The sequence below is a fragment of the Grus americana genome, chromosome 4 (genome assembly GCF_028858705.1).
Source record: "Grus americana isolate bGruAme1 chromosome 4, bGruAme1.mat, whole genome shotgun sequence".
NCBI classification, from domain to species: Eukaryota; Metazoa; Chordata; class Aves; order Gruiformes; family Gruidae; genus Grus; species Grus americana.
Genome location: NC_072855.1, coordinates 17,053,123 through 17,341,480, shown reverse-complemented (window position 1 = coordinate 17,341,480; position 288,358 = coordinate 17,053,123). Strand labels below are relative to the sequence as shown.

The 288,358-nt window shown below is 39.9% G+C and overlaps 1 protein-coding gene across 11 annotated transcripts; it reads left to right on the top strand.

Annotated features, from left to right (window-relative positions):
• Window positions 1-49,341: 49,341 nt before the first annotated feature.
• LDB2 (LIM domain binding 2) lies at window positions 49,342-275,498 on the top strand. Of its 11 annotated transcripts, none has more exons than XM_054824870.1 (9): window positions 49,382-49,692; window positions 132,144-132,246; window positions 220,445-220,617; window positions 225,801-225,923; window positions 227,560-227,643; window positions 263,756-263,879; window positions 265,026-265,174; window positions 271,361-271,503; window positions 274,217-274,350. In XM_054824870.1, exons 1-8 carry the CDS (start codon window positions 49,561-49,563, stop codon window positions 271,463-271,465), a joined length of 993 nt encoding a protein of 330 aa, XP_054680845.1. In that variant the 5' UTR covers window positions 49,382-49,560; the 3' UTR covers window positions 271,466-271,503; window positions 274,217-274,350. The 11 variants fall into 11 exon arrangements, with proteins under 11 accessions (XP_054680843.1, XP_054680841.1, XP_054680845.1 ...); XM_054824871.1 differs by having other exon boundaries at window positions 49,383-49,692; window positions 265,023-265,168; XM_054824869.1 differs by having other exon boundaries at window positions 49,384-49,692; window positions 265,023-265,174.
• Window positions 275,499-288,358: the final 12,860 nt, after the last annotated feature.

Here is a 288,358-nt window from a genome sequence, read left to right as displayed (position 1 = left end):
TTGGTTTGAATCAAGTAACCACTCCAAAAAATGAATATATCATGGCGGAAAAATACTTTTGAGTTTCATTATCACTATTTTTTTTAAATTTGATATTTATCTCTTTGAGATTGGGATGACTATTAGGAAAACAGAAAAATACAGAAGTAAGTATTTTGGAAATGGCTAAACTTAGAAGATGTAATTTATTACAGATATTTACTAAAAAAAAATTTCAATTTACAAAAAATAAGAAAGGCAAAGTAAAAATACTCTAAATTTTACATTTGTTTTAGTGGCTTCTTCCACAATCTGTCTTTCATTCAGGGTTATTGCGAAGAAGTGCCTCTGTAATTAACATGTTAGATTTTTAGTGACTTATTTTACTGTGTAGCATTTTATTGCTGATGTGTCAGTCAGCGTAATGTTCACAGTGCTGCAGGGAATAATCAGAGCATGCATTAGGCAATTCATATTGTATTTGGTATCCTGGTAAGACAAGATAAAATGTTTTGAAGATTAGTTTAGAATTTAAAAAAAACCAACAAAACCTATGCCCCCCCCCCCCCCAGACACACACACACTGGGAAGACATAACAATAATTAGTTAATCAATTTGAAAGGAATGTAGGTCCATTTTAAATTGGGCTCGACCTGATAAAGTTTGCCACAGGGTAACCCAAGAATAGGTGTCAGCAGTGTCAGAGCCCTGAGCGAGCAGTGCATTCATGGTTGCGGTGGCAGCAAAAAGAAAAACGCAGTACCTGCCTGTGAAATGCAGCGACACCGATGCTGGGGAGTTACACACCGCTACACCGCTCAGCACAAGTTCCTGGAAAAGCACTGGAACAAATAATAAAGGTTTGTTAACAACCATATAACAAGGAAAACAATAAGAGCTAACATGGATTTATAAACTAAATTTGTCAAACTAGTCTAATTTCTTTGCTTAATAAGGTAACAAACATCATAAATACGAAGCAAATAGATGTCATATGTCTTGACTGTAATTAGACTTTTGTCACTGTCTTAAGGCACAGGCTGGATGCAATCACTACAAACTGAATAACATACTGGTTGGAAAGCAGAATGGATAATAGTTACATGTTAAGCCAGGAGAAGATATTGAGTAGAGCTCTGCGAGAATCTCTCCTGGGTGTGGCTGAATTGCATATTTTCAGTAATTAAGTGGATGACAGAAGAAAGAGCATACTTAGTAAATTCACAGTGCCTAGCTGGAAGAAAACAAAAGGTTTTGGTAAGGAACAGATACAATTCAAACTGAGCTTGAGAAATAATATGAAAAAACCATGCAGTTCAAGGAACAGAAGTACAGGGTTAGATATGAACAATTGCACAAAGATAGGATAAGGAACAAGGGGCTTAGGTATGGTCTTGGAGGTCTGGGAGGCACGGTACCTCGCAAGCTGAACATTCACCAGCAGGTAGCACAAATCAGCAATGGCACACTGCTGGGGAAAGGTCAGCTGTTTTACTGGGATGGAGAGATGATTATTGTCTGGTCCATCTTTTTGATCTAGTCAGCACAGATGTTGCCTCAGCTGGAGAAATGTGCCCATTTACAAGCATAACACTTTGAGAAAGATGTGGATCAACTGGAGAAACTCTTCTCCTTGCTGTGGATAGAGAAAATATTGGTCATAAGCTGCAGAGAGAAAGATTCAGGTTAGATATTAGGGATTGTTTTCTTATAGGAATAATTTGGCTTGGGAAGAAATTGCCTAACACTATTGAGGAATTACTGTGACTGGGAGATTTCAAGAGCAGATTGGGTAAATATCTGTCAGGAATGTGGCAGTTGTTACATTTGATACTCTGCTGAAGCAGAGAATAGACTAGGTGACTTCTCACTTCTCCCACCCTGGTTTTTCATGATTTGTTGAAAGGATCTCAAGCTACCTAGTTTTGACTAAATGACCAACTGATCTTACGTTGAAGTCAAGTGATGTTGTTTTCTATTGATTTCACTAGGTTTGGATCAGGCACAGGGTGCAGAGAAAGCATGTAAATGTCAATTGCAGAATAAGTATAGGAAAGGCCTGATCCCGCTCTCATTAAATTCAAAAGAAGCTCTGTCTTCAATCTCTTTCAATGAAGGTTTAGTTGAATTCTATATGTAGGCCATGTATACATATGTATACATGTATATCCAAGTATATAATATTAATACAGTTCTGTCAGTTAAGCACATTATCACTGAACACTTGCTGTTTGAGCAAGTAACTAAAACTTGAGCAACAGCATGTCTTTTTCAGAGTTTAGCAACAGTAACTCCAAAGATAGTGTTCCCCAGTGACGCACATTCCAAGAAATTCTCATAGACTTGCTGATAGCACCTGGGTGGATGAGATACCAAAGCACAATGTATGGCTATAATGAGTGAATAAGATGCCAGGAAAAAAGGGATACTTGGGCTCCAGTCACAGTATCCTCCTGGTCACCTGCATTTTTCTTTTTCATTTTAGGGGCTTATACTGTATTCCAGGAGTGATAAAAGTGGGATTTTGTGATCTTGCTTTCTGGGAGCAGAAGAAAACTAGCAGTAGAAATAATCAAAATGTGCAAAAGACTCCTTTCAGCTTTTCGGGGACCTAGCCAAACTCATAGATGGCACCACACTAAGAAAATCCCCTTCCAGATTATTTCATTGTTAGACTGGTCCCAGGCTGGTAACTTGTTCCCGTCTTTCACACTAAGCAAAATTCCTTTGTATTGTCTGGAATTTTTGCTCATCCTCTTAGCACACGACTTTTTCATAAGCCCAGCCTTACGAGTTTTACAGCTTCCAGAACCAGAGAGGCTTGGCCAGGTTTAAATAAATATCTGTGCTAACCATTTACCACCGACCATTATGATGTTTGCCAGCCCCATGGAAAGCATGCTCTAAGCATCAGCTGATAAAATTTTTATGGAGGTTTCAACCAGAATTCTCTACCAGAACGAACAGAGAAACTCAGAAACCATCTGTGTGCTTTATATTACAGAGAGGCAGCAATACGAGTGGTATTCAGGAAAAGCAGATTCAACCATATAGGTAGAGAACATGAACAGCGCATTCACCCTGATGCACATGGTCAGTAATTAATATTCCAGTTCATGAAGGAAGCAACATGACTCAATGGGAAAAACAGCAGATAAGGACTTTCGCATCGTATTACTGCATGGGTCTGCAGTACCTCTCTAATTTTGGAAGTCACTTCATTTCCTTCACTTTGCCTCATTTCCCCTATCAGCAAACAGGATGAACATTCAAGTGAGATTCATTAGGCTGCAGAGATAAAAATGGTGTTAGAAAAGAATAGTTGTTATATAGTTACAGTTAACTAGAAATGATTCATAAGTGTCTTCATGTTATCTCTACTTGACCTTTACTGAGAACGTAAAATTGTTTGACTACTTCAGATTATGTTTTGTTCCTGCAAATTTTACCTAAGATGGGCATTAAAAATGAGATACTAGACTGCAGAATAGCCTTTTATTAAGGAAAGTAGACTTTCTTTTTTGGTACAGGGAATATTGGTTTATATGCGATCTTAAAGATTTTGCTTGAGGTTATCCAATGGAGGAATGCTTCACAAGAGATGGTTTCTAACTGTGCTTCCAGATTTTAGTATTAGTTTGTTAGCTAATGTGGCTTTTTGTACCATAAGGGTTACAAGTTCTCCACTCGCAGAAGCTCTTGTGAAGAAATAGTAAAGTGTTTAAAGGCCTCCCAGGTTGTTGCAGTCCACGCAAAGGTGGGCTTTTGCCTTGTTTGTAACACTCCTCTGAGGGCTCTAACAAGCTTTTAGAGCTGACGTTCTGTATGTCTGCACTGAGAGAACAATGTCATTCAGTAGACTTGCCATGAAATGCCTTGGAGGAATTCAAACAGCAATGTGTGTATGTGCATGATGCATTCTAGTCTACTGTCATCCAAATCCAGCAGAGGAAAGAGACTATAAGGGTTTCAGGAGCAAGATGAGAAAAATGTATAAAGGTTAAACTCAGTGTTAAAATCACTGACATTTGAACAACAAAGATGTAAAAGAAAAGTGAAAGCATCAGACATTAACTACAGTTATTGTACTGGAAACTATATCTTGGTAATGATTGCAAAGCCAAAAAAACCCACCAAACCCCCAAAAAACCCAACCAAAAAAACCCCCCAACAACCTACTAGGAAGGCTGTGTGTCCAACATAAATATTTTTCTTTAAGATGCTGCTAATTGAAAAACATGCCTTTATATAGATATGATCAATATTAAATTTTGTCTGTCATACATGTTTTTAAAACTAGAACTAATTTAGACCTTAATGCCATAAAAGCATAAATAGTGTAGAACAGAATTATAAATGTGATGCCATAACAGTATTTTTATCTTCTGAATTACGTGTTTCCTCAGCACCACTTAATATGTTTGACTCCATCTAAATAGCATGGATAGATTAACTGATTGTTAAACTACTATCTACTTTATGTACAGGCATGAACATTTCTCCTGTTTTATTTCTGAGTGAGAGGACATGAAAGCTTTTTTATAAAGAACAAATAAAAGATTCTTGCTAAGCATATTATCAGGAGTTTTATGTTTGATTTTTAAAGTAATATCTGAATATGTTTAGGAATAGAATGATTTCTAAAACAGGCTGGAAACACTGGAAGAGCAAGTGAGGCTGATGATAGTGCCGTGTGAGCTTTAGCTGATGTATTTTCAAATTTTGTAACAAGTGTTTGAATTCTTGTACATTTTAAAATGCCCATGATTATCAATCAAGAAGGATTTCTCAGCACTAGATAGAAATAAAATAAAATAAAATAAAATAAAATAAAATAAAATAAAATAAAATAAAATAAAATAAAATTAAAATAAAATGTGAAAAAAATATCAAATGCCATAATTTCAGTGAAGGACTAGTAAGATTTATACAGGTGTGTCTACTTGTTTGTTTGCCCAGTTCCCGAAGAAAGAACAGATATAGGTATATATTAGGTTCCTTTCATTTAATTTGAACCACCAATGAATATGTTGAAGATAATAGTTGTTCTTGAGCTAGCCTGCCCTTGCCAGTAGCATTATTAGCTCTTGGGATACTGGCTAACCACACAGATTCAAATCTCTCCTGAAATCTAGCTGCTTTTGAGAGACCCAAAGCAATAAACATCAATAAAAAGCCATCAGCATCCCTCTTATAAGCATATGTGCATATACTCACAAGTCTGGATCATTTTTTGGTAGGGGCATGAGCAAGCGGGGGCTTCCTGGATTCCATTTCATTGAGACCTTATTAACTTCAGTCTATTTGTGTCTTCTACTTAGCTGACCACACTGTCAATGCTTACCAAATAATAAATCCCAATTTTACTAAAATCAAGTTTGGAGCACACAGCTGCAAGTCCTCTGAATTTGTCTTTCATTCTGCCTCTAAAAATTCGTCCTTGCTGCGACTGCTGCCTTTCAAGCAGCAGTGTTCTTGGCCTGAAGACTGACTGATATTTGAAATGAACCAGCAGTACAGTAAATTTAATTTTCAAAACCAAACAGTTTTTCATAGTTAGAGCTTGGCCAGAAATTGTAAGTTGCATCCACTCAGTGTGCTTCGCTTTCCCCAGGACTGGTCAATGGTAAAATTGCACCAAGCTAGGGAAGCTCTAACTATAGTTATTGGTATGAGTGAAGTCAGGCTGAGAGAAGGCATCTCGAGGATCACAACAGAGGCTGACGCTTGAGGGTGTAGCCTGTACTCAATCAAGCTGTAATCACAGGAAGTTGGGACCAGAGTGTCTAGGTTCTGACTGCAGTTGGGTCAGTTCCTTGCACCGTTGCAAAATCAGCGCAGGTCTTCCAAAGTGGAAGTGCCCTTCTGAGCAGAGAGGAAGAAGAGATGCCAAGGGAAGGAGCTAACTGGTATACAGATAGTGAATAATAAATAGAGATAGCAGCACTGCTCAAAAGGGTCTGGAACAACATTTAGAGCCATGGCTTAAGATTCTCTTACACACAGAATAGTCACTTCTTTCCTTTTTATTTCCCTGGGAATGTATTTCTGTTGTTCAGCACGTTGGTTTTCTCTATCACTCCTATCAGGCAGAGCCGAACCTCGGTATGTTGGAGCTATGTAGTTGCATTTCGTGTTCCCTTAGCAACTGAGTAACTGACAGTTGAAGAGGAAGCAATAAAAAAGTGTGTTTTAATTCTTTTACAGTTTGATAAGGCTTGAGAGATGGAGAGCTATGCTGCAACTTCATGAGGAAGGAGAAAGTAAACTGTCTTTTGTTTGTATCTATTAACTGCTCTGAAAATACCTGCACTGTTGCTTTTACTCAAAAAGCACACTGTATATAGCTAATCTGAATTGATGCATTTATGTTATATGGAAACCTAGCTGTAGGTTATTTGCAATACAGATTCATATGTTCAGTAGAGTAGGATGAGAGTGGAGAGAAGAGAGAGGAATGAAAAAGCTAAGCTACATCTTAGCTACTTCCTGAACCATTTGCCTTCAGAGACAGTTCTGGTTATACAGGTTGGTCAATGTTAACTTTTTGGGATTTTTTTGGCAGGAAAATTCAAGAAGGCAGAATAATAAACTGGCAATTTGACTTTTTGAGGAGAGAGGTGGGATAGTTTTTGGAAGACCCATGAGGTGGCTGGATAAAATGGGCCTACCTGTTCTGTCAGGAAATGGTATGCCTTTAGATAAGGCACATAAATATATGTACAGATAGACTCATATTTTTAAAAACATTTTATTTAAGGGAATCATTCCCTCTGTTAAATGTAACTTTTTTCTAAGGAGACTGTTATTTATCCCACTTGGTGCAGGGTTGTGGGGGATGGAACAGAGGGAACTAGGCTGCATAGGAGATACTCAGAACATAGTCAAAGTACTGCGGTCTAGGGACTGCTCTGAGAACAGCAAATTTATTTGAAGCTTTTCCAGAAAAGGCAGATGTACAAGGCCTAGAATAACACTCATCAGAAAAGAGTAGAAAGGTGCAATATCCCTCTAACCATGACACACGTCCTGTAAGAAAAATGTTATATCTCTTTATTGCCTCTTTACTTTTCCTTTTTGTCAGCTGTTTTCTGTCTCACATTTTACCTTTCTCCTTGTATTGCCCCAACCGTTCATTTTAATCAGCTCTTCTTCCCTAACCTGCGGCTTTAGTATTCTGCATCTTTCTGCATGCTAAAATTGCTCTCCCGAGCATTGCTCCACCCACACTTTGATGGATTGCTGTTTATATGCTACCGCTCCCTGCTCTCTGAAGAGCGCTGCGTGCACACAGGCACACACTGCAGACACTTCCCCACTTTGGTACAACACTGAACATGGATCTGACTAGACCTACGGTGATGCTTCTGCATTTCTATGATTGTGCTTGAATACCTTTTGCTATCAAAACCACTTTTGGGGAGAGATGCTCCTTCCTCATGTGCTGTGTGACTCTCAGTGCTTTTTTTTTTTTTTTTTTTTGTAATTGCGTACCTCCAATCCTTCAGAAAAACACATCTTCCTCTATTAATGATGCTTGCCTAGGGCCAATGCCTGTCAAAGCAGACAGGTACTCTCAGTGTCCTATTAAATGAGGTAATTTGACTCAAATAACTGTAAGCATGTTCAAGATTTTGGCTACTTCTAATTTGCAAAGTTTTCTGATGCGTGGCAGTATCCCTTTCTTCCCCACAGACAGGCATGGCAGCAAATGCTCATTTCAAGCCATTGAAGTCTGTCTTAACTCGTTTACCAGGACATCTACCACAGGGGTTCCCTTCCACTAGTGGTGACTTGGTGATATTGCAAAGATGATTACTCTGAAAGTACTGTTCATAACCCTCCATTTCTGAATTTGTAAGATGACAAATAATTTCCACCTGAACATCTGTGACATTTGGGTTCTGAAACAGTCTCAAATACCATGCTGTTCATTAGTAGGGATTCAATTTCCTGTACCTCTCTGCTTCAGTTTTGCTTCAATGCATAGAGTGTGCATATTCATTAAAAATAACAATAATAAAGTTTTGCCGGAAAAGAGGGGTGTGTAAATAAAAGATGCCTGGGGCAAAGCTGTGTTTTGTGTTCTGGACATTTATATAGCTATTTACAGTGCTCTTCAGTTAAATAATAATAATAATAAAAAAACCCCCAGAATTACCATAGCAACTGAAGCAAGTATGTGTTACATTTTTAATCTCTGAGATACACAAACCCTTACTAAGAAAACACGCAGAAGAAAAAATGTGAACTTGCGTGCCTTCCCTATGTTTGAAGGGAATATTTTGTTTCTTATTTCCTTGCCAGTATTTAATGCTGCCTTTGTTAGGGGAGTAGCTTTGTTCTCTTTGCATTGTTACGCTTGCATCTCAAGCGGAGGATGAGTGCACGAGACAGCTGGAATGTGATCTCTTCCGAGACATTTTGGAAACTGCCAGGAGTGTGCAGCAAATGGTGGCTATGAGGCCACTATGATATTTTTTTCTGGTATGCTGGAATTAATTCCACAGGTGAACATGTGGGGAACACATCTATAAATAAAACATGCTTGTATTTCATATCTGCACAGAACTACTTGTGATGCTTTTCTGAATCTGATGTACAGGGAGGTACTTGTTCAAGTTTATTTCCCCTCCCTCTCCACCCCAGTTCCCCGGTTTTTCTTGGTTTCCTTAAATCCCATTTGAATTAGAGTACACAACATTTCCGCTACATAAAAGATCCATAACAGTTCTGTTTAAAAATATATAAACCCACATCAGCATGTGTTGTGTCTAAGAAGAGTGAGGGGAAGGAGGCATCGGTTAATCCAGCAGTAGTCTCTCCATTACTCACTCCCATGGTGGTAAATTGGGATTTATTTCTCTTGTTGACGGCAAACATTTTTTCCTCTATTCTATCCGCCCCTGTTATTGGCAGAATAATTACAATTCCTCTTATCAAGACAATCAAGGGACTAAACTAGCTGCTTTCCCCATATTACTGCAGTACTTTGTTTTGAATCTCTTGCGAAGAATGGGGCTTTTGCAGTAACATGCCTGGACACTTCACTGTTTCCAAGACAAACAGCTCTTGAGCCAAGATCGATTTGGACAGCATGCAATAGCTTGCATCTTTTTTCAGGAGATTCAGAGTCCTTTAGAAAAGCTAAATGAGCCTTCCAGCAGCCCTAGAAGGAACAGCTGTGGGTAGCTTGAGGTACAGAAAGATTGTGCCTGCCCAAAGCCATACAAGTTGACTGAACAGTGCAGAGGACCACGGTTCTCTGAACTATTAAACAATTTCAAGTCTGAACCTGCTGGTGCAGGCCCCTGACACACATTTTTACCAAGTATGTCTTCATGATCCTTAGGGGAAAATCTGTCCTTCTCATTTCCCTGCCAAATGTCTGCAACTTACTGTATTGCAAAACCAAGTGAGGCTCCAGATTTTGGAGTGAATCTTTAAGATGCTGATGTTGCATGCTCTTCATATTCTTTACAGATATAAAATTTTAGGTAGAACCTTATTGTGTTTTGTCAGAATGGCTGCATGGCATCCTTTATAGAGCTGGCCAAGAGTGTTTCTTTTGGAAACTAATGTTTTCTCAGAATGAAACTGCATGGAAAATCAGCTGTTTATGATTCATTTTCATTTTTAAAGTTTTTGATGGAATCATAGCAGAATGTTCATAATGTCTTGGGTTAGAACACTTTAATTTGCTTTGACACTATGCATCATGCACCAGTCAAACTGAATTAAATAGCTGGAGTTTATCAGTAAAGAGTATTTTTTCTAACTCCAAGCAGATGTAAAAAAAAAAATTATTGAAAATTTCTTAAAAATTGGAAATTCTCAGTTTCATTTAGCTCTAATTTTTACCTCAAAATAGTGAAATAATAGTGGCATAACTCAGAATTTTTTCTGGTTTATTTCTGCTAGCTAGCCTTGAAGTAGCACTTCCAGCTCCTGTGAATGTTGAGCAAAATCCACAAATGAAATATGAATTTTCAATAGCTTATGTTCAGCTTGAATTAAAAACAAGTAATTCTTTCCTTCCATTTTCATCTTGGAGTTCATCATGCAGTGACAATTTGAAATTTACAACCCAGACATTTAACATCCTTCGCAAGAACATATAATTTGAAAAACTTGTGAAGAGAAATGTCTCTGTGAAAAAATGGCACTATCTCTTTGTAAAAAGACCCCTGTCATTTAAATTTCTGTTCAGCTTCCCATCTTAAGCTAAATAACACTGACATTTTTTTCAGACGCTTTTTTTTGAAAGTTACCCAGATTAGATAATCGCTTAAAAGAGTTTTAGTGTGACATCGCTGGCTTTCTTCTATATCCCTTTGCGTAAATTTGCAGCTAATGCAGAATATAGATTTTATCAAATTCCATTGCTGAAAATAGAGACAATGCCATTTAGTAGGTGTTCACAAGCAACATTCACCCTGAATTTAGAAAATGACCCCCAAGAATTTTCTTTCAAAAAAATGTAGGGCGATGTATGTTTGATAAAACCTAGCAAAGGAGGGTTTAAGATGAGATTCTGTCTGTGGAAATAGATCTGCGATGAGATTAAGAAAACTAGGCTTGATATTTAACTCTCTTTGACTCCACTGGATATTGGACACAATCTCTTTTGGTAAATTCCACTAAATGTCTATATTTTCTGTTAATTACCCATCTTTGCAAATCTGTTCTTTACACACCAATAGGTATCTTTCAATTATGGTTGGCATACCTGATCCAAGTGAATACCTCCTTATGTTAAGAAAGACCCCAACAAGCAGGGTATTTGCCTCCTAAACTTTATGGAAAGATTAATTTCTCCACTAAGCTCTAAAAAATTCATCATTTAGAGCACAAGTCTTGTGGGAGATGGCTGCCTTGGAAAACTTTTAGTTCCTTCATATTTTAATTGGTATGAAAAAGTCTTTTAATTCTTCAGTATTTCTAATGTGTGTTAGACACACCCCCCCCCCATTCATATACAGATGGTAGAAAGAAGAGGGAGGGAGAAATTAAAAACTGAAAGTTTGCTCTTTGATGTGAAAGTCTCGTATGATAGCAAATTGGACAAGGGAGAAAATGCCAAGTAGAAGACACAAGAAACTGTATTTCTTTTGTGAAGCAGTAGAGCAGATTCCGTATTTTGATTAGACGAGATGCTTAGCTCCAAAAAGTTAACGAAGAGAATCCAAAGGAATCTCCATAATGGGTTGTCTTACATGGTAAGCTACATTTCCCCGCAATGTTTTGTTTTCTTTCCTCATCCTCAATAAACAGGCTTATGAATGTTGTGAGAATTGCAGAACACAAACCCAGTATGACAGCAAGCTAGATTTTATACTAGGAAATGCTAAACTTCCAAAGCATGCAACGTATTTAATTCCCATTTTCAAGAGTATCTTTGAAGCTGAGGAGTCCTTAATATGAAGCATGTTGCACGAGTTACTAGCAATCCTGCTATGCCAAGTGGTTATTCAGGGGTGGGGGTTGCTTAACATTTCCTACAGACAGGCAATGCTGAATGCTTGTCAGAAGTGAAAGACAATAACTGATGCATACATAAATGTATTTTAAAAATGCACATAGGAAGACAGGTACATAAAGCTTGTGTATTTTGAGTGTATTAGTGATCAACCTTGTTTTAGCTTAATCTTTCATTCACCTTGTATTGCTGTGATGAAAGTGATTCAAGTCTGCACTCTATGAGCTCAGAGCTGCATACAGTCCTAGGTTTACACATTTCTTCAATTAGTAAGTGTTTGTTAAAATTGTCTATGGTTGAGTTTACTTTGTGCTATATGTTATGAGCACAGTAAGAAATAGTACCTTTTCTATGTCTGACCTGCAGCTTGAGGCCTATCTGTGTATCTGGTAGCAGTCATTGAAACAAAGAGATAGAAAAATATTTTTTAGGGTGTTTTGGGTTTTTTTTTTAATGAGTGATTCAAACTACAATAAGGCTCAGAAATGGTTATGCTTTCAGACTAGGTTATCCTCTTTCCATCCAGGATTCACATTGGGAATAAAAGTATGAACAGGGACAGAATGGGATGAAAGAAGAAATCATTCTCTTGGCAGAGTCCTGTACTAGTGGTCAGTTTTATGAAATTAACTTTAACTTATGGGTTGGGAGCATGATTTTATTTCTAGAAAGAGAAGCAGTCTAAATTTCCTTATAAAGTCAGTTCTAAACCGAAAAGAAAGTCTCCTAAACTTTGGTAAGTTTTGAAATTGGGCGTGAACTTCTCAGTTCCCTTGGAGTTTTTCTAAACCCACTCACTTTATCTCTTGTCCTCATGCTGTGTTGCAGTTTCTTTAATCTCTGAACCAGTTGCAGAAGTTCACAGGCCTCTCTGTTTTGTAGTCTGGTAGATTTTCTGATACAACTAATTGGTTTTGACTCCCCTGGAATGGTCCATTGTGGTTTTACGTAGTTTGACATTGTAATGAGATACGTTTGTTCACAATGTTAATTTTGTTAGCACTGAGATTCTTTATTTCTATTAAATATTAAGAAACATAGAATGAATTCTTGATCTTCAGACGTGTGCCATGAGCAGCAACATAGATTACAGCAAAGTCACAATGTTTTAATTCATTCTGCTATGCTTTCATTTCTGGGTTGTAAGCCCAAATACATTTGCCTTTAAATGCTTTAGAGGTAGACAGGTTGGGTTTTCATTGCTTCTAAATATGTGGCTGCCTTGGGGCTTCTAATTTATTTATTTTTTTAATGGAGTGAGAGGCTATAAAACCTATGTGCTGTAAAGCAGGCAGACTTCTAAAAGTTTCCTACCAGCTCACCAGGCTCAGCTGAAAGAGCAGGTATCTTCAAGCTTATTTAATTCTTGTTCCTATGCTTCTAATTAAAACCACTGAAATGCTCCCCATTTTGAAAAGGTCACATCTGATTTCATCTGAGAAATTCCCTTTGTCTCATTTTAGCTGTCTCTGGTTTATACACTTATAAAAAAAATAAGCAATTATAGTCAACTGTCCATTACCAGCAGGAAGATTATCTGGTTGGTGGATGAGCTTTGGCAGAGGTGTGGACACAGTCTCCCTGTCTCTACACGTATCTTAGCAAAGTTTAACCCAGGAGTGCAGGCTAGAGGCTCCTGAAAGGCTCTGCACTAAACAAGGGAGCACCAGGGAATGGTGCAACTATGAATGGGTTTATTTGTTCAGCCCCCAATGCTTAGGAACAACAGAAATTTGATTCTTGTGATTGTTACTGCATTAATTAATTCAGTTCCAATCCAGAGTTCTCATCTCAATAACCTAAAATACCAGAATTTTTGGTGCTATCCTACAAGGTTAACTTTGCAATATTTTTTTAAAATATTGTAATAAGATAATTATGTTTAGGAGATTCACGGACTGCATTCTTAAAATATAGTTATTTATCTTTGTCTATTTTCATGGTTTCCATTACCATAATATACGAGTTTCATACCCTTTAATGTGTGAATCTGCCCCAGGCCTCTCTGAATAAGTGAGTATTAGCTACATTTTGAAAACTGAATGTAATTCATACCATCCAGCTTTAATTGTCTAAGTTAAGTCTCATTTTGTTGCCTTGGATCCCAGTACGGGCAATAAAAAAGGTTAGGCTTTAACTTAGCTATGCTGACGTGTACTCTACACTCTCTGAAATGACTGTTCAGGAGTCTCAGCACCTAAATAAAGTAGTATCACTATCCCTCCAGGAGACTAAGTAACAGGTTTTCAGAGATGTCTAGACACTTGAGAAAGCAGAGGAATATCAAATGGGATTTTTAAAAAAATAATGCTGAAATGCTTAGGCATGTTGAAGACTTACTGAAGACATTTATCTCCATCTGCTTGTCTTGCTAGAGCAGAGCAGGGTCTTGAGTTCAGGTCTGCTAAGTCCTGTACCTCTGCTTTGTCAGTGGTTCAGTCATCTTCTTCGCTGCTTTATTTTTTTGTAATTCATGTCTTAGGACAGAGAATAGACTTTCTGCCCAGTGACCTTTGAGAAGTCTTTTTAATCACATTTGTGCCTAGGGAATACCAGTAAGAAATAATACTAACAAGTACTGCACAATGACAGGGTCAGAAGCTGTCCCCTGTCGGGTGGGTAAGAGGAACTGTAAACTTTATCCTTCATAACTATTTCTTTTTAATATGTGACATAAGAAGAAAGATAAATATCACTTCCTTTATTTGTATAGTTTATGATATTATTCTTTCTGGAAATACTACTCTATAGGACTTTTTCATCAGAAAGCATTGAAGTCCTGGCTCAATTGATGGTATTTGCTTTAACTGGCTGTACCAAAAGATCCATGCTTCTATGTATGCTGGTGTTGCTGTATAGCTTTATTGTCTCCCCTCAACTTTTCTTCCCTTAATCTGAAACCTTAAAACAAAGTACCAGAATTTGCTGCAAGGAAAGTAATGATCCTCCAAAAGAAATTCAGTGCAACTGGAAAGAACCATTTTAATTAGCTGACAGAATTGCATTGTTTAGGTTTCTTTTAAAAATCAATGAAGTGGCTGCAAATGTTTCTAATGTCTTAATGTCTTTAAAACTCTCACTGGGGAGCCCTCATTCTTACCACAAAAGAAGTTTTTATGATTTTGAAATTATTATAAAGGCAACTGGTACTTGGAAGGGGCTAAAATGCACCTCTTCACGTCTACAGTATTTTTCTGAGTTTGCTTGGTGGTGAAAAATAGGTTTAAAAATCCTTGCTCTATTTCTGCTCTCTTATGGGTTTGGGGGTTGGGGTTTTTTTTCTGACTTTGTGTGGGTCAGACGTACATGCTATAGAATTTTATGCTATAGAATATCGTGCTATTGAAGCTGAAGTACACACTTCTTCCCCAGACCTCTCTATCCAATAAGGACACCACAGATTTCTCCTGTACCTAGGACTGTGCTCAGCTTAGACTAGCTGGAACTGCTTTTAACACCCAGGTCTGGATTAATCTTCTCTTCCACTCACATGCAGAATGCACATAATTATGCATATTGCTCTAGTAACATGTGACAAATGGCTACCACTGACTGAAATCTGTATAATCTGTGTAGCAAAATGGTTCTGAGAAAATAAAATGTAAAGTGGACAAAGAATAGAGCTACATCTTCATAAACCAAAGTGCACTGAACAGCACTGCTCGATGTGCAAAGTGGACATTCCCCTTCGAGGTCAGATTAACCAGAGACTCTCTGTTGGAGGTCTCACCACTGATACCTTTTCCTTCATCCATCTTCATCTTTGAAAGATTAGCATTGCTCTAAGATGAGTCTGAATGTAGGTTTTGAAATCATACAAGCACCCAATACAGTTATGTAAAAAACCCCACCTGTACGTATGCTTTTGTGCCTTGCAGTTGTATTCTCTGAACTCGAACAATAAAAGAGAAAAACATATCAATCATTCATGGGAAAGGCCTGGCTTTAGTTTGAGGAGGTGGAGAACAGAATGTATTGCTCCAGTTAGTGGCAGAAGGAGACCGTAGTATTCTGAATATTACTTCCACTTCTGTGAGCCCCCACTTGCTCTTATCCAGTCCAAGCTTAAAATAACAATAACATTAGCTTTGTCTCTGACTCTGAAAATAATTGAGTTCATTTAAGTTGCTATATAACTGACAAAGAAATGTTGCAAAAGTGTTGCTGTTCTTTCTTCACTTTTCCTTTGTCTTCTTAGAGAAGAGTTAATGATGGTATTAAGCCATGTTCTGTCGATATTTATGTATGTGCAACTCCCAAATAAGGTGTGCTCTGCTTGGCGTTATTACAGAAGATGCAAAGATCACAGCTGATCAATGTGAACTGCTTTTCTGTGGTAGGGTTTTTTCAAACAGATAGATCATGAGTCCAATCCTACATTCCTTATTGCTATTTGGATTTTCTTTAATGAATATCAGTACTGTTAATCTCTAGTGATTAGAATATCACAGGCAAGCATAAAATGGTTTTCCCTTTAATATGGGAAAAATTCTTCTTGAGACCTTTCCTAACTTCCTATCCAACATAAACAATACAGAAAAATATACTCAATATTTTATTTTCCAGTTCTCTCATTCCATCAGTATGTAACAGATAATATTGTTGGTGTTCCATTTCTATCACTTTTTTTTGCACTCTATTAGATAGTTATGGGTTCTTTCTCATGTACACTACACCACAACTGCAACAGCTAAATCACGGTTAGAAGTTATTATTATTCTTATACAGTGTCTCTCTTGAATTTATTTTTCTGATTCAGACTCCTCAATTACATTCCTCAGTTCATTCTGTCCGGACTTTTCCTAGCCGATCACTTGTGAACATGTTGATGATTGTGAAAAAGTAAATAGGATTTAACTTGGATTGTCAATTCTTCCTTAGCCTCCCTCTTGAAAAACAACATAATTGATTTGAAAATGCTTGCCTGTAAAGGTTAGGAGATCCTTAATATAGACATTAGTTGGAAGAAAAAATGAAATTGTGTTACTAGATTTCTACCTCTGAACTTACAAAGACAAAATGCAAACATTTCCGTTAATACAGAAAATATGTTTCACAGCCATAGAAGCAATCAATAAAAACATTCCTTTGGAGGAAAACTTAACAAACTCTTTCAGAGATCAAATGATAAAGAGTAAGAAATGTCCAATCTACTGTATCAAAAAAGGTGCCATGATGGTTCACTCTTAGGGATTTAGTGTGTATGTTCTCATGACAACAATACTGAGAGCATTAGCAAGGGGAGAGAAATCAAAGGACATGAAATTCAGACGTCATTTTCCAGCTTTGAAAGATTTTATTTTAGAGAGAACTACTTAAAAAAATTCAGACTGACAACTACAATCTATTGTTATTCCTGAGAAAAAATAGTGACATAGCCCTGATGTCAGGTTGTACCTGCATTTTAGGCATAGAAAGAGAATTTTGAAATTCATTAAGCATAAGCATATTTCTTTTTTCTTCCCAATATATGAATTACAAGCAAAGCTACAAAGAGCTTACATTTTATTTGTTGTACCAGTGTTTCTGGAGAAACATAGTCCTGATTTGAGAGAAAGCTGCTTTTCAGGCAAAAGCAACATCCAATGAGTTTACTCCTGAACTAGATTTGAATTCACTTCAGCAAAGAAGGAATTTCTCTTTATTCGGAAACCCTGTTCCCTAGCTATACCTCCACACTTGTCAGTAACATCTATGACTTAGATCAACCCCTCCATAGCTGATGATCGGTAATATAAATGTGGTGTTCAGGTTCACTCCATTTAGCCACATTCCAGCAAGAGGTAATATATTTTTCCGATTTTAATTCTTGTGTTCTTAACCAATAAATGAAACAGGAAAAGAAAAAAAAAGAGAGTTCAAGTGCAAAGTCAGAAGATCCTCTAAGATCCTCTATGAAGCTTTTTTTTCCCCTATTCATTTTACATGAACAATGCTGTTACGTGCTTGAACTGCCAGTATGACATACAGTCACGTACTGGCCTTGTTGAACTGTTGTTGTTAGCTGTATCACTTGCTGAACTTCTGTAATCATCAATGGAATCAAATGCTGGGTCATTTGATACAATTACTGTGATGTTCAGCAACGTTTATTCAAAAGCTGTGTGTGTGCGTGTGAGAACAGGAGGCTTGCTTTAGTAGCGGAGTTGCCTTGGTACATACCTCGCACTCTAGGATGTGGAGAGACATTTTCGTTTCTTTAGCAGGCTGGAGGTAAGTGGTCTAGGTGGTCGCCACAGGGACAGCACCACAGAATGTGGATGCTTTCAGCTTGGCCTTGCAGATCTCCTTATTGGCTTTTGTCTACTGAGCATTACTTTGCCGCACACTTTGCTTATGTCATATGGTAGCGGTAGGAATAAGTAAAAAAGGCCTCTTTTGCAGTCACACGTTATTTCCATTTTATGCCTTCCCAATCTGTAACTCCAACTTTTCTCAGGCTGTTAGTCATCTTCTAAAACTTTCACATTTCTGGTGTTTACAGAGTTTTAGGGCTCAGAGAGAGCTGTGAAAGTATGTAATTAGTGACGGGGATGAGAGATGGCAGAACCTTGTCATTTCATTATATCTGTATTATAGCACTCACAGAGCTTCCCAGTAGCCATCTGCCTCCTATGAGAGCTATAGCACACAACTAGCAGAAGACTGCTGTTGCCCTTATCATCTTGGACTTCCATTTTTCACTATCCTTTTTGTGGTCTGTTAGCGGGGAAACTGGAGTACTTAAATTTCAAAAGTGGTGGCATGATTTGAATGAGGTTGACAGGAGTTTACCCTAGAAAAGCAGAGGCGTAGCGTGCATCTGTGGCAGACTTGACTACAGTGTAAAGGTACTACATGGGTTTTAGGTGAGCTTGCTCAGACATGAGCTTGAGGACCCACGGCAGCACAGAATTCAGTGTGGGGTATCCATATGGATGAGAAGCTAAACTGTGTGCTGTTATAATTAAATAGTATGTGGTACCAGAGTGAGCTGTCTTTTTTTTTTTTTTTTTTTAACAGCTGCCTAGGGTATATCTACATTGCAGTGCCATTTGTGGTGTAGATACAAACTTCTTTGGTAGGAACCAGATTTCAGTTTCTCAGACACTTGCTTAAGCAGAAAGGAAGCTCAAATTCTCTTCTATTTCTATGTCTGGGGCTTTCCAGGATTTCTGTTTTGTTCCAGATTGCATCGCCATGTCACATGTAAAATTCCACGTCCAAGCAAGGGGTGGAGTGCTCTGCCTCTTCTGAGTTGAAGAAAAAAGTCTGAAATCATTTGTGCAGTAAATGAAATAGGCTCAAGCCTCCTCTATGGTTTGCAACTAATTAGCTGATGTTCATTTTCAAGTGCGTTGTTCACAGTCAAGCTGAGACAATGCGTAATATGCATTATAATGTCCCAGGAATGTGTCCTGATTCTAACTGCTTCCTTTTACTATTGCTGCTCCCAACCATGAATAAACCCTGCTTGAAATCTTGAAAGGTGATGGGTGTATTCTGGAGACAGACATTTTCAACACCTTCTGAATCTGAGCTCTCTGTGATGTAAAGCCTGTGAAAGAATGACTCTGGCGTTACAGCCTAGGAAAATGTCTTCCTTTTGGCTTTTTCTCTCTCTTTGTTTCTTCCTCTCTCTTCTTGATGATTATCAAAAATTTCAGTTCTTTCATTTCAAAAAAATTATTGCTCAGAGACGTTTGACTATTTGCATCCATTTAATTTTAATAATACATGCACTTGGATTTTAGTGCTAGCAATGAAACATGATTTATTTTCTATTATTTACTGCTATTTTTTTAGGATTTAGTTAACAGTCTCTGTAGTTACAAGCAGCTATAAGCCAGCCTAGTGAGTCATTTCCTTTACACTGACACCCATTGAAATGGCTCCCTTGCTGGAAATTCACTGATGTAACCAGACAAGCAGTATCGCGAGAGGTCATAGCTCATTATTTCCCATTTGCTCATGTATGTGAATGTTTCCTGGACAGAATAAAATCAAAAGAAATCTAGGCCTAGGGGGGGTCAAGGACACAAGGGAGAATGAGTTTTAGTCACATGAATTGATGCAAAATTTATTTGTAAACGTAGGTTTAGTTCCCATCGCAGACAGAAATGGGGTGATGAAAATATTCTTATTAATGCTCCCTATCTACACAAGCCCTGGTGTCAGGCTTACCTACGTGTTTGGAGAGAAAGTATTAAAATCGTGATAATGCACTGACTCTTGTAGAGAAAGCAGAACCGTAATTGATTTAATATTTAGAAGTAGCTAAACTAAATAGCCATTATTAGTACCTGGCATTTGTCTGATAACTTGTTCATTTACTCATCGTGGTCATCAGAGGCCTCAGTTTTCTCCCTCAGTACTTAGAAGGCTTATAACTGGATCAAGGAGAATTTTGTTTCTGGAACATTCAAGTGGAGGTTGTAGCTGTATTTTGTTGGTAAGAAATCAAATGCCTACAATGTACAAAGTGTAAAGGCATGCATGTAAATGCTGCAGATCAAAGAGTTAGTCTTCTATGGGGATTATCTAATGTTACTATTTTCTTCCTCACTTATTATTATGGCATCACTCAGAATATAGTGGGATTTCTTGTCATATTTGTTGATATACTGGAAAATACTTGAACTTCCTCCAAGTCTGCAGATCTGTCTGCCAGGATGGATTCCTGCAGAACCCAGAGGGGCAGCTTTGGGAACATCACTGTGTTTTTTCACTACACAAAGATACTTTCAATAAGTAAACAAGCAAACCAACCAACCAACCAACCAACCTTGGGATAAATAAGGTTCCAGACACCAACCTAAAAGAAGAAAATCCTTCCCTCGCACACTTCCTCTCCTAGATAGCATTGTGCCTCCATGTTCTGCCTGTCCCTGCAGACTGTGCCTCATCTTCCTTTGTCACGCACTGAGCTTTGTGACTTTTCAGGCCAACAAACAAGCCAGCATAATGAGAACAGAGGAAAGATTTACTTTAGACATTAAATAGTGTCTGTGGTAATCGATGATCTTTTTTATCTTTTTAAGAAACCCCACTGGTTTAAAAAAAAACCCAACAAACCAGGTAAAATTGCAATTTTAAAACAGATACTGCACATTCCTTACCAATACTAGGGGCAGGGGGAAAGCGAGATGATTTGGTTGCTTTAGTGTGTTTGCTGCTCCACATCCAGAGGGGAGGTCCATGGACACCTCGCTGCCTGCGGTGGCCAGGTGACCACAGGGCTGAGAGGCAGCTCCAGAATCAGCGGCAGGTAGCTTGGCGCGTCTTTAGCAATCACTTTGCCTGCACAACCTCCCATCACATGGCTCCCACACCCACTCCCTGTCACAGCTTCACTTCTCAAATAAAAAGAAACTGTCAGAAATAAGGAATTAAAAAGATCTCTGTTGGAAGAAGGAAATGCATGCAACTGTCCTGGAAGGAAACAAGTTTGAGTATAAGGAGTTTAGGAGAGAATTTAAACTTCTCTTGTCTTTTAAATACCTGAGTAAGTTAATTTGCTTCTCTGAAGCTGATTTTATGATTAAACAGGCGTTTGTCTCCCATTCACTTTCTGGGGAAAAGGCAGACAGAAACGAAGCCTTCTGGCTTTCAACCTGTTGAGTGGAGGCTTTCCATGCCTTGTTACGTTCTTCACATTGGGGTAAATAATCCCCAGTAAGAGACGGGGAACCTCACATGTATTTATGAGGTGAGCCTCACAAAGCTTGAATTTCTGATTCTTTTCCCATAAACACCGAACAGTATAGCTGCTTGGCTGAAAGTGGAGTTATTAACCTATTGTTAGGTACATTTCCTTTTGTCACCGATGCTACAGCATTTCTCATGCAACCTGGTCTGCTGATCTACAGAGCTCCTGAGCAGGGGCGCTCTGCATTCAGCTTCTTTTCAGGCATCTGTCTTCACATGGGAAGTCTGAAACTACTTGCTGCCAGAGAAACCATCACAGACTACTGCCATCCTTCTTTACAGGACTCTTTCTGGAAAAGTAGTTATGGGCTTCCTACCTCACTGACAGTTTTACTGGAGTATATGAAGTGTTCAGGTTTATGCCATGTTTTGCAGTATTTTGTGGAAGCTTGTTTAGAAATATTCTGGTCATGATCATTTTCTAGCATCATGCTATCTAGGGGAAGCAGAATAGACTATGCTTGACTAACTACAGTCTCATTCACTTTGGGGCAGAAGGGCAGGTTCTAGATCATTGTGCAGCCCCCTTTTTTTTTAATACTAATCTATTGGGGGAAAAAATGAAATAATTAATACTTAATTGCATCAAATGGGCCCAAAATTTGCTCTAAATTGCATGCACGTAACTCACTGGCAATTGTACTTGCAATACCTGAAGGCATTTAGATTGCTTCATGAGATTCCCTTTCCTTCAGCCAAATACATAATACTTCTCCTCTGAGATCTGAACTGTTTTATTTAGTAATTAAGGTAGTTTGTGCAACATCTTAAAAATGCAAAGGGCAGATACATCAATTCAAAATCCAAGGACTACTCAATGGCTCTTAAAGCTTTCCCGTTAGCAAATTCTCTGAAGACAGAGAATTCTCTTGAAGGCACATTTGGATTTGGCCCATTTTAAACCAGTATCAGAGACATAATGAAAATAAACACTCCTAAATCTAATGGACGTTTAATAACATCCTCTCGTTATGTAGTTTTACTACTTTCTTCTTCATTTCCTTCACATATTTTAAAGCTGACTTTCTCATGTTACTCACAGCCCTTTGGTCACTGCAGGTTTGATTTTGTCCTACAGAAGATGTGAGAATGTGTGTACAAATGTGAAATGAAGTTTACTTCGTGTCAATGCTTGCCAAAGAGAATCCTCAAAGATACACAGCAAAGCTTTTGACATATTCTAAGATTTTTGAAATCTTACAGCAATCCTGAGCTGTTACAGTTTGAAGATGATGATTTCATCAAAAAGTTACCCAAACACAACTGCACAGGTGAACTAGAGCGATAGAAATAGAAATTCAGGTTCACAAGTTTTGCATTTAATATTATTTTTGCCCTAGGTTCTACACATATCAGTGAAAGATGCCTGATCTGTCTGCACATATAGGATAAAACTAGATAGCGAATTAGGAATGACATGCTGGCAATTTGCTCGTGGATGAGTATCACTTGTTTTACAACACAATCTATTTTGCATTTTGCTCTCTTCCTTCAAATCTCTCCATTCATGTCTCTGAATATTCAGTTTTGGCTGGTCTTGTGTGCCAGAGATCAACGGGGAGCATCTTTCCTCTAGTAAGGTACTGTGACCCCACGCTCGTGGCTCTTTCTGCTCTTTGATCTATTGTGTTTGATACCACAGTCTAGTGGCAATACAGAGCGCTGGGAGACCATATAGTTATTTGTCCACATCCTCTTTTGGAAACTAGTTATAGATTTTTCCCTGCACTCTTAGTCAGGTTGCTGGATTTTTTCTCATTGGAAATGACTGTAAGATTTTAATGGAGCTAGGCAAATAATTGATTTTTGAGGTCTGTTCCAGACTTCAAACAAAAATTTGTCTGCTTTTGGGGAAACAAATAATTAAAACTGCTAGATGAGCCTGAGATAAAACATTTAATTTCATTTTGAATTGTTTAACTCTTTTAAAAAACACATGTCAAAGTAAAAATACTATTTTGAAAATGAATAATCAACAATTTTATCACAAAAATTTCTTTCTGATCTTTGTGAGCGAACCTGTTTGTTTCCCTACTAAAGTGCATTCTGCAGGAACTTTACAATTCACTGAGAACATCTTATTCCACTATTTTACCCAGCCAACAACAATCTTAGCAAAGGCAAGGGATAGCAAAGACATGGAGCTAAGAATAAAAATTTTGCTCTGCAATTAAATTTCTCGTGAGTTATATAAAATAAGTAAACTTTACCAGTTTGGGTACAGGAAGAAAAGTAAGCTGTTTCCATCTTGTAACAGAGTTCCCACTCTCTGGGCCTGTCAAAAGCAAACCAGGACCAACAGATTTGCTCTTGGGCCCAAGGGTAATTTATCAGTCTCTTCTGATATCCAGGCATCTTACTCTAGGCTTTCCAAAACAATTTTCACTGGCTATGTATGCACAGAGAAGGGTTTTGGTTTTACTGTTCTCTTTAGGAGACAGAACAGCAAGAATGGCAAAATCCTTTTGAGATGACCAAGATGGCTGTCTTTGAGGTTTAAACCTATTCTAATTCAGGTATTAACCCTCACATTGGCTGCTTTTCCCTAGTTGTGGAGCAAGATCTTGTTTAAAAAAACCCCTCCAATTACGGTTCTGATTAAAACATTGGCTGCAGATTGTGGAACATCTGTGTGCCCTTGCGCTGGAAACATCGACTTCTGAGAGAGGTGGGACAGAGTACAGAGCAAGAATTCCTCTAACCATTCCGGTTTAATCCACTTCCCCACATGAATTGGCACCCATCTTCTTTTCGTGTTTGTTCCAACAGTGGGCAGCTCAGTATGGGCTTTGAGATATACTTGTGGCACTAATGGTAATATATACATTGCTCAACAACTATAATTTGTAATAGTGTGTTCGTGGTTTGTGTATGCCTGCATGTAAGAGGCTATTTCCTGTCTTGCAGTCTCCATTCCATTTCCCACAGTCCCTGTACCTATGAAAAAGCGGATGTTTTGGATTGTTTTTAATTAGTCTAAACTTTCTTGCAACTTCTTCTTAAAAAATAACATTATTTTGGCTCTATTTTCTACCATAGAAGAATTTTATTATTTTTTATGAGAGTGCCTCAACTGCGAGTATTTAATTGAAGCTTGCAAAATAGTCAAATAAAAAAAATCTGCCTCTTTCCAGCTGTCACAGTTGTTTAAGCCTATTTGGTACTATATCAGGAGTATTTTAACTATACTGAACAGTAAATGGAACCATTTAGTAAACTATGTCTGCAAGATTGTAAGTAAATATCTCTTCCCTAATTAGCCAGTAATACATTATTTGGATCAACTAAAATAAATAGGCAGTTGCTGCTACTGCCATAAAATACAAGTCTAAAACTCACAGGAAAAGAGGACAAGTGCTTGAAGCTTGTTTGTCCAGGTTGTTCATGACTCTTCGTGCTGTAATGTCAAATTGTACCACGGCAAAGTACTTGCTGTGCACCAAGTAGGCATGAAACTATGTTTAATACCAATTATACTCTCTACTTGCTGAGTGAAATACAACTGATTTTATTTTGCCAAATAAAGGGATAAGTAATAAATAGGTCACATGTAACTGTTTTGTAGCACTGTTTTGTGTATTACAGATGAACTCTTTTCTGTGGGCTAGTTTCCAAGAACCTCTGTTTAATTGTCAGCTTCAACTCTTCAGAAGAAATGTTCTCTGAAAAATCTGAAAATATCAGGGGTTTTTTTGATAATACGAGATTTTTACTAGGATGCAACTACAGACAGCTCATAACCTGTTTATTCCCTCTGAAAATGAAAATTAAATATTTTATCTTTAAATTCTGAAATATAGGGATGTATAGTAAAATAAATTACTTTTAATTAAACTTTGTTAAAATTAGGTGTTTACACTTAAAACACTGGAAAAAGTGGCTTGCACTGTGTGGCATGAGTATGAAATAGGATGTATGATTTAAAATGGCTAAAGTTTAATATTTTAAAAGAAATAAACTTTGGTTCTTTTTCCTCAAGAAATAGCTATGGAATTTTTTTTACAACTTTTGAACAAATAACAAGACAGCTAGAGATAATAGTCTATTAAATATAAAGTCTTTGAGTTAAAATGCACCAGGCATGGAATGTGAATTTGAAGTAAAGCTGAAAATTGAAGCATGAAAAAATGAGGAAATAGTTAGTTGATTTCAGAAAATGCTATATTCATTTTCATGGAATTTGAGTGGCCCTGCCCAGGTTTTACTTACTTGATGAGAGATTATTTATATGGGGAAGAAGGACAAAAGCAGAATGTTGAAAGTGATTCATTTGTGGGAACAGTGCGGGCCTACTGGGTGAGTGATTATGGGAAGTTATCAGTAACTTTGGCCAAGGAATAATGGCATCCTGAAGGCACCTGTAATTTTGAAAGAAAATGTAATGCATGCATTTTTGAAAGAAATGTAAATGCAGGTTTGTTTTTGTGATGTGATATGGTCCCAAGGCGCTCTGCTGCACTTGCCTCCCAGAAGGGCAGAAAACAGGATGGTGCAGGTAGGGTGTTGTACTTCTGTAGTGCCCACTGGCCACTCATCCTCTACAGTGTCCCTTCTCTACCTTCTTGTGTACATCAACGCATACATCAAGGAACTGGTGAACTCGGGCTGCAGGTTGACATTGCTACTCAATCCCTTGCAGAAACTGAAACTCTGAGAACACAGCTTACGCATTGAATACTCGCTGTCAACTCCAGCTGAGGATCTACACTCAGATACTTGCACATTTGTTACTCTTGTATGAACTCTGAACATGTATGATACCCATTATGTTGTCTTCAGCATGTAAGAGCCTCCAAGAACAGAGACTTTTTAAAAAGTGTATTCTCCACAAGGCAACCTACTGTGAGCACATCAGATCTGTCCTCTGATGGCTTTCACTGGCTTCCCCTTAGATTTTAAATCAGATTCAGGAAGCTGTTGCTTATATTCAGCCTTACACTTCATTGCCTTGTATGCCAATGAAGGCGTACTTCATTGCCTTGTCCAGGATATGTAAAAGATGCAGAAGGCGTTTGTTGCTCACTACGCTTCTCTGAAAGATGAAGCACTCTATGTTAAGAGGAAATCTCATCCCTGTAGAGAGAGTAACTTTCTCCAGGGCTGATCTCACACTGGAATGAACTCTGGAAATTTAAAAAATCCCCACAGACCTCACTGCCTTCTGCTCCAGTTGCAAGGCACTGTTCTTTGACCCCATCCTCTCTAATGTAAATATTTAACAATATATGTATGTCAAAAGCAACAGCGACCACAACTTTGAAACTCTACCAAGCAAAGCACAAGCTTTCCCCGTGGGGAGCGGGTATTAGGGATGGCGCTTCCTGTATGACTCTAGGTGTTTCTCTGTACACAGCAAGACAGTACTGAGTGAGCCATAGGAGCCTCTGTAGAATAGTACAGCAGCTTTGGGCTGCCTTTGGGAGAAGGTCTAGCCCTGAAGTCAGCTGCCAGCTCAGACTCCTTTGCATTTGAATGAGCAGTGGAGCTGATACAGGGAGATCTGAGTTACAGGCAGCCTGTGTCAGTATTACCTTGGATCTCAAACAGTCTGACCATGTGGATATCACATATTTACTTCAGCTTTATACTTGAGGTTGTTAAGGTTTGTGTTTTAGCTAGTACGTCATACCACTCCATGCTAGTGGCAGAATTTCAGGTATCTGAGTGCAGTACTCAAGGGATGTGACATTTTTTTCTGTTGCTACCTCATTAAAGGCTGGTGGTCAAGTTGATAGCCTGACCCAGGCTTTTTCAAGCTGTATTTCAAGACTGAGATGAATAAGTTTAAGTATTTGCTCAAATAAATAAGCAAAAGTATTAAATCTTGGTAATAAGAATTTGACAACAAAAGCTTTTTATTTCTGCCTTGGAATACAACACCGTTACTTCTTTTTCTCCTTCCCACTCCTTCAATTTTCCAGGTACCACTCAAATTGCCCATAAATCTTGGACTCTTAATTTAGAAAACAATCTCTCAATCCCTACCACCTCCTAAAAAATGCTCCTGAAAAATGGTAACTATTTTAAACATCACATTATGGGTTTTGTTCAGCTTTCAGTGCTTGTGCTACTGAAAGAACATTGGAAAATAGGGAAAATGAAAGTTATAAAAATAAAAATCTTAACTGTGTTTAGATTTCTCACAACACATTAAATAGAAGACACGTATCATATTACCCCATTAGATTAGCTGCAATCTGCCAATTCCACTGAAGTGCTACCACCTACATACACACTTCTGTCCAGTGTTTGTGAAAGGTTATACCTGGCAATAAAACTCATGGTATTTTTGAAATAGCACATATGCACATGCAATACTTGAGATATATGCCATAACCCTGTGATCATGCTATTAATTGTATTTACAGGAACACAGAGGCCGTTAGTAGTGGTATGGCTTCTAATGGCCCCTGTTCTATTAAGTATATACACACATAATCAAGACAATCATATTACCTAAGAGTTTATCTAATTAATGTGTGGCTTGTGTCCCACATTTGTGATAGATATTTCAGGGGGAAAAAACCCCAAAACAAAACAACAGAAAACCCCCCTTGTCCCATCTCTTTTGTCCTCCAATTCCAAAATACCTCCCTGTCATTACAGGCAAGTTTTGGGGGCAAATAATAATCTCCTTCCACCCACGATTTGTGTCCCTACGTGAGAGGGAAAATGTACGTATCTAGGTCTCAGGCAGTTTGATGAAAAGCTAAATGGAGAAGCCTTAGCCTGTCTGAAGCTGGCTATTTGAAGCCACCCCAAAGCCCCAGCCCTCCCAGCTGCCGGGCAGAACACACGAGGGGTTGTGTAAATCCTCCTCTCGCCCCAACCGATTGTGCAGGGTGCAGAAGAACACTTCAATAGCACTACTACAGAAGCACAAAACTATGTTTTGCTTGTGCCAGTTAGATTCTTATCATGGTGCAATTCTTTTACGTGGCAATAGGTTATTTTAATGTTGGGTGGTTTTGTTCCTTTTGCAAGTGTTTGAGATAAAAATTGAGTTAAGTAAGCTATTCATGATTCAGTGGGCATATTTTTAGGAATGACCACTCTACCTGTGCTCAATATGGCTGAAGAGAATAGCTGGTGGTCTGGTTACATTATCGTGCTTTAAAAATTCAAAGGGAGACTGCATCAGAAACACTACTCCTTATTCACTTGTGCTCCCTAATGGCAACTTTAAATTCTGTGTTCTCTATTGTCTTTGCTAAAGACACATGACTTTGTGCCTTTGCTGACAGAGCGGCGTGTATTGTGCCAGTGAAATGCAGTCAGTGCCTAAAGTGCATTTACAGAACTTTCAAAGACTGTTATATATACATTTCTCTTCTCTTTTTTGTGGAGGATATGTGATTTTTTCTATCAGTGCAGCAGCTTGTGATGTGATAGTACAATGAAACATGAGGCCAGTGCAGCCAGATACCTTTTTTCTTCATATCGTGTTAAGGGTATGAGCCTTCTTTGATGTCGGTAAAGTTAATAACGTTTAGAGATATAAAAATCAAGTCAGTACTCACTGACTAAGAAAGTAGTACTAGACTCCCTTGCTAGCCTTGGTTTTAACCAACTTTTCTATTTCTATAAAAGAAAAAGCTTTTAGAAATCGAGACATACGTCCTTTGTTTGTACAAATTCTTAGACAATATGTGGAAAAGAAGACCATATGTTCACTCCAAACTTACACCATCTTTTGGTCATTTTATAGCACACAGAAAGGTGCCTTGCAGGGAAAATCACTACAGCTGAAATCCCTTTAATCTCTCCCACAGAACTCACAGCAAATCCAAAATAAAAATTAATTGAGATTGGGGAAGAAAAGCTAATGCTTTTCCCTTCTCAGTGGGCATTATTTTTACTTTGACATATATCTGCATTTTTTAGTCTGAAGAGCACAAGGAGAATTCTTAGGAAAAAAGGGTGCTCACTGAACATTGCCACAAAGTCCAGCTTATAGGCTAGAGAAGAAATAAGAGTGTAGTAATTTTGCCTTTTTTACACCTGTCCATTAATTTTTTCAAATATGCTTTTAGTTTCCCAAGCATATACATTGCTCAAAATCTAGTGACAAAATAGATCTTTGGCTGTCCAGTTTTAGCCATTGCATAACAGAAATGCTGTGGTTTCTTTTGATTATAGGTAGACTGCATGATATTTTTTTCTGTTCTTTTTTTTTTAGGACTAACTCCTGGAATAAACTGACACAACATTTCAAAGTTGGCTTTCACTTAATATTTTCTAGTATTTTCTTTATATGTTCTATATCAATTTGGGTAGTGATGATTACTATTAGGTATCATGTAATTGATAATGCATCATACAATATTTTGCTGCATTACTTGCAGAGATTGAAAACAGAGGGGCACAAAAATGCTTCACTGCTGCTGTAACGCATAGTCCTGAGTACATTCCCGTTGCATTCTCTTTATCGATTTCCCAAACACAACATGATTCTAAAGCGGCCAAATACGCAACAAACAGTACTTAAAAAAACCCTGGTCATAAATTGAAATGTGTCAAAATGTGTATTGAAGAGGTTCTTGATTAATTAAAGACTCCTCCTTATGTTCTGAGCGTAAGCCTGAGCCTTGAGACCCAGTTTGCTTCTTATCCGTACTTCGTAAATGAGGGCTTTTGCTTAGTTTCAGGTATAAGGTTTGAGCTTGAGCCAACTTCAGAGTAATGCCCATCCCTTAGGTCAGTCTACAGTATGCGAAGACAGCAGTGTGAATGCATAAAACTGGACAAGGGAACTTGCTGGGGTCTTTTGCTGGGCTTTTTTGCCTGGCACCTTAAATTCAACCCAGACCTAGCCTGAGGAAGTGTAAAAAAAGGTTGAGAAGAGACTTTTGACCTTATCTTGCCTTTTGCATTCATAGTTGCTTATGATTTTCAAGGATACTTGTAGCATGTGCCTTCACAGAATCTGCTGGCGCTTTTTAAAGTGGAGCCCTATCCAGAACAGGACCATACCTGCAGTATCACACCTTATTTCAAGTATAGTGTTTAATAAGGAGATAATAAAGGCAATGACTGAAATGTAACTGTGAGCGTACCAACATACCCTAACACCTTTCAGCTGACTGTCTCATGTTCATTTAAGTGGCTGAGGATTAAAATAATGGGAATAAGGTAAAACAGGCCTGTTCATAACATGTACTAGCACAGCTAAGCGGGGACTAGCATACCATGCATTTATTGTATTGTATAATAGTGCCCTTCGAAAGTCAACGTTGCCATGTATTTCTCCATCTTTTATCCAGAGGGCAACATAACTCTCTGTAACTGGGAAATGCTAAGCTTTTAAAACACCTAAGAATAAGGAGACATATTAGCATGATATCATATGATGAATGGAAGATGTGATGCATCCCTCTTGCTGCATCTTACTGGCAATATTATAGATTTACATATATTAGCAAATTAGACGATAGTCTTAAAGGATGGCATTCTGATGTTGCATTTGTACCCTGGACATTTATATGAACTATGTCTACTATATAAATACCAGTTTGACAAACACAAATGTAAAACTGCGAAAGAAACTGTAATTTACATGGTTATTTTGGCTAAGTATCTGAGAAATAGGCCAATTCAGATTAGTTTCCTTGCAACCTCTATTTTAATGTCTGTACCTCTTTTCTAAAGGCCAGCTCTACTCATGTAAATGTTCCATGATCTGAATTGCATGCAGTAATCTTGAGGGGAGAATATGTATTTGGCACCATTTTCAATGATCAAGACACTTTACATGACATTCTTGTTTAAATGGCATGAAAATCAGAGTTAAGTGCTGTGTAAATGAGGGCAGAATAGAGCCCTTTGTATCTCATTTTCCAACTGCCCTGGGATCATCTGGAGGTATAACCACACAAATCCCCTGAGGATATGTCTCCAACTCTCTCCCTCAACATGCTGTTCCCTGATCACACTGGAAATCCACTCAATTTAGATTTAATCTCAGCAAAATCTACGCAGGACTTTCTTTCTAAATTTGCAATACTATCTTTTTTAGCACTTTTTTGCTTGGCTATTATGTTTAGCTGCATTTTTGCTTAGACATTCTCAAACCTGCTTCTCTGTGGGGGCACCAGTGTGTGTCAGGAGGGCAGGGGTCTCTCAAAATTAGAGATGAAACTGTTGGCTCAGCCTCCAGTACGGGAGCATATTGCTTCCTCTGTCACTCACTGCTGCATGATGTTAGGATTGTACCTTCTCCCTGCCTTACTTTGCTTATCTAAAATCTGGCCATAACGTTTTCCAAACATTTTTTACTTTGTAATCTTTCCAAATTAAGGCTCTGCATTGCACAGAGCAAAAGTACAACCATTCTCCCCACCCAAAAAGGAAGCTCCGAGCTTGTAATGAATAAGTATAGCAAATTCACAAGTAAAAAAATAAATGGCAAGTTGCATGTGGAGAAAGAGACACAGAGACAGATGGATTTATATAAATTCAGCTTTTAAAGTGTTGGGTTTTTTAAAAAAATTAAATAATTGTAAGCAGTAACCAGCTGTAGTATTATTCTTCACTGTGTAATCTGCACAGTGAAATGTAAACAGGGGGTCAGGCTCTCCTGTGGCCATATGACCCTCTCAGCAGGAAAAGGGGGCACGGAGAGAGGCTGTGCACAGAGAAGCGTACGAGGATATTCATGAGCTGGGAACTTTTGCAGCAAAAAATAGCTTTCCTGCATAGTCAATGGTGCATAGCGTTCGGTTTAAAAACCCTTATTAAATTAAGAGGAGCTTTCTGCATCCACCAGCCTTTGCTGCTGCTGCTGCTGTGTGTACTTCCATAATGTTGTTGAGAATACTGGGGCTTAATATCAACTTGAAGGTTTAGAAAAATGCAATAACATTCAGATACAACTTGATTACTGACGGAACAGAGATACAAAACATGAAAACTGATATGTCTGGGGAATCTAGCTCTTCTGAATCTCTTTGTTCCTTAAAAAAATTCTTTCTTAAAAAATAAAACTCTATCTATATGTATATATGCATTCCTTTGTCAACACAGGAAGATGGAGGGATTGGCAGCCAGGCATTTTTTAGTATGTTAATTATCTAATGTTTTCTTTTTCTTTAAAATTCTCTTCTTTTTCTTTTTTTTTTTTTCAGATTAAAAAGCTGAGCCCATCTCTTGTACTCTGATCATAGTTCTCACGCTGCGTATTTAGTACAGCGTATTTTTTAATTCACAAGCATACTCTTGCTGTCATTGCCATGGTCACTATAGCTCTGACTACCTTTTTGTTGTGGTTCAAACATCTTTTCCCTGTGGTATTTTTATGACGTAACAAACCTTTATTTATTTCTTCATTTATTATTTTAAAAACCAATATAGTTTTCCACCCGAAATACCCGTTTTTACATAACCTTGAGATGCCTATTCGTTCTTTCTCAGGAGGAGTTCAGGGGAAAGGTGCAGCGCCCCTCTAAATCACAAATGAAATGAGTTTGTTGGCTTGAATAGTATTTCTCCTTTCAACCCTCCGCACATTTCAGTGCATTCCATTAGTCATTGTTCAAATGAGGCTGTTCTCCGACCCCAGAGGCAGGGGAGGAGGGAGTTTGGGGTTTAAATGAGTTTGCCGATCAGTACATAGAGGCACATTGTTTCTCATCTTATATTTTGCACGTTCTGTTTACAGACAATAACCCTGGTTCGCAGTACCAAAATGTTTCAGGTTTTGAGCATACTGTATATTTGATGCAGCTAATTTAAATAAATGACTTTCACATTTAAGCAATTAAACCTATAATTAGCACTGTTTGAATGAACTAATCAGCTAATACCCTATGACACACAGTTCTTTTTTTCCTCTAAATATTTTTAAAGGGAAAGGAGAGAGATTTATGAAAAATGATAGGTGATGCAGTAAAAAAATATGCTTTGATTCATGGAAATTACAAAACAACACCACAAACTATTTAGACCGATGGTCTCCTTTTGCCTTCCAGGGAACGTAGAATTATGCACACTCATTTCCTCTGAATTCAGGGGAAAAGACTGCAATAAACAAAGTAGCAATCTTTTTTAAAACGAGGCAAACTTCTGCTACTGTTGTGTGTTCTTAAAAACACCAAACACACTTTTAGAGGTGCTCTGTACTCACTGTATTTTAAGACGTGTGCATACATCTAATCCAGTGGTAGGAGAGCTGAGTAAGCCATGCCCTTGGGAGATTCCCTCTGACTGGCAGAACGTTAGCCGCTCTCAATAAGATGGAAATTTATTAGGAGGAAATTATCCTGGTGTCCTCTGAAAAACAGCATTTCTGATAAAAATCTTGTTCTCTGACAGCAGTCTAACAAGATACATTTGTTAGCTGGTTTCGTTCCTTGGACTCATCTGTTAATTTTAATTCTTCTGCTGCACTGCTGTGTATTTACGTTCTGAGGCAGACATGATCTATGTGTGCTCAGTGGAGACTGAGATGTTGGGGGTGAGAGGGCACAGAACTTTAGGAGACAGCTAGTAATTTTTTTTTTCTTTTCCTCTAATTAAAGTGGAAAAAATGCCTTTACACTTTTATAAAAGCTTGAATTTGTTAATAAATGTTGTGCCTCTTTGAATCTTCATTACTATAGATTACTATTATTACAGAAATATGTATAATTTATCATATAATTCTTTTCTTCAGCTCTGTTGTCCCTAAATCTCACACTGCACATAGGCTATACAAGTCACACCACATACTAGCATTTTAATTTTTTTTCCCCTAGAACACCATTAAATGTCTTAAAATACTAAAACCAGCTTGAACACCCTTGAGCTGTTCAACTCTGCCTATCCTCACTGCAGCTCCACCAAGGATGGGATTCAGGACCCTTCTCTCCAGCCTAATTTTTCCTTGAGTCTCTGCCTCATGTGGGGCTCAGACTGGGAGGCTTTCAAGGAAGGAATGTGGATTTATAATGAATAAAACTGGCACTGGAAACCCTCCCCCCAGCATTATGAGTTGCCAGAGTTAGTAGGTACCTACGTAGTGCTCTGCTCCTGCAGACCAGAAGGAACGCCAGGAAGGTGGCAGATGGTCTTTTGTGGTTATATGGCTCACCAAAACTTCAGTGAACTGGCTTCTATTCCTGCGTGATAACTAGCTTCTGAAAGTGCTTTTTCATCTGACAAGCTTAAGATAAGAGCTAGTTTAGATTTAGATTCTTTTTGTCAAACATTTTGGGGAGAGTAGGAAGGGGTCACAGGACAGTGCTGCCTTATCAAAACTTTTATTAATAGGATTGGATTCACCCTTGCTTTTGATAAAAAGTCTCAGTTCAATAGGGGATTTCTTTTTTAAGACAAAGAGATAGTGCCACCCTTTGCAGCTAATAGTGCGGTGTAGGGAACATTCAGAGAAGGTCCGGGTTTGAACCATCAGGTTCAGAGCAGAAACTTGCACCTCAGGCTTTTACACTCAGGCAAAGGATTTGTCTACCCAGTCATTTCCCATGGTGACAGCCTTTCTATCTAATGCTTCCAAATGTTTCCTCCAGCCTGGACTGGAGAAGAACATTATTTTTGTGAAGCTTTAATAGATAGAAAAATAATTTCTTCCTCAGCTCTACTTATGAAAATCAGGGTATAGGTCTTTGAAGCACTGATAGACCTCACTGTAGATGAAATCTGAAGGAGTGGCAGATGATCAGCAGCTCAGGGAAGTCAAACCCTAGGTATCTGAAGTTGGGCATCTAATCACTGAGGCACCCTAAACTTCAGGAATTCACAAATTTTAGCCTTAATCTTACTATGCTTCAGAGCCCATACACAAAACAGAAGCACTTGTGCCCTATTATCTAATAGGGGAGCTCATCAGTACTGCGAGAGGTGCCTCCACTTAAAAGACATACTATATCAATGAAATTCATGGAAGAGTCCATGAGAAAATAGGTAATTTCTTATTCAGTGCACCTTTTGGATAAAATGTAGTGAGTTTGTGTGATGGGGCTGGAAGGTTCACACATGGGCTGAGAGATACTCAGTTACGATTTTTTTCCCTTGAGAACTTTCCCCTACAGGAAGAAAATCCTGGGTACTGATATTCAGCAACAGTAGAGAGGAGGTGGTGCTGCAGGCCACCCCACAGGGATGTGGTCAGTCTTGCAGAGGTGCCCTGGAAATCTAAACTATAATCCCCCTGTGTTTCTCTCAGGAGGCAGATCAGCTGGACCTTTTCTTAGCACACATCTGCCACACCTTTCAAGGCCTGCTAGGGAAATTACTCTAGTCCTAATTTTACAGATTTGGTTTGGAACAAACAAAACATTATTTCTAGACCAGAATGAAAATGGAAAACTATTTTAATATATTTTTTCTATGTAATAATCTCTGTATGATATAAAATGATGGTTGTTCTGATTAAGTATTGGCACCCATTACCTCTGAATGCAATTCTTTAAATACCAGGAAATATGCAGTTAAAGCAGCTTCTGTAACATACCTAACTCCTACACAGCATGCTAACCTATCACTTTTTGTTAGGGTCTACACCTCTCCAGTGCTGTTAGCACAGCTGACCTCATGCAGTAAAAATTATATCTGCAAAAAAGTTTCTAAATACTATCCTGGTTGGTTCAAAGCTTAAAATTCTACTTTGAAAAGTAGAAATGCTATTTTCAAAACTATTCTGCTTGTTGTTTCTGTTCATTGTTTCCATGGCAGAGCTGAAAAACTCTTACAGCTGTGTTTTGGGTGGTCTATTGTATACCACTGTTGGTTTTGATTATTACGTTCAACACTCTTGGTATGTGTTTCACTGTCCCACTGTCTCCACACAAATAAGGAGTGGTGCTGCCTCCACCCGTTGTTTATACGATTGTTCTGTGGTTACAAAGTGGGAAACGTAACTTCTTTGCCCTCTTCTGCTTCAGGGGTTCACATGTCCATACACTAGTTCCTAGAAGCGTGCCCTAGACGCTAGGTTGTAGCTTAGTATTTAAGAGGGCATTGCTCTGCCCTTCCTTCAAGGCAGGAAAAGTCCTGGAACCAAATGCAGAACCAAATAGAGGAGGAACATGATTCAATATCCAAGTGATATGGACAGCTGACTGAGATGAGGACACCAGGTTTTTGCTGGCTGGACTCTCTGTTTTATGTTGGACCATCATCAGATAAAAAAATCCCCAAACCCAAGGAGTATAGAAAGATAGATGTAGGCTAAGCTATTGCTGACCTGATTTTTAAACATGCTCTTATAAAGACCTTCTGCTAAAGTCAATCAGGCAATACATAGTGCATTTGCCTGGAATATACTGCTCAGTGTAATGGAGACTAACTTTCAATAACATGTATTTAAATGTCTGCATTTGGACATTGCTCCAGAAGATGTGATTTATTAAATGTTCATAATCCTCAGAGCTGAATTATGAGTAGTTAAAATACAGACTGCTGTCTGTAAGATACACACACCAATTGCTGCAGAAGACCAGAAAATAAAAGTGCTTCCTTGGACTCAAAATTATGAAAATGAGTGATTGTGTGTGTAAAATTAGTGATTACCTGTAGAAAATGGCAGTTGTAAATACAGTGTGTCTGAGCTGACCAGCAGCACACATCCTATCCTGTACAGCAGGATCAGAGTAAACAAAAACTGCCTTGTGGCCTATCTTCTCCCGCTTTGCAGTTATACAGCATTTGACCTTCTGCAGCTGAAGCAGGACCTTGTAGCCCAGCCATAAAAAACATCCTTTAGAAACGTCCACCTTGAAGTGGGCTTAGGACAGCTGAGACACATGTACCTGGAATCAAAAGTAACCGATGCCTTACTACAGTCCACAGAAAACTTTCTTAGGCCACATATTTTTCTTAAACTATGCAGTCTCATGTGGTTTTAATTACTGGATGTAAGCGTTCCCATTTTATTTTGGTTTTCTTTGTCCAGTTTTCACCAAGAATAGGAAATCTGTAAAGGCAGGATTTTTAACTCAAATCATTATTCACAACTTCAGATGTTTATGGGAAACTCATCTGAGCTTTCTGCAGGTGTGTCTCTAGGTTAGTTCTGGCAATAGTGTTAAATGATCTTTTTTGTATGTAAGATCTTCAGTCCTTGATTTAAGATGGAGTCATGATAAATGTAAAACCGAAATAAAAATCCAGGACATTATATGACTAAAATGAAGATCAGTTCTCAAGTAGGAAAAACATACAAGATGGGGCACAACAGCCTTTTATATCCTGAAAAAAAAATCACTAAGTTTTTGTATTCATGAGAAGCAGAAGTCTGTAAGCTACTTGGCTTAACAGTAGAACAGGAGTTGGTTGAGCACCGAATGGACATAACTCCGGGTTGAATGGGGATGACTACACACCACACAGATCATGTTGTGAACACCATTGTCTCCTCTCTTTCCTCTGACTATAACCAAGTTTTGAATACATATTTCAAGGGACTGTGACCTGAATTCAGATGATTAATCACAGTAGCAGTAAACTTTCAGTATATATTCACATTGACAGTGAACCTGATATCAAACTTTAACCTGCAGCACTTTCCTTTCCTATAAAATAAAAATATTCTGTCCTAAATCACTGCTTTTTCAAAAAACATAACCAAAACCAAAAAAGCCAACTTTTTTGACTGGCTGCACTGATTTCCATATAATTCCAAGTTTCTTATCTCTCTGATTTCCCATGCACTCCCTCTTACCTTTCCTGATCTCCCATGAAACCCTGGCAGAATATCAGCAGATCTGATAGTTTCTTCTGGGCTGGCTGCCATTACCATATTTTATGTACTTCAGGGTTTCTGTGGGATTGATGACGCACAATACATCATTGGACTGCTGTGACCAAACAAGGTTTGTGTGCTGCAGCTTCCCCTAGCATTTTGCTAGAAGTGCTGAGACCCATCAAGGGGCTGAAGAAAGATGAGTAAATGTTGGTGAGGGATGAAGGAACAGTGTTGAAACAGAGTAGATGTTGGGTAGGAGGAGAGGTCTAAAAACAGTGGCAGGGGAAGAGTTAGTAAGTGTTTCAGAAATATCTGAAATTGAAGAGAAGATAGGAATATTCTGGTTCAGGCTAAGATGTAAGGAATGGGCTATTAGAGGGGAATTAAAACTGGGAATTGAATAGAATGGGAGGAAAAGAAAAAGATGAGTTTGGATTGTGAGAATGATGACTGCAGGGCAGGATGTTGGCAAAGAGGAAGCTTCATTAGGATTTAGTAAAATAAGCGTCTTTGTATCTATGTCTTTGGCCGAACTGAACTATACTTTGTGAAATACCCTGTCCCTAGCTGCGGTCCATCGCTGTACGAAGTTATTAGTGTTAACCAATGTATGACAAGGATTCTGTCTACACTGCAGGACAGGTGCATTTCAGGATCCCACTGCAAGGTGAGCCTTGCAGTGATTTGCTAACCCTGTGTTGGGAAGACAACAGGGGATGCTGTCTGCCCCTTGAACTCACTGCCAGCAGAAGACCTGGTTGCATGAACTGCCGTGTATGACTTTAGAGACATCAATTTGGACAGCTGGGCAATCAGTGCCACAAGACACACTGGAGAGTGTGTCTGCCTTGATATTCACTGCCAGATTCCACTGATCTGATGCTCTTATGATAAGTGTAGGAACGGCAGAATATAATTTGAGCACAATATGCCTATGGAAATGCCATTCTGAAATTAGCAATAAATGATGTCAAGTTGTATGCATGATATATGCTCCTGGTTTCTTACAGGAAACATCATTAACTTAAATTTTAGGTTGTTAAACTTCATTTAGCACCATCATATACTGTAAAAATCTAACAAATAGCTAGCACAGTCACTCAGCTCACTATCCCAGTCTCCCACGTCAGTCTCACCTCTTGCCTCTTCATCTCAATGAGCACTCTCTTTGAAGAATAGTTGTGGGAGATCCATGAAGAAACCAAATACATGCAAATAAAAAATTTGGAAGAGGAGCCAGAGGGGTCTCTCCTTTTTATATTATGGCCTCATTGCCACATTGAGACTGTAAGGACAAGTGTAATCTATGTCTTCGTAAAAGCTTGCATTTTCCCTAAAGTGGCAGGTGCCTGCTTTTGCTTTAAACAAGAAATGCTGTAAGATTTTCTCAGTGCGACTCAATTTGATTATTTTGAATCAAGAAAATTAATGTGAATTTTAATAGTAGAGTTTCTAAAGTGGCAAAGACTTAAAAGTGTTCCATAGCGAATATATTTACAATGAAGACCTTCTGGGAAGTATGAAACAGCAGTAAACATACAGAAATTAGTCTGGACAAGTTTTCAACAAGGGAACTTTATTTTAAAATGTTTCCTCTGTACCAGTTAATGAAAATGAAGCTTAAGAATGGAATACTTCAAAAAACTGTTATTGCCTTTGATTTATTTGCAATCAGATGTGCTCCCTGAAATGACTTGGAAAAGCCTGAGCTGCAAAATGGAAGTGTGACTGCAGATCACATACAAACTACCTGCCATCTACCTTGCAAAGGGAATGGTAGCAGCAAGGAGACAACCCGTGGACATGTCCCTCCATACACTTCACTACACATACCGATCACGTACGCATCCTGACACCCCCGTCCTATTGGGCTTTTTTATTACTCCACTAGAAAACTGTAAGCGAACCTAGAGATGGCTGGCAACACTTTGGTCTGTCCCATAATGCAAAGAAGTTCTGAAAATCTAAACTCAGTTCATCAAAATGTGAAATGATTTAATTTTTTAATGGCAAATTTCAGTGTAGACTTAACTGAAGGCATGTGAACACCTCCTTTGTTTCGATCGCTACGTAACATATTACTAACTAGGGTGTGATTATAATGTATGTATGTGTATGCATGAAATACAAAGGTGGTATGAAGACTTCAGAAAATTTTCAGTGCTCATGCTGTTAATGTAAAGCTGCCCTGTAATTGTCCTTATTATGTTCATAATTCTTTAGCTGACTAAATGTCCCTTCTCACACACTTTCATTTATCCTTCCCCCCAAATCTTAAGATTTTAAGTTTAAAAATGCAAAAACATAGAATGTTGTGAGTTAGAACTGTAATGCCTGAACTCAGTCCGAAATTTCATAGCATGTTAAAGATGAGGTGGTTTTAAAATAATCAGCATTGTTGTGCTACCCTTTCCAGCTGAGACACAGGAAGGTTTAACTGCAGGTCTTGCTTTTTTGCTTTTGCAAATTAACAAAAATGTCTTGCTGGTTAATTTAAAGCCTTTTATGTTCCCTCCAAAATTTCTATCTTTATTGGATTCACATCTGTAGTTTTATTTAATATGAACCAGATGTTGAAATCAAGGCAATGTTTATTGGGATGCTTGCACTGAAGAAGGCTTGCTACAGACAACGTGTTATGCCAGGTCTCTGGGTACAGTGTCAGGCAGAAATAAAGTATGCCGGAGGTTTTTTCTGTTTCTCTAATTAGAAACAAAGCTTTCTAATCAATAGCCTTCGAACTTCAAACTTCACAAGCAAAGAGATATGGGCAAATATACATAAAATTCCACAAGCTGTTGTACTTCATCCACAAAATGTAGTGCTGTTTTAAAAACTGCAGGTTGTTAATAGACCAGTATAAACGGGCATGCATGGCTGCAGAATTTGTGTGACAGGATGATGCTGCGAAGACAACAGACAGCAGAGAGCAGAATGCACTCTTAGAATCAAAAATCAAAGCTAGCGATGAGAGCAGAAGCTGGGAGATGCAGCTGCTGCTGTTGAGCAGCTGGTTGGTGGTGTCCTGTCTCCGTGAGAGGCAGCAGCTCCTGATGTGGGCTGAGTTACAAGTCAGAGGGAGCTCAGATCTGCTGCTTCTCCAGAGATGTCAGCATCTTTCCATGCTGTCTGCAATACGTGCATGTCGGACATGTTTAAGATGCATCCGGTGTGTTTTAAATACTGAATTAGATACATGGTCACTTTTTTGGTCTCTGTTTGGATATAGGTCACTGAGTATCATGCCTGGAAGGTATGAGATGTAGAAGGAACAGAATCTATGACATAGAAGAGATAAAGATTTATTCAGTATATATTCTGCTTAGACTCTATTTTTCTGTGCAAAATCATTATTCACTAAAAGGAGAGGCACAGCCAGTCTTTCGCCCTCATGAGCTGGAACATTTTGCTCTTGCAGCATAATCAGATTTTCCAAGCAAAACTCCTGGTTATTTCAGTCACATTTATGCAGCCGTACAAGGCCTTGGCAAAATTCAAGCACTGCAGAGCATGGTAACATTTCAAAGTATAAAATTTAAATCAATAACATATACTTAAATTTTAAAGGCCAAATTAAAAAAATACATTGTGTCCACAAAATATGCATACAGGTAACTGATTGCATTTTTCATATATTGAGTGTACAGTCTACAACAGTGTAGAGACTACCTGCACCAGTGATATCCAGAATCTCAATGGATCATATTCAGCGTGCTTTCATTTCCTGGCAAGTTTTGGCTTGTGTTTTGCAAGTGCAAAGGTTTAAGCTTAAGATCAAATCTTCATAAAGAATGGAGAATGAAACATGAAATAAAAGACTCTAGAAAAATCTGTGTAGGAAATAATGTTTTCCAACATACATTTCTTTCCGCTATTAGTTGGGACTTGGTGTTAAAATAATACATAAAACAGAGTAGTGCTGCATGTTTTGTAGTAAGGCATAACTGTTGGTTCAAAGCAACGAGGTGAATGCAGTACAGGCTTTGGTGGGAGTTTGGCTCAGTTATATGATAAATGCCTAATTACAAGATCTAAATCGCTGTCAGATTAATCCCACCTTGGTACCAGGCACAGAAATTCTCTGTGCATCATTCCCTTTCACACCAGTTCTCCTGTCTGCCCATCACTTGTGCTTAGTACATATATCTGTGCTGTGCAAGATCCAAATACAAATCCATAAGCCATACAAATCCTGAGGTAAAACTACATTTCTGCAACTGACTCCCTCGGTCATTCATCTCTCCCTTACCTTCCCCACCTGTAAAATGGGGAGAGAGACCCATATGCGGGAAGTTTCACAATTTTGTCAGAGTGCTAATCACCACAGTGTCTCTATGAATGTTTGTAAAGTGCTTTGAAGATGAAAATTGCCAAAGAAGTGCTAGGGATGATTATTATAAGTTAATGAATAAATTTCAACGTGTATTTGATTGCCAGGTAATTCAGAAGGGAATCACCAACCCTTCCCTCTCTTCGAAGAAGAAAAGTTGACAGTCAGCTAGTTGCTAATTAGCACTCAACTGAAATGCCTCCAAAGCCGAGTGCTCCCAGTTGAGTCCTTTAAAAAGTAAGCTTTCAACTAATTGAAATATGCCGAAAGTTGAGCAGTGGGTGAGGTGTGTAACAGGTAAATCAGTAGGGTGGAGTTGGGTATGTAGAAAGAATATTAAGTTTTTCCAGGTAGGCACTAGAACTTTTGGGGGAAACGCTAGCCAAAATGAGCATCTCCTTTTCATATCGACACATCTGTTCCCTTTTGCAGGCCCAGTTTGTAATCTGTCACAGGCAGGCTACACTCCCATATATTTGTGAGGGCAAGTTAGGGAGGAAGGGTTGCTTAAAGACTGTGTCAAAGTTTGGTGTTGCTTATTTCTTACTATAGTGAGGGCTGGTTATAATGATTCTTGCTTTGGGCTGAGGTAGTCTTCAGAAATTTTGAATAACACATTGCATAATACGTTAGAGCTGAGTGACTGTGCCACCTGCATTTAATTCATATTTAGCTTGTCTGTAAGGGAAACTAGTGTATCAGAAAGGGGCTCAGATTCTTCAGGTCCTTACCTCTCTGCTGGTCTGTCTGATTTTTCGCTGGAGGGTCAGTCTCCTAGACCACAGTCCGCTCCTGTAGCCTCCCCCACCACTTCTTTAGATTTTTTTTTTTTTTTCTGGCTGTCTGCCAATGCTATAAACCGCAGTACTGTCTACTCTGCTGCTGAAGGCTGTTTTCTTCCTCAGCTGCTGGGAGATGGCTGCAAGAGGCAAATGACAGGAATTTCATCCCTTTCTTTTCCCTGCTTGACTGCTCTGGATTCACCATCCTCTGCATCAGTTCTTCAAGCTTTCTTCAGGAAAAACACACTCAGCTAAACTTGTTGACCACTTTGGGTGAAGAATCTCAGTTGCTTTAAATAGCACTTACCAGCATCAGCCTCCAGTGACAATCCACCCCAAACTTCAGCAGCGTATATGGGGGCAGGGGGGCGAAAAAGAAAAACACATATAGGGTGAGAAACTACTAAGGCAGATATTTAGAAATGATTCATGGAAAAGGAACTCTGTACTCTGAAAGGGGCTATGGGTAGGTATGGATGATATGAAGGAAAATGGGAGAAACAGAGTGAACATGGAAACAAGGGGGAGATGGAACAAAACAAGAGAGAAGTGTTCTTGGAGCTGCTGGATACTGGAAAGCGGCTTTTGTCGTGTCCTCAGAGATGCAGCAAAAGCAAGGTATATAAAATCTCTTTGGCATTTTACTAGTCTGGAAGATGCTTTGATTCTGTGAATGGGCAGGTGTTCTTTGGTATCCTGAAGCTATTGCAGCCCAGGGAATCTCCCCTGGATGTTGAGGGCTGAATATTTCACACTTGGGACCTCATCCTCTCCTCCCAGCACCTCAAGGAGCCATTTCCCTTGACAAGAGTCCTCTCTGGCAGGGTCACGATGTACTTTGTGGTTACAGTGCCCGGGTGCGATGCAGGGTAGGTGGAGGCCTCCCAAGCATACTGTCCACTTGGGGTGCCACACTGACAGCACGGTGAGGAGCAAAATGAAACCTCTAGTGCTTAAAGCGTCAAGTCCCTGAGAGCTCCTACAGACCTGTATCCCCTCTGCATTAGACACAGAGGGAGGACACTTAAAACACACTGAACACTGGCTTACCATAGCTTAATCAGAGAGATGATAAATCAGTTTGTCTGCTATACCTTGGGATGTTTAGAGGGCCCATCTGTAATGCCAAGATACAATTTGCACTACTTGGAGTTTGCCTCATGTTTCCTTCCCCAGCTGTGTCTGCCGCAGGTGCTGTGCGTGCACTGTGTGGGTAAAGCAGACAGCCTGCTTGGTCAGAGATGGGCAGGCTCCTCAAAGGCTGCATTCAACTGAGCGTTCATGAAGTTCCAAGACAAAATTTAATATCCATTTTGATTGCCGACAAAAACATGTACACTGCAGTACTAAAAAATATTTAAAATCCCTTTTGTGTTATCATCTATTCAGAGGTACTTCTAGCATCATTGGTGAGTGCTGGAGCTGTAACTCTAATTTACTAGCATTAAATAGGTGAAGAGAATTCTTAGAATTGTCATATGTATCGAATTATCATTATATGTAATTTATGGAAGGTAGGTTTGAGTTTGCAAAAAGCCTGAAGCATTTAAAAGATGTGAACCCTTCTTGCTGCACTGTAAACTCTGAAACACAGCAGTTTTGGTGGACCCCACTTTCAGATTTTTAAAAAACCTTTCTGATAAAAATAATCATGTCATTTATTAATGATAGAAAAGGACAGTTATCACAACCAAAAAAAAAGTAGTCTACATGGAAAAAGCCTGGAAGTGTATACTGAGCCCAGCAAATATTTTTAACAATGGATTAACAGATTTACTTAGTTTCCTGTACAAAAATTGTGAAAGGACAGTGTTTTCTGGAAAATGGTCTTTATTTCAATATATTAATATTTAATACAAAAAAATTACAGGTTCTAGATTTCTTATAAATTGCAAGCATCTGGTATACTCTATGCTATAGCTGTAGAAATTAATGGCAGTATTCAGTTCTGAAACCTGTCAAAATCCTGTGTTTGAACTCAGCAATTGAACGTGTATTACAGATGATGGGGTACTGCTGGTGGTTCTTCATTGTGCATCCCAACTTTTGATAAGCAAATTTCATTTAGTCACTCATGAGCATCCATAGGAAAACAGTTTTGTTCTTTTACCTAAGGTCACTTGGTAAGTCTTCAGTGCTATCTGGCTTTTGTATAAATGAAGGACAGTTTGAAAAGGTAGTTTCGTTATTTTTCTCAAGAAATTCATGTTTACTTCAACATTCTCAAGAAATCTCATTTAAAGTACCTCTACTTTTTAGCTCTTCATTTGCTGTATATCTTTAACTAAGATCAGTCTCCTCTTTCCTGTCTTTTCAACAGCTACAAACCACCTTAAATGTATCCTTATAAACCTGATTACTGACAGAGACTGAACAGTCAACGCATACCAGGGATAAATACAGCAATTACACCTATTTACAGCTGTATCTCTTTTCTGCATTATTATTATTACTAAGTGGTTATTAAAAATAGTGCAACCTTCAGATCTGCTTCGATTGTCAGCTTGGCAAAGCGAGGATCGTGCCTCGGTTGCACATGGTGCTTTTGGCAGCGCTGTGTTACGGGGCTGTCGATGATGCTTGGTGGTGTGGAGTGGTGTGGAAGCGGGCAGTGTGGGTGCCCTCACGGTGCAGGCTGCGTGGGACCCCCCATACCAGGGGCTCCCGGGGGGCAGCTCCCCCGGGCTCTGGTCATAGTCCCAAGCAGAAGGCAGCACCCAACCATGTGTGAATGTATAAACAGTGGAGACAGATTAACAAACCACTCTGGTTCACCCCTTCTCGCTCCCTGCTTGTGTCCTAGAGGAAGTTTCTGCTGTTGGTTTTTGGTCCTTCTATTGTAGTGCATCTCAGCTACTTGTAGGCACTGTGGGTTTCACACTGGTGGATGCAGAGGAAGGGGACCTGCAACCCTTCTGCTCCACCAAATCCACACTTCCCCCTGAAATAAAGGGAAATTGTCCTCCAGAGCTGTCAGTCCTTGACTTACGTGAGTCCTTCTGTTTCTGCCCAGGAGAGGGCAATCTGGCACCCAGACATCAGCTAGCTCAGCGCACCATGTCTTGAGGCTCCTTGGGGTGTCTAGGGCCTATGTGGTTAGTTCCTGGCCAGATGGACACGAAATGTGGCTCTGTCTCTGCTGGTGGGGTCTGATAGCACCCTTCTCTTACCCCGCTCCCCTTCCCTGGTGGGGCTTGTGAGCCCGTGTCCTGGTCCCTCTCCGCTCCACCGTGCCACCTTCTTTCGCACGTGGGTGCAGCACCCACAGGGGGCCCGGCAAGGTTACGCTGTGCAGAGGTTCAAGAAGGAAACCCAGGTGGTGCCGCAGCTCTCCCTTTCTGGGCTCTGAGCAGTGGGGTAAGGAGCTCCGCTTTGAGATGCGGCGGGATTCACCTGTGTATACACCCATGTAAATGCAGCTCTGCACAGGCTTTTTTCTCCTCTATTTGTAGCAGGGTATACAGTCGCTGCTTCTTGTTTTCCTCCACCTCTTTTCCTCTGCTCACATTAAAGTCATTTTCCAGATTAAGGAATTTATTGATTGTCCTAAGTCTTGGCCCAGATGTTTGCCTTTGACCCCAGAGCCGCTTTGGGTAGCAGCTTGATGCCAGTGGTGTGGAGGTTTGGAGCAGCCCAGACAGTGCAGCTGGCTGCACACCCCCTAAACTCGCACTCCCGGAGAGCACCCGGAACTTTAAAGGCAGCAGATCCAAGTGGGAATCGAGATGACACTGTCAGGATCCCTGTAACTTTATTTTCCTTTGATTCTGCCTTCTGTTTTACTGTTCTGCACATCACGCTGGTCTAGATGATAACAGGCAACTGGAAGTGCTGCCGGAGCCTGTAATTAGCAGGTTCCTACCCTGGGACTCAGTTCTTGCTGGTGGGCTGTAGGTGTGCGATAATTTGCCAGTTAATCAATGGGAATTATTAAAATATCACTGCATATTTTTGCTTTGCGCTAGACCCATACACAGAAGCTCTTATATGGGGCATGGGGGAAGTATCTGGGGTTCCCAATGATGAAAGCAAGTCCTACCGCTCATTCATTTTCAGTACTCTGAGTTTGTCTTTTTTTAAAAAAAATGTTAAAGCAACCTCTTCCTTTCCCCCCACCCCAGCCAAAATTATAAATATTAATATTATTGCCATGTTTAACTTCCTGACACAGTGAATTTAACCTAGTCAAAAAGTCCTTAAAACAGATATTGTTTTCCAGCTATGCAAAATTCCACCATTTTAATTACAAAAGCAGTGTGTCCCTTCTTGGGCAAATATGTTTTACTTTGGATTTGCTTTGCAAACAAAGTAAAATCCACAGTTTGGTGGGTTGATTTTTTTTTTTTTGACATTTATTTAAGTAGGTGGTACTTCAGCCATAAAAAATTGTGTATATTAGTGCTGTAACTCTGTACTTTTTCTGGTCATTTTGGTTTTAGTCTTTAAGGTAGCCTTGCTGGGATCTGTTAAGTGTACCAGGTAGACGCGGGGAAGTTTTCTCCTAGGTACGCAGCCGTGTTAGAGGCTTCAGTGAACCCTGGCAGAGCACTGTCACCGTCCTTGCAGCACTATTGAGCCAAACATTGCATGTGCTATTTATTAAACTCAGCACCTCCTGTGATGGTACTGGAGCAATGGCGTAGCATTGCTGCATAGCTGGGGAGCATTTAAAGAGAGAAGTGAAATACCCCGTGTATTATCTTTTGGCTCTGTGTTTAGCAACAGAAGCTGTGGGAAGTCTATAAAACAGCTCAATACGTCACTTCTTATGGAAACTGTTATTCCACAAGAGCATACAGAAATAGTTTTGCTAAACAGCAACTGGTATGTCAGAGATAAATTGTGATCAAGATCAGTGGTCATTAGAATACAAAGATGAACTCTCATATCTTATCCTGAAAAGAGAGCTCAGATTTTCCAGATTTAGCCAAATCCCAGTGAACACTGTCTTCAAATATTCCTACATTCAGTCAGAGTCAACTTCATTCTTTGGCAGTGGGTGAAGCCATATCATGCCCAAATATTTTTGGGGATTATTACATAAATTTAGAAAATGTAGTAGTGCATGCCTTGATTTCCCCATCTGTGAAATGGGTGATTCCACAGCGTTCCTGCAAAGCACCCTGGCTGAGAACCGCTGTGAATGCAGCCGATTGTTATTCTCTTAATCATGTTAGTTAACTAAATCTGTTCCTAGAGTGGTTCCATTTGCTTGAATGAATTTACACGAGAGATTAATTCAGCGCCATTTATTGTTGTTTTTACATTTATTCGGTACTGTAAATAATGCCTGATACTTTACAGCTGCGTCTAAAGACACAGTCTGTGCTTCAAGGGCTTTTTTGTACAGGTAATTTGAAGGCACCCCTCTTAAAACTTGCACTTTCTCATGTAGTGGATGAGCCCATTTTGTTTCCTCTCTATTTTGAGGACTTTTTGTTCACGTGGTTATCCGCTCCCAGCACTTTCCTGCGAGTGGGATTCAACAGATAAAGTTCATCCTTCACCTCCGAAGGGTGATTACCTCCCCCCCCCCCCCCCCCCCCCAAATCTTGGAGACCTTTCATTTGCAAAGTCCTGTTGTACTCTAATTACTACTGGAATTGTGCACAGGAATGAGCCTGAAAATAGGGACCGGTCTCTTACCTAGCTGACGCCACCTTTAAGCCGGATAGCCGCTTTTAAGATGATCCATTTGTTTATTTGTAACCCCCGCGGAACGGGCTCGCCAGCAGTTATTCGGGGCTCTCCTCCCCCCCACCCCCCCCCGGCTCTTTGTGTTTTTACATTTTTCCGGGAGGTTTCTGTTATTAGCATTTGACTGCTCTCCATTGTGTGAAGTGTGGTGTATGGAGGTTATTTCTTTGTGCAGGCTCCCCGGCCATCCCGCCTCCGGTGCAGCAGCAAGGCCGCCCTCCCTCTCGTCCCCCCCGAACTGTTGATGTGAGGTACAAGCCGCCCCCCCCATCCCCCCCGCCCAAAAGGCACCGCCGGGGTGGCGAGTGCTGCCGAAGCCTCGGTAGCCCAGCACAAGCACTTTGAGCGGGCAGAGCTGCGCTGAAGGGAACCGTCTCGGAGCGGGTGAATCACCAGCTGCAAGCGGCGGGGATTGTCGTGGCCTGTGTTTATGTATTTTGTAGTAATCACATTTCTGACATTACCCAAGCGTGCTCCTCGCAGAGGGTGATTGGCTCAGGCAGCTTTTAAACCACCTATATGCTAACAAGCCTTGCTGCCAGGTTCCTGAGGGGTCCTGGCTGGGAAAAATTAAACCCAAACCTTAGACCTCTGTCAGGCGGAGAGGAAAATTATATTTTTGAACTAGTCTACAGCGTGGACAGGAAATGACCCCTCCAGAAACTGCTGCTTTAAAAACGAGCGGTGGTGCCTGAAGCTATCCAGTCTCTCTCTCTCTGGAGCCTGTGCGCTCCCGCTCCCCCCCCCCCCCCCCCCCCCGTCTCCTGCTATAGAGGGCTCCCACAGCAGTTCCCAGCCAGTGCGTGCAGCCTGGATGTGTGTGTGTGTGCGCGCTGCTACTTTGTACTGTGAAGAACACACAGCCCATGTGCTCTGTATGGATGTTGATGATACTCTGTGTAGCTTGAATCTCTGCAAGCAGGCAAGATGTCCAGCACACCACATGACCCTTTCTATTCTTCTCCTTTTGGCCCATTTTATAGGAGACACACACCATACATGGTGCAACCAGAGTACCGAATATATGAAATGAACAAGAGGCTGCAGTCGCGGACGGAGGTAAGTCCCTCAGCCTTGTTTTCCTGTGCATGGACCGTGGTAGGTTTCAGCCCGAATTCCAGCTGAAGCGTCCCACTAGACAGTACAGTATATGCAGGCACGAACCCTAATTAATTTAGTAGTTTAATTGGGTAATCCCTCATTATGTTTCCACGCAGAGCAACTCTTTGAGGAGATACCAGCTTAGGCTGAAATCTTGAAATTACAGTACAGCACTTCAGGATTGATTATAATGCTGGTCTCAGGAAATTTCTTAGCCTTAGTGTGTTGTTTGCTCAGGATCTGTCCTGCTGGCATTTGCAGCTAGAATATTGCAAGGTATCGCTCGAGCTTTTGCACAAAACTAATTCAGAAATGTTGCAGGTTTAGGGGGAGAGACAAACCTTTCTCTGGTTTTGTTTTGTAAACTCGTTAAAATGAAAAATGAATGATAACAGAAAACAGGAGCAGAGTTTTAAAAACTTATTCCTAGGCTGCACTTAAAAAACACATGTTCAGGACGAGCGACAAGAGAAATCCATGTTTACATTTAGAATGCAGTTGCTTTTAGCGAGAGAGATGATCGGTTCACGACTTTATCATATAGCTGTCAAAAGTACCCAATAATGTAAACTACATTCACTGTTGGTTATGCTTTGTATAATCTCTTGGTGGTTTATACGCCCTGGCTTCTACCCCCAGATCAGCCACCACAAAGAATATGCTGAATGGGAAGGGGAAATAGTTTTGTCACTTAAAGACAAAAAATAGTGGAGGCTGCCTCTTGTTATTTACGTGGTTAAATAAAGCACACTTTTTAGTCTGCTGAAGTGAAAAGTGTGAGGACTGAATCAGGCTGCATTTCTGCCCATGTGTCTGTGTGTGTGCAGCAAACATTCTTGGTGCTGCAATTTTCATAGTAGTTTACTAGTGGTGCCCTGAAAACACTTTTAAAAAGTATTAATCTTTTATAGCGAATGGCTTTATTTAGAGGCAAATATCTGCCACATTCGTGCCATGAAGCATGGTAAAGGATCTCAGGTTGATCTGTTTGTTGAATTGTGATTCTGTAAGAGAACATGAGGTTATCATAAAATAAAACACACATGCCTGAATTGTCAGCTAAGCCATGGAGAATCTGTGACGTTTAATGTATATGATACAGCTAACGAGATGTGACCTGCTTTCTGATTGGGTAACGGCTACGGGGTAACTGCTTTTCTAACACTGTTATCGCTGCTAGTCTTAAAACATCGCAGGGGAGTAATTGGTAAATACACTTTGTGCTGGCTAAAAACTCCAAGCGGTTCATTGCTCCCAAAATTGTGGCAACTGTTTGTCAGTTGTGCCCCAAGTTGTTGGTCCTGGAGGGTCGCTGCCATTTAGATAGAATGAGGGATTGGGGAGGGTTATTTGCTACTCTTTACTTGTCAGTGTCTTGCAACTCTGTTCCTTACATTCCTGTACATATCGCTGTCATAATTTCTAGACTTTTTCAAGTGAAAAAAAGAAATATGTATCATTAAGTGATTCCTGCAGGGTTTTATATACAAGCTGTTCTGAAAAGCTGTCAGTGCTATTTTAGCCTTTCTACATATTATTTTAGTGGTATTTTTAATAATTGACCAGTTTCTGATTCCAGCTCCTTTACAAATGTTACACTAGAAAAGTTTTTGAGGCACTAGTGAAACAACTTCCCCCTCCTGCATTGCTGAGGTGTGCTGGGTTAGACTTCAGCGCATGTAATTACAGTTTTTGCTGTGCACATTCACACGGATTGTTGTGGGCAAAAAGTGATAACCTACTCTCCCTTGCTAGGACTGCCATAGGTTTCAGCAGCATTTCACTTTGACAGACAGTGCTTAGTTACTGAAGGCCTTATGCTCCAGCATTTCTTTTATTTGCTCAGAGTAAAAATACTTTTGCCTTGTGATTGTTCAGTGTTTACATTCTGGTTCTCTGTTTTTTAATTTCTGAGCTCTGTGCTGTAAACGTTGTTTGTTGAAACGTATTTTCAAGCTAGCTTCAGCTCATCTCATTCATCCTCCAATTAAAACACCTTCCTTAATTAAAAAAAAAAATTAAATTAGTTTCCTGGGACATTTACAGTGACTAGGTGTTGGACAGCCTGTAAAAATCATGCTGGCTTCTGGGGCAGGTTGGGAGTGGAAGTTTCACATTAATTTTACGTGCTTCCAAGCATGTTTGGGATTGGTAGCCGAAGGCTTCTGAGCATCTATAACTAGCTCTGAATTTTTTGAATCCCAACCGATGGAGCCCTGTATGTCATGGAAGGAATGCGCTTGTGCTGTGGGTGATACAGGCTTACTGCATGAACATTTCTCTTCAGGCAGTCTTTGGAATAATGTAGGCACTGGTCTCTGAAGGAGGCTGCTTGTACTCTGTGAGCCCCAGGGGGTAGGTGAGCACAAGCAAAGCCGCTTAAGGGGAAAGGAATTACAAAGAAACTCTCCAAAAGACTGGGGGTAGCAAGCTGGCAGATTCCACTTGGACCCAACTTCTGGAGAGAGACGGTGGGAAGTGAGGATGCGTTTAAAAAAATGGGATCCTACAGCTTTTATGTCAAACGTATCCTTGGAAAGCCTTTGAGATTTTCCTACATAATAAAAGTGTTCTTAATAATCCTTTAGAGTCCGATTCTCTGCTGTCCCTTGCAGTGGTGGAAGTTGCAAGGCAGAGCAAAGTTTACATAATTTAATTAAGTTGTGGAGAGGATGAATGGAGAGCCTGTGAAAAGACTATCTCTATGTCATGTCTATCTGTTCTCTCCTCTCCAGCTGTAGAGCCCACCTTTGTAGTGAATTGCTGTAGCTGCTCTCCAGAGCTTGCAGGTAGGTGAGAAATGATTCAAAAAAAGGAATGGGCTGGTAGCGATACCATTACGGAATCCACCAGTAAATGCCATTTCTACTCCTGCTCTCCCAGCAGCAGGGTCTACTGCTGTATGTTGGGGAAGGTAGAAGTGTCCTCAAAGTGGCTCTGAGCTTGGGGACCCTTCCTGAGAAATCCACTGTTTCCACTCCGGTGTGTGTCAGCATTGGGTGGAAGGGAATAATAGTCGATGTGAAGGATGTGCTCAGTGTATTAAGCAGACAAAGTACAGAGTGATAAAGAAAGGTCATTTAGATGCAGCGTGGCTATCTTTGTTGTTCTTGTTTTCTTTAGGAAGAAATGGTAGTCATGAAAGTAAAGAATTAGCAGCTCTGGCCTGTGCTAGATGTGCAAACTTTTGCTCTCCAAACTTCTTACAACTTTATGGGCTCCTCAGGCAGAACCTACAAGTGCCTTTTTAAATTCAGGGTCAGTCTTAGGCGAAGAATTCCAATCACACCCAGGCAGGGGGTGGTTTTATGATGTAAGTACTGGCAAAAGTCCACCACCCAGCTAATTCTTATGTGATCTAAAGTAAATTAGGGAGTCTGAGTTACTAACTAGTGTACAGGAACACCTTACCTTCCTTAAAAGTTGTTCAAAGAAATCTAATCTGGTAATAGTTTTTTTCTAAATGGAAATTAATACGTGCTTTCTTAATAATACTTTGGGAGCGTCTAGTGCCATTTTGTAATGCATCAACAATCCTGATTTAAAGAGGTAAAATGAATATTTAAATGTTTAATAATCTCTGGCAGATATAAAGATAAATCTTATTTACTTCTATCATAGTTGATTAACTTTCTGGTTAACCAAAATGCAGCTGTTTCCTTGCTCTGTGTGTGGTTTTAAGGATTTCATTACCATTCATTCAAACTCAGTTTATCTTAATATTTTTATATCTGTGTTAGTTTAACATTTCAAGAAAGCAATCCTGTTGAGGCATAATCAGCAGTTTCTAAAGTTCTAGGTAGCAATACACAACATAGGTAAATTAGCTTAAATATTTTCTCTGGTTTTCGTAAAACGTGATGTTTTTAAAAAGCCTCTTTTCCTCTTTGATGTTGTAAATCCTTTTCTGTTCTAATTTTTAATCATTTGAAGTTGCTCACACTTAAAACAAAAGGTGATTATATCTGGTATATAATTATTTTTCAGTAACATTACAGTGTGCTGTGGATAGATCACTTAAAGTTGCTGACAGTTTAAAGTTTGAGGCGTTGCTTTATTGCCAATAATCAAAGAAATGTATCAAGTCTTTCACTGGTTTATTTAGTCCCCTATATTGTTAGAACTTTTGCATCTCATAATATATTAAATTCACCTGTATCTCTCTCTGACACTACAAGAGGTTGTGCTTTACATCACCATTATGTGCAAAACACAGCTTTCCTTCTGACTAAGAGAGCAGTGTTTTAAGGGGGACTAGAGAACTTGATTAGTAGCATATTTATTTTAAAGACAATCAGCTTATATCAAATCATATTAAGCTCCTATTAAACTATATAGTGAATTTAACAAAAGTAGAGATTTCATGATGGAAGAAAAAGTAAAGAAAATTAAAAGGAAAATAAGGGAGGATGTTACGATTATTTAAAAGCTACTAAATGAACTGGAAGCTTACACAGACATTCATATTCAACCAAATATTTAAAGCAAAGCAAATCAATGCGAAACAAAATTTCTGCAGTTTAATGGAAGTCTCTTATTTTACTTCCTCACATTGCTATCTGATGAAATAATCTTTTCTTCTTCTTCCTGATGCATTTTTAATAGATTAGTCATAAAAATCTATGTTGTGACATCATATTTGTTCACATAGCAACTTAGTATCGCAAACAGATCTCTCATATTGTGTATATATAAGTCTGAGTTTGTCCAATGAGTTTGTTTTGTTGAGGGGAAAACACATAAACTTCTGTCTCAAAGTATTTTTGAGGAAATACTCTTTCACCCGCAAATATACTAATACTTAGCAATTCTAGGAACATGAGTAAAGTATTTTAAAAGAGTAATTGTAAACCATGCTTTGCTGAAACTAAAAGGTCAGTTTTAAAAGAAACCCCTTGAACTCCTTTAGGCAGACACTGACTTCAGAATGGATTCAAGGCCTTTTTTTCCTGATTGTCTTTTATTTCATATAGTTTCTTCATCCCTTTTAAAAAATTCAGTTGCAGCTGTTTTCAATTAAAATTGTTACAAACTAACAATTCTTATGAGGCTGGGGGAGGAAAAAAAGACTCTACTTCCTTTCCATGCTGATCCTTAGCTTACAATCAGGGATGTCTTGCTGCTCCCCCCCCCCCCCCCAAGTTATAATATAGAATGTAAACTGCACACATAAGGAACAGGGAGCTTTTGGGGGCAGGGGCTGGTGAGCGGGGAGAGTCAGTGTGAAAGTGTAAAAATGGATCTCTGCAAATCACTCTGATGCTTACTAGATAATTTTCTATAAAGAAACCTTTTCAACCCTTCCTTTTCTCTTTTCATTCTTTACTCTTTAAAGCATAAATCCACTTAAAAAAACCTTAAACTCAGTCTTTCCCTGATGTAAACAAGATTTACTATGCAGATCCAGTCTCAAAAATAGAAGCCTCTGGATGGTGAGAAGGAACAAAATAGAGATCATAACAAGGGCCCGGTCCTGTGCTCTTACTTAAGCTGGAGTTTTGCCTGCAGTAGGATTGCAAGATCAGATTAAAAAAAAAATTGGTTTTGGTATATACACTTTCTTTGTTTACAGAAAAAGGGTATGGGTAGATTGCTAAACTCACTGCAATATTTTTAACTGGGCTCCTCACTTCAAATGGTATTTTTTTGTATCTTTTTGCCAAAAGTTGCATATCTGCTGTAAACAGGCATTCCAACTGTGCCGATACTTTGTTCGGTTGCTTCCTCCCTCAGAAGAGCTTTCTTTCCTGCGCTGTACTGTGTAAACAGGCCAGCATATATCCTCAGTTTTGCTGAGTGCCCTTTTCCAAAAGTTGTTTCAGGGCTACTTGAAGCCTCAGAAAGGTGGTCCTGGCAGGGACAAGGTTGCCCAAAGTGGCTGATGATTAGTCTCCAAAAGAGACTGTGGTAGGGCAGGGCCTGTTGGCCAGGTCTCAATGGTCTTATTTATTAGGCAAAAATAGCAGTGGAAGAAACCTCTCTGAACCCCTGGCTGAAATCTTCTCCTTAGGCTTGTGTCTTTCTTTTCCCCAGTACATTCTTTCGGTGTTCGGTTACTGTTAGAGATTCAGAGAGAAAGCACTTTATGATCAGAATACTGTTTCCGTTTCTCTTACATTGTGGTGGACAGCCGTGCCTTTCTAAGCTAAAACCTCTGAGTTCCTGATCTAAGCCGAATAGTACACTTGGTACTCCTGAGGTAACTGGGGATCAACTAGAACCGCCTGTGGACCATAAACCTCAGTACAGGAAGAGTTGATGCTTCTGGAGACAACTCTGGCACTTTCGTGCCTTATGGGGCTAGTGAAAAATCACTGACCTGGAAAAATAAGACCTTTGCAGAACTAAATGTGAACTAGGACTTGGTGGCTTTCTAAGCCTTTCGCATTTTCAGGACTCAAAAGTGTTGGTAGTGCAGAGTCTTTGCAAAAAGGCCATAAATTTTACAAGAGCAGGCTGTCCTTTCCATGAGACTTAGGTTGCCTTGACATCACCTTGCTGTTTATACACCATTGTCAGGAAGACATAATCATGATGAAGCTCTTGGCCAGGGTGGTGTTCCCATCTGCATCATACAGACTTGAAGCATGAGACTTGAGCGTAGCAGACCTCTTTATGAATCACTCTGATAACTACAGGCAAAATATAAGTATCAAATTAGAACTTCTCCTTAAGGTCTTTCAGTTGTCAATATTCACATCCAGGTACTTGTCCAGGGCAGAGTCACAAACCCACAACTGACACAGTAAAGCCGTAACTTTACATAGGTTTCTAAATGTACTTAAAATCTACTGCTTGGTTACCTGCAAACCAAATAATTAGGTCTTCGCATCCCTCCAAGCAACTAATACACTAGAACAGTGCTGTGATATCTATCACACATGGTCTGCGATACCTGCTGATAGCCATCGTTCCTGATTCTAAGCCACAGAGTCAGCTTGCCAAGCCTAGTTAGCTGAGCAGAAACATTCAAATCTGTCTGTACTGTTTGTGTGTGTGTTTAAAAAGGGAAGGAGGGAATCTAATCTCTGGGTGTATTTTTTTGCCGTCAGATTACTCGCATACAGCAGATTCAATATCTACCCAGATCCCATCCATTTTACACAACTGCCAGCTGCAGACTAGAGCATCCTTCATGATCCAGAAGAATTGCATGGGCTACTTGGATGACCTTATCTGTTGCATTCAGGCAGCAAATGAAATGTTATATGTTTATAAAAGTGATCATATTTGGAAACCTCTGATTAAGGCAGACCCAAGAACAGACCTAATCATAGATCCACTGTGTTCTTTCTGCAAAAATTGAATACCTGGAAAAAACCAACAGTGCCTGTTGAGCAGTATTATGTGGAGTCTTACATTGCCTGTGCAGTGGACTATTTTTACTTTTCTTTTGGATTTCCAAACATTTGTTTTCTCAAACTACATTTTTATTAGGTTATTTTCTAAAGTAGTAAATTGAGAAAATTATGACTTCCAGTAGTTTGCGTATTTAAAGTATTTCATGTACCTTATTTTGATTCTTGTTTCAGTTGTGTAGTTTTGCCTCAGCCATTAGGAAAAGATTGTGTCAGAGAAAGAGTTGCCATCTGTCCTAGAGCAGGTTACAAAGAGATTTCTGAAATATTAATGATGACATTATACAAAAAGAAATATTCTAAATCTTTAAATATAGTAGTCACATGGAGAGAGGAAAATGCTCAGAAAACAGGAAAGGAAACAGAGTGAAATTTTTTAGTTTTATTATTGTTTAAGCTGAAGCATCCTCACCATACTCCATCCCTCAGGAAGGCAGTCAGCAGCACCAGCATTCTTAACCATCTCCTCTTCTATGGGCTAGAGGTCCTCCAGGGTGCGATTGGCAAGGCAGGCCACTAGGTTTGCAACCAGGATAGTATTTTACAGCTGGAAAAAAGAAATATTAAATACCTCGCACCTAGAATGCTATGGGTTTTTTGTGCAGTTTACAAAAGTCTCACACGTGGGTTAGGTGGCAGTGGAGGAAGGCCTACAACTGTCTGTGTTACTCCGTCTCCCATATTCTTATAGTAACTTGCCTTTTCAGATCAGTGTCACCATCTTTGATAATTCTTGTATCCACCTGAAGTACCAAAAATGTTTCCATGTTACTCCATTTCTCATCACAGTAATGTTATTGCGACTAGAACGGAAAAGAATTGCTGTAAAATAGTTCCTTTAGAGCAGATGAAAATTCTTCTTGTTGAAGTTGTTAAGCATCTTGCAGGAGGGACCCTCCTTCCTTCCTTTTGGTATTCGGCCAGCATTTCTCCACCTTTCTTTTTCGCCATACCAAGATGTTAAACACATTGACAGGATATAGATTCTATATGTGCATTTGCAACCGTACTACTTGCTGTAGTGGATGAAGGCAGTACAATAGCTCTATCGCTTCTACCTCGACTTAATCATTGGAGTATCAGTTAACCCTTAGGGTAATTAGGTAATAATGTTGTTGATGTGATTTGAAGTATCATTTTAAGCAATTAGAAGTTCAGATATAATGTGCTGCAATTATGCATTATATAGCGCATCTATCCATTTTACAGAGCAAAAATTACCATATGTTTTGTGGGAAGCTTGGCATTTTACACTGACTGGAGTTCTGCTTGTATTTACGAACAGCATGCCTGTAAACTATGGTAATAACTCTTTGAAGGCCACACCTATGCACGTTGCTGATTATGTTAAAAAGCATAGGCCCGTTTTAATGAATGTGTTGGCATGAATAATGGGACATGAACAGCCAACACACTGGGTAAAAGTTCATTACCTGAGTGCAACAAATACTACACGCAAAATTTCCATGACTATTCACTTGAATTTAACAGTGAATTTACTTTGGCTGTGCCAGTGCTCTTTATGTGTTTCTGTGAATGTTTGATCAATGGAGTTTTATTCTTACAAATAATTGCGGAATGCAAATTTCAATTTGTTAAGCATTCTGCAAAGAAGTTGCTTATTTTACATGGGCTAAACTGAGAGGTGGTTCCTGTTTTGAGTTTCCAAAACCTCCCAGATAGAACCATGATACTTAGAAATTAAATACACTAGAGAAGAATCTCTGATTGCTTTGCAGTGAGGACTGACTGATGTATGAATGTAAAGCAAATTAATGGCAATGACTGGTGGCAATGGGAAAATTACAGGTCAGTAAATATGATGTACGTGCATAATTTTTTCATGGGACAGGGTGCTGCTTACTATGCAGCTACTTTAGAAGAATGTAATAAGAAAGAATTGGTGAAAAAATTCAAAGCTTCCTGGCATTTCAAGCTGTAGCTCCATCTGTGCTCATCCAGTCAAGGATGTGAAACATTAACACACAATATATGACCAATCACAGCATATAGTCTTAGCAGAATATTACATGCTTACAGCACACTGCTTCTTATGAAAGACGAGCAAAAATATGTCTTAAATTTGAATAATTAATGCATTCAAATAAATTGCTATTAATTCCTAGCAACTCTGGGTAGAACAAAGTGGAATTCATAAAATTTATTATTTGATGTGAATGATTAGCTCAGCTCCTTTCAGTACCTCTTAACACTCTGTCAGGGTTAACAATACAAAGTAAAAAGATCGGTCAAGATGCCAGCGCACCAAGTACATCTCTGACGGTGCCGTAAGATTATTTAACACCCACATCAAGAGCATCCTGAAGCAACTAAGTTACACCTTGACTGATTGTTTCATCTGAAGGGATGCACTTCTAAATACGCAGTGTAGCACAGACTTCCTTGTACAGCGCGGTGTTAGCACTGGTACATAACCTGAAGCCACAACCTGCGTGTCTGGACTGACAAGAATCCTACCAGTTGAGCCACTGTGACACCTTGTGGCTTATGAAGCAACACAAGCATCTTTTAGAAAACTAACAGGTAAAAGCCAGAGGTTAATGGGTATTGATAAATCCCCTCTCATACAACTGTCAACAGAAATCTCTTTCCTGGGTTACTTTACTATGTTTTCAAGATACAGTCAAATTAAGCAGTGGTGGGCTCACTTCTGTTCGGGGTCCTTATAGTATGTATTTTACTGTGACGTGTCATAAGATGGGGCATCATTTTGCTAAGTCTGACCTGCCACTATTATCTCCAGTGCTCTGGTGTTGCTCGTCATTTGGATTACATAAAGAAACACTGTTTTGGCTGCAGTACAGAGTAAATACTTTATTTGTTTGCAACCATTAATTTGGTTAACCAAAAGAACGCCTGAAGGGAGTAAAGTACTTTTTGGTGCTGAGTATGTTCAAACAGTAGCAGAGTTAAAAGTAACTAAGATATAGTAAGTATTTGGCAATGGGCACGCAACTCTGTAAAACACTGAATTTGGGGTTAAATAGATCAGTGTTTTCAGCTGTGGATAATTCATTAACTACAGTGAAACTGTATTTTGGTGAGAAATTCTCAATAAACCTAAAATTAGGCCAATAATGCATAGAGCTGAGAAGGAACTCTGCATCTGTAAAGGCTCAGAACCTCACAGTACCTGACACTAGTCTTTTCATTGTCACTTGTTATGTCTTCAAACAAGCGCATCCGTGTTTCTTTCCATGATGATCCTGAGCATTTGAGAGGAGTTTCCTGTAAACTCATGCATTATGTCCCGTAACACTTGTCTTGGCTCTGATGCTTTCAAAAACTTGGCAGCAACTGGGCTGAAATAGTTGCCTTCCATTATCAAATGCTGACTTATTGCTGAATACGCTCCCTTACGATGCGAGGGGTCTGCATCCTTCTATGGTCCCTTATCTTCAGGTACATCCACAGTGCTGTCACTTAAACACAGTACGTAGATGTACGTGCCCACACTTGTATTTAACTTGCTGCTGTGTGAAGCAGTAGCAGCACAGGGCTCAGGACGTGCAATCTGCCTTAATTCATGCATAGGGATTTGGATCCTTTGCTGAGCTTTATGCTCTTAAAGTTAAGTGGCTACTGATACTCATCCACAACCTTGTCTTCATGATGTGTACCATTATATTTTTTATAAGTTTCTGGGGGCTGGGACCACCTTTGCTGTTCTTGTACAGTGCTAGCATGGTGGAGTTCTGGTCTGTATCTGCAGCCCATTTTTAATACTGTGCTATGTATCGTAACTAACTAAAAGCTGAAAGTAGATAGTAGTATTTAAAATAATTTCAAACCCAAATCTAAATATACCACATTCATTTTGATTTCACAAATCAAAATGTTTTAATTGATATTACATGTATTTATGCACTATAAAGAATTCTCTGACTAGAAAATACCAATATATTCTAGGTTCTTGGAAGAGGACTGTTTAACGTTATTAACACATTTCGTTACTTCTCAAATAATTCAATAACCGTGCAAACCTCCTGGCTTTGCCAAGCAAGTACAAATATATTTTAGGGCAGCATTTTGCTGGTTGATTTGTACATCTGATATTGTTATTAAATCTATTACTTTTTTAGTGTGATTCTTCAGTAGTTTGATGTCAATCAAAGCATTCCAAGTCCTTTTTCACTTAACAATGGAAAGACTATCTTATCTTAAATTCCACAGGGAAAGCGTATTCTTCTGAATGGGAACTGGCGCTGTGGAATATTTCATGAGGATTTGGGGAGGGAATATTGTAAAGTCTTGTAATAAATAAGTTTTTGTAATAAATAAGTAGAGATGAACCAGAGAGGTTGTTCTAGGGAAGAAAGGCAACACTTATTTTTTCTTTTATTGTTTGCACTCTACTGATTTAATTAGCCAGTGAGAACAGACCCACTTTGAATATTAAAAAGACAAAATCAACTCCCCCTTCCCCCGTCCCCACATCTGTTGCCTTTTGGAGACTACTTACAGTACCAAAATTACCCAGAGTCTAACGGATTTTTCTTTTTAACAGACATTACCTGTATTTGCTTGCAAATAAATGAGGTAGTTATAAATATTTTATTTTGGTTCTGAGGGAAGGGTGTGGGTTAAATTGTCATTTTGAAAGAAACTGGGCTACCTTAAGCAAAACTAAAACATTTTTGGTGTTACACAAATGAAGGTAGTCACAGTCTTGATACATTTCTGAGTGGTGATCTAATAGCAATATCTTAATGATTGCCATATTATAGAAACTTAAATTGTTCCTGAGACTGCTTGAAGTTGGAAAGATTGGAGTCCTGTGTGGGGTTATACATTGATCAGGAGCAGGAGAGCACGGATGGGTAAAACTACTGAAATGATCTCTGCTCTATTTCATTATGCTACTGCAGTATCAATTAGATGGACTGAATTTCAATAAGGGAGCGAAGCAGTTTGCTGCACCTCTGCCAGGTTAGCCCACCCCTGCACAGGAGCTGGAGCCTTCTTTCTAATCGCAGTTGAGAATATGAATATTAATGCCTCATCCAGATCGCAGTATTGCAGGACCAAGACATCCTTCTCGTGCTTAGTGCCCGTCCGATTCTGGGACCTTTCATCATCTGTGGACCCCAGAATTCCCTTAGCTTTGTTTAATGCTGCATCTAAAGACAGCATCAAAAAGTGTGGATTTTTTCAATAGTTTTTTCTCACCATTTTTTACAGGTGTGTACTAGCTACTTTATTAAAATATTTTTCCTGTTGAAAGAACTCGCCTAATTTTGCTGAAGGTGGCTTTTTAGAAACACAATTACCTATGTAATTTTCATTATTATTAGGAAGTATATGAAACTATTAGGACCATGGGAACTTGGATAAACCCACCTGGTGTGCAAATTTTCTTACCAGAATAGCTGCCCTAAGCTTGAGAACACTGAGTGTGATTGTAAGAGTCAACTGAGAAACATAAATTGAGAGCTCAGCCCAGCAGTCTTTCCCTTCCTTAGAGATTGATGGCACACAGATGCACGATTGCAAATAACATAGTTTGTGGGCCAATGGTGCTGTTGTGATAAAAAAAAAAAAATCTTTTTCTCTATCACAAGCTTCCTAGGTTTGTTTCAGCCTGATCTTGTAACTGCAGCTCCTCATCCCATGCAAAGCTTTCCTGTTTTTGTCAATTAAATGAGCATTTGGCTCTGTATATGAAGGTGCTAGAAAAAGGTCCAGAAGATGCTTCGGCAAAAATTTGTTTTGTGGAATCTACCTATTCTAATGGGTTTAGCGATTTTAGGTGACTTAGTTCTTAGAGATGAATTTGAGGCACCTTAAAAGGACTAGAAGAGTGTATTCAGCTTTTAAGTGTTATCCATAGTTGGCTGTGCGATAAAACTGCACGTTCAGGGGCTTAGATTATGTTTGCACTTACCATTTTGCAAATGCCAAAGGTACACTAGAAAGCATGGCTAAAAACAAGCAGCACTTGCTATTAAGGAATATTGTGAAGCAAAACAAATAACAGAAAGGGGGGGAATTTTTTCTCAATCAGAAATTTAGCTGGGGAGAAATGTAGGGCGCGTATGTTAGCAGAATAGTAGGTAGATCTGGCAGGCTGCATGAAGCTGCATTTAGCTGAGCTTATCCACACACTCCTGGAAAGTAGACTCCGAAGCCTACTTTGTTAGCTGTATTAATAAATAACAATTTTTGCAAGATTTGTTATTAGGTTTATTCTTCATTTGATTGGTTTTGATTGGTATTAAAACCAAATCTTGGACATTGATAGTTAATATTTTTTAACATTTTTCTCCAGGAGTTGCTGGCCTCTACTGCTTTGCCAGGAAGGGGAAAGGAGATGATTCAATGAAATTCATAGCCTTTTAGTGTCTGCTCAGCCTGTGACTGGCAGTGTGTGGGGTTTGTGGCTGCTGACCTGGCAGACTTACAGCATTTTTATTACGTCAAGTGCACACATCATGGATCTGTGCAAGCTAAATATGGGCTTCAAACACCCTCTCCCTGGGTGCTTTCGTTTAGGGGACTAAGGACTTCTCCTGGTAAAAATCAGAGCAAAAGAATCGAGCCGCTCATTACAGTTGTGAACTTGTGTGCTTGGCAGCATGGCCTCAGTTACTGGGCCCAGCAGGTGTTTTTTTGTAGACACGCTTTCTGTATCGTGCTTTATTTGTTTGGTATAGTACATGATAATTTGCTGCTTTAATAAGTTAAAAATGGATGCAGCTAGCAAATCTGAGTTCTGCTGAAATAAATAGCAAATTCTTCATTAGCTTCAACAGCACCAGCACCGTATATCTACCTTAAAGTATGGATTCCTTCAGTTTGTTATTTGTATCAACCTTTGGAGTTCTTTTGCTAAGAAAATGAGATTGAAATAATTATGTCTACAAGGTTTTATATATGTTGACAAAATGTTGCTATCTGTTTCACGCTCAGTTGCATTTAAAACCTATGGGTGCATTTCACACCATAAAATAAGTTTACAAAAGTAACAGCCACTTGCATTCATAGCTGTCTCCCTTGCATCTACTTAATGATTTATTTATTTCTAGGAATTGCATTTGAAATTCCCAGACATCGAAACCTTTTTCAGCATCAAACTGACCACTGATCTTAAAAAATCATCTACATCAGCACCAGCTCAATCATTGACAAGGGCTGGAGGAAATGAAACATCTGGGATCTATTAAGATTTTTATTTATGCTTTTAAATATTGAAATGTGTATTGCTGCTTGCCTTTTATGCTTTGAGCATGAATCCATTAAAGAAAGCTCTTGCAACACGAATAGTTGCATGTTAAAGTGATTTGGGCTAGAAAGCTGGGACCCCACCACGTAATTGTAGAGGAATTGCAAGGAGGGTGGCGACTGTGGTGAACGTCAGTTTATTTATTTATTGCGGTGATAGAAAGACTTTACCAGGCTCTTCCCAAAGGTAACAGACTCTTCAATTCTCTTGTGGCTTCTCGCAGAAAATGCTTCACCGTTGCATTTATCTGCTTTCTCTACACTGTGCCTTTGAGGTGCAACCTTGTTGGACTCTTCAATGAAAGTGATGGCCTGCAATTTTCACACTAGCACACTTTCAAATAATCCCCTACTTGCACCCTCATCGAAGGACATGGTTTTTTATTATTAGCTTGCCCTTGTAATCATGTAATATTTTTGGAGGGGGAAGGAGGCTGGTGAAAAAGTCAGCTGAGTTTCTGCAAACTCTGCTAATTCTCTTCAGCTCCCCTGTGCTCCTCCGGAGCCTGTGGAGAGAGCAGGGCGCAGGATGAGGGGATGAAAGCCTCTGCAGTGCTCTGTCACCACAGTACCAGGCAGATTGTAAATATATTGTTACAGACAGACATTTGGGCAACAGGCAGTACTGCTACTGGGCTTTTTTGGGGGTCAGTTAAGGAAAGGTCTGAGCTGGAGTGCCGTCAGGTTTTCCACAAGGCAGCCCTGCACCTGGAAGGGAACGGCTGTGTCTGAACGAGGCAACTGTTGTGCTGGGGCCTAAATTTTCCAGGCTGCAGGCTCTTGTCACTTTGTAAATACACCTCTCTGCCTTGCTCCTCTTTCAGCCAATACATTTAATTTCTAAACTAAAGAGTCGTATAGGCTGGGCTCGTTAATCAAGTACTTGCAGACGGCCCTTAGGAAAGGAGAAGACCCCGGAGGGGTTCCTGGTGTAGAAGCCCCCAGCACAGCACATGCAGTATGGCGGTGCTGCCGGTGCGCAGGCACCTGGGTTGGCAGCATGCACGACACCTGGGGTTCTCGGCAGCAAAAGCTGAAGGAATGTCTCGTGTTAACTATCAGTAAGTAACTGTATCCTATTCTCACTGGGACCAGTCACTAGAGGGGGTGAGATCTCATATATTAACCTAGAGTATTACAGGCATTTTGGAGGAAGGTTGTAAATCCTGTTCGTAGTGGTTGGTGGAAAGAGGAGCTTGTTACCAGGTAGAGTCCTTCAGCTGAGGCAGAGTCCCTTCCATCCCACAGAAACCCTCTTGTAAAACGTATTCGGCATTTTGTCTGTGGCTTGTTGATTTTACAGACACTCCGAACACAATATCTGGAAAGAATTAATTGGAAACCATGTCATTGTGGGGGAAGTGGAAGGAAAAAAGATACATGGTGCATTCAATGTATGCTTCCCATAGTGCTTTTTACCAGAATTTTCCATTCTTTATTTTTGAATTCAGAGAAACAGGAGAATAATACAGTAAATGGTGAAAGCTTTAGGAAGGGAAAGTGGTTTTTTTCAGTAGTGACTTGCCAGCAAATACACCAGTCTGACTGACCATGAACAGAACAAATGTTTAAATACCATTTTTATAGACAATACTAACCCAAAGAGAACAGTAAAAGCAGAAGGGTTTGCTGATGCAGCATACAGTGTCTTTAAAAGGACTTTTTGAAATCTGTTGTGATCTAACATGAAAGTTCAAGATTAGATAATATCCTGTAGTGAAGATAGTTTACATAACTTCTATTACCTTGATGAGCTACATCTAAAACTTGCCTAGGATGTATCTAAAAACTTATACTGAAGTAACAACTCAGTGCAAAGCTAATATATTATTTATCAACAAATGTTCACTAGGTTACAAATATTTTAATATCTTTCAAGTTTTCCCTTTGGGTGTTGTCACAATGTACACATAAAAACTTTAAATAAAAGTGAAATTAGTTGAAGTTTCACCCAGAATCTCCATTGCTGATACAGGGAACTGCAATGAATATAGATGATTCCACCACTGAATATCATTCAGAACACCAGTGCTGTAGGTTTTTCAAGTAACATTGTAAGAAATTTTTTTCTTTTTTTTTTTTTTACAAGTTTAAATTGGCACTTCTCATGCATTTAGAGAGATGCACAATGTTGTAATAGCCGACAACCTAAACTTAGGCTATGAATGAAAAAGCACACTTAGAAAATCTTGGAGCTAGATCGTAGCGTGGCAATTCTGCAGAAGACTGCTTGCTCAATGGTTGGTTGCAGCACTCTTACTAAATGTGTTTCAATTCATTTTTTGTCACCGAGAAATCGAGAAATAGGTAGCTTATTAAAGGCGACCACATCCTTTTATGCAAATTTAATGCACTTGGCAGGTTTATCATGATAAATGGTCAGGATGAGATAGTTCACGATGTATCTCTAATCTCTTCTGTGAAGATGTTCATGTCTTGCAGGAAGTAGCCCCTAGAGAGCTCAAATCTTTAGAAGTATGTGGCAGATGGTGATGTCTGCAGAGTCTCATAGATTGCTTTGAAGTTCCTCCAAGCGATGCCTTCAGTTAGTGTGTCTGAGTTTTTGCAGATTCTCTTGCTTTGTCTCTCCTTTGGTGCCCTCTTCCCTCCTCATGTTGTGTCCCCAAGTTGTTTCTCATACTGGGAACACGCACCACATCCTTACAGAGTACATCTCAGCTTGCTCCCCAGTCCTGTCATATCTTTGCCTGTAAAGTTGTTCTTCCATTAGGCATCTTGCATATTTTAAATGCAGTGGTTTGCAACAGGAAAACAATGAAACAGAACAAATGTCTTAGAAAAGCCTATCTATCATTCATGCTTTGTGTTCAGTTTTTGCGTAATCTTTGGAGCCAATATCAGCACTAGTGTCGTGTTAACTAATCCATTATTTATAATCAATTGCCAATATTAATTAGGCCAACTTCTCTTTAGATTAATAACAAGAAATGGTTAAATTTTAATGCTACTGCATGGAGTCTGAAGGAACTCACAAAATCAAAAATCACTGCAAAGCTTTTGAAAAGCAAAACTTATTTTTTTCTGGAATGCAGCCAATGAAATAGATACAATATAAAAGCACAACATAATACAGGCTACAGATCTGAACAATTGTGTATTTTCAGAGCTGAATATTTTAACTTTACATTAGTTGGCCTTGGTTGATCTGAGTTTGGGCTTTTTTTCTGAAATCAAGTACCAAATTTCATGTACATTTTTATATCTGTCATATTCCCTTTGTGAATTCACATTTTAGAATCACTCTCCTTAAGTATTTCTGTTACCATCTTCACTATACATTACACACACATATCTTGTATGTAATAATTCATAATATTTAGTTAGGTATACATACATTTTTGGTGTCTAGGATTTTTTTGGCATTACTTCTCTCTCAAATGCAATTCCCACAACTTCATCCCTTTTAAATATCTGCATTTGTAATGTTTTTTCAATCATGGCCTACTGACTCCCACTAAACCCATAAAAAAATCATGTATTGATATTTCAAGTAATTGTTTCATAATTATTGTGCTGTTCCTCAGTCTACCATATGCTGTGTAACAAAACATAGCTTCTATTAACTCTAAGACCTGAAGATTTCTGTTTGCGTCACACTTCTTTTTACTGTTTAAATCATCCTCGAAGGCTTTTTTTTTCCTTATACATGTAGGAGCCACAGGTAACCAGGCTGTGATAACTCAGTTGTTTTTAAAAGGGAGAGAGCCAAGGAGCTGTGTATTCTTGAGATGGGATACAAAGAGAATTTGGGGAAATCATTAACTCCTGTGATTAGTTCAGTTTTAAAATTCTTGATTTTGGAGGTTGTACTTGCAACCCTCCATCTATGACATTAATTAACCTCTCCTTGGACTGTTGGCATTTTTTATGAGGTGTCAGGAATTAAGTGTTTAAGGCACATTAATTCATCTTCATCAAAATATGTTTTAGGTCCTTGTTATTACAATTTGCAAAACATAGTTTCATATCACAATGTAGTTGTAAAAAAAAAAAAAAAAAAAAGCCCTGAAAAACAGTACCACAGACCCGACTCAGCTGTCTGTGATCTAGAAAGGGGTACTAAAGACTTGTAAAATCTCCTTTTTAAAATTCTGTTCGTGAGTTAAGGAAAAGACTGTGGTGACTTTTCTGTCTCTGTGACATTCCCTTTGTTTCCGGTTATTGCTATAGCATGTCATCCCAAGGTGATTTATAGAATCCCTTGGAATGATTCTAGATTTGTAAGAATTCATTTGCAGGGCAAAGAGGAATTTTTTTTTTTTCTTTTGGAATGAAAAAGAAAGTCTGAAACGATAGTTATAATCTTTGATTTAAATATATAGATATATTCTCCTATCTAATTGGTACTTTACAGTCTAGATCGACAAGGCCTATCAAAAGACTACTTCTCCCTCCACAAATAATTCTTGCAGTTCTAATCCAGACCCAGCGAACACTTTAATAATGATGTATCTTGTGCTATATTTTAATAAATGGTGTGACTGAATGCAAAGTTAGAGTAACCCTTACTCAGAGTACCTGGCTGAAACATCACCTTTACATTTCTTCCCCTGCATTGAACTGGCAAACCATTTGTTTGTGCAAATGAAATAATAAATATTTACCTGCTTACTGCCCTTCCTGAGAGCACAGATTTTTCTGGAGGAATGTAGGACAGACCTGACAGTTGAGTCGGTCCATTCTTAAACCTTTGGCTCATGTGCCAGGGAGACTGAATCAGTACCTGTGGCTGTTCTCTACCGTGGATCATATTAGAGCTTAATGGACAAGACCATTGGAGGCAGTCTAGCCATGACCAGAAGTTTCATTTGTTCAAATCTCACCTGTTTTCTGAACCAGCTGTTAAAAATATCTCTGGGCCATCTATGTCCCTCTTGGTGGCTGTCCTTTCTGTAGGAGCTGTGCTGCTTGTCTTTTATTTGTTGAGCAGCATCCTTTGTTTCTCATCCTGCTTCTGGACCCAGATCTCCTCAATACCATGCTCTGGCCCTGGAAAGATTGTTAATAATATGGTGCTGTGTTTTTGCTAGTGAAGTTCAGTGATGAATATTGTACTTCTCTGGATCATTTCTTAGGCTTTCTGGAGCAGGACCTGGAAGACCAATATATTCACATTTCTGAATTTTCCACCTTTGATGTTAATTTTGTTGTAGAATTTTTTAATAATAGCAAAATCAGAAACTTCTTTCAGTTCTGAAAATGATCACAATCATCATATAATCATGTTGCAAATGAATATGCAGTACAGTGGTATCAGTGAAGATCCTTTGAATAGTACATCCATTGCACACATTGTGAATCATAACCCAAATCTTTTATCTAGGGCATCTTTTGACTTTGCTCACGAGTGGATTGCCATCTACTGATCTAGTGATCTTCAGAAGAGAAAAGCTGCTTAACTGGAGAGAAAAAAAATAGTAAAAAAGAAAAAATGATAACACTGTCAAGAGTAAATGCTTCACCAGTAGCTAATATCTGTGTCCACACAACTGATTCTACTTTTTAATCAGTAATATGCACTGATAAAAAGGAGGTTATTTATTCCGGTGTGGAAAACCCAAGATATTTACTCAACCGTCTGTTTGCTTTTATGGTAGCAACGAATCTAGACTTTTATTTGCAAACTGTGAACAAAGATGGAGCACTAAAATAGCTGTGAGGTTTTCTTTTTTTTCTTTTTCTTTTTTCTGTTTGGAAATCCTTTCCACAACTGTCGGTTTAGTAAATTAACACATTTTTAAACTTTAGGCATCACACATGATAGCGGTATAAACTAGCCAGAGTCATTTCACTTACAGGAATGCCAGCAAAGCTCCGAGAACTAAAGTAGACCCTAAAGCTAGCTTTAATTGTCCTGGCCATGTGGGCACAAACATGGAGATATGGTGCCACCTCTTCTGCATTGCTTGGCCAGCCTGCCTGGAAAGAGAGATCAGGAAAGGACAGACTGGCATAAAGCCTCCTGCTCAGTTCCTGGGAACACCATGATAAAACAGATTCAAACTCAATAATAGTGTGGGCCAGCTAGCCGAGTAAGGAAAATACTGGCAGAGTAACAGCTTTGGTTTTAGGACAGCCTGGAGGCTTTTATTTTTGTTAGGCAGTAAGAGTAAAGACAGTTGATAGATGCTATTTACATTAGTCAGCTTTGATGCTCTCTTTCTAATACTAAGGATTGTTTTAAGTAAGTATTTTTAATTTTTATTTTTCGATAGAGGGACCTTCCTCAGGACTTAACAGATGGGTTAAGAAGGGTCACCTGGTGATGATCAATAGAGTAACTCTTGTTTTTGCAGTAATTTAGTGATGAGTGTACAATTGGCCTGTGTGACCATCACGTTTATACAAAGGCCAAACTGATACATGGCTTGAAATATGTTATTTTCCATGAGCTCCAGTACAGACAGGAGAAGGTAAAGGACAGACTCAACAAACAGATCTGATATCTTATAGCTGTAAAAGCTCTGCCCCCCAGCATGTAAGAAAATAAAATATGTATGAAAGAAAGCAAAATACTGTGAACTTCTAGGATGGTCTGCGACCAAAAAGTGGCAATTCTACTTACTGAAATAGAATAGGCAGTGTGTTCTCAACAGGAGAATATTGCCAAAAGGAGGAACTGAATACATATTCTATAAAAAGTATGTGTTTAGGTCCTGTGAATTTCTTGTAGTTGAATCCAATATCACTTAGGAGAGTGCAGAACACTTGAAAATGCACAAAACCAAAACCCTAGAAAATTCTGTTGTCACTTTTCCATGCACACTCCCTATCTGATTTTGTCTAAGATTCATATTTGAAATTTTAGTTAAAAATAATACTGTCAGCTATATAAAAATAAAAAAGCAAGAAACCAGAATTCCTTGCCAGTAGCGCTCTAAATAGAAGAAACTTTTTTTTTTTTTTTAAAAAAAAAGGTCTGATATACCTAGCACAGTTTATTATGTTGTGTTCAAATTTGCATAGTGTTTTCTACCTGGTAGTGAAAATATATTAATCCTTTCTCTTTCTTTTTTTAATCTGTTTGTGGCGGACTTCTGGGAGGGATTTTCTGGGACTGGTTGAGCTGTGGGACTACTTCTAAGGGCTTCATAAAAGGTAACTAGGAAGAGCAAACTCCCTGTTGGCAGCCTTTTATTTGCCTTGTAGGGGTTGGCATGCCTTATGTTTAAAATTTGTGGGTGTCTGCGTATCAAAAAAATGAAAAATGGTGCATTGTTTGGTTTCATTGTCATATTTTAAACACTAACTCCACAGTGCAGTGTTTGGATTACAAATAAAATGATTCATTGTCCTCTACTTGTGTCCTAATGTGGAGGCTCAGAGAAGTCGACAGACGTGCATCAAAGTTCATTAGCTCTGACTGTAGCTTCCAAGTCTGTGTGCTAATTGATAAAAGTACTAAACAAACCCTTAAAAAGATCATTGTCACCCCCACCACAAAAAAAAAAAAAAAAAAAAAAAAAAAAGAAGAAAAGGCCTGGATGCCTGAGTTGAACTGCCAGACATTATCTGTTTAAATTCTCAAAGATAGTGAGTGAAATCTGCATAGGAACTCGGAAGGAGCATCTATAGACTGAACATTTTCTCACGTGTCAGTGTTCTCACAGGCTGGCATGTCAGAAGAGCCTTTGCAGTTTTGTTTCTTAGGGTGTCACAAGCTAGCACAAGTGTGCAAGCCTTCTACATTGAATGAAATTGTAAGAAAAACTGATCTCCTCAGAGAAGAGTATGAAGGAAGTGGGTAAATTCTGTTTTCCTTCCATGAATCCTCCATCTTGCTCCCATTCAGAAGGTTACATTTAGATGGAAAAATTAGACCTCAGACATTCTCTCCTGCATAATTATTTTTGAAAGATCAGTTTAGAATGTGTTACATTCTCATAGACCTTCACCTATGAAGTGGTCTATCATTGAGAAGCTCTGCACCCACACACTAGTCTCTTTTGGTGCCTGACTTCATTATAAATCCAAAGCTTAAATGGGTGTTTTCAGCGCAGATTGCTGCAGTGAAGAAAACTTTTGTTGTAGTTTTTATTGTACTTGCGCTTTTTAGAACCCTTTCCCCTTTCTGTGCCTCTACATTCACACAACAATTCAGTTTCAGCTGGAATCAGCAAAAATAAGCATTAAGTTGGATGACTGGATGATTGGAAGGAGTGAAGCTCTCAAAGCTAGCAGTGGATCTTTAACGTACAAAGTATATGTTTCTTCCTTCAGCCTGTCCAGCTGTTTTGGTGCCCCGACAAGAGTCCATTGATGGGCTGGCATATCTATTAGAGTGAAACAATTTTTGGAGAATGTCCTAATCTGCCTGTCTAGGATCTTGTATTAACACTCATTGCCATTGTATCTGAGCACTTCCCAAGTGTCAGAACAACAATGATATCTCTCCCTTCCTTCCCCACCAGGGATGGAAACAGTTAGTTTGTTCTTTCCTTGTAAGGGAACTTACACGGGGTCAGAGAGCCAGGATGGTTAACAATATGGTTTTGTAACTTAGCTGGATGGGTGGATTTCATACCCATTGTTGCTTTCTTCCTGCTTTGTGGTGGTTGCACGCTTGCTTGCCAGCTTCCCTTCCTGGTGTTTGGCACAACTCAAAAGAGGAAAGGAAGGCTTTAAGTGGCTGGCTGCAGAAGTGAGCCTGGGAAGAGGTGAGATGTTGCGTGAAGCAGACTGATAAGGAAGAGGCTTGATGACATGGTCAGATAGAGGCACTTTAAAAGGCTACAGTCAGATCTGCTGAGAAGGATTTATTGCAGCACCAAGAAGTCATGTATTTTTCTCTTATGAAGCCCCATAGGAATGGGCTATAGTGGAGAGAACTGTGTGAAAAGCCTAATAGCAAGGAAGGGGAGTTAGTTCTCTCCCTTAAACCAGTGTAGAGAGTCATACACTGAACTGTATGGGCAAATGTATATAGTGGAGGTCATATAGCTGGGAGCAGGCCTCAGCTTTTGCTGCATTTGAGTGCTATTTAGGAACTTCTTCCCAAAGGCAGTGACTTTAGCAGGGTCCTTCTAGTAGGCAGGTCGTGCAGGGACTCTGAAAGTGTTTGTGGAGAAAAAAATTTAAAAGATCCATTCCTGAGAATATGCTCCTGGCCAAAGGTTCTACTTATGTATTTATTTAGCTCAAAAACATTTTAGCAGTGACCATGTACCCTTTGCATGAGAGCTCTGACAGATTTCACCTTTTACTCCCCCAAGACGAGCTTGATGATAGAAGGGAAGTAGCAGAGGAAAGACAGGGTGGTGCTGAGGGACTCAGAGCTGGAGGACTGCAGGGTGCAGGATGGATTTGCCTCGTAAAGGCAGGATACAACATTGGCTCAAACATGTCAGATGTGCTGGTTGCATGGTCGGATCAGAGGAACGCCACATTCTCAGGCATTATGTTTTGTTAGGCTTTTCAGTGTGAAATGCAGGGGGTTTGCATTTCTTCTCTGAGAAGATAGTATTTCCATGCACTGTGTGTCCACCCCAACCCTTCATACAAACAGCGAGAGTGGCACAACTAAGCGTAACAATGCTGCATTAGACATGATGTTTCCAATATGGTCAGTAATTCAACAGGATTCTTAATGCAGTGAGTATTTACAGTATGAATTGCTGCCAGAGCTACAGGCGCATTGTTGCTAGAACAGCAAACAGCAGTGAGCTAAAAATACCAAGGGCTAAAATTTACTATTGGGTTAAATCTGAGGACTGTGTTATTTTTTGAAGGACTCCCTCATGCATAACCAGTTTACCAGCACATGCTGCTTGATGTGTGGCCGTACGAGCCCTTTGCTTTCTCAGTTTTTATAGTAAAGGACTCCTCCAGATCTACCTTATTTCTTTTTGGAAGGAAAGTGCCTGGCCTTTGCGAGCTCTTTCTTTCCCTCTTGTTTCTCCATTTATTTTTTAATCCTTCCTCGGTTTCTTTCACCTTTGGTTCACAAAAGCTGATGTCCTTAGTAGCTGTCAATGCACAGGATGCCCCAGTGCTAGCTGGTGATTGATAGGTCCTTTACTGAACCCATGTTGTCTTTCTACATCCCCTTCCCTTTCCGTGTTTCATTTCCCTTTCCCCTTGACTAGGCAGTGGTTTCCAAACTGGATGTCTTTGGCAGTGCTTTGGCTTTAAAAATACTTCAAATTTACATGGTTTGGGAATTCTGGAAAGGAAAAGAGGATGGTTGAGGGGTTTTGTGTTCCTCTTATATTCTGCTAGAGTTTGAATTTCTTTGAATTCCCATGAGAAAGAGAGCAGCTTTCACAAGGAACAGACTGACCAGGAGTTAGATCCTGGGAACTTGCACAACTATTCACCTGCACTATGAATGCAGCAGTCTGAATATCTCCTATAATCTCCTTTATCTTGCAATTCAGGGCTTTTGATTCAGACTGCAAAAAAATGTTTAGTTCCATATCAAAAGAGATGAGAAAATACAGGTATCCACCTCTTACTGGCCTTCTAAAGCTGCCAGAGAATGAAAGCCTTCCTTCTTGCAGCTGCCCATGCAGTGGTGTCATCTCTCGCCTTTGCTGAGATTTGTACTATTCTGGAGAGCTCTGCACAGCGTATGTTAGAGATATTTTAGTGTAGGTATTTTCTGTTTCAGTTTTGCTAGCTAGACTCAATTCCATTCTCCCATTTTCCTTTTGACTTTTGATTTGGTTCATATATTTGTTCTTCCATAAAGTGTAGCGAGAATATCAGAGGCAATTCTTTCCACGTCACCCCGTGATAGTCTTCCCTCAATGACCGTAACAGCCTGGTTGGCTGGCAAAGCCCCTCATCTGACAATCATTTGCAATTGTTTAATTAATGTTATTGCAACTCTAAACAGTTTCCACATACCCAAACTTTGGTTATATTTTCTACATTTTCTGTTGAACTCTGCACTGTTCAAACTTGAAACTCCCTGGTGCCGATGAGACACCCCTGGGAATAGAGAGTTTTTAAGCCAGCCCTTCTCTACCTCCATAACTCTAAGTGATAGCGTGAAAGAAATGGAAAGCTGATTTTTATAGCTTGAGAACGATTTATCTTTGTATAGAAATCTGTGTGCGGCTGTGATAGCAGAGAATTCTTACAGGAGCGTGAATTAACTTGTGCAGTATTTTGGGCAAAACTACTGATGGTAGAAAAAAGAGGTGCCTCCTGACCACTCTGTTTTCACGTGCTGGAAAACAATGATGGCCAGCACTTGTTGACTGAGGTGCCACATTGGTCCTTTCGGCCTTGGAGACTGTGAATAGAAGTACCAAGAACTTAACATGACTCAGTTACTGGCAGTTACTTGCTACACTGAATAACACAATCTAGACAGTTTTTACTTCCTATCTACATATTAGCTTTGGCTTCATACTTCAGGAGGATGATCAGAAAATAGCTCTCATGCTTTAGTAATTTCAGCAAACGTTTTATTTACGCTCACAGAATTGAGTGCAGACTGAAGCTCACTCAAATAATAAATATAATTCCTTCACACATGCACACATTTTCTACAGTCCATTGTATTTATTAACATGTTATTTAAAATAACACTACACAGAAATCTTAGTCCAAGCTTTTTTTTCTTCTTGGGCATGATCCAGCTTGTCCCTGTGATGGGCTGTTCTGACACTCCACTCCCACAGGACGTTCCTCTCGAGAGCTGCTGTAATCCCCATAAATATTAGGGTAAACCAGCCCAATCACTAATCGTCACTCAGTATTTTCCAGGTGGAACAACACCTGTTCATTTGGATGTGGGGAATATGTGGCAAAACCATTCCTGCTAGCCTGTGACAATAAATAATGTTTTGTTAGTTTTAAAATTAGTCTCCTAAAACGTTCAAAGAACTGAGGAAAATTCTGGGTGTATGGCTATTAAACACACTTGTCTTAGTCTGCATCAACAGAGTTGATAAATGCTGATGCTACGCTTGCGTGATTAAATAGGGAATACAGAGCTGACCGATTGAAACAAGAAAAGGACCTGCCACACAGGAGCATTTTGAATGCAGCTTCCTCCTTTAGGACTGAATGGCAATTTTAGCCGACAGAGAGCTTAGACAAGCTCATGATTGACCCTGCATACTCCTAACTCACTGAACATGGAATAAAATACATCAGCTTAAATGCTTTGCGTTAGCAGTTTCCATAATGTGCCTTACCTTGAATTTGTGGTAGGCTAACAGCACACACCCAGTCAGTTACTGTCTGACTGATGTACAGGCACACGCTAGATAGTGGTAACTCGTTGTCTAAGCCTGAACCCCAGGTAGTGTAGCACGATTGGCCTATGTTTAGAGGACTGGGTTTGAAAACAGAGTTCATTAAAGGTGTTTCTTACAGGCACTTCTGCTGTAAAAGCTAAGACGAAGGTTCCCTAGCACTGTGATGAACAGAGGTTAGTGACAAAAAATAAGGAAACATCTTTACGAAGAGGTAGCAATCCATTAGACAAAAACTGTTTTGGAACCTGGAAAAAGAATAAATATACCTGATAACTCTTGTTGTTCTCATGGCCCTGTTTTTCACTCTTAAGATTCAGTCTGAGATTTCCAGACCGTAACTGATTTTTCCAAGTCTAACTAGTATCTCCCCAAATACTTATGTTCTATATAAATACATATAGTAAGAGCATATTTTATTCTAACTTTGTCTGATTTTGTTATTACCCTCCCCTCAAATGAGAGAACATGGGGGAGATGACACAGCATCGCCCATGTATCCTGCCATGATCCTTCGTTAAGCAACCCAGAATGTCAAAAGAAAAAGCAGGAGGAAACTGTGTTTTATAGAAATTTTATCCCAGTGCTCTCACTCTCAGGCATCCCTGAGAGTGATGCCTCTACTTAAGTCTTCAGCTGTTGGTCAGGGTTGGAGATCTGTTGCTCTACAAGCCTCTTAGCTTTTACCCTCCTCCTCTAGGCCACCTCTGGAACATGTTAATTGGTTTTGTTAATGTTCTGTTGTGGTTTTTGGTGGGTTTTTTTTGTTGTTTGATGGTTTTTTTTTTTTTTTTTTTTTATCAGGCTACTTTAAATGAAAGTGTCTAATTCAGATTTAGTAATGTAAGTATAAGCAGTCAGATTTAAATATCTTGGCCATAATGTTCATGCTGCACTGAAATATTGAATCTGTTCTCACTAACAAGGCAGTTTTTCACACATTAAAGGAATATGTCGAATGTTGGATCTGTTATATTCTTGAAGTGTTGGATCTCTCCCCTACTCAGAGCAGCAGTCCTCGTCATATATTGCAATTCAACAGTAAAATATTGAAACACTACCGAATCACATGGATTCTTCCCATGCTTCAGTCCTGTAAAACAAGAACCAAAGCTCAATTGGCCCCTTGAGCCTGAGATAATAATTCATCAATGCTATTAAAAGAGAATGTGTCTTAAAATGCTAACGTAATTTTTTACCTTTGTATGTCCTCTACAAATAAGTGGGGGGAAAAACCCAGCACCACCCAAAATAGGTGCATATAACACGCGCTGCCTGTTCCTTCCCTAGATCTTTTCAGGTTTAGTGTATGGCACCGTCTATGTCTCTGCTCAGAGCTTCTTTAAAACGAGTATGCCTATTAGGTTTCCATAAACTGTTTATACAGGCTCCCAGGCCTCTCCAGGAGGCATTTAATTCACTGAAAAATACCTCGGCTCTCTTCTAGTTAAATGATAGAATTCTGTGCTTCAGTAAAACTGAGGTAATAACATACATCTTGACTAAAAAGTGGAATAGTTGGTACTTTAAGATACTATTTAGAAAAAATAAATCTATATAAAATAGCATTTCTAGTGAAATAGTAGACAATGCTGTACAAGAAGTATCTTTAAAAAGCAACATTACTAGGTAATTAGACTTTGTTTTTTAGACTTGATTACTGAGTTGCACGTGTCTATTGATGCAGTTTTCAAAGTCAATAAATAGTGCATCAGCTCCTGTATGGAAAGAGGATGTTGCAGAAATAATTATGACATGATGCGATAACCCCTTCTTAAAAAAAAATTACAAAAAGAAAGGAAAAAAGCAAAGCAAAACAATACTGTAGTGTTCTAGCCATCAGGAAACCACGACAATGCTCCCACCTTTTTCCTGTGACTTACCCAGAGTTCCTTCCAGGCGACATAGATAACTGATAATGCTGCGGACTGGATCCTGTGCCAAATGAAAATAGAGTAATTTTTTTGTTAAATTTATATCTGATTAAAAATGAATCTTAACAACACCCTTTCCACTCAGCTTTACAGCTCTTCTAGGTAAAACACTTCTTTGTAACTTTAAACACTGCATCATTTCCTAGTGGAAGTGCTACTTCAGCAGCACAAGCACAAAAAATTGCTTTACTTTGTAAATTTTTATCTCATAAGCTCATAAGTAAGAAAGGTGTTCATCTCTGTTTCTACAAAAATCTTTGGAGTTAGGTTTTATGATTCCGGACTTGAGTATTCCTGAAACAGGTGGATTTACCAATAATGCTTTTCAAAGTGCATGTGACTTAGGGAAAGCATCATCTCGAAGTGTTTGAAATGCGGATGTAAGTCCTCTACATGTGAACTTTTGGGGTTCCCCCTGTTCTCTGTGCACCCGTGGATATGTGTTTTGCTGTCTCCCACTGTGGCCTGGGCAGGGATGAACTGGGGCAGCTCTCCAGCCAAGGCTACAGCAGCACATGGGTTTTAGCCTTAGAGGTCCTTTGTGTCTCACCTAGAACAGGGCCACTGTTTTATCTGTTTAGGAATGGTGTTTACATTAAATCCCCCATCAGTGCAGGGCTCTGCAAGCACGTCTCTGGGGAGTGCAGCGTGGATTAGGAGTTGGCTGCGGCATCAAGGTGCAAAGGAACTCTTTGCCGCCTCATTGCTGGGCGAGAAGGGGCCTCTCTGGTGCAGGTGAGTGATGCTGGAGTCCCACTCGCTGTGGCTCCTATCAGCACACACTCACAGTTATCTCATGCTCTCCTTACAGGTAGGGATCTCTTTATAGCCCCTTGTTTTTAGCTCTGCTCACTCAGTTAATTTCTGCAGGCATTTTGCAGGGTTATTTATGCCTCAGCCTGTACTTAGCAGCCAAGTTATTTTTTTCTGACTGGCTACTAATGAAGAATAAGTCAATTTATCCTCATCAGTTAAATTATAAATACAGAGAAAACAGAGTAAAAATGTCACCACATGGAGATGGCTTTGCTTTTTTCCATTCCCTAAATCCTGGTTTATGTAAACTGAGATAAATATTTATAAAAAATGCTGGGCACAGTAACCCTCTTTTTTAAACTATTTGGATTAGCTTGTGAGATGTAACTATTGATAACACAGTTTGGTACCTTTGTAAATAGATTTACTCTGTACAGCTATGTCTTCCACTAGGTTTTAAAACAAATGTTGTATTCTATTTGAACTGTGTAAGAAAGGAACTTATGAACCACCAAAAAACAGAAGATGTCAGAAGGAGGTTAATTTTCATAGTATATATTGTGATTAAAAAAAAAAAGCAAATGCCTGCCTTACAGGTCAAAACTTGGCCCCAGACCAAATGGGATTAAAGAGGACAGACAGGGGGGATTTCCACAGACTGTGTGGAGGTCTTCTGTGCACCCAAAACACGTGCAGGATGCGAACGGGTGTCAACGCAGGTGTGCCAGTCTGCCCCCTCCTCAGCACATGGGGCTGTGGGGAATGAGGCAGCTCGTCGGCTCCATCAAAGCCTTTCTTGGAGCGGCTGGTCCTGCTCCCGCTGAAATCAATGCCAGGGCTTCCCTGTGTTTCAAAGGAACAGTGCCCTGGAGGTTGTCCTCTGGTGTGACCACCTTGTGCCATCCCAACCTCACAATTACTACTTCTGCTGTAATAATTGTGCAAGCAAGAGGAGTTTGCATATTTTTTTTCCTAAAAAATACAGTGACAGATTTCAGCATTTTATGATGTTTTTAATAATTAATTGTAAAAAAACACAACAAAAATAGATGGAGCATTAAAGCAAATTTGCAAGCCATTGAAGTAAAGAGCTGCAAATAAAAGCAGTGCCTGTATTTTCTACCTTCAGCTATCAGTATAAAACTCATCAAAGTAAACCAGTTTTATTTAGACATCTGGAAAATGTACTTTGACAAACATCCACTTGATGACTGTCAGTGTCTTATAAAGAGACTTTGATATCAAAGATCCTCAGAAACTGTCAGAATAAATTGTATTTTTTTTATGACAGAAGGATGTTTCCTAGCCATGATTTGTATTGTCTGGTTCATATGTTTTTACTATCTTAATACAAAGGATTATTTTTACAAATGTTTTTGTATCTACTTGTGCAAAATGACATGACATTAAGAAGATATTTTCAGAAGTTAAGCAAACTAGAAAAGCAGAAAGTGTATTCTTGCTCCTTTCAGCACTCTTAATTGTTCTGTCCCCGAGGTTAATGGATAACAACTTTAAGACTTTGTATTTTTGATAGACTCACAAGAGCTTAGGTAATCTATCAAAAACCCTTTTCAAGCAGATGAAGAGAATACGCTAATCATGTACTTTGAATGATATTGTTTCCTTGCATTTATGCTACTGAAATATACAGGAATAGGGCAAAATACAGTTGATTCTGTACGTATTTTAGCCTTTCTACAAATGGCTTTTCATCAGCCATATCCGGCATACCTCACCTTAGATACAAAGAAGATAATTAGTCCCTGAACTGTTCCAGGCTGTAGGTATGACTGCAGATGTCCAACACCGCTTTTTCCTCTTGGCTTTTTTTTTTTTTTTTAAATCCAGAAAGGCGGTGTTGCCTTGCAGTGTTACTGGAGATGCTGAATACATTAAAATAGGAAGATGAGAGGAATGCCTTGTGGGGACTTCTTGTAAACATGCAGCATGATTGCTTTTTATTGGAGAAGGCATTTCAGCGATGTTCTGTGCAGTGCTGTAGTGCCACAGATATGTTGAAAATGCTATGAAAGCCTTAACTATTTAATTCTCGTAATCCATCTGTGAGCACTAAGTGATTAGTTGCAGTTTATCCCAGTGTGGAAGCTGGTTTTGGTACTTGCATTAGCCTGGCCTGCAAGGCCCTGCCAGAGACAGCAATGCCCACGCTTGGTGTGGCTGGCAGAACTTCTCTGGGAGATTAGGAAGAGGGCTGGCAAGGTGGTCCTGGGTAAACAGAAAACTCTGCAAGAGATGAGCAGTTTAAACTGGTTGGAGAAGTAACAGTGTAGTGGCTCTGATGGCTACAAGGGTGCTCACACTGCTTAACCAAATTTAGGAGTATAGTTCCCTGTTTTGTCAATAGGGAATGGAGGCTTCTTGCGTAGGTGAATCAGAGCAAGAGACAAACTAAATTTTAGGTTTATGTATACATCTCTAGGGTCTCCTTTTCAGTCTCACTTGGATAGTCTGGTATTTGCTAAAATGTAGGTTTCTGCACATATCTTTTTCTGGGACCAAAGAGATGCCATGGTGTATCTCACTGTCTCTGCTTGGGAGAGTACATTGTTTGCAGAAAGGCATTTTATAGGCAGATAAAAGAAATCCAAGAATCTTGAAACAGTTTGTTTTAGGAAAGCAGGCTGCCTTGGGGTGGATATCCTGTATGGAGTCAGGAAGGTATAGGAGGGGACAGGAGATGCTGTGCTTGCAGTGGCTGTAGATCTAGAAATGGATAACAAAGGGGTGGGGGGGAAGCTGGTCACTCTCTTGCTCTTTCTTTCTCACACATAGGTTATTTTTGTCTAACAAATATCAATTCATCAGTATTATAAGGTGGTCTGGCTAAGGAAATAATACCCTATTTTCAAGTTTTTGTTTGCTGCAGAGTTTCAGAAAGTTCGGCCAATTTTGTCTCAAAATGAAGTGACTGAATTATTTTATTATTTACCTTCAGGATGGCTAAACAAGGATTCAGTTCACTTCTAAAACACTACACTATTTCAGAGCAATTGCTTGTGATACAGGTAATTACATGATACAATTCCCTCGTTTAAGGATGGCTGTTCGGGGAATCACAAGCATCAGCCTACTGGGACACAACTAGCATTGGCTGCAGCTGGAACTTTGGACTAAGTGAGTTAGGAGGCTATTTCTCCCTTTCAAAATCTTTTTGTCTTTGGTATTTTTTTGAGTATCCTTCCATGGTTTGGGCCAACCGCAGATGGTGCTCCAGAAGAACCAACTTCGACTCCCAGTATGAACCGAAGGCCAGCTGAAGTCTGCTTTTTCCTGGAGGCTAAAAGATCATATGCTCCATTTATTCTATTATTTAGTATATATGGATTTTTACAGGTGTGCACAATGCTTACTCTAGAATTGCTTGAAGAAATCAAAAGGAATCATCAGTAATTTAAATTTTAACTGGAATGAGGCAGAGCTCATTTAGGAAGGGGCTAGAGAATCACTGGAAATAAGTATATGCTGCTAAACTTTGTCCTGCAAGGCAAGAATATGAGCTATTTTGACTAGGTAGAAAAGTTTTTAAAGCTGTAGGTAAGGTTCAGCAAAAATAGCTTGTATCTTTGTGGTAGTTGTGTCCTGGATTTTATTCCCCAGTTTTTTTCCGTGACCGTAAATGTTTGAGCTCACCACCTTGTTTTTCTAGCAAGGAGCTCCTTTCAGATGATTTGGGTAGGTTACTTTCCTTGACCTGGGGATGGTGTTCTTCCTCCCTACCTGCACATGTCTTTCTTGAGGGAAGTGGCCTCCTCTGCTGGTCATTTTACTTTTTCTTCAACTGTGGGAGACGGAGACCTAGCATCCTCATTTCTTTTTTTTTTTTTTTTTTTTTCCCCCCCAGAAATTATCTTCAGTTGTTTGTTTTGGCAAATGATTTCTGAGAAAGGATCTGTGAGAGCAATTGCTACTATTATATTAGCTTCCTCTAACTCATTTCCAGCCCCACCTCCAAGTCACCTCCTCTCCCTGCTTTTCTTCTTCTTGACTATTCCCCTCTGGTTTCATTTGGGTTTTTTTGTTATTGCCTGTTTGTATCTTTTTGTCCTCCTTTCATTTATGATTTTTGATCCATCAACTCACTGCTTTTCTAAGCCAAGCCAAGAAACTGCAATAGTTTGCACCTACACTCATTTAGCCACACAGAGATTTAAATCTTCAAGTTTCCGACTGTAATTTGTCAGCTAGTTCTCACCTTCCTTTCCCTTGGTATGAACAGCCTGTATCTTTCAAAATTCCGATTTTGGGATATTCTTCCCCCCCCTCCTTATGTTTAAGGAAAGGAGGTAGGCTGAATTAGGCAGAATAAAAAGTTGGCTCCGCTGCGTGCTCTTTGCTATAGAGCAGTGCCCACACTTTTCATCTCTGTGACTCATAACGTACAAAATTAGTGCTTGCGAAGCTCGAAGAGCAGGGAGAAGCTGCAGTTCCCAAGAAACACTGTTAGCAGGCGTAAGCCACTGCTGTCACAGAAGATGGTGACTTTCTTCTTTGGGCTTATCCCTGTTGCCCACCCTGCCTTTCTTTCTTTATGCCAGATAAGCATTTGTGTAACTTTCCGGATCAGGGAAAGATCTCAGGTAAACCAACTGGGGAAAATAGAAGGTTAATTTGATTTTTTTGTGTGAAAAGATTTGTGTGCAGAGATTTTTTTTTTTAGTTTATTTGTTCCTTCTTTTTAAGCAATTTCCTTTTTTTTTTTTCCTTCCCGTTTTTCTTTTAATGGATTCTGTGATGATACAGAATGGTTAACTCCTGTGTTCACTGCCAGAGAAAATGTGCAAAATTTTGCATTATAAATCTGCCCAGGCTTTCCTGTGGTAGCCAGAGACCTGCCAAAACATATAGATTCCCTGGTTATTTCCCAGGCCTCCAATGAAATCTCATATCAGCTACAAATCTGTAAAAAAAGAAAAAAATTTTTTTTTTCTTTTACCACACCATTTGAGAAATAAAAGTTACTATCCCACAGAAGGATTCCCTGTTGGGAACTATGTCAGTCTTAAGTGGAAGATGAGAAACTTGACATACTCACAGCATTATATCAGCAACTGTAGCTAACAATGTAGTTTTAAAAATATTTTGAAACAGAGAGCAGAAGTTACCACGGTTGTTTACATCTAAATGCAAACTAGTCTCCTTATTTGAATAAACTTTAAAAACTGTTATGCTTTCTAATAATTGTGTATCTGATATGAGTTTGTGCATTACGTGTTTAATTGTAATCCAGAAAATTGAAGCTTTACAGTTGGTACAACTAAAAATATTTAGGAGTCCAAAGAGTTAAATTTTCAGGTTTTGATTGAGCAATATATATACATATGCATGTGTGTATATATATGCATATATATATATACACACACACACCCCCCATATCCTGATCTAGCGGAGGGTGTCCCTGCCCATGCAGGGGGGTTGGAACTAGATGATCTTTAAGGTTCCTTCCAACCTAAACTATTCTATGATTCTATGATGTATATGTATGTATATATGCATATGTACACACCCTTTCATAAATATAGCTAACTATGTTTTTCTGCTAGATAAAAAAATAACAGTAGAGCAGAATGTAAGTAGTCCTTAATAATCTAAAATAAATCATCCAAGAAAGCTGAGGTGACCATATTTCATTCAAAGCTGCATAATTCTGCCCATTTCAGAATTATGATGTAACAGAAATTTATATTTATCAGCACAGTTTTTTGAATTCAACCATATTTTTTAACATTTGAAACAGCACATAATATTCTCCTCTGTTTAGGGATGCGTTCTTGAAAATTTATGTCTGCTCCTAAATGCTAATGCAAGAGCTAGTTATAGTTCAGTTGAATTTTAACAAGTGTATGGATGGCATGTTCTGTGAAATAAAATTCAGTGTAACTTTCCAGGGTACTTGCTCTGCCAAGAAGTATGTAATTTCCTATGCTAACTGTATGTAATCATTGGAGGATATCTTGTGGTTTCTAGTGGCAGAGATGGAAAAATATGCCAAAATTGGTCAGACTAGGTAATGTTGTTTTGAGCTCAATCCTACGTAGCACTGAGCATCTCCATCACTCCTTCTTCCTTGCAGGAGACAGCCAGAAGGGAGGCACAGTGGTGCCCAGTTTTCTTCTGTCCCACTTGGGACTACAGCTGCAGATCCAGAGCAAATGGATCACTCTTTAACCCCAGCTGGAGGTTATGCCCATTTAAGTCTCTCTTCGTTCTCTAATCCTTCTCTGTGAAACCATTGCCTCTTACAAAAAGGGTGGCTTTTAGTTTTAACTGGAATCAGTTCACAGAACTGGGTTAGAAAGTGGCCAGGCAAACAGTTCAGCTGGCTGTAATAGTTGTTCAGTGTCTCTGTGGTGCTGAGTGGGGAGAGAGGGGACTGATGGCAGACTGGGGGGGATGTGAAGGAATGAGGGAGGGCTGAATGATGGTGCTAACTTGGATCTGCTGCTGGCTGGGTCGTTTGGTCAATGACCTCTTAAGCTGCTGGTTCTTGTCAAGGTGGTCTCCCTCCAGCTGTGCCTTCTCTTGTAGTTGCAATGGAATGTCTTGAACAAATTGATTCACCTTGCTAAAGAAACAGAAAGCTACCCCAGGGAAACCAACAGACAAATTCCCCCAGAGTTTTGCCAGGTGAATGACCTGACCTGGCCCACAGAGGAGTCAGACAAGCTCAGATGCAGGAGGTGGAAGGCCTGCAGAGCTGGGAGAGGATGAGGTAGGATGGGAAGGAGCCCGAGAGGCTGCTGATTTTGATATGTGGAGCTGTTGGACAGGATCAGCTGTGCTGCTTAACCACACTCTCAAAATGGGATTTGCAGCGGCCAGAATGCTGTGCGGGGAACCCACCAGCCTGGCCACCAGGTAACACAGGGGAAAAACCAGGAGCTGGAAATTCTGCCTTCACTTTGGTCTGCACGTAAAGACTCGCTTCAGTTTGGGACTGTCGGCTTGACTGCTTCTGGAGCAGCTACGTATCCCTTTTCAGCCCCAATTTACTTGCTCCTCTTTGCATAAGATGGTAGTGATGAAGAGGTTCCTCTGCTGTCTTGCTTATGGTGGGCAAATGGGCCCAGGGAGCCACATCCATGCTTACCAGGTAGGATGGGGTTGGAGAAGGGACTTGAGACCACAGGTTAGGGAATAGGGCACTCACCTGGAAGCAGCAAAATCTGGGATCTAGCCGTGCTCCCAGCACACTGGCCACAGTTCTGATTATGTGCAGAAGAGGAGACTTCCGCAAACATGAGGGATGGGATTCACCTGACCAAATGTGCATTGCTACCTCTGAGTCACATTTCTAGACTTCATTTATAATCATTGGAGAGAAACATGTTTGCATAGGAAACAATTTATCTCCTTGCAATGTGGACATTTAAAATAGATCAGATGAGTTGCAGCCTTAGAGCATCTCTTCTCTCCTCCGACTCTAGGGAATTTAGAGAAGCAGTTCATGTATAGATGGCTACACCGAAGGAGCCTGGTTGAGATAAATCTTACAAAAGGTAACTGAGGAATTCAGGGGCACTTTTAGAACACTTTACAATTCTATTGCCTGAATTTTCCTATCAGCATCTTAAGTCGTTCAGAGGATCTGGGTGATGTTACCTTACAGGATAGGACCTTTGTTTCGCAGAGTATAATGATTTTCATGTCCAAAAGTGCACTTAATGTTGCTCATTCTGATGGAATTTGTAGGAAAAAGCCTAGCATGGAGGAGACATAAAATGTCAGAGAATAATTGTCTACTAACTTAAACAGTGAGCAGAATTTGTTTTGTGCAACTCTTTGTCAACCTGAGCCTTTTTTATATCATTAAGGTGCATGCATTATTTAGATTGGAAAAAAACCCAACCCATATTGAACAATAGCCTGGTAGCCACAAAGCTGGGAAAATGGTTGCAACGTTTCTCAAGTAATTTCGTTTGAAATATTGTAGCCTGATCCTGCCAATTACAAAACCAATTTTGTTTCCAGACTGGGAAGATAACAGCTGACCACAGTACCCAAGCTTTTCCACCAACAGAAAGGTGGCCATAGCACACTGGGACCAAGTTCTTCCTCTCCAAGCTGGTGTGTTACTGCGTACTGGGTCATGTACGTGTGTGTGCAGAGCTAAAAAAACACCCAGGAGGAAAGAGAGGAAGAATAACTCCCTGCTATCCAAAGGGCTGGGCTGTATCTCTAAACGTAAAGGTAGTGAAGAGTCATTTCCTTAAACAGTATCTGAATTTACTTCTGGTTTTATTTGCTCAGTATAGACCTCTTATGGAAATGATGAGAGAATTAGAATATTGAAAAAGTGAGCTTGGGGGGAAAAAAAAAGTAACATTACTGATTGTAGCACAGCTGTGTTCCCCTTATCTGGCTGTGCTGCTGCTCCCTTCCTGTATTGGAAGCCACTGAATTTCAAACTGTAAAATAAGTGTCAGGATACTTATTTTTCTAAACTTTGCGAAGTGACATGACTCCTGAAAGTCTGTGAAGGTTTCTTTTCACTGAAACAGATCTAGTAAATGCTAATTTGTCTGCAGAAAGAAAGAAACATTTCACTGTGTTAAAAACACATCCATATCCATATAACAGGTGTGGTCATGAACCAAAAGGGTTGCTGTCAGGGATTGTGGCATATGAATAAGGTCTACCCAGGGCCAGATAGGACTGGCAAATAAAGACCCTTCTCTCTTCCCCAGGTTCGTAGAGTCATGGTTTGGGTTGGAAGGGACCTCAAAGATCATCTAGTTCCAACCCTCCTGCCATGAGCAGGGACACCCTCCGCTAGACCAGGTTGCTCAAAACCCCATCCAACCTGGCCTTGAACACTTCCAGGGAGGGGGCATCAACAACCTCTCTGGGCAACCTGTTCCAGTGTAATTCTTTACTTCCACAGTAAAGAATTTCTTCCTAATATCTCATGTAAATCGATCTTCCTTCAGCTTAAGACCATTACCCCTTGTCCTATCACTCCATGCCCTTGTAAACAGCCCCTCTCCAGCTTTCCTGTAGGCCCCCTTCAGGTACTGGAAGGCTGCTATGTGGTCTTCCCAGAGCCTTCTCTTCTCCAGTCTGAACAAGCCCAACTCTCTCAGCCTGTCTTCACAGGAGAGGTGCTCCAGCCCTCTGATCACCTTTGTGGCCCTCCTCTGGACTCTCTCCAACAGCTCCGTGTCTTTCTTGTTCTGGGGACCCCAGGGCTGGATGCAGTACTCCAGGTGGGGTCTCACGAGAGCAGAGTAGAGGGGCAGAATCCCCTCCCTTGACCTGCTGGCCACGCTTCCTTCGATGCAGCCCAGGACACAGTTGGCTTTCTGAGCTGCAGGCGCACACTGCCGGCTCATGTTGAGCTTCTCATCAATCAATACCCCCAAGTCCTTCTCCTCAGGGCTGCTTTCAATCCATTCCTCGCCCAGCCTGTATTTGATACCGGGGGTTTCCCTGACCCATGTGCAGGACCTTGCACTTGGCCTTGTTGAACTTCATGCAGTTCACACAGGCTCACCTCTCAAGCCTGTCAAGATCCCTCTAGATGGCATCCCTTGCCTCCAGCTTGTCTACCGCACCACACAGCTTGGTGTCATTGGCAAACTTGCTGAAGGTGCACTGGATTGCACTGTCCATGTCACCGACAAAGATGTTAAACAGCGCCAGTCCCAGTACCAACACCAGAGGAATGCTACTCGTCTCCACTTGGACATTGAGCCATTGACCACAACTCTTTGAGTGCGACGATCCAGCCAATTCCTTATCCACCAAGTGGTCCATCCATCAAATCCATGTCTCTCCAATTTAGAGACAAGGATGTCATGCAGGACAGTGTCAAATGCTTTGCACAAGTCCAGGTAAATTATATCAGTCACTCTTCCCTTATCCATGAATGCTGTAACCCCATCATAGAAGGCCACCAAATTTGTCAGGCACAGTTTGCCCTTAGTGAAGCCATGTTGGCTGTCACCAATCACTTCCTTGTCTTCCATGTGCCTTAGCATAGTTTCCATGAAGATCTGCTCCATTATCTTGCCAGGTAAAGAGGTGAGACTGACTGGTCTGTAGTTCCCCAGGTTTTCCTTTTTTCTGTTTTTACAAATGGGGGTTATGTTTCCCCTTTTCCAGTCAGTGGGAACTTCACTGGACTGCCACGACTTCTCAAATATGATGGATAGCGGCTTAGCAATTTCATTAGTTCATTAGATTATCCATAGACAATGACATCTGCTGTGATACGTGGTGGCATTGCTGTGATATATTCCCATCAATGTCATTCTCAAATTCAGAATTTAGATCTAAAATCAACATTTTTATTTTTCATTGAAACAGTAATAGCTCAGTAAAAATGGGCTGGGAGTTTTAAGAAAGACAGATATCTGTTATTACAGGCATCTGAATAAAATGAATTCATGAACAATTAATCAAATTTCAGTATTCTGTATTTATATATCACCGTGTCTTGGACTGCAGTGCCTTTCAATCAAATGATAGTTGCTTCATAGTGACTACAGTACTAATCACAATGAAGCAACAGGTGGAAGACACAGTAATTTAATTAATTAAACCTCAAGCATTAATTTTGCCTCTATTTGAGTCATAGTTTTGGGAAAGAATAACAGAAAAGTTATGTTTGTTATTGAAAGTTGCTCCTGCATAGCAGCTTTGTTTTATCTTTTTTTTTTAATTATTATTATTTTCTAAGCTTCACGCAGTGGTTTGATTCTGATTTAGTTAATGTTCAGCCTATTCAGTAGGGTAAAATTACTGGGGTGAGCTTTATTGCTGTAATGGAGGTCTTGAGAAATTTAAATTGAGAAGTATTCTAATGCATCTCTGTAGAATATTATTTGCCTCACTTCTGAATGCTTTGCTACTGTGTGCAGAACATGGCACATAAGTGGCTTTTGGGGCTCAATGCACTTATGCAAGTGTTTTTCCTTGCCATCACCTAACACAACAAAAAGACACTTGAAGCCTCTTCTTGGGGCTTATTTTTATTGCTAACTTAAATGTAAAGAGACTGAAGTCCACAATTCGCCTATAGGTTTTTATTTTCATATGTAGACATTGTAATGATTTTCAGTGAAAAATTCTGTTGCTGAGGAGTTCTTGAAGTGAAGGTTTGTAAAAATCTATTGTTGAAAATGGAGCCAAGATCAAATTAAACAAAATTATTTTTGCAACTTGTTGTAGATGGAAATGGTTTATAAGCTTATATTAGCCAGTCAGGGAACATAAACTTTATCCTGTGCTTTAGCCAGCTGGTTCTACAGTGCAAATGTTGAACTGCATCTAATGAATTATCTAAGGAATATGCTCTGTGAACAGTTGCAAACGTTATGTGCTGAGATGTGTTCAATGCACTGTTCATTGAACAACTCTGAAGAGTGATAGTAATAATAATAATAGGAGCCTATTTGCAGACAGTCACAAGCAGGAGAAATGGCTAAATGCTTCAGTTAAATTATTCCTTATTTGCCTTGTCATACTATGTGGTAACAGTTAATAATATAATGCATTTTAGTAATGGGTTGGGTTCGAGTTTTTTTCTGTATTACTTCCTCTGGCCAGATTATTCTCTTCCATTAGCCCATTCTCAGTGGTTTGTTTGTTTGTGAAGTCCATCTAATGATCATAGGCTGAATTCAAACTCAGCTTTCCTACTACGTCCAAGCAATGAAATAATGACTTTTTGTGGACACTTTTCCAGCAGATCTACTAGTGGAGGGTTTTGTTGCTATTTTATTGAAATTCTTCCCGGAGGCTTGGTAATAGCTGTGTTCAGTATCAAAGCTGGAGATGGATATGGATCTCCTTAAAACATTTTTCACAGAATTTCTAACCCCATTTTCTGACCTTTAATACTATAAGATACTTTAACAAATATTATGATTGAGACTTTCAAACAATCAGACTTAGGATAGTATTAAGTCAGTGTAAAATTACATCAGTTTTGTAGTTCAAATATGAGACTTTACACCTCACTAAGCTTTCCTATTTGTATTTAACTCATCTATTACTTTCTGCAGAGGAAAGTATTTAAGCTTGTAGAAAACTGTGTCTTCTCTTAGCTGTTTATAACAAGCTGATTAATGTAATATATTACAAATAATGTGGTGTTTGGGTTTTTCTTAAACTAAATCAGTTCATGTCATACTTTACAAAAATGCTAAAGACACAAAGTTTATTCAGATATATCCATCTAAAAGCAGAGGAACATTGTGCATTAGAGTGAAGCAAGAGGAATTTTAGTGTATGCAATGGATATTGCCACTTGCATAACAATTCACCTCCCTCCGCTGCTAGTGAATATTCATATTCCCGGAGTAGGGCTCTTTGTATTTACTGTTCTGCCGAAGTGCGAGATGGCATCCAAGCCCTCTAGCGTTTTATCGGAGTAGACATGTAATTTGCAATGTTATTCTAAGCCTTCCTAAATAGAACAAGCTGCGATGAACAATACTCTTGCATACCTCTCCTAACACTCCTTAAAATCTAAATGTAACATGATTTTGACTCCTAAATAACTTCTTCATTTTGTAAAATCACTTATACTGGCTTGACTTGGAATAGGAAGCAGAGGTGGGGAGAAGGGAGAGTGAGTGCTTCTCTGGACCCCGAGCAGAACGTATTTGTAGTCCAGAAAGCAAACTCCAAGAAACACCTGCATTAGAAGAAATAGTTTCTAGTATAATAGCATGCAGGAGAGAATTATGACACAGAAAACAAATTATATAAGCTAACGGTGATTCCATTGAAGGGTTCTATTTACTGCATAACTGGAGTACAAACTTCCAATAGCCGTCACTGCCTGCCTGTAGAAGCACGGCCTGTAGCTATGAACTATAGACTGCTTATCAAATAAGTAATCAGCATGATTCCTGGCAGACTTCCCTGCTCTGGGTACCCTTGCCTTCATGGCCCTTCCCTTGCTCCTTATACCATCCTTCCTGCCTGTGCTCCCCCTTAGGCCTTTTCTTCCTGCTCTCATCCCACTTTTTATGTGCTGCATTCTTCACTCTTCAGCGCTGGAGCTGCTCAAGCCATCAACTCTGGCAACTGCATCTTTTCCAGGAAGGCAGCTCTCACCCCCTGCTCCAACAGCCCCCTTTCCTCAGGAGGTATCGGTTGTTCTCCTCCTTTCCTTCCCTCCCCTCTGCTGCCTTCCCACTCCAGCGGCTCATTACCTCAGCAGGTTAAGTAACACCCAAGAGTTGCATGCAAATTTTAGCACACTTTATTTACAGCTGCATTAGCTGTATTTTCCTAAGGGAGTCTCACCAGAGCAATCTGGACCCAAATCGGGACGGCACTAGGTGCTCTCCCTGCCTTTGAGGGGGCCGTTCTCTCTCTGGGATAGAGGGGCTGTTCTCTGAGCAGTCTAGGGCACAGCCGAGTTTCATGCAAAGCCTGATATCTGGACTCTCCAGGTTAGACACGGATATGAGGCATGCCATGTTTCAAAACAGATGTAAATAACTTCTGTCTTGAAAGGGATTGAGACCCACCTGTGCGGCTGCCCTTATCAGGTAGCTTGTTCTCATACAGTTAGCTTCTACAGTGTTTGTGTGCAAACAGTGCTTTAAAGTGATCAGGCAGCATAATTAAGCAAAACTGTATTTTAGAAGCACAAAGTAAGTTTCCTTTTCATCTTGGTGGGAAAAGAGGAAACCGCCATCAGGCCTCAAACTTCAGCATGCCAGAGTCATACAACTCCTGTTGCTGCTCTTCAATGCCTCTCTAATCAAGGTGCTTCTTTCCAGATCACAGTTAATGTTTTGGCAAACCCTTATCAGCCTCCAGTGCACTGTAAGGACTGGGAATGCAAACATGGAAATAACAACCTGTTGTTCTGATGGGTTGTTGTGCGCTGTGCTGACAGTATACCTGCAGGAGCAGGGCTGGCGTGTGTATGAAATCAGAGACGGATGCAGGAAAGTTAGTTTTTAACAGTATTGGGAAGGGCTGAACTGTTGGTGTGTTTGAGCAGGAGATGCTCGATCCCTGGCAGCAGCTCCACGACTGAGGGGCTGCCAGCCCAGCCTCATGATGCAGCCCTGCAAACTGCTGAGGGCTTCTCTGGTTGCCTTGGGACTGGGATTCAAAGTCTGCAGACAGACCCCACTAGGCAGCATAAGGAAATCTTTTGGCTGCTTTTATCCGCTGTCCTTATTATATATGAATATTCCCAAATGCACAAAGGCAGAGGTTTTGTTCTCAGATTATAAGGTGAGTTTTGTGCACTGTCTGTATTCTCTAGAAACACGCTGTCAGCATGCTCTGGCTGCAGCCTGCCATTGCAGGTAGGTCGTATTTATCCAGGTAGTTCTCCAGTGCCTGTTCCCTAATGAAAACCTCATTGCCACAAGTTTCTGTCAGGGCAGGAAACATTCAGAGCAACAAATGAGAACCGGGTGTCTCATTTCAGTTGGATTTCTGTGGCTTTTGGGTATTGCGACTGTGGTCCTGTTGGGTGTGCTTTTTGCTAGTGTAGTTATCATATGGGGTTTAAAGGACTGATTTTATTTAGCGAGTGTTGTTATCAATAAAGATCATTTTAATCATTCTGTTTCTATAATCTTTTAGTTTTTCAGCATGACAGGGTTATATTTGCTATTTGATTTTTTTGCAGTCTCTGTTAATTTGAATCTGATTTTTGTTACTTTATTATAGTATTCAACAGCCACTGTATTTTATAAACATAAATGACTTATGACTTGAAACACTTGAGTGGGACATTATAACTTGTCATTTTGTATGTCAGAAAACAGATTTTCATTATTTTGTCAGGCAAACTTTAAGCTAAAATGCCCCTACCAGTAAATGAACAGCATGAATTACCTTGGCTGGGACATGTAAAGCAATTTGAGTGAGCCAATTGCAATGCTTGCTTTGTGCGTCTTACACAGGCGATACTTCCATCAAAAATAATGATTCTTAGAATCACCTTTTCATGAGGTTTTTTTCTTTGCCCTCAACATATCAGCAGATACAAGAACTCATTTTAAAGACAAATACATATGTGTAGATGTGGTGTAGGGATGGGGTATATTTCAGATGGCACCAGCTGCCTCTGATGCAAGAGGAGGGGAATGCAATTACTTCTGTGGAAGTCTGTACATACTTGCCAGAATTTATAAATGTTTACAAGTAACTGGTCTTCACATAAGCAGGGCCCTCAGGGAGTGCTAGGCCCCCATCTGCTGGAGAGTTTTATGTCAATTCTGGTGTTTTTTAGGTTATTTTCCCTGCATTTTTCTCGAAGAATTATCATCACTTGGCTTTCTTACTTAAACGTTGATAGTGCCTGGAGAGGCAAAGGCCTGATTGTTCATAGTACTCTACATACATATGGTGAGAGACAGTTCCTCTCCCAGCAAGTTTTCTATGTAAATAAACAAGGTTAACAGGGCTGGGAAGAAGCAGTAACTCCCCATTTCACGGAGGAAGCATCAGAAAGTGAGAGGAGCTGAGCACTGAGCCCCAATCCTGACAGGCACTGAAACGCTTGCTCCTGGCGAGGGCAGAGGTTTTTGGAAAATATTTTCAAGTTGAAAACAGTTGGAAACTTACTTCAAGAAAAATAAACATTGCAATCTGCTTGGATAGCTAAGGAGGAATGGCACAGAACTTGGCATCCCAGAGGTGGTGGGGTTTAACGGCTTTCAGCTACTTTTATACCCTTTTGGGGATATTCTGTGGCCTCCTGAGTAAGTTTCATAGCTTAATTTGCAGATCTTCTGTGTTGTAGTGCTGCCTAGAGCTGTGCCTTTGACTGGAGTCTCTCGACGGTACTTCCACAGCAAAACCCTTGGTGTGACTGAACTCTGACTGCAAAGTGATCCCTTCCTCAGTGGTTTTGAGGAGCCTGAGAAGGTAGCTGAGATGTCTGCCTCAGTTTTTGCAAGGAAAGCTTGCTCAAGGAGCTTCTTGCATGGCAGCAAAACAAATGGGAACTCTTTCTCGGATAGAGCTGTCTTCTGTGTGCTGTTAGTTAGGATGTAGGAGGATGACATAGGAGGATGTAACCAAGACATTGAAAACAGTCAGGCTTGTATAGACATTCCCTCCTTTGCCCCATCTTTCCCCCAGCGTGGCCACTGCAGAAAGCAGCAGGGAGAGTGCTCCTGAGACCTGCCGTACAGCTCCTGCCAGCCACCTCATGGCAGTCTGTTCCAGTGGCTGGAGTAAGGTAATTGCACACTTGAATTTCGCAGACATCTTTAAGGAACCTCTAATTATGAATTCATTACAAGTTACAGTTAAAAATTGTTCAAACATGGGGAAAAAAATTGACACTTGGAATTGTAACATTGGGAGTGTTTAAAAACAGACATTTGTCATCAGCAGGGAAATATTTAAGGTGAATCTTGTATTATCATTTCCCTCTTCTCCTGGGTAAGAATAGAACTAGATGAAGAGGGAAGGTCTCTGGTTCTGTAGAGGAAAGGCCCCTCTGTCCAGTGGAGACGGCATTCCCAGGGGAAAGTAGTCAGGTTTTGGGTTTCTTTGGGAAATCTGTTGTTTCTTCTCTGTGAGATCTAAGAAATCCTTCACAGACCTCTCCAAAGAAACTAGCGTGAAGCTGGTCCCAAGTTGTGCCAGCACAGCGGTGTAAGAAATCAGGAAAGGAAGGCAGGAGACCATCATGGCTGAGTCAAGACCTGCTAGTCAAACTAGAAGGAAATGCACAGGCAGTGGAAGCAGGGACAGGTATCCTGGGAAGACTATAGGGATGCTTGCCCGGTTTTGTAGGGATGGGGTCAGGAAGGCCAAGGCATGGATGGAGCTAAACTTGGCAAGTGACACAAACAATAATAGTAATGTCATCTACAGATATCACAGGCAGAAAAGAAAAGTCAAAGAAATCGTAACCCCACAGTTAGTGGGTAACTGGTAACAACAGACAAGGAGAAGGCTGAGGTACTCAGCAACGTTTTTGCCTCAGTCTTCACTGGCAACTTCTCTTCCCACACCTCTCGAGTGGATGGACCACGATGCAGGGACTGGGGGAGCAAAGTCCCTCCCACTGTAAGAGAAGATCAGCTTTGTGACCACCTGAGGAACCTGAACATACATAAGTCTATGGGACCTGACAGGATGGATCCCAGAGTCCTGAGGGAATTGGCCGATGTAGTTGCCAAGCCACTCTCCATGATATTTGAAAAGTCATGGCAGTCAAGTGAAGTCCCTGGTGTTTGGAAAAATGGAAACATTGCACCCATTTTTAAAAAGAGGAGAAAGGAGGACCCAGGGAACTACTGACCTGTCAACCTTCCCTCTGTGCCTGGGAAGATCATGGAACATATCCTCCTAGAAGCCATGCTAAGGCACATGGAAGACAGGAAGGTGTTTTGAGACAGCCAGCATGGCTTCACCAAGGGCAAGTCCTGCTTGACCAACCTAGTGACTTTGTATGGTGGAACGACGACAAGTACAAGGGAAGAGCTATGGATGTCATCTATCTGGACTTCTGTATGGCCTTTGACATGATCCCCCACAACATCCTTCTCTCTAAATTGGAGACATATGGATTTGATGGGTGGACTGTTCGGTGGATGAGGAATTGGTTGGATGGTCACATCTAGAGAGTAGTGGTCAACAGCTCAATGTCCAGATGGAGATCAGTAACAAGTGATGTCCCTCAGGGGTCTGTACTGGAACCAGTACTGTTTAATATCTTCATCAGTGACATAGACAGTGGGATCGAGTGCACCCTCAGCAAGTTTGCAGGTGACACCAAGCTGTGTGGTGTGGTTGACACACCTGAGGGATGGGATGCCATCCAGAGGGACCTGGACAAGCTTGAGAAGTGGGCCCATGTGAACCTCATGAGGTTCAACAAGGCCAAGTTGCAAGGTCCTGCACCTGGGTCAGGGAAACCCCCGGTATCAAATACAGGCTGGGGGATGAAGGGATTGAGAGCAGTACTTGGGGGTACTGGTGGATGAAAAGCTGGACGTGAGCCAGCAATGTGTGCTCATAGCCCAGAAAGCCAACTGTGTCCTGGGCTGCATCAAAAGAAGCGTGGCCAGCAGGTCAAGGGAGGGGATTCTGCTCCTCTACTCTGCTCGTGAGACCCCACCTGCAGTACTGCGCCCAGCCCTGGGGTCCCCAGGACAGGACAGACACGGACCTGTTGGAGCGGGTTAAGAGGAGGGCCACAAAAATTATGAGAAGGCTGGAGCACCTCTCCTGTGAAGACAAGCTGAGAGAGTTGGGGTTGCTGAGCCTGGAGAAGAGAAGGCTCTGCGAAGACATTATTGAGCCCTTTCAGTACTTAAAGGGGGCTTATAAGAAAGATGGGGACAGACTTTTTAGCAGGGCGTGTTGTAATAGGGCAAGGGGTAATGGATTTAAACTAAAAGAGGATAGATTACAGACTAGGTATAAGGAAGAAGTTTTTTATGGTGAGAGTGGTGAAACACTGGAGCAGGTTGCCCAGAGAGGTGGTAGATGCCCCATCCCTGGAAGTGTTTGAGGTCAGGTGGGATGGGGCTCTGAGCAATCTCATCTAGTTGAAGATGTCCCTGCTCATTGCAGGGGGGGTTGGAACTAGATGACCTTTAAAGGTCCCTTCCAACCCAAACAATTCTATGATTCTATAATTCTGTGACAAGAACAGTTACACTTCATCACATGGTGTCATTTGAAGAGACCATACAGCTGCCTGGTTAAAACATTTGATGGAATTGCAGGGCAAATGAATTGTGTTTACGTAGAATCCCATTTATTGCTGCAGATTAAATTTGAAATTGAATGGATTCACCTGATTCCTCTGAAGTCTTGCTTTCATTCTTTGACCCAATGTGGTGTAGAAAGGATCAAACAATCTCTATATTAAAAAAAAAAAAAAAAAAAAAAGAGAAACTGTACTCAAACCATAAAAAGGTTTTTGGTTTCTTCAAAAGAAGAAAGGCAGTCTTACCATAAGTTCGGTAAACTGCATTTATAGTGCTTATGCCCACAGATTTAGCTTGTAACAGGGAAATGTGCTATGTTTAAATACCCAGAAGGAGTCTGGAAGACAGATTTGTCCTGATAGCTTGTCATTTACCAAAATGGGTAGTGATAATTGGACACAGGAGACGCTTGCAGATCAGCCTTTAGTGACAGTGCTGATAGTTACTGAAAACATAAAATATCTCATGTTGGAGCTTTGGTGTCTTTCCTCTGATCAGCCAGCAAACGCCATATGCACCATTGCCAACTGCATTTTATCAAGATATTCTCAGTTCAATCTCTTTTCCATTCTTTAAAATATAGTACAACTATGCATATTAAAATTTACAGAACATTAATGAAATTGGAGAAGTGTAGGATAGGGATGGATAAACCCATCCTTCTGAGGCTGCCTTTGGCTCTGATGGTTCTGGCCTGGAGTGCAGCAGGCATATTAATTACCTGCCAAGTTTAAACCTTGCTGCCCTTAATCAGCATTATAGCACTAATCTTCACCTTTTAGCCACCCCTTTGGTATTATGTGCCATAGGGCTGAACGCTGCTCTGGTGGAGTGGAACAAGCTGAAGAAGAAAATAACTTCTTTAAAGAGTGAAAAATCACAATTAACAGAGAATTCAGGTATCGAAGAGCCTCCCAATCTTTCTTAATTAGAACCTTTTCTTTTGCGTTGCTTTTTGGTATCACTTGCTGCAACTTCCTTTTTATTTATTTATGTTTTTTAAATAATGTGTTATTTTTTGTAGGGCACTGTACACAACTATGGTATAATGATAAAAATCTCAGGAAAAGGTGGCATGTCATTCTGACTTCTCTGATTACACTTCTACCCATTAAGTAACATATAAGAACTGTGTTTTTTTCCTGTTTTTTACATGCTTGGGTGCCACATCTCAGATGCAGGATACTTATCTCCTTGCTCTTTTCTGCACTTTTAACTAATCCCTTTCATGCTTCTCCTATAGGATACACAACACTGCCTGCAATGGGTGCCTAGATTGCTTGGTTGTAACATTTGGCTGTCTAAGGAGCTGCTGAAAATTATATTCAGATGAAGCTAAATTGCCAGCTAAATATTGAATTGAGCAGTAGATGATGAAGTCCCATGTGGTATTTTATTATTAATCTCATCAGGAGGTTGTAAAGAACAATACCAATAATTAGTCAGCCTTCTAACTCCCTAAACCAGAACCTATTAGTTATATTACCCTTCATAGTGTATTTTATTAATAACTTCCTATTGTCCTCATCATATATTATGATGTGAGAAGGATTGTTGCATCTTAATGAAGGTATTATATGAATTAAATAATATAATTTGACTGAACAGGTTAAAAAATTATTTATTCGGTTCTAAACCAGTGCTCTTTTAGTTAGTGTGTGCAATATAAAAAGTAACTCTGTTTCTGAAATGAAACACTGGATTAATGGATGCTGGAAAGATTTAAGAACTTACTTTGCTGCCCTTCTGCTTATGTTGTTACCCTAGATACAAGATAGTCAGGCTGTATGTTATATTCATATCCACTGCTTCTAAGACAGATGACCTGAATGTAGCAAAAAGATAATTTTATAATATAATGGTAGGAATTTATAAGGATAAGAAATGAGGCCAGTAGCTAGCTTATAATGAAGGCTCTTTTTGCAGAAAGGATCCCTGTACAGGAGAGCTGTTAAGATCTGCTAAATGGGATTTAGGCATATACATAAACACGCACCTCAGTGTTATTATTAATCAGGATCAGAAAGTTTGTTCAAGTTTGTAATTGAATCAAGAGAAAATGTTTGAGTATGTTTCCCTTGACTTGTTATGGCTTCAGTAAACTACATCCTGCAATTGCATCATTTTACCCAAAAGTTTTTGGGACTAAAAGATCCAAGGGAGTTCAGTAACACAGACTGGCTCAAGTTCTCAAGAGAGCACAAACACTAAATACATTTATAGATTTAACTTTAAAGTATTTTGCTAGAAATTACTTAATTTAAATTTTTTTGCTATATGCTGGAAATGGTTTCTCTGACTGTACATTCGAGTCAGGTTGGCTCCATTCTTTGACCTGATAAATATTTATTTAGAAAGTTGTTGTTTTTTTCTCTAGTTACTAAGCTGATGACTGGCTAGTATAGACCTGGTGTGAAGTGCCATCTCAAGCAACGTTCCTTAAAATAGGCTAGGCACCAAGACCATCTGTTTTACTGCTGTCCCCTCAAATGCTCACCACTAACCACAAATTGCCCTTTTAGGAAAGCATAGCAAACTGAAGGCAATGGTGATCAGCAGTGCCTAGGCAAAAACACTTTGTAAAGGGGCTTGCAAACATTGCTGTAGAAACACACAAAGGCAATTAAAGCTTGGAATCATAGAATCATTTAGGTTGGAAAAGACCTTTAAGATCCTTAAATCCAGCCATTAACTTGGCACTGCCAAGTCCACCACTAAACCATGTCCCTAAGCACCACATCTACCCTTTGATTATCTCCAGGGATGGTGACTCAACCACTTCCCTGGGCAGCCTGTTCCAGTGCTTGATAACCCTTTCAGTGAAGAAATCTTTCCTAATACCCAGTCTAAACCTTCCCTGGCACAACTTGAGGCTGTTTCCTCTCATCCTGTTGCTTGTTACTTGGGAGACCACCATCCACCTGGCTACAACCTCCTTTCAGGTAGCCGTAGAGAGCGAGAAGGTCTCCCCTCAGCCTCCTTTTCTCCATGGTAAACAACCCCAGTTCCCTCAGCTGCTCCTCATAAGACTTGTGCTCTAGACCCTTCACCAGCTTCGTTGCTCTTCTTTGGACATGCTCCAGCACCTCAATGTCTTTCTTGTAGTGAGGGGCCCAAAACTGAACACAGTATTCAAGGTGCTGCCTCACCAGTGCCAAGTACAGGGGGACAATCACTTCCCTAGTCCTGCTGGCCACACTGTTTCTAATACAAGCCAGGATGCTGTTGGCCGCCTTGGCTTCAAGTAAAAAACCAGAACAACCCAATAACAAAGAAAGTAATGTTCAATGTCCAGTATGACCTGTCAGTATTTAAACTTAAGGTTGAAACTCCATGCCTAGTTTTCTTCCTGCAGATTGATTTGGGTAAATACGTAAAAGAAAAAAACCTGCTCTTGCTCCTAGGAATATTCAGGTTTTAATTTATTCTTCTGTCTTTGGCTCAAATTAATCCAGCTCTGATAAACTTAATGTTATCTTCTCTTTTTTTCAAACTTATGACGAGAAAGCTGTGTACTGAAGACCAGTTTTCAAGCTTTAGGGCTTGCTTTCTTTTCTTGTTTGTTTTGGGGTGTTGGGTTTTTTTATGAGAGTGTTTTCTTTCCATGTGTCTAAGATGCTGAGAGCCAGGCTAGTGTGTCTCTGAGGTATCTGATAGATATTCAAAAACATTGTAGACTGTATTTATTAGTCTGTGTAAGATGCAAGGCTAATGGAATGAATCGATAATGCTCTGCATACATAAGCTGTGTTTACCTAGTTCTGCATAAGTATGAATGGAAATTTTACTTATTGTTTAACTAATAATTAATTAACCAGCTATATTAGTTCTGGGTATTGATTTTACAGTGGTGGTAAATTTGATAAATCTTTTTACAACTGTTTAATTGTTTATTTTTTTTGTTTGTAGATAATAAAATTAACAGTCATGGCTGAGACATTCAGCTGCCAGGAATGCACACCAATAGAAACCCAGTAATAATTCTTTCCTCCTGAAATTCTTTGCAGACATCAAATCGGAGTCTGATCTGTGTACTTACATGTATCTAAATGTTGAATGCTTTAAAAGTTGAAAATAATAAACCTCTAACAGTACAGGCAAATGTTTGAATTGGCGTAAAATGCCCACTTAGAGGTACTAAGGAGGAATAATCTAGGTGAAAGTTGCAGCCACAAATAGTCCCGTGACTATTGAATTGAGTTAAAGATGCTTAAAGGTGCATGGAACCACCGCGGAGTAGAGGACGGGGATCTGAACGTTAAGACCCTATGCAGGCTCCACCTGAAGTTAGTAAGTCGGAGTCCTGACGTATACTTCTGTGTGTAAGCATTGTTCCTGTGGGGGTAAATGGTGAAGAAAAGCATGTTTGGAGCAATGCTGGTTAGGAATGATGTCCTGCTGCTCATTTAGATCATGAACTGTTCATCAATACTAACAATTAGTGGGCTAAAGATTCCATTGAACGCATGACAAGAATCAATATACACAGTACTTGTTAGTTATTTACCACAGAGTGTATTAAAGCCTATAGATTCACCATAAATCCTTTAAAGCTATCCTGCTATGATCCTTGCCACAACATGCATTGACACATCAATAAATCTTTTGACAAGGGCGATATGTGAAAATCGATACCAGTTTATCAGCTATTTCCATGTAGTCTTTTCTACAAAGGTTTAAAGATCTTTTCCCAAAGCTGTATAACTGACACGGTGTAGGGACAGATCTTGTATCAAATAGTGACCTTGATTAATGCCGATCACTCAAAGAATTTTTTAAATCCCATACAAGGGACATAAAACCATTTCTGATGAGGTTCACTGTTTGGAAAGTGCTTTTCAAAGCTTTTACTGAAACTCTTTTTTTTTTTTTTTTCTTTTTTTGGTGAAAGCGAATGAACTTTCCGTATGCACACAGAATGAGTTAGGCTTTTTTCCTCAAAGAAAAGGAAGTTTCTTCTGCTGATAAAAAATTGCCAGGTGTTTCCTTTTCACTAAGCTATTTTCTACAATGTAAGGGCCATCACCAAAGGCTGTGATGTGTACTTATTCTGCTATATAAACTTTATTGCATTATAAAAATAGATTTAAAACATAAATGTATAATGCAAAAGTATACAATCTAGGCAGAGTAGACCTTTTTTTTAGCTGGTTCTTCTTTAGTGCTTGAGGAACTTGAACCAATCCCATCTGATTCCAAGTGTTGAGCAATCTTTAAATATCTAGGCTCCTTAGACTTCCAGTGGTTGGTTATCTTTCATGTCTAAGTAACAGATTATTTAGATTTTTAAAGTGATGCCTTCTATGCACACTTCCCACCAAATATATGCAGTAGTTTTATCCTGGAGTTGTATACAGAATTTATTTTACCAGCAAGTTCTAGTTGTCTTGGAGGATGTAGTAACCTTGGGGACCAATGGAAAAAAAGATATCTCCCTAAAATACAGAAACATATCTGAAGCAAAACTTAAACAGAAAATAATAGCTACATTAATAACATTAATTGTTATTCTTTTTAGATTAAACTCTTCTTCCCCTTTCTTGCACAACAAATGAACAGTTTGAATTCCAAAGTAAGCAAACTATTTAATTAGTTCTGAATCTTGCATTCAGGGGCACGTAAGTCACGCAGCAGCTTAAAAACCGTCTCAAACCCCACAGAGGGGAAAGGATAAGGAAGCCTATTACATGGCTTTTTGGGAGTACCTCTGTCAAAGTCAGCTTTGATAGAAGCAAATCCAACTCCCACTTCAGTCAACGGGACCTGGCGTTGCTAATGGTAGGGTTTGATTCTGCCCCTTTCATAATTTTTTTTTGCTGTGAAAGCTGAATGTACTGTGTGTTACCACTCAGTGCAAATGTTTCCTGCAAAGTTTTGTACAGATACTGACCCTAAAGGAAAGAATAAGAAAGCTTTGGCATACCTTGCGATGAATTTAAATGAACTGATGCAAAAGATAACTGCAGCACTCATGATGGAAGATTCTGTCTCTCAGTGTCCCCCTGCCCCATGCTATACAACATCTTACTATAAAAACCTTACCGAAAACCTCCACTCTAAAATCTCAATTATTCTCCTATGCATATATCATTATCTACCTTTCTTTCTCCACTTTATTTTCCTCATTGCTCCTTCATTTCTCCTTTATGTTGTTCCCTCTGATGAATCTCTAAGTACTGATAAATGTAATGTATTAAATGGCAGTAAAATAGAGGGAAGACTGTGTATTGTGTAACTATCTTGTTTATGGTGATAAAGACATTTAGATGGCATCCTCTCCTCAGTTTAGATACATGAACTATCCTTAAATCTAATTAGCGAATTTTTCACTTTTCACAAAGGATTTGTTAAATACCTTCTCTCTGTCTCTCTTTCTCCTTTAAAGAGGAAAACTATTTTCACTCAGAGCTGCTCTTTCCCATTGGAGTAGTCTGGATTTCTCAGTGCACAACCACGATAGGCTTCTGTTATGTGCTGTAGGGACTGCAAGCTGAAAAGGGAGCAAAGCATGAAGAAAAGGATGGAATAAAATCCACATAAACAACTGAAGAACAATGATCCCTGAATGAAAAACAAGGTAGAGTAGCCTCGGGCAACAGATAACCCAAGCTCCAGCTGACCTTGGCAGCATGACAGGGTCTTTATATAAGGACAGAATCCTCCAGCAATTTCATCAGTTTTGCCCCAGTGTCAACCTTGCATCTATTGTTATTTTAAATCTTTTCTTTTTTTTTCCTCTGCTCAAATGTATTTATTATTCAAGTGTATTTATTATGGCTAATAGAAGGAAACTCTTTAAGTAAGCTTGAGATCTCACAAGTCTCTCAGACTCCAGAGGACTGTTGGGATTTTTTGTTTCAAAACTCTTGAGCCAGGGAAAATTAGATACTAGTTCTGTACTAGCAGGGTTGAATTTTGGGCATAAGGGCGGTCTTGCTTTTCATTTTGGCATAGTTGTAGAGTATATCTTTCGCCCTTTCTGCTGTGAATGTGCAGTTAAACTAACAGCAGAGGATGGAAAGGCAGCCGTTTCAAGCACGTCACTTGGCAGCGACCAGACCTTAAGCACGAACAGATTTGTTGAGGCAGCTTTCCCAGCCTATTCAGTAAAGGCAACCAATTCTGAGCTTTGTGTACTATGAGCTGATGGGGTCTATTAAATATCCTCACATAAAACACACCAGGGGCCAGTGTAAGGGAAAAGAAAGGAATATTCATTTAGAGACCAAAGTTCAAAACTGTCAACAATTCTGTCTCACCAAGGCTACTTGTTTGACTATTCATTTGCAAAGGATGTGTGAATGCATCTTACTTTAAAATTGTAAAGTCTGCATGAATTTTTTATTGTATAATAATTTTGACATTTCTTCGGCTAGAACAAACGATCATGCTGCTGCACCCACAGCTGGTATATACGGATGAAACTCTGGCCAGCCGAGAGAGGAAAATTGCTTGGTGGTGTTCTTGTTACAGACTACCATGTACCCTGTGCACCTGTGTTGTTGCATGAGAACTTTTGAAAGTGATAATATATCAACAGGAGTCAAATGCTTGCGAACTAAGCTGTACAAGATAAAAATGCATTACTGCAGTGGAATATCTTTTGATGTTTTGGCAGTTTTAAATGTTAATATCACTTGAGAGTGAATTGCAAGTTTTAATTGATGATTGAAAAAGGATCATTTCTACTGTTTGAAGCATTCTGTGAATATCTTTATTCAAGACTGATCAACTAATTTCCAGTGTGTTTATTTTTAAAAGAATGAATCCTATAGCTTCAAAAAGCATACTAGTAAATAAAAATACTGTTAATTTAATGCTGCTGAAACTAAAGGGGTCTTCTGGTCACATAGTTGAAAAAGAGACTGTTGTCATATGACTAGACTGATAAATTATTACACAGAGTGCTGTTTGCTTTTTTCAAAAGCAGAGAGGTATTTTTTCAGTCTTTCACTGATTGCACCCATCTTGATCAGATTTTGCTGCAGAGGAAGTGCAGTGGCAGAAGCCTGTGTGAAAAAAACCTCTAGGAAGTATTGCTGCACGTAGTTACACAGGGAACCGTGAGGTCTCCTCAGAAAATTATTATCCCTGTAGTTGACAATTTGGGTTAGGAGCAAAGTTAGAAGTTTGAACAAACAAACAGATGGCAAGGAGCAAGAGAGAGGATTGCAGAGGAAGGGATTTGTTTGGTAGTCAGGAAGATGGTTTTATTCTTGCCCTCCAATCTGACCTACTTTCTTTCCTTTAGTTGTTTCATTGTTTTACATGAACAGTCATGTAGCATGTGCGTTAAATAAGTAGCAATGCTTTGGCAGGAAGAGGTTATAGTTCAGTAGAAAGACTACATCAGTTGCTTTAGAGAGTTTGTAAATCCACTAGTAGAGATACCTGAAGTCTGAAGTCTGACAATGCTGCATAGATATTTAACTGAAATAATGATAAGGTGTAAAAGCATAGCAGAGTCTGTTAGATGGGGAGGCAACACGCACCTTTTGGTTTCACCTTCAGTTCTTGTGTGACAAAACCAAACCACCCATTTTTCAATTTGTGCCTTGCACATCTGGGAATGACAGAATATTTTACTTCTTTCCAAGTATACAGTCGTAGTGTGCTAAAATACTCAAAGCTTTTCTTCTAGAAATAATATTTCCTTAGCTTCTAGAATCATAAAGAGAACAGACTTTAAAAGAAAACCAACACCAATAATCTTGTGGAAGCCTAGGCTGTGTAGTCAGTCCACCCATTATATGTGTTTATTCCTGGTAATTTCCCAATTCCTGGCATTCAGACATCCCTGCTGTACTCTGACTGAGACCGGGGCCTGTGCTGGAGACAGGCTGGAAGGGGAAGGGCTTGTTTTTAAAGATGTTGTAGCATGCATTTTGGCTGAGGTCCTCTCAGGAGTCCTAAAGGAATTTGGCAGGTGAAATAAGGCGGTCCTTTGCAAAGACGTTTCCTCGTGTTTGAAAAGCTCTGATGGCCGGTGCCAAGGAGGGACAACTGCCAATCACTCCTAAACTCTTCCCAGCCCTTTTTGGGAGAAACTGATGTCATGATTCATCTTTGCATGAGGCAGTGCTCATGTTTCCCTGCTGTTTTATGCCTTGGCACAGGAGGAGGTTCTTTGTTTTCTCTCCCCTTGCTCTCGCTCCTTGCAGTCCCATGCAGGGCTAAATACAATCTGGCCCATGGTAGAGATTTGGAATCCATTTGCTTGCTCTTCTACAGCTTTCAAGGCTTGCCAGCAATACTGTGGGAAGCCTGGAAAAAATTAAAGCGTTATTCTATCCTGAAACTTGTCTCTGCAAAAATGCTATTCTAGGCTTCCATGTTTATTGTTTCTCCATGATTCTCTGTATGAAATTTGATCAGTTTAAAAAAGGGGACCAAAAAAGCAAAAAAAAAAAAAAAAAGAAGAAATAAAATCCCTGATTACCTGCCCAGCAGACTCCTTCTGTGAGCAGCCAACCTGAATTCTCTCTCCTCAATCTGAGAAAAAAAGATTCTTCAAATGGGATTTAGCGCTGGTGGTACGCTGGTGAAAGGAGTCAAACCCAGCTGAGAACAGCTCTGCTGTGTTTGAGCTTAAAATTCTTTTCAGCTGAAAAAACTGAAGCTACTTGACAGCAAATTCATAGCACAAGGCTATTTTTAAAGGTTAGTATATTGACCGGTTCGTAGAGAAAACTGAGGACTGTAAACTGGGGCGGGAGATGGGGTTTCCTCCACACAGTAGTTTCATCACTCGTATTCCAGCGTCATTTATTCAGCCTGCAGAGTAACTTCTCATGTTTCAAATGCAAGTCACAGCCCAGTTCTCCACTGAGCCCCCTTATGGCAGCCTGTATCACCCCTGTACTTAGTTCAACTGCAGTAAGCTCCTGGAGACTTGAGTATTTTCTCTCTCTAAAATTCATTCAAGTTCATCGCAAACTTTCCTTTAGAAGCTTTATATACACTTGGAGGAAAGGCACATGGCACATAGCTTGGCTTTACCTTTAGGCTAGTGGCAGAGAAATTGGGTTCTACTGAAAAGGGTCTCTGTGCCATAAATGCAGGGAAGTACATTACAGGTCCTGATGTGAAGATGATCTGCAAGAATTCTGGATTAAAACCGGCAGATTCATTAATGGTCAGATCCTGTAAACTGGTGAGCAGCTTTTCCCATCTCTGAAAACTGTTCTCTTTCTGTTTACATACAGAAAGCAAACAAGTAAGCTCAATCAGGTCTTCTTGATCTGTGAAAAATAAAGCTCTTCTGGCCTACAGAGCCATAAGAAGACACTTGAACTGCTCTCCAGGGAGATCAGAACTTGGCCGTTATTGGGAATGAGCTTGGGAGTGTACTTATCTCCTTAAATATAATTAATAAAGAAGATCAAGTTTAATGGACCACTACTTATTTAAGCACAGAAAAGCCAGGAAACTCAGAAGTCACATATGCAGATCTATCTTTTATTCTTTTGGCTATTCCTACACAGCACCTCTTGATAGTCACGTATGAGAGGCCAGAGAAAAGGGAGGGACTTTGTAAACGGCTTTGCAGCTGGCATCCCCTCGGACCTGGCCTCACGTCCCGGCCTTAGAGTAACCACTGAGTCCCAGTGCCTCGTGTGACGAGTGCCCTGCTTCACCTCTGCAGTGCCAGCACTGAGTGATGCGGGCAGCCTGGCGCCGAAGGCTGAAAGCTGGTGCTTGGTGCTCGTCACCAGGAAGGTGAAGCTGGGCTTCACTGCGCTCAGTGGGGTAAATTACTACCTAAAGCCTCAGTCTTAGCTGCAAATCCCTTCACTTACCTGCATTTAAAACTGTCTCTTACGGTTAGTAACGCACATTTTAAACACGGCTGGTTTTCCATTTTTGAAAATCAATCATAATATAGCCATTAAAAAAAATTATGGATACTTGCAAACAAAGAGAATTGCAGGGCATTATTTGTTGCAGACATTGCCAGGGCCAATGTTCTCATTACTTCTAGTTTTAAAAGTCCTTTTGGCCCATGACAAAAAGGATTTTTTCAATTTGATGGCATTTGCAAAATAAAATAATGCGCTCTTAAAATAATGTGCAGTGAAATGATTGCCAAAATCTATCACAGAAGGCTATGTTTTCATTATATCAGAAGTATCAGTAATCACATGTTTTATACTACATTTTGTGCTCTTTGGTGGTGTAATAGATGAGGTTTTACTAAGGTTGCCTAACATTCTCTCTGTTTGCAGTTGCTGATAACTTTGCCAGACTTTAACCATTTGGCATCTCTGTGGGGCAAAGCTTTCCATGCTGGGTTTCTTCTTAGTTGAATCTGTTTTGGAAAATTTCAGCAAAAATGATTCAAACACTTCCAGGCATTAGGCAAGGGGAACATATATATTTGTTTTGACCACACTGAAAAGTCCTGGCAAGCCTTGCTCAGAATAGCTGTAGCTTCCCCTCCCTCCCTCTGTCCCCCATCCTATTGTTTTGGAATAAGGATCTGAAATTTGGCAGGAGGGTGATCTTTGTCTTATAAAATTTTTATGAAAGTCATCACATTGGTTGAGGCTATAAATCTTTGAGAAAGTTTAATGAAGGCAGGTGTGAGAGTGGAATTAGGTGAGAAAAGAAATAGCGCTATCTCTGGTTAGTGCCATTAGGAGGTAATGGGGGAAAGTAAGGGGGGAAGGGATATGAATGGAGATACAGTTAATTGGGGATGAGACACTGATATGAAACTGGAAACCAAAGGGAGTTGTGGGATTTGATATTTCCAGCACAAAAGATCAGGCCTTGGAATCAGCTTTTGCAGAAGAAAAGATTTGTGGGGAAGAGTCAGATGTCCACCATCCTGCCACCAGCAGCAGATGGTTTGGGAAAGTATAAGTGAGCGAAACTGGGAAAGGACCAAACCCTTGTTACTGATATATCAGCTCATCCCAAATGGGAGGTTGTGCCTGGAGCACTGTGTTTGGGAATTACCAATGCCTTCTGCCTCCACTAATACACCTAATATGTTTTAAAATTTGTTTATGCTTGTGACTTCTATGAAGCCTGGCAGCAATGAGTTCTGCAGCTTGTGCATTGTATGAAAAATTACTTCCTCTTACTGGGTTTAAAACTGTGAGCTAATTTTATTAGGTGTCCTCAGATTTTTTTTTGTAATTTATTTATTACAATGACAATTATTGGACTGAATAATCATTCCCTAATCACATTCAAGAAAGTCCAGAACTTTTATGACTTGCAAACCTCTGTTGTACCCATCCCCAGTTACCTCTTTTCCGAGCTGAAAGCATGCGGTTGGCCTTTTTTATCACTACATATCATTAAACCAACATTTCCATGGAATTATCCATAATGGTTCTGAGATTTTTGTGCCGAGTGATAATAGCTAGGGTCCGTTGTGGTTTAGATCTAATTAGGATTGTTTTCCCTCATATGCATTACTTTGCATTCATCAATACCCTCTGCTGTTTTATTGTTGTTTAGTATTTTAGACCTCCCACAATTCTGCATTCACATCAGCTAGCCAGAGTGACTCTCCATGCCTGGTAAACTTTTTCATGTTGTTATCCATCTTCTTTCAAAGTCCTACAAGGCTATACATAACATCTCAGGTCCTTGGGAGATGGGCTGGTAGGTTTCCTCTTTTGTGAAAGCTCACCAGTTATTTTTCCCCTTTGTTTGCTATCTTTTAATGATTTGTTAACCAAGTTTTTGGTTTTCCTTTATTGAAACTTAAAATAAGATAAAAGTTGTCTGACTTTCATAAAAAAATTCAATGTCACCACTTGGACATGCCGGAATTCAATTTGCCTGTGAAACTTTAACAGGCATCTTTTAGCTTATAATAAATTCTCTAATTAACTGATCACACAGTATCTGATCACGTGATTCCTGCTTTCTTCAGTGCACACCATGGCCCTATGATGGGAACAAATCAGGATAACACTGGGAAAGAGACTGTTGTCTGGAGTATATTTGTTCTAGAACTTGGCAACTGTACTGTGAATAAAACAGGTGGGAAATGTCCCCTGGTTAAGGTACTTAAACATTATGCTGAACAACTGGTTGCATTTTCACATCTTACTTCAAGTTACTCATACGTGCAAATTACACACAGATTTGCATAGGGACCAAGGCCTTTGAATGGCTATTTACAGCAGGCTACAATAATTTCACAAGAGATTGGAGCATTGAATGTTGTGGCATTCTCTAAGAAGAAATTCTGGATGAAAGAAGATACTCACACACAGATATATGGACAGATAGATCTATGCACATAAGATCCTTCTTCTAGGTGTAATCCATAATTACATTATTAGTAGTATTATTAGGAAATATCTTTGACTACAGGCACTAGAAGAACCACTGTCCACTATGGTACAGAACAATTGCTTGCAAATGATTAGGCTTAAATGTTGGCAAAATAATATCTAAACTCTCAAGACAACTCTGGTGTTTATAAATCAACACCAGCTGTTCCTGTTTATGCAATACTTTGTAAAAATAAAAGAATAAAATAGAATCTGATATGACAGCTCATATACCAAGATTCAGCTTTCTGCAAAAACAAACTAGGCCATTTAAAAATGTGGGGTTTATTTCAGATATTCTAACAGAGCCAACTGGTCTCATGCTAATAAATGTAACCATGTTTCTGTAATGCCTTTAGGCGTATGGCAGGTACTTGGCAAAGAGACTGCTAAAGCTAAGCCATCAGAGAGGTTTTCTTGCTCTCCCCTGGAAGGAATGAAGAGGAAGACCCTCTCATAGGCAGCACCTGTCAAGCATTTCTGAGCCATGTCAGGCTCAAATTTGCCTGAAGTGCCAAATTCTGATTTCTGTCACACAGATTCTGTCACAGAAAGTGAAAGGATTTTCTGAAGTCGGTGGGGTTTTAGTGTCATTGCCCTCAGAATATAGCTCCAGATCTCTCTTATGAGCTGGGTGTGTAGTACTGTTGGAGTATTATTCCTTGCGTAACTAAAAGCTCTTGGGCTGCTTATTTTGGTTATTATTTCTCATGTGCAGAGTGGCCTAGCTGACACAGTTTGCTAAAATCAGTCAAGTGGAAAAAAAAGTAAGATTTAGTCATCTCACAGCTAGGTGCCTGGTCCCCAGAATGGAATAAAACCACCAGCTGATTCCATGTAAAGCATAGGGTGAAAGCCAGGCACCTCGGGGCAGTTTTGAACAAGTCATTTGCTAAGCTCAACACTAAGCTCATGGTGGGGTGGTCTTTAGAAGGGGGGATTATTTTTTGGTTTATTGTGAAAGCTCAGCACCTCTCCAAAGCTGGGATTCACCCAGACACAGCTGCCCACCCAAACCCCTGGGGATAGGCACCTAAAATTTTCTTCTCAAAAAACGGGTGCAGAAATGAGCACTATTTTTCCTCTTAAATGTGTCTGGAAAAGGTAATAGGGGCTGCATCTTCACCTCTGCTGGTGTTTTAGTTTGTACTTGGATTGCCACTTTTGAAGCAAATTATCTGAATCTCTTCACTTATGGCATGTTGGGTCACGTTGCAAAGCAGTCCTGGCATGCGCGAACTGGACCTTAAGGTTTCTGACTGCTCCTCGGCTTTCAGACCATGAGATTAGTCTCAAGCTCATTGAAATTAACGCCTTCTCTCCTCCTCCCTCACCCCCCAAAATCCATATACCGTGGGCATTGGATCATCAGCACCAGCTGTCGTGCTCTTATTGCAGCTTGCTAATGCAGATGTGACTAGAGGCTTTCCATATGAAAAGCTATTGGTTAGTCTACAGACATTCAAGATCCATATCTCCCGGAGGTGCTCAAGTCCCATAGCTCTGGAGTAGAGTTCCTTCTTGCTGAGTCCCTTCTTGGCCCTGAAAGTTTGTGTTCCCTTCTAAAAACAGTGACAGCCTCAACAGACTGTCTAAAAAGGGATAAATGGTGCCTGTTTTGGAGTCATGTGGAAATTAGAGCACTGCCTGGATGCTACAGAAGGCAGTTTTGAATCTCTGCAAGCTGCAGAGATACTTGAATTTGGGCCTTCTTGGTAAATATTTTACTGATGAGATTGTCATGTAGGAATTTTCTCCTCTTTACCCATACTGGCCCAGCCTTTCAGGGGATTAGGTGCTGTCTGACAAACCATGTTGCGTCTGTTGGGGGAGGTGAGGTCTTGGGCAAGTCGGAGCTGAAATCTAGCTGATTTAGGATCTCTCGGTGTGGACGTGACAGTGTGTTCAGAGAGGGAGAGTTTGCATTGTGGAAGCTTTTTTATTCAAAACATGGATGGAGGTGGATTTGAGTTGACCGTCTGGTTTTGGTGATAAAGGCATTCTTTGGTTCTGGTTTCTTGTTCTTTCTAGATGGCATATCTGTAAGCTTTTCATTCATGAAATGTTCAAAAGCAGATCATAAATTTTTTTGAATGCTTTTGGAAATTGTTCAGATAAGTGTTGTATCTCACTTTATTGTTCATTAACTGTTTGTAACGTATTTCCTATCTCTATTCAGATTTGCTACTCTTGCTTTATGGTTGGTCACCTTTACTCATCATTTCCTAGTATTTTTTAAAGCAAACAGAAATCCCATCATGTGGCAGACTAACTAGTAGCAATAGTAGGTTGTCATGCTGGTTTTTCTATCCTCTAATTCTGCAACTCATTTTTTATAAGCTACCTCTGTCTCCGCTGGAAATGAATTTAATTTAATCACAAAATGATTTTTCTTTTGATGATTGCATTCATCTTGGCAACCTGCCCTTAAATTCATTGTTCACAAACATTTGTATGAACTAAACTTTGGTTGCAGAAATCTACATAAACAAATCAAATTGAGATCAGATATGTAATTCAAAAAATTCCCTACAAAAACATTTTACATTATTCAGCGACTTCTTCTATTGACTGTTACTACAAACAACTGCCTGTAGATTATTCAGCAGTGCAGTGGTAGGACAAGGTATTAAATTGAATACTTGGGAAGTGGGATGCACTTTCTCTGGCTGAATTTTATGGGCCTTGTCTTGATAGAATTGTTCCCAGAATATTTACTATTCAAAAGCCACTTTTATTTCTAAATAGTATATAGCAATAACTGTATACAAAAGAGCACCATAATTTTTTGAGGGCGGGGTTCAGGTGATGTTTGTCACAGCGATTTAAAGCTAATCAAAAGGGCTGGGTAAAATAAAAAATGCAGTCCTGGTAACAGAAGCTTGGCCCCATAGTGGAGCAGGAATGCTCATCTGGGAAGGGAGTTGTTACATCTTGCTCTGCAACAAATACTGTGATCGGTGCTTACCCAAAGCCCACCCTTCAGAGAGTCTATCATAGAATATCATAGAACCCATGGTTTGGGTTGGACCTTTAAAGGTCATCTAGTTCCAACCCCCCCTGCAATGAGCAGGGACATCTTCAACTAGATGGGATTGCTCAGAGCCCCATCCCACCTGACCTCAAACACTTCCAGGGATGGGGCATCTACCACCTCTCTGGGCAACCTGCTCCAGTGTTTCACCACTCTCACCATAAAAAACTTCTTCCTTATACCTAGTCTGTAATCTATCCTCTTTTAGTTTAAATCCATTACCCCTTGCCCTATTACAACACGCCCTGCTAAAAAGTCTGTCCCCATCTTTCTTATAAGCCCCCTTTAAGTACTGAAAGGGCTCAATAATGTCTTCGCAGAGCCTTCTCTTCTCCAGGCTCAGCAACCCCAACTCTCTCAGCTTGTCTTCACAGGAGAGGTGCTCCAGCCTTCTCATAATTTTTGTGGCCCTCCTCTTAACCCGCTCCAACAGGTCCATGTCTGTCCTGTCCTGGGGACCCCAGGGCTGGGCGCAGTACTGCAGATGGGGTCTCACGAGCAGAGTAGAGGAGCAGAATCCCCTCCCTTGACCTGCTGGCCACGCTTCTTTTGATGCAGCCCAGGACACAGTTGGCTTTCTGGGCTATGAGCACACATTGCTGGCTCACGTCCAGCTTTTCATCCACCAGTACCCCCAAGTACTGCTCTCAATCCCTTCATCCCCCAGCCTGTATTTGATACCGGGGGTTTCCCTGACCCAGGTGCAGGACCTTGCAACTTGGCCTTGTTGAACCTCATGAGGTTCACATGGGCCCACTTCTCAAGCTTGTCCAAGTCCCTCTGGATGGCATCCCATCCCTCAGGTGTGTCAACCACACCACACAGCTTGGTGTCACCTGCAAACTTGCTGAGGGTGCACTCGATCCCACTGTCTATGTCACTGATGAAGATATTAAACAGTACTGGTTCCAATACGAATCTCTGAGGGACACCTCTATCACCAAATGGCCTTCCTACTTACTGAGTTTTGTGCAGCATCTGGAAAGTAAAGACATGAAATTGTGAAATCTCAACTCTCCTGTTTGGAGATTTTCTGTGACATGACATTTTAGTGGTAGAATCCACTAAATAGAACACATTATTTTGGAACTCTATTTTTAGCTTACTTATTTACCAGTTGGCAAACTCCTAGTCAAGAGGGGATAACCCTGGCCCTAGTGATAAGTTTTAACAACTGCATGTTTATGCACCAGTAGGTATCAGGAGGTCAGTCATAAAAACCTGTCAGTTTGTATTACTTCTCTGTTGACTTTCTATGAAAGCATGAAGGAAGGAGACCTGCCATCTTTCTCTTCGTACCAGTGGGTAGTATGTCATTAATTAGATAAAATAAGCTGATTTTTTCTTATATTGGTGCAAAGTGCTCTCCCTTTGAGAACTGGAGTAAAAAATTAAATTTCCACGTATTTATTCTGGCACTGAAGCAGAGATACCGCTTTTGCAGGTGAAGGCAGTGGAAATAATGTACAAGACATGCTTCTTCTACGCCTTTTCAAAAACGCATAGGCAGTGCTCTCAGATGCTTGTGATATCTAGTGTTGAATTCTGATCAGGTGTCCCCAAAGCAGATCTGTTTGGATATTAATGAACCGTTAATTTTTAAGTCATATGCAACAGGGAATAGTGAAACTTGCATCGTCTTTAATATGTGCAGGTCACTTTCTTTTGATACCAACATCAAATCAAAGCAGCTGAATGAGAAAAGATAATATCAAAGATGATCACGGTTTCTTCTGCTCCAAATGAGAAATTTGCACTCTATTTAACACCCTGCCTCCAACTGAGCTTCCAGTTATCTGATATTGATGGCCATGAGAATGAACATACGCAGTTAAAATAGGCAAGCCACTCAGTGCTTGTACCGAAAGCAGAGCCAGGCTCTGGAGGACCATGCGATTGGCTTAAATGTCATCCTATTCAAGAAGAAAAGGAGACTGGAATTCCTTTTATTCCCTTGCTCATGTTTAAATGATTGTTTAAATATTGTCACACTCAAGCTTCTCTCTGCAACCATGGCTACCATCAGGATAGACTCCTGTTCTTAAGAAAAAGAACACAATTTAATATCTATCTAGAGGACCTAAGAGCCTTGATTTCAAGTTAATTTTTTGATAGGACAAGCTACAGAATGCACAGTCTGCAGCAGAAAAATAGAGGACCTAGTTATTCTAAGCTTGTAGCAAGAAAGTAGATAGAATTTCAAATGTTAAGCTACATGGCCTGTTTGCTTCTAGCACCGCACCATGCAGAACAGACACTGCTGCATCTCACCTGGGGTAGACCCTGTAGATCAGGAAGATATCCAGAATTATTTTGATCATTATCTGGGTGGGATTTTTTTTTTTTTTTAATATTCCTTAGAGGTATTTATGGTAGCAGAAGTCAAAGTGAACAAATTGTATACCTGCTTCTTTTTATTTCACCATGAAGTAAGTTACTTTGGGGTTTTTCTCTCTCAAGATTGAACAGATGGCCACCTTGGAAGTACAAAAGTACTTTATTAAATCTAGGAAGTACATCTGGCAAGTAGACATTTTCTAGAAATGAAAAGGAAGTGTAGTCTTTCAAGTAGGAAACATCAATTCTTAGAGCTATGGTTGCTTCATATAGTACCACCTTTTCACCTTACATGGATTCGATGGATGGACCACTCAGTGGATAAAGAATTGGCTGGATGGTCACACTCAAAGAGTTGTGGTCAACGGCTCAATGTCCAAGTGGAGAATGGTGACGAGTGGTGTTCCTCAGGGGTTGGTACTGGGACCGGCACTGTTTAACATCTTTGTTGGCAACATGGACAGTGGGATCAAGTGCACCCTCAGCAAGTTTGCCGACGACACCAAGCTGTGTGGTGTGGTCAACATGCTGGAGGGAAGGGATGCCATCCAGAGGGACCTTGACAGGCTGGAGAGGTGGGCCCGTGCGAACCACATGAAGTTCAACAAGGCCAAGTGCAAGGTCCTGCACATGGGTTGGCGCAATCCCAAGCACGACTATAGGCTGGGCAGAGAATGGATTGAAAGCAGCCCTGAGGAGAAGGACTTGGGGGTATTGATTGATGAAAAGCTGGACGTGAGCCAGCAATGTGTGCTCATAGCCCAGAAAGCCAACCGTGTCCTGGGCTGCATCAAAAGATGTGTGACCAGCAGGTTGAGCAAGGTGATTCTGCCCCTCTACTCGGCTCTTGTGAGACCCCACCTGGAGTACTGTGTCCAGCTCTGGGGGCCCCAGAACAAGAAAGACACAGAGCTGTTGGAGCGAGTCCAGAGGAGGGCCACGAAGGTGATCAGAGGGCTGGAGCACCTCTCCTGTGAGGACAGGGAGAGAGAGTTGGGCTTGTTCAGCCTGGAGAAGAGAAGGCTCCGGGGAGATCTAATTGTGGCTTACCAGTACCTGAAGGGGTCTACAGGAGAGATGGTGAGGGACTGTTTATCAGGGAGTGGAGTGACAGGACAAGGGGTAATGGGTTTAAGCTGAAGGAGGGTCGATTTAGATGAGATATTAGGAAGAAATTTTTCCCTGTGAGGGTGGTGAGGTACTGGAAGAGGTTGCCCAGAGAGGTTGTGGATGCCCCATCCCTGGAAGTGTTCAAGGCCAGGTTGGATGGGGCTTTGGGCAACATGGTCTAGTGGAGGGTGTCCCTGCCCATGGCAGGGGGTTGGAACTAGATGATCTTTAAGGTCCCTTCAACCCAAACCATTCTATGATTCTATGATTTTTTAGGAGACGTTTATTATGCCTGACTGCTGTGTGTATTATCGTAGGAACATTGTGGAACATTGTGTCTGCTTTTATGTTGCCGAGGCACTGCTGCTGATGGTCCAATAGGATAGGTCTTTCCATATGACATCCTTGATTGTGAGACTCATCCTGTACAATGTAGAGGACACTTCTGTTTTCACGTCCCATCCTGACCACTGGGTTCAGTTGGTATGTATCAACTGGCAACCCATAGGATTGTATGTCTGCAGCACACTGTATAATACAGTTGAAAATATTCAGTATCTCTGCAGTTTCTAGGCCATTTCCCTGGGCAGTTTGGTATCACCTCCTTGGTTGCTACTGAGGAGTGCTTGGAATATTGGCAGGGGGATGAGGAGAATACTGACAACGTAATCCTGCTTGTGGTCCCTTCAGATCAAGCGAGTATTTTCAGGGAGAGAGAAGGAAGTTGCTTTGATTCTGTACTTGACAAGTCCATTGAGACTTTAGGACATGAAGGCCTGCGATTGTCAGCTGTACTGGAGAGTGCTGAATCAAGTCAGAAGGAAGTCGGTCCAGATCTGACCCATGCCAGATGTTGAGCCTTACTGAACTAGAACATTCACAGGAGTCTGAACAAGGAGCTGCTTGCTTAATACAAAGCATATTTGATCTTCAGTACACTCCTTTGTACTTGCTGATATGCTACGAGATACATGGTGGGCTCTGTGCTGACCTGGCAGTTTTTGACGGGTCTCTTGCAGCTTTCAGACCTCACATGTTGTGGCGGTTATAAAAAGTTCACGTTCATTCTAGAGTGCCTCAGACCAGGGATAACTTTATACATGATTTTAAAAGGCAGATGACCTGATCCAGGAGACACTGCTACAGAAGCTGAGAATATCAACAAAAAGTGATTGTATGCACATCTGTATCAGTGCATCTGCTTGCAGAAAAAAACTCTTCCAAATCAGAAAGTGGAACTGAGAAGGCACAAGGGAATAAAAAGAACAGAAGTAATTTGTTGTAGAGCAGAGAGGTGACCTTTCAGTGCAGCATACAGAAATCAGGTGTGAAAGTCAAGCTGATTGTGGAGGCCCTCATTTGGAGAAGAAGAATCCAAAGATGTTTGAACGGTCAGCACCTGAACCCAGCACCCTCAGAAGAGGATCTGTGAGATTTTGATGTATTCTTTATTTGAGGACCTAGGGAAAGATCCAGCTATGATCAATTTTGTAGGCTCTGATTAAACATAGTGCACAGAAACATAACGTCTCACGGTGGTTGTCATTGCTTTGGTAGGAACCAAGCTGCTTGGTCTGGATCCATATATTCTGGGCTGAGGTTTGCATAAGCTTCCCCTAGTCTAAGAAGACATTAGCATTGAATCGTTCCTGATTTTGTGTCTCACATTCATATGACAGCTCTTCTGGCAGTTACACATTCCCAGAAATGGGACCGTGTAGTTTTTTGGCTTTGTCAAGGCTACTGCTGCCTTCTCAGGCTCCTTAGTAGTCTGAATACAAATCCTCCCAGAAAAGCTCTGAAACTGTAGATGCTCTGGGTTTACAGCACTCTTGAGGAACACAGAGTACTTAAAAAAAATTTTAGGGTTCTGAACACAATTATTCCTTATTTTAGCTAGAAATACACAGCTGTAGCAAACAAACAAACAAAACCAAAAAGCAGGCCCCCATGCTATGTGCTTTTGTTACGACATGAAGATTTAGATTTTTGAAAATGGTCTGAGGTCCCTGAGAAGTGCATTCCTGTACCTGACTTCTTTAATTTATTTCACTCTCCTCTGCAGCAGTTCTGTGCATGATTCACCACCTTACACAAAAATGTTTTCTTTCTTAAAATAGTTTTCTGTATGTTTGAGCTTTTTCCCAGACTTCATATTCTTTATGGTTTTAAAAAGCTGTATCAACACTGGTATTTGTGGTTAGGCTATGGATATGCACCATGTCTCTTGATTCTGTTCCTTATAGAAGTTGGGGAGGAAGGGAACTGCTTTCCCCAAGGCTTTGCTTGCTCTTTTTTCAGAAGATGCTTTCACCTGGAAGGCAACAAGGGTAAAAAACTGCATCAGCAGTCCTAGGTGTCACTCACTCGGCCCTCAGACTAATGTGAAAGTTAAAATTCAGAAAGACCATTAGTCAGTTTTCACAATGGAGCTTGTTGGCTGGCATGAACACCCCAAGAAATTCCTTTCCAAGCAAATTTACAAGCTTTCTGTAAGCAAGTTTTCCAAATCATTACATGCATATGGTCCTTTTTTATACTGCTTTACATCCTACAACTTTATACAAAGAAATTTTGAAAGCATTAGAAAATAGGCATGGCCAAATACCATCTGTTGAAGGCTAAGAAATCTCAAGTGAATCGGTTTTACTGATGATCTAAAAGGTCCGCAAAGTCTGAAGTGATAGGTTGTAGTTCATAGGAGGCTACTGCTGTGATGAAAAGATGTGTAAAATTTCATTAGATGTTTATGGACCCAGAGGTGAGGCCCCAGTGGATTATCATATACAAAATAAAGTTTTTTGTTTTGTTTTGTTTTTTTAAAAAAAAGGATTAAACGCTGACCTGTTATGATCTTTGGTCTAGATCATATCAGGTCTCAGCTACAAGGATAACCTTAGTGGGTGATTTGCCTGACATACGTAATTCATACTTGGCCTTGCTTTGTTTAAATTTAGTTTTATACTTTTTTCATGTTTAAGCAGTAGGGTAGCTAGTAACTAGACATTTTTAGTAAATAATTGCTCATGTTGCTACTAGTTGACTGACAGCAAATGAAATCCTACAAGGATTTTTATACATTTTGGTGGTAGTGATACAGCTAAGTGGCCACTTGGTAGGTGAGAGCTTTGTTTGTCTAGGGTTTTAGCATAATCATTAAATCACAGCTTTCTCTAATTGCTTCAGCTGCAGCCAAACTCAGTTGGATGGGATTCTGTAGCAAATGGAATTCTGTCACATTCAATATCGGTGTTTGCTTTATTAAATACCATTTCTCTGGGGACCCGCATAGACTTTTGGAGTTTTTAATTTGTTACAGTACGTAATAGCTGGCTTCTGTGAAGGAATTGTTCACCAAACTGCATTCTTGTTATTACTACTGATGCCTTTTTACTTTAAATGAGGTTGACAAGGTAAGATATGCCATTTAGAAGAAAGCCGTACTTACTTTGCTCAGCGCGGACCGAGTTTTGAAAGGGAGCACTTCTTGGCATGCATAAATTCTCCTGTTTGTTTGAAGTGAAAATTTACAGTTAATAATTAAAACAAACATACGAAACCACTCTGTTATCACAACCTCTGGGTTTCCCAATGTGTGCTTCATTCTCTGTTTCTTTCAGTGCCTTTCAGGACAGGAACTAACTATCCTTTGATTTAGCCACCTTAACACCCTTGTCAGTGATCTGTTACACTGTTATACAATATTATAGCAGCAATAATAGTAAAAGTTTTGGGGTTAAGTAGTTTTTTCATTGTAAGCAGGTGATTCAGACATCTCCATTTGAATCAGAGTTTTAATTTGTAAATGCAAATGTCAGTTTAAAAAGTTTGCTACCCTGTGCTAATACTGCTTCTCACCATCAAAACTTGTAAACCATGGTGTATACTGAGAATCTGTGACTGTCTTAAGCTCGCTTTGTCAGAGCAACCTGGACTCCTGATGATTGTTCCTTCATTAATCAGACATGGGTGTCACATGCCTGTTAGTGAGTGTTATGTGTGTGAGGATAGTTCTACACAATGGAAATGGGGAGAGACTGAGCGATCTGATGGTAGCAGAATAATACATGAGAAATGGCAATATTTGATATGTGTTGTCTTGACTTAGGATTTCCTTACATTTCAGATTTCTGAGGATGTAGGAAGATACATATGAAGAACTCTGTCTCTAGTTTAATTGTATTTTGTACAGGAATTTTGTATCCGAACACAGGGTGAGATAAAATGCAGGACTTGAGGGCCTTTGTTGGCAACTATGGCTAGCCAGGGAGTGCAGTTAGGAAGCCAGGCAAATAATCACATCTTCTTCATTTAAAACATTTCATACTGGCAGAAATCTTTAACCAGTGCTCCAACTTCTGTCTGCCACTCAGAGCTTTTTATATGAAACAGCAGGAACCTGGCAGCCTGGAGAGCTTCGAGCGTTGCGAGCAAAAAACTTGAACATCATTTATAGGTTTTCCTGCCAAGACTGTAAAAATCTAGACAAAGTAGGTATGGTTGTTTCACCCAGCTTTTCACTTATGTTTGTCCTTCACTATGTAAGCTCCCAAAACCTCCACCTGTTTTCTTCCTGAATTTTAAATTCTTGGTAGGTACATAGAATAAGATTTACCTTACCTACCTTTATCCCTGTAGAAGTTACACGGCTAGATGAACTATTCTCTAGGCTCTCTCTGCAGTCAGTGAAGAGACAGATATCTCCAGGAGGCTTTTTATCTCATATGAACTTAGACAACTGTCTTGGGGTGAAATGAATCCCAGCCCTGTTGTCACCCTCCAGCTTTGATTCAGAAAATGTAACAAGTTCCATTTCCATGCTGGGATTTGGAGCCTTGCGCAGAATATTCCAACATGTGATTTCCACTGAATTTAATGGGAAAAGGATGCATAACTCTTTTAATTAGCTTTGAAAATCTCAGCCTTAATGTTTGAATAATTTGAAGGCACATGCATTTGTATATAAAAAATGAAAAGCAAGAAATGTATTATTCTCAAAAATGTGAGCATCTGGCAACTTCAGCTGAGCAGTGGTCCAAATGGCTGATATGGATGATACTAATTATGCCGTAGTTTTGAAAACTGGACCAAGTAAGTGGGGTCTAAAATATGGAGTCTAAAATAAGAAGTTAATACTTCAGCCCTACCTTTTTTCTTCTCTCTTTCCTAAGTAGAGTTTAGATTCTGAAACACACATTTAGCAAGGATAATATTTGCAGATAGAGTGACATTGCCAGTTGGCAAAAATGGTTGTGATTACTAATCCTAATAAGTATAAAATGTATATAGGAATTAACTTGAAAGGTGCTTTTGCTATACTAAAGAAGTAATCCTTTAAAAAAATCCTGAGTGGGGCTTCTGGGATGAGTTGAATAAAAAATGTGAATGAACTTTTAAGGGACGTAATTTGCAGGCGACTATATCTGTCTTAGGAAATTATTTGTTAATTCCCACAGATTCCCACAGTGGTTTTTTGCTTAAAGAATATGCACTGTTTATGCAGCAAAGATATAGTATATTATTAACACATAACAAAGAACTTGATTTTGTGATTTGCCATTGCTTCTTACCAGAATTTCTGTAAAGTGCCATAACATTTGCTTCTCTGCACTCTCTGGAATTACATAGTGCTCTTATAATTTCTTTGGGTGATACCTGAACATAGTTATATTATCAAGCATTTAAATGCAGCCAACAATATATAATTTAAAGTGTAGATATGCTTGTAAATAGTAACAAAAGGGAGTGATTTCTTAAATACTTCCTTCTTAAATGTTTTCTCTTTTTCTGACTAGCTATTGCTAAATTAAGCTCTTGTGCATGAGATTACCTGTCCTCTAAAGGAGATGGGACATACAATATACTGGATCTTTTCCACTTCATGTACAGTCACAAGAAATAACAGCTCTTTGGTTAGACAGAGCTGTCCAACATCATGATATGCTCTTACCTGATTTGCAAAGCTTAATATGAAGTCATAATTTTTAATTAATTTGACTTACAGGCTAACAAATGCATACTTGAATCCTAGTACAGCAAAGCCTTTAAGCATATCCTTAATTTTAAAAGTCTTTTGCTGAGTCTTAGCAAGAGTTTTTTCAAAGTCCTGTAGGGTAGAGGGTATGTAAGTGTCATATAGAGATACGTCTCCTCATCTATAAGTCTTTTCAACCCATATAATTTTCATTTATGATAAAATCAACTCTTTATTGCTGCATTACTTATCCCTGTCACCATTTGATACTTCTCCAATCAACTGGAATGTAACGCAGAAAGGCGATCCCTTCCCTACCTGGGCCACTAGATTTGCGCAAGAAGGGACAAGTGATAAAAGCAATATGTTTTCTTAACTCAGCTGAAGAGCTGTTTCTTACCTCTCAAAATACAGCCTGTTAGATTGTAGCTTAGATTGTAGTTGTTGAGAGGCAGGGACCTCTGAAGGTCCCGGCTTTGTACTTGTCTCTACTATGTGTGGTGCTTTCGTGAGACTTCAGTGAACAAAGAGGTGGTGAGAGTCCAATGTGAAATGGAGCTGTCAAGGACTGTCTTGATCGTGTTCCCATTGTAGTATCTGAATGTTCTCAGTAGTAATTTTACTTTCACTGTAATAACTGATAAAGGCATTTGTGTTCACTAAATTTTAGAGCCTTGGGAGTTGATGCAGTTGGGTAGCTAGACCCAGAGAGACTCTTTTACTAATGTTGCTGGGAATATGACTTTTTTTCTGTGCCCTAGTGACATATGATGTTTGATGCTCTATATTCACTGATGGCAATACTAGTTATTGCCTTTTCATTGGGATAGATGACATAGTAGCTTCCATTTACTCATATAGATGGAAGTAAACAAGGTAAAAAAGAAACCAGGTCAAAATGTCAGAATAAAATAAGAACATTCGTATGACTGACAGTAGTACAATAGATAATAGACACACTTAATATTCCATCTCTATAAACCATTCTCAAAGGCTGAGGCTGTGGGGTATTCTGTGGCAGCATAAAGAAGTGTAACCGTGGTTCATTTCTGATAAACACAAAACTCAAGTCTGTGATTTGTCTGCAGTGATCATGGATGGAGAATACTACTAAGGTAATCCATTACTGTTCCCAGCCAGCTAGAGATATCTTCATGGCTATTGAGAAACAGGCTCAAATTTGAAACAACTTTGAATATGGATTTAGCATACACTATATATATACCAAGTCCAAACAGATACTATGATATGGGCAGAAGTGTCTATTTCTGTTAACAACTGCACATGGTTTAGTTGTTAATGCCCAGTCTTTTCATTCACACAGCCAAAATATAGGTCTTATCCATAGAGACCCAGTGCAATCTTATCCCATGTACTTAAAAAGGACAAAAGAGCATCTTCTGCTGGTTGTTGATAATATAGCTATGAAATATCAAGGATGATGCCATGGTGGCTATAAGGAATTGGCAGTGGAATATGTCTTGAGCCCAGCTTCATTGCTCTTTTTTCCCCTTTCTTTCTCCTATCTGTTCTTGTGCACAAGTTCCAGGAGTGGAAATAATGAATTCAAATTAAAGAAGCAGGTGAAATGACACGTTTCATAAATTAACTCTTTCTGCTCTGTACTGTTTACAATGCAGCATTAAACTCTGCAGTCTGTTTCTGTTTGCTGTAGGTGAATAGTGAAACATGCACAGAGTGAATATTTAAGGATTCATTTCTCTTTTGTCCACAAGCTGCAGTAAAATTTAAACAATGACAAATAATAGGTTTGAGACCAGGCATTCTTTGATTCTGTTATTAGACTGAACCGGATAGTTCTCTCTTTTATGCTTTCCTGACAACTTAAGTTAGAAAATCTCCATAATTTTAAGGAATCCAGTTCTAAAAGAATATCCAACTTGATATACATGTAGCATCTGTGTAGACAGAAAAAAGTGAGTGCCTTAGATGTAATGGAATAACTATATTTTTACAGCTGCATGTAGACCAGTCTTGCTATTTACCAGCCTAGTGAGCAGTTGCCACAGCTACTCTAACAAAAAGTCTCTAATTCGGGCATACGTTAGTGGTCAAATGACAAGGAAGAGGTCAACCATCCTTTTAAATATAAGAAAAATATTTGTCTTCCTCACATCAGTGTCAGCATGTTTCAGTTAATCTGAACCCCTGGTATAATTGCCCAGTGTGGACTCCCTGTTTGAGAATCTAAGTGGCGCTGTCTCAAAGCAGTGTAGCTGCAAAGCTGGGGTGTACGGCCAGTAGCAGTACAGCATAATTGTTTTGCTGTAGTGATGCTGATTCCCACATCCCTGGGTTCAGAGTACATCAAGAAAATGGCATGAATCAGTTTGCATATTCTGCAAAGCCTCTCTCTCTTTCTTCTTTTTTTGTTTGTTTCTCCCATTTTATCTGAAATAATTAATGTTTGATTTTCACAGTTCCCCATTCAGAAAATAAGCTGTTATTGCTTCCTCCCCTCCCCATATTGTGTTGCTTTCTAGTGTAGTGGTTGATAGGCAATAAAAATAGGATCCTTGATATATTAAGAATTTCCAGTGAATCTGGAAGAGTAGCTTTTCCCTGTAATTCCATTGGATTCTTAAAGTTACTCCAGATTTACGTGAGAAGCAGACACATTGCCCCCATTTTGCACCCAAGTCAGTCTCTCTGAGGTGATATTGCTGTGGGGATTTGTTACATGACTGTTTTCTGCCTTTTCAATAAAACAGAAACTTGGTTTTTTTTCTTCACTGTACAAACGAAGATAAGTTCCAAAGTGGAATGTAAACAATAATTTAATTAATTATTAAGTAAGCTGAAGAAACTGATATGTTTTGGGCATTGAGCAGAGTTTTGGCAAGAAGTTGCAAGTATATAATGGAACAGAAAACTACTTATGACCAAAGCCAAGTCTTAAAATCTTTCTGCCAGTTTTACTACACATTGTTTGAGAGATGGCATCCAGCCACACCAGTAAGTGAAATAAAAGCAAGCAACACCATTAGAACTGTGAATATGTGTGAAATAACAAATGGAAGGAATAGAGTCGGGCATTCCTGGCGGGGGGGAGGGGAGCTGGAGATTCTGTAAGATACCACTAGCTGCAAGACTAAAGGTATGTTTAATGCTGTGTAAAACATACTTTATGTTTAAGATAAAATAAATGAGATATAGATAGAATAACAAATGCAAAAGCAATGGGAGTGATCCATATAAACCAGCCCTGGACAACCAGATTGCTGCTCTTTTTCAGGTGCTTTCAATAACTGCACAAGGTACCACATATTGCTAGCAAAGGTGCTCTGGATGTAAGATAGGTGTACATCTTCTTGTACCTGTAGGAAAATAGACAGCCATTTGACTATATGGGTTTCTCACCTACATACTGTATACGAGTATTCCACTCTTTCACTCTGTTCATACTGTTTCCAAGAAAATCAATTTAAGACTCAGAATATCAGTATTCCATATAGAATTTATATAAATAGCAAAAAACCTCTATGCCAGATCATGAAAACATTGTGCATTGCAGGGCTGGACCTACAGATCAGTACTCAAATGTCCAAATGTATAAAATTAAGATATATGGATCCCTGTTAATTTGTTACTCCTGTGAAATTTATATCAGAACCTTAAATATGTTGGGTAGACTCAAGACACGTCTAATTTAAAGCTAATGGGGAAAGTTATTGCTTTCTGGTATTCAGGCATTTTATTTTTAATGGTCTGTCAATGTGCTCTGAGTATAAACATTAGTGTCAGAATTTTTTAATGATACTTATCTTGTGAGTTTCATAATTTGTAAGGGCTGTGCAGTTTTTACAGGTGTATTTTAATGGCAAAATCTTATCTTGAACTGCATTTTAAAAGCTCAAGTGTAGTTTGATTTGCTGGGAAGGGGAGGAGAGAAGGAATACCATTCTCTCCTTGGGGAGACAGCAGTTTCCTTGCACAGCATTAACTTGAAAGAATATGAGAAGCGCGTATGTTGCCAACAGGAGTGTGGACGTATAGAGTTCTGAAAATAGTAAGTGTCAATAGGGAAGGGTTGCAAGTGCCAGAAGAAAAATGTAAGCTCCCAAGGGCACTATCTCTTTTTATTTTTGCCTTGTCCAATGCCAAGCCACATAGGTTGATGTTTAAAATTCGGTTATTCCTTGAAAAGTGATTATATGAAAAAAAGGTCCTGTTTCAGAACAGATGTGTTTCCTGTGTGTATTCAGAATCGCATTTATTTGTTTCCATGACTCTCTTTTTAATATACTATTTACACCTGTTATATGTGTGCAGCCGAAAGCGATGTGAGGGAGAAAACAAAAATCCATTTCTCGCTGGGTACGAGCCATGGAGCTGCCGTGATGGGGCAGCTCTGCCCGAGGCTCGTAGGCAGCAGGACCTCTGAATCCACCCTTCTCGGGAGCACAGTAGCCATGCTCTGCGGCTTCTTTCCTTCTGCAAAACTCTAGCCGAGAAATCTGCAACAGAGGATTAAACCACTTAACCCACGATGGCAGCGAACTGAACCGATTATTACTTCTATCCTTGTTAGTCACTGAGGACAAGTGATCGCTCTTTATAGTAATCTTTTGATATGGTCAAAGACTGTCGTCATGTTCCCTGTGAGCTTCTTCTGTCTTATACTGAACGCAGCTAGGTTCTTCTGTCTTGCTTCCTGTGAGTCTTCTGGGGTTGGTTTGTTTGTCTGTTTGTGTGTTTAAACTCAATTATTCCTGTTCTCAGCTAAATTCTTTAAGAGTGGGTGGCCCAGACCTGGCCACAGTACTCCAGAAGTGGATGGACTATTCCAGTTGAAGTCTTCCAGAGACGTGTTTGTTGGAGTGGAAGGGAATTATATCTAAGACATTTCCCTTGTTTGCAAGAGCAACAGATTGCTGACATATTTGCTTTATGATCTGGACCATTTTCTACAGTATTGCTTAGCCAGTTATTCCCCATTTCGTGTTTTTGCTTTTGTCACTTCACTTTATTGAATTTCATCTTCATTTCAGATCATTTTTGCAATCTATCAAAATAATTTTGAATTCCAATTCTGTCTTGCAAGGTATCTGCATCCTCTCTCGAGCGTGGTTTCATATACTGACTTTTTACATGAACTCCACTCTGCCTTCCAAGTCATTAAACAAAAATAAAGGAATTTGGAGAAAATGCCATAGGCTCAGTTGGCCTTATATTCCAGTTGCAAGATCTATTTTGGTTCAGCAATCACCATCACAGGCAAGTAGAAAAGCCTCATTTGGCTTGCAGACTCTTAATCATGTAAGTGTGTAAGGTGTAAAGAAGAACCCAGCTTGACTCTCAGATCACACAGTGAACATGTGGGACTATTAGATGGAGGGGAAAAAGAACATCATTGTACTTAAAATCTGATTACATTTGCCAAAGAAATCAGAGTCAGGAAAAAATATTGAAACCCTAGGATTCCATTTACTTGGAGACCCTATTCAGAGTTGAGCCATGCTTCAAATTACAAATAATACCAGGGGTGGAAGGAATCAGAGGGAACAATGACAGTTGTGGCAGAAGACGTTTTGCTGCTTGAGTAGCTGGCTACAGCAGCATGGCATCTTCACTTCCGACCCGACTCGCTGGCTGTCTCTGCCCTCTTCTCTCCTTTGACCCATTCCTTAAGTTTATTTTAATACAAAATATTTTTACAGTATTAAATATTTTTTTTTGTTATGTTTAGGCCATTATTTCAATGTTTGAGCATGTGAGTGCACTACGTGAAAGGGAGGTTGCCATGGTAATTTCTCATTATTGTTGAATAGAAAAATAATTACTCTGGCAAAATCCCCCGTAACCTGTCAGAGCATAAGTTAAAGATGCCTGGGGGCAGCCTTGCCTTCACCATCCCCTTTTTGCAAGAAGAAGGGGGTGATTTTATTCTTCTTCTTTTTTTTTTTTTTTTTTGTAATAACTGGATCCTTTTTCAGCTTGGCTAGGGGACACCTCATTTGGTTTTGTTCACCATTTGGCTGGGAGAGTAGTTGGGCCCACCTGTGACAAGGGTGGAGCAGAGAATTAATCAGCAGAGCATATCCAAGGTGTCAACCTTGGATTTATGTATTCTATTAAGGTTTGGGGTTTTTTTGTTGTTGGTTTTTTTTTTTTCTTTTGTGGGTGGGGGTGGGGTGTTGCATTTTCTGTTTTTCTTTCTTCCTGACATAAAATATGCAAAACATAAGATAAAGACCTTGGACAGTATTCAAACTGTGACAGAGTCAGGATATTTCATCTATCCAGGGAGGGAATCCACAGTAATTCAGTCTCCACATTTTCCTTGCCTTCAGACTTCTTGGAAGCAAGACTGAGTGCAAATATGTGTGGTTTTGAGGTGAGGGCCTGCACTTTCCCTGCTCTTGTCTGTCGTTCCTGTGTGCATTTGCATCCCAACTACATGATGCTCCTCTTTTGCCTCCCATGTCATTGGATGCTGCATGAGCAGCTCCAGTGATACTCAACCATGGAGTTAACAAGAGCTGCAAATTTGGTGTGTGACACTGCTTCAATCCTTCCCGCTCCTCTTCCTTCCCTATGACAAATATGACCGAAAGATCCCAGTTAAGTGATCCTGCAGCCTCTCTTTTGGCACATGGCAGAGCTTGGTAACTCATAATTACTTGTTGGACAATGCACTCTCGTATGGACTTATAAGGTCACCCACCAGTCTGTCCCGAGCAAAGGGTCGGTGCTGGGTTTCTGTTGAACACTTACCTATATATATTCTGTACTTAGCGTTGTGGCTACTCTGCTAGTCAATGCAGTGATGTTTGCATGTGGAAGCCCTCATCAGGTTTACACCAGCAAAGAGGAAAGAGCAGCAGCTCTCTGTGACAACAGATTTCTAAGACGTGGGGATGGTTTTGATACCTCTTTGCGTGACTAGATTTTGAGCAAGTACCACAGGGCCGTGCGGCTCATTGTCCTGCCGCTGCCGGGTGGGATGAGCCTTGGCAAGGAATGTGAATTACAGGCTCTGACCCAGCCGAGAAGTTTCCTGAGGGGTCTCTGGTAGGAGCTGGAATGCTAAAACCTGTCCTTACCATTTCTTCATTGGATGCTTGGCAAAAATCAAAGTAAAGTTGTGAGGCAGGAAAGATACCCGGGTCAGTGGAGCGAAATCTAATAGTAACGTCTTCAGGAAAACCAGAGGCAGAACTAAAAGACCCAGATAGTTATTTCTCTGCATGTGTACATATAATGAATAAGATAGATGCAGGTTTTGCCTTAAATTGGCATTTTATCTCAGGATTTTTTTTTTTCCTGTGAAAGTAACAAATGCTTTCTGGCTTAGTTCTATATTGCTTAGGCATTAAGAGGTACTCAGCGCTCACTACGCTGAATGAACCTGGCCTTGTACGCTGGGAAGGCAGCTGCCGTGAGTGGGATAGAGTGGCTCTGAGGAGTGCGACTGGGGCATCTTCAGAAGTGTATTTCCAGCTTTGTTGCTGATCCTGTGTGCTGCAAGTGATTTAAATCTCAGGTCCTCGAAGGAGCAGAAGAGACTGCACCAAACATTTCAAATCCAGATATTAAATATATCCATAGTTTTTGAATGAAACGGTGGATTCTGTCGTTGCCTGACTTCTGTGAAGACCCTTGTGAGCTGGACTACTTGCACAGGTGCTAGACATCGAGGTTTGGGTGCCCGTTATTGATCACCCAGGTCTGAAAATGCCTGGTTCAATTGTCAAAGCCAACAGACCACCTGTAGTGGTGTATTGGTATATGCTTTACATTCTATACTATATTAATGATTGCTATTTTCCAGCTATGTGTATTACTGTAAGTCTATGTATACACAGGTCATCTTAAAATATCGTTTTCACTTCATGTATCACATTGAAAATTAAAGATTTCACACAACAATTACATTTAGGTAACTAGCTGGTATTTAATTAACCTGCAGTAGCATTGTATTTATATTAAATGCATTGGAGTGGAATGGCTATTATATTTAGTTTCTAAATAACTTTCTTGTCAACTCATGCTGATAATCGGGTTATGTAGCATTATAGAATTAAGTACTGAGGTTTTTTCATTATTAGGACCAAGAATTTGAGATACATAGTCCAGAAAAGGGGGGGGGAAAGTCATAATAAGTTTATTTGCAACTGATTTATAAAACCATTTTTAACATTTAAAGAAACATATGTATTTATGAGAATGAAAGTTTTTACATATTTAGTGTGCTTGATAAAATGAAAGACAGTTTATTGTACAATAAACTAAACATTTTAGCTTTTTTCTTAAATTAGGACTAGAAACTTACCTAGGAAAATTAGTTTGAAGTATCATATAGACATCTACACCCCAAAATCATAGATGAAGAAGCGCAAACTATGTGTGATCCTGTCAAATTTCTTTTACAAGGGATGAACATATTTTCATTTTGCCTCCTGTTAAGTGAATGATCTGTTGCTTCCTAGGATAGTGACAACCTCTGGTGGGATGCCTTTGCAACTGAATTTTTTGAAGATGATGCAACCTTAACCCTTTCATTTTGTTTGGAAGATGGACCAAAGCGATACAGTAAGAGATATATTTTTTTGTTCTAATTTCAAGCCTGAGTTTCTAAACACAGTTTATCTGTAAGAGACAGATGCAACCCTGGCAATGACAAAGTCACTTGTTTGTATTCTGTGACCATCAAGTTCCATTACAGAATTGCATGGCTTGGGAATCCTATTTTTTTGTGGAATTCCTTTGAATTTTATTACATGAAAATAAATTATTTCCTAGTGGAGCAAGGCAAATAATACAATATAATCTTTGGAATTTTTTAATTAATTTGCTTTGGCTGTGCTTGCACTCTTTGTTAATTTGGTTTCCACAAATATTCAGGTGTTGAGTCTTGTGGGCAAAGTTGTTCACAGAAAGGGAACCTTGTAGCAAATTTCAGTATCCTTTCTGGAAGGGCTTCCAGATTTAAACAGGGATCAGAAAAAAAATACCAAAAGCTATATCCTTACTGGTGTAGATAATCATTATTCCATCAGCTGCATGGATCTATACTGTTTGCACACATTAAGGACCTGCCCTGGATATTGTCTGAACAGCAGTGGAAGTCTAGAATACTCTGAATCAAGCACTAAATGCAAGCTTGAATAAAAGTGAAGCAGTGAGTAAATCTTATGGCTTTGGTATCCATTGCCTGCATACACTGAGCAGGAAAAAGGGGTAAAATTCATCGAACAAATTGTTTGAAGTGAATAATTCACTCAGCTTTAGCACTAAGCAACAGAGAGATAAGTAAACATAGAAAAACTGCATTGCCAATTGTTTCACTCCATTCAGAGTGACCCCTGCTTCACGGTGACAGCTTGCGCTCTCTGCTTAATGTTTTGAATCTTGCAAGGTTCTTCTTTTTCGTGAGAGTGACTGATTGTCAGCATATCACTCACATACTTCTAATTCCTTTTATCAATTATCTCAGGTATTTATTTGACAAGTGTTACCTTCTCCTGGAGAAAAAATAACAGCCACTTTAAACGCACGTTCTGGGATTAGTGTTGACAGAATTACAGTTTCTTGCCTTTCAAAGCAAGTGATAACTCTGTAAAGGTCCTCAAATTACAGCCTATAGCAACATTGGTAACAGCTGATCTGTCCTGATTAGGTTGAGTCAACTTGTCAGATATCAGATTTGCTAGTTGTGTTATCAGTCCAGAAGGCACAGATACATCAGCAAAAAAGCAATTAATGTCCAGTTAGATCAGAGGGAGTTGTGTTTCTGGAAAACGGCGCTGCATATGAAAGAATTTGTCAAAGAGTAAAATATTCCTGTTGTCGCAAGTGCTTGATAATGGTTGTGCTTGATAATGGTTGTGCTATCTGTAACTGGGACAGTTTGGTACGGGGCAGTACTGTGATTCTTAGCATTGATAAGCATGATTGAAAGATCAAATTACAGTGGGCATGTTTTTAAAAGCCACTAGTACACAGGATTTTTCCTCTGGTTTTGATTTCTGACCTCTGCACAAACTGTTGTTGCTTTTGTTGGTGTTATTCTCAGCTTCTGGAATTAAAGCTCAGCATATAAGGCTCTTTCTGTTCATTCACACTTCCTTTCCTTTGTTAGTAAATATTTACGTAATTCTGAACTACAGTATTAGTGATTGTTTCTGACACGAGCAGTATTCCTGTTTAGTGATACTCTGAAGTGCATACTTGAGCTGTTCCAGTCTGGGACTTCCACTGCCATCTGAGCAGGCTTTGAGAGCAGCCTTGGGGATGCCAGGTCATCCCAAGTCCCTACCTGGGGACACGTCCAGCGTCGCTTGGAAAGGGTGCAAAGTGGAGGTTGCACGTTAAGAGCAACCCTCTCTTCCTACCAGGGAAGTTGGTCTCCAAAAACATATCCAGGAGTTAAGAACAGTCTACTCTCCTTTGGGTGCAAACATTAGCAGAAAATCGCTTCTACCTGTAGCAGGTCCTAGCTGGCACAGAGACCTGATTGAGGTCTCTGTTTTGCCCACCCAAGCCACGCACGTGCTCTGTTATGACTATGGAGGGCCTTGGCATCTCCCAAAGACCATAATGTCACCCAGTACTTATACTGCAAATAACCGGTGAAATCGCTGGCCAGTGGGCTGGGGCTCCTCTTAGGTGAGCCAGAGTATGTTGAGTGGTTGCAGCACCAAGCATGGAGTTTTGGAAGAGATGAAACAAAAGTGCCTGGTCTCCATCCACACCGTCCCCAGCAAGACATCTGCCTCTTTGCCCAGCATGCATGCTCTTTAGTAGGTAGTGGGCATTAAAAACATGGGAGCTGGCTGAGGGGAAAGAGAAAGGACAAATTGTTCTTACTCTTGCAGGTGCAAACAGCAATGGAGGGAACCAAGATTAAGCCCTAGAAAAGAGAAATAGGCATCCTTTGAGAAGTCTGTAGAGTTGAAAGTGATGAAAGATGCTGACCTCTTGCATTTGCTCCAGGATTCAGCTCAAAATTGCCTGCCTTTGTCTTGCTTCAGCCTGTGAGAGATTTGCTTGCATCTCTAACATCTGTTGTGGCTGCACCTCATTTTTTTCCTTTGGGCAATGGTTTCCCTCTTCTGGGAACAAAAATATTCGTTTCTGGAGCAAATTCCAGAAAAAATCTTGTGAGGCTGTGCGTGGGAGAAGGACAAATAGTTTTTCGTTGTCCGTGGCCACAGTTTTTCTCTGGGTTATGGCAATTCCCAGTCCTTTGCCCTCCTTGTTCTCAGTGACTATCCAGATCTTGCCTTAAGCCACTGGAGACAAGGAGAAGCATAGTCTTTGGCTGCAGGTTCCTTCTTCAAAGCCCCCCGAGACCGTTGTGGGAGGCTGCTGGGAATTTGTGTATTCTCTTCTGCTCTTCTCTAATCTTGACTGCAGTCCCCAAACCCCTCTGGGGGCTTCTTTTCCATGCTTGCTTTAAACTTTTCCTTTCCATGGGTTTCCTATCGCAGCCTTTTTCCCAGCTGGTTCTCTCTGCCCTCTGCTCTTACCTGGACAGCCCAATCCCTCAGCCAATGCAAATGTTCAGAGCATGTGAATCGGGCCTGTAAATCATTGTGTATGTGTTACAAGATTTTTTTAAAAAAATACTACTCTTACTTGCATCCCATTTCTTCTAACTTTTAATATACAGTTCTGTCCAAGAAACTGTAAGGGTTGTAAACTCACTTTCTTTTTGTCTCAGAAAACTAGGCTGCTTATTTAATTTCATGGCCCCAAACTGAAGCTTTATGAAAAACACCAAATATTTTTAGGCCTGCCTTTCACATTATTGTGTTTTACAGCACTCCTCTCTATACTGAGAAAAGCGGTTTTCTTCACTTTGCTATTCTCACTGTTGGCCCTGCAAGGTTTCTCCTCAACTATCAGCTCTGAGATTCTTTAATTTGTAAGGAAAAACAGATATGGGTCAAAGTGGGGATTTTAAGTCACCGGGTTATGTTTACTTTACTTGGCAGAGACAGCTCTGTGTACTGATCCTTGAGCTAGCTTTAAATGTGCCTGTGTATCTGTATGGCACAGCATATAAAGATACTTACTTATGCCTTGGGAAGAGTAGAGGTGTGTTAGTTCAGTGATCCACCAGTACTAATTAATTTGATTGCCAGGTTTGTTAGACCTAGACCAGTTATCTTTGCAGAACATTATTCTGTCTCGGATAGATGTGCACTTGAAAGCCCAACTTTTCATGCAGAGATTCTGTGTCAGACCCAAAATCACTGCCGTGCCCATCTTTGCAGCTCTTTCTGTCTTTCTTTGGTATTTTATTTCTGTAGATGTGAGAACTTTACCTTCTGCAATTCTTCCTCCTTGGTACAGCATTCCAGAAAGAAGATACTATCTTCTTTCAAACATCCACTGAAAATGTATGTTTTTCTCCTGCTTGCTTATACCCCTCAGCTATTCTTTTGGTCTGTTATTATCTACGAACCTTACTCATGTTATTAAATTCTATGTTGAAATTGAGTTTTAATGAGAAACGCTACAGAAAATAAAGATATATTTTAATGTAACAAACAAGGGTGTAAATTATGTGTGTTTTCCCTAGTCTGGCTCTTTGGCTACAGTGAGATGGAGAGAAAGCTCACACATCCCAATGCCTAAAGACAGGGAAAGATTCCTAAAACCAAAGAGATGCTACCTGTTTTAAACTGCATTGAATTATATTCAACAGAAACTGAGAAGCAAAAAGAAATTTGCTTTAATTTATCATGCCCTGATTTATTGGATCAAGAAGTAAATAGGATTTAAACAAAACCAAAAAAGAAAATATGCCTAATGGAGCAGATTTTTTTTTTCCTGGTTGTGGATAAAACATATTTGTTTCCTGTTAAGAGCCTTCTATCCCTGTAAAAGAGTAAATACTAGACTCTGATCCATTGTTGCCCAGGTTCTTTGTTTCTTAGAGACAAAATATTTCCTGAACAGATAAGAGAAACAAGTTTGATTGACAGCTCTTAGCAGAGTCTCATCAGCTGCTGTGCTGACAGCCTGGTGATGCGCACTGTGCTGATGTGGTAGGGACTGACAGGTGATTGACAGCCCAAGACTGTGGAGACAGGAAAGATGAAGCATGCTCAGTAAGAATAATGTGCAGTGTTTATGCAGCACTGCAGAGAATAGGAGCTAGAAAGTTAACTCTTTCAGAACAAAGGGACACTGTAATGCATAATGAATGCAGTTGCCACTGTACAGAAAATTAGAGCTTGTCTACATTTCTGTTCACTAAATGCTTTCTGTTCATGGAGGAGCTATATATTGTGAGGAAGCAAAAGCATGAGCTATCACATTTGTAGCTGTAAAAAGATTTCACGTGTGGTAGGTATGATGGAGTCCTCAAAATGGATTTATTTAAGCCTATAGATGTAGAATGTATCGAGAATTTCAGGCATTTTTTATGGGCTTCCATCACCCAATTTTTTATGGCATTGCATAATGTTACACAGCAGAAATTTCAGACAGAACCAGTTGAGCTCTTTTGCTCTGTGTATGCCTAGAAAAATATAGTGGTTTCAGTTTTATTGTTGCTCTGAATCTGTAGCTGATAATTGAATATGCGTTTTGTGTTATAATTGCTATTGCAGTTTGTGTTTGGAATGTACAATATAACTATACCATGCTTTGCATTTTATGCACTTATTGTTCATTTTCTCTATTTGGTGCATGAACCCTGCTTGAGTTTTCTTAATTTCTTGATTTTTTTATAACTGTAAAGTTAGAGGTACAGTTTTCTGGGCAATAGTTTCAGAGTACAGTGAACTTGGGGCCAAACGGTAAAATCAGCAGCTTTAACGTGCTTCTCTAAGATTCTCCATGTGCCTTTAGAATATATTACATACATTACGTACATATCTTAGACTTTACTACAAATTAATTAGTACATACACAGCGAGTGAGCGGCAACAAATTCATTCTACCTTTGTGCCTGTTTATAACCTGTGCAAAACAGGTAACTTTACAGCCCTTTGTTGGATAACTTCTGTGGGGTTTAATGGTGGAAAGCTATGTCTGGTGGGCATTTCTTAAAAGCAGGGGATATAGTTTGGGAATTAGAAGGGAAAGTTTGCCGCACATTACCCACTTGCTTAACTATTGTCAAAAAGATGGTTGTGAGAGGCTAGCACACTGCATTATCACCCCAGGTTTCTATGAAACTGCCGTCTGGCTTCTCTCACATAACTCTTAAAGAGAAAATTAAATTTGCCAAGAGAAACAGATTGTAGTATTTCCAGGAACATGCTCTTTCTTTTTCCTTTTATTTTTTCCCAGAGAAATCCCAGTCATTAAACATGATTTGAGCATTCAGGTACAACACAGTAAATTGGCCTAGCTTAGTAAGTGAGACAGATTATTCTGTGTGACTGCCTGGTCTTCATCTTTATATACCACTCTACTAGTTCTGGTTTTTTTCAAAGTTTCTTGGCAATAATTGTAAGTTCAGAACATAGATGAAAATTTCGTTAAAATCAGGTCTAACAGCTCCACAAGTGCCTGTGGATCACCACTAGCACCTCCACCCCTCAGTTAATGATTTCTAATTGATAATTAGTACTTAAAATTGGTGTTTTAAGGAGTTCTCAATCCATTTTATATATGCTCTATTAAAACTGTATATTAATAATTTTTAGTAAGAATATAAGCAAGGCACTAGTAAGTCAAATGCATTACAGGTGTCTAAGTGTATTACACCTATGCACTTATCTTTATCACCCAAACTTCTGTAAGCTTATCAAAGAGTAAAATGAGATTTGTTTGACAAGACCTATTTTACATAAACCCATGTTGACTGGCATTAATTACATCCCTTTCACTTCAATCTTCTTCAGTTAAATCCTGTATAATTTTTTTTCACTATTTTGTCTGGATTGATATCAAGCAAGTGTATTATGTTATACAGTTATCTGACTGTATAGTGTCCCTTCTTAAATATCAGCACAACAGTAGTCTTTTTTTTTTTAACTCCCTCAGTGGTTCTTTTTTTTTTTTTATTATTATTTTATAACACCAGATAGAAATGTGCAAAAGAAACTCTTAGAACTGCGAATTTTAAAACATTCACTCCTAATAGATACTATTTGAGATCCTTCTTAGCTGCTAACGGACTAGGAAGCACTTTTCATCTCATGATCAACATTCTTTCCAGAAGTAGAATAAAAAAGCTTTTTATATATTGATGTTAACAATTTTTCTGTTTCCAAATTAAATTAAGTTTTGAATAAAATTCAAGGTCTTTCTTATTTTCTCTAGCCCATACAGTCATGGATGTTTCACTGGCACCTTCAGCATCTCATTCTAATATTTTATGTTTCATAATGTGTTTTTACAAAATGCTTTCCCCCTTTTTCTCTTTCCTTTTACATTCTATATTCATCATAATGATCAGGGTTTTTTCCTTCTAATTATTGCCTTCATTTTTCTACTAAATTTTTGCCAAAGTTTTTTTGCTTTATCACAGTATAGTTGTAGCTTTTGGATATCTTATTAAGTCTGTTTAACAGATTCTTAAGTTTCATGCATTGTTTTTACCCGTGTTTTGTCCCAGTCAGTTGAGCTTTGGTGACTCTGGCATTTTGAAGCACCAGCTGTATCTCTTCTACTGATTGGGATTGCCTTTTCTTTGTCTGTACTGAATGTATATTTTGGATGGCATTTGTACAGAAACACATGGTCTGATTGGAGAGTGTTGAGAGGAAAGCAAAAGTCTTGAAAATAAGACTTAGTAAGAAAAATGAAAGAATTTGAGTTGATCAGTCTACAGAAGAGAAGACATGGGAAAAAGGAGAGGGCAAAATGGGACATAATAGCAAGACCTATCAAGGAAAGGCATGTGGTCTGTTTCCATATCCATGATAAGCGGAAGAGATACTGGCTTTAAATTGCATTTAAAAAGTACATTGAGGGGTTAGTTCCTACCAATAAGAAAAAAGAGGTGCTGGAGCAGATTCCCTGGAGAGGCTGTGGAGCCTCCACCAGCCAAGGGGCTGTGTCTGACCTGCATCTCTGATTCCCTGGAGTCACTGGTCCCAAAGCAAGTGCCAGCTGTTCAGTTCAGGCTCAGCCATTGTAACAAGTTCCGGAATGATTTTCTCATCTAAACTTTTGGGGATTAAAAACACTCTACTATTTCTCATTTTTAACAATATGAATAATGTTTTTCTAATACTGCTGGCTATGCAAGACTTCCCGCATGAATCTTCCACTGATTTCCTTCAGAACATGCATTTTTCTTTTTCTCCATATTACTGACAGGTGCTGAAGGAATAATTCCTCCTAGTTCCTGATTTGCGATTAGCAGATATGAATTAGACCTTCACCTCTGCCCGCCGCAGGCTTACTAGTTAGCATAATGTTCCTGTACCTCTGAGTTATTGATACCTTTAAAATACAAAAGGGCTTCTTTACTGTAAGGTGCCAGCCATGTGCAACATGTGTGCACATGCACGTGTGTACATACACAACCTCAGATGGGTACTCCATGGAAACATTTATCATGAAAACCATCCTATCAACCTCTTTTTCGAATATCTTACAAATAAATACAAGATTTCAGATATCTTACAAATGGGTATCTCAAATCTCTTCTGTTTGTTACTAAGCATGTTATAGAAATCAATGTTGGAGTCCCTATGTCTGTGAAGTGGCACCTGGAAAAGCGCTACTAAACTCCTAATGTGAATATTGCGCAATTATATATAGTCTCTAATTGCAGTGGCACACCGAAATCCCAGTCAATCAGATTGATTCTGCTGCTGTATAAACAGATTAAGCGATAAGCCCTCTTTGGGAGAAATCGTAATATAATAGGACGTGATACATTATAGGAGCCTAGGGTCCATTCAGAGAGCAGGAAGAATAAAGGCGAAATTAACATGAGAGAATCACGGTGATTTGTGGGCCTTTCCCTTGCCCAATACAAATAATGCCTTTGTTGTGGTTGGCTTTTGTTCACCCATTTGGTCCAAATTATGTAGCGTTCAGTTCTTTCTCTCTGCTGGAGACAATGTTAATAAAATGCTGGAAATCCATGCAAAATAATGGAAATCAATAGCTTTTTACACCAAAATATTAAACAACTTTTCACTATTACAAACTCAGGGTAAATTATTTCTTTCTTTGCATAGTGTGATGGCAGTTGTGAAGAACTGGTCAGTACTTTTTCTGTTTTGCTGAATAACTCGCAGGCAGATCAGTGTTTGGCTTCAAATGGCATCAGTACATTAAATAAAGATCATTAAGTTTTTTTAAAAATTGAGAAATAAAACTGTTCCTATACTGAGCTATTTTAAAACATTTTTGATATGAAATTGAACATATTTGGATGTTATTCAGCTTTTAAAATTATCATGTGATTTTTAAGATGGTCAGTTATTATATGTTATGTTCTTGCAGAACAGTGTTCTAATATACTTACTGAGTTCCTGTAAGAAACAAGACTCAGTCTGAATATTCATCCAAATCTAGAACTATACGTACCTTTCCCTTAGTAGTCAGGAAATATTTTTCTTCTACATTTTTTGTTTTATTTCTTTTTTTTTTAATTACACTTACATTGTTTCTTTTCCACAAGTGAAACACCCCACTCTGTCAGTCACCTAAGCAATACCATAAAAAAAATGGAAACTTTGTGGCAGACCATGTTTTCATGTTTTCCTCTTGTTTCTAGACCAAAGAGAGGCATTTAACTAAGTACAGTAGTTTTCCCCACAGCCGGTGTAAAGTATAATAGTTTGGAGCCTATGGATTTCCTGAAGGTATTAGAAACAACTTTCCTTTTATAGAGCACTGAATAACTAAACAGTGCACTGTCAGACTTTTTTCTTCTGTTTTTGAATCCTCAGATGTAGGTGAATCAGATTATCAATCCTAATGGGTTTGGGAGCTTTACGTATATTATGATAACTTAATAACAATTTGAAAATTCTATATTGTGCATATACACGTAACGCTACAGGTAGTGGTGTCGCAGACCTCACGGCTCTAGGACACTAGCAGGACAATGCTTGTAGGTGCAGATGATTTTTTGTTAAGTTCAGATAATAAAAAATTTGCTGCAAAATATGACTTCTACCCACAAATTTAATCTCACAGACATGTATGCACACACAAATAGAACACAGACAAATATGCGAATGTGCATCCTAATATAGTGTTGGGTTTATTGCACAAATGTGCATGTTTGGGTTTACTGTACAAATAAAACTTTAATAAAATTTTTAAATAGTATTTCAATGATGCAGTAGTGCTGTTCCACATGATGCACCTTATTTTCAGGCACTAGGTATTTACTGTAGTGCAATATTTTTAAATGGCTTAGGAGAATACAATATGCAACATCACCAAAAATTATGGAATCTTTATAGAAATACATTTAAACTGGGTCAGCTGCAGCACCATGATTAGTAGAAATAGAGCCAAAAGCTGACTCTGGACACTGAGATACTGTTCCCAATTCCATATTGGAAGTTTCCTTGAATTAATGTAGTCATGAATTTTTTTTTAAAGTCGGCTGTGTATGAGAAGGCTGAGATATTTCACAGCGGCTATCGTTCTTTATCATATTGAATTCTGCACTCCAAATTATATTACCTTTAAAATGTTGCTGACATTTTGCTGTTCCACTATTCTGATCCATACAGGTTTTATACCATAGTATTTTAAGTTCATTCTGGTTCGTATAGCAGTGTAAGCAGTAGCTTGCATTTCTTGTTTCTTCTCTCCTTTTTTTCTCAGAGAAGTGGGTTCTGTGGAATATTTGTTTAGGATTTTTCAAGACAAATGCAGGCAATATATAGATACCATTAAAAGTTTACATCAGAGAGGACAGTTTATAGGTGTATGTATTGGATTTGGAACAGAATGATTGAGATTTGTGATATTCCTTTGGTTTTGTGGAGTTCAAGATACTTTTCTACTGAACTACTGGTAATGTCCTGTCTCCTGAAGGACATTCATTGTCCAGTGCCCAGCTCTACCTGCACAGGAAGAAGTGCTAATTCAGGCCCAGTATTCCAGAGCTGGTTGGTTTGGTTTTTTTTTTTGAAGGATCTTTGCTCCATGTCTTAGAACATGAGTGTTGATACCTTGATTTTATGTTCTGTGGGAAAGCAAAGGGAGTACAGGCTAGCTCTGATGCACTAGACATGACCCAGGCTGCTGAGGAGCTAATGCTGCAGCACGTGGAGTTACCTGCAACCCTGCGGTTTCACTGTGTAGGTCTGTTTCATTGCTGTCACCCAGCCAAGACATGTGGATCATCATTCACTGATTGAGAAGAGTTTATTGCTCAAAGGTGCTATCACATGCAGCTTAGCATTGGACAAGATGTCTCTTCCATACCTCTACTCCAGAATGAACTGCCCATTTGTAAGAGCATTCCTTCAGCCAAAGGGGCTTGTACCTTGACTACAGTGTCCTGAAAGAGCTATTCCTTATCAGTGTTGCTTTTTCATACCATTCAGCTAGAAACAGCTGCTTTTCATCTGTGACTTGGGCTAATCTTAGAAGTTTACCATTTTGGATATAGTGGAGGATATGTGCAGAGAAGCCAGTAGACAGCTATCTGTTCAGCAGCCGGTTTTGGGTCAACATCATCCATTCAGTTCGCTGGGTGCCTTAAAGTAGATGTTGACCATTTTGTTGTATCTTTTAAAAATCCATTACTGCTCCCATCTCCATTTGTCTATGAAAAAGGCTTTTATATACATTGTATCTAGTCCAGAAATATTAGAATACTGTGTAATTAAATTTTATTTTTGTCTTTAATGTCTGGACTTGAATTAATAGGGCATTACTTTTCATCCTGATATCAATCTTGTTCCTTTCATTCAGATCCAAATTCCTTTGTAGTACATGATTTAATTCACTAAAATAAGGTAAAATGAAACCCTGGACCAGGGAGCATTAAACTAACATGTTTTTGGTGGCACATGTGATAGCAGCAGCCTGCTGTTTGTGTTTCCCTCTCCTCTTTCAGTTGCTCAGAGACTTTAAAACTTTTTTCACTCTCAAGAATTGATATTATCTATATTTGTTCCTCCCTCCCGCCCGCTCCCCACCTTTCAGTCTTAAGGAAAATCAGTTCATCCATTATTAAATGAGATTAGAGAGATTAAAAGTACACTTTTCTTTTATAAAATCAAGTCCCTATGTAGTTTTTTTTTTTTAAGCAATCCTGAACTCAAACTAGTTTGGTATTCCCTAACTGAGGATCAGTGCTTTCTTTTGTGGCAAATTAGCTTTGACTTGACAGCTATTTTAGTTTCAAGATTGTATGCACACCAGCTTTTCTGCTGAGGCTTGGCTCTTAGGGACAGTTGCACATGCATGGTTGGCTATGCATCAAATTCTGTAATCCATAGGGATGCTCCAGGTTATTGTTATTTAAAAAAAAAAAAAAAAAAAAAGTCCAGGCAAAGAGATGTTGAACCATAACATGGCCTTGCACCAAGAAAATGTTAATCAAGTTGGAAAACAAAGGGGTATCTGCCCTTTCCAGACTGTTTCTATTCAATATTCTGCTTTTCTTCATCATGTATGCACAACTAAATTGATTGAACTGGTTAGCAGTTTTAGAATGAAAATAAAATAGAGGACATCTTACATCGAGAAAAGGGCTTAACTTAGTAAAATGTGCACGACCTGTAATGTGAATTTGTGTACAACTTGAGAACTTATGGTAGGGAGAAGGTACTCAAGTAAATAGAAAGGAAAAGTCTGGACAATACTTTCCAACTTGGTGACCCAGCATCTCCAACCACCTTCAGAAAGGTAGAGTTTGTACTGTTAGCACTCTCATGGGCAGTTTGTTGATTTAATCTGTTGTGCTAGTAGCTGGAGGCTACATCGACGTTAGTAAGCAGTGCAGTGCAGTAGGAGAGGTTCTGAAGAGCAAAACAGCTAGTGTTGAGGACATGATGTAGACACAGCACATGTTTTGCAGAGGTTTACTCTGGACTAGGTCCAGTCCGGTCTAGTGAACTAAATGCCTGTTAATGGCTGGCACGCACTAGGTGCATTCCTGGAGTCCATCTGATTCCTCTCTTGTGAAGTGAATCCAGTTTGTGAGCTTGGAGACCTCTCCACAAAGCAGACCAAAGCAGGGTGATTCAGCCACTGACTTCAGAAAAGCGGTCCTTAACTGCGCTAAAAAGTGAGCGTGAATTCAGCTCTGGAGAAGGAATCCCTTTGTGATAATGCCTTCATTAGTCATCCTGCCATGTCTGGCATCCTGGGTGAAAAAATTGGTTTAATTTTACTTTTGATATCAGTTATAGCATAGAGGGAATAGCCCTCTGCTCTTCTGCTTCCAAAAAAAGCATGTTAGTCCTGGAGGAGTCTATTCTACACTACACATTCTAGCACTGATTATGTTCCTATGATAATGCTCTTCTCTGGTCGGATGGCAATTCTCCTTCCCCAACCACCTGCTTGATTTTTTGCCTTCTGGAGATGCAGACAAGGTAGACTATTCAGCACACCACCTCCCACCCTTTTCACTTATTTTAGTCTTTGTGAGGTCTGCAGCCTTGCCTTTCAGTTAGGTCTTAGCCCTTCCGGTGCTGCTGACCTCCCTCAGGGTAAGCCAGTAGCCAGGCTTGGCAATAGCTGTTTTTTTCTGCTCCAGACCCACTTCCCCCATGGTGGGTCAAGCAGTTAGTCCCAGGTGACAGTCCTAGAGTGCCACATGGAAACCCCATCGCCCAGGGAATGGGGTCATGTGTGTTCTTGGCATACTCAGAACGCCAGTCTTACATCCCAAAATGCCGCCTTCTGAAGCTTCTTTCCCCCCATCAATTCTTTTTAATAATAAGAAAGATAAAAGACCTATTTAGAATCTGATGGTGTGATTCTACAGTGTAGAGCTCAGATATAATAAATATAACTTTAGCTGCTCCTAGCAATAACTTTTTCAAAAGTATGTAACCAATATGTCAGTAGAAATATTGTGGACTGCCATGACTTCAAATTAGTATTAATCTACCTTGATATGTCTCTCGATTGTAGAAAGGTGCACACATATATCTAGATTGTAGTAAATTTGTATACTATCAAATTCATTTGTGCAAATATATGTGATCATGTAATTATAGTCTGCATTATTGCAATACAGATGCACAGGGAAGCAGGATTAAGATTGTGCTGTCAGCTTCAATTTGAGCATCCCTGGCCTCTGAGCATACTGCAATGCAACAGGAGCTTTTGGTGAAGCTTTTGCTGCAACTGCTAGAATTAGGCTCAATGCCTGCTTCTCTTTGGCAAGTCACTACTATCCTAAACCCAGATCTGTGGACCTGGTCATTCTGATCAGTGCGCTGGTCACCCGCAGGACACAAAAAACCTATTAGAAATGGAAATAATGTCCATGGGGAACGTTAGCTAGTACAGAAAACGGCAGTGTAGCTTCTCAGCAGAAGTGGTCAGTGAGAACTGTGAGACAAGTACACAGAGCAGAGCATCCTCTGCACCTGGCCACCACTAGTGCATCTTGCTACAAGAGAAAATGAAGCAAAGTGTCCCACGAGACAAGTTAGCAAGGACCACCTCTCTCCTTGCCTTCATCATTACAGAACTGCCACTTCTGGAGAAAAAGGACTGACCCATCACTTAGACCTCCTTCTAGAAAGGAGGAGAATGTCGGTATTTGATTTTTGCTTGTTTGTACAATGTATCATGAGGTAGGCATTCAATTATGTTTAAGTTTAAAGACATTTTAGTATCTACTGAAAGTGCTAGTTAATATGCGGAGACAATAAACAAAAACTATTAGTTACAGAGAGCATGTTAAAGCCATTTTTAAGCAAGGCTTTAACGAGATAACATTGACATGTGAGAATTTTCTGGCTTGCATGTCTTTCTAATTGAGTATTTCACTTCTATATCTTCTTTTTTAAAGTAAGGGTTATTGCAATTACACAGCATTTGTAATTTGTTTTTATGAAACTGATACATCTACTCACCAGACCATGACACATTTCTGTAGACCTGTTGATAGGTTCTAAACTATACTTTTTCTGTGTACTTTCAATTTGCAAAAAAAAGTCAGCAGGATTGAAAGGGACAACCATGAGTCCTTGGCCATGAAATTTTTAAACAGTTCTAATATTAGAGAAAAAGAGCTGGGAGCTTGGATCAAGACAGCTGTGTTACGACAGCATGTACAGCTTTTTGTGTACACATTACCATCCAATTTTCATTCTCACTGAAGAACATTATAGATTTTTTCGCAAGCTTTTAAAGTGCTTATGTCTTTCTCTTTTCCTTCTTTATACAATCATAGTTATACTCTGATTTTTGTCACTGTTTTACTTTATGAAAGATGCTATTTGACATGTCTAGCTAGTTTAGTTATAAAGGAAGGAAGCAACAAGAAAATAGCATCTTAATATACTCATTAGATTCAAGTCAACAGCACTTGGGAAAAACAGTGATTTGGTTTATACTCATATGCCTTACCTATGCAATGATGAGGCAAAGGGGCAAAGACCAAAATTTTCAGAGGCAGAGAATGCTTACGGTCATTTTTACAAGTGTTCATGTAAACTTCTCATTAATATATCCATGACTGCAATTATATACAGCCGTTTGAGGAAAAGAAAAATTGCTATTAAAAATATCGTGCTATGTATTTAGAGTCTCACCATTATTTATGAAACTTATTCTTAAAACTTAAACTTTTGCTATTTCGTAAAACAATTATTAGTGTTCCCAGGTTTCTGGCACAACTGCCTTGGTAAAATGTCATGCATATATAGCTTTCCTATTTGAAAAGCAGTCTAGGAAAGATAATATATGAGTAAACCTACTATTTCAGACAACGTAGCTGAACGTATTTTATGCAAAAATATTACAATGCATGGCTCTTCTAAAACAAAGATAGGCCAAAACATCAGTAATTATAAGAGTCTTTATGCAGGTTCACAGCAGTACAGCGGTTTTCTTTCATTTGATAATTACCTTGTTAAGCTAGTGTCCAGCTAGCTCTGTATCTTTTAAAGAAAAATAATCTGCTTATTAATTCATGGCAGAGCTTCACCGCTCTTCATCAAAATATTGGTCTGGAAATGCAACTGAGTTTTAGATTTTCTGGACTAAAGTAAGCAGCTCCTTCTCACATACCCTCTGGATCATTTGCCACTCTCTTTTTCCATTTCTTATCTCTACTATTATACTTCAAATTATGCCATACTTAGTTGCCTGTGTTTGGATGAGTTCTACCCAGTGCTAGGTAAATGGCAAGAACTCCGCCCTTCAGTACAAACCAAAGAGTATGTGATTTTTTTTTTTTTGCCTGTCCATTTCCCTCTAACTTTGTTTGTTAAAATTAGAAAAGGAACAATATATACTACCTTTTTAACTCCTCACATATTTTTCAGACTAGACAGAGACATGGTTCGTGTTGCAGGGATGGCAGATAACACAAGAATCCTTTAACAAAACATGTAAAAGTTTCCTTGGATGATGTGAGAATGACTACAAATCCTCAAAGGGAAGTTTCTTCCTTCCTTTGATATTTCAAATGTAGCTCAGACTTGTTTGGTGGGATTGCTGAGAGCTGTTGACAAACTTAGATCAGTGGAAACCTTTCTTACAAGTTATGTATTCTTCTTTTTCTTCCTCTAGAAGAAATTTAACTTCCTGTTTCACATCTTAGATGCCTCGTGCTCACTGAGAATAGCAACAATCAGGTTTATCCTGTTGCTGAACTAGCTTAAATATAGACATCTATAAAGACAGCAATAATGAATCTCAGCTAATATCCTGTTTATTCTTACAGAGCTTTTGTACGGAATCCTGTGCTGTCACTGAAGATGCTTTTATGATTTCTGTAATGTATTTCTCTTACAAAACAGCAGAGAAGTTTTCATCTGTCTGCCATCATTACTATTTACAATTGCAGTGGCACTAAAGATGATCTTCCTCAAGTTTCCAATCCACAGTGTTTTCTCAGGCGCTTCAAAACTGCCAGAAGTTATTTCAGGGATAATACATTTAATATAGACTATTAAATCTGATGCCTTGAATTCCTCAAGACATGTCAGGAGTGACTCAAGCTCTTATTTGTTTTCCCACGGACCACATGAGAGCATCCTTTTATTGGAAATCAACCCAATTTTATCCATTGCCAAAAGTGCAATGAAAATTAGTTCAGGATGGCTGAAAGGTCGTAAGATGCTTTGCTAAAGGTATATCTCATCAGAGTCCTCCACTGAGTGCTCTAGACATGCTGCAGAGTAGGAAAGTCCAATTTTCTACTTAAAGAAAAAAAAAAAGCATGGGGGGTTGGGTAGTCGTGTTTCAAAGTCCTCCTTTGCTTTTACTTAGCATAACATCTTAAGTAGTCAGTTCTTCTTTGACTTTGTATGGCAGTTGAGTGCCCAGTTCCCTCATACGCTTTCACATCCTGACCTTGTGCATAATCTGAGAACATGAAAGTGGGAGAGGGCAGGAAGGAGCTCTGGCCTGTTGGATCCCCCCTGTGAAGGACTCATTACCCTTACCAGCTCCTAAGCTGTCAGTGCCTAGGATGTGACATCCAGAAGTGCCTCTCTGCAGCCTCTGGGACGACTGTAATTCCCATGTGGATGGAAGCTGAATTGGCTTTAGAAACTATTCCCTGCCTCCTAGTAGGAAGAACCAGCTGTTTTTCCTATTCCGGAACACTTACAGGCATGCCTTGAGCCTGCCTTCCCCTCACCACGCACTTTTATGCTTATAGTTCCAAGGATCCCCAAAATGCTTTAGAAATACCACTTTACTGATTCATCCCACCCAACGGAGCCATCTGTTAGAAGGTATCTGGATTTGTCTGGTTTGGGGATTTTTTTTCTGATATTGGTCAAAGTAAGAAATCTCCTACAAGATTCAGTCTGGACCTTCCTTCCCTGTTCAAATAGCAGTGCATTGCTGTGCAGACTTTTACTAAAGACCACCTGTCTTTCATTTGAGGTTTGGTAAAACTGCTACTTCTTCTAAGTTTAGTGGGACACAGGCGCTCATCAGTGCTATGTCTCTGTAGGCAGAAAAGTGTCTTTAGAAATTAGAAGGATGCCACACAGTAGAATCTCAGAAAGTGTCATGGTCTACACATTTGACACAGTTGGGAACAGTTTTCCTGTTCTCGTTTCTGCAGTATTTAGACATCTGAGCATCTCCAAGCTCCCTATTACCTGTCACTTCATTCCCCCCTCTCCCACGCACGAAAAAAGTAAGTGGGGATGCTACCACCGGAGCAAATTCTTCTCCTAGCTGGAGATAGAGGGTCACTGCTGGGGCTGGCCAGGGAAATGGGACCTGAGGCCCCAAGGGGCAGCTGGTATGGGGGAAAAAGAAGGATTGTAAGAGTTTGTAATGTCCATCAGTGGGATTAACACTGGAGAAGGAGGTAGGAGAAGACAGATCCCAAATTTTTTTTTTTGGGTGTTCATTTCTAAGATGTTTTTGAGGCTCAGTATTTGGCTTATAGCAGACATGCAGAGAAACCTAGCACCTGAAAAGCACAGTGATCCTCACCAGACTGTTGTGGGGTTTTTCTTAAGTAAACACCAAGGTGAATTTTTATCTTAATAACATTTTTGAGCGTTCTGAGGTTTTATCTCTTGTGAAAGGCAATGCAGTGAGCTGGATAAGTAGTATTCTAAAAACTCTGAAAATAATGAGTCCAAGATTAATTGTCTTGCTCTAGTTATATGTAGATGCTAGGAAGAAAACAGAAATCCTCTGAGTTAAAATTCCTTAACTTTCACTACAAAATTTTTTTCTTTAGGCCACCCTTCCTAAAGATTTGGAAAAGATACTGCCTAGTTAGAAAATTATTTCTGTAGTTAACCTCTTCTTTTACTATTATTTATTTCACTTATTTTTCTGCTATTGCCACCTTTGCCACATTTTGCCTCATTTCGGAGAGAAGGCACTGAAGTAGCATAGGAACGGCTGTTTTCTCAGGATCCAGAAAATTGCCAAATACCATGCTAAGTTACTTATAATTCTAAGAGATCCAATCTGATTTTAAGATCAGAGTCAATAAGGTTTAGCTGTGTAACAAAAAGTCTGAAAGCCTGCATGATCTAAACTGAACCTCTTGTGAGTTGTATATCACCATAAAATGCAAAGCAGATATTTTTCTCTTGCTGTAAGTGTTGCTTGAGGTCTGAGAAGAATTCACAGAACTTGCACAGGAAAAAATCTCTTCCACATTGGCATCATTAATCCTGCATTTTCTACAGCTAAATATAAATTAATTTTATGTAGCGCAGAGCTAAAAATCAAAGGTAATAAAACCTTGCAGGTTACTTCTAATATTCTACGGGATGTCTGACTGCATCACATTATCAATGGAGAAAAGACAGTTTCCATTTCAGCACACAGTCTTTTTCAGCTTTTTATCATATAACCTTCTGTTTTCATGAGGAAAATTACCACGCTGTCATTTATTTTGTCTCTGCCACTTTTATCGTCCCAGAGGTGAAAAATCCTGTACCCAGTGATTCCTGTCCAGTAGCTGTTCTGAGAATTTGTGCTTTTACACACTTTTAAAGTGAGTTTTGTCTTCTTTAATTCATAACCAAAAAGCTACTGTAGATAATACTGTGCAAACATTGTATGTAATATTGTATGTGCCAAATAAAGCTGCTGCCTTCTGCTATGATTTGTGACTGGAGTTACACCTCGACAAGTGGAAAGGGGTCTAAGGGATGCAAAGGATCAAAGTCTTGTCTACTCAGATTGTGACAGTTAATGCAGGTAAGATTTGTCCTGTTGGACAAGTTCAGATGCCTTTTTTGATTGCCTATCCTAAACACTGCAGCACATGGGAGATGGGTATCTGACAACTCAAACTGCCTTACCACATGCACAGGTACTGGGAATTTCTAGCGAGTTAGCTTCTGCACAAATCAACTGTAAAGACTTTCTACTTGACCCTCTTGCAAATGGAAGTCCATCCACATCTTGGAATTAAATGGTGTGAATTTTGGTCATCATGTTTGCAATAAAGTGTTTGTCTTTACTGGCAACACCAGTCCTACTTATATTTGTTCTTTTTCTTGTACCTGTGTTACTTACTACCGAGGCACTGCTTTAGGGTTAGACTGTGAGGATGATGAAAATGGACAACAGGTTTCAACAACAGAGTCCTAGAATGTGTTCTAGAACATGTATTTAAGGCATTAAAAAATTGCCCTCATTTTCAAAATTCCAAACCACCCGATTTTCCACAAAGTCAGTGAAAGTTACTTGCATGATTGAGGGGAGGATTGTCACAGGCACACAGAGGAGATAAATGCAGTGTCCATGTGACAAGCCAGTGTGAGGTTGGGTGGCTGATACCACTAGTGGAGTTGAAAATGCAGACCTGAATGTCAAGGCCCATTTTAAGAGCAAATCTGTGCCACGGAAAAAGCTTGTCAGGCAAATAACCAGAATTTTCACTCGTTAAGTTTTTATCATCCAGGATACCTTTGGTCTATATTTCTAAGTTTCTTATAGGTGAAGGAGCCTCTTAGAGGCAGAAGAGAAATGCTGGTGTCTCTCTCCATTTTTAAATGTCTGATAGAAAAGGGCAATGCTTGTTCAATCACATGGCAGTTGTGCATTGGATTTGTGAGGCTAAACTGTTAGTGTTTCATAGCTGTCTCATTTTGGATAGGAGAGGTAACCTGTTAGGTCCTTGTGAAAGGCTAAGCCTCTTCCATACCACTTCTTCATTCATATCTTTTTGGGAAGTAGTGACAGTCTGTGTAGACTGCATCATCTTGTCTATGTCTATCATTTGCCTTGTAACTGTTAGGTATCCATATAAATATATGGCTAAGGAAATGTAATTGTATGAATTATACAATAATTTTATTAGCTGACACAAAAATCAACTTCTACACTTTTTTCCCCTAGAGAAATACCATGACATTTGTGTAGATGTGAATTAAAAATGCCATATAGATAGAGCCTGGGCTTCTGAACTCTATTGAAAATGGAATATATATAGCTGTCAAAAACAGTAACAAAAAACTAGGCAGTGAGGAGGCAGATCTGTCATTCAGACTGATTGGGCTTACATACATTCACCACTTTCTGTGTCTTGCACTATGCAGTATTTGATCGTCCAGACGGCTTTTATCAACTGTTCAACTGACAGAAGTCCATTGAAAATTGGCCTAACGGTGTGTGAATTACCTTGCTATGATTCCTCAGGCACCCGAGGGCGGCTGTTAAAGGCTGAATCCGATTCACCTCTGTGCTCATGTCAGGCTAAGCAGGTGTTACTTCTGTTTTTATTTGTTTTATCTGATTATTCATTTAACAGAAATTGCCAAATAAAAAACCTGGCAACTTCTTTTAGCTAAAGAGAGGAGAATTTGCTGGCATGCAGTGTTTACTCCTTCCCTAATGTCAGTTTTGTTTCCATTCCTTTAAAATACATATCCATGTTCAATTAAGTTTAGTTTTCTCAAACAACTAGTTGTGTGTGCTGCTTCCGAAGCAAGCCAGGCATGAGTCTTTGCTTTATGTATTTTAGTGTCCAAAAAAAGATGAAAAGGATCAGAGAAAATTGAAACAGAAGGACCTTATTCACAGGAGAAAGTTCTACAGGTGTAAACGGCTTCAATCAATTGGGTCAATTTTATTTTGACATTTCATAATTTCCAAACTTCTGTGGCTACTTCTAAAATGCTGTTCCTGCTGCTTACCAGCACTTAAAAATTTACAAAGAGCAAAGACTTTTTGCATTAGTAGATTCATCTCGGTTTCTTTGTCCTTTCCTGTTTTCAAGATCAGGCAGTGTCTGGCAGAGAGCGTGCTGTTACGTCACTCTGCTCCCTGCTATGTAAACTGCCTGTGGCTTCATGTAAAATGTGAGGCTCTTAATACTCGGTTAAATTGATAGAAACTAAGTAGCATAGTGCATGTGGTGTGTTACCCAACTTAAAAATCACACGCGACATGAAATGCAGACAGTGTTTGACACAAGAACCACAGCTTTGAATGTCAGATGCACTGTGCTCAAGCCCACATTGAAGCACCACCTTCTTCCATTCTGCAGCAGTCAGAAATCTGTGTATTCAGTTTTAAGTGCTGTATTTCTGTTCCTTATTCTTTGCATGTGTATGTGTCTATTTTCAAGAATCTAAAATCATAAGTCATGTTTGCAGTTTTATTTATAAAGCAAAGTCTTTGAATGGACAAAGTTTTAATGTGCACAATGTGAAGAGGGACATTTAAACCTCTCAGCACTGCTTAAGTTGTAAGTCAAACTTTCTAATCTTTGACTTATGTCTGTAACCAATCGGGTCGAAATCAGGGAATGCAATGGCTGATAATTTAATCTTTTGAGAGGAATTTCATCCTATGGGGAAATGTTCCCACTTAAAAGACTGAATTCTAGGAGGTGGGACCTGAATCTGATCTCACGTTGGTTTCCCAGTGCTGTCACTCTTTGGCTTGGGGCAAGTTGCAAGACTAGATTTACACCCGTGTGAAATGAGTATTAGTCCTTTCATGGCTGAATGTAAGCTTGATTGTCTAGAGTGGATTTAGACGTATCATTTGGATATGTCTAAATTAGATAATAAAAATTGCTTTGTTTTCCTGGCACAATTGGAAAGGAACTGGAACTGGAGAGCACCTCAGTTGATACCCCGAAATCGCAGACAAATCCCAATGCCTGCTAGGAGAGCTCAGGCATAAGTTTAGCATCTGTGACCACTTCTCTTGTTCTGGGTTACACTTGGGGTTTGGGTTATCTACAAAGAAATGGAAAAAGCATCCACGTGGTATCAAACCAGGTACTGCAGTTCATTTTGTGAGGTCTCCGAAATAGATTATGTGAGTGCAAATATTTGTCAGAACCTGGTCTTGGCTATTCACTGATTTTAAACAATTGAACGACTGTCATACTGCTTCCCTAGGTGCTAAAAATCAATGATAATGCCGGAGTACTTCGTTCATTGTTATTTTAGAAAATCCCTAATCAAAACAAGTATAAGTGCTGATGTGTGCTCAGTGGTGGAGTTTTGTGTGTTCCTTGGGAAGATGGTATTCCCTGGAGAGAGAGGAAAGGATTAGAAATGATAACCACTTTTTAAATACATCAGTTTGCTCATGTGTGTGGTGTTTTTTATCAGCTTTACAGCAAAAGCTTCATTTGATTTGTGCAGGGATGTGGATAATAAGGAGAGAGGCCAGTGAGCTGATTTTTATAGTCTGTTTGTAGCTTAAACAAAGATCTGGGATTTTGCGGATAAAGACCAACTGAAATACAGCAGATTATGCAGATTTGGTTTTTTTTCAAAGATTTGTTAATTTTTCCCCCCACACAGCCTGATTGTCATGTGTCCACTCCACATGAAAACAGGGAGTTTTAAAACAGAATTTGTGGCAGACCTTCATCAAATCCTGTTCCTTGACCGTGCCCAATTCTTTGTATTCAGCAATGTGCCATGCTTAGGCACTGTTGCATTTGTGATAAACAGGGCTTGAACTTAGACCACCATGATATTAGCAGGCATGGTTCTCGCTGCTAAAATGCCACTGTTCCGGATAAAATCCTTGAAGTCAAACAAGAGGTGCAGCAAGCTGCCATCTTCAATGGAGGGTGAATATAAGTCAGTGGCGTGGCTCTAGTTTTTCTGTGACACAGTTAGAAATCTTGATGAAAACTCTACTGCCTTGTCAGCGGTACAGGAGTGGAATGCACAGCCCTGCCAACAGATTTTTCAGTGCAGGCAGAAGTAGTATTTTCCCTTTTTTCATTTAATTTTGTGTGAGCATTATATACTTTATGCTTAAGTTAGGATCACTTGAATGCAAAGTGGCTTCTGGATGCTGAGAGCAAAGTGACAATTGCTGTTAAAGTCCAGCACTGCGGCTCCTGCACAGACTCTGCAGTTCACAGCTTGCCTTCTTGCGAAGCTGAACAAGATTCCTTCACAACAGAGCTGGGCCCTCCTGCATTGGACATTAGCTGGAAGTGCAAAGAACCAGATAAATAAAAACCATCACAGAGATGATCTGTGTGAAAGTATCTGCGTTATGTTTAAATGCATAGCAGAAAGATAGGCAACTGCAAGGCAGAGCGGCAGGACAACACATTCTAGCAGTACAGCTAGTTTTCTTATTCTGATGAAGTTTTTTTGTCCAGTGTTGAAAGAAATCGATGGTTTTAAAATTAACTTTTAGCTTGGTCTAGAATTTAGCTTCTTTCAAAACCCGAGATAGAGATGTTGGTCACATCTATTTTTAAATTCCAAAGGAAACAAATATAGGAATAAAATCATGTTTCCCTGCACCACTTGGAAGGCAACTACTATTTTATCCACCAGGTACATGACCACCTGGAAATTTGGTTGACTAAAAATTGACTAAACAAAGCTGAATCTGCAGGGAATATTTGCATTGCAGAGAAAGCTGCAAGGAGTAACTCAGGAGCGTTCTTGCAGGCAGTGTGATATCGTGGGCAGAGCTCTGGCACAGCTCTGGGGGGGCATGAGGAGACATGGGTCTCAACTCTTGTAATTTGTAAAACAAGTAAAGCAATGCTTTTAACTTCTGTGTTTTAATTTTTCTGATACGTGATTTATATACTTTATATTTTCAGTGAGCCATCCTTTTTCCCTTTAAGCAAGATACAGCAAATTGAAAGAGGTGGTACAGGCAAAATGAAGCATTCTTAAATAAACTAGAGCTACTTGTAGGAAGATTGAACCAGCTGTCAGTAACTTAGAACAGCTAAGGGATGGGAGCTGATTTTGCTCTTAATAGCTAGACTGTCCCTCGTTTTAGAAGACTGCTAGATATTTTCAGCTTATGTTTGCAAATTTGCCATCTTTGCTGTAGTCTTATCATATCTCATATACAACTGACACCCCGATGAGAGATTTCTGAGGACGGCTCAGCCTGAGTGATCAATTACTGCATATGCAAGCTGTAAAGCACTTTGGGTTCTTAGTGAGGTTAAGATGCTGTCGGAGTTTTCCAGTACTAAGGGTCAGACTCTGATGCTAGTCCTCATATTAGCTAGTACCTAATCCTGTATCAGCTTCAGTGGGGATGTGTGTTGAATGCAATATTATCAAACATGAGTTAAGGTAGCTGATGTAATCCTCAAAAGAATATACATCCATATATAATAGATATGGCTAAAAAACAATGCTTTTTGTAGAGCCATTGGCTATACATGAAGAGGAAAATCTCAGAAAATAATATTCAGAGCTTTCAGAAAAACAAATATTAAGACCTCTGCTTCCAAATCATCAGTAACCGTGTTGGTTTTTGTGGTGTGCTTTTGAATGGTACCCAGACTGTGAGTTTCAATCATGTTCATCTTGCAAGTGTCTGGCCGCAAAATACAGTTCTGAATGACCTGCTTTTTATTTTGCTATTTTGAAAGGACTGGAATAGTGGGGCTGCTGTTGAGGGACTGCCAGCCAACTGCCATCCTCAATTATATTTGGCCTTCTTCAGCTTCAGTAGGGTAAAGTCACAAAGTCCCTTCAAAAGCCTTTTTTGCTCTACAGGAAATGTCACGTTTAAGGTATAGTAGTGCATCTATCGTGAAGTGTTCAGTTAGGGGGCAAATTGTTGCTAAGGGAGGTAAATTTGGTCTCTGGGAAGCAGATGAAATAGAAAGCAAGCAAAGACTCTCCAATATAAATGAGAGAATTGGTGTCAAAAGGATAATTGTGATTGCGTGAGACAAACCCTGTGTTGCTCTGACTTTCATACAGCTGGCCATTGAAGTTCAGGGTCAGGTTGTGCTGGATACATAATGGCATGTTTTGAGGACTTGATCCAGAGGGAAAAGCTTCCAGGGGAACTGGCTCCATCAGGACAGGCTGTAGCCCCAGACTAAGTCAGGGGTTGGTATGGCCGCATTCATACTGTAGGACCTGAAGCAGAGGTGCATTGCATGGCTCAGTGTTTGTGAAGAGCATTGGCCAGCGCGGGCTTTTAAACTGCCCCCACCACGTGGGGTGAGGAACCCCCTGCTCCAGGCAAGGACATCTTCCCTGTGACACAAAGTCTTTAGGTCAGCGCCAGGGGGAATTAATTACTGGAGATTTAGCCTTGCTGCTAGCCAGAAGGTTCTCGTGTAACTGTGTCCCATTTTTTAAGAAGTGGGTTATCTCGGCTTAGCTCAGCACGTTGACTTCATTAGGGGCCTTTGAAGGTACCTGTGTGCTTGCTCCTGCCAGTGGCGTAGGCACTCTGCATCTCCAGCCCCCCTTTGTGGCAGGCCAGAAGCAGAGAGTGCCCCACAGTTGGGTAGTGGTTGCAATCCTCAATCCTATGCATTTCCCAAGTGGTGCTTCCAAGAGTGCCGGTCAGCGGGAAATAATTTCCGTGTCTTACTGTCTTGTTCCGTGCGTTCCATTGATCCGCTCAGCACTTCAGAAATGGTAGAAACATGACCTTTCCCATGAATTTTTAACATAAGGGCCCTTATCTTGCAAACTTGTCTGCCTCTGCACACCCTAGAGGACTAAAGCCAGAGCAGCTTGATAGGGTAGCAACGTTTGTTAGCAGAGATCATCCTGATCTGGCAGAACTGAAGCCTAAATACTTTCTGATTCTTTTAGAAATGCCCACCAATTTTAGGGTTTTTCTGTTGAAATGTATTAATCAGAATCAATTTTTTAACCTGTGCTTTAAATTAACTTTCTGACCATATAGTAGTAATTTCAACCTGTCTTTCTTAGTCTATAAAGTTAATTTTTAATGCTTCAGTTTACAATTTGGAATAAGATTTTATAACGTTCCATTACTGTACATCAATTTGACAAGATTCTGCTATTAAAGTTAAATGTTTTAACACACATTTATAGTTGGAAACAATCTCTGTTATTGTGAGCTTGTTTAGCAATAGATACAAGCTGAAAAAAGTAAATTTTATCTGTTGTGAAAATAGTCTGTCATTGTTAAACAGAATTTCTATTATACACATATTATTTACTATTATTTGAATTAAAAAGAACAATTTGTTTACATTACAAACTGTAAATTTAATTTACTGTTAAACAGTTAAATTACAGCATTTGTGAAGCTAAGCTGCCAGTAATTTGACCATAAATGTATGCAATTTTTTCCCTGAATGCTTTACACAAAACATTATGAAAATGCATAAATTACAAGAATCCAGAGAGGGAGTGCAATTCAAGCTCTCCTAATTTTTATCTGAAAATCTATCCATTTTTAGCATTAGAAAGTAAGATGCAATAATGTATTCAGAGTGATAGAACAAGGGATTCTGATGGCTTTCAGTGTCTAACACCCTTCTTAATGCTTCTAGGTTTTGATCCTTTAAGATACCATCTTTAAAATCATTGTGAAGGAAAGCTACTATAATGTATGTGATACAATGCATCTGGTATCTGCTTTCATGTATTTTTTTTTTAACTGCCCTTTTTTCAAGTGCTTTAAACTCACATGTTTTTGAACTGGTTTCCATAGTCAACAGTTACTACTGACAACAGTTTTCATGTAATTCACCAAGGTCTGAGTCCTACAAGGTGTTGACTGCTCTGGTGCTGATCTCACAAGGGTCACCTCAGCTTTAACCTGAGCACGAATCTCTGTTCCCTACTGACTTGGTGCAGCACTAGCAGAAGGGCTCACATCTGGCTGCCAGATTTGGGGAGGGAGCAGCCTAGTGGATAGCAAAACAAGAGACCTGCCCAAGATGTGGCATCAGCAGCGTATGAGCCCTGAAAATGAAGAAGGTCTGAGTAAAGGCTCGAACCCTTCCTTGCTGTCCATTCCAACTTCCATACTGGAGGCCTTCAGTTCAGATTCTTGCTGGCATATGCTACTGGATGGCAGAAGGTGCTGCCAGGTATGTCTTCTGCCACATACACATTAGCTCTGGTGGCATACAGAAAGGAAACATATAGTAAGACCAGCTAGTCTACTGACAAGACTAGTCAGGTGGCAACCTCAGGTTTTGAAGGGCTAGTAAGAATTTGTAAGTTATTAGTGGCGCATTGCTGTTGTTGGATGTTTTCTTCATGTGTTTACTGCTACTGTGGAATGTACAGAACATGCACACATCATCTGCTACTTTGACACTTCATTTAAGCAGAGACCTTAGAAGAAGCCTATGGCTATCAGTTAATTTGGCAGAGACTATACAGACCTACTTTAAGTGATGAATTTGTCCCTTCTCAAGCCTAGGCACTTAAAATTTGCATTTTCTTGTCTTAGCTGTGCATTCTGGATCTGGCCTTTAGTTATTCTGCTACTGGTTGGACCTTTGTGTTTAATTCTTTCCCTGCCTACGTAGGGACTGTGTCTCCTCTTCTGTATCTGTACTGTCATGCTCTTTCTTCATTTTCTTTGGAACAGAAGTAAGGGTCACAATTTGTCTTATATATAACTGGCCAAACAAGAAAATATTTTAAAATTTGATAATAGAGAACAAAGAGAATTTTAGCATCATCGATAAATGAAAAGCTGAATTTCTTGTGCAAGCACAGTTGGAATGATTACAATTTTACCGTCTTTTTTCTATTTCAGCTACTCTACTCACCCTCTTACTCCATCAAAACTCCCGGACGAAAATCTCATCCTGGCTTTCCATTTCCTTTGAGGTCTGCTTCTGTACCCATCACCTCTTATACTGCTGCACACTTGACAAACCAGAACAGCATATGTCTTTACTGTGCTGTCATGTGCAAGAAACAAAGTGTTTTGTGAATCTCACTGCTAGTTTCATTTCTACATGATGTGGTACAGTGTGTTTGCACAAGCTGTGCTGACAGATAGGATGGAGAACGTATACCTACCTTGAACAATTACAGTCTTATCAAACATTAGTTGGCTATGGTTTTGAGTTAGATCTTCTCCTGAAGAGGGAGATTCAGTCAGCGATAAACATACCACATGTGTTCTTCACATCTCATTTGAGAAAAGTTCCATTCAGAGCAGAATGGTATTAGAGAGGCACCAACTTGGCAGAATGGCCATCGGCACAGCTGTGGCTGTGTGTTCCTCGTGTGCACCACCACCCCGTCCTCTAGCTGCCTCTGCTTTATTTGTAGTCTAGTCAAAGTAAGGTCTTTGTGAGTACCAGCACAGGCAGCTGACACGAACCGGTTGTTCGAGATGAGTAAACTCCTTTATAAAGTCTGTGAAAAAACATTACTTGGAGCAGGAAGAGGTCAGGATGCATCTACATAAGGAAAGCCTCTCATTTGAGTCATGCAAGCAAATTTGCTTGGTGCCTCTTGTTCTCTTGCCCTATGTTATTGAGTTGCACCTATTGAGTTCCTTGCCTCACAGTAGTGTGCCATGGGTACATCCGTAAAAGGTCAGTATATAATGATATAGCAGTTTGTACTTGACAACATTTTTTACACTGGATTTTTTCTCCTAAACATTTCTGAAAAACATCGCACAGTTTTTAAGCACTTCTGAGCTGAATTTGAACAAGCTGCCGTTAGGAATTCGCCATCGCACTGCTCACCCATCCCTAACCTTGAAATGTTTAAAAATAAATAAATAAACGGATTAGCATAAAATAATATAGTAACACACCGAATTTATTTAGTTTAATTTATGCTAATCATGGCATATTGGTGCTCTGGCAGATAAAATAAAGCTGGTGGAGAAGATTGCGTCGAGGAAGCTGTGACAATTAACCCTAGAAATTATCACTCTGAAAGTGAGTTCAGCTTTGCCATTGAAAAGAACCAGTCCAACAAATTCTGTTAACTGTCAGTAATAAGATGGATTTATTAATTTTAGAGATGTGTAAATTTAATTTTTTATTTCTATATATATACACATATGTACACATGTATTTTCCTAGGGATGTGTATATTCCTGCTAGATATTAGCAGTTAAAATACTTGAAAAGATGAAAATACAACTTAATCCAAGAGTGAATTCATGTTATTTTGTGTAGGCTTTTAATTATTTCTGGCTTATAATTCTAATTATGTTTTTTTCAGGTTATATAAGATACCATTTTAGGAATCACTGTACATACTACAGAATTTAATATTAGTTTAGGCTTTCAGTAACATCAGAAGTAATAAAAATGACCAAGCAGAAAAGGTTGTATTTAACTTTACTGCTTTTTGATCAGAGAAGGATAGATGGACTGTATCAAGTTGCATCTGTTATAATTCTGCCTTGGCTTTGGCTACCACAGGAAGCATACAGCCTACAAAAATAAATAAAATTATTATCATAAACAAACAACTATCTCAGGGCTTCTCATGTGCGCTAGTTCCTGTGTGTGCTGATTTGCTTTTAGATGTAAATTAACTCCTTTGGTTTCTGACTTACAAATTTGTATAGTATTCATTGGAAACAGAATTTTAGCTGTAACTTTTGTCCACACAAAATGAAAGACTGAAATTGGGGGTGGGGGGGGGTAAGGAAAAAAAAAAGTTCCCTTCTTCACCTTAGACCACATTGCATAAGATAAACGTCGGACAGGATTTAAGTGCAAGAAGTCTTTGAAAAGGCAAGATAGTTTTACTGTTTGCTGGGTTGGGGTTAGGATTTTTGTTGTTTTGATTTGCTTTTTAAGGAGTAGAACCACAAGTTTAAAGGTGATGGCAAGGATTTTCAAAAAAAGACGCCTCAATTAGATTTTAATTTTATTTAGGACATAAATAGGTGGCCTGATTTTCAATATTGCAGAGCTAGCAATGGCAATCCAAGGCCCATGAGGACTGCAGGGTGCCCACCATTTTTAGAATCCATCCATTTGTTTTGCGACTGCTTTTTGTGGCTGTAAGTCATATTATCTTCAACCTTAGAACAGTTCTCTCCTCCTGGTTACTGCCTGCAATGTCTGAACAAATGGTGGGAGCTGAGCAAGTAGATGCCTCTGCACTGGGAAGGGTAAAACTGGTGATGTGCAACTTCTGCCACGTACGCAAAACAAACATGAAAACAAAGCTCATTTTCTCAAATGCCTTTTGTTTGCTGTTATTATTGAAACAAAGGTCACTAGCAAATTTTCATGCACACAGTCTCTTATAGATTGCATTATGTGTTGAACTTGCGTAATAGTTTTAATTTGAACTTCTCGTCTTCAGTCACTTATAAGTTGCCAGAGTGTTCACTTGGGGGTTAAAAATGGTCCCACTGTACACCTGCCTGGAAACCCCGTTTGCCAGTCTGGACAAGGTTTGAGCCATTTTCTAACCGGGACCGAGATAAAACATTCTTTTCCACTTCTACAGGGAATATTTGTGGACTCCGACAGCTTGTTCAGCTGTAGGTAGAAACTTGAAATTTGGCATGGAAATAGCTCTCATGAAGGAGAAGTGCTGTTGCTTTTTCTAGAGAAAATTGCTTTTAATTTGACTGAGCTGTAAGCCTTTGAGCAAGTAGAAGAAAAATTTTATTCTCTGGGTTTACAGGGTGTGCAGTGGAGGAAAGACTCTGTGCATATGGTTAATTTAGTGAAAGTGCAGAGTATAGTGCAATATGCTTCTGAAAATGGGTGGAGGCACCTGAGGCTGGGACTTTATAAGGTATGAGGGACACATCGAAAGAACTTTCAATTTTTAGGGACTAAGCCAAAGGCTTCCTCCGCTCCTCAGCTCCTAGAGATCTAACTGATGCTCATAACACAAGCAAGCAGGTTTTCCTACACACAGAGTCATGTTGTTCTGCCCCAGAGAAACAAAAGAAGGAAAAGACTTTGTACAATGTTCTTAACCTTTTGTGGAGTTGAAATGACATCATGGTCGCACTAAAGCAAATCCAGCAGATCTATCATGCCGTATACACCATGATCCCAGTAGCCGGGTCTGTATCTAATCTATAGCTTGCCACATCTGCTGCCTCAATTTCTTCAGTTCTAACTAATATCAATCCCACATTTAAATCTTTGAAAAGCAATCTTCAGGCATCTCGGATATTTTCAATTTCCTTCAAATTAATTTTTTCCCAGCCATCTTTCCAAGGGCAACATATTCCACTCAGTCCTTTACCAAAACTTAATTTTTTTATTTTTTTTTTAGACTTCCCATAGGGTCTCTACAGTCGTCTTTTCCCAATTCAAACTGCTCCTCTGGATTTGATGGCACAGGACAGAAGAAGGGATCTGTGGCACATTCCTTCCAGAACAGCTTGTGTTGCCTGGGCAGACAGCAGCGCTCCTGACCTCTGGCATCCTCTGCCCCAGCTCCCCTGCACTTCCCTGCTTGTCTCGCTGGCTGAGCCCTGAGCTTCCTTTCCTGGGCAGCTGTGTCACCCGGCTCCCACTTCAATTCCATCACCCATGAAGCAGACAAAATTGCTGAGCCCAATATATACTTAAAAGGCCAGCTCTGTGATAGGCCCGAGCACTTTACACTGTGCAATTTTACTATCTAAAGCGCCACCCAATTATAATTCCACTGGCGGATACTGATCGACAACCCTTCCAACAGGATCAGATCTAGTCTTCCCAAAACACCCCTCCATCAACCCTGGCTTGACTCCCTGCCTGCAAACGCGGGTACTGAAGCCAGGCCAGTGCTCAGGGAGCAAAGCAGCTTCTCCCTTGTGTGTGGTGAGGTGAGCAAAATCTCCCTGCAGCACCTTCCTTCACCAGAGCTTCCTCACCAAAGCCCAGGGGTGGAGATCAGAGTGCCAGACCAAAGGCACATCCATCATAGATCTACCTATCGTAGAAGGATATCATCATTTTCATATTTCCCTTGTCTTTATTACAAAGCTGTTTTCTCCAGAAAAGCTGCCGAATAGACACATCATTCACGCTTGCTCAGGCCTGCCTGTTGGCCTGTCCCGCTCCGTCAGAGCTGGTAACGCTCCTGACCCCATTGGACTTGGTCTCTGCAGAGATTTCAGAGAAGGAATGCTTTTCTTCCTTAGGCCTCTAGCTGCCAGGCTTCCCCAGTACAGACCGATGCAGTACCAAAGCCAACTTAGCCGCTGCTAAGTTAATGATGTTGTTAATTGGTTAACCTAGGGCAGACCGTATGGAAAAAAATACTTAATATGTGTTTGTTGGCAAGAGCTGGGCAATGGACATGCACAAATTGTGACAGCAGGACATTTTCATTGTAAAACATTGGAGGATGATATACGGTTGAATGCTGTAAAATGTTGCTAATATTATTTGAAAAGCAAATGTCCTCTGAATTTAGATCATAGACATGTGAGGACTGAGCGCAGGTAATTTTGGTATCACTTCACTTTTTCATGTTTAACTGGTATGATCTTACCATTCTCCTAGCTGCCTGGTGTACTGAAGACAGCGTGGCACAAAATGTTAATGAGGTGGTGCCAGTTGAAATGCCAAGCTGCAACAGCTGGGTCCTGGGCCTTGAATCCGGGTCTAGCAAAAGGACAGGATGCCACCATGAGCATTAAAAAAAGAAAACTAGAAAAATTTCCAAAGGTAAAACATCTCCAGCAATGTGCTGCAAGGAAAAAAATCCTAATTAAATTGCCCAAAACATTTTAGCCCCAGAGCTTGAAAATGTCAGTAAATAAATAATTGGTTATGCAAAGATTAGTCTTTTCTGCTAATAGAGCATAGGAGAGAAGAAGCAAAGCCACTAGGGGTTCCTTCTTTGATCCATAGCAGGTAATAAAAACACAGACGATACCGCCAAAATGAAAAAAAAAAAAAAAAAAAGACATTTTCTTTCATAGCTGTCAGTCCTCTCCTTGCTTTGGAAGGGAGGAAGGCAGGTTATCACTCGTGCATGTGTGAAATTCAGCCTTGTTTGCAGTATGATTGTGTAAATGGCACTTTATTAAAAGCTAACTGTTATTTGCAGACTTTAAACTTAAACACAGACAAGTTCAGGGATAGATATAAAATCAATATAACTCTTCAAGTATTGCAGACAACATTTTGAAAGGCAACTATTTAGAGTGTAGCAAGTGATTTACTGATAAGGTTGTTCTGCTGATCCGTTTGTTGCTGATTTGCTATACCTTGTCCATTAACATGACTGCAAAATGGGACTGAGAGCTCAGTTTGATTCTGCTGTAGGACTTTTATTTCATCCTCTGAAAAAATCCAGAGCAGTGTATCTGAAAGTTTGTGCAAGAGAATTCCTGACACTTAATGTAAGACACAATGTGTTTTTACACAAAATGTGCTGTGCATTTAAAATGATTTTTTAATCGTGAACTGTGCTAAAAATCTTGATTTATTTTGAAACAATTAGGTGCATACAAAACTCTAGAAGTGTGTAAGCAGAGGTAATGAAATGCTGGGTTACTGACTATGCCTTTACTTCTTGTGTTTATATGGATTCTGATAAAATTATATATGGATTCTGCAGTATTAATATTAATAGTATTTTCCTTGTATTACATGGACTGAAGTGAGCACAGTAGCCGTGAAACAGGGACCCAAATTTTCCTCAACAGACCCATCTTACTACATTAGTTCTCTAGCTTATCTGGTTCTGAGTACCATCTAATAGGTGAATGTCATTCATCTCAGGGACATTAGTTTGATGTCAAATGTGACTTAGGCTTTGAGGTTGATGGGATGATAAGTAGCCCACCGTTTCCCCCTGTGGGAGATAATGTCTCCACCAACCTGCCTTTTTACATTCAAAGGTCATGTCCAGTTGAGAGAGCAACATGTGCAAATGGGATTTTAGGTACAAATTACCTTTTGTCCCTGAAAGTACAGGGGGGTTGTGACACAATAAATAAGCAGGGTTTTCTTCAATCTTACCTGTTCCTATGACTCTTCAAGCAATTTAAAAAAACATACACAGCTTTAGCTTAGATATGCTTGTCTCTTTAATTAGATCCTTCCCCCCAAAAGTCAGCTTTTCAAAGCATAAGTCACTCAAAAGAAGAAAAAAACCCCACAAGCATAGACTGGACAAGTGTCTTTATATATATAGGCACTGTGATGAGCATGGTAGAAGAGCTCCTATATGGTTTGAGGACAACAGATGGAAGCGCTTTAGAAAATTTTTTTCTGAAGAGCTTTTTAAGTGAATTCAGCGCCGATATATTTTTGCCAGTAATTTATATTTAGTATTTTAGGTCCCTCATTTTACTACCTACTTTAGAGATCTGAAAAAATAAACTAAAATATGAAAAGAGGACATATGAATACAAACTGATACAGTGCTGAAAATGCACCAGTCCGTGTTGTGAAAACATTATTTTTTAATTGTGGTATTTGATGCATATGCACCATATTTTGGACCAACATGAGTTTTAACAGGTTTTAACATTTTGCCCATGGAAATACAGAATTTGTGGTGGTATCACTGCCAGCCCTCTAACTGCTGTTACTGTGACACTTTATAGTGACACTAGTGACCACCCCTGTTATGCGTGTAAATTTGACATGCACTGAGCTTCTATACACACATTGAAGGGTGAGGGAGGGAGGAGGAAGAGGAGATGAGGCTGTACAATGCTTCATGACTGGCTTAAGGGATATTAAATCGACCTTAAATCCTTGCCAACTGGTTAGACGGATAGCGCACTGTTTCTAAAATTTGCAAGTCAAAGGGAGACAGGCCTAAATTCTTTCCGCTATGAAACCCCCACAGTCCTCTGCCTTTCAGGCAGAAGCAAAAAGGAATGGAAAATTCCAAACTAACGAGCGCTTCATTTTTTCTTTCTGCAGTGCTCTGCTTAGAAAAATTGCACTCTTTTTTTTTCTAAGGCAAAGAAGTAAAATTAAAGTTGTATGACTGTTATAAATATTACATGTTCAGGGTATCAAGAGTACCTGTAGTTCTCTGGTTTCTGAGGGTGTTTTTGAATTAACCCTTTTATAGATACCTGGATTTGGGGGGAAAGGATAACATTCACGCTTAGTCAAATCTTACACTGTCTATTAAGGAGAAAGTATCCAATCTTAAAAGTGTATTCATTGGAGTAATAATTTGTGGTATTTGTATGTACACTTGTTTGCATGTCTGTTTTGTAGAAGTGGACTGTAGAGCGTTGAGAGAAATAATGACTTGGCCATGTTTACCTGGCAAGTCAGAGATGGAGCAGGAAATGGAACCCAACCTCTTCAGTCCAGATTCTGTGATGCTTCATAATTCCTTCAGTTTTACTGAATATTAGAGATTAGTCAATGTAGATGTTGGTTCCATATTTAATAGATATGTATTCAGCAGCAGAAGGTTTCAGGATTCAGGAAGTGGTGAACTTTTACTGAATTTCTCAAAGGCTGAGACAAATATGCTGTCCTGTTTCACTGACATAGTTCAGAAGAACTTCTGACTGGTCCTTTGGGAGGAGTAATGTAAGAAAGAAGTAAGGAAGTCGGAGCTGCCAGATTCCTTGGCTGAGACATCCTAAATCTGAAGGACCCATACAAGCAGGAATGGAGCATGCAGGAAGGCAGGCTGTCCTGCTGATCTGGACAAGAAACATGCACTGTGCGGTGCACTGACATTCAGGCAGTAGACGTTGCCTGGAACTCGCTTTGTCAAGAACTTCGTTTTAGCTGAGCACTGCTCTTGCAGGGGGTGAGATGCTCCCAGAAAAGCTTCCTATGTGGTTAAAGCTCATGTGTAGCTTTCTGCTGGGTCTTGTATAAGCAGTAGAGAGACTCTTTATGTCCTCATGTCACATATTCACATCTTCCTAAACAAAATCTACCTGTAATTTAACCCATACTGTCCAGATTACAATGCTTAAGAAGAACTTCCATCCTAAGACAAAGTCAAAAAGAATAATGTCCAATTTGTTGTATTTCTTCTTGTGATACGGTGGATAATTTTTTAAAGCTGCTTCACTTCTGCTTCTTCATTGACTCCAGTGAATTTAGTCACTGGATCAAACTTTGTTTTTCCCTTTCATCATAATGCCCCAACCACACACCCTAGCATCTCTCTGCCTGCCTCCAGTCTTCATTTTGCAAGCTGCTCACAGCCAGTAATAATGTCCTTTCATTTTCTTCATAATCTTTAGCTGTCTTTGGGATGGTTGATGTTCCCATAATTTAGGTAATTGCTAACCTATTTAAAGAAATAAACACATTAAATAGATTTTCAGGTATTAACATAGACAAGAGATCCCTAACATCATTATTGTTCTGTGCATTCGTGCTTAAGGAGTGGATCTCTTCTGTGTACGGCATTATAAGACTGGTTTTGGGGAAGTGAATACCAACCCTTGAATTCACTACTCTCTCTTTACTGCAGAAGGAATAGGTGATCTTTGAGAAAATGTACCATTTTGGATAAACATAAATAGCTTTACTAACTGTGTCACAGGCAAGAACAACAATTTGACAATATGTTAAATTTTGTATTTAATTTATGTGGCAGTTCTTAAACATTCCCCAACATGTCTGTCTCTTCAAAGCATTCATTTGCTTTAAAGCTATTTTTGCCTCTGACCACTATCTGATGAGAAATTCACATGTGCTAAATATACCCATGATAATAATCTTATTTTCAGTCCTCCACTAAATATGCTGATGGCCTGAAAGGGATTTGAGTCCTCAGTATGGCTTCCCTGCCATTATTTTTCCAGTGGATTTCAGGAGAAAGAAATGGTTAGAATGCTAAGCAATAAATACTGCTGTAATGTTGTTTACCAATCATTTTGTCAATATAACAATAATATAGCAATAACTATACCTCAATATAACAATAGCACTGTATATAATAATAACAACGACGTTTGTCTCATAAAGGACTCTTAGTGAATAAGTGACTAGAGTAAGGGGTTGGGGGAAATTAATTGCTCACACATATAATACAGTGCCAGGTGTGAGTAGTGTAATTCCACCTATCTGATAAATTTGGGACAGAAAGGACTGTTGCAAAATTGTTGAGTTGTTCAACCAAACTTCAGTTTGAATTTCAGGTCTCTAGGCTACTGCTTGAAACAAAGACCCTGGCAGACCTCTCTGCTCAGTATACGTGCGTTGTTCTTAGCTTGCAGTCAGTGAGACTATTGCAAAGTTACCTCAGAAAGAGCAGGCCTTGGAATCTAAATTTGTTCTGGAACAGATCTAAATGCCCCTTTCCACTGTTTATTTTGCATGTTTAGGGCAAATGAGGTGTGCCTGTACAGTTGTGTGCCATGTTTTGGTGGCTAGACCACAGCTTCATTAGAATTCTTCTGTTGTTTCTGTGTTAGTCCTTTATCTGAGGAAGTAAAAATTTTAGTTCTTACATCCTGATTTAGCTCAGGTAGATGATCGATAGGGCTTGGGTACAACTACGCTGTTAGTAAGTGCTCAGCCTCTCTGCTGTAATGCCCTGCAGAAAGAAGAGGGCACTCTGGTACACGGTGCTTTGTTGCCTTAGAAGTATTTATGTAGCCTACAGGTAGCGATGTCTCTGCCTGAGCTGGTCAACACAGAAGGCAACAGCATCCTTGATGTCCACCAGACATTTCTGTGACCTGAAACAAGAAAGCTGTAATGAAATTCTGAAGACTATTGACACAAACCTTTCAGATTACCAATGGAAGATTAAAACAGACAAATAAATCCACCAAACAACAGCAACAACAACAAAATGACTAAACACAAACCCCAAGATTTAAGAATCTGGGCATAATTGTTTGAAAAAGGTGGAGGGGAAAAGATGTGGGTGTTATATCAACAGTGGTTTTATTCCTGCATTGTTTTTCTGATTAAGGCAATCTGGCAGAGTGGGATTATTTTTGATAGTAGAGCAATGGGGAAGTTCTCGACCAGTGTCTAGAGATTTAATGAACTTACTTTTCCAGAAAACATTCTCAAATGTTTAACTAGCATGGTCAAAACTAACTGCTTATAAGTGATAGATCACTCTCCAAAATAGCATAAGCTTTGAAAAACATAATATTTTTAAATGTTGTCACTTGATTTCAAATGTTTTGGAGGCATGCTGGTTCAGTTTTGGTTTTCTTCTGCAACCACTAAATCTATAAGTATTTTCTTTTTATCCCATGGAGGCTGATTCTTATTCCAGGACCTGCTATTTAAGAAAGTCATCAACTATCATTAGATTTTCAGTAAAATTATCAGCCAATCATTTATGGTAGACTAAATTCTTCAGGGCACTGTCAATGAGCCACAGAGATGCTCTCACCCACAGGCCACCATTCCTGGCTCCCATGAGATGAAGACTGATACAGTCGTGCAGAGCAGGAATTTTACTAGAAATCTGAAATAGCAAAACGGTATCTGCTGTATACAGATCAGAGGTAGGTGAAGAAAATTAAAAATCAAAACACTGATCAGGACCTAAACCCTTAATTATTTATTTTAATTTCGTTTTAGGTTTGAGCTCAGACCTAAGTATTTGTAACTTTGAGCCTTAATAAAGGTAATGCCTATAGGATCTTTTTCTACCATGATTAATTTTGAGGTTTGTGAGCAGTTCCTACACTTAATTGGGGAAGGTCTCCACTTTGGCATGCTTGTTCATGGGGGTGGTTCTCCTTGAAGATTTGGATGAAGTTAGGGTGGTATTTGCAAATTCCTGTCCGTCAAAACGATTCCAACAGTAGTAGAAGTTACATAATAAAGAGCTTTATCTGATTATTTAGTGCTGAAATTAAATAATGGTGCCAATTATAAATTATAATTATTTTACATAATTACTTATCGTGTCAGAAGATACTGATAGATAAATGAGTCTTTCTGGTAACATTCTCAATAAAAGCATAATTTTAGTGAACAGGTGAACATTTTCTTCCTTCTGCTATCAAGCTGACAGAAAACTATAATGCAAATGTATTCTCCTAATTTGAAAACACATTCCTTCAACAAATATTTGACTTGGGTAAAGAAGTGAGGAAGATTATAGCTGTCTCTTCATGTTTTATACTCCATATATAAATATATATGTTTAGGAATGTGGCAGAGAACTGCACAAAATTCTGCATCATAGAAGTACGTTTTATTTAGTAAATTTTATTCTCGTTTGTATATGTTAGGTGGAAAAAAATGACATTTCTCTTTGGTTTATTTATGGTATACTCCACTACCTCACATGAAGGTTTATCACAATTTAGCAGCACTGATAAATGTTTGAGCACATATTATTTTAAGAAATTAATCTATAGCCTAAACTAATGCCAGGTTTTCTTCATCTTGAAGTTGATTTCATGTTTAAATGGAATTTGGTTATTTATAGAAATAAATTCTGATTATTCGTCTGATTCATGGACATACAAAAATCATTTTGTGTCAATTCTTGCAGGCTAATTTAGCCTCCTAGTGTGGTGTGAACCTTCAAATATGATGGGGTTGCAATACTCATGCTTCGTTTACTAGCTCAGTTTACAAACTCTGAGGATTGTCGTCCTTAAGTAGGGGAAAATGAATATAGGCTTACTGCCCTTTTAACCAAAAATTAGTCCGTTGAATGAGTCATAGAAATATTTAGGTTGCTAGGGTTGTCTGAAGGCCGTCTGGTCTAAACTTTGTCTCAAAGCAGGGATAACATCAAAGCTAGAAGGTATTCTGAAAGGTGTTAAGTCTAGGATCTGGTCAGTGACAAAATAACCTATTCATTATTAATTTTATTTAAAAAATTTATTTACTTTAATTTTCCTTTATAAAGGTAAATATGTGGCAGTTCTTTCAGAAATTAAATAGTAGGTCTTTAAAGCACAGGTTTCTGTATTGTATAACACAGTCTGGATTATCTCAGTCTTAGGTCACTGAAATCCCATCATTAATGCTTCAGCTTGCTACACATGCTAAAGGATCTAGAAGGAAAACAAACCACTCCTTTTCATTTTACACACAAATAATCTGAAAGGCTGCAGGAGATCTCTCCAGGCAGAGACAGGACTCGAGCTTTTTATCCACTTGTTTGGAAAAACCATGTTCTTTCTGCTTGGCTGTCCTGCCCATACACACTAAACTAACTGCTTCTCCCATAACTAGAAATAAAATCTCAGATTTCTGTTTCCTTCACTACTGTTTGGTAACTGTAATAGCAGGTAATTGGTAATTTTTCCATCTAGCTCTTAGTTCATAGAGAAACTAAGTTGTTTGGGCATTAGAAGTGCATGGTCAGAAATTGAGAGTTCATGTAAGAAACAAGATGACCACGTTTTCGACAGGACAAGATGGAGTTGAAAAAGAAATCAAATTGAGTTTACTGTTTTGACAGCATGAACAAATCTTCTGCAATGAACACCAATGTTTTGTAGTAAAGTTTTATCTTAATCTTTCAATTGAAATCATACAATTGAATCAGACTATTTTACATTTCAACCACTTCTCAGACTTGGATTTGCGTACATTTCTTCTCAGTGGCACTATAGATGGGAAGCTGTGAAAGCAGTTATTCATATCTTTTGGCCTCAGTGGTCACTTTGCATTGTTTTATGTTGGTTAACTTTTGCAGAGCAATCAAAAAAAAGCAAGGGGGATAGAGAGTCCATGGTGGTGATCTAAGAACACACAAATTACGGATCTCAGGGCCTTTGGGCCCTGGAGACCAGCTGTATTAACTTGACACTGACTGCTTCTCCTCCTTCTCTTCTGCCTCTGATGGTGCCACAAGTTTCTGTAGAATTGAGCACCAGCTCATTGCCATCACATCTTCAAAAACACTGGAGTCAGTCTTCCACTTCCCTGAATATTGAAGGCGGATGGGAGCATAATGTGGACAATGGGCTTTGGCAGCTGAGGCCTTTCCCAAAAGCATGCGAAAAGTCAAAAACATTTATATCAATCATGTGGAATGTTTTATTACTATTGATAGATACAACCCCCCTCTCTTTCCCCTCCACAAGAAAGAACTTCAGGCTTCACTGAACCCCCAGAGGATTCACTGTCTGAAAAAGGAGGAAAGCACAGATAACAGAAAAAGAACTCAAACAGGGGAGAGGAAAAAACAAACTGGAGATGTTCCCAAAGCAGTGTATAAGCCCTTCCAAAATGTCACTAAGTTACTCTCCTAAAGCAGCTTAGCTCTAGGTTTTGGCACTCTTCATCCAATGTTTTAGTGAGAGAAAGCAAGAAAGAGACTCTGGTGAGACTGGTCATTTTTCGTTCTTTGGTCATTCCTTATCTAATGTTTGGGATATTCATCTGCCTCTTTCCACACTTAAGAAACTTGGTGATGCCTTTCATCTACCTTACCAGAGACCTGGGAAGGAGGAGTGTTTCATTCCCTCAATGAACCCCATCTCAGCTGGGAACACCTCTCCTTCTCTATTTGTGTCTCTTTGTTCGACTTTGCGTCTACATATCTTCGAGCATGTTTTTAAGGCCAGGAGGCTCAGCAAGGAGAGAATCGTGTCTGCACTTGTACCCATGATTTAAAGGAATTATAGCACAGAATGATTTACAGATATTTTCTAAAAGGCAGTATTTTGAGGCATGCACAGTCCTTTTTTTTTTTTTTTGAAGAACAAGCAAAGAGCTGTAGTAATTACCTTCAGTCAGCATAACCCTCAGCATTCATTGCTGTCACAGAATAGAAAAATATTTCTTCTTTGTATTTCTGGATGCAATGTTTTCCACTTTTAACTGCAGTATAAAAGGACAATGATTTTCTTCTCCACCCCCAGAAGAGTGAGAGATGAATGTTTAATTAGAGCCAGAATTTGTAATGTTCACAGAACAATTTTTTCCCCATAAGTGTCTCCGCTGATATGGATACCGTTTGTAGCTCATCTCCATACGTCCTTACTATCTGCTAACAACAGAGCCCTGCTGCAGTTGCTGCATAAGCAGTTTTTGCTTTTTTAATAAGGAGAGGGGAAGTCTTGTGGTTCATCCCAGTGGTGCAGTTTAAGATAGAAACAAGAAATGAGGCAAACAAGGGCAAAGACAAGATTCTTTTAACCCTCTGATTGCTTTTGCCATGTTGCTTACTTTACATTGGTCACAAATTTTGGCATAGTGTGCCTAGGGCATCTCATTCCCCCTCGCTATCCAGAAATATCAACTGGATACTGTCAAATGACTTCTACCTGGTCATTTTTTCTTGCATTATTTGTCATCGTTCATTATATGTTTGGACGATTGGCTCCCTCGGATTGCTGCAGCTCGTCAAAAATGAGGAGGGGAAATAGCAAACTGTCCAAATGGGATCTGCTCAGTGGGGCTCTGGTGAGAGAAAACCTGCTGAAGCAAAAAAGAAAAGTTGGGGGGGGAAGCAGGGGAGAATGAAGACCAGAACACTATCCCCCTCCTATTTTAAACCTTCTATAGAAATCAGCAGTTGTTTTCCTTAACTTTTGCCCACATAAAGTGATTATAATGGAAATAATCTCATTGTTTGTAAAGGAGCTCTTTGCTGCAGCTTGTGCATGAAGTGCTTTTCCATAGTCTCCTGAATCTTTCAGAAAAGGGTGGGACTCAGGGCTGTGTTTTCAAGGCAGGTTTGCCTGGCAGAGGCTGCACTGACCTGCACACTTTGCATCCTAATAGCCAATTTAATTGCTCTTCTCTGACTCCAATGAAATGACTTACAGAAAGGCAGTGCAATGTTGCCAGGCATAAAATCCAAACCCCACAGAGGGGTGGGATATAGGAAAAGGTCTGATGTTCATGTTAATCACTAATTCCAGTAAAAATGAAATATTGGGGAGGGAGTGTTATGTGATCGCAAACATATTGCTGGAGTGGAGCTGCTGTAGTATCTCATTTATGGAGCAGTGAAATGTAGGAATGATAATAGCTTGACTTTATATAGCACCTTTCATCACAAAGGATCCAGAGGTGATTTACAAACTTAAACTGTTATATAGATGACACTTATAAAACAAAACACAATTGCTGTTTTCCGAGTAATGGTCTGAAACACTACAGATTGCATTAGTGCTACTGAAATGATTTGGGCCATTATTGGAGAATAGGTAGGATTTTTTATTTTTGTAGAATAAAAACTGGATCACAGTGGGCAGCTTGTGAGTGAGCTATGACAGCTGGTTAAATGTACCCAGAAAAGCAGCACAACACAGGAACCAGCACATCTGGGTAATGAAGGTTTCTCTTGTACCAGAAACTTTAGGAGTGGTTCAGTGAAAGCAGTAGCATCACCATCCCATGAAAAATCTGTGTCTAAAGGCTCCTGATGTCTACAGAGTGGCACGGGCCTTTCAAGAAGCCTTGACTTTTACATTTCCAGCAGCAGTACGTCCAGCAGCTTGATGGCCCAAAGCATTGCAGGGGGAAAACAGACCTGCAGTCCAGGCTCCTGGGGAGGAGCAGCCTCTGCCAAACTTGCAGTCTCACATGTGCCGCCTTTAGGTTCCCTTCCAGGGTTCCAGCCTAGATGCTGGTGCTGCTTGTGATGCTTAAACGTGATTTATGGGCAAATACACTGAGGGTATGCTATATGAAAAGTTAATATAGGTGGATCTGACACCTGTAGGAACTATCATCTTTTTTTTGTCACTCATTACCCCTCAGACTGTGATTGCTGAAGTGATCTGTGCTGGCCCAGCTAGAAGGCGGCAGGTAGGAGCAACTACGGTACTAACTGCGGCTTGTTTGTCTGACTCCCATGATGCGAAGTGTTACCCGAGTGCCCATTACTGCCTGTTATAGGTGAAGTTACAGCACAGCTCTCTGCAGCATGAATGTATGTAGTGACTCATCTGCCTATAAACTGAGCTGAAGCACTCGTTAACATTTTCTCTGCAGAAAGAAGTCGGTGTTGTGGGTAAAGCTGAAAATCAGACATCTTCATTTGGTACAGACTGAAAGCAGATGTAGGTGAAAAGGGGTTGAAATGACTACTAATCCTTGACTACTAAATTCCATGCTAATCATGAAGAGGTGGTGCTGACACCTCGTGCAAACCGTGCTTCCGCACGATGCCTGTGTTCCTGTGCAATTATCACCACACAGTATTAAATGGAGGTTGCTTTCATCAGTGCTTTCAACAAGACTTGCATTTCACAGTCTGTAGAAATTGTATAAAATACCCTCTGTAAACTGTTAGCGTGAAGTGTTTGGAAATATTTAAGAGATGGTCAGAGGAACTGCGTGCTTTTTGTTTCAGCAATAGATTTAGTCCAACAAGCTTTTGGTGGGCTGTATCCATTTTTGTTTTTGTTTTCCTGGCATCCTGACCCATCTACTCCATGTAGTTTATTTTGACCTAAGAAAAAGTTCCAAATGTAATGTATTCTAAGCACTTAGAATTGAAGGAATGTGTCTTGCTGGCTATATGGAGTACTAACAAAGTAGGTATTAAAAAAAAATGTAAAAAATTTCAACTGGAAGATGTTAGATCAGCTTGACGCTAAGCAGAGTGTTGGCAAATCTCTGTGTGGTTTTGTAGCTATTTGACTCCTGTGCAATTTACTCTGGAAAATGCAAGCCTTAAAACTTTGTGTAGCAATCTGAAAATATTTGTGTCTGCCCTGTGCTTATTCCAGTACAATGTGAAGGGTAAGTCTAAATGCAACTACAGTAATACAAACTGATCTGCATAATGGGATTTGTAGATTAAAGCCTAATTAGGGCAAGTAGCTCATGAAAGCCTCCTCCAAAGTACAGCTGCTCTCCCAAAAAATGCACCACATAGAACTGTTTAGTAAAAGACTGTTACAAGTTGCTGTATTTGTAGCTAAGTAGACTAAACATCAACAGGAGCCTGGGTCCTGAATTTCTATCTTGTTAAAACTGGAGTAAAGAACCACTGAAGGAGGTGAATGCTGTGAGGTTGTTTTCTGGTGGGAAATGGGGCATTCACTCAGGAATACAAGAAGTTAAAAGAATCAACTATATATATATTTCTGTATGAAGAAACTGTACAAAATTCAAAGCTATTCTTAATTCTTCCCCAGGAGATCAGATACTCTGCCCTGGACAGGTTGCTTTTTGAGCTAGCTAGAATATGAGGAAACCATGCTTCTATTCTATTTTACTTTAGTTTATAGTCTTATGTATTATTAATAATAATGTTTTAATAAGTTTAATTCTTATATATGAGATATAAGTTGATAAGACAAAATGGGACAATAATATACTTTCATGTATTCACATTTTATCAATTCTGGATCAGTACACTAGTTCAACAGAGACACGTTTAAATTTAAGCCAGTGGATGATTACTTTGCTGAAGTGTGATCTTACTGTTCTTGTTCAGTTTTTGTTCACTACTTTGGTAACACTGTAGTTGATGTCAGTGGACATTCTGCCTCCAAAAGAATTCACTAGAACAAGAAGGAAATTTGAAGGTAATACCCATCCTCTAAAGGGATGGATTTGCTTGCACCAGAAATGCCAGCACAGGAAGGAGCCCTTACACCAAGGATGGGAATAGCGTGCAGCTCTATCCAGCTGAAATGACAAGACATAATGTGACAACTCAAATTAGATTTTGGCAAACTGGGCAAAACTTACCCTCAATTTTTTTTACAAGATTTCCAATGTAGCCAGTGGTCAGGACCTTAGGTTTATTTCCTGTAAGAGGACTGGCGTGTCCAGGAGCAACACATGTGAATTAGAAGAGAACAGGGGGAAAATAAGTCAAACAGGAAAAAAACCCACAACCCAAAATTAAAAAAAAAACGACAAAAAAACCCAAACAACCTTGAAGCACTTTTGTTTATATGAGGAGAAGATAAAGGCGTGTGCCTAGAAAACTAAATGAAATTCTGTGTGTAGGTCTGAGAAATGTTCTGCTGTTTATGAAAATTCAGTGTTGATCAAAGAGAGGAAATCAAGCAGTTAGCTTCTTTGAATGAGTGCTAAAAAGTGTGTGTTATTAGAGCTTCTAGTACTTTTCAGATGCCTGAATGCCATCCCTCTCAGCCAAGCCTGCTTGGGACTCCTGGGAGGGAAGGTCTCGTGCAGGACTGTGTGCTGCTGCGGCCAAGGGGGCCCGGGTGAGCTCCCGCTGCCACCGTAGCACTTTTGTGCAAATGTTTCTTTTCAGCAGGCATCTCAGCAGAGAGTGCTGATTTAGAGAAAAAAAATTTGTTGATGTCTGTTTCGCTGATGGCCAGTTTTTGTGGGTAGGCAGAGCCCCTTGGAGATTGCATGCCAGGCTGTGCTGTTACCTGCTTGCGCTTGGTTAGCAGCAGACTGAGGCAGAGCTGGGAGAAAGCTCAGCCTTTGCCGGGAGTGGTTCTGGGGGAAAAGAATCTGTTCACTGACGCAGAAAGTCTTTTCTTGTGCGAAGTCCCCCCGGCTTGTTCAGTCATGTTTCCCAAACTGACTGTAGGCTCCTCTGTGGCAGTTCGGGCACCATCAGGGAGGGTGCCGCGTGTCTCTGCATCGCCTGGCTGCAAGCTCCTGGTGGCAGCGTGCCTGTGGGGGGCACGGCCCAGGGGACACAGCCTCCATCCATGTGGCTTCACTGGAGCTCAGTACTCCCCTGGCCGCCGGCACTGCTGGCACCGCCGCCTGCCGCAACACCCACCCCTGGCAGTGACATGCAGCACGACCTTGCCGCTTTCCAGCCACGCCACGCTCCTGTGTATTTACAAAAGCTGATCCACTTATGCGGGTGCCCCTAGTCCCCTCACTTAGATGATGCAGGGATTAGAGTATGAGCGTGTTTCTTCTTCCTTTCTCTCTGCCTGGTTGTACAACCCACTACTGGGGACAGACAGCGGCTGCCAAATTGCATCCTACATCTGTTCATTTCCAAACGCGCCTTTGTTAGGTGCAAACGAAGGCCTCATTATTGGCTCTAAGTATGTAGTCACTTAGGAAAATAAGCCGATAAGTAAACATCTGAGTGAACAAATTGGTGATTTGCATCTACTTGTTCCCTGAATGCATTCACAAGTGGTAAGAAAAAGAGCCAGTGTCTCCAAATACATCCACGTGGCATTTCCCCACAATATACTTTTTCAAATGGACTGTCTGGCTTTTGCAGCCAGGCAATATGCAGCAATGTCTGGAGAGAAGAGAGACAAGTGTATTGGATTTAGTAATATGGAGGACCATGGTAAAGATACAAATACTACTTTCCTTACGGAATACTCCTGATTTACTCCTAAAACACAAAGTTGACCATATGGAGAACTTTTTATGTCTGAAGAAAAGCAGCTCACTAATTCAGGTCTGCAAGGGGAACTTCTGCTTCTTATGACAGTAAATCTCTGGGCTCTCTGTTCCTACAAACTTTCCATTTTTCTGTTCAGTAGACTGAAGTTTAGAATCAGGCACAGTATAGAATTAGAGATGAATAAACTGTTAGAGAAACTCTTAAGTCATATTGACTTAAGTGATGAGATCATGCCAAGAAAGTTAATACAGGCAGCTCTAGGGGAATGCTGATCAACTGATTTATTCACCTCTGTTTGTTCTAAGCAAAAACACATGTCTAAGGAGGCTTTCAAAGCAGAACAAAAAGCTAAAAAAAAAAAAGGTTCCTTTAAACCTTTGTTGTCTTCACTCCTTTCACTATATATTTTTTATATAGAGATAAAACAGTATGAAGACATGAACATACAGCATAAATGCCTTTCAAAGTATCTTTTCAATTCTGCATTGACATTTATTAAAAAATAACCTTGGATTCCAGGTTGTGTGGTCCCACATCAGTGAGGCAGAATGTGGCCATATGTTTCTGCTTGCCTTGGTCACTGCTGATCTCCCTCGCCCACTCTGGTTATGCTAGAGGCCACTGCCTGTGGTTTTATTATAAACGATCTGCTGCAATTTATGCTTGCCTGTAAGGTTGTACAAAGATAACTTGACAACATAAGATCTGAAGTGAGTTTAGGCTTTTTTAAACTGTAGATGCACATTTCCCACAGAGGCACACAGTCCCATGTTAAAAGGATGAATTTTGTTTGTTAGTCCTCTCCTTTATGGAATCCAGTCTCACCCTGACAAGTGGATTTGCTGGGAGTCTGTTAGTGTTATAAAGAAACAGGATCCAATTTTCATTCTTCAAAAAACTCTCAGAAATGGAACAAACCCAAAATTCCAGACAAACGTGCATGACACACAAGCATACTAGGAACACTTAAAATATCTTCTATTTCTAGACTATAACCTTTCCCAAAAGTTAATAAATATACAACATCTACCACAAATTTGTGCTCTGGACTGATTCAGTGTGGACTTTAATATAGTTAGTCATCCATCAGCATATAAAGCATTTACATCAAGGTACTGAAGAAGCTTTTAAATTTTGTATTTTTAATACGTTTAATAGAGACTTAAAATTTAGTTGTGATTGACTATGAAGCAAATAATGCACATCTCACATGCAAACATACAGCTCTGAGGATTGGCTGTGTAAATTAAACTAATCTGTGTAACTGTGCTTTTGCATGCATCTGCTTGTTTCTGTGATAGGTGGAGATAATACCACATCACCAATGAAAACCCCCACCCATGAGAGAATTCACATCTCCATGTCTATGGCCAGAGTTTCGAGGATTCTCATAAGAATCCTTTGCACGTGTCAGGCTTTATTTATGCCTTTGCTTACATAAGAATTTAAAGGCTATCTTCTCTGCTTACATACGTAAGCATAAAGAAACACATTTAGCCATATGCACCAGGAAGCAGGCATGCTGTTCTCTGCAAGATCATATTTTCTTAGATATTGAGATCATTAGATGTTAGATCATCACAGTGTTGAGAGACGTTGTGTCTTTGCCCCAAAATTCATTACCACAGCTCTTTGCCACAGCAGAACCATGAAGGGATCCATGACAAAGCAGGAAGTGGCTTCAAGGAGACTTTGTGAGAACATTGTAATTGAGTGGGTACGAACTTGAAAGGGCAAGTCCAGTTCTTTGAAATGGAGAGAAGCGATGAGCGTGGTCTGGGTGAGAACTGCAGCCAACAGTGAAAAAGAGGTTTAGACTAAATGTTGTGGGACAACATCACATGGGCCCTACAGTGCTCTCCACTGAAAAGTGGTTAAATAAAACAGTTGCGTTGGATTAAAAACTAAGTAAATAAGGGGTTGGGAAAAGTCACAGAAGTGAACCTCGGGGAATGATTTGACACGGTTTCAGGAAATGACCAAATAATACGTTCATTCTTATCTCAGTGATTCATCTTAATATGAGCCAAAAGCTCTCCAAGTCTCTGAAGAGGCACATGGCTCATCATTTTTCAGTGTATATAGATGACTGAAATGAAATTCCATATTCTTTCTTTCTCTCCAACTAAGGCACTCACTGTTAAACCTGATACACTCTGAAGAAAAGGCTTTCCCCATTCAGCACATAAATCTTAGTGAATATAAAGATTCCCCACTTGCTGCTTGATGGAGAATTTGGATGTAGCCAGAATCAAAGTTACCTTTGAATTCCTAAAGCAAGGATGCCAATTCTTTAGCACAGGAAATACTGCTCAGTGCAGGGGGTTCTGATGAACCAGGAGTTAACTGTTTGTCTAAAAAGCATTTGTTGCATATGCAACTACTGATCGTGAACTTGTTATATCTGTGAATAGAAATTATGGCACCAGCCAATAATGTCTACATTTAATACTTTAAAAACCCCCACCTTTTTACCAAAGCTGAAATATCTCCTGGCATAAATGATGGCAATATTATATTTAAAATTGGAATTGTAAACCTTCGATACAGTTGAAAGAGCTTGTACTGATTGATCCAAAAGCCATGACTGTAAAAACGTGAAAGAAGTTCTGAAAAGTCCCTGCTAGAAGACATGTAGAATCATCTTCAAAAAGTAAATACAAGTAAATATAGAAATAATGGGAAAATGTGAAAGTAGAAGCAGTGAATTTAAATTACAGGTTAAAAATGCATGCAGTGGATAAGAGAAGCTAAAGAAATCAATGAGATATAAGTAGAAATAGAATTAAGAGTAAGAAATATTTTAAAGGATATTAGGAATAAAAATCACCTTAATCCAAGAATAGGTCCATTGCAATATGCAGAATGTAAAATCAAATAATACAAAAAAGTCAGGAATGTTCAATTAGTAATTCTGTTCAATGTTTGAACAGAAGTAGGAGATGATATGGTGGATGAAAAGAGAAGTTTACCATCTGCAGTGAAAGAGAATGTGAAACAGTATCTGCTATAATTAAATGCTATAGAAACAAAAGGCCCAGAGAACGTACAATTAGAAGTCTTAAAGGAATTATCCAAGTAGCAGAAAGAGCCGAATCACTTGATGATTGAGACATGACTTTAGGACTGGACATGGATAATTACCCATGGAACACAGGCTTGATGGAAGCTTAGATGTTGCAAACAAAAGCACATAAGGGTTCGGTGGGTAAAAGTTGAACTTAGACAAATTCAGCCTTGAAGGAGACGCATTTTCCTTGTGTTAAGGTAATTTAGCATGGGAACAGCTCACCAGGGAAGGTGGCAGACTCATCATTTGGAGACTCTACAATGAAATGAGATAACTCTTAAAAGAGTTGCACCTCAGAAAAAATCTGTCCGGTATATAGACGAGGTCAGTCTAGATGATCCAAGCAGTCCCTTTTGGCCACAGAGTGTATAAATTATAAATTAAACTCAAACTAATTTAGAAAATGATGTTTCAACCCAAACTAGAAACTAATTTACTGTCTCCTGCATTAGACTCTTCCCTATTACAATGTCTCCAGCATAACTGCCATTGATTTTTATTAATTAATGGCACATGTTTCTAATGTGGTCTGTTTTGTGGCCAGTTAGTACTTAGGTTCCTTTTGTGTAGCTGCTGTATATGCACATGTAATGAATGATATATAAAAAAGGACTGTAAAAGGACTTACACTCGAAGGATAACAGAAGAGACAACAGGTGGGCACAACAGCCACGTTGAAGGGGGCTGAGATATGGCACAATACCAGGTAGAACTGAAGTGTTCCTGTTGAATATAATAAGGATGCCATCTGTCTAGACATGCCTGAATGTACTGTGGGGGCTTTTCATCGAGACTGGCTGCTCTGGCAAAAGGCTCAGAAGTAGTATTAAAAATGACAAGGAGAAAATTTTATTTAATTGTCAAAGAATCAGACTCAACAGAGGAAGGTACCACAGTCCTGCCAATACAGAGAGCACACGCACAGAATCCAGGCCTACATAAATACAAATATTTCCAATGTTCTTATTTTAGAGGATGTTGAATGTAAGGATGTTTGGATCCTCAAAGAAGCTGAACTGAGTCATTAAAGTTAGTCCTTGAAAACCCTACCTAGAAATATATACTTGTATTCTGAAACAGATACTTCCAAAAATACCTGAGCAGTGATGGATGTGTTATCATCAGCTCCAAGAAAAGATGGGGGGTACATCTCCTACCATTTAAAATAGGTTTAGAATGGGTATGCAGTGAGAATGGCTGCTTGTACCGAGTGAGTTTTTAGATTGAGAAGAGTCATATTGCTTCCTTCGCAATCACTTGGGAGAGCAGAGTGTGTCTAAACCCTGTGAAAGATGCCCTGCTTTCACATTCTTAGTGGCACCTTGTGCTTTACTGGGTACTTTTCACATGGTCAGCCACTGTTCTACAACAGTCTAGTTAATTATTTTTAAAAGAAAAAGATGATAAAAGACAAAATGAGCCAGATAAGCATCCCCCAAAGCAATTTGTAATACTTGGAATATAGTGGGTTACGTATACATGTACGTAAAACTATATGTAATGTGTACTATATAGAATTTGTTTACTTATTTGTTTATTTCTGTAGCTAGCTCCACTGGCTATGCTAGATAACCTGCAATGATTGCAGTATTTCTGGGAAAGCATCTTTGATGGTTTGGGGAAAATAATCTTAGACTATGGGCAGCATGTTGATACCTTTGTCTATAGGTGTATGTGGGACAAGTGTATAAAAGGTGATAGAGAGCTTCAAACCTTTATGTCTCATCTCTATCTCAGATGGCATTTAACGTGCACTGTATATGGTACTCTTATCTTCAGCTCTTCCTAGAGCTTAAGAAGCAGAGGCAGTGTTTTGCTAATGTGCTCATATATACAAATACCGTGTAGAAGTATACCCTGCAAACTGAAATGTGGATCGTTTGAAAAGTAGAATTTGTCCAGTGATTTCAGTGAGCAAAAGATCAGGCCAATACCATTCGTCATCATTCCTGTTTAAAGTCCCAGCAGTCGCTTCTGAAGAGTTTTACAAACAGCACGAGAAGAAAATCTGTATTTCCCAGCAACTAGTTAAAGTCATTCACTGAAGTATTGCGGCTGTCTGAGGGAGAGCAAAGGTCCTTGTGGTGCACCAAAACCCCAAGTCTGGGCCAACAGCGTAGTTTTTTCGGAGGCTGCGTAAGTCAGTTTGTTTTAGCATCAGGGGTCAGGGTCCTTGGCACAGAAAATTAAAAATAAAAAAAAAAATTAAAAAATTCTTAATTCATTTCTCAGGGCCCATTGGTTTTTGTATTATCATCTGTATACCTGCCTGCCTCTCTGGGCATCTAGTTATCAGTCGTAGTGTGGCCTTCTTAGAATGCTGTGTATATTTATCATTTGAGCTGCTTTTTCAGTCTGCACTTTTTTTTTTTTTCCTGTAGAAATGAAATGAATGTATAGTGCAAGCTGAGGTGTTTGTAATATCCCCACAATTTGGAATTCAGGTGTATTAACAGAAATTGGTGATGCTATTCTTTGCGCAGTCAGTTACTTATCTGGGGTAATTTTATTTTTCCTAAAAATTGAACAGTTGCAATCCCAGTACAAACGTTATATAGTTTTAATGTATCATTACTTATGAAAGCAGAACTATTGATTGCAAAACATAAGTGACTGCAGATAGCTTCTTTTATTTCTCACTGTGTTTGGCCTCACCATCTCAATTCTTAGACGGCAACTCTTTTTCTTCTTCTATACAAGGCACATTTCATGTTGTATTACTGAAATGTACAGCTGTGTTTAGTAGCTCCATCCTCACACATTTAAGAATAGCCGTGCCTGATTTTTTTGAGATGGTGCCAATATTCCAAATGGCTTCTCTTTTGTTTTTGAGAAGTTAAAGCATAATTTTGGCATTTATCAGTTCTGAAGTTATGTTTGGTTTCAACAGCTTTTTTTCTAAGATTCATCATCTGAAATAACCCGCAGTAATTACAAGAATTTGTCAGGATATTGCCGATCACCTCCTGCACGTGGTTTTTCTTGAGAGGTGTGGGACAGGACACGAGGAAGCTTGCGCGTGTGCACAAACCCTGCCCGGGGAGCGCTCCCCGGCTGCTGCCCGCACCGTGCGGTGTCAGCAGCAATCCACCTCGACGGCTTCCTGATCTTCAATCAGTCTTTATGGCCCCCAGTCGCTTGTTGTTCAAGCTGTGTGTCACAGCCAGTCACAACAGTTACTTCAAGCAAATTTTCACACTCTTTGGCTCAAACTGCTGGCAGCATTCCTAAAGACTCTGAGGAAATAATTCCACAAAGTGGCATAAATTAATGTGACTAATTAACATGATGTTAATTATTTGTAAATTGTATGTTTGGATACACATTACTTGAGAGGCATATGTTACATTCAATGTTTACTGAAACAAGTGACTGCTAATCGCATCTCCTGAGTGTTCCTTTCACAACAGTCAGCAAATAGAGGCTTCTCTAAAAATAAAATTGTGTCCTAAGGGAATGCATGAACTATAGCATGCAGTGAAATGAGGAATTGGAGTAGAGAGTTACCTTTGTGTCGCCTAAGAAATGCATTGGAATGAGTTTCATAGGTAGTAACTACTTTCACATCACATATAAGTCAGGACGTATGTAGTATATTAGCAGAATGTTTTTAAATGATCCTTTTACAAGGCTGTGGAAAAAATAAATCGAGCTGATGTAATAAAAGTTGCGCGCAAGGACGAGACCTCAATTTGAGTTCAAAAAGCAACAGTAACACAGTTGTTTTCTAACTTCTGAGTTTCTGATCTGATGCTGAAAGGGTCCTCCTGCATCATTAGTGGTAGATGCACGGCACTTGAGTGGTAAGTGCAAGGAGGGCATAAATACAACACGCTCAGTAACCTGCGACTTTCTCGGCACAAGAGGCTCATATGGTGGGTTACAAGCTGTCTACAGACAACTGCTCCAAGCGCACTGGTAGCAGACTAAGGTACACATTACACTGAGCCCACTCGCATGCTCTAGAGGGCATTGACAGATCACGCTGGTGCCCATCGTTGCACACTACTTTTGTGAACAGGGAGTTTGGTTTTGGATGATGATACTGAAGAGGTATAACAGAGAAATGCAGTAAGTCCAGTGGTGTGGTACCACAGGCCACCATGTCATATAATCCCATTATTAAATTGGTCAAGCTCCATTATTTAGGATTTTTTTCTCATTACTGCTGCTGGAAAATTATTTTAGAATACAAGGCAGTAATGCTCAGAAACTCTTTTGCAATTTCTAGATTACAGTTCTCCATGATTGCTTAGAGCTGTTTTTTTGTCACATCAACATTCTCTTTTAGATTAAATAGTTCTTTTACCTCTCCCATGTTTCCCCCCAATTTCATTTACGTCGTCACATCTTTCAGAGCGCGCATCCATGGAAGCTTAATTACTTTAAATCCTGGGTTATTTTCCTGCCACAGCAGCTCCCTAAACACACTCGCCACCTGACTGCACATGCGCTAGTGGTGGTGCAAAGAAGAGGGAGGGACCATGTGGCTGGAACAGAAAGAGAGATATAGATATATAGAAAGAAGGACAGGCATATGGTAGCTGTGAATTATATCAGTTTAAGCCGCAGTGGTACAACACCTTCAGGCTTCACTTCTCTGTAGTGAAAACATTAGCTCTTATTTAATCTCTTCTCATGAAAGGATCTCTGAACCCTTCTGATCAAACCCTTCTCTTCATCTGTTCTAGTTGAAGGTCGTGTTTAGTGGAGCGCTGTGACACCGTGGGTTGCTTCCAGTTACGGAGTGTGGATGGCCAGTGCCATTCAAGCACCCTCGCACTGCCCGCCTTGGCCTCTGGGTACAGCTCTGGCAGGGTGCGGGTCCTCCCAAGGTCCATGGCATTTGTACCAGCCCCAGGGGGATGTCTCAGATACCCGACAGTGTCTCCAATGGCACCAGACACTTAACATTGGCTGTTTCAATCAAGCCCTGCATGACTGATGGTTTTAGATGTAAAGTTTCATCTCCTACCATGAGTTTTATGTTACTGCTGAGTCAGCAACCTTGATATTATCGAAATATTCTTGAATTAAAAAAAGAATAAAATCCCATTTTCTACAGTTTAAAAACAAACAAACACTGTCTTGAGAATTGTTGGAATCTTTTGCTGCACAGAATAGGTCTCCATTTCTTGAACTATGCAGTTGGCAGCTACATACAGAAAACTCCATCTGTAAGAGACGTACTTTAGCAGCCAGATCCGAAGGGGAGAGCATGGTCAATACAGACAGAACATTTGGTGACTGAGGTGACTGATCTAACAGCATCATCTGATGTATTTTATTGTGTGAAAAGTATAAATTTTTGAAAAGTGGATTTTCAATCACAGTAACAACCATATTCTGGATACTAGGGAAACCTTTGCATTTTACCCTTTCTCTTTATCCTACCATACTTCCTATTCTTGCTTCAATGCATCAAGGCATTCAAGCTTCCCAGTAAAGAAAAAGGTTTTGACTTTTTTTTTCTTTTTTTTTTTTTTTTTAAACACAGGCAAATAACATGTTTCCCTAACCTCCTTTTTCTTTTGGAAGGACAGAAACTGCTTTTGTTGCAAGTTAAAAAATAAAATTTCAGATGAGGCAAATATCTAGCCTGGAAAATTTCAGCTAAATAATTACAGCTTGGCAAAGACATAAGCAACTGAAACCAACATATTATATTAAAAATATTAAGCAAACTTAACCAGAGCTGTTGTCTATAATAAAAATGTATGCAGGCATACATATGTATATACTGTGCTATTTTCTTATATATGTAATGAATAATGCAGTTCATTATTTTTGGAACTGTGTCATTTGCAGTACTTTTTCAAGCCAGCTCCTGAATTCAATGGGGCTCATTGTATATGTAAAGTTTAATACATGCATAACTCTTTTGCAGGATCATATTCTACAATATTAATGTGGTATTCACATTATGAATTTACCTGCCTGAAAATCCAGAATATTTTAAAATATGGCTGCACACATACTGGCAATTAAATTACAAACCCTAGCATTCTACATTTTCATGCTTTCATTGTGTAAAACAGTTGTATTATATTGAAAAAAGACAACATGTAACTCTTTTTCCCCAAAAAAATAAGTTATTGTGGCTTATAGTCTTTTTTATTTCTTCTCCTGGAAAAGGAAGGGAAGATACATTCAAACACAGATTTTACATTTTGCTTGTTTAGGGAGTGTTTCAACAGCTGGGTGCATGAATCCTCTACTAGCAAAGGTGGAGTGGAAGCCCCAGTTGCTGTTGTGCTGAGATGCGGATGTTCATCAGGTTGGTTTGGGGCCTTTGTTGACTTAGCTCTGCGTGAATAAAGAGCCTTCCACAATCAGATACTCTGAAAGTCTGGTTTGTGACCAGGAGTCTGATCTGTTTGAACTCTCTTGACTGTTAAGTTAAAGGGAAAACTCAACTCCGTGCATGGATAGGCAACTGAGACTGGGATTTGGTGCTGACGTTATACAGAATACAATAGCAAAGTTATTTTCAGAAAGTTACAACTTCCAGCCACATTTCAAAAGAAACTTAGAAGACCTTTATTATTCCACAGTTCATAGTGACTCAGAATTCTTTGTACAATGTGTTTTTAGATAAATGGAAATAAGGAAGTACCAGGAAAGTTTTTTTGTTTTATAAAAGCTAAAATGCAATTTTTGAGGTTTTGCAGTCATGCTGAAATCATATTAAGGTTCTTGAAAAGAGAAACAAGAGGGTGAAGAATTACATAGAAATAATGACTAACAGCAGGTCGTAAGTCTATTTCAAATAGAAAAGTTTATATATCTCTTCCTCAGTTGAAATATTTTTCGTAGCATTTAGGTATTTCCTACATGTTTCTGACGTTGGTCAGACAACAACAAAAAACCCCTAGGATAACTCAAAGTATTTTTTACAAAAAACAAATTACTGATTTTTTTAAAATTAAAAAATAATTATGACCTCTCACTCATATATCCCTTTCAGCCAGGCAATTGCTAGCTGACTCAGATAGCAATTGAATCAATTACACTGGCTAGGCCACACTTATAAAGGTGAGAAAATGTGCTGGCAGGTCATGTCTCGTGTGGCTGTGCTCAGTCGTGTGAAACAGAGCCAGCACTCTCAATAAAACAAAACAAAGTTAGGGTAGGACAGGAGGTAAATAACAGGAATTGCAGAGATGAAATTCCAGCCTGCAGGTAGAATTAACCATCAGAGCTGGTGTTGGGAGATACCACGGAAGTATGTCTGGAGAAGGACCGTTTCACTGAGCACACATGCTAAGGACTGTTGGTTTGGGGACCTGCTCTGCCCAAGGGCATAGTCCTTCAGGGCTGAAACCTTGCCCAGGCAGTAGCTCAGCTGAAAGGGAAGCATTGGTTTGTTTGATGGCCTCTCCATCTTACAGACATTTCAAGCACAACCCAGCTGTTACTAGTTTGAGGAGAGGACAGGCTGAGACCTTGCAGAACTAGCCATATGACATGAATGTAATTTTAAAGGACCTGACACAGACCCCAAAGATTTGGCAGGGGAAACCAATTTCCATTCAACCACTTACCATTTGTAGTTTTCTTTAGCCTGGTGACTATATTCCCTGTGCTGAACAGCCCATACGAACTGTTATGAAGTGCCTGTTGTGAAGACCCTGTTGTGAAGAAGACCTGTGATGTAAGGCTGAAAGCCGCTACTTGCTAATCCCACAGATTTCACTGGGAGTTCGACCAGAGCCCAAACACCAAGACAGCACAGGAAATCAGTTTTCTTTCTGAATTCCTCCAATCTCCAAGTGATATTTTGAAATATCCCTAAAGAAATTAATTTGAGAACTGCAAGAATCCTACATATTATCATGAAAATTGTAACCAAAGCTATTGCAATCCCAGACTGCACTACGGAGAGTTGGTATCAAATGTCTCTGAATTGTTTTGCAGTGTTGAAATCATTTCAGACAGATAACTTCTTAGCATTTTCTAGGGAATAATTTAAGTTTCAAAACGGTGCTTTCTGATTTTGTTTTTCTTTCCCTGATATTTTATATTATTTTAAACTTTTATTTTTTTAACTTTTTATATTCTTCAGCATGTTTTAGAAATTTTCAGCCTCCTAGCAACTGCAGCTATAAATGAATCATATATACAGTTGTATTATATCTGTAAGGTTTATGATGATGCAAACCCCCCCCCCAAAATTCAAGAACTGAATTTCTAGAAAAAATGTGTTACAGCTATATACCAAGGAAAGTCATCAAAACTTAACAGTAGTGACTTTCAATGTATATTTTAATGCGTTCCAAAAATTGATCTGCCATCTCAAGTCCAAAAGGTGTTTTCTGAAATGAAAAATGATAGTATTAGATTTTCAAGAGTCTCTTTAGTGTGTGGGCAGAAGGTTGTCTGCAGGTAAAGCAGCTGGGAATAGACCTCATGATAACAAGAAGTAATGGGGCAAGGAGAAACTTCAGGAGGGCTGGTGGCTTTTTTTACTTAAGAGGTCAATTTTATTTGTGGGACGGGAATGGAAGAATTTGGCGAACCAAAGGGTCATATTAGGCCCCTAAAATTATCAGTACCTCTCTGGCTGGGCCAAGTGAACAACTGCTGCCTCTTACGGAATTTAAAATTCAAGTCAGCACCCTGGGTTACCTGTTAATTTCCTACTGTCAAGTTAAGGCAAGTTATTTTAGGATGTGTTCCACCTATTGGCGAAAAGTGTGCCAATATATTAGATGTTTTTAACTTGAGCATATACTCATTCACAAAAATAACCAACTAAAGTAAAGTTAAACTGCAGGCATATAACTCTTTTGTCTATGCATCACCTTTCTTTTAGGAGTGTGTCTGTTGTAGGTTGTATTCTTGGGAATATGCATGTCCCTTCACACAAAACTAGAAAAGCTTCTCTTTCTGCATCCGTAAAGGACGTATTACTGTCCCCCCCTTCTCTGCCTGGTGTGTAACACACAGAACAGAATATACCCACCAGCCTCTCTGGTTTTGTGTCACCTAAGTCCAGCAGTTGTTAGGACACCTATGGGCACTGTGCATCTCAAAGATGATGAGTTTCAGGTATGTAACCTTTCCAGAACAAAAATCCACCCCAGCACCTTCACCTTCAAATTAATTTAAGCAGTCACATGAATGTGAAGTTCAGATCATAGCTGTATTCTTAAAAAATAAATAACATACAGTGATTAATTTTAAAAATTTTGCTATAATATTGTCACAATTTGCCTAGCCATTACTTAGACTTCTCTAATGGAGAGATGTCATTGAAAAGTGCAACAGCAATGTTACTTGCTTGATTTATAGTCCATTCTTCTCCCTAGCTTTCTGGCCTGCAATGGGATTTCTATTGTTGTCTATTGTTAAATCTCAGCATAATGGATACCACAGCTGCAGTGGACAGCTGTAATTTTTACTGACTTCTGTCTTGGTGTGCGACTCAGCTATGCAGTTCAATACTCAGCCCATGTGTTTTGAAAATGGGTTTAAATAACGTAAGTGTATATATTGTTTAATTAACAATAGGCAATGTTTATTCTTTTGAACTTCACTCTGTTGAAAGAGAAAAAGAACATGTCTGTTTTGAATTTAATATTGGCATTGCCTATGCGCTTAATGAGGGAAACGATAGGACAGCTGTTTTGGATGTATACAGAATGTAAACCCTCGGTGGAGTGTTTAACTTTTTGAAACTACATTTAATTTTAAAATCTCATGAAAGGTAAAATAGTCACAAAACACTGAAGGAGTCATATGATCTTACTGCAAAGACAGCAGGAATATGGTATCTATTAGCCAAGATCCTTAGTACTTAACACCATGTTTTGGTGTTTGAAGAAGAGTTTCTTGCCATCATTTATTAACTCACTCCTTTCTTTCCCTGCACAAAAGCTTTAGAAAGTACCTTCATCATCCCTGACCTAAAATTGAATTGATATACTAGCTTTTCACTGGAATATCCCAACACATTCAACTTGTCATGTTGTATGTTGGATCTTGTCCATTGAATGACACCTGGTGCCTTATATAATTGAACAAAAAATGTATGCTGCTATTGTTGGGGTTTCTACTTAATAACAGGTAACACGCGCTTACATATAACTTGCTCAAAAAACTGAGTATTTTCTTCGGAACAACTTTTACTGCGAGAACATCTGTAAACACACGCTATCCCCATGTCACTTCTCTATGGAACAAAAGAATAGGGAAGACGATATATTTACACACACCAAAATGGAGTGGTGTACCCAAAAAGCATCCCGAATTTAGCTATATGCTCAAAACCCTCTGAAATGTAAGAACCATCCCTGAGAAGCAAGACAAAGACATCACCCAATAATTTGGCGTCTCTGTTTTGTAACTGATATGCCAGTGAACATTCCATAATCTCATAAAGCAAATCTAGATTACTGAATCGTTTACAGATGAAAAGCCCAGTGCTAACTACAATTTAAATATTTAAATAATAAGTCCTCCAATGCATTAGGTACAAATCTGTTTTCTGTCAACATTCAGGCACTCCAACTTAGGATTTTAAAAAAAAAAAAATCAGTTAATCGTGAATCTGTCTCCAGGCTGTATGAGCCTCTCTAATGTGTAATTTCAGGAAAATTGCCACAGGACTGATGTGTATCCAGCACTGAAGGATGTAGCACTCTCCATGAGATTCGGTGTGATAGAAAAGTGGAAATAAAACTTTCAGTCTCTCCAGGAGGAGGTATATTAGTGTACTGGTTGGCCATTTTTAATATCATTTGCATAAGAGTTTTGAGAATTAGTAGTCTGTTTTTCTTGTGTTGCAACAAGAGGGCAGGTGGTTTTCTAGCTTTTCTCCAGGTGAGAGCCAGTTTTGCTGGCAGCAGTAGTATTTTAAGAGAGGAAATAGTGTCGGTATTTCCACATTTTTATCTGATGACAGTAGCTATTTAACAAGATCCTTTACACCCTCTCTCATAATTGATAAGTCAGGAAGGATAGTAACTACAATCTGTTAATTAAAACTGGAGGGTTTTGGTTTTCGTTGGAAGAATTTTGGTCAGTTGTCATGTGAGTGGTCAGTAGGGACACTGGATACTTATGGCAATATTCAGCTTCTAAATATCAGGGTCATATTATGTATTGACTGATAAAATTAAGACTGTAAAGCCATAGGATACAATGTAGTGATAAAGTTCATAGCCTTTGATATCTGGAAAATTAGGATAGCCAAGAACATTTTGAATATATACGATTGAAACTTTTTGGGTTTGGAAAAGATCTGTTGCTATGGATCACCCTATGATTTACTGTTCCCCGTGAAGTAGTTTGATTTTTAGCTGGTTTAATTCAGAGATTATCATTATATTTAAAAAAAAAAACAACAAACCAGCTTGTTCTAAAAAACCCTTTTGCCCTAATTATGATTTACATGACTAATATAATTAATGTAATAACACAAGTAATGGTTGTTCACAAATATCTCAGGAATGATATCATCCATTTATTTCTTTTTTGATATTTACTCTTTGCACCTATGTGCTGTTGATTTTCCTGTTAACAGTTTATTTAATTTTGTACTCTCTTGTAGAATAACTTTCCATTGCAGGAAATACCTTGCATACAAGATCAAATGCTGTGCTATATCTTCCATTCATTAAAGAATCAGTAAGCTGTTTTCTGTATTGTAAGCAGCTTGTTCAAAGCAGGAGCTTGCAAAAGTAATAGTAAGACATCTCCAGTCTGTTTTTTTCTGTTTCCCTGGATATAAAAGGAGCAGCTGGATAGAATCTGTCTGCCATATTAAATAACAGCCCAGTAGGAACCGCTTCTTTCTCAGAGAAAAGTCTAACACTGAAAGACTTATCAAAATGCGCAGACTGTAGACTCTACTTTAGCTTTTACTTTAATTCATCTTATATATTATGTCCAGGTATATGTTGCTACTTTTCTACATAGGATTTTTAATGAATGTATTTTTGCATATTTAAATTAAAACCTAAAAAATGGAAGGGGACATTAGATTTTTCAAAGGAAGGATATCAAACTCAAGTCCTGAATTCTGAGTTTTAAACTCCTCTGAGAGGGATGAAAATTCTATAAAAATACTTTTGGTGATGGTTACAATGTGCATGTTCACATATTATGTATGAAGGTAAAAGCAGTGCATAAGAATTTTCCAAAGAGCTCTGTGTATGGTGAATCTACAAATTAGACACCAATTATTTATTTTATTTAAATTTGTATAGCCATTTGTCACATAGCTTGGAAAAAGGCTGTAAGTTACAAAGGGTATGTTGAATTTTTCACAGCTTAAAATATCGGAAGAGCATTCTGTTTAGGTGACATCTTCGACTGTTAAGTACAAGGTACTTGTCATCTGAGTGCCAAACACAAAATGTTAAGACAGCTATTTGGCATGTTGGCCTGATATATATACTTTTAAAAAAATATATGGGACACTACTTGTTAGATTTTTAAAGCTTTTCCTTTGTTTTGTAACCAAGATTTGTTGATTATGTTTGGAATATAGAATCATAGAATCATAGAATGGTTTGGGAAGGGACCTCAAAGATCATCTAGTTCCAACCCCCTGCCATGGGCAGGGACACCCTCCACTAGACCAGGTTGCTCAAAGCCCCATCCAACCTGGCCTTGAACACTTCCAGGGAGGGGGCATCCACAACCTCTCTGGGCAACCTCTTCCAGTGCCTCACCACCCTCATCATGAAGAATGTCTTCCTAATATCTCATCTAAATGTACCCTCCTTCAGTTAAAAACTGTTACCCCTTGTCCTATCACCCTTGTAAGCAGTCCCTCTCCAGCTTTCCTGTAGGCCCCTTCAGGTACTGGAAGGCTGCTCTAAGGTCTCCCCAAGGTACAGAATCTGGCCTGCCAGACGTGAGCCATGTATGCTGAGGCCAGCTGAGGTGCAGCATCAGGAACTGGGTCAACAGTATCTTGTGCCGCATTGCCTTGCTGTGGCATTGAAGTACGTTGGTATTGTGAAGAGAAACCTGCCTAGTTCAGCCCCTCCAGTCACTGAGAAAAGGCCAGGGGGACAACCCTCTTAGGAAATCATAGAAATGAAGGGAATCTGTTACAGAAGTGGTTCCTTTTCCATCTTGGGCCTTTCCCCCCTGCTTGCTTTATTTTTCTTTAGGAAAGATATTTAAAAAACAAATGAGCAAACACATGCAATTTCATACTACCTTCCTTGTGGGAGATCAGTAAAATGCACGTGCCCACAGGATGGGTTACAAAGACAACTTTGGCGTTAGAGATGTGCAGGTTCCAGTGATACTCCCTGTACAGCAAATGAGGAATCATTCTGGCACCTGCAGTTCCTGTAGTAATAGAAGAAGCTCATGCAGTAATGAACTGTGTTATTTTTATTTATTTTTATTTTTATTGTTATCATCCACAAAGAGAAATATTAGGGCCTGTCCCCAGTTGCTCTCCTGCTCAGAATACTGTAGTTCAGTGCAAGAATGCTGCTCAAAAGCATATAGAGAAGAGGTTTAATCCCACAGTCATGCAAGTTACTGCTCTAGAAAATGATGTATAGTCTAGTTCATCATATAGGAAAAACATGAATTAGTCTTATATTCAACTGTATCTGTGATGAATACTGTATATTGCTATTGATTTATAACATTTTAACAGACGCTATTGTGGTAATCTGGGAAACAGCTAATTTTCTTCAACTTTTTTCAGCTGTTCCTTACCAATGTACTTGGCATTGGACCTTAGAACTTTCAACTCTGATACAGAAAGTGTAGGGGAAAATGGAATCTGCTTGATAATCTGGCTGATAGCTTTGTTCAGAAAACAGTAGTTTTCATCTTTTAATTAATATCATCTGATTCATTCTCCAGACCATATATTTTTTCTTTTTGTTGCTCATTTTGTCTGCAATCAATTTCTTGATTTTTTCTTCTGGAAAAAAAAAAGTGTGGTTAGGTTATTTTTTCCCACCATTCCTCCTGTTAACTCTAACTTTGCCTTCATGCATGCTACAGTGTATCCCAGAAGGTCTTGACTAATTTCAATAACTAAATAACTGCTGAGGTGGCAGCAGCATTTCACAGTGTTCTGTAAAGATTCTGAGAAACAAGATTAAATTCAGTGCAATGATGATGTAGGAACGCTGTCACTGTCATGAACAGATCATATTTAAATTGTAGAAATATTTTACATTACAGGTTTATATTTACAAAGTCCGATGTGAAGGAAATAAATTCAAAACCTGCTCTTCAAGCCTAGAAGCGTGTGTCTCAGTCTTACCTGAGGAGAGAGGGAAGCTGCTGCCGAAACTCACTTTATTCATGTGATAGAGAGTGACATTGCACCAGAGGAAAAGGGTCATCGCTCCTGAGCTTTAAACAGTCTTTTAAACATCCTACACCCAGATCTTTAAGTGATTTGGAGCTAAGGCTGCAGAACTGACCTTAATGTAATATTCTGGAGGGAACTGGCGTAGCTAGTGGTGATAGATTTGACATATTCTTGGCAGTATTTCCCACCTTTTGGCTGGAGTAGCCTATAGAGGCCCATCGGGAAGTGTTTGGTGGCCCCCGTCCTGTTGTCTGACTACAGATGTGGTTGTCCTGTGATCCAGGTCAAGCAGGAATCAACCGTATGGCAGCCACACACCTGTCATATGTGCCTCCTGAGCCATGATGGGACATGTAAAGAACCTCCATCATGCCGTGAAGGGTGTGAGCACTCCCAGCATGTGACGGATGGGAGGCTGTGGAGCTCCAGGAAGCAGGAGAAGGCAGTGAGGCAATCCCAGCAGCACAGCTGGCCTCTGGGCTTGGGGCTGGGCAGTCTTTTGCTCAGACCATCCCTTCAGATCAGACAGCATACTGCCATATTCGCTACTTGTGTTTTCTTTCAACACGATGTTTAAAGCTCAGGCAAACAGCAGTGTTACACTCTGGTCAGAGGTTTCTTTCAGCTGCAGATGGGCGTGTTAATTTAGTTACATGCTCTCAGAAACATCCTTGTTATCAGTTCATAGTGGTTGCCTCCTGGGTGAGTACAGTTCCCCAGTAAAGATCTAAAAAGCTCCAGGAAAAACTGGGTCCAGTGGCGCAGAACATCTGCCAAAACTCTCTCCACAGCCACATATTAACTACTGAATTTAGGCTAACAGCTACATATCTTCCAACGATGTTGACTTACTTTCTAGCAATAGCAAGCTCAATAACCCTGATAGAGCACAATGCTAATCAGTCTTTAATCAAGTTTCTAACCAGCCTGGAAAATGTGTTATCTGTTTGAAGAGCAGAAATTCATTAATTTGTCATTTTTATTTTTCTGCCTAGCACTTTTAATAGCTTTTTCTTGCTGTGCTCCATCTTCTATGAGAAGCCTGATATATTCTCACAGGTCTGAGCTTTTCCACTTCTTTTCCTGTATTGTGAAGATGCATGAATGCTTAGTTTGTTAATAGATATAGGAAGATGGTTACATTTAAAATACAAGTTCATATAAGAATGTTTATTTCTTGCAACACATTGTATTCTAAGGCTCCGTACCAAATCTACATGATAAGTTATCCTTTTTCTTACAACCATTTTAGATCACTGCTGGTTAATAGCTGATTTTTTAGTGCTTTAGTTAATTTCTTGCATATAAGTTGTCTTTATTTCGCAGGTTTCTCTGAAATAAAATTGCTTTAATGACAATTTTCTTAAGAGGTAATTTACTACCATCTCATTTTGTTTGACCTTTAAATTAGTTTTAAGCAACCACAATATTAGAACATTCGAAGATTTATCAAAGTTATTATCCCAAACTACACTGATACCTAGATACAGGAAATGTGGTTAGATTGATATTATTTGGAGTTCAGCATTTGATACAGGATCACACATGGGAAATTATTAGTCCAGTTCAGCAAGGTGTATGTTAGTATTGGTATTGCAGAACAGAATGGAGCTGAATAAAAAAGAGATGACAACAGGTTATGTTAAATGGAGAACTGTCACACTGGAAGGAAGATATCAGCAGAATTTTTCAAGGATCAATCTGGAGGACTTGACTTACTTAACATTTTAATTAATGATGTTGGCACAAAATGTACAAGTAGAGGGATGGAATTTGGTGGTGGCAAAATATTGTGAGGCATCATTAATATAAAGGATGATCAGAGTATTACACAGGAAAAATGTTCTGACCTTGAGGACTCAAGTAATAGAAATGAGATGAAATTTAAGAGTACGGATGGCATTAAGGGCTGCTAAAAAGAATTTCTGCTAGGGACTTATCAGTTGAAAATGACAGAGGAGGCAAAAGACCTGTGTGTAACAATCAGTCATAGAATAACTATGAGTCATCAGTGTGATACAGCTGTGAAGAAAGCGATGTGATCCTAGAAAGTATCAAATGAGATATTTCCTGCGTAGACAGGGAAATGTTAATGTTGTAGCAGCACCGGAGGGCTCATCTTGAAAAACTGGCCACCTATTTTTAAGAAAGATGAAATCCAACTGGAGCAAGCATTAGGAAGGGCTATAGGGATGATTAGAATGATACAGAAGTTTATGTTGGGCAAAGAAAGTAAAAGGTTGTGGCTTGTTTAGTCTAGTAATACAAAGATTGAGAGGAGACCGGATTGCTGTCCACATGCTCTTCAGGGAAGGAAGCAACAGCATGGGAGAAACAAGGCACTTGACACTGAAACAAATGGTATGAGTGGATATAGGCTGGAAATTAGAAGAACATTTCTAGTTGTCAGATCAATGGGGTCTGAATCAGTAGTAGCAGTAGAGGAGGAAATGGACCGGTTTTAAGACAGAGGTCGGTAAGTTTGTAGAAAAGATTATATGATGTGATTTGCTGAGTCAGCAGGGGACTAAATCTGCAGATTTATGAAGGTCTTATGTTCTTCGTTGCTGTTGATCACCCATGTGTGCATCATATGTGGTACAGCTTGCTTGGGCCATGTAGCTTGTTTATCCTCAAATTGATATTGAACAGCAAGATGCAACCTTTCCTTGAGAGGTATCCTCATTCATACCTAAAACATTGCTCAAAAGTACTCAGACTCAGAAGATTTATGTATTTACTAGAGGTACTTTAGATTGTACAAAAGATGGATTGTATTCTAAAAAAAAATATGGAATTATTCTCATTTATGTTAAGGCTGCATTACGTATTTTTGGCAAAGGAAACACAAAATGGGTGTAAATGAAACTGCAAAGAGGACATAAACCATCTTTAGTACCAGTAAAACTCAGGTCGTCTTTGCTGACATGAGTTCAAACCTTAAAAAATATGAAAAAACAGTGTCTGCTCTATCCATTATTTGTTTACTTCCACGACTAATTCACTGGAACAGTGCAGTAGTAAGTTTTACTGAAGTAAGAGGTTGAATTTGGCTGAATATAAAAGGAACTTCTTGGAGGTTATGATCCTTGCAATGTGAATTCCACCAGTAGAAATTCAAACGTACATAATTTCTAGCAGGATAATAAATGTGAAGGTTCTGGGCAGCTAAAAATGTTCCATCTTTAGATGCCTGTCAGTAGCAATTAACTATACTGGAAAGTTTTCCTATTAAAAATATTTGTAATGGGCTAAATTATTTTCTGACTTTAGGAAATCAAAATAATTTAAAAATATATGCAAGAAAAGAAAGGGGCTCTGGCAAACAAAGGAAGTCCAGGTTATCTAATTTCAGCTGTGAAGTGGTTCTTTACATTACTCCCCTACAGTAATGGATTTTGGGGAGGGTATGTCTTAATAGAGCACTTAAAATGACAAGAGTTGTTATTAAAAGAAAGTAGAAGAAAATTCTTAGGAGGGAGCATCTCGGCTTTGCCTGGCTCACACTACTGGAGAATACTTGTCTTGTTTGAAAAATATTTTATTATTGCAATCACAGAACTCTTTTGGCTCTCTTTAGTGCAAAGTATCTGCTGCTTTAGCATTACAGATATTGCAGAAGGTTGTGCATAGGGTTCTACAAAAAATGGTTCTTCCAGTATAAACATCCTTTTTGCAGAAAGTTGAAACAAAAAAAGAATGTACTACACTGACATGTTGCTAAGCAGCAAAAAGGACATATGTCAAGAACCATCTATGTCTTTTGTATAACTACACTTCCTTTCCTCACACCTTCATCACACAAGCTGTTATGATGCTTTTGTACCCATAATACAGAGAGAAAATGACACAGAATTCAGTTTTTCCTCCATTTCTTCTCTATTTCCTTTTTTACAGATTTAATGTTAAAGATGGGTCCCTGGTGGGTCTAAGCTGGCTGAGACATTACTAGTTTCAAGTCAGTCCGAGGCTTTAGGTGTTTTCAGTGTAGCTCATTAATTCATTAGTTGATGGGCATCATGTTGAAGTCTTTTGCACGTGGGTTACTCTCAGAAATTAAAGGAAAATCTTGCCTAAAGGGAGAATATTAACCTTAGAAATAAAATTGGCCTCTGTAGAGCCTGAGGAGGTCAGCAGTATTCTGCTGCTTTGCTTTGGTTGGGGTAGTTAAGACCTGCAAAATGGTGACTGCAAAAATAAAAAGAGGTAGTTTGAAAACATTACCAAGCAAGAGTTTTGAGATGGCTTGCACTGACCAGTAATTTGTGTTGCTGACCACGTCTCTTATTCACTGAAGTAAGTGTAGTTGCTTCCTAGCAAGTTTTCACTGAAAAAGCGTTAAGGTCTCCCTCTTACTCTCCTGCAAACATTTATTTGGGTGAGTAGTTTCAGTGCCAAGTATTTGTAAAGTGTCTTGTATTAAAGACCTTTTGCTAATTGATTATATTTTTTGCAAGCATGTATTTTATGGTAAACACATTCCATGGTTTTAAAAGCATTTATTTACTGTGAAACTATCACAGAGCACTTTCAGGACACACCATCTTCCTGCTAACAAATGTCTTATTTCAAGAGAAAGAGCTTTTCTTAATTTAAAATTTCAGTATTGGGATTATTTTTTATTATTGCAGCTATTTAATAATCTCTTCCAAGTAGTTTCGTATTTTCAAGGTCAAGGTTTTTTAAAAGGGCTAATGGGACTCAAATTTCTTTTCACTTCTATCAGACCAACTGTGATGAAGTAATGGTGTTCTGCAAGTTGGCATTGGAACAACAAATTATACATCAGCCAGGATTCATCAACCAGGGCATATGCCTTTTTCCCTATGTGCCCTATGACTGTATGACTAATAAAATGCCTATTTTTATTGTGTGTGGTCCAGCTTCAGAATAATAATCATCCTTGAAGATTAAATTAATGAAAAATCAATTTAGCAATCAAATATTTCAGCCATAGTGGGTGGCTTAGTTAAGAAAGTATTATAAGGAGAATATAATTTGTTCAGCCATATAGGCAGCTGTTGAATTTCTTATTCAGCCATCAATTACTATGAAATGGTTAGCTGAAATTACAATTAAATAATGGTTGCAAACCACACTGTTAGAGCATAGTCACATGTGGAAACAGCTGTAGTTATTTTAAGAGTGACCGTGCTTGCTGTTTGCTATTGCTTTTCCTCTGGAGGTGACTGACCTCAGAGGGGGAATTTTGTCACGTGCTGCCTTGCCAAGTCAGCTTCAGCCACCACCAACCCCTCTTTTGGAGTAGGAGCCATCACAGGGGCCATTGTGGTGTCTCCCCGTGGGCTCCTAAGTCCCAGCAGGATAACAGCAAGCAGCTAAGGCTGGTCATGTCTTGCTTTGCTCCTGCTCCACCTACTGCCTGGGTTTGCCTGTGAGCGGGGGGCTTTGCTCACATGAAGAAGTCATCCTTAACTCCTTTCATGGTGATATATTTATAATGGCATGCTTCATACCTGTATGCAAAGAGGGATAAGCTTGACCTGAATAATATCTGTTTACCCACTACTACTATGACTGCTCTTGGAATGTTGCTGTTATGAGTATTTCAATAATATTTACTGTCCTGCAATTACAGTTCTATCAAACTGTGCGTAGATTAGGAACTAGGCTGTAAGAGCTGTATTTTCAGTGAAAGTATTTGCAGTAAGCTTTCTGTTTCAATTTCCCATGTGCTCAGTACCCATCTTTATCACATGAGTGAAAATAATTAATTGCTTCTTCATGAAATAATTGCCCCCAGTTTACTGTGTGCCATAGGACATTATAGAAGTCATGGGAGAGGCTTTGAAATTTGCTCTCAAGATTTTCAAGGGAAAATGGTGATAAATTGAAGACTGGGGCTCATCATGAGCTTGTGATTTCATTTTAGGGCTCAACTTTTCACAGAAAAGCAGTGACGTAATAATGTGGGCCAAGTCTTTCCTTTTTATTCATGGTACAAGGGTTTTTCAGTACTTACTGTCTCTCTCACAGAACATTATATGCTCACTTACATATTCAGGGGGAAAGGTTGTTCTCTGCAAGCTTATCTGTTGCAATATTTCCAGCTATCCTGTTTTAAAGCATTCGCTAGTAGGCATACGTATGCAATACACCATGAACAAATGCTAGAAAAAACCCATAAAAACTTATTTTGTGTCTTGAAAGAGGATGTGGGTTCAGATATGCTCCAATACTGCACCATTGCTGTGTCTTTTTAGTAGTTTTACATGTAGGCGTTTGCTATTAGGTGTTTGCTATTGTTAAAAGTGACAGCTACATCCCACTCTTTAGGCAAGCCTTTTAAAAATAAGTGTGATTTACATATGGTTTGCATATTTTAATTCATAATTTGCATATGCTAATTGACAGTGCATTGCAGCGACAAATGGTATTGCATGTAGTCAGCCTAAATTGTTAAGGAGTTAGAGGAAAGTTTGTCTGCTCAAAGGCAAGGTCCCTTCTGTATCTCAGCAAAGACTGAACTGCTGTTGACTCTCCCCAGTGATGCAGAGGAGGGGATCTGTAGTGCACTCTTCAAAAGCCTAAGTAAATAAACTCAATGGTCTGTTCCTTGTTTTCAAAATATATATTGCAACTCTGGAAGAGAATCTTCCCTTGCTATCAATGTCTTTCATGACAGTTACTTCATGCCAGAGCATACAGAGATTTTCTCTTAAAGTGAGCTTACATTTCTAAAACTTTTTCAAGTAATGAGGATCTTAACTTTACCAGCAAAACCATATATGAAGTAAATGTCTCAGTTTATATATTTTCTAGGCCACTACATTTCAAGCAAGAGTAGATTCATATTACTACTGTCAGTGATGCATTGAGAAAAAATAGTGAAAAAGACAAAAAGAAAACTATAAATTTCCATTACAGTGACACCAATGTGGTATCAATAATATGGATCATCCATCTTGCAGTAGTGTATTCCTGTGGTTAGCAGATATGCAAGTGGCCAATGATTCTTTCCTTCAACTTACTCTATGTTGCTAGCGGTACAGTTTTTATTCGATGTTTTAGCAGGACTCTTGCTTAGTATTACCGTCAATATAGACAACAGAGTAATTCCTGGTAAATCTAGGAGAATGACTCATAGATGGATAGGTAGTTGGAAGAATCCCCTATAATTGTCATCTCACTGTGCCCATTAAGAAACATCCATTGGCAGTCACCCTCTTGGGACTGGTTTGCAAACTTGGCAGGGAGCACTGCTACATTTGCCTAACGTGTCAACCCAACATACCGCGGCCAGTGTAGTGAGTATGGTGTATGGGAAGGAGTTGATCATTCCACATCAGCTGGCTAGTTATAGAAAGGTTTTGTATTTCAAATAAATCACTATAGAATATACCAAAATATTTGTAATTTCTGGAATCACTGGGGAGACAAAAAAGACACCCACAACATAGATATTTTATTTTTTTTCGTAATACTGGAGTGTAAACATAGAAGTTTCTCTGAAAAAAAGTAAGAGTTTTTCTTGGTTTCTGATCACATTTGGGTTAAAATTTACTCCTTATAAAGTAAACACCACTTTTTCTTGACACTGTTAAGCATGTCATTCCTCAAGCGTAACTTGTAGCTCTGATGCAGTAAACAAAAATGTTGTTTTGTTAGTACTACCATTTGCTCTTAAATCATCTCACAGTTGCATGAAAACCTGTGTTCTGAAATCCAACCATTCCCATCACCTTTCTTGAGATTCTGCAGTTTTGGGTACATTTATCACTACCCAGAACATACGGAGCACCGATAACTTAACAAACAAGTGGCAAACACAAATTCTTCAATGGAAAGGCTTTGAGTGACCTTCCTGTGAGTGACTTCCATGTGAGTACCCCTTTGAAGGACATTGAATGGAGCAGACGGCTTATGACATGGGAGAGTAAAATGTGAATGGGATGACATACAAGTGATGAAACTTGGGGGAAAAAAGCAGGTGGAAATAACAGAGGAGGAGCAAAAGTTCAGCTCCCCTACGCAGCATCCCCTCACAGAGCGTGTGAAGTTGCCTCTTTGCGGGTGTAGCTTGCCATCTGCCTCAGAAGTGGCGGATTTTTAGGAGAAATTAAAGGTGAGAAATGTCACTCAGAGCCACTGCTTGTGACTAGGCTGCACACCACCTCATGGGAATAGCTCTGGGAAATCAAACTCACGCTGCTTTGCCGGCACACTGTGTGTATGGTCGGAAGCTCCTGTTCCCACCCCAGTAGGATATTGCATGAGTGTGTAGGCATAGAGGATTAGCCTGAAGAAATTCAAAATCACTTTGCTAAATGTTTATTGCTCCTGGAGTGGGCACATTATGTAGACACGAAGAACATACTGTAAAAGGGTTGGTATTTTCTTCTTTCAGAAGTATAGGTCCCTATATACTGATACGAGTTTCATCTGCAGTAATGGGTGAGACTCAATCGCACGGTGTGGCAGAACCAAACCACCCCATGAATCTTTTCTGCAGTTGTGTGGCGTGCATTGTGTTATTTTGTGCAGTCAGTGTGGACACCTGCTGGGTACAAAGCCCAGGAGAGACGAGTCTTCAGTATCACACTGGCTGCTGTGAATTGTTTTCTGCATTAACCTGTGTACATTCAAATATTTAATGAGTTAGTTATAAGTTCAAGCCATAGCTCAGACCATCAAAGTAATTTCACTCTTTTCCAATGGCAAGGAAAATAGCCATCCCTTTGTAAGAACCATGTGTGTCTGAGATTCTTGCAAAGGCAGGAAACAACAAGAATTTCAGGCTCCAAAGCCTGAGAGAATAAACTCCCTCATATGATTTTTAGCACTTCCTAACTCTAACCAGATGTGAGGTATGCAAGAATAACCTTTTAATTTATATTTCTAGCTATGCTGATTCTAGGATCAGGAGGATAGGAGCGATGTGGATAAAGTACTGTTATAAAATACAAGAGTGCTGATCCAAAAAAATTTTAAATGTCATGTTCAGTCCAAAGTTTGTGCAGAGGTCTGGGAACAGCTCTTATTTGTTTAAATTGCTTTCCTTATGCCTCACTGTGGGCAATTTTTCCTCCTTTTCTATTTTTTGTAGCAAAATGACATCTCAGCTTTTAATTAATCCATAATTTTCCTGGAAAAAAATATGCAGAATTCAGTTTATATTAGCGAGTAGTTGCAGAGGAAAGCCCACATTTTCTGAGGTTTTCAAGTTGCATGCATTGTGCTTTATTGACATGATCCAGACACATAGGGAGGAGAAACAGTGCAGTTACCTGTCCTGCACCAGCGTACGGCATTCCTCCTCTGCCCTTTCCTCTGAGATGACTAACTTCACAAAAATGAAGATAATTTTCTTCAATTCTTCTTAGCTTTATGCAAGAAAAATTCCTGCTGTTTAAGTGGAGATCCATGAGGGACCAGGATTTGTCCTTGAATAATGTCTGAAGTAAGATCAGGATTAACACGGGAAAAAATAATTTGAAAATATTAATGTACGAGTGTACTGAAGGAAGACTGACTTTAGGCAGAGATATTTTCCTGTGGTTATGGTGAAAAAATGACTTTGTAGGAGTGTTACTTTCTATTACTCTTCTGTGCAATGGATGCCCACACCATAACAATTTTGGACTGGCATTTTCTGCATTTTATTCCAGGACCTTTTTTATTTGTCTTATAACAGAAGTATGAATTGGTTCCTACCAAACTTACTGTTATATGATGTTAGGCTTTGTAAACAAATAAGTCAGCTAACTATTCACTGCAGTAATAGGCACACAAATTTGTTTCCAGATCCTGAGTTGCATTTGCAATGCTGCTATTAAAAAAATATATTCTTAGTTGTGAAATATGTACAAATTATTTGAAAGCCAGGGGGATATTTCAGATGTGTATGTATACAGCACCATATTTGCATGTTTACATTGCAAGGTGGAGCATCTTATTTTTTTTATTCAGAGTCCTGTTTGACCGTAATGAATGTGAAAGGTACCAAATTAAATTGGTTTTCCAACATTATATGATTTCTATACATTTATCAAATTTGGTAGATTTTGAAAAAATATATTTAATTTGTCAAAGAAGTAATTTGAATTAGATAGTTGTATTTATGTTAAGCTATCAGAACACTGAGTTATCAATCGATCATTCTCCCTGATGTCAACAGGGATGCTTATTGGCAGCATTGCACTGTAACCCTATCAACACCGCTGAAAGGTAAATGTTATTCCTAAACCTTTCAAGAAGAACTTCCCACCTTTAATTTCTTCGGTTCCATAAGAAAATATGTTCCAAGAGAAATTTTTTTATATGTTTCCAGTCTGGGATCATAAAGTTTATGTATGTTTTTCTGTAATTAAATTAAGAGTTGTTAGGTTGATATTTGGAGCATGGGGTTCCCTGCGATCTCATTGTAGTTGGATGTTAACAGCTGTAGTAGCCATGACTTCCATGTGTAATTGAATGCAACCGTCCCCTTTGTAGCTTCCACCTGTTCATTTTTGGAAGCAGGTATGATGGACCAGGGCAAGAATCGTGTCACACTTGTCCTTTTTTTTCCCCTTTTTTTTCTTAGGTTTTCAGTTTGGTGTTGGCAGGTACGGGTGTTGATCTGGGTGGGCATTTGGGTTGATCCCATGTGGTGGTTGTTACGTTTTATGTTCAGGGGATCCCTGAAGCTGTCCTGACAGTGGCAGTTCAGCATTGTCACGGGAACTGCGTCTTACCTGTAGTGGTTCCAGAAGTCGCAGTGAGTCGTTGTAGCAAAAATATATCAAGAAGATGATATAATGACTCTCTGTGAAATGTGGAAAAAAGGTATCATGCAGCTAAAAGGACAGAAAACATAGGAAGAGGCTATTTCAACTTGAGCACAGATTTGTTACAGCACTTATTACTCATGTTACCTTTTCCAAGTTAAGAGCATTCTCTATTACTTGCTGCATAAAATTTTATTAAAAACTACGTATAATGTGTGTTCTGACTGAAGCTTATAAACCTGTTGCATTGCTTGCCCTTTTCTGAAAGTGGTTCTTTATTATTTAATGTTATTTTGTCAGACATCTGATATGTATAGCTGAACACAGGGCGCTCACCTTTGTTATAAGGGTAATAAACAAGCTGCACTTTTAAAACCAACAAAACATTTTTAAATGGTAGAATATTTTCCTAATTATTTTTTCTAGTGTGTTGAATACCTTTTTACTTTCTCTGCAGTTAGCTTCCATGAGCTTGAAAGAGAAAGAGAGTGGGAAAGCAAGCTTTGCTGCAGAAAAAAAGAAATCAAAGCCAACCACCAACGGCTTTTTGAAAAAGAGTGTTCTGGTTGTTATAAAACATGTATATAACTGACAACTGATATTATCCACTGGTGAGATATTGTTCATAAGTCTACAGCATAAAATTACCAGAAAAATCATGCTGGTTATCAATCCACATGTGCTCAATGCAGTTTGAGGATTTTGAGAATGCCATGTGTATCTTTTATCATATCACTGTAACCCCTCACCTCCCACCAGTTCTCCAGACACAATCCCCACTATGTTATGTCCCCTTTGATGCACGTATCAACACATTTCACCTCTGATATTTTTCACCTGAATGTGGACCATGCTGTGAGGCTTGACTGACAGTGTTTGAGCACGAAGTCCTGTGTTCAGGGAAGGGACTATCTTTCTCCTTCCCATTGCCTACCCATGGGCTTCAGTCTTGCCATGAAAAGAAGTCTTCCAGCATTGAGGAGATCAGCTATGCCATAGGGAAATGCCTATGTGAGCCTGCTCTGCCCACACGCCGAGCTGACCAGATGCTGACTGGCCATTTTCATCTGGCTCGGAGCCCAAACACATACATCCTGTCTCTTTGCAGGGTTTACTTGCTCAGACGTGATGCCACACTATGCAAACATGTAGCTTTTGGGTTACTTGGAGTGTTAGCAGAGCAAGTTGGTGTCTGCCTACAATATGTTTTACAGACACATTCATGGCTATGTTTACACTGTACTAACCACAGTGAAGGAGTAGCTTTAAGTAACTTAAACTAGATGCTATAAGTAAGTACTGTTACTAGCTTTCTCTCAGTAGAAGGGAGCTTGTGGAAAGCTGCAGAAAGCATCCAAGAAGAAAGGTAAATTCTGCCTGAGCCGAGCCCTGTGAGATCCCGGCAGCCTGTGCTTGTCCTCAGGCTTCTCATCAGGAATGGAGTCCTCTGGCTTCTCATTAGGCATGGTGGTGGTGGTGTAAGGTGCTATTCTGGCAGATACAAACTGAGCTGAAACAAAAAATGGGATTTATTGGAGTTGCAGCTAATGAAAGGTGTCTTGCTGCTGATTTTGTCTGGATGTAAATCAGGAGCTTTAGAGGTGAAAAAGCTAGCCACTACACCTTGTACTCTGTCTCAGTCACTCACAGCTTCTCTTTTAATGTTTCTGAGGGTGAAAGGGACCTATGCATTGTTCAGATCAGTGCTTTGTCAGTTGTTTATTCTTCCCACATATAGGCTGTAAATGTTTAATAGTATTTCTAGAATACCTGTAAGATTTTTTTTTTTCTGCCTCAGCTTCCCATCTCAACATGGTTCAGAGGAGAGAATGGAGATGAGAAACTGGTGGAATTAGTTTGTAGACATCTGTCTTCAGAACAACTTTGCACCAGCAACTATAGCACATAGAACTTCCTGCATGCTTTTGTAGCAATAGCTTGAATAATTATACGATCCAGGGAAGGGAAGGTCCCCAGCATAATGGCAAATTCTTTGCAGGTGGTAATTGGTGTGGTTCCAGTGACTTGCTTAATTTTTGTGGAACTGTTTAGATTCAGATCAACAAGAGATTAATCGAGTCGATTGCTATGAAATGCGAGGGTTGGCCAGTTAACGCACCACCAGCATGAACACACCACAGAAAGGCAAACACCCGTTTTCTGCAGCAACTGAGCTTTGGTTTTGAGCTCTCTGTCTATGGTCTGCCCCAGACCAGCTTGGGTACCTGCATAAAAGAAATGTGGCAGTATGTGAGGGTATGGCCAATATCACTTTGTCTTAATATCATTTTTCTTGTGCTTTTACATAATTTTTTGTTTCATGCCGGTTTTAGTATTCTGCTAGGTCAGATGAAGTCAGGGGTCAGGGCTGTGCTTGATTTAATACAACTGGATGGTTTGCCTGGTTTTTGTCTGTTCCTTTTGGTGTCCTGTCATTTGAATTTTATGTATTTGTCTTTATTTCTTGAGACGACTTTTCTGGGTATCATTTTCTGTGCTGTGTTGGTCCTTTATGCTGGTACAGATTGCATTTGTTCATCTAAAATGCCTGTCCTGCACAATTTCCATCATTTCACAGTCTTACATTTTGTCATTTTCTGCTTGAGTTTAGTTGTGGTTTGTTATGTTTTGACAGTGGTTTGTCATACAGCTGTGAATAACTTCTTTGGCTTGCCTTTAAAACTTTCTTCTTTGCAGTTGCTGAACAAAGTTAGCTGAAATACTCTTTCTTCAAACAGAATGATTAGCACAGACAGAAGTGTCAGTGGCTATATACTGCAACCAGGCAAACCATTTGTTCTGGCTTTATTCGCATTCAGAATACACATTTTTATGCAAATATAAGAGGAAGTTCTCTTTGCTAAAATATTTGTGTATAGATCTTTGCTAGGGAGTGATGGTTTTGATTTATAAGATGTGGAAGTTTTACAGTTAAAACTGGAGCTTCCTCTTCTGAGGTATAGCTTTTGTCTGTGGAAAAAGAATACAGGTAACCCTTTCAAACACTTCTCCCCTCCAGCCTAAAAAATCAGCTTAGACCATAGGCTTCCTCAGAAATGTGCCTGCCGTGAGAAATTTCGAATTTTTCAATGTAGGGAAAAGGTCTGGCCTGCTGTGTGCTGGAAACCTAATTCAGTTGTTTAAACAATGAATTGTATGGACTCTGGGTTTTCATTTTATGATGGGTTAGCAGACTTCCTGAGTTCTTAGAGTGTTGTCACTGGATACAGAGCGAAAACTTAAAGCTTGAAGCTGGTACAGAACTGCACAGGCTGGTGCTCTGCTGTTTGTGCTTGAATTTGAGGTGCTGGTTATGAGACCTGCAGGAGAGGACCTGCGAGTTCAAGTTGACTGTGAGCCAGCAATGTGCCATTGCAGCAAAGAAGCCAGCAGCCTCCTGGGCTGCATTAGGGAGAGTTTGAGGGAGGTGATCCTTCCCTTGGTGCTGATGAGACACATCTGGAGTAAGATATTCAGTTTGGGCACACCATTTAGAAGACAGAGATGGATGTACTGAGGTGAGATCGGAGAAGGGACATCGATATGATTAAGGGCTTGGACGATCTGCCATATGAGGAAAGGCTGAGAGAGCTGAGCCTGCAGCCTGGAGAAGGGGCACCTTATCAGTGTGTATAAATATATGATGGGGACAGAGTAAAGAAGACGGAATCAGACTCTTCTCAGTGTTGTCCAGTGAAATGCAAGAGGCACTGGGCACAAAGTGAAACACAGAAAATTCCATTTACATGTAAGAAAAATCATTTCCCTCGAAGGATGGTCAGACACTTGCACAGGTTACCCAGAGAGGTCATGAAGGCTTCATCCTTGGAGATATTCAAAACCCAACTGGACACAGTCCTAGGCAACCCACTGCAGGTGACCGTGCTCTGAGTGGGGGGGTTGAACCAGACAATCCCCAGAGATGCTCTCCAAGCCCAGCTGCTGTCCTGTGAAAGGGATCTTGGACACTGCTGCTTGCTCTCCACATCCCCTGGTCCACAGTGTCTTAGCCTGAGGCTGAAATACTCGAGATCTGAAGACTGAATTTTGTAGTGAGCAATTCTCTAAAGACTGGAAGTGTGCTGCCAGTATAAGGAAAGGGTTGGGAGGAAATTTTATGCTAATAGGTAGGCTGGCTGAGCCTGAATGAGAAACTACGCTGATGCAGTTAGCTTTGTACTGAAACATACAGAGCTTTTTATAATTGTTTTCTGACTGTTTTTACCAAAATGAATTATAGTAAAACATTGTCTCTCTTCAGAGAGATGATGGATATAGGACTGAGTTGCAGATTATGTGTCTATGAGAATAAGGGTCATAAGGCCTGGGGAGTTAAGCTGAGGTCTCATTGTCATGAAGCTTCTGTTACTTGTTCTTGACTCTGTGTTTTAGAGGATTGAAGTGCTAGTTACAGATTTCCAAGAAAAGGAAATACACTGTCAACTGAATCAAAATTATACAGGCAAATCCTCACCAGGGTAAAATGTTGTTAGGAAATACTGGAGAAAAGGCAGAGTCAAACCTAACACAATGATTGAATTACACAGGATAGAAGGAACCGGAGAGGGAAACTTAGACAATTACAATTTTATAATCTTTAGAATTTTGGGGTATAGTTGTTAACTGTAGGCAATATTATTGATGTAAAATAAATAAGATATTGCAGACACCATGAAAGTATCATGGATCAAACCAAAACCACCCAAAACCATTGGGTTCTGGATGTGGGAAGGACTCAGGTCACTCAGTCACCGTGCTGAATCCACGTTACTTACCTCACTTCGCGGTTTTGTTACAAAATTGAGAACAGAGGCAAAATGGTTGGAAACCTTAGATTTCCCCAATTTCCATTAAGTGCTAAATAGATCATTAAAGATAAAAACAAAATTGTAAGGACATGGGAAGAATGTATATACGGCTAATTTTACTCCTCAAAAAGCTGTGCTTTATTAGCAATATGGAAGTAGTACTTCCATTGTTTTCTGAATGTCATGGAGTTTAAAATCTATAATGTCTGTAGATTATACAGATGTTTTCTGTATGTTTAAATACAATGTAGTATATTACTGTAGTATATTAATAGTATACTAATATACTGTAGTGCATTATTACTACTGATGTAATAGATTTGAAATCATACATTTAATTTTCCTTAATATTTAATTTGTATAAATAACTGGAAATTTCCTTTAAGTGGAAATTAATCATATAGTTTTTATTCTATATGTACTTTAGATGACAGGAGCCCAATCTTACCCACTAGACAGGGAGAAAAAAAAGGACAGGTCTGTGTGTGCCAGATTCTGCCTTGGATACATGTGGGTGGTTTAATCAACATGGCCCACACATCTCTGAGACAGAGTTTGGACTTATTAGACTGTCTTTTCACTGCCTTTCATGCCATACTATCAAATCTGACAGCAGTTTTTCCTGGGAATTGACAGATTCGTGTTGTTTGGGTTTGAATCCACTTACCAGATAAGGTCTTATACAGGTGGAGAAGCGTTTGTTCCCACGAGCAGCCTGCCTTGCAGCTCTTCCAAAGAGCAGGTCACAGTACCAAAAACTGTTGCCCAGCTTCATGGAGGGATCCCTCCCTCCATGTCCCAGCCAGATGGAGTGTGTCTGGGAGGGAACACACCTGATGTGCTATTCCATTGGGACAAATTTTGGCACCTAGAAGTATATGCAGAATAACAGCAATGACATCACCATGTAACTCCGTGAAGTTTTGCTTTGTGTGTGCTGATTTGTTTATTTCTGTTACAAAAACATACCTAAATGAACATGCCAGGCTCTGGTCCACACAGATGTCAATTAGCCATGCCCAGAGATGTTAATTAACAATTAACAGGAAGCTCAGGCTTTCTTCTGCAGTGCTCTGGAAGGCTCATTCGCAAGCAATGGGAAGTCATCTCCTGGCTTCCCTAGCTCTTACATATGGCTGAGGGAGAGTTGGTTGTAGCATCTTCATTTAATTACTGCGATCCAACTGTGATCATCTCTCAAGCAAGAGACTTTCATGGTCTGCCTAGAGCTTTACAGGAGAGCTCAACATTTTGTGTTGGGAGCCAAAAAAACCCACAGCCCCAACCAGTGAAGTTCCTCAAGCCCATCTATAGCATGTTGATGAGATAATCAGCTGCAGGCTGCACCAGAGCTTCCAGACAGAGCTCCTTTAAGCTATAGGCACAGGGTGGTTTTTTCATTCTGTTGCTGATTCTGTGGAACTTTTAAAGGCTTTTTATATTTTATGTTTTTATTTGTGTTTGGTTTATTACTTATTTTATATCCTAGCTCTAATTGAAGACATAGGACTTGACAGGATTCAGAGCTGCAAAACCAGCCTGGAAGCAATAAAACCAATATTTTTATTTCACTGATTAACACTTCCATTGTTTCACTTCTGTACCAACTTGACAGTTACCTTACATGGTGTATATGTATATGCTAAATCCAAGTCTCTGCCTCTGAGAGCTTGTATTGTAAAGACAACACACAAGCAGTTCAGTGAGCAAGGAGGGGTTTGCTATCAAGCCCTGCTTCTGCAAAGAGGCCGTGAACCTTCATTCTGTAGAGAGGGCATTGAGATTTTGACAACCTATCTTTGGGACACAAAGGGAGGAAGTGTTCTTCTATTCCTAGCCCACAAATACCAGTTTCCTGTGAACTAGAAAAACATGTTTACTTTCTATTTTATTCAAATCTTCCTTGGGAAAAACCCAAATCCAACAGTACCATCACCACCACATGGTGTGTGTGGTACCACAGTTATATTACAAACTATTTTTTTAATTGGCTTTCTGCCCATAGCTAGTCTGAGGCTTGCAAAACCCCTGAACTTCACAAGTTATGGCCATTGCCACCTAGAGATTGTTGGACTTTTTGGCTCAATTTGGGACAGAAAAAATAATTTTAGACTTAAACATATTCCTGAGAGAATAAAGTATTTTACACTCAGGCAGACATATTTAAAAGGGGAAATAAATGAAAGGACAGCATGAAAATAATGATTACTAGGATCAGGATGGCAGACGAGCACCCTAATCATTATCGTTGCATGCCCAGGCCAAATAGCAGGAGCACGGCCTAAGTGCAGCCCTCCCCAAGAGGCAGGCTGTGGGCCATTTAATATGTTAGATGGTTTCATTCTTTTCTTTAGAATTCCCCAGGAATGATACTTAAGAAATTATATATAACTGTTTCTGACCTATAGAGCTTCTTGCCTATGTTCATAGATTGAATTAATTGATTTCTGGACCGCTGATATTTGGGGGAGTGTCATAACTCTGCTGGTCTTCAATTGTAAAATTGTATTGAGGTCTCTGATCCACTGGGGAGGTATACAAAATCATAAGTAGCCAAGCCGTTACACCACCAAACAGGCTAAAGGTACGTCATGCCAGCGGATGACAGAATTATATTTTGTGCAAAATAGTCGCTTCAGATATGCTTTTCTTATAGACATTTTCATATAAATAACTATTTCCTGTTGCTAAATCCAGCTGATCTTTGTCAGTTTGCTTTGCTATCTGGGGATTTGCTAGCACAAATGAAGCGAACGTTAAGGGGCAGGGCCTGCTTCTCATGGGAAATAGTACATCCTCAGATACTCAGCTAGGGATGAAGGATGCTGCCCAGGACAAAATGATAGTTTAAAGCAGCATTCTGGTGATCTGGAATTAATGCCTGAATGCTGAGGGGCAGGTGAATTTTCCTTCTAGTATATCCAGTATCTTACAATGCAGGGTGTCACATTTCATACTATAAAAAGGTCTTTTCTGGGTAATGTGACTGTAAGAGCCTGTTAGTATTTGTATAGATGCAGGTATGAACCTACGTCTGCTTTCCTAAGTCTGAGCTCAGAGCCTCAGCATCTGCAGTCATGGCTATTCTAATGTATTCTTGCAGGCAGATGATACAGCATCTATTATTAATATTGTTTGATAAGTCCCATTAAAAGGCCTTCTTTCCACTTATTTGTAATTTTGCCAAACTTGACCCAATAAAGCTGAAATTGTTTATGCTTTTAGCTAGCTCTTTTTTATTTAAGCCAGAAAGGATTTCTTCTTTCCCTCAAAATGGAAAAATATTGTTTTGTCCATGTTACAAAAGTCTTGCAACTTTGGTTTTTAAATGCCTCTGAATCTGTAGGGTCTGGAGTAGAGTTGCTCACCTCTGCGGCAGGGGTTTCCCTTTTGTCCTCATTGTGGAAATCTGACTGAATTTAGCAAATTTATAAATCTTTGGGGGGAAAAAGCACCCATTGTCAAGTACTCAGTGCATGCTTTACTGGAGTTTGACAGCTAAAATTTCCAAGGACTCCCTTTCCCAGGAACATGGTAAAGCTCCTTGTAGGAGCCGAATGGGGCTATCCACATGCCACCTGCAAAGAGTAACTAGACATGTTGCAGCTCAGGGCTATGTGGAGTCACGGACATTTCCACTGCAAAGCCTGCAGGGAAGGCTCAGCCGGTGTTGCACATGAGAGGAGGAAGCCCTTACTTCTCCTGCACTGTTGGCCGAATCGCCTGGGATCCAGGTGGCCCTGTGAAGGAAGCATCTCAACATGAATGTGGAAGAAAGAAGAGGAGGGAAAAAAAAGAAAGGAAAAAATCGAGGCAGGATGACATTGATGTGAGAGAGGGGAGAGAAATAGTAACTGGGAGGTGAAAGGAGAAGATGGAGGATGATTAACTAAGGGAGAGTTAGAAGTCAATGAGGAAAATGCTGGGGATAGGGAGATGTTTGGCTTGGTGGGGGGCACAGAGGGAAGAGGTCCTCTTGCCTGGTCCCTGGCTGGATGAAGGTAGGAAGGAAAGAAGGAGAGATGTGGTTCATTTGGAGAAAGAATCTTCTGTTAAGAAGAGGCAGAGTGGGGAAAAAGGCAGAGAAAGAATCTTGAGGGGAAAAAAAACAACACACAAAATCAAGATCCAGAAGGAGGGCTTAGATTGCTGAGGCAGGGAGCCTGGGACAAGGAGCTGGGGCAGCCTGGCTGGGTAGGGAGGACACCAAGAAAGCATGTGTGAAGCTGGTGTTTTGGGGAGAGTGGAGGAGAACAAGGAGACTGAGACTAAATAGCTGGGCCTGCTTAAGTAAGAAGAAGGAGGAAATTGTGTGGACTTGAGAAGTGTTAATGAGCCTCGCTGAGCAAGAGAAAAAGGGGCAGCATGTGAGGAGGGGGAGAGAAAAGACAGGGAGGTACTGGGAGTCAAACAGCGAACCTGGAAGATAACTGATACGAAGGTTTGAAAGCTGAGAAGACAGAGGATTGGACGATGGGGATAGGTGAGCAAAGAGATTGGAGAAATAATAAAGAGCAACAGTTGGATTGGAGACAGGACTGGAAGGAGATACAGTTGCAGGGACCTCCATGAGGAGGTAGGCAGAAAGCCTTGCAGTAGCTGAGCAAGGATTCCCCCAAGAAGCTGGAAAGGAAATCCACTTGGTAGCCCAATCCCGAAGCAGGGCTGCTCTCAGGATGCTCTCAGGGCCCTCACACCAGGAAAGGAAATTACAAGAGTCTCCCCATACTCAAGCTGCTGCTGCAAACACTCGCTCTTGGAGCTCCTGTGGAAAGATCTGTGCACTGGCTCTGAGGGTGTCCATGTGATGCTCCTTTAAGGAAGCGTGGTGTGGGAGGGAGGAGCCCTACAAAACTGTGCACAGAGATACATTCTTAAAAGTGTATTCTGTGGACTAAAAGCCAAGCTCTAAAGCATGAAGGAATTCCAATGGCAGTAAAGCTTTGTTCAGCCCCGTTGGTGCAATTAGATATTACACTATACACTATTTATACTTTCCGTTATTGTTGGTGACTGCCTCTGGGCAACTGCAAACCCAAGACCAAGGTAGCGCGCTATGTGCTCTGCAAGGTGTGAGTTCACTTTACTGGGACAAGGATGGCTAAATGACATCCTGAAGTGGCCACAGGTATCAAGTTGTCCCATAATCCTGCCTTCACATTACTTGGAGTCCTCCTAGGAAGTAGCTTTCAGCTGACTCTGGCAGAAGATACGTGGTGTTGCTGAAGTGCTGTTGAGATGTACAGTGGCAGACACAGGTGGAGTGTGTACATCCATATCTGTGTCCATCTGCTGCAAGAAGGGAAGGAGGAGCACGTTTACCACATTCATATTTCTGTGCCAAGAAAGGATTGTACATATGCATGCAGCAGAGCTGGGGGTGCACACACGTGTGCTTGAACTCTCATACAAGGACAAAAAAATCAAGCACAAGTCCTTTGCACTTAAAATGGACAAAGTTTGTGATGATCCCTAGACTCTGTAAGAGCTGTTCCACAGCCTTTTTGTTGGTCTTGGAAATACTATCTCCTGCACAAATAAGCTTTGTTACCACTGGAGAGAGTCTCATGTTTATTCTAGAAATTAAATGATCTTTTTGAGCCATTGAGTGCTTCAGGAGGAGAACCAAAACCTTGAACCTGCTTCAGTCTTCTGTGGCAAGGCAAGATGGTGAGCTGAGGATCTGCTAATTAATAGTTTCTGTTAATGTTTCTTCTGGAGCTGAATATTAGCTATAATTGTTTTGCTGGACATTTGCATTAGCTATTTTCGATTTTACAGACAGACAGAGTCTGCATGTGCATCTGTCATTGAAAATCAGGTTCCATGGAGCATATAATTGTGTGCGTCTCTATTCCTCATCATCCTTTTGGTCCCACACGTTGTTGTTCACAGTAGCATATCCCACAGTGGCAAACATAGATAATGCTTACTAAGAAAAGTAATAAGAGTAAGGTATTTAATGTATTTCTAGCCTTCTTTAATGTGTTGTAGCTGTGAATACAAGGCAAAAAGCAACAACATATGACCATGCCACTTTGGGAACAGTCTATAAACTGCAGTTAAAATAGTTTCAAGATATTTATGCAGTGTATAAGTCACGTGAAGAGAGGTTTATCACAAGCAGTAGGAATGCTGGATTTTCATATCACACATTCGCTGCTTAGAATGATTAGCAGGAAATTTAATTTGCACTAATTAGCCTTAGGGGAGCAAGAAATTAACTTGATGGGTAAATTTCACATTTTACTATATACCATACCAGCATGGAGAAATTTGAGTTAAAGCCTGAGTTGAGTCCTGTGTTGATACACTGGACTTCAGTTTTTCTGAATTTAATTAAAAGACTGTAGAAAATTAATATATGCATGGTGAGTGGGTGTGGTTTTTAAGAGCTAGAGTCATAGAATAGTCGTTCAACATATTCATTGAATTGTCAGCCACTTCCAAAGAGTGTGGTATATTTTTCTACATTAAATTATCTTAATATCTAATATTACAGCAAAAGCTTTAACAAGTCCTAATTTTCTATATTTGTGTATTTTCATTATATAATGTGCATTGTGACTGCACATGCAATATTCGACATTGTAATGCACAGAGCAGAAACAGTTTTCACAGAACTACTGTGAAAACGCCATATTTTTTAATTTACAACACCCACTTGCAAATACATTTTTTGGGTCAGGAGCCTTTGTTCATATGCTGGCAAAATTCCTATGAAAATAATTTTTTTAGAAATTACTCTCAAAAGTATAGAGCAAATGAGGGAGGCATGAGTCACCCATAGTCCTAATAGACAAATAAGAATTAGGAACTAATAAACTCTAATCTTGCCTGTTGATGGTGACTTTTCTATCTCATTCTTCCAAAACACAGTTTAGATCGCTTGGTTTTTCCCTCTGTAAAATGGAAGCAATTTTTATGTATCCACCACTCACAATTACTGTGGATTGATTAATGCGTGCAAAGCAATGAGTCATTCGGTATGGAAGTATCGGTCTATTATAAACTGAAGTGTTCTGTCATCCCAGGCTTGTGGTTGCATCCAAATTTATCTGTAAAAAAGGAGATGGAAAACATCAGTTGCATACAAGATAATTGCCTTTGATGTCAGTGCTTCTGCTAGTTTGTGCATCTGAAGTACACTCAGAAGCTCACTATCACTATTACGTATTTGGAATTAGATCTTGTAGTACTTACCTGAAACTGCTATTGAAGTGAGAGGTGAGAGTTTTGCCCAAGTACGTATTGCAGAATTGGGTACCTTGAGTCCAGACTTTGGGGTTGAAGTGGTGCATATAAGCTAATTCAGGCGTCTGCTCAGACTTTCTAGTCTATGACATAAATACTTGTCTAAAGAGAGATCTCAGACAGACCTGTGGGTAGTCATATATTGTGTAACTTGTATCACATTACATTCTCAGGTCCTTCTTCAATCCCCAGGACTCTGATTTCTCAGCAGTAGCCCTCCTATTCAATCAAGAGTGTGTGTGTATGTGTGGGTGGGTATATATAAATACACATGTGCCCACACAGAGAAACATATACAGGGACACAACCCCCTATATAAATGTGCTTTGCCTTTTTGGGTGTATGAGTATATTTCTGTAAATGCTCACCACTTGTATTTATACATTTATGAGTAATATCCAACTTTCAGTCATAATTGACACCATGGGGCTTTCTGTATAATAATTACTTTGGGACAAAAAACCTTGCAGATGGTTTCAAGAGTGACTCTAACTCGCCATCAATGTAAAAAGATTAAATAAGATGAGCCCACTCCCTCTGAATGGAGTAAGCCATTTTCATTGATTTCAATGGGAGCAGGCACAACTTCGTTTCTACAGCAGAGAACATGGTATTATATTCGTTAAATGAAAGTTTGATTTCATTGCACTTAAAATTATTCACGTTCTGTTAGCAAATGGTTTGCGATTTTATAACCTAGAGCATTTGCTGAATTCTGCTTTGTATTTTCCTCACAGCAATTGGAAGGACCCTCATTCCTCGTTATTTTAGCACTGTCTTTGAAGGAGGTGTAACAGACCTGTATTACATTCTCAAGCACTCAAAAGAGTCATACCACAACTCATCCATCACAGTGGACTGTGATCAATGCACCATGGTCACTCAGCATGGAAAACCCATGTTTACCAAGGTAACAGGGAAGACTCAATAAAGCATGTTGTTGGTTTTTGTTTTTCTTTTTCTTTTTCTTTTTCAGTGTGTATAAGGGTGAAAAATATTGGCTGTTGCATTTTTCTGGTAGACTGAGATTATTTCTAATACTGAAAACCCTTGAAGCCATTTAATTACTATTTTATATATTAATTACATGACTGGAAAATTCTGTGGGCATCCTCTGCAATTGTCCCAGAAAGATTGCAAGAGAAGCACATAATGCCAGGTTACCAGAACCATCAGTTGTACATGAATTAAATTCAACCTGCCCATCTTCTTTTCTCTGGGCTTAATTTTAAAGCAACAATGAGATTTCACATTGCTGGTACCTACCATTTGGGATGGTATGCGTTACATTTGATACTTACTCAGACCAAGGACTATAAATCTCTAGAAAAATAGTGATTTAATACAGTAAGATGCTGGTCCAAGGAGTGGTGAAGTCAATGGAAGGAGTCAATTGATTTAAACATGCTCTGAATCAGACAGTTAGTGAATATTCAATATTTGTAATTGATAGTGAATTATCTTCATGCATTGGCCGCTTCTAGTCCTGTAATTAAACTGAGTGCTATATATTTATAAAAAACAGTACCGAAAAGGTGGAAAATACAAATTATAACAAAGATTTTCTTATCCTAAAAAAATCAGTAAACTGATTTTCAAAATGCAAATGTCCCCTTCCATAAATTAACAGGAAATGATGATTTTCCATCTTGTACCTGTTCATCTGTGAATTTTAACCTTTTCACGGAGAAAAGCACAAAGCACAAAAGGAGAAGGGGCAGCAGGAGGAGATACCCCATCCACGTTGCCTTTGGCATGCAGGACTGTGGAGGTTTATAGAGTCAAGAAAGGCACCGGCTATTGACAGCATCATGACCAGGGCCCACATGGCTTACACTGTTTTAGTATGTATGTGAGTCCCATCCCTTCGTAGCGTCTTCCCTGCCATCTGCATGGCTCTTGGAGCGGGGCTCAAAGAAGAGGGAGAGGAAGCCGCTGGTGTGCAGAGCATTGATGAGCTGGGAGGTGTGTGTTTAATGGTGTCGTCATTCCAGCTCTCCCACTCCAGCCCTCTGTGGCTTACACAGACACAGAGAGAGAGAGATGCAAAGAGACCAGGTATTCCTTGGTAGAACCTCTTTGCTACGTCACTGCTCCCGAGGAGCTGGGTGTGCTGGCCATGTGCAGAGGACATGACCGGGGTGAACAGCTCTGCTTCTCTGCAGAGCTCCCTAAAGCAATTGCTGTGTCATTTCCCTTTGTGTTAGCTTTAATGCAATAGCAAATAAAAGTGGGTTGTGGGGATTTTTTGGAATCGGTAAATACAACACACTTTCCTCAATTCAATTAGTTTATTTTACTTCTCATGACAGCACATTACGGTGTCGTTGCTTTGGAAAGGAGGCTGGTATCCAGCAAGTCAAAGATAGACTAGCAGCGGAGACGGGGCTGGGTGCACACCTCGTGTGAGGGGGCCACAGCCACCTTCCGTAGCAGCATCCAGCTGTATGCAGTGAGTCTGTCTGTCTGCTGCGGTCCTGGCAGCGCACAGCCTGCTTCAACTCTGACATTTCTGTTGCAGGTTCCAATATAAACCTCTGTATCCCAGTAGAAAAGTTCAAGTGGGGATGTGATTTGGATTCTAGGAGAAAAATTAGGGGGTTTAAATGGCTATATGTTTAAAATAGGACTGTGTTAGTAAGAGCAAATTTGAAATAAAACACAGTAGTTGGTTGAATAAAGGGGAGAAGAATATATTACTCCCAGAAATGAGCTGAATGTTGTCTCAGCCGTGCGTGTGTAACTTCTAGCAGAGATACCAAGGGGACAGATCTTGTACCCAAAGGTAAACTCCTACTCTCACAGCGTCAGTGGTGAAACAAAGCAGACCTCCCGTAATAAGCAGCACTCCAGTAGACTGTGTAGTTCCTTAGATCATGTCTGAATTTGACCCAGTGAAAGTACCACGAAGGGGTTTTTTAATGCAAAAACACTAACTGTATTTGTTAATAGCTGTTTCAATTTCACAACTTCTAGGCTGCAAATTCACCAACTTCTAATATAATGGGCTGAAACAGTTTTCATCATGTATTGAATCAGGAATGCACAGCTGCATTTTATTCATTTCAACATTTTTCTAGTTAGAGCAACTCACTGCATACTGCAGTATTGGACAATGGCATTTCCAATTTTTTCAAACAAATATGGCTAGAACATGCCTAACAGTAAGGATATGAATAGTCCAGCTTGTCTTTAAAGGGCAAGAGGTCCTTATAAAGTGTCACACAATTAAAAAATTGATTTATCAAGGTATAAATAAATACTATACAGAATTTAATACAGTTCAATGGCATGAATTAAATGTGGTGAAAGAAGAGACTGAAGCCCTGACTACCATGTTTGTTTACCTGGCAGATGCTTCAGTTTTTTCTCCAGGTAAAGGAAAGCTTTAGGAGTCCTCCAAAGTCTCTGTTTTCACCGTGTTTACCGACACTCCAACTTTATGTGTAGGCAAACTGTTTTTCTGCAGTTAGCGATGTTTTTATTTCCCGCCAGACTGGCAGAGGCAAGCTTTGCCTTCACCAGTAGAGCAGTGAGCACCCCGTGTTTGAACCGTTCTCTTCCTGCGCCCAACAGCGGGACCATCAGCTGGATTTTGTAGGTGAAACCCTTGAAACTCAGTGATTTTAATCCTTATTAATAATCTCAGGCATTTCCCAGATCTGTATAAGCTTAGGTTTCTTTTCAAGCAACGACTCAGGTTTAAGAAATGGTAGTTAATAAAAGGGGAAGACTTCTAAAAGGTGCCCAGTGTTAGGAGAGCAAGACTCTGAGCAATAAGGCACAGGACCAAAGTTGGTTTTCATAGGTGCGAGCAGTTGAAATTCCTACAGTTAATAAGTGCAGTGAAGGGGTTAAAAAGCTATTGGTTAGTTTGAGAAATGTTCTTTTTTAGTTTTTTCCTGGCCTAGTCTAGAGCAACCACGTGATATACTGAATGCCTGCCAGCCTCTTTCTTGTTGATCCTCCGGAGACCATCTGTGCTGGGGGCATTGATTAGAGTGTGTCTGCTGGGATTACATCTTTTCTGTTGCCATGCCAACTAATCAGCTGATTTTGGTTACCACAGAAACAAAATGTCAGAGCTCACAGTACGGTTACATGAATTCAGCACAACAGAAAATGTTTTCTTAATTGGAGACCCTTTTGATTTTTTGGATTCTATGTAAAAGGCAGCTTTAAAAAAAAAAAAAAAAAAAAAAGAGGCCCATTTAAAATAAGAACTGCACCAATTTTATTGATTAAAAACAATGCGTAAAATTTTGCTCTACATAAGGAAATTAAATTCCTTTATAAGATGTATAAATTTTTACCACTGTGATATGAGGAATGTGTTTCAGTTTTTCTATTAAAATTGTTAATGCCAGTGCATAAAATAAATCTGTTAAGAGCTGTGAGGTTTTGAGCTTAAGAGAAGAAACATTTGAGAAGTCACAGGTATTATTATAAAAAATATTTTAAACCTGAAATATTTTCATGTTAACTGGTTTGTAATCAGGATCTTTGGCCCCAACACAGTAACTTCAATATAAAATGTTTTTCTTCTTGTATTAATCCTTATGTGTGTGCATGTGTACCCCTGTGTAGTTTCTCATCATAGTGCAACTGATGCGAAAATCAAAATCAGGGTCAAATGACAAAATAAGTCACATTAATAATTTGAAGGCATCACTAAGGTGTGTTGAACAGGGCAGATGAGAACCTGTTGCAAGATTCTCCTTCATAGGTCTACTGTAGTTTATCTCGATAGTATGCCTGTTAAAATTACCTACGTGTTTTTGCAGTAAGAACCAGGGGAAAAACTGTGATGACGTTAAGTGAGCTGTTAACCAGAAAAGCCACACATTGCCCAAGTGGGAGCTAGACAAGTCCCGAGTTTGGGCTTGTAAAACGGCTCAACAGATTCAACAGAATCTAGGATGGGTAGTTGTTCAATGAAATATTAGTTTTACTAAAATTAAAGTTGCAGAAACCTTTTCTTTTGAAAGCCATTACACCCTGTTCTCACAATATCTCTGTACCCTGCACTTGCAAGTTTACTTTGCACAGGAGTTGTAAGTCTAAACAGCCAATTAAAAAAAAAAAAAAAGATGGTAGAGGTAGTTAATTTTCCGATCAGGCATCATTTACAGTACTCCACAGTACCCCCAGTCAAGATACCATGCCAGGCGTATATTTTGCACCTTACAGAGACCACAGCCACAGTGGCTTTTCCACATAAAGGTGTGGACAGTTGTTTAAAAGTCCCCAGTAATTTATTTAATTTTTCATTTCAAGGTAGTACCCACTTGCTGCATTTATTCCTCCCATATTTTCCTCTCCTTTCTTAGACAAGACCCCTCACAAAGCTGTGTGAGCCACTTTCTGTGGAAGCAGCTCCATTGTCCACGACCGCAACCTCTCCTCTGCTCCCCTGGCTCTCAAACCTGCTGTGGCAATGCAGCTCATACAGCCCGATGGCAGACACCCCGTCTGACTTTCCTTGGAATAATAAAAGTAGATAAGAAATGAAAGAAAAGTAAGAATGGGATAAAATGCCTGGAAATGACAAGAACACTTGGAAAAGACAAGAAGGAAAAAAATAGGAAAAAAAATCAGATTTGGCCACAGGCATTCAAGGCACTCACTGTGTGCTCCAACTGGACATGAAAGGAAGGTTTATATGCCAGGCTGTTGTAAGGAAAGGGCAACGTAAAACAGGTTGGGAATGACTGGTTCGGCAACTTGACATCACGCGCGTGCAATTGCACCACAGCCACCTCCACTGCGAGGTTCAGTCATTAATTAGCAGTAGCAAACTGCGAGGGAAAGAGAATTGATGCAATAAATAAGATTTAGCACAAACAATATTCTATGTTTGTAAAATGCTATAAAATCTATAGTATTATAAGTTACTGTCTCCGCGGTAAGGCCTATGAAGTCATTTTCCCACGTTCATTTTTTCTCCCCAAGAGAACGAAAAACAATTAATCTAGCAGAGATGAACAATAGAATACTGCTCTGATATTTTTTTGAATGTTGTTTAATCGATGAGACAATACCATTGAAAACAAAATTCCTGGGAATTTATTTCATGCATTTTGTGTATTCTAGGTATGCACAGAAGGACGTCTTATCTTGGAGTTTACTTTTGATGATCTTATGAGAATAAAAACATGGCACTTTACTATTAGACAGTACAGAGAATTAGTCCCACGCAGCATTCTAGCCATGCATGTAAGTAATCCTTTTTTCACTTGACCTAATGCAGAGATGAGATTAGGTTTATGAAGAACTCCAACAAATTTCACACCCAAGGCAATTAAGTATAAATATTTTGTTTTGCCTGCAACTATGTCCATTTACAAGTTCTTTCATCACTCCCTTGTTTCTCGGTGCTCTATTGTTGCCACTGTTGCTATGTTTTCATTTTGTTTTAGCACATAGTTTTCCTTTTAATCTCATTTGGTGGTCTGTATGATTTGGGCCCAAAATCTGTTCTTATTGATATGAACTACACTAAAGTCAGTGAATTTTCATCATTGTAGGTACGAATTATGTTTAGTCTTTAAACGAAACAAACTAATGTTACCCTTGCATGAGACAGAAAATAAGCAATTACTATATATTTACTTAGAAACCTTTAGAATTTTAATCCAGGTCTTTTTTTTTCACATTTCAAGACTTTTCTTTTGTAATTGAATGAACACACACAGAGTAGAACATTAGAATATGAAATATTCTACAAACTGAAGTCAAAATATTAGAAAGTAAATCGTTGTAGAGAAACAAAGGACAGAGTCTTACTGTCACTTTCAGTTCCGCACTGTAGAAGCATGCTGACTAGTAGTGCTCCATATACACAATTAATTGCAGGACTTTGGTTTTATAGAGCGTAAGTACACAGGCCCAAATATGTGCCTGTATTTTGACATCAAGTTACTTAGATATCCATAGATAAGGATATATTCTTAGTGAGGAATTTTAAATAACTTAAGAAGCCTGGACTTTTTTGAAAATGCTATTACAGGCCTGAAGAAAATACCTTTGAAAACCTGCCCCACCATTTCTGTCCCAGGGTTATCTTTTATTTTAGAGGGCTGATCTTCTGAACTCTTCAACAGTATCCCATTAAGGGACAACAAGGATGGCCACAAGCAACGTTATGTATTTAGGGGCCTGCTGCAATTCAAAGAGAGTGGAAGCAGGTTAGCCAGCAACCAGCAGGTAATAATTTTAGTAATGAGATTCATCTCATTTTAAAAAGGAGGTTGGTCTCATAGGTAAAGCTCCTGGCTAGGATCAGAGAAGGACTGTACTTGCATTTTTCCTGTTTAATTCTGGGAAAATAACTTAGACCAGAAGGTTTCTCCAGCCTCTGCTTAATGCCACTTATGTGATCATCTCTGCTGATGGCGCATTGATGAGTTCTGTCTGCTTTGGTTTTTTAGCCACAAAAAGAAAGTGATACCTTCTTTATTCCTGCCTCTATCTATTTAATCTCCTCCAACTCCCAGCCAACAAATGGAAGACTCAAAGTGTACTGTGAGCCCTCAGGAAGCTCTTTGGTGGGGCCCTGTTCACTTGATACCCTGTGCATGACCAGACCTCCTATGTCTATCTTTTGAATGGGCAGGGACAGAAGGAAGATAGTGGAAAGCAGTCTTTATTCTGCTCCAGTTTCATAATGTCCTACATTTTCCTATGCAAACAGAAGTCTGTAGCTTATTACATAAATTTGGCATCAACTTGTAATTTTTCCATAGGAGTGGCACTTCTTTTCAGAGAACCCTCCCCGCACTCCACCAAGCACATAGAGAAAAACAAATAGGCAAAAAGCAAAGTGAAAATTCTTTTTTCCTTTGTTATTTAGGCACAAGACCCTCAGGTGCTGGAGCAGCTGTCCAAAAACATCACTCGAATGGGTCTGACAAACTTCACCCTCAACTACCTCAGGGTAAGCATACCATAGCTGATGATTATTGTGAGCATTTTTTAAAAGTTACTGTTAGCTTTGAGACAAAGTAAGGAGAGCAGAGCCTGTGTTGGTCAGGTAAGAAATGGACCTAACCCTTAATGAGGGCGAAGGAGAAACACAGAGACTGTAATAAAGATGTAGCTGCTAACAATGCGCCATTAAAAAGGATAAGAATCTTATCATGGAGTTCAAGCAATGTGTGAGTAGTCCTTGGTTTTAACAGTCTTTCTTCTCAGTTTTGAATAATGGCTTTATTTTTTTATAAGCAAGAAGTTGCCCACCATTTTTCCTCTCTGCTTCGCTGTTCCTGAGAAAATGGCAGCTCATTCTTATTAAGAGCTGCCTGTCTTCTCCAGCTCTTCGACCTCCCCACCTCTCCCAGGCAGTGGCAGGGCTGAGGGAAAGCTCAGCTCCAGCCCTTTTGCAGCAGTCCCTCAAAGCAGTCCTCACTTCATTTGCCTCTGGGAGCCTGAGCTCCCTCCTCAGCCTTGCACTGAATTGAGTGTGGTTTTTGTGATTAAATAATGCATTTGTTCCCATTGCTTTTTGACCCTTAAAGTGCATTCAAAGTTTGGAAGTTTATTTTTATTTTTGAAAGTATTCCCTGGTGTGGGCTTACAATGCATACACTGAAATACAGGTTTGTAGAGTTCATATTTCAAGGTTAAAATTCAGATTTTTCTTATTTCTAGACATGCCATTAGTAGATAAAATGAGGCAAATTCCTCAATGATACACCAGGCTAACTTGGCCAAGAATATCTGATTTTGTTCCTTTTAATTATATGAGTAGTTATTCAAGATGCTTTTTTAAGATAACAAGAACACTAGAAAATGCAGTTATTTTCAGCCTGATGTAGAGCTATACCTGAGTGTCTATATTTCAGCTGCACTTCATTCAGGTCTATGAACCTTGTAATACATTCCCTATGGCTGGAGTCCTACCCCCAGAGTGTTTTAGATTCCGTGGGGGACAGTGTGCAGGACTGAGATGCATGATGAGATCTCTCTCTCTGTATCCCCTCAGTTTATAGACAGCCCATAGTTGTGCTTACTCTCTTAGTATGATAAGCCATTGCTGATTGATTGTTGCTTATGTGATGTTAGTGTAACAGTTACTGTTCAAATTATAGCCTGAGTTGTGCAGGGCGTAACTGCAAGAAGAATATGACATTAACCCTCAGAGGAGTAATACATTGCATTAGAATTTTGCCATGTATAAATTCAAGGATAATATGTCTATGTTGTGTGTATTGTATTCTCATGCTTAGTTTAGTCTGGGCTTTGGTACAGAGAGCAACCATTGTGCTTTGGCAACATCCCTGTAGCCATGCTGTCATTGTCTCGTGGTGAGGCATCCTAGAGCCCGTTCTCCAGAAATCCCCACTGGGGATTCCTCCTCATTCATGTCAACTTTTGCGTTTCACCCTTGTGGCAAACTGGGCAGCAAGCAGCTGGCTTAGGTAGGCTATTTCCATATTTTCTTTCCAAATTGTCCCATGGCACAAAGCATTACCCCGCTTTTGAGGTCTTTGATCCCCTTAGCATGACTGGGTGCACCAGCAAGCACTTGGGCTGGCCCACACCAGCTGCAGTACTCAGTACCTGTCCTCCATGAGGCTCAGAGGGCCATGCTGAATTTGCAGCATTCTCTCTATCACCGACCCCTTCTGGGTCCTTTGCAGCATATTCTGTGATTGCTGAATGTGACCATGCAAATGTGAAAGGCAGGGTCCCTGTTAGGAGGCAGCTGGCATCAGGCACCCATGCTGCTCCCCCATCAGCATCAAAAAAAAAAAAAAGAAAGGAATGGGGGGAGGGAGGAAAAAATCCTCAGAAAAAGAAAACTGGGATCAAGATAAGCACTAGGGAGAGGAGCAGTGAAGTGGAAGGGGATGAAAAGATGAAGTCTTACTTTTTTTTCTTCTTCCAGACTAGTTTTGTTAACTTAACAGGCAACATTAGGTCTCTGGGTGCAAAGCTTCCTCTGGCTCCTGCTGTGGTGATTCCAAAAGGAAATCTTTTTTTTCCCAAGCCAATCTTTGCCTCTCTCTTTCTTGCAGTGAGGAATTGATCATTCTGCTCTTTTTTTTTCAGATGTTCAGCTCATCATGGTAGTTCATATTATATGATATATTTCTATTTTGATGTCCTTCTTTCCCAATTACTTTCTTCTGTTAATTTTGACATGAAAATCTTTTCTGAAATCAGGATTGTAAAACCATGCACTAAAAAACATGGCAAATGCACTTAGGTTTAAGGTGTTTTGTTTTGTGGTTGGGTTTTTTTTAAGTCAGCATTTTATGATATTTTATTCAGGCTTCCCAGTGTTTAGTAATTAGCACTGTTACATGGTTTTAAATAAGGATTCGAAACTAAGCATAAAAAAATTTTTTTTTTTTTTGTTCCTGCTGCATACAGCAAAGGCTTGTGATACTCGTAAGTGAAAACTTCACTGATGGGCAGATTAATAATTGTTATTCTCTAAAGTGCACACAGCAGCAAGCTGTGCTGCAGTCTCTTTAAAGGCAGAATTTAAACCTGGATTTCAGATGGTTGTGATATAAAGGTAAAACCTGGATTTTTTACACTCTAGACATCACAGAATGCTAAATCATTGCTAGTTGGGATAATTGCAGTTGCTGGCACATAAACCTCCGTTCCAGAGTGCCACATGCCTGTAGAGGCACAGCTTTGGATGTGTGCCCTGGTTTGTCTTCATTCACTCTGAGTAAAGCTGTCCAGCATAGAAGAACATTGATTTTGTAAATCATATTTATATAAATTTAAAATATATCTTCTTGGAACCTGGCAATGAAATGTTTTGTCCTGTGTCATTTGCCAAATGCTCTTTCTCCCTGTTTTCTCTGGCTGTGTATAAAACCATAGGCTTCCTTTCTTTCTAGGTACTGGTTTGTTTTGTTCCAGCATAATTGATTACCTCATCAATGGGGTCAGCATACTTTGCTGTAGCTGCTGCCTAGAAGTTGAATAGGCTGTCTCAAAAATAATGAGCAAAACCTTGTAAGTTTTAAATTAATATCAAGCTTTTTAAAATGTAATTTCTCATCAAGTCATCAAGTAGTAGATATTATGAACTATCAGATAATAAGGCCAAGACCTACATCCTAGTCTCAGTCAGTACGAGTCCAGGAGCAAACAGGAATCCTGTACAGAGCTTGAAGATGGAGATAACACTCAGAACAGTTTCCACCAAGCTACAATAATTTAGTCCCCACACATTATGTTATTTTTTTCTATGTAATTTTCTACTTGCTCAACTATTTTATTTAGATCTTCAATGCATAATGGATTTGAATGCACTCTAAAAACACTAGCTTTATACCAGCAGCACTGTTCACAACTGGGAGCTCAAATGTTTCTTGCGGCCTCGTATAAAATGATTTATTCTCTCAAATTTTCCGATATTATAAAAAAGCCAGTCCCTATGGTCAATTAGTCAGGGACTGCTTGGCCTGAGCCTTGAAATATAGTTGCATCTTGCCCAGCTGGTTTTCAAAATTTGTCTCTGCTTTCTTGCACTGTCTGGGTTGGAGTGATTTCTTAGAGCTCTTCCCCAGTTGTAGCACTTGCATCCTCCCCACGCTGTGGTCTGCTCTGGTAGGCAGTTTATTGGTGCTAATGGAGCCAAATCTACATCTGCCCTTTGCGAAGTGAGAGTTAGCATGGCAGAGCCCTCCCGCTCTGCGTCAGGAGAGGTATCTAGGTAGGGGAATGCGCACTCCCATTTCCCCTTACATCCTGTATGGCTATATTAACCAAGGCCCATCTGAGCTACAAATTACCCAATTTGTTTGTTTTCTGTATAAACCAACAAGGAAGTGTTACTATTGCAACACAGAGGACAATATTTTCTGAATCCTCAATTTCACTAATTTAATTCCTCACTAGACACTTCCAGATTTCTTCTGCTAGGAGGATAACATGCATTCTTTAATGGAACACAATTTTCTAAAGGCAATACTTACACTGCAATCAAAAGCCATTTGTATGTATGGTGTATGCAAAATTGTCTTTTGCACATGCAAAATAGACACGCATGCAACAGCTTCCTTTAATATACAGGGAAATTTGCTTTTCTAAATACAGTTTCATGCATGGAAAGGATATGAACTCAAATCATTTGGCAGCTAGTTTGCCTCTGATCTGTAACAGTTTGTGGCAGCTGTCTGGTCAGTAGTTTACACCCGTTTGTGTATCTTCAATGAGGAAAGAGAAAGATTGCATGTAAGTGTGTTAAGGATGCAAAGTCAGGTTCTCAGGGAAAATAAATGCTATATTTATAGTCACTCATATTACATGAATTCATTTCTTTTTGTGAGCTACGTTGTGTCATCATCTTCTAACTACATCATCGTCATGCACTGTGTTTCCCACAGCATCACTGACGCATGCAGTGCATGGGATGACTAGCCCTCACTCAGTAGCAAGTGCTCTGGTGCTACTCAATTCCTCATAGGCTTTTCTGCAGCGTCGTTCTAGTATCTCACCTGCAAGTAATGGTGGTTGCATAGCACCTACCAGCTGAAGAGGCGTTGCCATTCCCAGTGCGCACATGTGGCACTGAGGCACACGGGTGAACACCGGGGCACTCAGAGGGGTCAGCTAATGGGAGGTGGTCATTCTGATTTTGCAGAGCACTTGGAATTTGGATGCAGTCTGTCATCTCAGGCTAGCTCTATAGTTGAAAAAGTAGCAGATGGTGTTTCTGGGAACACACACTGGTGAAAATGCTTGTTCCATGACTTAGTACCACAGTAGAGCTCGGGGGCAGGGGTAGTTTGTTAAAGCAGCATTGGTTTACGCTAAGATCATCCTTTCTTGTTCTGCAGTTCCCTGTTTCCATGTCTTCGGTAGATACAAATGAATTCCTACACACAGCAACTTCATTTACTTTGTGCTGTGCACTGAATGGAGGGGTGCTAGGGAAACAGAGTATGTGATCATGTAGCTGTATCCTAATGGATATAAATATGAAGTTCTGCTAAGGTTTCACAAGCATTCAAAGTAGGGAGTTTGGATCATTTAATCATTCTGGAGCTTTTCCTATGAAAGCTGTCAAAATTTTAAAGAATCCTCAGAGACACTGAAAGCAGACACAACATTTTGTAGACTTTATTCCTATAAATGATGGAATTTTTCAACCTAACCAATTCAGCTTGGGGCAGCTCTCCCCGGGAAAATGCAGTCAAAATCAGAGGGTTCTCATGGAAGGATTCAGATGACTATAGCTGGCTATCCATAATCTATCTGTGCCAGCTATAATTAGCTGATTCTGCCAAGGTTTTCTGGTAATGTAATTTCTTAGCATTTATTTTAGTAATGATCACAGTGGTTTCTGTTCTTCTCTTTTATGCGTTTAATGCTTTATAGACAGTATTCTATGTTACTTTCAGAATAATAAATGAGGGAGAAATGTATTCTTTGCAACAGCTCATACTGTCAAATGTTAGCTTTTCACTCTTTTAATAAAGACACAACATCACAGAATAGTGATATCAAGAGTTACTCCATCATAAGCAGAAGAGATCAGAGAAAATGATACAGCAAAATTTTTAAAAGAGAAGTGATCAGGATGGAGTGAGTGGGACAAGGGAGCAGGGATGGGAAAGTTGCAGAAGACAGGACAGGTAGAGAATGAAGCACCAACTTGGAAATATTCTGATGAAAAGATGGAATCTGAGGCAATAGAGATAGGACATGGGTTGGAAAAATAACATTTATATTGACAACAATAAAAGTGGTAACAACAATAGTGGTGTGCTTTTCATCTATTGATCTCTAAGCATTTTATTAAAACAAATGAAAAGTTTTATAGATAGGAAAATTGTGGCACATCAGAAGCAAAAAAAGATGGAGCAAACCCAATAGCGTTTAAAAAAATTAAGATGGTCATTTTAAACCAGACTTTGGAGAGTACAGAGAGCTGGTGCAGTAGTGAGTACTACTGCTTCTCATGGCTCAGGAACAGATGTTAGTGTCTGTGGATAGCAGGAATTTCAGAAGTCAGTGAAAAATGGGGAATGGGAACAGAGAGGAAGCGATTAGAGAACAATGTGGGATTTTAGCAGAAATGGCAATTTTTACTGGTATTCTGGATATGGTAATGGCCAGCCTTCACACAAAGGACACTACCAGGCTCAAGAGTATCAGTTAAGGAGAAAGATATATTGTGTATGAACACAAGCCAGCTACCGTGCCCATTGGACATACAGACCATATGACCTTTGAAATAAAATTAAGGTCTGGGCTAATGAGAATGGAAGGATGATAATCAGCAATGTGAGACCTTGAAGCATCCATGAGTAAGAAATCAGAATGAATTTAGGTTGGAGCAGTTTAAAAATAAAAAAAAGTCAGAAGGATAAAAGGGAGAAAAAGAGAGACAAAGACAAAGCACTAGCCATATAAAAACAAGCTACAAGATTTGAACTAATAATGTTATTTCAGAAAAGAAAAAAGATGAGGAAAAAAGTCCAAGAACACAGCCACAGGCTCTGTTTTTAGAAGACCAAATTAAAGCTTGGACTAGTATGCAGTGCAGTCATAAATAATAATAACTATTAATTAAGTTTAGGAATGAGAGCTGCAGAGGTACGATTTGTATGAAGACCTGAAAACGCCAAAACCAGCTTCTTGTTCAAAGCAATGAAAACAGCAAAAATTTTAATTAGTTGTTTAATATTGAATATCCGTGGCTGTTTGGTGCGAATAGTTATGCAGGGAAGGGTGGGTGCTCGGGAGAGGTCAGGAAATAGGCTTTAATGCAAAGCTGGTGGTTGAAATTTTTGTTCTTAGAAGCAGTTATTTTAGAACCTGAAGTATTCATCGTGGAAAGCTTATGGCAGCCCTGTGGGCTGCTCTTGATTTGGGAAGTGAATCCTATACCCTCCCAGCTCATGTTTTTAATCTTCGGAAAGATTATTTCATGAGTCTGTTTATTGTGATATCATAAGCAACTAGGTCATATAATCTTTTTTAAAATTTTCTATATGCAGTTAACTTTACTGGTTGGCCTGCCTTGTCCCTTCTCCTTCCTCTGCCACTCTTTCTGTAGGTAAAACAGCATTACTGCTTACCTGTCTCTGCTGGAGAGATCTTTGATGCATCTCAAGATGTAATTTGGCTTTTCCATGTCTACATATGTTGAAGGCTTGCTTTGGGCTCCTGAGTTTGATCCAATTTCTAGGATGTTCCTTGAAGACCTCTGATCTTTCTTGTGTGATGCCCTGATCTTTGTCTGTATGGAGGATGCCGCCCTGCTTTGTGTCATTCAGTCTGTCTGTATACTCCCACTTTTTCTTCTGGAATCTCACCATTTTATATTCACAAGAGAAATCCTAAAAACCAAAACCTGATTCTACACAGTAAGATAGAGCGAGCATTTCAAAAGTGAATAATAGTCCCGGGTTGCTGTGGGTTTTAGAGACTAGCGCACACAAAGCTAATTTTGTCCTCCAGTCACCTCCCTTGTCCTGGTGCAAGCACTGTCAGAGCTGGGTCAGGAGGCTGAACTGATGGAAAAACTAATCTAGTCCTTTCCATCCAAATGATGACCATCTTTAATAACTCCCTGAGTGTTCTACTTGTGCTGGGCAGGGAAGAGAGCAGCAGTATGGATTTGTATCAGCTGGCATCCTCACTTTGGACCTCGTGTCCAAATTTGCCAGCACTGAAAGGAGAAGACAATAAACTGCTGGGGAATCCTACAGATCCCAAGCTGTAAATTTCCCTTTCTTACTTCTGGATCTGAGAACATTGTAACAGTTGTGTCTGACCTATTATGGCCTCACACTGCTATAAATTTATTCACTTCAGTAGAGTGACTACTGACTTTCGGTGGTACAATTTTGAGCAGACTCTTTCTCATACCAGATTGCCATAATTTACAAAACAACTTGAATTGAAAACAAAATAAGCAGAGAGAGAAAATGTTGATTTATTGCACTGTTTCTGAGTGAAAAACAAAATTCTCTCTATATATTTACATATGGATATAAATGGAATGCACACTTTTGTAGGTACCCTATGAACCATACTGTTTAGTCATTTATCGATTAATTGCAAATATTCTCCAATTGTACTAATCTATTAGAAAACTTTGGTAAACTGTTTCACTGCTGTATGCACACATATATGAATATCAATGTTTATCTGGTGGTCATTAATGTGCAAATTGGTGCATTGCTTTTGATTCATAAGCATACCTTCCATTCATGTTAAAGGAAATATCAATAGATGTATCAAATTAGTACACAGAAGCCCATGATTTTGTGTTTACCTTGCCTAAGGTAGACCCATAGGAACTAATGTGGAGAATCTATGGGCAGTGCTGATGAGCAGAGGTGCTGAACCAGACCTGTACTGATGCATACATCAGGCTTGTGAACAGAGTGGAGGCAGAAGACATTATCAAAATGATAACACAGGTTTCCATCTGAATTGTGTCATTTCTGGTACTGTGTTCTGCACAGCTAGAAAACTCTGCTATATTGGATATTCATCCCTACCCCAAATGGCTTCCTTAATCCTGTGCCTTGTTACCTTTTCCAGTCGGTGTTGCTGCCTCACTTCGTAATAAGGCAGTTTGTTAATCAAAGATCCAGTTCAACATCCATTAATGTCAATGGGTATATCTCCTTTGATCCAAATGTCATCTCATAGTTTTTCATTTATTCAGAGGTCTTTTATACCCATAAAATCCAATTTATTGAAATTAATTTCTCCATTCCCTTGGGCAGTTTTAGCCATGAAAATGCCATGCTTCATGAACAACAACAACTGGTTATTTTTATTGCTTGTTTTTTTGTTGTTTTGTTTTGGAGTTTTGTGACAAAAGAAAATTAACTTGATTTAGCCACAGATTATAGTTCTTAGGTGAGCCCAAAGGAACAAATATCAACTTGGGGATCTGATTTGAAGAAAGGGTTTAAGAATAGAAAAGAATGAAGGAATACAAAAGGATAGTGCTTTCATAGCAAGACAGAGAATTTTCTCATTTTATTAATCATTCAGGCAAAACTTAGAGCTGATTTAATTAAAGGACTGTGCATCATTTCTACCCAAGATAAGATGATTTTACTAAAGGAAGTATGAAGTACATGAAAAAAAGCCTACAGCTGTATTCCCTAGCCTAGATTTCATAGCATCTCATTTGTAAAGCAGGATTGGACCCAGCCATGTTGGATCAAAACCTCCAAGGAAAACATAAGCACTGTCTAAACAAAATGGTCTTGGTGATTAGGCAGAGATCACAGTACTCTCCGGAGCAGACCTTGTCTCACTCTGGTGCTTCGCTGCACAAGCTTCATCAGGAGTATTACCACTCTATATAGCACAATGTAATATAGATCCCAAGTCTACAAGAAAGCAGAGGTTTCTTTCTAGAGACTTTCCAATCAAAGTAATAAAATATAAGATGGAATAATCTTCTGATAGAGATATGCAAAGGAAGGAAGTAAAGTTTCAGTGTTCTAAACACTACACCAGACCTTTCCACTGATTAGCTTTTGACAAAATGCATTAGTGCTATGGTGTCATTTGAAATATTATAGTCTATTTTAATAGCAAGTCTCTGTCTTTTCTAACTCTCCCAATATCGTGGTGGTATTCCAGTGTATCCTTGGATTCCTTACTGATTTTCTTTCCAGTGTATGAGATTAAATGTTCAGCCATACAAAGGAGAGAATATCATATATTCTATTGCTAAGTGCCCTTGAACAATGTAGTTTTTAAAATGAATTAATTTTATGAAAATAATTGCAATAAGAAACAGAACACGAAATACAGCTTTCTCATTATGATAGCTAACAGTGTAAGGAGAATGAAAAATGATTCAGAACAAAATGCATATTCTTGGAGTCTTTCAATGTTATCACCAAGATTGTATTCATTACACTTTTTGTTTCTTTTGTGCACCTTCTTGGTGGCTAATTGTATCATAGAATCATAGAATGATTTGGGTTGGAAGGGACCTCAAAGATCATCTAGTTCCAACCCCCCTGTCATGGGCAGGGCCACCCTCCACTAGACCACGTTGCCCAAAGCCCCAAAAGCCCCAAAAGCCCCAAAGGGCCTGTAGTTCCCTGGGTCTTCCTTTTTTCCCTTCTTAAAAATGGGAGTTATGTTTCCCCTTTTCCAGTCAGTGGGAACCTCACTGGACTGCCACGACTTCTCAAATATGATGGATAGTGGCTTAGCAACTTCATCCACCAGGTCCCTCAGGACTCATGGATGCATCTCATCAGGTCCCATGGACTTGTGCACCTTCAGGTTCCTTAGACAGTCTCAAACCTGATCTTCTTCTGCAGTGGGCGGTTCTTCATTCTCCCAGTCCCTGCCTTTGCCTTCTGTGACCTGGGCAGTGTGGCTTGAGCACTTGCCAGTGAAGACTGAGGCAAAAAAGTCATTGAGTACTTCAGCCTTCTCTATATCCCGGGTAACCAGGTCTACAATTTCCTTCTGGAGGGGGCCCACATTTTCCCTAGTCTTCCTTTTATTAATGACATACCCATACAAGCTTTTCGTGTTGCCCTTGACTTCCCAGCCAGCTTTAATTCTATCAGGGCTTTAGTTTTCCTAACCTGATCCCTGGTGGTTTGGACAATTTCTCTGTATTCCTCCCAGGCTACCTGCCCTTGCTTCCACCCTCTGTAGGCTTCCTTTTTGTGTTTGAGTTTTCCCAGGAGCTCCTTGTTCATCCATGCAGGCCTCCTGGTGTTTTTGCCTGACTTCCTCTTTGTTGGGATGCATCGCTCCTGAGCTTGGAGGAGGTGATTCTTGAACACTAACCAGCTTTCTTGGGCCTCTCTTCCCTCCAGGGCTTTGTCCCATGGTACTCTACCAAGCAGATCTCTGAAGAGGCCAAAGTCTGCTCTCCTGAAGTCCAGGGCAGTGAGCTTGCTGTGCACCCTCCTCGCTGCTCTAAGGATCTTGAAGTCCACAATTTCATGGTCACTGCAGCCAAGGCTGCCCTTGAGCTTCACATTCCCCACCAGCTCCTCCTTTTTGGTGAGAGCAAGGTTCAGCATGGCAGCTCTCCTTGTTGGCTCCTCTGTCACTTGGAGAAGGAAGTTATCATCAACGCATTCTAGGAACCTCCTGGATTGCTTATGCCCTGCTGTGTTGTCCCTCCAACAAATATCAGGATGGTTGAGGTCCCCCATGAGGCCCAGGGCTTGTGAACGTGAGGCTGCTCCTATCTGTCTATAGAGGGCCTCATCCGCTTGGTCTTCCTGGTCAGGTGGCCTGTAGCAGACCCCTACTGTAATGTCCCCTGTCCTTGCCCTCCCTTTAGTCCTGACCCATAGGCTCTCAGTCGGCTCCTCATCCATCTTCAGGTGGCGCTCCATGCACTGCAGCTGGTCATTGACATAGAGGGTGACACCCTCTCTTCGTCTCCCCTGCCTGTCCTTCCTAAAGACCCTGTATCCTTCCATTCCAACACTCCAGTTATAGGAGCCATCCCACCACGTCTCTGTGATGCCGATAAGATCACAGCCCTGCAGGTGTGCGCACATCTCCAACTCCTCTTGTTTATTCCCCATGCTACTTGTGTTTGCATAGAGGCATTTCAGTTGGTCCCCGGATGAAGGTGACCTACTGTCTGGAGTGGCTGGAATTCCTTTGTGCTGCACTTCAGGTGCTCTCCTGCTGACCTGTGATCCTTCTCCTGCCTCTGGGCATCTGTTGCTGGCACTGACATCAAACCAGTAGGAGTGGAATGATTGAGGTTCCCCTCCCCCAGCAACTTTAGTTTAAAGCCCTCTTCAACCAGCTTGGCAAGCCTATGACCAAAGATGCTCTTCCCCTTTTCTGACAGATGGACCCCATCAGGCCCCAGTAGACCAGATTTCTCAAAGTGAGTCCCATGGTCTAAGTAGCCGAACCCCTGGCTGTGGCACCAGTCCTGTAACCATTTGTTGATTCGCCGGATTTGACTGGCCCTTTCAAACTTGAAAACCATCTGGTCTCTATTTCTCAGCTTCCTCAAATTCTTTCTAGTTTAGTATGATAGGTCGGTTCCTATAGTCTTATTTTAATATTTAGATTCCTACTGTGGGACACTGCTACCTAAAGCAAGCTTCCTGTTCTTATAATAAATGGTGAGGAAGAATTCTGCTTTCAATTACACAAGTATACAAACTGGAATAACATCTCAGAAAGCAGTGGCCTTTCTCCGGAGTGACGAAGGTGGGTGCAAAGCTTCTCCTGTGGTATTTATGTATTTCATTATCTTTAGAAATAAAGGTATGAACACTATCAGATTAATCCGTGAACTTCACAGCAGCGAAGGACATGTGGACACTGTCATATTCTGACCTCCAAGGCTTGCTCCCAAACCTCTGCCAATCAGCCTGGTTCTGCTGAGACTATAGGCAGCAGCCGCGCACTGCTTGAGACTCTTCTGAGTATGAACCCAGTTTGGAGGGAAAAGGCTGCCTCCCTTCTAGACCAAAAAAAAAAGGGACCACAAAAGCTTCAAGACCTTTCTTTTTCTTTTCCACTGACTACTGCAGCAGGGATTAGAAATATATGAGGCAAGAGGAAAAGCAGCAGAAACAAAATCTACCCACACGAGCCAGAGCACCGATGCCCCCCAGGGGGCTAGAGAAGGATGCTGTCTATGAAGATGCTCTTACTTCTCTGCTTACACCGTCCTCCCACGTTTCTTTCACCAGTCTGCTAGAGACCATTTCTTTGAAGAAGATAGAAAACCAGAGAAATCATAGGAAGGGTCAAAATATAAACCAAAATACTTTTTAAACACTGATTGGTTTGGAATATTTTAGGCTTTTTTCTCTCCATTTCCTTTAAGTGAAATTAAAGAAGCAAGCAGCCTTTTTTTGACACCTGCTATGAAGGCAGTTATTGGTCCTTGACAATGCCTTTGTTTAAATGGAAGTTGTGGCTGCTTAGTACTTCTGGAGATGGATATCATGCCAGCTTTTACCCCTAATTTATATTCTCACACAAATCTAAAGGGAGCTTACATTTTTAGCTTCCAGTGTTTGATTTCATTGTTCAAAGTTTTTTTCTTTTGTAGTTTCTTTCTGGACAAGAATTAGATTAGAAAGAACTTCAGAGGATATCAACTGCAAGAGGGTTGTTGATTTCAGTGGAATTATACTGAGTTATAAAAAAATCAGGCCAAAACAGGGAAAAAAACTTAGAGGAAAAGTACATGCATTTAATATTCTTTGAGCTTGCTTTGACAAAGCTTTCAAAAGGTGAGTTGCTTAAATTTCACTCACACTCATCTCTTTTAGGCACACAAACGTATACCTTCCCAAACAATTAATGTGGTTCATCTTTGCTCAGCTTCCTACTGGTAAGGCTGGAATCGAGTTCTTGAGACAGTGTCTGAGGCTAGTTATGGATACAGTCCAAAAAGCTATTCATCTATATTTGTAATCATGGAAGGTGATGTACATAAAGGTGAAAACAACCATTTGTCATCCCAATCTAGCTTAAAGATGATCTGTGCCTTGGGAATAAGACAATATGGGCAGTTTTTCTTCTCATTAGATACTTTATTCATATCTGCAGGGGCTGTCAGAAACATGCATTTAATAACACTCAGCTCTGTGTTTTAATAAATAAGGCTGTATGAATCTATAGAATATCATAGAAATGGTGATTGTGCAGAAAACGCCTTTGGTGATGAACAATTCAACCTCCCGCTTGGGAATGCTCAAAAAAAATTAAACAAAACCCAGAAGGGATTAATCTGTGATGACTTTTTTTGTTTTTTGCTTATCACACAGATATTTTTATATGAATATAAAATTCTGTGTTTTCCCCAGTTTTAGTTGAAAAAAAACCCCTATATTAGTTGGCCATTTTAGGCAGTGTGTTACTGAGGCAATGGGAAAGTCCAGGGAGTGCATCTGTGGTTGGTTATCAGTATTAAACACCTTGAATGAATTGTGTAGCATCAGGAAAACCAGATTACTTCAGCCATCCAAAAAGTACAAGAAAATACATTGCCTGCAGGCTCTTGCGGCTATTATAAAATAGAAATAATTATGAAGAGGGGAAAAAAGTTCATCCATGTACATTTACTAAAGTCCATGACATCATTGAAAACATGCCTGAAAGTTCTAGCATAGTAAAGCTATTTCCTATAATGAATTTTGTTATGCCTTCTCATATTTTCTGTGGACTCTGAAAATCTAGATCTGCTTGCATTCCCATCATCATAGTATTTGATCTTTTTGCAATTTTTCTTTTCTTTTTTTTTTTCCTAGCATTATTGTTATAAAAGCCATTATACCCATTACACAGGTGAGGAGCTTTAGGATGCTCAGAAGGACATAAAGCCACAGTCAGACTTAGGGCCTTCACTGCAGCCTTCAGCTAGAGGTTTATCTTTGGAGTTCATTGCTTGGGACACCACAGGTGTCTGTGCCATGCTGGTTTCAGCCAGCCATTCTTTTATTTTTACAGCACAGCATTGGAGGTGGTAAGTGATGATCTGGTATTCCAGAACCCTTACCCAGAAATCTTGACATATGGGTCAATGTCATCCTTAACCTGAAGGAGTTCAAAGCCTCACGTGCTGATGCACTGTGAAAATGCTAAAAAATTAGTGTGTGCTGTGAGCAACCTATTGAAGCTGGTCCACAATGCAACCAGGAGGGCATGGCTCCCTGGGTCAGAAAGGAGAGTACAAAAAGGAGCCAGATTGTCTCAGCTGATAGGGAGCATGGTTGACTAAGAATGAGGACTTCTGTGCTCCAGTCTTTGCTCTCAGGATTCATTTTTTTATTGAAAAGCCACTAAACGGCAGGTTGGAGTGATGATGCCAGTGGTTACTCTTCTACATACTCAACCTGTACTTCTATGTACTCAAGCTATCCAGGTCTTTCAGACTTAGAGCTCATTTGTCTATTCAAGACCCTTAGGTTATGTCCATCCTTAAGCAGCACCCGGCGATGTTCTTAGGTACCTGAATGCAATGTCTATACTCTTTTAGAGCTGTCCCTGGCCTGCTTTGCTGACTTTCAAATAATTCCTGGGCACGGTTCAGGAGTTGGCATGATAGAGAATCCATTGCTGGAAGGCAGTTTGTATGTGGTCTCCTGTCTTGGTGCATGAGAAGGCTTAACATTATGAAGGTAGGACATTCCCTGCCAGTTGGTGTCACTGCCAGAGAACAGCGCTGGCACATTTAGTTTACTAGAGTTGCTATGGCTTCAAGGGGCTTAAGCACACTATTTTGTGAATTCCAGCTTGTTTGAGTATGTGCCAGGCTCACCTCAACCCAGGTAGGTGAAACACAGGTGCCTCAGCAAGACTTTTATGGCTTATACTCTCAGAGTTGAATAACACTTAAATGTTGGTACTTCTGGATCCTTTGTTTTCCTGATGTTGCATTTAGTGGTACAACCATGGTCAGAGACCAAGAACAACCTTGAAGACCAGCTCTCCTAATTTTTTGCCTGATATCATTACCACCATTTCATTCCTTTTTTTCTTTCTATAATAACAGAAACACATGCTTGTGTGTACCTATTTGTTCTGTCACAGGAAAATGCTACTATTGTTCTGCGTACTGGGATCACAGTTGGTAATAACAGTTTGCTCTGTCAGCTAGCAGGAGAAATGACAGTCTCTTTTTACTCCCCTCCCATATACACTTCTAGCAGTGACAGAAATACCTTTACTTGCCTCTCTGGAAGAGGCCAGCTGCCTAGACTGGAGGCAGGCGTGTAACAGCCAAGCATCAAAGCACCCAACTGGTACATAACACGACATGTTCCAGAATGTGAGGACAGCTCCTGAACACCATGGAGAACCCGTAATACTTGGAAGTGTGTATCTGGGTCCACAAAATGGGACTAAAATCTGAAAAAAATGCCAGCTCCTCGTTGAATATGTCTGGTCCTTGTGTGCCTGTCTGAGTAAAGTAAAAATTTACTCTTTGATTTCTTTTGTTAGTGCTGCAAAGTCATGCAGCTTGCAAAGATTAGAGGGGTTCCACCTTTCTGAGTCGCCCTTTACAACAGGATTGTTAAGCGCTGAGCGCAGTGTTTTATTGTGGTGATATATGAGACAGAAGGAACACAGCTTGACTTTCAAACTCCAAGCAAGAGTTTGCAGTGCTAGCAATTAGGAAAAAGATATTCGTACATGTAAACTGCATGTCTTATCTGGCAGTCACTGTGAGATAATAATCATGGGACCTTATGACATTATTTTACCAAGACACAAATGAAGTATAACAGCAGTTTAAGGACCTTGTTGTGCAAAACTTTACACAAATCTAGTAATAGATCAGCTGGTCTGTTTTTAAAAGGAGGGAAGGAAGACTATTTATTTCCCCCCCAAAGGAACTGTTACAAAGCTATTTTCCTTATCAGAAGAACACCTTTTTCCTGAATGTTATCTCTTTGACATTTGTACTGTATAACCTAATGAGGGCAGGTGGAACACCATGGGAAAGAGTTATTGTTGATTTGATATAATTTTAACTTTTGTTTCAAACCTGCACATGGAGTTGGTATTTTGAGCCTTCATTTTGCTTATTGGTGACCTTGGGCTATTTTATAGTCAGTAAGAAGGAAAAAAAATAGTGGTTCTTTTTACTGCTAGGCTTTTAGGTGGCTCAAAGTCTTATCTAGAAACCGTGACAGAGTTTCTATATATTTTCTCTTCTGTGAGCAGCAGAGAGTGTTGCTTGATCTCCCTACATAAAATGGTAGGGAGCATTTGTGATTTAGATTTTTTCCTGGATGTTTGATTTAGACCTCTTACACATCTCGTAGCAAACACACAGTGGTCTTCTTGGCTGAGAGACCTGCTGTGCCGGCAGGGTGAAGCAGCACATCGTGGCCCTGCCTGCTGCCCCCATTACTCAACGGAGATGTCAGTCCACCCTGGCAGCCAGACACAAGCTGACCTTTCTGCATGAGAGAAGATTCCAGGAATGATCTTTTGACATGGTCATGCCCAGAAGATGGGCTTTCCTCTGCCAGACGTAAGGGACTGTGCAAACCTGTTACTCCACCGGTGTCAGTGGTATTGGCGTAGGGGGTTTGATCCTCCTCAGAGTGGATGCAGCGTTGTGCATGCAGTAAAACCCAGTGATCGGGAGAGGAGCTCGTGCATCCTCAGCTATGCCCATGCTCCTCCCATGGCCATCCTATTTTAATTTGCCTTTTTGACACTAAACAAATAAGTATAGGGGAGACCTGAGGGTTACAAATTATCAGCATGGAAAGTAAAGCCATGGAAAGTAAAGCCATGGAAAGTAAAGCCATAGAAAGTAAAGCTTTAATCTTACCTGTGCCCAGGTGCAGCCTATTCCCATCCTGGCATGAACCCAGAGGTGTGTTACGCTCTGGATCAGACAGTATACGAGGCTGTAGAGTATCAAGGCTCACGGAATACTTTCAGTCTTTTGAATCTTAAATGGCTGACCATCCGTAGTCTGTTTACATTTCCCTAATATTTACATGGTACTATAATACCAAACCCTGGATGAAGGTGAATTCCCAGTGCTGCTGCCCTGGCAGGATCAGAGGGCGGCTTCTATCACAATAAGAAGAAAAAATGCTTTAGCTCAGCCTGCTAGATAAATGACCATTGTTTGGAATTCCATCAGGAAAACAGTTTGTTTAAAAAAACTCTTTCTCCTCTTCACCATACTTGGCTACTGGGAAAACTAGAAGAGTCATACACAGATAAAAAGAAATTTAAGTGTAATATAGAACTAAAAGTAGGTTTCTCTGTTGTCATCTATCCTGGCTTCTGGCCAAAGAGATTTGGTCCCCAGCTGTCATGTCATCTTACTTACACAGCCCAGCCATAGTGGAGTAAGTATGATCCTCAAGAGCTCTTCTGAGTCTGGACCTGAGAGCCACAAGCCTCCACAGTACCATCAGTCTGTGCTCCAGAATGACCCTTTCTGGGGAGCTGAGATAATCAGCAGTAATTAGAGCTAAAGCAGGATAGCTTTCCTTAAACAAGCCAGCAAGGATCTGGCTCAGAACACAGTCCTAAAAATGCCTTTGTCTATCACCAAGCAGAAAACCTTCTCCAATTACTTTCAGAAACCCCCACATGGATTGGCTGTCTGTACCAGTTTCTTAAGCAGCATTTGTCCCACATCACCAGTTTCAGCCACACATTTCTGCCCACATGCTGCCTATTCCCTTGGTTATTTTTTGGACAGACCTATTCCCCCAGCTGGTTTGTTGTACAGACACACAAATAGCTGGGCTCGCACAGCAGTGGGGACAGCATGGTGCTGCTTAAGCTGGCATTGCCACCAAGAAACAGCAGCCTTAGCGTAGTGTCCTTTGGATCCTGTCCCTTCCTAAAGCTTCCACATGATTTCTACTGGCCTTGCTTTCTGGAGGAGAGGGAGAAAGGAGAGAAGGCAGTCAATTAGTACTAAAGTCTCCAAAACAAGATTTTTCCTAAGTGGCAGCTTATTCAATGTTTGATGGGTCATTCAATGACAGGTTGTACAGTTGGATACAAATACTTGCACTCTTCTTGCTTTTCAACAAGAGAAGAGTTCAACTCATTTCTCTCTTAGTCACAGATTACTGAAAGGTTGGGGAAACCGGGGCATACCTAGTGAATATAAAAATATTGCCATCATTTTTCATGTTCTCCACACCCTAAATGTTCACTTTGTGGTGCACATACCATATTGCTTCCCAGAACACTGATACTACGGTTCTTTTGAAGTCTGCAAAACTAGTTAAAAGCTTAAAAAAAGGGGATCTGAAAGAGCGTATTCCTGCTAATGCTTTGCTGGTCAGTGGTGTCGGCAGACTAATTTATCCTCATGTCTTGATCAATTGACTCATGGCATAATGATCTCATACTTTTCCCATTCAATCTCAGAATATTTTTAATGATTGGAAATCTCTGGCTCTGGCTGTGCTTTATACCTTGTGTCGTCTCTTAGACTTCAGGAAATTTCTTAGCAAGAGTTTCCACCTTTCAGTGGAGCTAACTAAAGGGCTCTCCAAGCTGTACAATTCTTCATCATCAGCTCCCAGAATGAACCCACTCGGGAAGAACAAGATAAATCAAACAACACAGGCAAGGACATAATGCAGACAATTCACAATAATAAAGTAGCTGCATTAGTCTCAAAACAGCAATTCAAAGGAGCATAGGATTAAGCAAATACTGTATATGCCAGTTCATTTGCACCATCTGCTGAACCGAATATCAGAAGGGGAAAGGATAGTAGACACATGGGACTGTGTGTTGAAATACATTTGGAAAAAGAAAATTGTTTGAGAAAGCTATGAAAACAAAAATCTGGGTGCTTACGAGTCTGCAGCCAGGAGAGGGAAGGAAGAATGATGTCATTTCATAGACCTGAGAGATTTGATTTTTTCATTTACCAGTTTCAGGAGTGGGGAAGGTTGTGGAGCTTAATATTGTCTACTCTGGAGTCTAGTTCAGACTCAGATAGGAATTGCTGTTTAACTATAGGAAACACAAATGTGGAAATTATTATGCAGAGAATAAGAAGCAAAGGTTTTCAAACATGCTTGGATGCTGTGAGAAAGTACATGCAAAGTTTGGGCTTGGACACAGTCACTGGGATATGGCCACAGACTGACTCTGGTTTAGATGGTTCAGACAGTGCAGCTGCTTACTAAGGATGTGTTGTGTTGATCAGAGTGGGTAGGAGGCATTTGGAACCTTTCAGCTGATCTTAGGATCAAGAATGTTACCGAGGATGTTTTCCTGTAAAATATGATCAAAAGCTGAGAACTCATAGTCATACATTGTGAAATATGTGTGTTAGTCAAAAGACGATATTGGATTTATGCATTGCCAAACATAGGAACAGTCATATAGGGAAAAAAGATCCCAGTATTCCAGTAGTCTGGGAAGTGCTGGTGCATCTCTGTGAAGTGTCATATGGCGTATTAGCATATACCAACCCATTTCAACCACTGAAAATATGTGTTTATTTCTCTTCATCAAGACTGCTTCAATATTGGAAGTTACAGTTTTTTCCCTTGTAATATAAATTGCTATAAGAAACATAATTGAATTGTTACTTATTTAATTGGTAATAATTACACTTAACAATCTGTGCCACAGAAGATAATGGCTGTGGAAGTCAAAAGGCATTTGCACAGAAGTTTAACTTGGTGATAAATGGCTTCCTCTGTGAGATGACACACAAGAGCTGCAAATACTGTCCCACCTTTAAAGACTTGAAAAATTCTGGTTTAGCTGCAGGAAAAAAAAAAAAAAAAAGGAAAGAGTTTTCTATGTCCTTTCCTTTGGTGTTGAATAGGACAGTATTTTGAAATGTGACAGTAAAAATTAAAAAGGTCCCTTAAACAAATGCAGTAAAAAGTCATAACTGTTTAGATAGTTTAATTTTAAGTTATTATAGTATTGGAACACCTCAAAATTACTGATAAAAGCATCATTGATTCATAGATATATGGTGTTAAATGACATAAGGCATCAGCAGAGAATCCAGTCTGACTTTGTGTGTATCATAGGCCGTTACATTTTACTGAATTACTGCCAAACTGAGCCCAGTGGCTTCCATTTCACTGAGACATAACTGGTGTTTGGCAAGAGCAGAAAGTATCCTCACAGCACCCGTTTCAAATTATGGAATTATTAGTTTCCTTATTATATAGATGGGACACAGAGTAGTTCAGGGAACCATTGGAAGGTCTTTCTGGATGCCGCATGCTCTACCAGGAGGCTATTTTCTCAGGGAAAAAAAAAAAAAAAGAAACCACCACAGGAATCTTAAGGTCTCAATAACTCCTTCCCCATAAAACTGGCTTCTCCTGACACTAGTGGTGATAATGAGAATTTGACGATTGTTCTGTGACTTGTGTGATATTTTCAGTCCTGGCTGGAACACATTAAAAAGCCGTTTTGAAGATAGAGGATACATTACTGTGATCACACTACCAGGAAAGTTCAAAATCTGTCCTTGCTCTCTAAAAGCACTGTAATGCCTGAAGAAAATTGATGTGGTAGCATAGGCAAAATTACCCAAACTATGTGCCAGAAGTAAAATTCACATTGCCTTGCTCACATAAGAAGATGTAAATTGTAAATATCTTTTAATAAATAAAGTATAAAAAGCCAAATCATAATTGTTGTGGTCAGAGTTTCCACAGACAGACACTGTGTCTTGTGAGTTTCTGGGGACATCGTAGCCACTCTGGAAATACCAGCTGCACTGTCCCCAGCAGCACCAGGACCGCTGCATACTGTCTACATGCATTAGTAATGTATGGACAGTGCTGTCTGCAAGCGATCACAGATTTTGGGTTCCCGATCCGGAAACATAGGTCTGTCCAGTTAGTCCAGTTCCTCTTCACCATGGAAATCTAACAGGACATCCCAGTCACCAGACCTGTAGCTGTCATTATGTTGACGATGTTCTTGGTCTAAGTCTCTCTGGCTGCATTTCTGCTGGTAAACTAAACAGAGCTACAGCACCGACTCAAGAGCTGGCACATAAATATCCACCCAGGTGGGCTGTTGGCACACTTTCTCAGACAATTTATCCCCTGCCACCTCGCGTCTCTCCCAGACCACGTCTTGGTACCATTCTCAGAGCTGCCTGGGCGAGGGATGGTTTCCAGTAAGAAGAGCGGTTGGGGCCACCCTCCGCTGGCAGCAGGCAGAGTTTAGCTGTGCTTTAGGCTGGAGAATAGGCCTCACTCATTTTATTTGGGAGTATAAATGTACCCATAAGTCTGTGGTTCCATACCCATTAGTACTGGATCCTTGTGCGCTGGATCACCAAGCCATATAAGCTTAGCCTGGATCAGACGGGAGCAAAATTACATTTCTGTTACATCAACAGAGCACCCGTCGTGGAATTTAGACTGACTTTGTTCTTTGTGCAGGGCAATACCTGTTCTGATGTTGGAATGGTACTGGCAGATGATTCCTTGTATGGCATGAAGTGTGCTGATACGAAAGTAATCTGTCAAATATTTTTTAAAAGATTTGAACCGGTCAAATTAATTTTTACAAGCACAGCTGTCTGCATCACTGGTACCCAGGAGCTTTAACGCCAGGGTTGCTGCGCTGCTGAAGCACAACCTTAGTTGCACAGTTAATGGCATTGAGCAGTGCTGCAGTGCAGTTGGTAGCACCGATGCACGCACAGAAGACCTTTTTCAATATTGCTATTACTGAGAACTTCAAATGAATGGATGCATTTGAAAGACTTCCCAGAAAATGCATTTCCTTTTCAGCTGGCAGCTCAGTTATTCATCTAAGTAGTCTGTGGATTAAGTAATTTGACAACCATTGAAAGGTTTCTTTTTGTGAAACAATTGTGTGTTATTGCTCTCTCCTTTTTCCATTTCACCTGTACAACTAACCCAGAAATTCAACACAGACATATCAAGACACACACGGAGACCAGACAGCAGCCACACCAAGTAGCATGTGATGATACTGGTGCATCTCAGGAACTATCACAGAACGGGCTTGTAGAAGACTGCGGAGGGAAAAAGAGAAGCAGGGAAAGGGTTAAGAAGACTGTTCTGTCCTATTTGCTTTTTAGCTCACTTTACATATGTGGGGAAAGAGGGAGCATGGACCTTAGTCATTTCACGTCACAGAAGATTAGTACATGGGAGGTCAAGTTGAGGTACAGCATCATGTGTTATAAGGCAGATGAATGATCTGGTATCTAATTTATTAAGATACCAGGCAGATGGGGCAATCTGATTTTTCTAAGTGCATAGTGTCTGTCGGGTTGGTGCTTCTCCCTTTTTCTGTCTATGCTATGCTGCAGTGCAGGGGGGGAGCGGGAAGAGGCTGGACTGTCCCCGTCTGGCCACGGCCGCCGTGTCGTGGCACTTTTCCCTCTCAGGGAGGACGTTACGCGTGTTTCTGCGGGGACTACCTCCGCAGCACCGACAGACCACCGAGCACTTGTGTGAGCGGGTGGTGCAAGGCAGTGCCATCGCCGCACACGATGCCCCCACGGCGCTGCAAGATGCAGTCATTCTGGGAAGTGGGGGCCGTGGGGGCCGGTGTGTTATACCTCCACCTGGCTGTCAGATCCACCCACCTTAAATCCCATCTCTGTTTTTTGTATAGATCCTGACAGAACAGCTCGAGTACACTGTGTACAGTCAGAAGAAAAGTATTGATTTAGCTGTACCTGAATAGAATTCTTAACAGAAAAACAAACCTAATGTTGGTGTTTTGTTTTTTTTTCTCTTTTGACTTTTGTGCGTGGGTTTCTGTACTTACCATATAGTATTTGATCCATGTGAAGTACAGAGTTACAGCTTGATTTTTAAGATGAGCACGACCCAGGCTCTGATCTGTGCAGGCACAATTTCAGAACCAGTAAATAATTTTGCCCATGTTTTATTGCCTGTATTTAATTGAAGTGCAAAGTAATAATTTCCTTCCTACCTACAAATCAGAGAATCAGATGGGCAGTTATTACGTTCTTCTGGGGCAATTATCAGGAACTCTACTACATCAGCATTACTAAAAAGATTCAAAATGTAGCTTGTCTGCAGTTCACTGGGCCAAGGGACAACTAGCCTGATCCAAAGTGTATCCTTATTTATTTTGAGGATGTTGCTATGAATTAAGTTTATTAAAACCTTATTTTAATAATAGGTATAGTATACATTAATTGTGTTACTAATTACATTGTTATGAAAATGGTTTAAGCATTATTAACACACGCACTATTGATACTTAAAAGCATCGTTGCCTGATGGTTGATAATACAGCTTCACTAGTGGATGATCTATGACTGCAAGCATTAAATACTCTCTACTTTAAAGTCATTAATCCCTAGTTTCTTCGAATACGTTTAATTAAAAAGTTCCATTTTCCAGTAATTGCTGGTTTTATATAACCCCGAAATGGAATTTTATTGAGGCACAAGGTCTTTTATGTAAACATCCATCTGTCCACAGCATAACAGTGCTGCGACAAGTTTTGTGGACTGGGCGAGAAGTGGAGAGATTACAGAAGACTGTGTGTCCCTATAAGAACTGTGAACTTTTGTCCTCTGTGTAACGGCTCTGGAGGATTTTTGCTTTCATAATTTTGGTACCAAACAAGGAAATTGCAGAGTCAATATGAGAGACAATCATGAAACAATGGGTTTAGTGTCAAGTGGAGTTGCTTTATTAGTTTATAAAGAAAAGCTCCTTCCTTATTCCTTTTTTTCCTATGTCAAGCTCTGCACTGCGAAGTATCATCTGCTTCTTATATTGTTCCTTTCTGTTTGAACACAGAATTAAGCAAACCTCAATTGCATATGTAAAAATATGTATACATATACATATGTATATATCTATATCTATATCTATATCTATGCTTCAGGCTGAGAGATTTCACTAATAAAATAGAAAATATGTTGGTATTAATAAGGTTGGTATTCAAAAAGTATGAAATAAATGCATGGAAGTTTGTCAGCTTATTAATCATTCCATTATAAGTGGTGGTTTTAGTTGCATTGCTCTAACATCTAACCACAGTTCGTTGGCTAAAGGCCAAGCTAGCTTTTGCATTGGCACATTACCATGCGGTGTAGTTCTGTACTTCTCTTCCATTTATTAATGCTGCAGACTTCCTACAATTCAGGCTAAAAATAGAACTGGTTATGTGAAAAACACTGCATTTGTGCTTGAGCTGCAGTATAGAAACAAGAGGATTTTATACGGATGGGGGAAGAGATTCATGACACAGAAGAGCTAGCTGCTTATACTCTGGAAAAAGCTTTCTTTTTGCATGGTTGTAAATAAGATTAGAGTTGCTATGTACACGTTAGTCTGAAGGATGAATCATAGTCGTGGTGTTGCCTCAGTATGTATGAATCTTCATGTGTATCTATTGTATGAAGGAAAGCTGATTTCTCATACAAGGAAACCTGAAAATAGTGCAATGTACAAAAGCAAATCTGTAAAACCAAAGGCAAAGGTGATGTTTTGTTTTTCCGTATAAAGAGTGTCTTCATCTGTGGCACGTATTTTGAAGTATCCTCAAAAAATTACGCACTAAACTAAACCTTCAGCTTGTATTTTGGCCAGGCATAGCCTCTCCCATTGTTCTGCTTTCAGTATCTTTAAGGCAGCATTTGCTGTCTCCAGACCACTTCACCACGAAAACATTCCTAAACTTATTTCCAAGTTGTAATACAGCTGCACAGTAAAAATTGTCAGCATTCAAATGCAGTCCCTACACTCTTGATCTTTTTTATAATGCTGTGATTTGTTTTGGATCAGCAGTATTTTGAACAAGACAAACAACATACTGGATTCCATCTGAACCTAAGGGAGCTGCCAGGGACACAGGTGAAGAGTGATAGTGGATGCATTTCATAGGCAAAATGAAAAGCGGCAAAACTGATAAGGTCTCACTGTTGCACAAATAGAAAAAGCTAACAGTTTGCATATCAGGAATATCAGGTGTTAGGATTTGACTCAGAACTGCTGAATAGTAGCTTGTTTGCCTTTGGAGAAATAGAGAGGAAGGAAATGTCATGCAGCAACATCACACGTGATTGTGATGGGAGATGGCAAACAGGGAAATAGACCTTTCCGATGCTGTTTCCTAAAGATACTGTTTGGACTGGCTGTGATGGTGGATTATTAAGGAATTCTGATTATTAAATATCTGCACTTGGCAAAGAATAAGAGAGGAATGAACCTCTTTTGAAGTGCACAACAGTCTCTCAAGTCACCCTTGTTTCGTTCTTAACTCATTACTGTGTAAGAAATAAAATTGTGATTGTGTTAGGAGCAGAGGCAATAATAATGAAATGAGAATAAATTGTAAGCTGTATGATTTTTGAACTATCTAGGGAAAATGAAATTAAGAAAGCTTTCAAATGTCATGCGCTTTGCACCAGGCCACTGAAATACAGTGAGGTAAAACAGCAGCTACTGGGTTTCTGTGTCGATTCATAACCTATAATTGGATGTAAAAAAGGAGAGGTTAGTTCACAGAACAAGGCTCAAGTAAAAAATATTTGGTCCAAAGTGCTTGGTTCCTCCTCTTAATTACTACAGACCAGCCTTAACCCCCCCAATGGTGGAACTCCATCCAAATGCAGCATAGGCTAAAATCAATGAATCTGTTCCGATTTACATTAGAATTTAATTTTGTCCTGACAAGCTCTCTGAAATTGATACTCAGTGCAATACCAACTGCAGTATAAAGGATCATATCATGCAGTCAACATGATGCACTTTGCAATATAATTTAACACTAATGTTAAATTAAATTACAAAAATAAATTTTATGGTCTCTCTCAAAATCATTTAAGAGCTTAATTCTGATCTGAGATATGTAAGACACAAATCTTGCCTACTGATCATTGAATATACAGATAGTTGTGAGAGAAGAATCACACCATATGATGGGCTGTATGAGACTTTTCGTTATGATACAGGCTCGTGATTTGATGTATTGATCCTTTTCTGCAGTTAGGACCTCTGCTCAAAGAGAAGGCTCAAGCAGGTCGACCTCATTGCAGAAACACCGGACAATCTATATACTTTGGATGAGGCCAGATTGGACCAGGAGGTCCATAAGGAAGAGTTAGATGGTGAATTATTCAGATTCTGGGTTTCACAGCTTTCAGAATTAAGCCCATCAGGAGGGAGATGAGACTTCTCCTGCAAGACCTTTTGCTTTCATTAGCTGAAAATACGTACAGCAACTGGATGCAGTTTCCCTCTGCCATTGGGATTCCAGGAATATCTGCTTGTATTATTGAAACCAACTGCCCTTACTTTGCCTGATTTGTCACGAGGGGAAAAGGAGAGGAACCAGATAACCTTCACTGTTCACTTTGGTATAGGAAGTAGGAAGAGGCATGAGCCCAGCTGGTGCAAACAATATTAAAAGCTCGTAAGACTTGTGGGATGCCGTTGAAGGAAGGGTTTTTCAAAACATCTCCCTATTGTACAGAGGGTGAATAGGAAAAAGAGCCTTTTTCTGAACGGACGTTCTTTAATGGCTGGGTAATGAAAGGAAGGGTGAATAATTTATAGTTGCAAAGTTCTTGCAAAGAGTCCAAAAAATATAATTCTATTAAAAACCAGTATGAAAACTTCAAAGAGAGAAGCAGGAATACAAACAATAAAACTCCTTTCTAAACCCATAAACTATAAAGATCTAGAGAGAAAGATTAAGCAAAATGACAAGGAAAGTAAAAAGAGCTACTTTTTCCAAGAGTCTGAGGGGAGAGGGTTATCAAATAGTTACAACAATGACTGGGGGGCCTAAAATGTTTTCTTTTAATGCTTAAGAGTATTGTGAAACAGAATTCATTCCAGCACATGCTGTAATGATGAGCGTACTGCCAAACCGATAACTAAATAAGGCAGATGTCAAATTCATCTCCACAAATGCAACTCCAGTGTGAGTGCTTCCCCTCAGACGGGGAAAGGAGAGCACATCTGTCCAGTTCAGCATTCATTACATGGCGTCTCAAAGGTGCTTCACACCATTCATTACCTATAAACTGAAGATGCCACTAAGACTGCTCATGTCCAGCATAAGAAATGCTTACTTTGGTACAATATGAATGCTGAGGAGGCCCTCAGACGTGGTTCTCCTCAGGGGAGAGTGTGTTCAGCTGTCCGCAAAGCATTTCAGCAGCAGTTCTGCAAGAACAAGGATGTTTACAGCAATGCTTTTCCAGTTACAGAAGTGTCGAACCCGGAGCCCTTTTGCTAGTAGGGACACACTGCAGGGAGTGAGGAACCTGGAGTCCCAGGTGGGATGGAGGAAAGGAGGGAGAAGCTTTTTGAATTGTAAAGGAGGCTGGGTTCCTTGGTGGCCAGGCACACAGTTTTGATACTGTCACTGATGCCACCACACGAAAGGGCAGAATTAATGGCCACAAGATCTAGCAAAGTTTCCATAATCATGCATTGGTCCAGAGTGCGTAGAGGAGAGGGTACTGGTGGAAGCTGTTAGCTAGCTGATATGTTTTAAAAAAAAAAAAAGGGATGGAGAAAGAGAAAGAAATTAAATTGGGGTCCAACACACTAATGAGAATTAGCTGCAGTACCAGTAATAGCTGTGCTGTGTTAAGAACTGTTTCTATTTCCTACCCACTCATAGTATTTGTCTGGCAAAACACATTTTTAAGCTTAGCCTTACCTGAAATGAATGCTGCTTCTTTCCATTCTCACTGTTGCTGGGAACTGAAATGGCTGCAGATACAGAACAGTGTAAAAACATGATGAGCTATGTAGCTTGGGAGCAATTGAGCAGCTGAATACTGCATTATTGAGAAATCATTCGCTACCTCTGGGTCTTAGTGAGAAACTGGAGAGTCCTAGACTGGCATTCAGGGCAGAGCACAGGATGAATAAACATCACAGAGTGCTGAGTATTTACTAGTGAATCCAGCATGGAGCTTCGGTTGTTGCATGTCATCCCACTGCATCTTGCAGGGTTGGCAACACACAGGAAAGAAATAGTGAATTCCAGGAGCCTTGTGGCAGAATTGATCTTATATTGTTTCCTAAATAATCAACTTATCAATGAAATGAATGACATTTTGCTTAATGTGCGGCAGGCAATCTGCATAGCAAAACAGCCATATTTTCAAGTGACATGTGAGAACCATTTAAATACATATCAGTAGTCCTCAAGGGACTTGTAGATAGCTACATGAAATTGTTGTTTTCATGTGCATACCTTAGTGTTGCCAAATTACTCCTGGCTTAGTATTTTCCCTCTTATCTAGTTGAGATAGGTATCTCTTCAGAATGAGGGCCTCAGTAGTTTGTAAAATATCCGTGTATATCTCTGGCATTGTATAAATAATAAATAATGAGCTGTAAATGCTAATGATCATTAATATTGCAAGTGTTAAGCTGGAAATTCTAGTTCCTAGCTTCTTAGGTGATTGCAAATATAAATATTCCTTGACTCAGCATGGTGAGTAGTCACAAAACATGGAACCTTCTCCAGGGTGGACTGATGGCTATTAAGTATATCCCAGACCCAGTAAATCTGAGGTTATGGAATTTGTCCCAGAATATGCTCTTGCTATGATATTGTGCTGCAGAACGAGTTTCTGCTTTTTTTAAAGCTAACACAAAATATCCACTCCGTATGGTTTTGGAGATGTACTTAAAATATGAGCCAAGTTCGAGCTGATGCAGCGCTGTCTTGCTGAGCCCTGAACTAGTCTAAAACAATTTCTTTGAGAGGTGCGATCACATTCATCTCAATGAGATTTTAAGTCAAAGCCTAAAGAAAGAAATTTCAGTGCCAGTTTTTAAACCTTTTCATTATTATCTGTTTCAAGCAAATGTATTTAATTTGGGAGTAAATACAGTAAATGTGCCTATACTGTATTTCCAAGAATTTTCCCACCTCCTTCTGGATACCAAAAGCTGATATTTTTCCCTACCTATGTAGCAAAACCAAGGACTGCAATCTGCTTTTACACTGCCAATTTAAAAATCTTTGGCACAGAAGGAATTGGAAATACGGAGAGAACAGTAGTCATGGTAAACAAGTCAGGGATTACTCTATGGTATTGGACTACTTGAGCTATTGGGGCTAAGAGCTGACTTTTCATTCTGTCCCAAAGATCATCTAAAGTTTCACTAAAATAAATGAGCCTGTGCAGACTGGATTTTGAATAGTCAGGTTAAAATAACTACTTTTATAATTTAAATCAAGGTGGTTACTGAATTTGCTGCTTGCTACACTAAGTACTGCAAAATTTCAAAATTGATCATTTTATTTATTCCCTGTATATCATTACATGGGACATACAATGAACATTTCCTATTAGTGTCCGCATCTCAGCAGGAGTGTACAGTGGTTCTTCAAAAAGTGAAAGACTAGTACGATGAGTGATGGGAATCTCACACCCACTTATTTTGGCTTAAAGTTTATCATGCAGGAAAGGAGCATGGATATAGTTGATCCACTGAAATGCACTGATGGAAGAGACTTATATTTGACTTGACATACTGGGCAAGAGCTTAGAACAAAGCAAAAGCAATCCCCTCCACAAAAACAAGTATGTAAAAAAAACCCCTCATTTCTTTTGGTTCATAAAAAACCCCAAACATTTCTCATTTATATCTCCATGTTTTTAATGGAAAACAAAGATGGTTTTTAAGATTAAAATGTTCTGTATTCACATGTGATTCTTAAAAAACACAAGCTATTTTGAGCAGTGCATAGCAAGCCGGCCAGTGAAAGAAGCAGCAATATGTTCCTAGGAAATTTTCATTCCTCCCTCTGTTCTGCAGAGGAATGATACTTACGTTAATTTTGAAAAACAAGTGTGAGCAGAGAAATTTAAATTCAGCTATAAGTGTTCTCTATTTCTAACACCAAAGAGTGAACCGTAGTGAGGACTGCAGCAAAGCGTTACCGTGTCAGTGCCATACTGCTGGGAGTGCAGAGCACTTGCACAGGGCTTTCACGCCGGTCCGGGAAGTCAGACCTTCAGGTATAGCTCTTTCACGGGTGCTGAAAAAATAGCCATATTGTGTCCCCTTTCTCGTCGTAGATGTATCAGTAAGGTGTCATGAACCTCTGGAAATATACACCTCTGGATGTCCATAAAACAGTGTGCAGAGAGATGTCAGTTCTCTTCCGAAATCCTGCCCCACCGAAGTCAGTGGGACCTTTCCCAGGGAAATGCACTGGGGCCAGAATTTCACTAGCGACATTAGCTGGAGCTGTTCTCTCTAGAGCACATACAGGGTATGAAGAGGGAAGACTGTGTTTCAGCATAGAACTAAAATGTCGTTGTGTTCAGATTTGTTAGTTAATAACTCACAATCTTTGTGGAGGATAAAAAATGAGCTCTTAAAGAAAGCACTGAAGCCCTTCAAGGCTGCACAGTGTACTCCAGGTACACCTTCACAGTCAAGATCCTACCTGAACATTAGACAGTGACTAATACTCCCATTCAGATGGGTTTTGTCACTTTTAGGAAGGGTTGTAAATCTCTGTGAGCTCTCACTATGCAACAGTTCCTATAGTTTTCAAGTGATTAATACAGGCATTCAACCAGGAGAAGTTTCAAGCATCAAAGCGTTAAAACTAAATTTCAGTAAAACTTCAGGGAACTCAACTCTCTCACCACGGTTAGGTTCCTTGCTGGTTTCATTCAGAAAAACTGATCTTACATTATACATTAACATTTTTAAGTGTCATCTACATGAAAATTTTAGAAAATTCCATTTTTTTTTATTGTGGTTAGTGAAACTTTTGCTTATACAGACAAAACTCGTAACCATGGGAAGACACAGTTCTCAAAACTTGCTTCTTTTATTAGACTTTGGGACGCATCAGCTGCCCAGCACTTAATGACCAGATATGTTTCCTACTTTAAAGAAACTGGCTGGTGGTTATGTCAGTCTCACCACCTAAGTATTGCAAGACTCGAGTCCCACCGAATTCTCTTTAAAATGCAAAAGGCATTGGAAGCCTGAAAGGCTGCAGTCCTTTTGTGCTCCTAGCGTGTAAGCAGGGGAAGGCTGTTAGCTGGGCTAGCTCTGCCACCTGCAGCTCAGCCGGCAGGACCGCACCGTCTGCACCGACAAACCTTCGCTACTGGAAATGTAAAAATTCTCATGGAGACAAGAGGTTTCACCGAAGAGGGTAATTGATAATTAAATTAGCAATAGAATACATAAGCTTGTGGTATGCAAAAGTAAAGTAAAAGAGAGCTTTCACATTGGTCTTTCTGCTAATCTTCACTGCTAGCAGAATGCATGTCTATTCCCAGAACAGAACCCCGGTGTCAGAACAAAAATCATAAGGCTGAAACAATTCTTGGTGTGACTGGAGTGATCTCAGAGCTGAATCTGACCCCTTACCTATGAAGGCCGATTTTGGCTCTGCTGATAACTGAAGTATTACAGGAAATTACGTGTGGATCCATATTCTCAGAACCCTCTAACTCCTTTCTGCAGTGCCTCCAGTATCTCCTCATATAACTCCCTTCTTAAAACACAGTTTTCTGAAATCTGTAAATGCTAGTCTTCTCCTCTAAAAAAGTCATTAAAAAAATAAAATAAATCAAATTCTTCCAGATGTGTTTTACTAACGCAAAAAAACATGTGCTTTATTATGTTCTCTACTTTCACTTCCCTGAGCCCCAAGGGTATAACATTACCATTTTCTCAAGTTGGATCCAAGCCCTGTAATTGATGAATTATCCATAGGATCCATATGGAACTCTAACAAAATCACTGACACTCTATACAGCACCAAAATGCGTGTATGTGTCCCAGTGTGTGCTGGGCACCCGCAAATATGAACTTTTCATGCCAATGACTTCCCTCGCTGTAAAGCGCTGTGTTTGTCTCGAGCAATGGATCCAACTCACAGCTATGACACTGTGAAACAGCAATGGTTCCCCAGTAATGGTCAGACATCGTTGTGATGAGTTCAAATAAGAAAACATGACTGGAAACTAGTTCTAATAATATTGGGTTACTAAACGTCATGTGGAGTTCTTTCAGTAGGTTTTAGTACTGCAGAGGGAAAATATATAATCTATTATGATAGACATATAGTTTTTCTTCTAACTTTGGGCTTCATTCAGTTGCCCACACACTTAAGACACCTTCTAGTGCCTGAAACATCCACACAGAGCCTTGTGTCCTTCTGGGACAGCAAGAGACATCAGAAGTATTGGATCCAGCATAACCTAGGGCATTTCAGCTGGTGCTGGACACCTGTGTGCGGGCAAACGAGTCCCACCTTTTGTGTTGCCTAAATGTGGAGCTTGGAAATGTCTAACTGTGTCTTGTCAAGCATTGCCATTAAAGGTTCTGGGTCCCTGGAAACGTAGAAATTATTTCTGTGATCATACATCGTCACTGCACTAAAATCTTTAAGTCTTTAGGGTATTTTCCTGGGTGACTGATTGTGAGCTGTGCAGAAAATGCTTGTAGAAGAGATCGGTTTTGTTGGCGTTCCAAATATTATTATTATAGTACTACAGTGAAGACTTGTACATTTTAATATTAACCAATGCTTGAAAAAATGTTAAACTAGATGTTTTGAAAAAGAATCTCACAGAGTGAGATTAGGTGATCTGTGGGGAATAGGCAGCCTAAGCCTCAGGCTTCTTCTATATGCCAGTGAATGTAGGAGTATGTAAAACATTTCGTTAGCTTTGTTTTAAGAAGTCACTTTGTAAAATGATGCAGTCAAGCCAGCCTGCCAGTTACCCTGCTCACTAGCAGTGAAAGCCGGCAGGTGGTTTTGGCCAACCTAGCTCTTAAATGCATCTTGTCCCCACGTTTTTAATCTAGCTTTTTGCCAACACCAAGCTACTGATTGTCAGTGGCGGGTTCCTGAGACTTAAGATAATTGGACCACAGTCTTTTCCTCTTTCGAGGATTTGGTTTTGAGTCACTTTAGGTTTCAAGTAGGTCTCAAAGGTCACTGAAAAAGACTGTGAGATTTAATATCAGTCATCGTTAATCCAGTTCATTTTACATTGTGCCCCATTCACATGAGCTAGATGCATTTAAAATGGACTTGTCACTGCAGAGTGCAATGCTTTCCTATTACTCAGGCATCCAAAGCTGACCTTACAAAAGACTTTAGAAGGAGAAAATGTTTGAGAATTCCCCAGAACCAGAAAAGGAATTCACACAAGTCCATACAGCTCCTAAATATCCAGGAGATGAGACTGTCCCACGTCCCAGTGGAGGGGTCCTGGCGCTTGTCATTTGAGTCCATGCGTGTGAGATCAGTCAGGAATTGCTACATTTTGGGTCCATATCCCATTTTAATCTTGCATGTGAAATGAAGGAGATTATAGACAGGATTAGCAGTCAAGATATCTACAGACAGCAGGGACTGCATAGTTCTCCTCAGTGCGCATTATGGTTAGTGCACAATAGGAAACATCTTTGCCAGATGATAAAGAAGAAACTTTCTCTTTCTTGCCAACGATAAATATATATGGAAGAGTAAATGTGTCATGAATAAAGTGTCCCTAAGGAAATCTCGGAAGACACTAGATGTATATTTACATACTTTTAGTGCCAGCAGGAGTAGGGCTATGTGAGTGTAGTGCTCTGCCCAGGCTAACTAGTTTGTTGAGAATTATCATAGCTATCTTTTTCATGCTAGTTAATATCTGCTCATAATGAGACAATTCAGGCAGAGCCCTTGCCGGAAACCCAGACTTTTGAGAACCAAAGCAATGATGTCAATTTTGATCACAAATCTCTCTCTCTCTCTCACACACACACACAAAACCTGAGCAAGTGCCTGCAGGTTTCAGAATAAATTGAATAAGAACTCAAAATACAACACCTCTTCCACAGCATAAACTGGATCCTGCACATACTTTAGGACCTGATGCTTTTAATTTTTGGTAGAATATTGAACCAGATGAAAATCTGAGCCCAAAGTGCACTATCTGATAGCAGCTCTCTGTCTATTAAATTACCTTGCCGATATTTATCTACAAAAATATATGCAAAAAGTCTATGTAAGAAAATAGTCAATGAGGCAACTGCAGATTCAATTTCTGCAGTTGGAAAAAAATAATTCCTCATACTGAAGCTCTTCATTCTCCCTGCTGCTTTATGTTATCTCTGTTTTAACTGCTGTTAATGAAAGGCTCATCAAAAAGCAGTGGCAATACACAATAATATTTAAATGCTGAATTAATCTCTTAGTCCTCATGGCAGCTCCCTTTCAGCTATTTTCCCTGCATATTTGGAATCTCCATTTATATGAATGAGAGTGGGGTGCACATGGGGAGAATGGAGCAAACATTGATCGGCTCTGAAGCCCAGAGAGAAGAATTTGCCTCATGTCTCATATATTTCTAAAAACACAGAAGGAAAACATCATAAGCTGAAGTAAATCCAAAATGCTCCTTCAGCAAGACTTCCTAAAATTAAGTAAATAACTCAAAACAAGACTCAGCTTAAGTTATGCCTTGCAATGCCAGCTGTCATTTTAACTTCTAATAATTTAACCAACTCATTGCCTTACTTTTGTTGGTTAAAAAAAGCCAAACCTTCCCCTGCTTCTAAATGCAGTTCTGCTTTGAAAAGCGACTCTAAAAATGGCATGCGGGCTCCATGTTTGTTCTGTGTAAGCTATTTCCTTATCAAATGTGCTCAGTTAGCAAGTAAGGAACCTTTTCCTTCTGTGCGCCAGCCCTGCAAAGTTCAGGTGGAACCTAGGGGGTCAACCTGGATTTTTCTTCTCACGTAGGATGACCAAAAAACCAGGGATCCTGCAAGCGAGAGTAAGCCCTCAATTACACGTGTGCAGTTCTGCAGTCTTCTGTGGCTTTGCGTAAGATTTAACGGACTGGAAATGATTCTGTGGTGATAAACAGGAGGGAATAGAAACAAGCTCACTGTGTTCTTTATGCTAGATCTGCTGTGCTAACAGGAGCAAAGAGCAGTGAACAGTGATTTTAATTACTAAATGAACAGATAGAAAATATATAAGACTCTATTTAAAGAAGAGGTTTGCTTGAAATTCAACATAATCAAGTGTTCAAGCTAATGAGGAAAATAAAATGCTTCCCTTTTTTTCTGGACATGTCAGTCGTGATGGGAAGAGAATGTGTAGTCATAACAAGAAAGGAACAAAATTATTTGAATTATTTTGCATGCGATAGCAAGATAAAATATCATGTTTACAACCCTCATTTATGAGAAGTCTTCATTGTGGAGTGCAGCAGGTCAGAAGATCACTGTGTGTACATTTTGCTATACGGGAATGATAACCCACTATGGGCATTTTATTATTTATTAATTCATCTTTGCAGTTTTGGCAATCAAGCATGAAAATTTTCTACTCTTCTGAAATCTCTGTAGTCTGGAAGACCAGAGTTGAAGTTTCTCAGATTTGTTTTAAAATACTTAAGATAGCAAATAGTGAGCAAAATTTTTCTCAATTCAGAGTTTTGATCCTGCAATCCCAGTGCAGATTAAACTGAACTGTACAAGACATACTCTGTTAGCCAGGGTAAAAAAAAGCCAAGAATATACTTTCCAGCTATGTAAACACTGATGAACTGAGTCTTTGCTTGGATGAAATCATTCTGTTCTGAATTTTTCTTCCAGTTGTGTGTAATACTGGAGCCAATGCAGGAACTGATGTCAAGACATAAAACTTACAATCTAAGTCCTCGAGACTGCTTGAAGACTTGCTTGTTTCAAAAATGGCAGAGAATGGTGGCCCCACCAGGTATGTTTCATTTCCAGTATTTTACTTATTTTATAGTTAAATTAATATAGAAACAATGGGAAAATTTACTGCAAATTTACTTACAAAAGAAAGTACTAAGAATTAGCACTGTTCCAAAAGTAAGCCTGAAAATGATTCTGATGTTTTATGATTTCAGTCTGACCCAACTGATTTATAGATGTGCACATTCAGATGGTTTCACTATGACTAGGATATAATTTAGTACAAAAATATGTGTAGATGGAATGCAAAATGCCTACTGGCTCCATTAGAATTCATCGTTTGTGTAATTCAGCTTCCTGCTGTGACTCTGAAATTACAGCTACAATTCATAATTAATTGTCTTTGAGACTAATATAATGTTATTTACAGGCCTGGACCTAATAATCTCCTTCCTCTTACACCTCAAAATAATAATTCTCACTTTTTTCAGATTATTAAAGATTTGTATATTTAAGACTATTCACATTGGTGCCCAGGCCAAATCTTGAAAAGTACAATTGCCCCTCTGTTCTTTTCCAGTTTAAGAAAAGTTATGTAATTGTCCTGATTTGGTCTGAGTTTGGAAGACTTGCAGGGAAATGGCATTCAGCACGCTCTAACATGTTCCCGGGGTAGTGGCAGTTTAGAGATTGAAGCGCACATCAGAGGTAGAAGGAACCGAAAGGGCAGTTGCTCGTATGCTGTATCGGTGGCAGCAGGAGGGTAGAAAGCTACCTTTGGCCTTTGCCTCTGGCTGGGTCAGTTGAAGCTGTACCCTACATCCAAATAAGACCTGGATTTTTGTTGAGCACTGTTGCTTACTGTGTGGTCTTCAGCATGTTACATGGTCAATTTGAGCATCATGATAATTATCATCATACTTCCATTGTAAAATGCTTTCAAATATCTTTATAGATAATGCTGGGAGAATAAGATTCATTAGTCCATTATACAAAATTGAAAGCAGATTCCATTGGTTTGGGTCCAAATATTATTCTATGGTTTGTCTAATCTAATACTGCTACTACTAGTACTACTACTAGTAAACATAGGAATTTAAAACTAGATGAAAAAATATTTCAGCACTTCTACTTGTGCATCATTTTAGTGCATGCTTTACAATATCTGCCATTTGCTTTCCTTCTTACCATTTTATTGCAGCAGAACCCACAAGACAACCAACAACCAAACGGAGAAAAAGGAAAAACTCTACTAGCAGCACTTCCAACAGCAGTGCTGGGAACAACGCAAATAGTACCAACAGCAAGAAAAAGTCAGCTGCTGCAAACCTGAGTCTATCAAGTCAGGTACCTGTAAGTCTCACTTTCCTTTTAGGCCTGAATCGCTAAATGTGCTTTAATTCTTTCCTTACATTGTAAAGAAGGTGCATTCTTGAGCCTAAACTATCACAAGCAAAAGGCAATCTTGCACAGCGTGCAATTAGTGGCGAGATGTGAAGAAGCAACTCTGCAGTGCAGCTTTAACGAATGACCCTCAAGTGGGGGTATCCTGAGGACCAGATGTGATTTTTTTTAATGCTGGGCCAAGTCTCCTTCTTGTCAGTGGGAGTCTTTCCACTGGCAATGGGAGTCAGATTGGGCCTCGTGGTTTTAGATACAGCATGAGTCTTGCAGACTTCCATCTGCCAGGTGCTAAGCGAGGATGAGTCCCTGTGGAACAGGACAGCCGTACCTGAGCAGACCGCTGGTCTCTCTACGTTAGTACCTTACCTCTAATCGGTGCCGCGTTCAGATGCTTCAGTGGAACAGGTTATGAATTAACTTACGTGCAGAGGTTATCTCTTTTTCTAACCACTCCGCTTGCAGAGGGTAGATCCCCTGAAATATGGGTCTTGGCTTATCCACTCTGCTCGCTGTAACTGTTGACATCCTAATTATATAGGGAAACACCAAGTCATTTCCAGAACTGTAGCAGCACTTTAATAATGTCACCTTTATTGCCTTAGTCACAGTATAGGGGTAATCAGACCCCAAATTGTGACAAAGTGTGTCTTAGTCAATAAGGAGATAGCTTATGCATTTTAAAGCTAGGGAAATTAATTTGATATTATAGGAACTATAAAGTAGTATCTTGGGAATAACATGCAGGGATTTTTATTGGACTTCTGATCAGCAGGTAGGAAAGGGCTAGGTCTCCTTCGAAGCCTGACAAAGAATATAGGCCTGTTAGCACAAAGCAGGCACTTCCTAGGAAGCTCGAATACCCAGATAAAAAAGAGGAGTAGACTAACACCAGTGAAATGAAATGAAGATTTTTGTTTAGCAACTGATTCAGCAATCCACTAGCTTACAGAAGCTTTAGGCTTCAGTACATTAAACTCATATTTTCTCCTTGTCATATTAAAATTTTCACATGGCTCGCATCTCCAGAGTCAGATTCTTTCCCTAATATAGGCATCTCTGGGTTTTTCTGGCAGCACAAAGCAGTCAGAAGGCCAGCTACCTGATCCCCTGGTGGCAGGGACCACTCTGCCTCACTGACTGTGTCTGCCAGAAAACCCCTTGGATCAATAATCAACCATATTTAAAAAAAACCAGCAATTAGGTGCAAAACTGAGCAATGAGCTAGCTCCCTGCTGTCTCCAAGTTTAAAAGACAGTAAAATCACTTTAGCTTGGCTGCTCCTTTCCCCGAGTTCAGTTCAGTAGGACCAGAATCTGACCTCCTGTCTCTCTTCAGCCTGCTTCTCCCTGGAGAGATGACTTTTGTTGGCTTCAGTGGTAGCCATGTGTACTCGTACATCTAAGTGTAATTGAGCCCTCTGACAGTTACCTGTCACTCCCACTGATACTCAAGCTAACTTCAGGTACTGAAAGGCTCCTGCTGACAGATGTAGTAAAGGGTACTCTTCCTGATGGAGATGACAGTTGAGTATCTGAGACATAATGATGAAGTTTATCATGGTATGAAGGATGGATTTTTAGTCTTCATTGACTTTCAGGATGCTGCAGTCAATATTTTTCAATATTGTTTGCTTTCTGTACCAGAGTAGCAAGATGGTCTAAACTCTTTTGTATGGAGGATCAGGTTCTGTTTTTAGGACTCTTCTCCTTTCCCCTTGCACAGTGGAAGATGCTTAGTTGTTTGGTTTGACATACTAACAGCTCTTCCCATCTTCCCCACAGCAAAGATAGCAAACCAGATGGAATTGATGGTGGGGCCACTCTGAAGAGTAGACAGAACTCAAAATAATTTTAGCAGTAGGATATTTTGGTGTAAAACTATTCAACACTTTTCAGTTAGAGAGATGTTACCATGTTTCTTCAGAATTACGCATTCTTTGAAGCGGGCCTTATTACAGGCATGCCACTGCTTTTCAAAGTTAGCTGCAGGTAGCAGTAACTTGCTTTCTGTTTCTTTCTCTCAACTTTACCTTAAAACGTATCAGTCTGTAGTTAACGTTTGATTTCCCTTATATGCAATAGAAGACAAGATATCCCCAAACACAATCTGACAGTTTTGAACTGACTAAAAGCTTCATTTGGCAATAGAGCTTTCTGTGAATGCAACTTTCCTGCTCAGTAGAAAAAAACCTACTGAAATCATTAATTTTCAGTGTTAAAAGCATTTCCCCCCTCATTATTAGAGAAGAAGAATGAAATCACTGCATCTTCTGTGCACATGATTCACATAAGCAGAGCTACTTTCAGTTCCATTTTTCCCATCATCCTCTCTGGAGAACCCCAACACTGAGCTCATATCCATACCAAACCTGGATTAATATGGAGTCATGTACTTCAGCTTTCTCTTTTTCTCCAGTGATTTCTTCCCAGGCAGCAAAGACAGTCTCTCCAACATAACAGAATCTAATTCCTAATTTCCTGTCACTTTTATGCTCCTATGTTGGTTTTTCTTTGATAGTAAATTAATCCTGGTTAGAGACTGTTTCCTTAGCCTCTGTTCTATGTAATGTTTCTTGGTTTAGGACATTAGTAAATTACTCAGTTTTGTTCCTGCAGTAGTGCTGTGTACACTGGCAAATGTGTGAACTTACCATATTCCTCATCCAAATTTCCCACCCACACTATTAACTTCTATTTCTTTAAGGAGGGCTTCATGTCTAGAGAGGCAAATTTTCCATGTTTAGGACAGTGACTGGAAAGCAGCTGGAGTGCCATCAGCTATGACAAAGCTTGAAACTTCAGAGATTTGTCATTTTCCCCATAGCCCCTTCCAGATCTTCAGATAAATACATGGGGCTAAGCAAACTTTGATCAATGAGGTGGAACAGTACTTGTCACATACATATTCTTCTTCAGTAATAGGAGGTTGTGCCATTTCCTCTACCTTCGTATTTTCTGATCAGTTCTTCAGGCAGGGACAGTGCTGACAATACAGAGTCAAGCCCAGAAAGTGCAATGATGTGGTTTATTTCCATGCATGAGTCAGGTTGGCAGTGCACCCTGAAGTTCAGTTGCTGAAGCCTAATCAATCAGTATCATTTGTGCCCTTTGTGTTGCCTTAAATTTATTAGCACTTTGACTGCGCTGACACATTCTGATACATCTTTAATAACACAGTCTTCAAAAGCATCTTAAGGGTCTCTGCCAGTGGGTGGGTATGCATCTTCCCTCTCATCAGTAATTTGAAAAGGGTCAGTCTCAGTCTGTCCTGATATCTCTAACTATTTTTTATACTTTCTCAGCCCTGCTAAATAAAATACAAAGTTTTGCCCTTTTGACAGTCACTTGCATTCTCTTACACTTGTTTTCCTTTATAATGTGGTTTCTGTGATTCTGTTAGTTCTCTTGCTGCTGGTTGCAGACCTTCAGCATCTCCTCTTGTCAACATGACTCTTCCTGCCCAAGTCCCTTGTTTAACACCTTTTCTACATAGTATATTTCCTACATTGTTAAAACAAATGTAGTTAGCCAGTGTGCTACATGATTGCACTGCACAACTTATGCCTAGGTTGGCCTGTTACTTGTCCAGTGGTTGTTTTGACCTGAATCTGTAAGTGCTGAGGCAACACACTGTAGTGTGTTGGAAGTAGAACAAAGGGCCACTAAAGTCTCTCCAACAGCACAAATACAAAAACATTTTTCTCACCAGAAGATTTCTTTCAGGCTCTCATCGGTGCAGGCTCAATAGTTCCAGTGATTTCCACAGATGCATTGGCTTTTTTTAGTGCTTAAAGAAAGTTGACAGAACAGGGACCCAGAAATTGTAGTCCACTCAGCTGTCTTAGACTCAGCAGATGCCAGTCATTTGAACTGTTCTCAGATTTGTTCGTGTTATCAATCACACCTGATCTTTGGAAGAAACGTTAACCCATTGTGCAGAAACTGGAATTACTAATTCCCCTTTCCTCCAAAGAGCAAAGATGGGCAAGACTCCTTCTGCAAGGTTCATAGAAAACCTGCCTTTCTAATGTTAACTTTCCTATGATTTTAAAGAAAGTAGTTATCTAATTTGGGTGTGTCACTGCCTTATCACTTACACAGTACTAATTTCCTCTAATATTTGAAGCTAGCTGCAGTGTTTTACCAAGTCCTTGCTCAGTTTTTAAGCCTCTTTACTGGCTGAAATTGTATTCCTTTTCATTTTCCGTATTCTTCTGTTTCAAACAAAACTTTCTCGCAAGCCCAGGCCCTTGCACATAGAGCAGTGACTTGTACAACAGGTATATGAAGATCATCAGAAGAGCTATATCATACAGCCATATCACTTAAGTAGCACTTTCTGTTAACTTTAATAAAAAAACCTCTGCATTCATCCATTCTCATCTATTTGAATTGGGAAATTTGACAACAATGCACAACTCTCACAAACTCTAAGAACCATTGCTCTAGGCTGCTCCTAGTCATAACCATACAAATTAATAGGTGGATTTTGCTTTCATTTACTAATGAAGATCCTGTTGAGTGTAATACTGTAACCATGAACCCAGTGAAATATCATTTGTGTTGGAAAGAATAAAGCATCACTACATACCACTAAGTAAATCAAACATTCTTTGTTACATCCAGAGTCTTAATTAGAGCCTCCTTGCACTCTTTAAGCGAGTTACGTACCTCAATAATCTCTCTTTCTCTTTGTAGTTCTCTGTAAGCTCCTCAAAAGCCAAATCCATAAATAAACCTGCTAATGTGGAAAGGAGCAATAAAATCTCCTATGTGTTTCAGAAACGAGCCTGAAAGGGGTAGATTTAGGTGGTTTGTAATGGATGTTGTAGTACCAGAGCTACAGTTCCAGGGCCAGAAGATTAGTGTCAGAAATTATCCCGTGTCTCAGAACTGTGCAATTTGGAATCTAAGATTTAGCCGTAAGGAGATGAGAGTGAACAAATTGGTTTCCAGTTGTTGCGCTTTAGGAAAAATATTCCAAACAAGAACAGAACGTCAAGTTAACAGAGAGGAGTATGATGAGATGTGAAAGATAACCATTTTCTTCTAGAAAGTGTTTACTCTGAAACCTAATTAAAACGTCAGTTCTGTTTCTATAGATCATTTCAACACCAATGTCAGTCCGATGTTTTTGTCTTGGACGCAGTGACCATTATGGGTGTGGGCAGCAATGGGGTTCTCAGTCATTAATAATTTTTGTGGCAAGGAGCTAAGAAGTCAGTTATTAAAATAATCACCGCTAACACAATTCTGTAAGAAGGAAGGAAGGCAGGAGGAGGTACCCTTCTTCTTTTGACTTAGCACTTAGAGGTATGCTGGCTGCTAAAACTAGTGCAACTTTCAATCCTTGGAGTATGAGACTTGCTTGAACAATATACTTGATAGTTTCAGGCGGTTTTAATTATCTCAGTCTTGTGAAGCACTGTTTGTCTACTTCTGGGGCCTGTGACACCTGAGCTACGAACTAGTCACTGTAACACACTGAGCGGGGCTACGTATTAGCAGCAGCAAAGATGGCAGGCATAGGGATGGGGAATTTTACATGGCCCACCACACTTTTTTACCTCCAGACTCCTGTAAGACATCGTTTTTAGCCATCAGATGATCTTTGAAATCCCAAGTTAAAAAGTGTACTTATGTAACTGGGCATAGCAGAGCTAAACTTCGAGGCTAGGCATAAAAAAGATGAAGCCTGAGAAATGACCGGTCTGTTAAATAGAAGTGCTTGCATTTAAGTTGTGTATGAAGTGATCTCTGTGTATAGTTTATATGTATCAATTTAAGTTTGGATGGCAATTAGGGTTATTTCAGGATGAAAGGTATGATATACATGAAAGCTGCTTTTGTGGTTATATTATTAAATAATACATTTCTATCACATAATGTAAAACATCCACTGCTTTATTTACAGTGCTTCACTGCAACCATATTTTACTATCATGAGACATTCCTTGACCAAAAATGTTGTTTCTAATCACAGAGTAAATTAATAAGATTGAGTGACTACAGTCTAAATCTTTTTTAAACTAATCTAGTCAAATATGTGCTACCATAACTAGGCCATAGCAGTGTGTGCTGCCGTGCAAGAGACTAGGGTTTAATTCTTGGATTCTGCTTCTCACTCCATGAGCAGGAGCTAGGAGCACTCCAGAGCTGCAGCCTCAACCCTGGGAGGGATGGAGCCTTGTGTCATTCAACAGCAGTGACCCCCACTGGCCAATTTAAGGAGAAGCATTGAGGGGCTCTAAAAGGAGTCACTTCCAGTCCTCCTCAGAGGTTGGTGGTCATTGCACGGGATCTAGTGAGTGGAGGTTCAATGGGGTGCACTCGGTGGGGTCTTCAGCTTTCAGTCTGAGGAGCAGAATCCTCTCCGGGGAGGAACCAGCATGTGCGCTTCCTGAGACACTATTTTTGCCTGACATAACTATTAGTGGCAGGATTGTCAAGAATATATATATTATTTTTTCAAATGTCCTGTAACTAATGCTGTGATATCTCTTTTAAATAGAATGAGGGAAAACTCCACTAACCTCAGTATAATTGTAGCTTAATTCCCAGAGAGAGAGAGAGAGAGAGAGAGAGAGAGAGATATACTCAATAGCATGGAGAGAAATACAAGTGCAAACTGTCTTCTCAGTGGGTGTCATTATACTAAAGGAATAATATTTGCAAAGAATCTGAGAAATTAGAGATGGAAACACAAGGTCATTGAGCATCTCCCCACTGATGCACGAATGTTTCCTACCACAGATTGAGATTTTTTCCCAGCCCAGTGTTAGGTGACCTGAGCAGCAAAGCTAGCACTGTTCCAGTGGGGTCATTAATCCTCAGTCTGCGGTTCTCAGTAACAGGAATATTGTCTTAGCAGTGGGAGTTACATTTTCATTTACTTAATGTCATCTTAGTACCCTAGTTTACATCTCATCGGATTGGCCTAAAGCGATCCTCTTCCTTTCGGCACTTGCAGCTGTTAAGCATATTTACCCCTCCCAATCATTTGGTGGATGTAATGCATATTTAATTCTTTCACGTGGCCTCCCCTGCCAGCTGTTCTAGCCCCATAGTTATTTTTGATGCGCTTCTCTAAGTCTCATCCAAGTTGCCGACCTTTTGCTGGTATGGCAACAGGGAGAACTTGAGGTCCGCACACAAGAGCGTTGAAATAGGAGAAACTGTTGCCACCTCGGTCTGTGATTCTGTATTTCAGCCACTGTGGTCCTTTTTGCCTGCCGTATCACACTGCACGCTCAAACCCAACTTGCTGTCCTCTGCCAGGTCTCTCTTGTCTTTAAAGCTCTCGCAGTACAATGGGGTCAGGTCTGGTTCAGCAGTGCGCACTATACATCGTCTGTTGTTTAGAGGGACGAAATAAATTAGCATAAACTTCTGGTTACAAACACTTTTGTCTTTTAAACGTCTATGTCACAAAGCTTTGTGTGAGTTTTATTTAACCAAATATTTTATGGCTATATGGAGTAACAGAATATAGACAATATAAAGAAGAAATCATGTAACAGTTTCCATCTACTCACAAATTTTTCACATAACACAGGCTGAAAATGTAATATAAACATTCTTCCGTAGCATGTCAGCCTTTGCTGAGGGATATCGAGAAACAGCGTAAATACTTACAGGCAATAATTTGTATCATTTCGTGGTGAAAGAAGTACATATCTGATTAAAAAGAAACCTTATTGAATGCAAACATTTGTCTTCTGTTTGCTTTTTACATTCATGAGGAGGAACAGATCCTTTAAAATATGAATCTGTTGTTCGCTAGGATTCTTGGAAGGGCGTGTTAAATCAGCAGGTACAAAGCTAGACATCTGGAATTACTGCACTTGTACCAAGCGCTAGCTGATGCCCTGCCACCTGAGCTGCATGAAAAGATGCATCCCACATATTTCTTCAGCGGTTAGCACAGCAGCCTGATTCTCGGTTGAACAGAGAGAACAAGAGAGCTCTCTGGCTTTGCACCTTTGCTTTCCAATCTCAAGTTTGCACCTTTCTATCCCATGCTGGTTAGGTTTTTTGCAGCAGATCTGTGATGCACTGGAGTACAGTAGGCGGTTTACTTGTTTTCATGGAAGGACAATTTGTACTTAAAGCAGTGATTAGATGAATTCTTTCTTTCTTGCATGCTTCAGTTTTTGATGACTACTAGCTTCATCAGTGTAATTATAATTAGCACTCTTCATCTTCCTTTTACGGTACCAGCTGGACAGATTGGTCCTCTTACTGCACAGATTGGCGGCAGGGTTGCCTACATGGAGTTAGGTGACAGGCACCATGAAATAACAGATGGTAAATTCAGGGCTTGTTGGCAATCAGCAGGTTTTTGCTAATGACTTAATTAGCTATGCAAATTGTCAAATCAGTGTGAACATTGTTTTTATCGAAAACTTTACCTAAATTAATTACCATAATTAAGTAGCAGAATGTCAAGTATATTGGATGCGTAAAAGGGCTTGGCTGGCTATGGATAAGAGAGTTACCATCTTTATTAGAGTGCTGTGCTCCACATTTGAGAAGTCTGAGGATAAGAAATGTGGTTTCTTTTAAGCTACTTTTAAAATACGCATATCGCCAAGTTGCAACTGAGATGCACCCTGGTGCCTTTCCAAATAAAATGGCTCAGGAAAGAATTACTGGATAAAGGCTAAATATTTCAAGCAGGAGTTTAAGGCAGTTTCACAGCCTGCTTACTTGCTTAAAATCATGCACATTTTTCAGTCTACCTGCTTTTCAGTTCTGGGGTTTCTGAAATCCAGAGCCAGGAACATGTGGCTAGAGAGATGTGTTACAGTTTTTCATTTACATTAGAAATAAAGTGTAAGCCTGTCTCCTGGTTCCTACTATGCAGGAACTTTTAACTCTGTTGTTCAAATATCACAAAGTTAAGAGATGCAAATTCTCTAACATAATTTTTTTAAGTTGATTTTTTCTCTCTCAAGGTTTCCATATAACAAATATTGGGTGCTGTTCACAGGATGTGATGGTGGTAGGAGAACCAACTCTGATGGGAGGCGAATTTGGGGATGAAGACGAAAGGCTTATCACTAGATTAGAGAATACACAGTATGATGCAGCAAATGGCATGGATGATGAAGAAGATTTCAACAATTCACCTGCACTGGGAAATAACAGCCCGTGGAACAGCAAACCTCCTGCTAACCAGGAGACTAAATCTGAAAACCCCACACCACAAGCTTCCCAATAGGTCATTCTGCAGCAGTACCCATTGCAACGTATGTCAGTGGGTTATCAATTACTGTTTCACAGCGTTCTTAAAAAAAAAAAAAAATTAAAACCCCCACCTTTCAACGGATACAGTATCTATTTCTAAACTAAAGCTATCTGATTTTTTTTTAATTAGGGAAAATTCTTGTATAAGCTTCCATATACATTTCTTGGAAGCATTCACATACAACATGATACTGGCACTGACCTCAATTAAAATAATTGAAAATTAAATAGCATTCATGGCAAATTTCTGACAATGCATTTTATTGGAAGGGGTTGTTTTTTTCCTCATCGAACAATGGCCATATTTTAACAAGTCATCAGTGCTCAGGATGTCATTAACGTAACTATGTAAAACTTTTTACAATTGTAATATATTTTCTGCTTTTCAACTTGCACCTGAAATTTCTTGTTTCAGAAAAAAAAAATCAGCTTTTAAGGAAAAGTAATTTAAAGTAACTTTTGTTCTTTCTTTAACTTTTCTTTCATCAGTTAATCATTTAAAGGATCCAGCATTTTTCATTTAAGTTTAGCTGATGCCAGTAGATACTCTTTCCATCGTTTAATAAAAATGCTGAAACAAGAAATGTCTTTTTTTCATCAAAGACATGAGAAATATTTTTATGTGGAAGAAGACACCCAGTCCTATGAGAGTTTATGCTTTGTAAAATTGCTGTCGATCCAGATATTTTGAAGCCATGTAATCCATTAACTTTGTGGGCAGCTTAATAAATCTAAAACTTTTGTGTTTTTATTATTGTATCTGAGTTGGCTTTGTTGTTATTTCTTTTCATAGTATATTTCTTGTATAATATTTTTGTAAAGCCCTCAAACCTTTTTTTGTTTTACTTTTTTTTTTTATTCTGGTGTATTTATGTGAAACTTTATAAAAGAAACTAATTTTTTCATTTACATATTAATATGTTCAACTCATCATGTAAAGACACAGTGAGTCAGTGTGTTATATAATACAACTGTATTTTATGTATGCTTTGCCAATAAGTGTGCCAATAAACTGTGTTAACAAACGTGCTCTTATATAGTGCATTTACAGTTCCTTGCATGCAAAAGACATACGCCCAAGTGCAGGATCGTGCAGCAGGAATTTTTGGAATTAACGTTGCACTGAATTACAATCTTTTTCCGTCAAAAAGGAAAGCCTATAGTTTAGGTGTGAATCGCTTATAGCTCAATTTGGTTAGATGCTCTTTTTTTAACATTAATGATATGTAACATCACAGGTCAGACCCAGCAGCAAGAGCCAAGCGCAAGGGAGCACAGGGCATCCAGCAAGCACAGCTCCATCCTGAACTTTGCATCCCTCGCCTTTCAGGGCTGGGGCTTATCAGAGCAGGGATTTCCACTCTGCTGAATTCTGTCTGATAGTTTTATGATGAGTCCCTCAACTGGGGCTGAGAGGATTTAAAAAATTCTCCTTCTTTCTTCCCTTTGCTATCAAATCAATTGTTCACGGGAGCAGGCAAACCCTCTGGACTGGTGCAGCCTCTCTGAGTACAGCCCGGCGTGTAAAGCCCCTCAGCCGAGCTGGGAGGCACAGAGGCGCACGCCTGCGTCCCGAGGCAGCTGAGAAGCCCTGCAAGGTGCACCCTGCGGGTGGCAGATACTTACAGGCAGAATTACCGGCACGGAGATACTGAGTCTACACGATCCTGCCTTTTGTGCACAGGAGCGATGTTTTGCTCTGACCGAAACTGTACTTTTAGTATTACTGACATTATAAAAGCATCTGTAGAACTCCAGTTTTTTTCCTGAGTGGCTGTACATGTATCCAGAAGCCACTCTAGGGAAATGTGTCTCCCAAGCGTATATGCATATTTTTAAGAATGCTTTTGCTGGGTGTGATTCCGCCAAATAGTTTCGTAGCCACCATTGCAGAAGAAATACGGGGCAAAGCACCCTGTGTGGCCACTCGGTTCTTCAGCGGGAGACAGCTCCTTCCCTGCCTGAAGAATGGACCTCAGCCTCCGACATGGGCCCCGTTCTCCTGCAAGCAAAATCCTTGTTGGATGAATTTTGGCACCTATGGTAGGCCTTGCAGAAAGACAGCCTAAACGACACAAAAGCTTATCTACTGTAGGGTAGAATTTAAAACTACCTAAATAACAAACGCGGACTGAGTGTATCCACATAGATAGCGATGCTGCTCCTTCGTAACACTTGCAGGACGTAGGAAATGGTAGCTCTGTCACGCAGGATCAGCGTCGTGGTTCAGCCCCAGCCGGCAGCTAAGCACCACGCAGCTGCTCGCTCACCCGTCCACCCAGGGTGGGATGGGGAGGAGAATTGGAAGAAAAAGGTAAAACTCGTGGGTTGGGATAAGGATAGTTTACTGGGACAGCAAAGGCAGAGGGAAATAACAACAACAGTACTTACAACAGAATGTACAAAGCGGGTGGTACACAAGGCAATTTGCTCACCGCCCAGAACCCAATGCCCGAGCAATGACCCCTCCCCAGCCAGCTCCCCCCCTTATATACTGAGCATGACATCATGGTATGGAATACCCCTCTGGCTAGTTTGGGTCACCTGTCCTGGCTGAGTCCCCTCCCAGCTTCTTGTGAAAATTAACTCTACCCTAGCCGAAAACCAGGACGATCAGCCCTGATTTTTCCATGTAAATAATTAAATTCACAGTGTATGCCATTACGGGATCACTGGCTCCTATGTAGCTGCTATAACATTACAATTACACACTGTAATTCTAATGTTCAAAACCACTAATCATTCCTATTACATTTCCATGAGCACACTCTAAAACGCGTTCCTTATTATTAATCTTTCAAGACTGGCACTACTGTTTCAATTTTTAAAAGATTTATGATGTCATATTACTCCTGTTGTTTCAGTAAATAAACATAGGAATGCTTGGAAAACGAGTAACAGACTCCTTAGAGTGCTGTCCTTGAATTAATCTGGAAGGACACTTTCTCCATATCTCCTCAAAAACCCCATCTACAAGCTATCAATCCACCCTATTGTGGTTAGGGTGAATAACAGATGGAGCTAGCTGATTTTATTTATTCCCTTATTTATTCACAAAAGAACACGTCCAAATGGGCCGGCTCAGTGAAGCGGTTTGGGATGTACAGCAGCTGACCACGCAGTCTGGTCATTGCCACTTCTTTCATCCCCATGCCCTGGGCTGCTGCATGGGCTTTTCTTACCGCCTTCGAAATGGCATGGTGACCTCGTCAAGTCGGAGCCTGTGATCCTGTGTCTGATCCCGTGTGCTTGTGCCCTGTCCTTGGGAACACTCCCCCCGGGTAGAGAATTAAGGTACAGCAGCGACACATTCACTACTGGATTTGATGCCTTTCGGTGGTGGGTTGCAGTTCAATGACACTGCAGCTTTTGTGTGCTCTGTGACCGTCTGATACAGAGAAGTGGGAAAGGTGAATAAACATCACAGGTGAGTTGAAGTAGCACGTTCATGAGAGCTGAGGTTGCAGCCTGAAGAATGAAAGCTTGAAACCAGCAATTAATTTTACCATAATCTAATCTCACCACCTACAAGAACATTGTATCTCTTTTAGAATTGGGAAGGAAATAATGTTGTTGACACTTTTCTCTGGGGAGCCCTGCAATTATTAAAAGGAGGAAGGAAACTTACCTCATGATGCTGAAATACTTTGAAAGAGAAGGCTCTTGTTTGTTTTAGCTAAATGGAGGGAAATACTGGCCCTGAGAAGTGCCCGTGCAAATCAGAGGGAGGAAATTCCAGGAGTTTACTTAGAAAAGCAGAGTCACATAATTAGTAAAGTGACTGAGTTAGAGCACTGATAACTGAGCTGGTTGCTGTTACAAAAGACTCGGACCATGCAAGAATCATAAGCACTGGTGTTTTGGTTACTCTTTGAATTGCTTAGAGGATTTTTTTTGGTCTTGGGTCAGCAAAGTCCACTTCTCGGGGAGCTTCCAACTCACATGAGTCACCAGCTGGTCTCACCAGCTGCCCCTCGTGAGAACGCTCTTAAAGCTCCATCTTTCTCCCTTTTCACAATGAGCAAAAAAGAAGCAATATTTGCAGCTTTGTAGTCTCTTCAGAAAGAAGGTGTCCTCAGGTTTTATCATCTATGCATTGGTGTGTGTGAATGTAATAACATTGTAGGATAATTCAATTTGGAAGGGACCTCAGGAGGTGTAACTAGTACTTCTATGCTTGCAGCATCACTGGGCTCTGTGAAAGTCCTAAGTAACTAATTTTTAACCTTGGTCCTGGAGAAAGTACTGCTCTCGCATGTTTGGGAAGCATAACCAACTTGCATCCTTGGGGAAAAGAGCAAAAGTGCCCATGACCGGAGAGCTGCCATGGATAATCAGTCCTGAAGTGGGCAGAAAGAGATGGGGGTAGAGGGGAAGGAAACTACGGAGCAGAAAGGCAAAACACCGAGCATTACTGGGTGTGCTCTAACGCCAGGGTGGAGAGAGGGTCCTTACCCAGCCTTTGCTGCGAAACGCCATTAAGGGAGCCCAAATGATAGAACCAGCCATAAGAACAGACTAAATTTTGCAATTTTGTGGCCTCCATGAAAATCCCATTTTAGCAAAGACAGGATGAAAGAGAAAACATGAATGATTGATATTGAAGGAAACCCAGTTTGTGTCTAATATATCCTGGAGAAACTGCTAATGGAAATTGAATAGTCCTGAAAATATTTCCTGAGACTGCAACTCTGATCAAGTAGCCCTATGGTGATATATTGCACGTCCAAATTAAAGCTGCCCTGGGGCACAAGTAACCCCAGCAGCTGGTTTTACTGTGTAGGACTGGATGATTTGTATGTTTTTTCTAGCTTTTTGACAGCATATTTTTATACAAGGCTAAGGCCTGAATCTTCTACTATGTATGAGGAGCTCCTGAATATTTAACATCCCATAGAACTGATGTTACTCTGGCATATTATTATGCTTCTATTAGGAAATCTGGTGGTACCTCAGCATTGCAGAATGGCAGATAAAGAGTCACTTATGGAAGTCTCTAAATTCATGGACCATACTGCTATGTTTCATGAGAAGATACGAATTTCCACTGACTGTTCACAGTATTAAAATCCGTTCTAATTTAGCACGTTATTTTGACAGTGGTTAGTACCAGTTCTTTCAAAGGGAGAGGCTTTATTAAGAACAGTGATGGAGCAATCTAACTGTAGGAGCATTTCTTCCATGACCCTGTGAGTCACTTCTGAAGTAAAAGAACTATATCCCTTACATCAAGAAATAATTTTAATGAGTCTATGGGCAGTCTTAATCCATAAGCACGTTTTAAAACACCATTATGCACTAAAGATGACGTCAGAGCATAATACACTTGCGCATACAGAATCAAAAACTTTATAAAAAGTATCCAGCCCCAAAAGAGCACAAACACTCCAGCTCCCCAAGAAACTCCTGATTATGCTTCCATCAACTTTACTGGGAGCAGGATGAGATTGATGAGCGTTGGTTTAGATAACTTACTAAATGCATCCCTGATAACTCAGGTGCTAAATACCATTACTGCACATTAGCAGGGGGATGTGCTTCAGCTGAACCCAGATAAATGCCCACCCAGTGTGCCTCCATTCCCGTTGGACACCCAAATTTAGGATGCTGTAGGTCTGTGCTCATAGCTAGAGTCCAAAATTCTCCAGATTGTTTTTCTTTTCTTTTTCGTGTGTGGTTGTGGGGATTTTATGAGGTTGGGGATTTGGGGGGGGAGGAGAGGTTTTATGTTTTGGGGGGGGGGTGTTTGTTAATTTGTATAGTGCTCTATGATATAAATACTCTCAGATATCCAAGATCTTACCAGTTGGAAGGTGACATGCAGAACAGTCATTACAGTGTGTATGTGTGAACAGTATTTTATGCTATGCTAAAAGGAATTCTGTCTGATCTCTGGAGATCCTCAAGTTGTGTATCGCCCCAGTTTAATTAATAGCTCTGTCTCAACGACTCTGAATTCATCTGAGATAGTACGTACAATTTTGTATTGAACAGCTATAATGTATAAGGCTAGCGTCTCCTTCGTAAGTGCATTAGGAGACATTTTAGCAAATGCTTGATATGAAGCAGGCATTTAACACTCCTTATCACATTCGACTGCAACTCTCATTTCATCACATAAAGTTTCATCCTCCCTGACTGATCTCTTGGGGGGTCTGAGTACTGGAAAAGCTTTTAAGGACTGTGTTTGGTGCTTTCAGATGCTGGGTTGAGGGGGTTTTTCCATTCAATTTTCTTTCATCTCTTTTTGAAAGCTTATGAAAATTTGTTTGCCATTTTGCCCAAAGTTTTTAACCTTCCATCTTCTTCTGGCTATGTGTAAAACAAAACGCAGGACTTGCTGGTACTCCACACAGACAAACCCATCAAAACCAAGGTGGGTTGCTCCTGGGTTGCCAAGAGAGATCAAATTCAGCAGACAGAAGGTGTGAAATTTAGGAACTGTGATGGATACTGGGGCTCGTGTCTGTCTTTACTGCAAACTCCATTTTGAAAGGGAATTTTCAGCTGTTTTCATTGAAATCTCCCTTCCAGGTTAAACTCGTGTTCCAAAGGGTGATGACAAGAGGTGAGCAACTGAGGCAGCTATCTTTTCATACAGGTTTTTCAGCAGCTCTATGACTATCTCTGTCTTAAATCACCGGCTCCTCCAGCATGGATCAGGTGTGCAGTGCCACAGGAGCTCAATTTATAGGAGCTGGGCTCACAGCTAAGCTGTCCCTGGACAGTGATCAAGAACCTTTATTGTGGTTCCTGAGCTTTGTAGGCGCAACCCCATTTCATTTTTGCATATCGCAGCTATCTCCTCTGCTTGCCTTTGTGTCATCAGGGACAGGGAGTTTCAAGTTGGCTTTGTTTAGAAAATTTCCAAGTTATTTCAGCCTAAGGGCTCAGAAAAATACAACCTAAATCAGCCTTCTTTCTCCCAGAAAGTGTATTATTTTTAAGTATCTCCTCTCCCTTTTTTTTTCTTTTCTTTTTTTTAAGCCAGAACCCCCTTGAGAACGGTCTAGCTCACAAATTTCACACAGCAGGATTTGGCTTTACTGTAGACGCCAGCTGCATTCCTGTGAGGGAGGAAAAAATAATACTAATGACCCGTTTATAATGAGTGATTGAACAGTGGCACTCCACAGGGAGGCAACATTTTTAAGCTCAAGATCATGTAATAGTGGGATGTGGGCTTTTAAAACCGAAACAGAGTTGTCGAGTCCTATGATTTTATTGTGAGACCCGCGACATAACCAGTTCTCAAGTAGGGAGGGGAAGTGTTGGGGGAGGAAGGAGTGGTCTGTATAGTAATCGCATTCGAACAGTCTGACACTTCAGAAAGTGGCAATCCACAAGATGGCAGTTTCTAAGAAAAGCCCGTATACCAGGGAAGAAAATTGCAATCAGTAATGAAGGAAACCTGCCAGAGATGGGCCTCATGCAGGCACTGCCAGGTACCGGGGTGGGCACGTAGCTGCAAGGTCAAGACTCGAAAGGGAAATAGAAAATAGATTTTATTTTCTTTTTTATTCATTTTATTAATTTATTTTATTTTTTAATCATCTGTCATAATGCAAGTCAGCTCCAAAACTGTTCTGCTTTCTTAACTGCAACAGTCTCCTTTGATTAACAGATGTATCAATTTGAAATAACCCTTGAGGTAAAATAAACAGAACACATGGACAGTCCCACCTTGAAACCAGTAGAGCCATTTTGTCACGCTGAAGGCCTGGCTGCAGTCACAGCTTTACCTCCACCTCACCCCCTGTCTGAGGACCCTCCAACCTCCTCCGGGCCACTGTCTCCCTGGTGGGAAGGTTTGTGGCCGTTTGACTTCCATTGCAGAACGCCTGCCTGCATCACTGCAGGCTGCTGTGAAACACCTAGGACAGATGTACAGAAATAAGGATCCTCAAAATCATGGTCTTGCAATTTGTTTAGTTTTTTTAAACAAGAACCTTTTTGTTTGGCTTGAATGCACTTTTTCTTTTGGGTCCTCCCACATTTTGAAATTTTAACTTATACTTTGAAAATTTTTTTCCAGATTTGTTTTCCACACAGCTACAAGCACTACAAATTTGGTTTTGATTTAAAACAAACATTTAAAAAATTCTGGAGCTAAAAGCCAAATATCAAATACAACCACCTCTGATCTAGCCAGGGGTGGGCTGATGAAGTTCCCTTCTCAAGGCTCCTGACTTGCTGCAGAGTGAATTACACAGATCATGTCCTGCCCAGCTCTCTACAGAAATACGCTTGTAAATGTTGCAGAGAGGTAGCTTGAAGGACATACGAATGATATAGATCACCCAAAGCATCAGTTATTCCATCTTTTTCCTCTCCCCCCTTCCCCAGTTCCCTTCAATATTTGAAAATAGACTAATCCAGGAGAGTTGCAATAAAAAAAAAATAATAAAAAGTTGTCAACTCTGGCTTTCCAGTTACAAGTGCACATCTCGGGATGCTCTTCTGGCAGCTGGTGCTTTAAATGTGACCAGACGTGAACAACCCTGACAGTAACACAGCCATTGTGTACCCAGCTGGATTTATTGCGTTTTCTGTGTATGCTGTGCAACAAGCAGGACTGAATCCTTCTCCCTTTTTGTTATTCCTAAAAAAACCCCAGTTTTCCCCACTTTCTGTACAAAGATAGAAGGCTTCGGAGCTCAGCTGGCCTCGCGGCACGTCCGTGGTTCCTCGTGGGAAGGACGCGGTGCCGTGGTGAGGAGCGCGGCACACGCAGCTCCCGCAGCACGGGGCTGCCCGTCTCGTTAGCTGCCCCATGCCATCCTTCGTCGGCTGGTACCATCCCTCCACCTGAGCATCCACAGTTCTGCCCTGAAGCCACTCAGCCTTTTACATGACCCAAGACACTTGTGTGTCTTAACATTAGTGAGTCTTGAGTGGACCTGTGCCAATTTGGATCCCTTTATTAGCAGTATTAAATTCCATTGTGCAGGTATTTCCACAGCTGTGAGTTATTCAACATAAACTCCTACTGAAGTAGAGAATAGGCTGCAAATAACCCACCAGGGAACAATTTCTTAAGTGCTAGTCATCCAGCAAATTCCTTTATTCTCAGTTTTTATAGCAGGATTATTCGATGTAGAGGATATGTCCAGGTTATAATGTATTTGATTATTTATAGCAGATATCTTGTGGCGTGAGCTCCATTCTAAAATAGACAAGGATTATTGGAACTAGACAGATGTGATGTTAATTTCCAAAACTAACCTCATTTTCAGTGCAGCCTGTGCTATTGCTTGCACTCTTGAGAATATCACTTTTCTGGTAATTTTTCAAACCCCTAGTTGTTTTCCTACTAAGCCTACTTCAGCCTGTGATTTCTCTGTTTCCCATATCTTTCCTTGATGATTATTCCTATTTCCTAGTGAAACATTTCCCTCCCCGTACCACCAAATGGATATCCCCGTATGGGGAAAAAAAAAGAAAAAAAGCCCTTTTTCTGTTCCACTCTTCATCAACCCTTGAGATACGGTTTCAGTTCTAGGGAAGCCCCAAGAGCAGGTGCCACCTGATTTAAATCCCTCGTTAAAGCACCTCATACCCCCGGAACGGAAACTCCCCCTTCTGCTCTGCCACCTGCCTGAGCCACCAGCCTGCCTTTGCGCTGGGAAGTGTATTTGGGGGAAATAATACACCCTTTTCTAGTGCTCCTGCATTAGCCTAAGGACCGGTAGCCCCTTATACAATTCTTGCTGGTGTCTCCGAATCAGGCCACCGGCACAGCAGAGCTCGGTCCCTTTCTGCAGCCGTCGTTGCTCTCTGTGTCCTCACTCCGTTTGCTATTTAAAATACTTCGAACCGACCCAGTAGCTTCATCAAGGGCCCCTGTCTTGTTCCAAGGGGCTTGCTGAGCAACAGCTCCACGTTCAGCTTCTCTGCCACCTTCCTGCTTTCGTAAGGGTGATCCCGTCACGCAGCCTTTTGCCAGCAGATTTCAGAGCGGGACGTCAGCGCAGGCCGCCTGGGGTGCCACCGCGTAACGGGCTCAGCAGGGATGGTCGGTGTGCGAGAGCGGTAGCCAGGCCGTGAAGTCTTAGCAGATGCTGTGCTTCGGTATCTGGAGCGCTGTCTGGCCCTTTTCTCCATCTGATGGAGAGGCCAGTTCTGGAATTTGTGAGGTTATTCCATGCAGACTTGAGCTATTAAAGTGCATTGCCTACAACTAAGGTCCTAATTTTTTATTTATTTTTTTATTTTTTGTAAATCCTATGCATTTATGGAGGCACATTGGTGTGGTATCACAGCACTGAGCATGGTTTTTATTTGTGTGACTTCCACTAAATTTTTTTACTTTTCTTTAATAGAAACTTTGTAGCAAAATCTTCCAAATGCTGCTTAACAGTGCTAGGATTTCATTCCTATCATCCCTATCCTTTTTTTGCAGACTATTCAGCCAGCAATATTCAGGGCTTTTCTTAATGCCTTCCATCTCCTCTGCACTGCTGGGAAGGGGCCAGCCATCAGCCAAGCAGCAAGTAAATAGACTGCATGCATTTAGTGCAGTGACGGGCACATGTGTTTTTAGTGAAGAGTTTATTTGCCAGAAGAAAAGTAGTTTGAGAATTCAGGTCAACTTTTGGTGAATCACTTTGAACTAATAAATATAAGAGGTGAGGACAGAAAGATTTCAGAAGTGCAGAAAAAGTTCATATCAATTTTTCTGAAACAAATCAGCTCTGTTTAGTTAGGCTAGGCTACTCCTGGTGCCAGCAGAAAAAAAGAAGAAAAAAAAAAAAAGGAGGGAAGGGGAAAAGGGGCAGGAGATTCTCTCACCCCAAATCCAATAGCTAAGTCAGAGGTGTTCAATAAATCTGTTTCTTTTGGTGCCCATCGCTCTCCCGCCCCAGCCCTTGCCCCAGCTCTCACCCTCTCCTGTGCCAAAGCTCCTATTTCCACACCCAACCATTACAATCTTCCACATCCCTTGGTCCTTCTCACAAATGTGTCCAAGGCCCAGCATCTGCCATCCCACACCTCTCTTTCTAAAGCTCTGCATGAAACTCTTCTCGTCCAGCCCTGCCCCCCCCCGAGCTCCCCAACCTCAAACAGCTCCATGAAACTTCCACAGCCCCCCCCTTCTTGCTGCAGACATCCGAGCAGGTACTTGGCTCTTCCCTGTGGGCTGCTGCAGCCCACCATGCCCATCTTCACCTCCTGAAAAAGCCCCCGACTGTAGTCCAGCAGCAAGAAAAAGACCTCAGAGACATGCTGCGCTCACCAGCAGTAGAGAGTCCTGTCCTAACAGGTCTCCAAGGGCAGGAGAGGAGAATTATGGTGGGGGAAAATCTGATGTACAGAACCTCTTTCTCACGTTGTATTCGTGACACTGAAATGTCATTTATATCTTGTCAAAAATGTTGCCTTTAGCACTGGCTTAAGATGTAAAAGAGCTTGATTCAGTCCTCAGCCTGCCATGTTGGATGAGGGTTACACTGGAGGGAGGGTGATTTCATCTCCTGTCGAAGAGCAAAGATGATCTCAGTAGTACCCGAGCCAGAGGACAGTGAGACAGTCAGCGACTTCAGAGGATGCTGACGCTCTCCATAGAAACTCAGGCCATGTTTTTCCTCCAAACCAGTCACAGGGGTGATTTGAGCTTGGTGTTTGTACCACACGGAAAACACTATCCTGTTGGCTATTTGGGTGCCACTGGGATCACGCTCCCTTCCATCTACTGTCCCCCGTCAATCTCAAGTTTGTTTTTTGTTAGAGTGAATAAAGAAGCAAGTCCCAGTGAACTGAGCATGATTGTTTAAAGCATACAAAGAAATTTTGGTTGAAAGCTGGCTCAAAAACATAATACTTAACTTTTTCATTTAGCAAAATGGGAAGCACCACTACTGAGAGAGCTCCAGCCACGTGTCCCTGCCATGGCAGGACAAGGTCATTTTGGTGCCATAAGGGCTATCCCAGCCATGCAGAGAGGAGAGAGCCCAAGGTGCCCTGTAATGAGGTGGCAGTTTCCCTCCAGGGTAATTCCTCTGATTTTGGTGAAATAAAAAGCTGTGAGGCTCCAAGGCGCTAATGTTAACCTGCTCCTCCCACAGTAAACCCTTGTTCTGGGTTTTTGTTCCACTCTTCATCAACCCTTGAGATATGGTTTCAGTTCTAGGGAAGCCCCAAGAGCAGGTGCCGCAGGTTCAGCCTGCGCAGCCCCTGGCAGCAACCCCCGGTGCAGATACTCCAGCATAACGCTCCTTCTTCACAGGCGCTGCAAATGGATCTCTGACGAGATTTATGGAGGAACATATTGAATAGCGTTGCGTACTTGAAGACGATAGAGACAAATATCGGCGTAATGGACCACAGCCTGACTTTACAGCGTTGGTTAGGATACCTCCTCCCACAGAGGCACGGTCGATGTCTGCCCTGCCTCCCACCCAACTTTGTGCTCTCCAGGCCAGCTACCAAGCTCCAGTCCTCACTCACGCCGGCCGGGGGTCCTCAACTTGAGCATACCCCGTTGTTCAAATCTCATCTCCAACTCACAAAACCAACACACCTGTAGTCTAACTGCTGGTCATTTAGCAAACGACCTCATTTAGAAACTAACCCCCTCAGTCCAATTATCCCTCTTCTTCAGCCACATGTCCTTACGTAGCAGCATTGCTCATTTATATGCTAATTTTACTAAGTCTACTTCAAAGGGGAGAATTGTTTGTTAAAAATCTTACACTCCAGCCTAGGTTCAGACCATCTCATTATTTACCTGCAAATTTAGGGAGATATGGGTAAAAGCTCTGTTCTTTTATGATCTATTGTCTAGGTGATCAAAGGAAACCATTCAATATGAAGATCAAAAGGAGTCTGGCTCCCAGCAGCCCAGCAGCTGGCTCTGCCAACTCCCAAAGTCCGCAACCCCTGTTATAAGTAAAGACTGATTTTACTATTAAATAATTTTTGATTACAAATTGGAGGGGAAAAATACCCTTCAACAATCATAGTCTCTTTACTAAGGTGTTAATGAAACTAGGCTTCATATCGATATTATCTCAATTATTAGTCAAGGAATAATCACTATGTATATAGTGTGTCTATTAATAATCCTCAGATAATGAAAAATATCCCACAGACATAACTAATACTGCTTGATAAATTGCTGGTGGCCCACAGCTAACCCAGATTTTCTTTTTTATATAGATATACTGCTCAAAGGATTTTTAAAACAGGAACTCAGACACAAAAGTGTTTACTATTTAGAGACGGAGAAAGCAGTGACTGTAGGTTGAAGTATCAAACTGGGACACCTCATGTCCCAGACTGTTAGGGAATTATGTCAACAGCGTAACACGATGTGAATAATGAACCCATGCTTTTCAGGGCTGACATAATTCCTCAGCCTAAGGAATTTCAAGAACAATGATTTGTAGAAATCCTACTCTTCTAGAAAAGATAACCCACAGAATTTTTCAGCTTCACCACAAATAAATGTTAAATACTATATGGCTTTCTTTAGAAAAATAATGTGAAAAGTGAAAAAGTATAGACTTTCAGGCTTTAATCTTCCCTTTAAAGTCAACACACTGTTATTCACTATAGTACGTCTCTTTTCCATGCTACAAATGGCAATAAACAAGAGGCTGAGCACTGAAGTGTATTTGGGGGCTCTGTAAGGGGAGCACAAGGATATTCTGACTTCCGAGATAATGAAACATGTTTGGGTTGGTTGGTTTTTGGTTTTTTTTTTTCATAAAGTCACTTGATGCATTTCTGAAAATACACCAAATTCTCCTAGAAATATTAAGCTACCTCTAGAGAAGGAAAGCCTCCGGTGCTGCTAGGAAAGGCATTTTTCTTGTTGTGCTATAGCTGGTTTGCGTGACGAGGTATGTTGTACCCTCTCCTGTCAGTCAGTAGTAAATGAATA

Excerpts from the sequence above, each read along its gene's own strand:
- LDB2 (XM_054824864.1), top strand. The coding sequence starts at position 49,561 with ATGTCCAGCACACCACATGACCCTTTCTATTCTTCTCCTTTTGGCCCA. Across the intron at positions 132,247-220,444 it reads AGATGGACCAAAGCGATACA|CAATTGGAAGGACCCTCATT; the intron begins GTAAGAGATATA and ends TTTTCCTCACAG. Across the intron at positions 225,924-227,559 it reads GCAGCATTCTAGCCATGCAT|GCACAAGACCCTCAGGTGCT; the intron begins GTAAGTAATCCT and ends TTTGTTATTTAG.